Source organism: Balaenoptera acutorostrata, chromosome 5 (assembly GCF_949987535.1).
Source record: "Balaenoptera acutorostrata chromosome 5, mBalAcu1.1, whole genome shotgun sequence".
NCBI classification, from domain to species: domain Eukaryota; kingdom Metazoa; phylum Chordata; class Mammalia; order Artiodactyla; family Balaenopteridae; genus Balaenoptera; species Balaenoptera acutorostrata.
This window is the reverse complement of record NC_080068.1, coordinates 48,753,447-49,041,804: the sequence shown is the minus strand read 5'-3', so window position 1 is coordinate 49,041,804 and position 288,358 is coordinate 48,753,447. Positions and strand designations below refer to the sequence as shown.

The 288,358-nt window shown below is 37.9% G+C and overlaps 2 protein-coding genes across 10 annotated transcripts; one reads left to right on the top strand and one right to left on the bottom strand.

The window, feature by feature from the left end:
* The first annotated feature begins 20,197 nt into the window (after nucleotides 1-20,197).
* CXCL13 (C-X-C motif chemokine ligand 13) lies at nucleotides 20,198-25,464 on the top strand. The gene is made up of 4 exons (XM_007165630.1): nucleotides 20,198-20,261; nucleotides 21,851-21,983; nucleotides 25,042-25,119; nucleotides 25,410-25,464. Exons 1-4 carry the CDS (start codon nucleotides 20,198-20,200, stop codon nucleotides 25,462-25,464), a joined length of 330 nt encoding a protein of 109 aa, XP_007165692.1.
* A 97,114-nt stretch (nucleotides 25,465-122,578) lies between these two features.
* Nucleotides 122,579-264,137, bottom strand: CNOT6L (CCR4-NOT transcription complex subunit 6 like). Of its 9 annotated transcripts, XM_057546387.1 has the most exons (14): nucleotides 264,096-264,137; nucleotides 256,456-256,559; nucleotides 195,707-195,832; nucleotides 190,489-190,610; nucleotides 187,882-188,068; nucleotides 186,457-186,542; nucleotides 169,969-170,058; nucleotides 159,436-159,504; nucleotides 156,609-156,766; nucleotides 154,006-154,160; nucleotides 143,078-143,229; nucleotides 140,272-140,499; nucleotides 137,869-138,071; nucleotides 128,860-132,801 (listed from the first exon to the last, which is right to left on the bottom strand). In XM_057546387.1, exons 4-14 carry the CDS (start codon nucleotides 190,598-190,600, stop codon nucleotides 132,589-132,591), a joined length of 1,653 nt encoding a protein of 550 aa, XP_057402370.1. In that variant the 5' UTR covers nucleotides 190,601-190,610; nucleotides 195,707-195,832; nucleotides 256,456-256,559; nucleotides 264,096-264,137; the 3' UTR covers nucleotides 128,860-132,588. The 9 variants fall into 9 exon arrangements, with proteins under 9 accessions (XP_057402373.1, XP_057402370.1, XP_057402371.1 ...); XM_057546388.1 differs by lacking the exon at nucleotides 195,707-195,832 and having other exon boundaries at nucleotides 263,999-264,137; XM_007165583.2 differs by lacking the exons at nucleotides 256,456-256,559; nucleotides 264,096-264,137 and adding an exon at nucleotides 241,277-241,395.
* Nucleotides 264,138-288,358: the final 24,221 nt, after the last annotated feature.

The following is a 288,358-nucleotide window of genomic DNA, read 5'->3' as shown; positions in this document are numbered from 1 at the left end:
ACTATAAGACATTGATAAATGAAATTAAAGATGACACAAGCAAATGGAAGGATATACTATGCTCGTGGATTAGAATAATTTATATTGTTAAAATATCCATACCACCCAAGGCAATCTACATATTAAGTGCAATCTCTATCCAAATTCCAATGGCATTTTTCAAAGATTTAGAACAAATAATTCTCAAATTTGTATGGAAACGTAAAAGAGCTTTCTCAAATTTGTATGGAAACATAAAAGATACTGAATAACCAGAGAAATCTGAGAAAGAAGAACAAAGCTTGAGGTATAATGCTCCCTGATTTCAAACTATATTACAAAGCTACATCAAAAGAATATGGTAGTGGCACAAATGCAGACACATAGATCAATGGAACAGAATAGAGAGCCCAAAAATAAACCAACACTTACATAGTCAAGTAATCTACAACAAAGGAGGCAAGAATATACAATGGCAAAAAGACAGCTTCTGCAATAAATGGTGTTGGGAACATTGGACAGCTATATGCAACAGAATGAAATTGGACTACTTTCTCACGTCATGTACAAAAATACACTCAAAATGGATTAAAGACTTAACTATAATACCTGTAAACATAAAACTCCTAGAAGAAAACAGGCAGTACGTTCTTTGACATTGGTCTTAGCAATATTTTTTTGATCTGTCTCCTCAGGCAAGGGAAACAAAAGCAAAAGTAATCAAAAGGGACTATATCAAACTAAAAAGTTTTTGTACAGTAAAGGAAACTATATAAAATAAAGGCAGCCTACTGAATGGGAGAAGATAGTGTGCCAATTATGTATCTGATAAAGGATTAATATCCAAAATATACAATGAACTCATACAACTCAGCATCAAAAAACAAACAACCCAATCAAAAAATGGGCAGAGAACCTGAATAGACATTTTCCCAAAGAAGATATACCTATGACCAACAGACACTGAAAAGATGCTCAGCATCACTAATCATCAAAGAAATGCTAATCAAAACCACAATGAGATATCCCCTCACACCTCCCAGAATGGCTATTATCAAAAAGACAATAAACAACAAGTGTTGGTGAGGGTGTGGAGAAAAGTGAACCTTCGTGCACTGTTGGTGGAATGTAAATTGGTGCAGCCACTATGGGAAACAGTATGGAGATTCCTCAAAAATTAAAAATAGAACTGCCATATGATCCAGCAATTTTACTTCTGGGTACTTACCTGAAGAAAACAAACACTAATTCTAAAAGATATATGCACCCCTACATTCTTTGCAGCTCATATACAATAGTCAAGATATGGAAGCAACCAAAATGTCCATTGATGGATGAATGGATAAAGAAGATGTGGCGTATATATACAATGGAATGTTACCCAGCCATTAAAAAAGAAGAAATCTTGCCATTTTTGACAACATGGATGGACCTAGAGGCTATTATACTAAGTGATATAAGTCAGAGAAAGGCAAATACCATATGATTTCACTTATATGTGGAATCTGAAAAGCAAAACAAATGAACAAATATAACGAAACAGAAACAGACTCATAGATATAAATTGTCAGTTCCCAGAGGGGAGGAGGGTGGGAAGATGAGTGAAATAGGTGAAGGAGATTAAGAGATATAAACTCCGAGTTATAAAATAATTAAGTCACAGGGATGTAATGTACATCATAGAGAATATAGTCAATAACATTGTAATAACTTTGTATGGGCACAGATGGTAACCAGACTTATCATGGTGGTCATTTCATAATATATAAAAACATCTAATCATTATGTTGTACACCTGAAACTAATATAATACTGTAAGTCAATTATACTTCAATTAAAAAGTGATGAAATGAAATAAAGTAAAATAAAATAAAATTCCTCTGTGTCCACAAGGGAAAGCAAGAGAACATGCCCTCAGCAAAAGATGTGGGCAGTTACCTACATAAACTGGCTCACCAGACGTGCATATTCAGGACAGGGTCTCTGACCGTGAGGAAAGAATGGCTTTTTGGTGAATTGCTTAAGCAGCCATATTTTCCTGGCTTCAATGGAATAACTCATTTTTCCATCTGTAAATAGAGGATTGAGACATTGGCTTCATGTAAGTGGCTTCATGTAAGCTTGCTGCTGTTCTTAGACGCTTTGAGGGAATATTTTGTGGCTTAAAGGAAATTTGTGGCAGAGGTTAAAGTCCTAGGAAGAAAAGGATCTAGATAGCAATTGAAAATTGTGTGTAAATGAAGGATAGTTTGACACCACAGTTCCCCTATACGAGCTGCAGACCCAGTTGCAGTAGGTGGTGCTGAAATATGAGACGACTCCATCTTCTCTAGCTGATGACAGATAATGTGAAACCGCACCGTGTCTTGGCATCATGGGGCTTCTTTTTCTTAGTCACTCCTAATTCAACAGCCTAGTGTGGAAACTCTGACAGGGCTTCCCTGTGTGGCTCTTTAAAAGTTAATACAGTCTAGACTTCTTTTGCCCACAAACTAGTCAACAGTATTCAGAATAAGATCCAGTAAGTCTGGTGTCTTACTTGCTGAACCAGTCAAAACAAGAAAAGGATGCTATGTTGGAACATTCCTCTCAATTAATGAAGACTTCTAGTTTCATTTCTCCCCACCACCACTCCCCTTTTACTCATTCACTTATGCATTCAGTCAGCAAAGGAACCATGGGGATCCGAGAAACTTCCATTGAGCTTGTACTGGTTACAGTACTAGTTACAGTGTGAGGAATACAAAGCCATAATGTTTTGACCTCTTCCTGCAGGAACTCACAGTCTAGCTAAGGATAATGTATAGAAAGAAATGGTTGCATTCCCTAGGGTTAGATGCAACAATGGAGCTGGGTAATTGAATAGAATAGTGGCTCAAAGGAGGGAGACCAGGTATCTGTTTAATTGGAATCTTCACAAAGGCTGATATCTGTGTGCCAGGCACTGCATCAAATCTTCACTTTATCTCACTTAATTCTTCATTGACTGTCATTTTAAGAATTAGAAAACCAGGGTGACAAGAAAGCAAGTAACACACTAAAGGCCATGAAACTAATTAGAGGCAGAACCAGGATTCAAGTCTAGGTCTGTCTTTTCAGGTCTCTAATACTCCTCACCAAGTGACTGATTGCAAGGACAAGGAACATGAACTGCCCAGTCCAATGGCCTGGGGAACAGGGTCATATAAGGGGCTGACAGCAGTGTGTGGACCGGCTTGAGCCAAGGACAATTTCTGCTTCTGCTTTGAAATGATGTAGGGCACCAGGATTGATGGCCAAGGGGGGGGTTGTCTTGTTTCCTTTGCATGATCTCATTTTCCTCTTTTCACCCTTGATTCCTACGTTAATTTTCCAAGAAGCCTGCTCCCCCTTCTCTACCACTATATTCTTCATAGAAAAAATTCTAGTGAACAATCAAATGTTACTGTCAATTTGGGTACATAATTTATTCTACTGTTTCTTACTCCCACCCACACCCCTGAGGTATAAAACAAACCACAATTTGGAAGAAGGGGTCACTACCATTGCGGTGGGTGGGGAAGTAGACTGGTCCCAACCCCCAAGGATTCTGGTACCATACTTGCTGCCCACCTCGACCAGGATCACTGTTCTGGTAACTAAGTGTCATTAGTACCTGCATACCCCAGTCAGCTTAGTTCAGCCTTATGGATGTTCAGCTTTATACATTACTGACAATACTGGTGCCAACTGAGAGAATACAACAGGAAAATTATTTTTAAACCTATACTCTTTTCTTACATGTCCTTGGCACGTGCACATGTCATCAGTGGAGTTTCTTCCCAAAACCAACTACCTGGCTGTGCTGTCTTTTAAACTCTGAGTTCTCTCTAGCCTGGACCATGGATCTGGCTCCATCCTCATTCTCTTCACCTGCTCTCATGGATCCTCTCTCTCCAGTTCTTTGCCTGGGATAACTTCATAGGCTCTGCTCACCCCAACCCTCCCATCTCAAACACAGATAAACAAGAACAAAACTGAACACTCCATAGCAATCACTGCTTACTACCCTTAAGACCACTAAATGAAGTTATGTAGGTAAGTCAAACCCAGGACGATTAGGTTAGAAGGTTCCCTTTTACAACTACTAGAATTGAAAATTACCCCCTCATGGTCGAAGCAATTTCCTCTGAGCCACTTCTATTTTCAGTCTGTTTAAGTTTCTATTTCAGACTCATGTGGCTTGAAAGGCTGCTGATTATATAGACCATATACATTTTGAAATTTGCAGAAGTGCTTGCATGGGCCCGGCTTTGATCGTAGGCGGGGTGGAGGAAATTGTTGAAAATTATATCAAAGTTCTACTTCTTGACCCCAAGGCCGAATACCAACTGCTTGGTATGGAGCTGGCATTTGGCAAATGTTTGAGAGCAATTGCTTGTTTTTCTGGAACCATAAAAAGATTTTGATAAATATTCATGTTTTCAACTGGCTCAATCTGTTCCATCAATTAGACATAGGAACTTAGGGAGAGGTTCATTCAATTCAATAGAAAACATGCAGACATACTGCCCATGCCTCCACCAGAAGAGTAACACCACTCTTCTTCAGTTTTTCCTTTTCCTGAACACCTGCATATACATTCCCCATACTCAGATTTTTCATACACCAAAATTGATGGCTCATGTAAATACTCTATGAAATTTATTGATGTATGAAGTACATAGAAGACAGTTTTTATTAAAGTGTGATCACAGTCTCTCTGGGTTTGCGGGGAAGTTCCAAGTCACAGACCTTTATATTTAGTGGCTCCAGGAGATGGTAAGATATATTTTTTAAATCGGAAGAGACTAACCTCCAAAATTTATATATAAATTGCCAACCACTTACTGCACATGTCAGAAATGTCCTTTTAGAGAATGTCTCTACTTTGTCTTTAGAAACCAGTTTCTATAGGAGGGAGAAGCAGTCTAAGGTAAAACATAGACTTTTTCTTCCAGCAGAGCAACGTGTGGGTCAGGGTCAAAAGTGCTTAGTCAAGTTACCATCCCACTTCAAAGAAGCTGATGGCATGGGGGATTCACAGAGGCAATTTATGGGAAGTTTGAACTCTTTATTAATTTCAGCCAATACAAGCATTATTCCTTTTTTAAAATAAAATTTTCTAAATAGAATTGCACATGGTATAATAATTGAATAAAGTAAAACACAGTATCAAAATGTTGATCATAAACTTACCTCCGGAAGGCCTAAAGAATGCATTCTCGGGCTTCCCTGGTGGCGCAGTGGTTGAGAATCTGCCTGCTAATGCAGGGCACACGGGTTTGAGTCCTGGTCTGGGAAGATCCCACATGCCACGGAGCAACTGGGCCCATGAGCCACAACTACTGAGCCTGCGCGTCTGGAGACTGTGCTCTGCAACAAGAGAGGCCGCGATAGTGAGAGGCCCGCACACCGTGATGAAGAGTGGCCCCCGCTTGCCCCAACTAGAGAAAGCCCTCACACAGAAACGAAGATCCAACACAGCCATAAATAAATAAATAAATAAATAAATAAATAAATAAATAAACCCAAAGTTAAAAAAAAAAAAAAAAAAGACCGCTACCTGCCTCGTACTATTACTATGTATATACACTCATAATACGATTGATGGCTGGTGCCACCACATTAGGAAGGATTCTCAAATACCAGCAAAGCACCAGGATCACCTGGGCAGCTTATTAAACACGACACCTCCCTAGTCTGACGCCCAGATATTAAGTTGAACCCTGGAATCCACATGTGTGTAAGTGCCGCAGTGGCCCTAATGCCTGCAGGGTCTAGGCCACACTGCGCAGCTCTACACTGGCTTCCCTTCCGTGTCATCAGCACCAGGCCCCACGTGCCAGCAAGAGCCTGGCCCATAGTCAGAGTGCAACAGATATCCGCTGAATGATGGACTTTGGAACCGGGACACCTAGATCTGAGGGCTTGTTCTTCTTTAACTGATCAGTTAAACTCTGAGCTCCAAATGTTCTTATCTATAAAAAGGGAATAGTATCTGTCTACACAGGGGTCTAGGTTATCAGTGACAAATGTACACAGCAACAAAAACAATTTTAGCTGTCTTCAATAGAAAAGAAATAACTGAAAGGACTTTGTATAGGTCATGGAATCCAAAGAAAGCCTGCAGAACCAGGGGGAAGCCATGAGGAGCTGGGCAGCAGGAACCATGCCAGGATCCTGCCACAGGGGTGGTCCAGTTAAGTCAGAGACTTTGAATCAATCAAGAGTCCAAGTTTGTGGTGGGAACAGTATGATTGCCATCCTGGGTCTTGTGCCCTGAGTACCAGGGGCCTTTTCAGATTCCATGGTGGAAATGAGACCTTTACTGTATCCAGGACTCACACAATAGGAGATTTCTCTGAAACAAGAAGTTTTGGATGTTGAGAAGCTAAATGCACATTACGGTATTATCACCTCCACTTTAAAGATGGAGAAACCCAGAGAGGTTAATAAGTTACAAATGCATGGGCAGAGTTGGGATTTTCACTCAGATCTTTCTTTCCTCTCTCTAGGCTCTATTCTTTCATCATTCTCTTGGATTTGTGTGGTCTCAGGCAACTCTTTGCCTTCATCCATTCTTCCCAATTAACAAGGCAAGAAATGCTTGACCAGCGGAGATTGGGAGAAACGGAAAGCTTTCTCCATTTCCCTGAGTGTGGCTGTTATGAATCACTTGGTGATGAAACACAACTGTTTTGAAGCACAAATTAAAACATTGTTAGAGCCATCTAGGCTGGAAAGAACAGAGAGATTCACCTCCAATTTACAGTAAGAAGGGGCACTAACCATTGTTTCCCATCATCTCCCTCATATGCCCTCTGTTGGGCGTCACACCAAAGTTGGAGGTTTGTCACTGGTGCTGTTACAACAAATGAGTGGACAGTCCCTTGAGACCTAACTTTCCAAAGCAAGGCTGATAAATTCCTGTGGCTTTGAGGAAGCTGACCTCAGGACTTAAAGTTCATGGAAATGCCTAAGTGGAGCAACGAAGAGAGTAAAATACCTTACATTTAAAAATCATTTTATATTTTACGAAGCACTTTCATATACATGAATTTCTTATATCATCCCTGTGCAGACAGGTATTATTCCTTTTTTTGTAGATGGGAAAATGTGGAGATCAGAACTTAAGTAGTCAGTTCAAGAACAGGGAGCTTTCAAATCTAAGCTTCCTGATTCCAGTGAAAACCTTGCCATGTTTGAAGGCGAAGGGTGTTCTTGGACAAAGGAACACATGCCATAGTGGTTATTACTTAGCTGGGCAAAAACCTCTGTCTTCAACCAGCAGAGGATGAGGAGGACCAGTGCTACCCCAGAGGTGGGAGCAAATTGAGAGATGCTTCGAAGTAAGAGGACAGGGATCTTTCTAACAGTTATCAGGGACTGAACCCAGAGATTGGGTTGGGTGAATGGATAAAGAAGGGCAGTGCCACTCTCTTGAGCACCAGCAAAAGGTCAGCATTGCCACTGCGTGACATGGGATTCATACTGAAAGTTCTTTCTTTCCTTAAGAATAACATCAGCCTCCTGGCAAACTGGCTGCAGTGCAAGTACTTGTGGGCTCAGCCTAATGGTAAGAGCACTGGATTTTGAGTCAGAAAGGTTAGGTTTGAGTATCTTGGGAGACTACCAGAGTGAGTCATAAAGAGGAGGAGAGCGATGAGCTCTTAAACAACTGGCTTCAGGTCCACAGAGGCCCAGCTTCTCCCTCAGCCCTGGAACCTGGGTCCCCAGAGCTTCCTTGCATGTTTTGAGCTCAAGGCAAAGGCCCTGGGAAGCACCACTTTTCTGGAGAACAAGATCATGAGAATCGATTTGTCTCTGCCAAAACAGAGACAGCGATAAAAATGTTGAGACAGTGGGCTGATCAGGGATTCCACTGACACTTGAATCAAATGATCCAGCTTTGTCATTAGAGCTATAGTCAGCGGCATAGCTCAGAAACTTCCCTCTGGCCATCCACCTATAGAAAGCAGCACAGCCTACCCAGGCCTCTGCTAACATGAATATCAAGGCACAGAATAAACACTTCATGTCCTAAAGCCAGAAAAAGCCTCTGGCTCTGTGGACAGGCAGCTGGGCAGGTACTGGGAGGGTGCTCGACAGTCCCCACTCTACTTCCGCCACCTCACTTGGGTAGCTTGAAATTGACCATGGTGGGAGTATCCACATCATGGAAATAGGCAAACATCACAAATCAGAATTTTCCAGAATATTTGTTTTACAACATTTACCAGCACATTCCTTTTTTGTGTGTGTGCCAATAAAACAAAGCTTTTTTTGTATATCACTGAGGCAGATAGTAGGTCTACGGACATGACTCTCTAATTTCTGCTCACTTAATCTAGTAGGGGCAGTGGATGCTTTTGAGTTCTCTAAGACCGCTTATGCTTTATAATTAAGAAAACGTGCTGGGGGGCTTCCCTGGTGGCACAGTGGTTGAGAATCTGCCTGCTAATGCAGGGAACATGGGTTCGAGCCCTGGTCTGGGAAGATCCCACATGCCACGGAGCAACTAGGCCCGTGAGCCACAACTACTGAGCCTGCGCGTCTGGAGCCTGTGCTCCGCAACAAGAGAGGCAACGATAGTGAGAGGCCCGCGCACCGCGATGAAGAGTGGCCCACGTTTGCCGCAACTAGAGAAAGCCCTCGCACAGAAACGAAGACCCAACACAGCCAAAAATAAATAAATAAATAAATTAATTAATTAATTAAAAAAAAAAAGATAACGTGTTGGATTAGAACATTTCAACCCCGCTGAGACACCCTGAGTGATAGTAATCCAGGTTTGTGCTTTTAAACTCTGGGTCAAGATGTATTGAGCTTAGTACGTGCAGTAAAGGTGCTAAATTTGGGGCTGATTTTCACAGGGCATGGACCACATGTCTTTTGTGCACATTGCAAAGTGCCTGACATAGAGTAGACACTCAAATCAATGACAGTGATTGAGTCCACCATGAAAAGAGCTGAACCATGGGGGAAGAATGAATAAGCTTCTCTTGTTCACCACCCATGGAAGAGTGTGGTATAAAGGTGTGAAAGCCAGAGCCTTTGACTATAAACACAATGGTGCGTGGGTTGATACCCCTCCTACAGCTCTGCCGGATGCCTATAGGGCTGCGGCCCCCCACGCCCACAGAGTGCCCCACTGGCTTCAGGGAGACGTGTCACAAAACTTTTGTGATTTTTGTGCTAGCCTCTGTGTCAAGATACATCACTGCTGTCCTGCCAGGGCCTTCTGTGAGGATATTGCTCTGCCACCCTGAGCCTTCAGTCTTGGAGCTTTATGATTGTCTGCAGAGCATTTAGGGGGACTGGCCCTCTCCCCAGTTCTCTGTCCCACTTCTAAGACAGTGTCCCCTGGGCTCCAAACAAGCATGCTTGTGTCCAGAGTCATTATCACACAGAGCCTCCTCAACTTGGCATTCCAACCCTCTTAGTGGTCCCAGACTTTCAGCCTGGGTAGGGATGAGGAATTGACCACCCCATGCTACCCCTTTATTGACCTTCTCATACTCAAAAAATTATTGCCTGTTTTTTGCAAACAAAGCAAACCCTTCGCATATCACTGACACAGACAGTAGGTAGTGTAACAGGAAATATAGGGGCATTTTTCCTGATGTCCTGGACGAGTGCTAAGATCGAAAGCTGACAAGCAAAAGAACATGGGTCCATTAGGATACTTTTATAAGTAACCAAAAATGCATCTAAAAATGGCTTTAACAATAAAGAAATATTTTTGTCTCAAGTAGTAAGAATGTCTCCATTCTTTTGACAAGGAACTCCTCATGTGTTGCCTTTGTTAGATCTAGATATGACACCTGGAATTGCTGTAGTCATGAAAGGATCCAGCCTGAGGACAATGTCCAAAGGCAGGAAGAAGTCACCACTTACATTATCTTGATTTTAAGAGTTAAATTAAAATGTCTTTCTCAGGCCCCAGATTTAGAAAAGTGGAATCATCTTAATCATTGGCTTATGACAGTGAGGATTTCCCCCCAAGGGCCTTGGAATAGCTCATCTGGTGCATGTGGCTGTGTTGAAGAGGTTGAATATTCAAATCAAATAGGCTTCTGTTCAAAAAATGGAAGTACAGGAGTGGCTGTTAGGTGGGCAAACTGAAGGATCTGCTGCAGGCTGGGGCTACATTCTACATCCAGAGCACCACCAGTACCAGGGCCAACCACCCACTCACAGGGCTACCAGGAAGAACCCAATCAAAGAACCCTCTATCCTCCCCCCACCTCCAGTCAATATAAGGGGAAGACTAGGAGAGAGGAGAAGTATTGCAAGATTGCCAGGTATATACCAATAAAAGAAACTCTTCCCTCTCCTCTCTCTTCTGAACACTGGCAAGCCATTAAAGGGACAGAGTATTTGATGATGTTGGAGCTTGGAAAAAGGGGAAACAGGATGCTGAAAGAGGAGGTACACCAGCAAGGCCGTCTGCTTTTCCACTGGTTGGCATGGCAACAACCTTTAATCTTCTGTGGGTCGAGCGGACCCTGCAGGAGATAACCAAACTTGGCCATCTCACCAGTACTCCACCTCCAAAAGAGCTGGCGTGGGGTGAGGTGACCCCAGTGACAAGTGGCTGTGGAGTATGTCCCTGGGGTAGAGGCTGGAGAGTTGTGGAAGGAGTTAGTGCAGAGTCAGCTCTGCCACGTTAGGGATCTGTGCATTAGGGGGGCTCCTCGGGGTCTCCCTGAGAGAGCCAGCCCTGCCACCCAACAGGCGTCCACAACGATAGAAGCACCCATAACAGAGAAGCAGCGATGAGTAACGGGCTGAGTGGGGGCTGCCCCCTTGCCGTGGAAGACAACCATCCCAGCCCCCACCCCTCTTCCCTGACAAGTCGCACAAGCCTGGAAGAGGAAAGGGGAGGTAGAGGACATCCAGACTATGCCTCACTCACCCATGCCAAGCCCCTCTAGTCAAAGTTTTCATCTGCATTGGCTGGAAGAGAGGAGAAGAGCTTTGAATTGTGCAAATACTGAATTCTTTTCAACAAACAGAGCAAAGGTTATTCGAATAACAAAAAAAAACGGCAAAAGGATGTTATGGAATCTGGACAAGATGCCTTACACAGCAAGAAAGAGAGCATCGATACAGTAGAGTTGGGAGTTGGCAGGGGGGTGGATTTTTCTTCATTATACACCAAGGTGACACTCCTCAGTAAATATGTTCGCTCAGGAGTAAGGTGGGGTGTTGCCTAATGCTAAGCTTCAAAAATATCCACATGCCACGTCCTCACACCATATACAAAAATAAACTCAAAATGGCTTAAATACTTAAATACAAGACATGAGACCATAAAACTCCTAGAAAAGAACATAGGCAAAACATTCTCTGACATAAATTATACCAGTGTGTTCTTAGGTCAGTCTCCCAAGGCAATAGAAATAAAAGCAAAAAGAAACAAATGGGACCAATCAAACTTACAAGCTTTTGCACAGAAAAGGATACCATAAACAAAATGAAAACACAGCCTACGGACTGGGAGAAAATATTTGCAAACAACGCAACCGACAAGGGCTTAATTTCCAAAATATACAAACAGCTCATACAACTGAATAACAAAAAAACAAACAACCCAATCAAAAAATGGACAGAAGATCTAAACAGACGTTTCTCCAAAGAAGACATACAGATGGCCAACAGGCACATGAAAAGGTGCTCGGCATCATTAATTATTAGAGAAATGTGAATCAAAACTACCATGAGGTACCACCTCACTCTAGTCAGAATGACCATCATTAAAAAGTCTAGGGGCTTCCCTGGTGGCGCAGTGGTTGAGCGTCGGCTTGCCAGTGCAGGACATGCGGGTTCGAGCCCTGCTCTGGGAGGATCCCACATGCCGCGGAGCAACTGGATCCGTGAGCCACAACTACTGAGCTCTGCGCGTCTGGAGCCTGTGCTCCACAACAACAGAGGCCACGATAGAGAGAGGTCCGCGCACCACGATGAAGAGCGGCCCCCGCTTGCCGCAACTAGAGAAAGCCCTTGCATAGAAACGAAGACCCAACACAGCTAAAAATAAATAAATAATAAAAATAAAGGAATTCCTTTAAAAAAAAAAAGTCTACAAATATCAAATGCTGGAGAGGGTGTGGAGAAAAGGGAACCCTCTTGCACTGTTGGTGCAAATGTAAATTGGTGCAGCCACTATGGAGAACAGTATGGAGGTTCCTCAAAAAACTAAAAATAGAGTTGCCATATAATCCAGCAATCCCATTCCTGGGCATATATCTGGAGAAAACTCTAATTTTAAAAAATACATGTACCCCACAATGTTCATAGCAGCACTATTTACAATAGCCAAGGTATAGCAACCTAAGTGTCTATTGACAGATGAATGGATAAAGAAGATGTGGTGTATATATACAATAGAATATTACTCAGCTATAAAAAAGAATGAAATAGTGCCATTGGCAGCAATATGGATGGACACAGAGATTATCATACTAAGTGAAGTAAGTCAGAATGAGAAAGACAAATACCATACGATATCACTTATATGTGGAATCTAAAATATGACACAAATGAACTTATTTACAAAACAGAGGCAGACTCACAGACATAGAAAACAAACTTACAGTTATCAAAGGGAAAAGGGGGTAGGGGAGGGATAAATTGGGAATTTGGGATTAGCAGATACAAACCACTATGTATAAAATAGATAAAACAAGGTCCTACTGTATAGCACAGGGAACTATATTCAATATCCTGTAATAAACCATAATGGAAAAGAATATGAAAAAGAATATGTATGTATATGTACAACTGAATCACTTTGCTGTACACGAGAAACTAATACAACATTGTAAATCGTTTCTAGCCCTGATACAACACCCTGTTGTTGAGAATAAATATAAATGAAGCCATAGGAATAGGGCTAGAGGAAAAAACTTTGAATATCCAGGTACTGCCAACGAGGAAGGAAGTATTCATTTCTTCATTGCAGAAGGTGTTCAACCTGGGAACTTCAGACCCCTAGTGGAGGGCAGAGGGATTGCCAAGGGTCCTCAAACCCATTTTTTGAAAAGTGGGGTGGAGAGCGAGGGAGTGAGGCAAGGGATGAAATTGGAGTGAACGCCAGGATCCACAGAAGGGCTGATCCATATAAGGACAGTGAGAAGCTTTTGAAACAGAGCAATGACATGATCAACTTTGTGTTCTGAAAAGATGACTCTGACTGCAGTGTGGGAAATGGATCGGAAGGGGGATGGGAAGAGAGCAGTTAATGGGCCATTGCAGGATTTCTAAAAATGGTGTCTTGGAATAAGAGGTGGTGATAAAAGTGAGGAAAGTAGATAAAGGCAAGACGTTTTAACAGATACACGGGGCAGCTCTTGGAGACCAAATAAATATGGGGATTAAGGGAGATGAAGGAATTAAAGATGACTTACTGGTTTCTGAGCAACTGGGTGAATGATACCATTCACTAAGACTGGGAATACTGCAGGTAAAGCAGATTTTAGAGAAACTAAGTTCAATTTGGATGTGATTGGTTGGAGGGATCTAAGAGGCCTCTATGAAGCCATGACCACTAGGCTATTGGATAGATACCCATGTGAGTGGACTTCCATCTAAACTGGAAGTAGGGAAGAGACACGCTTGCCTTGGAAGAGAGCACGAAGTGAGGAGAGGATCTTAATGTCTGGTTAGACAAAGAGGAGACACTGTCAAAGGAATATGAAGCCAAGAGGATTACCTGGAAACACCTGAGGTTGTGGAACAGCAGACATTACAGAAACAGAGTGATAAGCCCAAAACTTTTCTAAGTTAAATAAAGGTGCTCCTGCTGGAAACCACTGACTTTTATTCTTAACATCCAGAACTCCATCCATACATGGTTAGAACATAAAGGTAGCTAAGATAAAAAAGCAGATGATGAGATAACATGTACATTATAGAATCTGAACAGGAGAAAGAAGATGACTATTTTGTTTCTGCTCACTGGGCTGAGCTGGAAAACTTGACCATCACTTTGACGTTGCTATGTAGTGTCCTCACTGTTCTCAGAAAACTTTCTAATCACAGAAGCTTTGCATTCAGCTGCTGCTGAGGCCTAACGTGATTGCACACCAGAGAACTGACGCACAATCTGATTTTGCAACCTCAGGGCCAAGAAGTTGGACATGGCCCAGAATTTGTTGGATTACTTCAGAGTTTTAGGGGTTTTTCTTCCCTCTTTGAGTAACATTTCAGCCTAATTTTAAAAACCTCAAAACTCACAGTATTTAATTTTTTAAAAAAGCAATAAACCAAATCAAATAATGATTTGAACATTGAAATAATATGCAACACATTCCTCTTGTCAGCACTGCAGGGTCTTTACCTGTGGACCCGCCTTTCCCTTTCAGCAGGCTGTTTTTGTAATTAACACTGCCACCTAGCAGTCTGGAAAATCAACACTGGAACACAGGGGAAAGATGTTTCATTTTTTAGTTTTTTAATTTTATTTTTTTTGGAAAGAAGTTTTAGATAGACACATTTTAGTTTTGTCTGGGATCCACTATATTTGAGATGAACTTGAGCACAACTTGAAATATGAACTTAATCACCTTTGAAAATACCTTTCCTCAGATATGGGTCTTGAAATGACTGTCTGGTAAACAACAGGCTGTTATAAGCAATTCAGTCCAGATGAAAATGATGGCAAAATGCAACATAGTCAATTCATAAAACTTCAGTACATTTGTAACTAATACAAACCTCCATGGGTGGCTTCTTAGGGAAAGGAGATCAATATTTTTGTTCAAAGTGGGTAAAAACAGAGTGTGAGGAACAGCTTCTTGGTCAGAGGACCTTTAAATAAGGAATCACATGTGTCCAATGGAAACCAAAGTAACATTTTAATTCTCGTCAGAAGCTTGACTCACAAACGAAGCCAAAGTTGCTTCTTAAAAAAGATGAATAAGCTCTAGAAAATCTGCTGTACCACGTTGTACCCAGTCAACAGTAATGTATTGTACACTTAAAAACTGTTAAGGGGGTAGATCTCACGTTAAGTGTTCTTACCACAATAAAATAAATTAAATTTAAAATAAATAATAAATTTTCGTGTTTTCACAAAGGTAAAAAATTTAACATTTATTGAGTGCTTACTATTTGCCCAAACACTGAGCAAAGCACTTTCCCATCACTGTTAGGTTCCCTATAGGACTCTCCAAGAAGGTACCATCACTTATCTTCAGTGCCAAAGGCATGGAGGAACTGAGCCTTGGGGACGGTGCAAGGCAAGTAAGTCTTGGAGTGAGTTTGCAAACCCAGATAAGTCTGATTTCAGAACCTGAGCTCTTACCTACTAGATTGTAATACTTTCCTGCTGTGCTGAAAGGCTAAAGCAAATGTCAGATGTTCAGCAAGTTAAAACACTTGTTAACAGAATAGAGCAAGTTTCTATTTTCTAGTTGAGTTGCTTTTAGATGGCATGAAAGAAAATGTTCTCAATTTGGTCACAATGGCATTTGTCTCCTATTATATTACAAACTACTTAAAAATTTTCAGAATTTTATCCCTTGAATCATTTAAAACTCTGCCATGAACCCTCTGTTCAATGCCTTTTGACCAGCTAGATTGGTAGGTACTTTGGTCAATTATACCATCTCTCTACTTTAGTGACATTTCACTTTTTGATATCTTGAGAGAGAATTCCCTTCTTATTGCTTTCACTGCTGTGCATTTAGCAGTCAGTGAGCATGTTTGTCCTGTCCACTTGCACTAAGGGATCTGTGCATCATACCCGGAGGAGATGATTTGTGCAAACCTTTCTCTGAAGGCAATTTGAATATGCGTATGGCTCAAGCTATACAGAGCAGTTCTTCTCAGACTTTAAGGTGCTTTTAAATCACCTAGGAATCTTGTTAAAATGTGGGACCTGAGATTCTGCACTTTTAACAAGCTCTCAGATAAAGCTGATGATGTTATTCCATGGACCGCAATTTGAGTACCAAGGTACTCAAAACTACCCAGTTTTTCTTGGGTCTAAGAGAAAATCTGTTTTGATTCCAAAGTCAGGGGAAAAAAAAAAAACCCTCCCCGTCATTTTCTCCTTTTCCCTAAGTTTTTCTATATCTGATCATAAAAAATCAGGTTTGATATAAACCAAGTTGTATGTTTTTATGTTTCCGAACAAAGGTAAAACTATTTATTTGTATATAAAAACTATTTTAAAAATAAAATGTTTCCACTTGGGCCCTAAATCTATTGTTTCAAAACATTTTTCTTCTTGGCTTCAAAGTTTTTGAAATGTATACCCCTATTGTAAATGAGATCATGGAGACTCTGACTTGAAACTTCTAGAATCATCTGGCCACCACACAGCTGCCCATTTTCCAATCCTATCTTGGGGCAGGCAGGTATAAAGTTTCTTTGGTCAGTATATGCTAAATCCTAAACGCTGAACATTAAAAGGAACAAAATCACTTTTAGAATTGCTCTGGAATTAGCTCCTTGACCCAGCAGTTCTTTTTTAACAAGAGCCAATTGTGGAATTTCCTAAATTTATTCAGAGTTCTCTTTCAGGAACCTTTGTTCCTACTCTCTTCCTGTTGCCAGCATCACTCATTTTTGTTCTGACAAGGAGATATACAGTACCTATAACAGAGGCAAATGTAAAACTCCTACACTTGGGTCCCAAAATCAAATTGCACATGTGGGCACAAGTGAAATGAATGAGACATAGTCAGAAATGACCATATCAAAAGAAAAAGAAATTGTTACCTGAAAACTCAATATAAGTGACCAAAATAATGTTATTCTAAGGGGCTTCCTCTGCTTTGTATTGGCAAAGCCATACTTGGAGTAGTGTGATGTTCCGATGTGTGTGCATGCAAGAGTGTATGTGTGTGTGTGTGTGTGTGTGTGTGTGTGTGTGGTGTGTGAGAGTCAGAAAAGGTAGGGGGAGACAGAAGCAGGGGCAGTCGTGATTTAGGAGAAACAATGAAAAAGATGAACAAGTTTCAAAAAGATAAACCAGATGGTGATTTATCTTTTTGAAGATAAGTGATGGAAAAAAGATGGTGAGAGCCTCAAACTGTGTTATAGGTTAGGATATTTACCTTTGAAATGTGTTCATTTGGGATTTAGAGTAAAAGTTAAATCTATTGATAATGGATGAATGGGTGGATGGATGGATGGACAGATAGACCATCTATTGAACACATTCTACGTGCCACGCACTCTGCCAAGAATTCTACATATACTAGATGATTTTATTCTCCAAAAAAATCCTTTAAAATTAGTATTATCTCCATATGAAAACTGGTAAGTCTGAGGCATAGAAAAATTAAGTGACCTGTCCAAAGTCATTGACCGGGTGACTCCACAGTTTGTGCTCTTAACCTCTAGTTCATAACCCTGCACGACAGTCATGGAGGTTCACTGCTCAGATCTCCCTCAAAGAAATAACTTGCTGGCCAGCTGGGAGAAGTGCAGTTAGCTGACAGCCTCCAGCTGTTAACATCCTCAGGCTCTGTTTCAGCTTTCTACCGGAGACCCTGCTGCTTCTGAGAAGCACCCCCGCCAGTGACTGGGCATGGCGGTGGGGGGAAGGGAGGGATGGTAGGGCCTGGATCTCTGCCCACTGTGGAGCTCCTCTAATAGACAGTCTTTTCTCAGGACCTCCCATTGAGTTGTCACAGACCCTCAGATCAGCATTGCAATCTGAAGCTCTCCTCAGTGGGCAGGCCCACTCCTGTCTCCTCCCTACTTTGATTCAGAAAAAAAGAAAATAAATTTTCTTTTATTCCAGCATCCATCTCAGCATCTGCTTCCTGGGGGGCCCAACTCACACACCCTATCTTCAAATATTTGGCGTACTATCAATGAAAGAGCAATTGTTTTCATATGGTGATAAGGGGTTGAATTAGTACAAAGTGACTGGAATATTAGGGAAGCGGCTTTCACATGCACAGAAGGAAGAACTTTCTAACAACCAGAACTGCCCAAACAATGGAATGGGCTGCCTCAAGACTGGTGAGTTCCCGGTCACTGCAGTCATTCAGGCCAATTGGAGGACTGCTTGGCTTATGAAGGTATTATGACATTACCATAACCCCCCACCCCATACACCCTGGAGCATCTAAGATGCTAACATCCACAATGCTAACTGAGTAGCAAAAATCAAATTAATTTAGGAAGCCACACCAGGAAGACCAAACCTCTGATTTTTCAGGGGCTCCATGGGTCTGGGTTCACACATCCACACCTGTACCCTCCTAGGGCAGCCCAGGGGTGCTCTAGGACAGATCAGCCATTGTCCACATGTTTTTCTTTCTTTCTTTTTTTTAATCAAAGATATACAGATTGCCAACAAACACATGAAAGGATGCTCAACATCACTAATCGTTAAAGAAATGCAAATCAAAACTACAGTGAGGTATCACCTCACACCAGTCAGAATGGCCACGATCAAAAAATCTACAAACAATAAATGCTGGAGAGGGTGTGGAGAAAAGGGAACCCTTTTGCACTGTTGGTGTGAATGTAAATTGATACAGCCACTATGGAGAACAGTATGGAGGTTCCTTAAAAAACTAAAAATAGAACTACCATACGACCCAGCAATCCCACTACTGGGCATATACCCTGAGAAAACCATAATTCAAAAAGAGTCATGCACCACAATGTTCATTGCAGCTCTATTTACAATAGCCAGGATATGGAAGCAACCTAAGTGCCCATTGACAGATGAATGGATAAAGAAGATGTGGCACATGTATACAATGGAATATTACTCAGCCATAAAAAGAAATGAAATTGAGTTATTTGTAGTGAGGTGGATGGACCTAGAGTCTGTCATACAGAGTGAAGTAAGTCAGAAAGAGAAAAACAAATACCGTATGCTAACACATATATATGGAATCTAAAAAAAATGGTCATGAAGAACCTAGGGACAGGACAGGAATAAAGACACAGATGTAGAGAATGGACTTGAGGACATGGGGAGGGAGAAGGGTAACCTGGGATGAAGTGAGAGAGTGGCATGGACTTATAAATACTACCAAATGAAAAATAGATAGCTAGTGGGAAGCAGCCGAGTAGCACAGGGAGATCAGCTTGGTGCTTTGTGACCACCTAGAGGGGTGGGATAGGGAGGGTGGGAGGCAGATGCAAGAGGGAGGAGATATGGGGATATATGTATATGTATAGCTGATTCACTTTGTTATAAAGCAGAAACTAACACACCATTGTAAAGCAATTATACTCCAATAAAGATGTTAAAAAAAACAAAAGTTAGGCCCATCATCTCAAGATAATTTAAAAATTAAATCAATTTAGATGTATTTAAAAAAGAAAAAAAAAGTGCTCCTAGCAAGTGAGTTAAGGCTGTGGGTTCATTGGGCCCATGGGCTATTTGGCCAGATCAAAACCAAATTGCACATGTGCTTTATTAAACAAACTGTAATATGAGGTTCAGCATCTGATGAAATTCTAATGACACCCTCCACTGACACCTGGTTCTCAACTTGCATACCAGAGCCAGAAAGATTCTCCTCCTCAAAGCTGTTACTTTCCTCCCTTCAAGACACAGCCACATTAATGAGGGGGCACATACTTGCCCTCTTCCAGGATTCCCATGATGGTGATTACATAAGTAATCATATATTTCAGATAGTGAAATACGATGTGGGAAAGTCTGGTAGAAAAACAGTCGGCATAAGGATCTGTATATAAGAAGACATTCATTAGGTCTGCAAATATTTACTGAGCACCTACCAAAGGCTAGACTCTCTTGCAGGTGCTAGGAACACAATGATATGCCCGACAGAGTCTCTGATTTCCTGGAGGATATATTCAAATGCCATTGAGAAACCCACTGACCCTTCACTGAGAGAAGCAGTCAAAGCCACAATCACTGACCGTGATCCTACAGAGAGTGCTGTGGAGTTTCCAAACCGATAACCCTTTCCCTCACTCCCACCACCAAATTCCTGCAGCATCCCTGCCATTTATAGGCTACATTTTCAAGAAATACTTTACCATACTACTATTGCTCTGAAGCAAATTCATAAAATTTGCAAGAGGAGTTAAAAAAAAAGCAAGCTCAGCAATATTTGGGGGCTTTTAAAACTGATGATGCAGCTGACCTCCTGGAGACAAAGGCAGTGGGAGGGCCTTACTGGTCTGAATAAATAGAATCTCTGTGCTGAGAACTCACAGTTTAGACCCAGAGCTAACTAAAGTCTGAACTCCACCTTGATGCAGAATGAGGTTCACCCAGGCATCTCTGCTTCTTGTGCTGCTGGCCTGCAGCCTCTCTCCAGTCCATGGTGAGAACTTTCACTTATGTTGTCATTTGTGCTTTGAGCTGAAATGGTCTTCAGCTGTTTCATTTTTTTTTTTTTTTCAATCAGAAAATGAGGGGAGATGTGAATGAAGGGGAAAAAAACTGCTCAACTGCTCCTAGATTTCTAAAAGTAAGGTGCTTAGGGATTTAACTCTTAGAGGCTGGAAACATCTGTATTATTAAGATTGTCATCCAGAGAAGGGGGAGATACTGGAGATCCAATGTCCATGGGACTTACACTCGGCTTGCCTATTCCTGGCCTTTTTCAGATGCAGCTCTGCCTGCAACTAATTCTCTCCAGGTATCTCTTCTTCGTTTTGCCTTTCACTACCCCTTCCGACCAAACACTTTATAGGATTTAAAGATTATTCACCTCAACCTGTTGGTCTCCTGCAGGGAACGTCTGATACAATTTTATAGGGTCAGCTCTGACACGAGCCATTGTATGTACAGCAGGGGTACTCAAATACACACTTTCTGCCAAGAAGCAGGCTTCCAAGTCTAAACGGGGATGTTTTCTTTGTGTAAATAGGTAAATATCTAATTGAAGTGGTAAATTTCTGTACAGCTGAAGGAATCTGATGCATGTGCAGGATGCTACGCTCTGCTCGGGGTAGAGGACCAATTTTTGTTCTTAAAATGTGGGGATTTTTTTTCCAATTTTTATTTTGTTTCATGTTATTTTCATTCTTCAAGACCCTCATCTCTCTTTCCCTGCACGAAGCCTTTCCATTGCTCCTGGCAAAGTCCCCCGTTCTCATTCATGCAGTTTGGGCCTTGGGGGAAATACAACATTCTATGGTATTTTAGTTTTTGTTCACTTGTTTCCCTCGCTAAAGTGCAGACACCTTGAGGGCCTGGTCCCTTTTATTTGCAATTCCGTGTCGAGCACAGTGGTAGGCACTGGGGTGAAAGAAGGTAGAATTCCTTAAAATGCGTGAGATGGGTTACCTATACAAGTATCTAGTACTGAGAACTATTGTCGTTGAAAACAAATCGTCGAATTTTTATGATTGGCTTTTTTTGGGTAATGATTTGTAACTGAGTTGGAGGACCAACATATTAAACAAAAACAAAAAATATCCTCGTGGTATTTCCTCGGAGAGACAGGGAGGGTTGGTGGACTGGGGAGTATGATAAGAGAGAAAACTTTGTTACAGCTTGTTAATGCTCCAGGGACTCGGAAACTAGTTCATTTCCTTGGTTTTTATGTGGTGGGGGTGAAGATCAGTCAATTTTATGTTGTCTTAATTATAACTGGGTTGTCAGTCCCCACCGTGGCCATTCTCAAATTTTATTATATGGACAACCACCTGAGTACCAATATAATGCTATCACAGATTTCAATAGGTATTGTGCTTTTAAAAAGCTAATTTTATTTTTAAGGTTTTGGTAGAAAGCGTTTGAAAATAAGCCAAGACGAACAGAAATGCACAAACTAAAGGCATATGGCTGGAAGCACCGACTTGAAATTTTTAAATCTTCAAATGTGCAGTATGAAAGATTACTGATTAAGTTCTAGTTGTGAATTATATGCCAAAGGGACTAAAATAACTGATTCTGTGTTTATAGGTGTCCTGGAGACCTATAACACAAACTTAAAGTGTAAATGCATCCGAGAGACCTTCAACTTTGTCTCCATTTTGCTCATTGGAAAGCTTCAAATCTTGCCCCCTGGGAATGGATGTCCAAACACAGAAATCATGTAAGTTGCAATAAAACAATAATGTATGATTCCTCAAAGTGATTTACTTTGAGTGTTGCTAGCAATTAATTCTCAAACTAATAATGAGAATCAGTAATACTTGTTAAGTACATGCTTTGCAGGGGTCCTGAGCTAATGCAATGCTTTATGCACAGTCACTGATTTTATTCCCTTCAAGAGCCCTTTAAGGTATGTCTATTGTTATCACTCCTTTACAGATGCAGAAACTGAGGCTTAGGGAGGTTAACTGACTGCCCTGAGTCACACCATTAGAAATGGACAGAGCCAAGACTCTTATCTGTCAAATTCCAATTGCCAGCAGAGGCAGACACTTTGTTCCCCAGAAGTTGAAGAGCAAGAAAATAAGTACCCACAACGGTCCTTGGTCAGAATGTCTCTCTTATGGAACTGTCCTTTAGCTTTAGGTTCTATCAACTTTGAACCCCTAACTCTGTTTAAAGACTTAGGCTAAGGGGATAGTAGTGGCTACAAGAAATTTAATAGATATTTTCTTTTATTTGAAATGGTATAACCCCTTTCTTCTGTGACCCTCCCTTTTCTGTACACCCAGAGAAATCTGTGGATTTCTTTATTAGGGCATTTTCCATGGCACATTAATAAGACTTTACACACTGCACGTAAAGCCCCTAGTATCGTGCCAGGCACAGTAATAAATGTTCAGCAACTGTTAGCTGCAATTGTACAGCATCATTGTGTTGAAACAATCAGGTTTGTTTGTTTTTCTCTTTCATTCGCACCAGAAAACAAGTTCTTTATTAGACAGGGATCAGATATTATTCATTTCTCTATTCCTGTTGCTTTATCCCTTACCTGGCATATAGTAGAGGCTCAACAAAGTTGGATTGATGCACTGAATATTTTAAAGGCAGCCTGTAGATCTTTTGCATATCGCTGCTTAGAACTGTGATTTCTTCTTCCTGCATCTACCTTGAATAAACCAAGGTGTCCCACAGCACCTTGAAGTACAGACAGAGCATTCTTCTCAGGGCACCACCAGCTTGGCTTTCATTAGCAGCCCTTCCCTTGGCTATTTTAGCCTTACGAAACATTCGTAAGCAGCCACTTTTTGTTTGTCCTATTTTGATGTTAGTGCTTTGGGTCTCGGACTAGTTGATTCACTTTGTTATACAGCAGAAGATAACACAACATTTTAAAGCAATTAACCTCCAATAAAGATGTTAAAAAAAAATAAGTACGGAAATTTTTCATTAAAAAGGCGTTACACTTCCACTACTATCTTTGACAGTGAAAATTCAGACTAAACCATGATTATTGCCCTCAAACTCGGAGACGCAAAGCATAGCCATAACCTGTTTAGGAGCAGTTCCTCTGGCTGTCTAGAGAATAGAGACTTCTTCCTTTATTTTTACCAGTTTCTCTGTCATGAGTCAAGTCTCTCACCTCCAACTAGGGGAAGTAATACACCCTACTTTTCTCTACTTTAGCTTTAATTGTTTTAACGTGACAAAAATTCTTAATTAATTTATTTTTGGCTGCGTTGGGTCTTCGTTTGCTGCACGCGGGCTCTCTCTAGTTGTGGTGAGCGGGGGCTACTCTTCGTTGCGGTGCGCGGGCTTCTCCTTGCGGTGGCTTCTCTTGTTGCGGAGCATGGGCTCTAGGTAAGCGGGCTCAGTAGTTGTGGCTCCCGGGCTCTAGAGCACAGTCTCAGCAGCTGTGGCGCACGGGCTTAGTTGCTCCGCGGCATGTGGGATCTTCCCGGACCAGGGCTCGAATCTGTGTCCTCTGCGTTGGCAGGCAGATTCCTAACCACTGCGCCACCGGGGAAGTCCCCCTAAAATTTGATTTCTTATCTTCTCACCAGAGTCTGCATTTCTGAATTTTAACCAGATATAGAAGCAAGAGCTGCAAATAATTATGAGCAACTCATAGCAGTCAGGAGTGAAAATACTGTGAGTCCACATAGTCAGAAATCTGTTTTTCTATCATGAACTCAGGAGCCAAATTGGAAGGCTCTGCCCAAGAACCCAACAGTTCTATGACCTCTGACTCTGTACTTTTCAATGACAAGGGTAGAGTTTCAACGCTAGATGGATGGATTCTTGCTGTTTGTCATTTTATAGCTAAAATAAGAGACACATCAAGAAACTGTGTTTTGTTTGAGGTCACCCCAACAGAGAGTAGAGTCTCCCAGTTTGCTGTCACCTGGGAGACCTCACCTCTTGCACTGCAGGTAAAACATTCAACACTGTGTCTGGCACTTGGTAACCATTCAGATCATGCCCATGTGGAACGGTGGCTAAAAGTGTGGGTTCAGGAGTCAGATAAGCTTCATTTGAATCCTGCTTTATCAGGCATTTGTTGTACAATCTTGGACAAATTATTTAAACTCTCTAAGCCTCAAATTCCTCTTCTGAAGGTGAGGAAATAGTATTTCCTTTAGCACAGGATTTTTGTGAGATTAATTGAGATAATTCACATTACTGCTGAGCATAGTGGTTGGCACATTTTAAGTGCTTGATCAATATCAGCTGATAATTATCCTTGCTGCTTTTGTTGTTGCCTAATTTTTAGAGCATTGACAGCCTTGCTCACGGATGGTTCCACCAAATGCAGATGTCACTCAGAGCAGTCAGCTCTGTAACCTCTCCCACAATAAATTTCATCGGATTTTTTTTTCAAATAAAAGGTCTTCAAGAGAGTGTTTTCTATAGTCTATTTTGTTCTCCCAAGCTCAATGAACAAACACATTTTAAAGATATTGTGATACAGCTTTAGGAGTGAGCAAATCTTGGAGTCAGCTATTTGGTCCATCTCCAGTTCATGTAAAGGTTTTCAACAAAATACTAACCTCTGACACATGAGAGTCTGTCAATTCATTTTCAGTTCCACCAGCTCACACATACCAGCCCGCAAATGGGGTTTTTATTATTCATCAGACCTCATGCTACAAATCACCTACTCCAGATCCAAAACTGCCTACCTCCAATTTCACTGCATGTGGGAATCTTTATTTTTATACTCAACTCTTTCCTTAAGTGAAGGACTGACTGCTTTATTTTTATTTATTTTCCCCCAGAGCCTGGATGAAGAATAAGTCAGTTATCTGCTTGAACCCTGGAGCCAAATGGACACAAAAACTAATGAGAGTGTCAAGGTGAGTCAGGCATATCAAGGGTTTGTAGATTTCACTTGCACTGAAGGGTTTCCCTTTCCTGGGTAGTCAAAATGGGGACCATTTTAAATTTATGAGACGTTCCTGAGACAAATGCCTATTCTTCACTATTATTTCTTATCAGATAGAGTTGGGGTGACTCATTCCAGCAGCTCAGTAAACTAAACTGGAAACCAGTGGGCACAGTATTCCTTGTTAGATATCTCCAGGGGAAAGCCACAGTTTCTGGGAAGTCTTTCTCTAAACATGACTCTCTTGTTTTTATTTCACAGAAAAAGTGCTTTTTCAACTTCACCAGCTCCAGTGTTTAAGAAAATGATTGCCTGATGCCAATATTACCACCAAGAACACCTGCATTCCCCCTTCATTCCTGCCCTCAGTTTTAGTTTTGCATTTGGTTGGATGTTTTCCAGGAAAAAGATCTTCCCCATCTGCTCAAGCATGAGAATATATGTACAAATAACCTTGCAGAAGCTGATGGGGCAAACTTGAGATTTTTTTTTGATTACAGTACCCTACAAACTTAGAGTTTGCATTCTTAGTCATCAAGGAGGAAACTTTCTTGAAGGATAGTTACTGAGTTATAAATGATATAGGTTTCTTTCAAAAATATACCTGTTGTTGAATGCTGAATTTTCCTACAAAATAAGGGAATGAGAATTTAAAACTCATATCTGAACATGTGGCTTGAATTAAGGAGGAAATGATGGAATGCATTTCAGTCATTTTACACCCTAGGAACAGCAAGCTTCCATAAGAGATTTAAAAAGCTGCCTGGGAAACCCATGGAATTTCAGCCTTCCAAGAGACAGAGGGTTCACTTAATAGATATCCTTCGTTTAAAAGCTCACTCTTGAGAGGAACGAGGTCCTTCTTCTACTTTTAAGGAGTTCCTTTATAAGATTTATTGTCACAGATAAAAGCTAATAACATTCAAAGATCCCCAGACTTAAATTCATAGAATATTCAGGAAAAGGATTTAAAGGGTGATAACTTAGATGTGTTCTTTTATACATTGGCTTTGACAAACTTTTTTTTTACTCACATCTTTTGCACAGACTTTTTTTTTTTTGTCTCTGGTATTCAATGCTTTAATGCTTCCTATTAATCAATATTCAATAAACTTGAGCAAATGTTTTACTTAATTATGAGCAATTCATTCTTAATGGAGCATTTATTCAAATTTAGCCATTCTCTGACTCTTCATAATGAAAAGTAGGATTTCATCATGTTAATTTTTCTTTGCATGCCTCTTGCCTTTTTACAGATGATCTAAGTTATACAGCAAAGGGTGAGTGAAGTTATTCCTGATATCAGCACAGCAGGAAAATGCTTGCCCACAAGAGCCTCTTCTCCTTGATATATTCATCACAATTTCTTCCAGAAATGCCCAAACTCTTAATAAAACCCATTTTCACTGTCCCATTATATTAATTCTTAAAGTCTCCAGTGTTTTCTTTGAAAAGGTTTTGCATTGAATTTGACAAACAGAAGGAGCAGATACTTAAACTCCCATCCCCTTCCTTCCCTGGTTCCAGCCCAGCTCTCCCACCACTGAACTAAGCACTGTGTTCCTGTCCCTCGCTCTCCCCGATGTTTTGGGAGGTCTGCTCCCAGGATGCTCAAGTTCCCAGCTATTTCTGGTTCTCTCTTTCATTTGTCTCTTTCTATTTTTAGATTTATTTTTACTAAAGATTTCTTGGGAGGGAGTAAAGAGTACCTATAAATACTATATTTTCTATTGTCTACAATTCAATGATTATTTCTCTATTACAACACACACACACACACACACACACACAAGGATTATAAAATGCCATCAAAATCCTGTATTCATTCCTTAGTTTGATTTTGATCTTCTTTGAGAATGCAGCAAGCTGAATATTCAGGAGATTCAAAAAAAAAATCTTACTATTGCAATATTAGGTGGGTTATCACCCTTGTTTTGCATATGTAGAAGCTGAGACACAGAGGGGTTAAGAGACGTGCTCAAGAGCTTACAGTTACTAAACAGCAAGTCGAAATTTGAACCCAGGCAGTTTGGACCCAGAATCCATGCTTCTGACCCCTCCACTATGCTGACTGTATATGGAGTAGAATATCATCAGCTCCATTTTACAAAAGGAGGAACTGAGACAAATAGACATTCACATGCCCCAAATCACATAACTAGTAAGAAACAAAACCAGAATCCAAACCCAGGGCCACCTGACTCCTAAGCAAATGCTTCTAGTCATGACACTACACTGCCTGAAGTTGTCTTACCCCTAAATGTATTTCTTACTTCAGCTCCTTGCCCCCTCCCCTGCTTTCCAGGGCCAATCAAAGCCAGAAGAAGGATGGGAGTTCCAGAATGTTCAGGCCTTCCCCTGGGTTGACACATCTATTGAGTATGATCCAGGGGGACTGGACAACTGAGAGGGCAAATGTGGAATGAAAAGCAAAATACAGGGCCCTTGAGGGCTTCTAAACTTGTTTTTCTTACCCCACAAGCACCCATTCTTCAAAAGTCACAGTAAATTTAGGGGTATTCAGCCTGATTTGGAACAGGAATCTTAACCCATAGTTAGATGCTGGGTCACTTGTTGAGCCAGTTAATGGAGTTTTTGAGGAAAAGTGATCCTTAGCTGATCTGAGTGGGTTTGGGTCTAGAAAGGAGGATGGTGAGAATTCTGTAAGGCAGAATTTAGGTAATTTATGGCTATAGACATAGGTACACATACAGATTCTTTAAAATCCATATAAAATAGAATTGAAGGGAAAATACAAGGTAATCCTGACCAAAATAGGATGTTCAACTCTGAAAAATGGAATGAAGGAGCTATAAGGTCAAGCTACATAGGATCTTAGATGGAGAAAGCAGAGAACCTCTCACTAAGTAAGTTGAGCCTCACTCGCTCTGCCCACACTCCTCTGAGCAGCAGAGGCCCAAGGAGGGAAAGATTCTGATTCTCCAAGGGAAGCAGAATTCTCCTTTCTCCCAACAGAAGGATTCAGCCCCACCTCACTGGGAAATGGCTTGCCCCACAGTATGAGTTCCGTCCTAGGGTTTTCCATTTTCCATCACCTTCTTTCTGCAATTCTCCCCTCTCACTGATATGTGCCACTTTACTGCTCCCAACTCTAGGTAAGGATTGATGTACAACCCAGGGTTTACTTGCTCTGAGGTGAAGTTTGGAGGTACTTTTGAACAGAATGAATGGTCTACAAAAAACTTGGTAGAACTGAGGAAGAGAGGAGGGCCATGAATCAGAAGGGTAATATTTGAGAGACACCGCACCATTTTGTGACCCTCAAGGATAGAAGTTCTCTGTGTGTAGTCTCTCTGAAGACAGCCATCAGCAGCATCTGGAAACTTGTTAAAATACATAACCTCAAGCCCCTCTCCAAACCTAATGCATAAGAAACTCAGGGGTTGGGCCCAGCGATTTGTGTTTAACAAACTGTGGTATAATAAAAATTATATTTGGTCTTTGTCCCCGGTTCCTGGCACAGAGCTCCAAAAACCCTTGGAATTTCCTGACAGAGAGGAGTGTCTTTTGTTATTTGCAATGAGCCCCTTTCAAACTTACCTGAGTTTACTCTAGTGAGGTGACCATTGGCAAACCCCTAGATGCTTCAGGATGGGGGCTGGTTGCCAGAGGAACCAACCACGTGATTATAGGGTTGGAACTTTCAGTCTGAGTTCAATCATCAATGGCCAATGATTTAATCAATCATGCCTACATAACTAAACCTCCATAAAAACTCCCTAAACAACAGGGTTTGGAGAGCTTCTGGGCTGGTGAACACATAGAGGTGCTGGGAGGGTGGCACACCTAGACAGGGCGTGGAAGTAATATGCCCTCCTCCTCCATACCTTGTCCTATGCATCTCTTCCATTTGGCTGTTCCTGAGTTGTATCCTTTGTAATAAGCCAGTAATAGAAAGCAAAGCACTTTCCCAAGTTCTGTGACTCGTTCTAGCAAATTATCAAATCTGGGGAGGGGAGTGGTCATGGGAATCTCCAAATTTGTAGTTGGCTAGGCAGAAATGTGGGTAGCCTGAGCACCCCATTTGCAATTGGTGTCTGAAGTGGGGGCAGTCTTGTGGGACTGAGCCCTTAGGCTGTAGGGTCTGTGCTAACTATAGATGATTAGTGTCGGAATTTAATTGAATTGTTGGACACCCAGTTGGTATCAGGGATTTGGAAAATTGGTTGCCGGAGGAAAAAATTTCACACAACCTCCAGGTGGTTATGATGCTACTAAAGTTAGAAAAGCATTGTTCTAGGAAAAGGGTTTTCAACCCTCATGGTACATTAGAGTCATCTAGGGAACTTTTATTTTTAATATCAGGTTAATTGTTATAACTTACATACAGTAAAATTCACCCTTTTTAAGTTTTCAGTTCAATGAATTAGTTTGAATAGTCCCTTAGCTTGGGCTGCTATAACAATGTACCATAGACTGGATAACTTATAAACAATAGAAATTTATTTTTCACAATCTGGAGCTAGAAGTCCAAGATCAGAGTGCCAGCATGATTGGATTCTGGTGAAAGCAGAGAAGGGAAGTGAGCTATCTGGTGACCTTTGTAAGGGCAATAATCCTATTCAGGAGGGCTCCACCTTTACAACCTCATCTTAATATTAATTACCTCTCAAAGGTCCCATATCCTAAAACTATCACAGTAGAAGGTAGAGTTTCAACATATGAATTTGGGGTGGGACACAAATATTCAGTCCATTACAGGCCCAGCCCCTGTTCTGTTCCTATAATTTTGTCTTTTCTAGAATGTCATATAAATGAAACTATACAATGTACAGCCTTTTGTCTGACTACTTTCACTTTGCATTATGGTTTTGAGATTCATCATGTTGTTGAATGTATCAGTAGTTTATTCTTTGTTGTTACTAGCTACTATTCCATTGTACGGATATACCACAATTTGTTTATTCATTCACCAGTTGATAGACATTTAAGTTGTTTCCAGTTTGGGTCCATTATGACTAAAACTGCTGTAAACATTCATGCACAAGTCTTTATAGAAACCTATGATTTTTGGGCTTCCCTGGTGGCGCAGTGGTTAAGAATCTGCCTGCCAATGCAAGGGACACAGGTTTAAGCCCTGGCCCGGGAAGATCCCACATGCCGCAGAGCAACTAAGCCCATACGCCACAGCTACTGAGCCTGAACTCTAGAGCCTGCAAGCCACAACTACTGAGCCCACGTGCCACAACTACTGAAGCCTGTACGACTAGAGCCCGTGCTCCACAACAAGAGAAGCCATGACAATGAGAAGCCCACACACCGCAATGAAGAGTAGCCCCTGCTCACCGCAACTAGGGAAAGCCCGTGCACAGCAACAAAGACCCAACACAGCCAAAAATAGATAAATAAATAAATTTATTTTTTTAAAAAGAAATATATGATTTTGTTTCTATCAAGTAAATACCTAGAAGTGAGATTGCTGGGTCGTGTGGTATATGTATATTTAACTTTACTAAGAAACTGCTAAACTGTATTTCAAAGTAGCTATACTATTTTGCATTCCCACCAGTGATATACAAGAATTCCCGTTGCTTCACATCTTCGCCAGCACTTGGTATTGTTAGTCTTTTAAACTTTAGACATTTCAGTAAATTTTTAATCTCTTGTAATCTTAATTTGTATTAATTAACTAAAATGGCTATTGATGTTGAGTTTTTAATGTGCTTGAGATCCATACATTAGAAATTTACCTTACATGAAAGCCTTTCTCCATTGAGTTACACTGTCAAAGTTATCAAAAAGAAATTGCCCATATATGGATGGGTCTACTTCTGGACTCCTATTCTGTTTCATTGATCTATATGTCTATCCTCATGCCAATACCATATGGTCTTAATTAGTTTAGCTGACTAGTAAGTCTTAAAACTCCATAGCAGAAGTCTTCTAACTTTGCCCTTTTTCAAAATTGTTTTGTACCTAAGTCCTTTACTTTTCCATATGAATTTTTGTATCATCTGTCAGTGTCTATGCCCCCCCAAAATGATTTTGATTGGAATTGTGTTTAATCTATAGATCAATTTGGGGAGAAATGGCATCTTAATAATCCTGAGTCTTTCAGTCATGAACATAGTATATCTCTCCATTTATATAAGACTTCTCTAATTTCTCTAGCAATGTTTTGTAGTTGTCCACATTCAGATCTTACAGTCCCCCAAAACCAAACCATGAGCTGTAGCCTTTGAAGGACATTCATCTGTAGGAGCAAGACAATCAGGTGTGTTTCTTATTTATCATCCATCTCATTTGGGAAATGGTCAGATGTGGCTTCTAGCTTAACTTTAATTGGACAATATTGCCCTCTTTCTCACAGAAAAGTAGTGAATCACTTAAAGTGATTAGATGGGACACCCTCAAATTCTCTCCACCAGATCTGCAAGTCTATTCAAATCTCCTCCCATCCTTGTCAATTTCTTTTTGCCACATTAGAGTAAGTACCTTTCCTCCTCATTCCTCCAAGGCTAATCCCTCTACCTGCATCTTAAACCTTATCCTCTCTCACTATCTCAAGAGCCACACACTATCAGCTATCCCCTTGTTCTTCACTATATTCAACCACTTCCTCCCAATTAGTTCTATCACCATACCATTTAAATATATTCTAGTCTCTCCCTTCTCAGAAACAAAATTAAAAAATCCTCTTCCTATTAATATTGTTAAAATAACTGTATTACCCAAAGCAATCTATAGATTGAATGCAATTCCTATCAAAATACCCATGACATTTTTCACAGAACTAGAACAAAAAATTCTAAAATTTATATGGAACCACAAAGGATCCAGAATTGCCAAAGTCATCCTGAGGAAAAAGACCAAAGCTGGAGGCATAACTCAGACAATACTACAAAGCTACAGTAATCAAAACAGTGTGTATTGGCACAAAAACAGACATATAGATCAATGGAACACGATAGAGAGCCCAGAAATAAACCCACACACTTATGGTCAATTAATCTTTGACAAAAGAGGCAAGAATATACAATGGAGAAAAGACAGTCTCTTCAGCAAGTGGTGTTTAGAAAGCTGGACAGCTGAATGTAAATCAATGAAATTAGAACACTCCCTCACACCATACACAAAAATAAATTCAAAAGACTTAAAGACTTAAATAGAAGACATGACATCATAAAACTCCTAGAAGAGAACATTGGAAAAACATTCTCTGACATAAATCACAGAATTATTTTCTTAGATCAGTCTCCCAAGGCAAAAGAAATAAAAGCAAAAATAAACAAATGGGACCTAGTCAAACTTATAAGGTTTCGCATAGCAAAGGAAACCATAAACAAAAAGACAACCTACAGACTGAGAGAAAATATTTGCAAACAATGTGACTGAAAAGGGCTTAATTTCCAAAATATATAAACAGCTCATACAACTCCATAACAAAAAAACAAACAACCCAATCAAAAAATAGGCAGAAGACCTAAATACACATTTCTCCAAAGACAACATACAAATGGCCAACAGGCCCATAAAAAGATGTTTAACATCACTAATTATTAGGGAAATACAAATCAAAACTACAATGAGGTATCACCTCACACCAGTCAGAATGGCCATCATCAGAAAGTCTACAAATAATAAATGCTGGAGAGGGTGTGGAGAAGAGGGAACCCTCCTACACTGTTGTTGGGAATGTAAATTAGTGAAACCACTATGGAAAGCAGTATGGAGTTTCCTTACACAACTAAAAATAGAGTTACCATATGATCCAGCAATCTCACCCCTGGGCATACCTCGGAAAAGATGAAAACTCTAATTCAAAAAGATACATGCACCCCAGTATTCTTTTCAGCACTATTTACAATAGCCAAGAACATGGAAGCAACCTAAATGTCCATCAACAGATGAATGGATAAAGAAGATGTGGTATATATGTGTGTGTGTGTATATATAATGGAAGATAATGGGATATTACTCAGCTGTAAAAAAGAATGAAATATTGCCATTTGCAGTATCGTGGATGGACCTAGGGGTCATCATATTAAATGAAGTCAGGCAGAGTAAGACAAATATTATATAACTTATATGTGGAATCTAAGATATAATACAAATGAACTTATTTACAAAATAGAAATAGACTCCCAAATATAGAAAACAAACTTATGGTTACCAAAGGGGAAAGGGGGAGGAGGGAAAGGGGGGGAAATGTGGAATTTGGGATTAACAAATACACACTACTATATATAAAATAGATAAACAACAAGCACCTACTGTATCACACAGGGGACTATATTCAATATTTTGTAATTACCTATAATAGAAAAGAATCTGAAAAATTATATATATATATATATATATATATATATATATATATACACATACACAATACATTAGGGCATTAGTATATATTACTGGAAAAAGCAAAATCAATAATGGATCCATTCTCACCGTAAGTATAAGATGACTAGCATTTATTAAATTCTTACCTGCGGTATTATTTAGGGTTCCACTAGGAAACAGCATACTCAGCTGGGACTTTGAAGGAAAGGCAATGAAGGCACTATTTCAGGAGTGTGGAAGGAAACAACAAGGAAAGTTGAGGCACCCGAGGACTAGCAGCCATACCTATACCTGAAGAAGGGGAAGGAAAAGGTAATGGAAGGTTGTTTGGAGAGCTGCAGCTTGGAGGCTAGACTGCCAGAAAGGAAACATAGCCATTGAGGGATCAACCACAACCAGAACTGAGTGTGAAGAAGGAGGGGAGGAAATAATTTTTCTACCTCTATTTCCTCCCACCCTCCAATCTTCTCCCCCACCCTCCCAGACAAGGAAGCTTTTTATTTCTTTCCAGCAAAAACATTTGCAACATAATTCTCTCTCTTCAAAACAGAGAACCCTATAAAATACAATTTCTATTTGTATTTACCCAGGGACATTAGCAGCTGGAAGGGGATTGGGATTGGGAGAAAAGCCAAGGACTAATTCTATTTTAAAAAGCAAGAAACTGCCTTTAAAAGGGAGCACTCCACCCCCTCATTGACCAAACCCATCCAGATGGGGTCAGATGAGGAAACTAAAGTCAGAGGGTTTAAGGAATTTGCCCAGAGTCACACAGATATGAATGTCAGTTCTGGTATTTGAATCCCAGCAGGCAGACTCCATATACCATAATCTTATTATTTTACATGTCCAGTGAAGGACTGTTCCAATTACAGCTCATTACCATAAAAGTAAGGAAGCCTACATGTGTATTTTTATATGTTCCACTACTGGGGAAAAAAAATTGTTCACTCCTACGGTAGACAATCAGTTTGATTTACAAGCATTTTTTTTTCTCATCTGGATGACAGCCTCTCCATTTGAGATCTAAAGAACAAATAAATAAACATCTTGTTATATTCCTAAATTTTGTGGGTCTAGAAGCTCCAGGAAACATCCCCGATCCTGCCTTCCCTCCCTATGAAATAGACAATGGGACTAATATCCTTGTCCTTCAAAGGTGGAAGATGGAGAGAGGTGAGGACCCAAACAGTGCCTCCTTGGCTGATTCTTTCTGGTGATCTCTGGGCAGGGTTCCCAGCAGGGGCTCCAGCTCTGACACGTCCTCTGGCCTGGAGGCCCTTCTGTTTCTCCTCCACTCCTGAACAACTACCCTCCCCATCCATCCAGAGGCCAACCTAGGACCCTCTGGTGACCTCACAGGGTTCTGCAGCTTTCAAGGAGGTTCTTCAGCACCCCCAGGTGACTGGCACAAAAAATACCATGTTCAAATTGAAGACTGGGGCAATGAGGGAGGTGATATAATGTTGGGCACAAATGTCCCGTTTCCTTTTCCATTCAGAGTGAGACCCCTACGAGTGTCTCCCAGGGATTGCAGGCAGGTGTCAATGCCCAAACTCAGGACCCTAGGGTCTTGCCTCTCAAAGTAAGGTCCCCCAACCAGCAACATTGGCATCATTCGAGAGCATGCTAGAAATGCGGAATCTGAATCGGAACCTGCATTTCAACAAGATTCCCAGATGATTTCAATGCAACTAACGCTGAGAAGCTGTCTTTCCTATTTCTCCCTGCCTCCTCACTGCAAAGAGTTAATATGCAATAAAAATCCAAGGGGTAAACCAGAATTCCCCCAAGCTAGGTCTGCAACCCGGCTAAGAATGATAAGAAGGAGAAATTAGATCTTGGATCAAAATTTGGTCCTGCTAGTTATTAACTGAAATATAATTAAATTCTCTGAGTCTCATTATTCTAAATTTTCAGATGAAAATAATATATATCCCTTAGGGACCTAAGAATAAAAACATTTTCAGATCAGCTACATATAAGTTGGGGTCATTTCTGTGCTCTATAAATTCCAGGAAGTTGGGATTTTTCTCCCATTTCTAATGTTATTTCACAGACCTTCTAGAAATGGTCGTGGTCAACCCTCTGAGTTGAAGCCACAGTCCTCTACTGGCATCCAGTGGTGAGTGGTATAATGTGGCAAGATCCACCTAGCCAAATATGAGAATTCAGTAAACCCTAGAACTGACCCAGGAACATGGAGCCAAAAACCAGCACGTGACTCATCATATGTCCTCCAAAAGAGGGACCAAAGAGAGAAATGTGGTTACAAACCCAACGTCACCTAAGACCTGTGGCAGGTTTGGACTTATTATTCTGAGCAAGAAAATATATTCTAATTCATTATCAGCTGCCAGGGTGCCAAGCTAAAGAAAGGTACACTCAATTTTCTTTTACGCATCATCTCAAATTAGATGTGAAATAATCACGGAGAGTTCAGTCAAGCTGAGACCCATTAGTCAGTTAACAGAACTGACATTTCTAAAGTACTTTATAACAAATGGCAAATTAGTTCACTCAGCTTCCTTACCTGAATCACGGGCCCCAGCTTTGCGACTTTCCATTTGCTTTTTTTAGTAGAAGTATAATTGACATACAATATTATATTAGTTTCAGGTGTACAACATAATGATTCGACATTTATATACATTGCGAAATGATCACAACAGGTCTAGTTACCATCTGTCACCATACAAAGTTAATATTATTGACTATAGTTCCCATGCTTTATTTGCATGTTCTGCCCTTTCTGCCTCCCACTTCCTTAAATTAAAAATGAGGATAAGCAAAGAAAGGCACACTGCTTCTCATTTTCAATAAAGGAGATATTCCATTTATTAGACATCCGTTATCTATGGATGAAATTCCATAGATATTCCCTTTCTACCACGGTTGATGTCCCTGGTGGACAATCGTGATGTCCACCAAGACAGAGGAGATTTTAAAATTTTGCCTGACATTTAGTTTTGGAGATTGTACTATGTATTATCATAACTTGCAACTTGTAGACTCTGCCCAAGAGCAACTTCAAAGAATTCCATTTTGGAAATATCCAGCACTTTTTTCTTTTTTTTTTTTACATCTTTATTGGAGTTTAATTGCTTTACAATGTTGTGTTACTTTCTGCTACATAGCAAAGTGAATGAGCTATACGTATGCATATATCCCCATATCCCCTCCCCCTTGAGCCTCCCTCCCACCCTCCCTATCCCACCCCTCTAGGTGGTCACAAAACACTGAGCTGATCTCCCTGTGCTATTCGGCTGCTTCCCACTAGCTATCTATTTTACATTTGGTAGTGTGTATATGTCCATGCCACTCTCTCACTTCTTCCCAGCTTACCCTTCGCCCTCCCCGTGTCCTCAAGTCCATTCTCTACGTCTGCATCTTTATTCCTGTCCTGCCCCTAGGTTCTTCAGAACATTTTTTTTTTTTTTAGATTTCATATATATGTGTTAGCATATGGTATTTGTTTTTCTCTTTTTGACTTACTTCACTCTGTATGACAGACTCTAGGTCCAGCCACCTTACTACAAATAGCTCAATTTTGTTTCTTTTTATGGCTGAGTAATATTCCATTGCATATATGCAGCACTTATTTTTTTAAGTTAAAGCATCTCCCCACATTCTCCCACCTAAGATAACCACATATGCGGATACACTTTTCACTAAAGTCAATGAGAATCTGAAAATCTCAATGAGGGTGTAAACTGAGGTTAATAGGATTCACTGTGCCACAAATATTCTAACCTGGGTTCAAGTCTTTCTCCTATTGTTAAAAGTAAAAATTTTAAAACCTTCCTTATTCATGCCTCCTGTTTATTATTCAACTATGCCTATAGGATTAATGAAAGAGAAATTTGTTTCTAAGTACTTTTTAGAGAGACTCTTGGATGTGTGATCTGTTGATTCCTCAAAGGAGCGCCCCTAGCGACTTGGTGAGGCAAGTAGAGGTGTGTCTACCTCCAGGTGTGGTGCTGGCACGTGAAAGGCAGGCAGGGGTTTCCACTTTCTACGAATGCCTGTGATTCCTGGAGACTCTGGCTAGTTTTAAACCCTACTGACTGGAAGGGACCTTGAAGGTCCCTCTAGGTCTCTTTTGTCACAATGAGAAGAACTAAGAAGGTAGTTGTTTTTTTTTTTTTCTTTTCTAGCAAAAGCTAAAATTCCAAGGAAGATTAAAATTGAGGAAGTCTCCTCACTCTTTTTTGGTCCCTCAATTGTCCATGTGCTTCAGCTTTGCACTCTTGAGTTCCTCAGAACGGAACTGGAACCTCAGTGTTGGCCCAAGACTAATAAGAACATCCAACAAATTTAAAGTGAAAAGTTTGTATAACTTTGGGAAAACCTTGGCCAAAATCTGAGTTTGGTTTTTGGCAGTGCTAAAGTCAACATGCATTAACCACGAAAATACTGTTTTGTGTCCTGCAACCTTGGGATTTCGACATGAGCATTCATCTTCATATCCAGCCTGCAAAGTTGGTGGTGGAGTGTGGCATCTTATCCAACGCAAAATGACAACTGGGTTGTTGTATACCTGTCTGACTTATAAACATAGCCTTTTTTCAAAAAAAAGTCCTTATCTTGCATCATATCACCTCAGGTTGTGACAGAAATCATGGAAGCAATTTTCCTACTATTTGCTTTGTCTGTCAGTGTCCCAGTACCGGCAAGACAAGAACAATTTCTTCAGGATCCCGCTTCATCCCGTCTATTTTTGAGACAGATATACTGAAAGGAAGTGAATCCAGGAGATGTTTGTCACTCTCTAGCTACATACAGTGGAGAAGTTTCTTTTTTTTAATTGAAAAAGAAATCAGTTGATTTCTGAGTCTCGGTTTCTTTATCTGTAAATGAGAAGGGTGACAACTGCGAAGGCATCTTCCAGTCCTAAAAGTCTGCTTTGTCCCATACTGCTACCCTACCCACAGCCTTTCCTCCTCCAATACTCCCTACCTGAGTAAATTTTGTCACTACTATCCATTAGAATTAAACTTGAGTGCCATCTTTGACCCCTTCTCTCTCCCTAACTTTCCTCTTTAAATCATTCACCAAGAGCTATCGACCCCACTTCCTTAACATCTCTGGGATCCAGCCACTCTATTTCCACCACTGCATTTGTCCATATGAATGAGCTCTCCTTATTTGGGGAAGTGATTGTACAAGCCAGGAAGGTTTAAAATTACATTTAGAGCTGATGGAATAAATGAAACTCATGTATTTATAAAGTATAAAAGAATTTGGCCTCTCAGAGAAACATGACTTCAATTTGAAGTGTAATGATTTTAAGTCTGTGATTTTCAAGCTGAAACATTTATCTAATATCAACTTTAAGCATATTAGAGTATTTAAGAAAACTTGGTATGCAAAAATTAATCATTTTACGTATTTGATTAACAAGATTTTCTTAAGTAGTCAGGAAGACCTATTAAGGTTGTGATTTTGTTTTGTCAAGTATTTGAAATACCTAGAAAAAATGGAATATATTACATTAAGATATTTGTTCTAAAATTTTAAAAGGAATCTAATCAACCAAGTCTGTAAATGAGCCTATTGTTTAAGGTAAGTTCTGTTTACTGGACTGGAGTTTCACATTAAACATCAAAGTGATTACTAATATTTATATAAATATTAGAATAAGATTTAGAGGTTAAACTTGATAAAATGTAAATTTGAAAACCTAAACTTTAAAACTGAACATTAATTGTAAACCCAAGCAACTATTAGTAGTCCCTTCTGTTTTCAGAATTCCCCTCCAGACATTGACTTCACTGACAGTAATAAAAGGAGTTCTTTTATCATGGACCTGTTAATGTATAGGATTTCATCCGAAACACCTTAATATGTATCTCATCTCTTAATTAAATACATGAGTGCAAATTCAAACCAAGTTGCAGAGCATACACCAAGTTAAATACTTAGGTTCTGGTATAACTTTTTGTGATTCATGAAGAGAAAAGCCACATGGCATTTCTTGGGGTCCTACTGAATTGCCACACTCCTATGTATTTCTTTTTGGGTGTTCTTTTTTTTTTTTTTTTGGATTATATGGTAAGACTATATTTAGCTCTGTAAGAAGCTACTAACTATTTTCCAAAGTGGTTGTATCATTTTGCATTCCCATCAGCAGTGTATGGGAGTTGCTGTTTTGCCACATCCTTGTCAGCACTTGGTCCAATGTATTTCAAAAACAGAGCAGATATCTTAGCAACTTGATGTGCTCTAAACTATGATCCAGGCTTTGCTAAAAACTTGTGATTTGCTCTACATAACTAGAGCGGCATCTAGGCCGCTTCTTTTATCTGTCTGGGACTTGTAACTGGTCAGGTGATAGTCCCTAAAACACAGCTGTTACAGATTGATAAAATCTGTAATACAAACTAGGTTAATCTGCAAGACGTTCACCAGGTCTCTGGGCAGCACAAGGAGGCTTCTCTGTATTCACTTTGCTGACATCCCCACTCTTGCCATCGATGTTTACTATGCTTCCCAGTGAGTGTGCTTTATTATTTTAAACTCAAAATAAATAAGCAGTGAGAACTGAACGAAGGGCTCTTCTACTTTACAGATTATCTCTTCCTTAGCTTTAAGAAATTTTGGAAGAAATACAGCTTGCTACACTCTGACTCATAGCCAAGCACAAACTTAGGAAGCAGGGAAAGTTTGTGGGGAGAATTCCAGAGCCAAGTCTTCACAGAGCCCTGAAACTATGCACTGAACCAAATGTGAACAAACCAAGCGTGAGTCTACGTACATAGAAATCCGCAATGTGGATCACCTCTACCTCCCTCCCCACTCATACAGCCCATTGGATGCACCTGTGGTGCTTTTCCTCTATAGGACGTAGAAAGTGAAAAGACTCAAGCATTATTCTCCTGTGGTTTCACAACAGGAGTACCATTGGCATTTTGAGTCCTGGGGTGAGTGCATCCCGCATATTGGGAGATGCTTCTCATCTCTAGCCCCTGGCCACTAAATACCACTAGTCATTGGAAATTGTGGGTGAAGACTTGTTTGCCACCAGCATCCCACCTACAAGGGCAACTTCTTCCCCCCTGCCCCCAAGAACCGCTGACCTCAGCAGAATGGAGAAGACTTTCCACCTTATTTTTAACCCCTTGAACTCTGTGTAGGGGCCCAGCTCTTCCGCATGTCTTTGCTTTAACAGAATGAGTGGTCTTGTAACAAAGGAAGCAGCAAGGCTCATCTGTGCAGACATTTCCTACCCCATCCTTCTGCTGCTGGGCACAGAGCCCAGGAGCAAGGAGAGGCAGGAGCTGATACTGTGACATGAGCTTGAGCAGGAAAGGAGATGGTAGAACATTCGAGTTGGAAGGTATCTTAGCAATCATCTAGTCAAACAACCCTCCCTTTAGAGATGAAGAAAGGTTGTGACTTGCTGCCTATAATATATGTTATTTTTCATTTAACATTTAACATTTTCCAAATGTTATTTTTTACTGTGACTTATTACTGCAATATCTATCTTAAAATTGCCAAGCCTCGTGCAAGGGTGTTTTAATTCAGAAGTTCTCCAGAAGCCAAACCTGATCCAAGGCTTTGGGTGAAAGTGCTTTATGCTAGAGATGATCCAGGCAGTGTAGTGAGGGGTGGGGAAGTGATACAGGGTGGTAGAGACTGCACTGGGCTACCAGATCCACCCTCAGGGCTGAAGCACTTATCTTCCCCCAGCTGCTGGGCATACGGCTGGCAGGAGCTGACGGTCTCTGGGAATTGCCTTCACCCAAGGTCAGGCTCCCTTCTCGGGACTGGGCAATGCAAGGGTGTATATGTCCCAGCCCCACCTCCCTAACTCCAGTCAAATCCGAATGGTCATCCCAGTCTCAGAACTTCCTTTGGGGTCACTAATGCCTTTGCTGTGACTGCCTCATGTTCAGTGCCTCCCGCTGCCTAATCCTGCTTGCTTCTCTCCCCCCCACCCCCGGCAAGGGTTAATCCTAAAACACTCCCAAATAAATGTTCTGCTTGCTAATGTCCTTATCCGTATGCTTGCTAGAGAGCCTCGCCTGCAAAGATGGGTACCAGAAGTTGTTCAAGAAAGCAGAGGCTAAAAAGGGATTCTGGAGCTGCATCTCACACCAGCCAGCTGGCAATAAGGACCACATTCCTGGGAGCCCACACAGTCCCTGCACAAGGTAGCAGTGCAATTGTGAATGCTTCTACCTGCTGTGAACTGGGATGGATGGCAAACTGGTAAAAGGAAATGTATTAGGAAGTGTATTTGAGAAATATTGGGGAATTAGTCATTCTACGAAAAATGGGATTGGATGGCTATTGCTGTGGGCATTAGATAATTTGGAAAAAGATCATAGAAGGCACAAAATGATTAATCAGCAAGTAGACTAGATATGAAAGCCAGATGGTCTCTTTGGAGCACATTTGATTCTCCTCTCCTTCTGGCAAAAAGCAGGGAAATCTAAGGACCAGGTCCAGGACTTAATCATAATAGCTGCAGAGCTCTAGAGAAGGTTGAACTCTCAGCCTAGCCAGGTCTGTAATAATGGGACCCTAAAAATTGAGATGGCGACCTCTGGATTGATGCACTGGAAAATATTAAACCCTCTGAATCCACTGGGACCCTGAACCTGCAGAAGTGGGCAGCACTGTTGGAGACAGCACATTCCCACTGGCCCTGCATGAGAACATGGGGCCTCTGCCCCACTGCTTCTCCTGACACCCAGAGCAGCAAGAAGAGTGAGCTCTCAACACAAGTGCTGGGCCTGTGAAGGGAGGAAAGAGATTATACCCCAAAGGACCTGTAGGACCTGAGAGAGGACATGTGAAAGTTAACTCTAAGATGCCAGATCAAGGGGCTGCTAGGACATAAGGTGGAATTAGGAAGAGTTTACTCTCTTGGGATAAAGGATTTTAACACCATGGCAAAGACCCCAAGGCAGACACATTCCTGGGATGGTTTGGTCTGGTCCATCGCTTTTGCAAGCTCCTAAATGAAGCAGAACTGCCAAATTCGCTGTGGCAGACAGTGAAAGCGGGGAATCAAAAGGTTCAGAAAAGTGGGTGTGCTAGAGTAGATGTGCTATAACACAGGAAACCCCATCACATAATCATGTTTGGTGGGAGGGCCTTCAGTTTACTAAAACAGTAAGAGATGTTACTGAGAAGGCCCCTAGCATCCCTGAGATGCTTCCTCTGTAGGGCAGGACACTGTAGGAGAGGCCATTATAGAACTGGTCTCCCTGATAAAAAATGGGGGTGAAGGGTTTCAGAAAGAATAGAAGTGAGGTGACAGCACTGAACCACCAGCAGCAAGGACGGCACAGTTACAATGAGTAGCAAAAACAGCATGGCACCCACAGGGCTGAATTACAGGAGCTGAGATGATGGTTAATAGAACATGTTATCCATATGGGCAAGATAGATGGGCTGCCAACAGAGGTATTGCTCAATCTATACAACCAAAAAAAGAAAAAGAAAAAGATGGACAGACAGGGGGCTAACGTCAGACACCGCAATAAAGAGTTATGATCTCTTGCCCAATTTTTGGACCTGAGCCCATTTGGGGCCCCATAAATCATGGGCTGAAGGAGGCCAGTCCCCCAGGAGACAAGACCCTGCAACGTCATGGAAATGCATATGGAAAAGCACATATGGAAATGATTCTCTCAAGAGTCCCGGCAGACCTGTGGCCATTTACTAAGGAAACAATATACTGGGGAAAGAACAATACTCACAAATTTGGGGAACTCTTGGACACAGGGAGTAAGCTGGCACTGATACCTAGGCATGTAAAACATCATCATGGCCCAGATCCAGTTCACAGTGAGTTCAATGGGTTCACGGACCTACCCAGTAATTCCTTTCGTAATCACCAATTGTATAACTGGAATGGACATACTTGGAATTTGGCAAAATCCCACACTGGTTCCTTGGCCTGTGGGATAAGAGCTATTATATCATGAAAAATCAAATGGAATGCCCCCTTTTCTATAATCAGGCAATATAGTAAATTAAAAAAGAGTATTGTATCATGGGGAAAATGGCAAAGATTAGGACGACTCTTAAAGACCTAAAGGATGCAGGAGTGATGGTCCCCAACATATCTCCATTTAATTCACCAGTGTGGCCTATATAAAAGCCAGATGGATCCTGAAAATAGCCTACTACAAGCTTAACCAAATATTTACACTAATTATACATTGGCCCAGGTGTGGTATCTTTTAATAGAGCAGATTAACAAGTCCTCAGCCACGTGGTACACAGTCATGAATCTGGTGAATATTTTCTTTTCCATTCTCATCAGAAAGGAAGATCAGAAATGCTCACATTCAGTTAGAACAGACTGCAATATACTATAAATATTACATTTATAGTTTTGCCCCAGGACTAGGCTTACTTTCTTGTCCTCTGTCATAACATAACCTGACATTCCCCTAGAATTTCACCCTGGCCCACTCTATTGATGACGTCATGCAATCCGACTAGATGAGCAACAAGTGGCAAGTATGTGAACGACCTTACTAAGACACAAGTTCTCCAGAGAAGGTAAGACAAAACCTAGGAAGATTCAGGGGTCTACCCTATCAATGTAATGTTTAGGGATCCAGTGGTCTGGGGTTTGCCAGGACTTCCCCTCCAAAGTAAAGGATAAATTATTTCATCACACACTTCCCACCATGAAGAAGAAGCACAATGCCCAGTGGGTTTCTAGGGTTTCTGGAGGAAGACTATTCCGTATCGGGGAACACTACTCCACCCAATATATCGAGTGAATGAATGGATGTCAGCTGAACATGAATATGTTCAAACAGCTCCTGCTACAATCAAGTGGCCCAGCTTCCTGCCCATGTGAGCCAGCAGATCTTATGGTATTAGTGGTATCTGTGTGGAGTTTATGGAAAGCCTTAATTAGAGATCGTAATGTAGAGGTCCAGGATCAAGATCATGCCATCTGCAGTGAAAAATTATACTCTTTTTGAAAAAAAAAAAGTTTCTGGAATGCTACTGAGTCTTGTTAGCAATGGAGCAACAAGTTATCATGTGGCCAGAGCTGCCGTCATTAGTTAGGTTCTGTCAGACCCATAGGTTGTAAGGTCAAGCAGGCCAAGCAACAATCCATTGTGAGATGAAAGTGATGACATATCTGAGATCGGGAAGGGGAGCTCGGGGGAATAAGAAAGCTGCATGATCAGGTGTCCCAGCCCCCTTGTCATCCACTGCTACTGCACCAGTACCTCTCCCTCAGCTCACACCTCTGACCACAGTCGAAGTGAGGAGAATCCCTTACAAATAGCTTATGGAGGATAAAAACTGAAGTAGGTTCATACATGTGTCAACTCAATATGCCCAAAATTGACAGGAGCTGCACTGAAGCTTGTTCTTGGGTGGCCTTGAAAGACAGGAGAAAGGGGATATCCTCCCAATGTCCCAACGAACAGAGCTTTGAATGGTGCACTTGATCATTCACTTTGTGTGGAAGGAAAAGTGGTCCAAAGTTAAAAAATAAATGGACTGCTATAGATTGAATGTGTTCCCCCCAAAAATAACATGTTGAAGTCCTAATCCCCAATGTGATGGTATTTGGAGATGGGCCTTTGGGATGGAACTAGAGGTAGATTTGGCCATTGTAATATAAGCCCTGAAAGTCATTTTTTGTTGTTGTTTTTGTAATGCAAGTGCCTGACTTAGGCAGCACCACTAACAAGGGCCTACAGAGTGTTTGTTCCACAAAACATCACACCAGGCCAAGGGGACCCCTTTATAAAAAAAAGGAGACGTGGCACTGAACACATGACCTCTGGATCTACTGGTACTATCCCGTACCATGCCAGCCAGACGCTGCTAGTCTAACATGGTGATGGAAGGCCTTTTGAAGGTACAACTGAGGTGCCAGATCAACAGACTGGGAGAAGGAGGCACACTCAAGGGTTCAGTACACACTCTAAATCAATGATCACTATACACTGCTGTGTCCCCAACATGTAGAATATGTGGTTCCAAAAACCAAGGGGTAGGAGTAGGTGGGGTGCTGCTTATCATTATTTCTAGTGACCCTCTTTGGGATGTTTTGCTTCCCATACCCTGGCATCTCTAGGTCCTATGTGTTTAGGTACACTGGTTCTGGAAAAGATAAATGTTTCTACTTGGGGATAAATCAGGAATCCCATTAAGCTTCAAGCTATGGCAGCCTCCAAGAACTTTGGACTACTCATTCTGAAGGACAAGCAATCGAGAAGAGTCAGTCAATCAACGAATCACTCAATGAGTCACTTTCTCGGCAGATCATCAGAGGGGAATCAGGCTTCCTTTACATGCAAAGAGGCATATAGGAATGTGTGTGGCACCCAAGCAATTCACTTAGGCATCTCTTGGTATCCCCTTGCCCAAGTTTGCCTGTAAAAGAACAAATGTAGCAGCCATAGCTTGGGAAGGGAATGGGACCAGACTAAGAGCCCTCAAGAATGAGATAAGCCACCAAGACCAGCAGAAGTGCCAACTGCATAGAAGGGAAATCCACAATGGATAGTAGAAGAGTGATATAATGTGTATGAGTCATGATCTTGAGACTAGCACTAGCTATGGGGCTGTAGCTCATCCCTCTAACTTTCCTCTTAGTTTACCCCAGAGAAAGAAGCCCACCAGAATTCTAGAAGAGCTGCTCCAGAACCTAGATGAAGTGAATCTGAGTGGAACAAGGGGTGGACTGTAGTGAATGCTGTGATTCAATGCCCAGATCCCCCTCCACGATGGAAGGGTTTACTCCCCAAGCCGATAGGAGTGCTGGAAAACACCCTTCCCCTTAGCTGCCAGCCCTCTCCAAATATTGCCCTCAGCTAAAGAGATCACCCTCACAAAGTTACTCCCCTTTCCTAGGGACAGACTGAATTTGGTAATAACTTGTCAATGCAGGGGTATTGTGGTCTGGCCCCTTTGCCCCAGCTCAGACGACTTTGAAGACCATCCCAGCTTCTGATCTCCCTAAGGAGTCAGTTGGTTCTTTTCTAAATTACGTTACTGTTCAACTTCTCCCTTGGCTCAAACTTCCCTCCTCCTTACGCTTCCCGTCACATGGATTCATCCTGAGAGCGCTTCCCAGTAAATCCCCCGAAGACTAATCTCCTTCTCAGAGTCAGCTTGCTGGGGATCCCAACCTGCAACAAGCAGAAGGGAGTTGCACTGATGAGCACGTAACTACTGTGGACAACTGGGCCTCATTCTCCTGAGGGTCCTTCTCAGAGACTGTGTTGAACATGTCTCAGAATTTTCCCATTGAGGAATGAGGGTGTCAGAGTATTTATCCACCAATTCCTACCCTTCACTGGCTGAGGGGTCTCTCTGGGGGTTTTAACACTCTGACACTTTCTTCCTGCTCTGTGCGTGGGCTGAGGAAGCCCCTGCAGCTAGAGGACACCATCGGGTAGAACATCTCAGGAAGCCATTAGTCTATAAGGGGACTGTCCCCAGGGTAGGTGCAGTGGTTACAAGAGGAACATTGACATCATGTGCAACAGGTCGTGTGGAGCCATGCGGTGTATTTCCACTGAGGCAGAAAAAGGCTAAATTATGTTTGTGAATGATGATAGAAATGGACCCAAGATGACTGTTGGAATAAAGCAGAACAGGATGAGGCCATGAGGAGGGAAAACATCTAATGACTCTTCGTTATCATGTATCTTCAGTATGGAGTGTATGAGAGGGTGGGTGGGTGGGATGGGGATACTGTGAGGGAAAGGCACATTATAACCATATTTTACAAATCTACAAGTATTTCACTGCTTCCTGGCTTGAAGCAGAGACAAAGCTCTTGAAGAAAGGAACTGTCTTGCTCATCTTTGATGTGGAGGAATGCCAAAGGTTTGGGGGCCATTCTGCCCCCACCTCCAGGCACCATGATTGATGTGAAAGAGAGAAAAACTAGGCTCAGATATCTGCCACTCAACAGCTCTATGACCTTAGCTATGTTACTGAAATGCTTGAAATCACTATTTCCTCACTTATAAACTGGAGACAATAATATCTATTTCATGGGGTTGTTGAGAGGGGTCAACAAGGAATGTGAAACACCTGACACAACTCTTGGCGGATAGGGGTGCTCAATAAATGTCCAATGCCCTTTCCTCAAAAAAAAATTTGGGGGTGAATGAGTGGACCTAAATTTACCTGAAGATTTTAGTAACATTACATAAATCCAAAAGTTGTCATATAGGAATTAACAAAGGGCTATACTGTCACGACAATCGTTGTCATGATGATCCTTCAGTTGTCATGAAGGATTATATTGTTAGGAGACAAATTAGTGTTATGAGTTCTGATTTCAGTGAAATCATCAGAGAGGGCTTCTAAAAGGCTCCAATATAGATAGTATTTAAGTTTCAAACAACAGTATGTCTAAATGAAAACAAAGTTAACAGCCACAGTGGTGACTGATTAGGTCATTTGGAATCTGTTTATTATTAGAGTCTTTAAAATGCCTTTTTGAACCAAGGCCACTCTACTCTACTTGATCTTTTTATGACAGTTTGAGATCTCAGAGCATGTTCCATGTCTCCAGAGCTGTTTTTAAACTATTTTTTGATGCATTATACCCTAAGTGGGAGAACAAAAAACACTTAATATTTAATCCCACTAGTTTCTCCTCTGAAGAAGATAATCTATCTTCCTAATCATTCCCCGTTCATTTTATCCACTCTCTGATATTCAGTGTTGGAAAGAATAAAATAATTTTTTTTTTTAACTAAATAACTCAAGGTCACTGGGCGAGAGAGTTTCAGGATCAGTTTTGGGGATTTTTATTCATCTTCCTGAAGCTTCAAATTCTTGCAGTTGTCGACTACACCCAAATCCCTGCATCTGTCATCACCAGATTTTTAAAAGAAAAAATGCAGAATGGTTTTATGTTTTGAGGACTGAAAAAAATAATGTTAACTTGAGGGAAGCCTTCAGAAAATCACATACACACCAAAAGAAACAGTCAATCCATGGAAGGATACCAGGGAAGCAGAGGAGGACAAGGCAAGTAAAGGTTACTTGTGGTGAGAACGGGGAGTGGGATTTGGGCTTTGTAATCTGCTAATCGCTATTTCAAATTAATTTGCAATCAAAAGTGGCTCAAAGCCACCATCTTAATTTACTTGCAAATGGCAAGCAGTAACAATGATAAAAATAATAATAATAATAGCTAATATTTACTTAGTTGATACTCAGTACTTTCTATTAATACTGTGTTAATACTTTGTATTGTTAATACTTTTGTATTAGTACTCAGTAAATTACTTAATATTAAGTGTATACTTACTGAGTATTAAGTACAGTGCCTATTGTGTATTAAGTACTTTACAAGCATTATCTCAATTAATCCCCACTGCTGCCCAATGAAGTAGGTTTTTTTTATTATACCCATATTATAACAGATGAGGAAAATGAGACTTACAAAGGTCGTATCATTCAGGGTTCTGGCAGGGAAAAAAATGACCTCCTTAATGGGTTTAAATAAACTGTTTAATGAAGACTCCCCTTGGCCTCTTTTACACAATTGTGGGCAGAGCTAAAAGGAATCAACAAGGGGACCAGAAAGAGCTAGAGCCGTGAAGGGGGCCCACTGCCAAAATCGTAGCCCCACCGCAAAGTAGTGGGGACCAACTCCCTGCCTCAGATCTCCTGCCAGTTCCTCCCATTGGCTAAATCATCCAGATACCAGAGGTAAAGGTAGCCTACTTGCTGCCTTTGGTGAAGTTAAGCCTCCCAGGACACAGAGCAGGGTGGAGAAAGATGGAGAGTGGATCTGGGAGGGCAAATGGGGAATATCCTGTTCCATGGCCACATGGTTTGCTCATGGTTACTCGGTGAGAATGACTTGAAAACTTATGCTATGTGACGTATGATAGGTCCGAGGGAACCGCTTCATTACTGATCCCAGCACAGGCCTTAGAAATGAAATAGAATACCTTACCCATCCATAGTCTACCTGCGACAAGTTCAATCTCCATCCTACTGAGCCTGAAGAGGAAGTGGAAACCAGAGGTGGGTAGAGCTAGCTGACTCCCAGAGACCTTAGCGGTAAGTGGGTAGGGCTGGCCTGTATGGGGCAATCTTAGGGGCTGAAGATCCCTTCTTCACAAAACGAGAGCAATTACCTCCCTACTTTCTCTTAAGGTAGTGATACCTCAGTTTCAACAGATAAGACAAAGTTTCACCACCATCCTAGTTTAAACTTTGTTCCTTCCTTACACCCTCAACAGAGATAAGGTAAGGGGTAAATACAACTGCTAGCAGATCCTTTATACTTAGAAAGTATATTTTGATTATGATAATAGTAATAACATTATATTTCATGGGGACTCATAAACGTGTGTATATATACAGATATCCCCGCTTTTCAAAAGTTTGCTTTATGCCACTTTGCTTTTATTACATTAGTACCTACTACATTAGTACCTGTTTAGTACCTGTTTTTGCTAACTGAAAGAAATCCAAAGAGGATTTTTCACTTTTAGGAAAAATGGCAAAAAGCAAAAATAGTTCTCAGCATTTGTTTTGCAACAGCCAGTATAGAGGCAGCTCCCACCCCAGCAGAAAGGGTGGAACATCCAAGCTCCTTCCCCTGGAACTACAATCAGCACCTCAGCATCAAGCTGCCAGACCTTCGAATTATGTCTGTGAGCATCTGTGCTTTATCTTGATTTATTTTGAGCATCCATTAGCAAGATGTGTCCTAAGGTAATTGCTTCTTCACTTTATGCCATTTCTGCTTACGAAGAGTTTCATAGGAATGCTCTACTTTCTCATAGCAGGGGAAAACTGTGTGTGTGTGTGTCTGTGTGTGTGTGTGTGTGTGTGTCTGTGTGTGTGTGTGTGTGTGTGTGTCTGTGTGTGTCTGTGTGTCTGTGTAACCTGAGGATTGGACTTTGTCCTCTCAAAGGCAGAAGATGCAGTTACCTCCCATAACCATCAATGCCAGATTATAACTATACAGGTCAGGTAAGAATTTCTATGCACCAATCCTGGATGGGGCAGAGAAAGCACTGTAAATAGAAGAAAAGTTTTAGAAGAGAAATACTGCAAATCCACCCATGTCCCCTTCCTCACTACAGATTTCCCTGACATGCCTGAGCTAGGCAGAAGCTTTAACTTGGATTAGAGATTTAAAAATCCCAGTCCCTTCTAATATAAGCATTTCAATCTCCAAAAAAATTAAATTCTTTATTAATCCTTGAGAGTAATCAGAAACACTATGATATCTGCCCAAGATTTGGTTCAAGTCCTGAGAAACACAAATGGTAACAAAAAAGAAAGTTGCTTTCTGCTCACGCCTACAAAGTTTTATTTATTCCATGAAGGAGACACTGAGGTCAATGGTGACACAAGGTTGGGGGGTGCATCTGGTGACAGAGCCAGATCGACTGAGTTGAGGAATGAGAGGGATTAAGGAAATAGAGATGGTGAGAGCAGTAATGCACTTTTTTTTTTTTTAATTCCCTTTTGAGAAATTTGGTTGTGAAGGTAAGAAAAGAGATTAGGGGTCAGCTGGAGGTAGATGGGAGATCAGTGAAGTTTCCTTTTTTAAGGAGAGGAAAATGGAAACCTGTTTAAATACTATGGGGATGACCTAATGGAGAGGCAAGGGTTGAAGACAGAGAAGGTAAAAGAACAAGGAATGGCATACAGTTCCAAATATGAGGAGGGGGGTTCCGAGGCACAGGGGAGAGGCTGGCCTTGGTTGGGGAGGGAGGGCAGTTACTCCATTCAGCAGAAAGGAAGGAGGAAAGAACGGGTAAAAATAGGAGAGGTGTGCAGATCTGGAAATGGGAAAGTAAGATAATTTTTCAAGAATAATTGCCATTTTCTTTATGAATTTAGAAATTAAAAATTGACCCATCTTCTCGTTGATTCTGTCGTGCATACCAGTTGCAACAGAAACTCTCAACAGACATTTGAGAGTCCAATAAATGGATAAACTTTAACATTCTTTGTGTTTGTATAACAGTTGATAATGTATTTAGTAACACTGCTTCAAAGAAGGTTTTTAAAATTCCAAATGATCACTTCCAGCTAGCTTTTTAGACCACCTATAAATGCATCATTTCACAGCTGCTAAAGTGGAGTTTGGAAGTCCCCTACTCAAATGTAAACAGAACATTCTCTCCAATTCACGTTTTCTTTTTCTTTCTGTCTTTTTTAGCCTCAGTCAGCAGGGCCCCAAACTTCCTTCACTCTGAGTGTGAAAATTAAAGGGAAGCAGTGGTTGCATGTAGCCCTTGTGGATGGATATTATTTTGCATTTACAGTCTCTAATCTTTACTGAGCCTATAACATTGCTCACGACCTTTTTGCTTTTTTGAAGGAAAAACATTGATACAAAAGGTATAGAGGTTCAAATAATAAATTGCCATATACCCATCATCAGAATCAACGAATCTGAATATTTAGTGATATTTAGTTCAAATCTTATTTTTTTCTTCTTACTAAAAGGCATAAAACATAACTGATGAAGCTGAAATTTCCTTGAGTGTGGAAAAGCCTCAGCAGAGCAAGGGGATAATCAGTTGACCAGGGTTCCTAGAAGGCAGGTTGGTAATTCATGGCAGTTTTGAGGAGAAAATTGTAACAGAGAACAGGTAAAGATATTAACCTAGGACAGTATGGGGCCTCCTCTTGGCTCTAGCAGGAGGGGAGGAGCAAAGGCTGGCTGTCCATTTAGAGCTGGTGGCAGAGAATGAGAGAGTTTTCGTCTTTCAGTTTCTATTTTTTCTGTGATAGAAGCCCATTTAAGCCCATTCATTTGTTGAGAGTGAAGGGAAGTTGTGCTCAGGAACTTGGGGAAAATGGAGATCTGAAACAGCTCTTGGTGCAGGAGACAAGATGGGACTTGTTATGGCTCTAAGTCGGCAAATTGCTTCCTCTGGATCTTTAGTCAAATCTCCAGAATTTCTTCTGCCTTGATTTCTTCTGTAAAATGATAGAATTAAAATAAATGGTTGCTAAGGTCTTTCCAGATTGCGAATCATAAGGCCTACTCTCACGTTGACCCCAACTGTTACCGACGTGGGTTCTTGGACTGTTTAATCGACAGAAATTGCTAAGAAGCCCGATGAGAAATTCAGTCAAGGATTTACTGGGACTCCTGCTGCAGCACGAGGGAGCAAAAACAAATAACAGGTGCCCTTGCTCACTCCCTAGGGTGGGGCAAGCTGGTCCCTTAAATGGGGTGAGGGTAGGGGCGGGTCCATAGGTCAGGCAGGAGGCGTGGCTTAGGTGGCCTGCCCACTCCCTTGGTGGTGCTGTGTGCAGGGCTCACATGCAGGGCCCTGCTTTTGTTCCCTATTACTCAGAAGTGGCAGTTGGGTTTTGGCCATTTTGTATCTTATTGTTCATAATATGCCCCAATTGCACATGTGTGCAGTTATTTTTAGTCCCTTATTATTTCTTTGTATTCTGTTACTAGAGAAGACGTTTGTCCAGGTGCAAGCACTGCAGTAAAGGGTCCCAAGCCCCAGGTCCCAGCCTGTCTCAAAACCACTGGAAAGGCTTCCAAAGACTACTCCCAGAATTCTCAGATTAGGAGTATTCCAGGGTTCAGTCAATCTGTATAGTGTGATTGATTCTATTTCATGGGCTAGGAGGCTTGGCTGGTTGAAAATTTTTAGTATGCATCTCCTCCTTTTGAGATAGGTCCGCTGTTTGAAAAATGGCACTTTGCCGGCATTAACTTCACTGTTCACAGAAACAATTTTTTGAGAGGGAAGTGGTAACAATCAATCAGTCCAAAGCCTTGAGTATTTTATGCCATGTCAAAAAGGCATAATATCATCAAAGGTCACCAGTGAAAAGGATTTTAGCAATCATTTCATTCACACATTCATCCAGATTAGCAAGTCATACAGAACATTGCATGAATTGCACTGACTAGTTTTGCATCTTCTATGATTTTTGTGCACAGTATTATTTTCTTGACCTATGCCAAAATAAACTTTACTATGACAAGTATAAGCTACCAGGAATATTGTGACAACATGGACACCGTCACTGTCATTGTCAGTATGACAGCAGGCAGATTTCTTATGCTTTTTAGAGGTAGCTCAGAACAGCACAAACTTTCTTACAAACTTCCTTTAGCAGTAGCAATAGTACAAAAAATTGCTTTGCCAGTCCTTTTTCCAGCTACCTTTTGGTTGGCTGAAGTTTGTCCTACAGTAGATTTCTTAAGATAAGGCCCCTGGGAACATTAGTTCATGATTTCTTACATGTCTAAAACTTCAGTTGCCTTTATCCTTAAATGGCAGTTTGGCCAGCATTACCCTTAAGCACACACGACTACAGGCAGACGTTTCCTATCCCTGCCTCACTGCATCCTTTCTCACTTTGAAGAAAGGTGGCATGACCAATTTTTCATGAAGGTAGTTAATATTATTGTTTGAAGGGCTAAGAGAATTTTAAATTAACATTCAGTGCAATTATACTCTACACTGTGTGTGTATATGCCTTTGGGGAAAAGTGGTACCTGTTCTCTGAGAACTGATTATTAAAACAAGAACAAAATGGTCTTGGATGAGACCTGGCTGGAAATTACATTTCTAATGTGTTTGCTTATTGTTTGAGAAACAAAACAAAATAAACTACTCTGTGACTCTGAAGATTTGACCACCACATATTTGGTTAGTGTTCAGCAGTAATTATTAATATTCCGCTCCTGTTTGCCAGTGAATACTGATTCTAGGTTCTCTATGGAGAACAGAAGAAACCCTAGAAGTCTTTTCACCATGAAAAAAATTCTGACAATATAGTATTGTCCTGTATTACTGAGATGATGGTAAAGCAGCTCTCTAATTGGGACTTTTTCCTTTACGCTTCAACATGAGTTAAATGAGCAGCTAGCATTGTTTTGTTCAGGATGAGGATCTTTTTCACAGGAACTCTTGTATAGGGGAGAAAAATGAAAGTCAATATACCACAGTGTGTTGAGATGTGTAACTTCAACCAAGCTATCTGTCATTTTTGGTCTTGGGCTCACCCTATCCTGAGCAATATTTCGTTCCCCTTATTAACCTTTCTCACTAGAAACTGAAATACTTAGAGGTTGATCTTAAGTGGGGTAAGGAAACATGAAGGAATCACAGACTCTCAAAGTTGAGACATACAGCAGAAGTCATCCAACCAAGTTATCTCATTTTCCAGATAAGGAAAGAGTAACCCAAGCTAATTAATAGCCTCGCCAAGGTCATGGAACTAGCAGATGTCAGAGTAGAATCAGAGCCAAAATGGGTCATGCTTCCACATTCAATGTTCTTTCTGTCACCTGAACCTAAACTTGGAATAGGCAACAAAGAGGAAGACACACAACTCTATTAATTAGTTAGTTAATTAATTGAGTTTGTGAATCAAATTTTTGAAATGTCTCCATCATTACTTTGCCCACTGGTTGCCTACTGATTATAAGAGTCAGCAAGAGAGAAGTTCCGAGAAAGCTTAGTTCAAAAAGTAAACATTAGAGAAAATACAGGATGAATTACAAATTTCAGACACCACAGTGTATGTACCATTACTACAAGGCAGAGAAATTTTAAAAATTTTGTTTGCATCTCATTTCACAAATTATAAATAAGGCCTGAAAAAAGCTAAGCCACACATAATACCCTTGGCCCAGCCCTCGGATGATTTGTCAGCTGCACCATCTTAAGCAATTCCTTAACCATTCTCTATACCTCAGTTTCCTATGAAATGGTGTAATAATAGCATTATCCTCATAAGCTTGTTATGAGGACCAAAAGCATGAATATGTATTGTATAATAATTATAATAATATAAATATCCAGATATAATATATATTATATCATATATACATTCACAAACTGTGAGGCATAGAGTGAAATTATATAGGTGTTTGCTATTCTACTTCTTTGTTAATGTATCTGAAAGGGTCATATTCAACAAAACTCATTTTGGGGAATGAAAGCATGAAAGGGAAGTCTGAATTAGTATTTATCAGATGGAATTAGAAAAAAAAATTCCCTGAGGGTACAGAATTGCACAACTAAGTAAGTCTGAGAGTAGAAGAAGCTTAAGAGGAAAAGACCAGAGTGTGGTTGCAGAAGGTCTGAGGGCACAAACTCTGTCTCCTAAAATTAATCACCTTAGGCACTAATATTTCCAAGGGACACCACCACTCTCTGCCACAATGCTGGCTAAGCTTCAGCTGAAACTCTTGGAGTACCAGTTTCCTAAGGGGTAAGCAAGCAGATTGAACAAAATGTAATCTGAGGTCTCTTTCTGAATTCTATGACTTTAGGGGACTTACCTGAGGCTACTTAGCGAATGAGGGGCAGAAACAGGGTTGAAACTCACATTTCCTGACTCATTCCACCTTCACTTCTTCTCCATTCTTGCTGCTACCACACAACTATTTTTTCTTTCTACTGGGTCACTCTTCACTCTTTTTAAGGTTGAATTTTATTAAACTGGAGAAATATTTTATCCTAATTAAAAAAACCCCACGCATTCAATTTGTCACTCATTTCATCAATATTTGAGAAGCAACAGGCTGTTTGGGGACAATAATGAGTTAAGAGTTAGACAGACCTGGTTCAAATTCTGGTTCTGTTATTTAAGAGCCATGTGACCCTGGCCCAACTACTTACCTTTGCAGAGTCTCAGTTTCTCCATCCAGATGATAGAATGGATAATATCCTCTTCTCAGATTTGGGTGAGGATTAAGATAGCGTATTTTTAATGGACCTGACACTCTACATCTTCTCCCTTGTGTCAGCCAGTACTCTCAGTACTGAGTAATAAAACTTTTTTAGCTTAGCTATGAAAGGCAATTTCTTTTGTGCTATGTAACTCAACGGTGCAAGGCAGGGGCGCATGGTGCTAGCAGGAAGCCAGGCAGAAGCCTGGAAGTCAGATTGCTCCCATGTGAAGTCAGTTGGAGCCCATGCAGACCCAGAACCAGAGACAGCTGAGGGCAAGAGGCTCTGATGTGGTGATTAAGAGGCATGTGATCAAGGTAGCTCCCCAGAGAGAGAGAGAAAGAGAGAGAGAGACATGCTGTGCAGACAACACGTGTCCCCTATTCCCCCACTGTGAGCACGGAGATCTGATTTGCATCACGGGCAGCTTGCTGTTAAGGCAAGTCTTAGGCCAGGTGCACAGCATCCAGATTAATCCCAGCTCACTTCAGTAATATTTCCAATATTGTACCTCACCACCTTGACGTTATGATCCTAGACTTCGACTTGACTAGCCACAGGCCGGTTCACTCTTCTCATTTCCAACCATTTTTCCTTTTTTCAATATTTCAATATTCATTGATGTGGAGTTCCATTTTGGTGACATAATCTGTTTGATCTTTCCTCCAAAGTTTCTTTGGCCTAGGAAAAGATTATTTCTCAGAGTTTTCACACATGGTTCAGCTACAGTCACACAGAAAACTTTGAGTAAGTAAATAAATGCTCAAAAACACACCCAATCATTTGATTATAGCACATGAAAATAGTTATAAAAATTGCATTGTTTCTGAGCATTTATTTACTTAAAGTTCAGAGTAGGAGACATGTTTAATCTTTCCTGTGCCAAAATTTCTGAGTGTAAATTTCTACAGATTCAATAAACAATTAGACCTGCATAGCAGTCGAACTTCAGACAACATATTTGAGCCTAGCTCCACTGTCTCTCAGCTTCTGATTCACCTTATTCTTCCCTTTAATTCTTAGCACAATTAGAAAAAATTCTCCTCATGTCCTGGAGTGGGAAACTCTGTCCACACTTGGACCTTCTTCAAATCTTTGTTTCTATCTCAACTGGCTTATCAGGAAATGTCTTCTGAACAAAATAATGTGCTCTTGATGAAAGATTCCAAGTAATTTGTTCCACCTCATTTCAAAGCACGTTCAAATTAACAGAACAACATAAAGTGTAAAGCTTTATCTTCCAGATATTGAATATTATAATTATTATTGTCATCATCAGAAAAAATCTAAAATTTTAGGCATTGATAGAAGATGTAGGAAGACTTTTGGGGGGCCTCTAAAAAAGTCATACCACTAAGTAAGTAGATTCTACTTTCATGTAATTAATATTGGTCCATAATTTCCCCTTCATTCTTACTTTCCTCAATGCAATGACTTAGCTCCAGAATCATTTTCCTGAGGTTCAGATGATGATATTGAAAATACTATAGAGGTATAATGATGAGTCATGTCTTTTCTAGGTGTTTCCTGGAACCACAGGGGCCAGGACTGAAAATTGGGCAATTTGTTATAATGGGGATGTGTGGTTTTTTTTGTTTTTTGTTTTTATTTATTTATTTATTTTTGTCTGTGTTGGGTCTTCGTTTCTGTGAGGGCTTTCTCTAGTTGTGGCAAGCGGGGGCCACTCTTCATCGCAGCGCGCGGGCCTCTCACTATCGCGGCCTCTCTTGTTGCGGGGCACAGGCTCCAGACGCGCAGGCTCAGTAATTGTGGCTCACGGGCCCATTTGCTCCGTGGCATGTGGGATCTTCCCAGACCAGGGCTCGAACCCGTGTCCCCTGCATTAGCAGGCAGATTCTCAACCACTGCGCCACCCGGGAAGCCCGGATGTGTGGTTTTTAAAAACAGTCAGTTGACAGTTTTTGGATAGGCCAGCCTAAGCAGCCTTAGTTACTCCTTCCCTATTTCTTCTGCCAAACTTCAGCATCTCCATTTTTCCAAGATTTTGAGGATTATGCCCAAGAGTTTGAAGGCACCCAGCACACCTTTTCTGCCATCTTTCCCCACTGAAGCATCAGCAGCAAATCTGACTCATATACTTGAGGTAGCTGAGGGCATGTCCATGAGCAATTGAGAAACTGAGCAAATCATACTCATAGTTATAACTCATAGTTTCCTCATCTGAACTCAATGGCCTTGGATATCCCAGCCAAGCATTACCGACCTCCTCCTTATGGGACTAGGGGAAATATAGACTAGGAAAACCCAGTCCCAACTTATGTGTTGTTCATCATTTCACTGGGAAGTAACTATAATGCCGGGCAACATTTAACAAGAGCTGTGACAGCAGGCTCGAGAGGACAGCTTGACTCTAATTATGTGGACAAGGAAAAATCTGCTGGGCTTTGAAGATTAAGTAGTGCTTATACTTGTGAATATAAGAGAAAATGACATTTCAGGTAGAGGAAAGAACTTATGCAAAGGCATGGAGACATAAGAGTGTGTTGTAAAGAGATGGAGCCCGGAGAGTAGAAATGCTTGTAATAGAAGAGCAAGTCTCCTAGGTAACCGTGCAGTGTAGAGCCAGCCAACAGGCCTCGTCCCTGTTCATTCCCTTCATAGCACCTATCACAATTAGTATGTATATATTTATTTGTTTATTTGCTTATATTTTCTAATGTTTTATAGCTTTATGGATTTCTAACATAATTTAAGCATTATATGCTTAATTAATTTGTGTATATATATATATATATATATATATATATATATATATATATACACACACACAAATTGGGCTGTCACACTACCAGTCATCTGCCACTCACACTGCTTTTCATTTCTAGTAAGAGTTCTTATGTTCAGAATTATAGGAGACAAATATTTTAACTGTCATTACTAAAATATCAGTTGCCATCACACTTGCCAATTGTCCCATTTTAAGATTCGGAGCGATTGTCCTGAGAGTACCATTGTTCCTGGCGAATTACTTCCCTCTGGTTCCCATTGAGAATCCTCCCTGTTTCAGGGCTTTGAAGCCAGTGAGCAGAATCTCTCTGCACTGATTTTACCTGTGCAGGGCTGACACTGAGTCCACTCTTACCTTTGTTCACAAGAGATAAAGGGAAGTGGTGTTTTTGCTGTGCCTTCCTTAGAAGTGGCAGGGCAAGCATGATTCAATCCAGGACCATACAAGAGATTTATAGATTCAGCTGAATAGAAGGCTCTTTTTCCAAGTTCTTCTTTTTAAAAATTCAAGAGAATTGTTTGGTTGTCCTCAGAGATTATGTGACTCTGATTTGGTGACTGTACATTGCATTGGGGCTATTCAACCTTGATTTAACCCTCAAACTTGGAGCCTTTTGTCCCTGCCTCTTTATCTGTAAATGGGGTCTACAATGTTGATTTCATGAAAGAATGGTTTAACGACGTGGCTGAGTGACACAGATAAAGCATTTGGTACTCTGTCACCTAGATCGAAGAAATACACTAACCATGGTAAAATAGGAAAGTATCTGTGAGACCACCTACCTAAAGTAAGGTAGAATAATCAACTCAGACACCCAGTATCTGTCTGTCCTCATACTATTCTGAACTTTTTGTATTTGGAAATCAAACCATATCTTCATTGAATAACATATGCACATTGGATAAATATGCAATGAATTATGTAACATTTTAAACAGTTATTTTCATATTGCTTCTAAATAGTCAGTTAGGAGTAAAGTCCTCTAAGTAAACTATTGATCATAACTATGTCTGTGTGGCCTTTTGAAATTGGGTGTAGGTATTCAAAACCTGAAAGTATCCACTTTTAAAAGACAGAGAGAATGAACAATTATGTTGTCCCATGGGGAAATTTTTCTACAATGTTAAATAAGAGGGATAGTCACATATTAACAAGAAAGTCTGATATTCCCAGTTTGAGCAGCATACAGCCTAGAGAGTCTGAAAGCAATGAGGATGGAGAATCCAGGCCAGTGAACACCTTTAGCCAAGAGGATGATAAGTTACATCCAGAGAGGTGAGCTGAGACAGAGAGTACACAGGCAAGGAGACAATTTAGGATGATCAGCTGAGGCCAGGCCCACTGACCCAGACCAAGAAACTCAGAGCAAAGAGACCTAAACCCAGACAAAGGGTCTGAGCTACCAGGAATTATGAGTTAGCCAAGGGTTTGGGTTAATTGGCATAGAGCCCCACCAACTGGATACTGGATACTGAAATACCTTGCTAACTATAGTTCCAGATCCCTAGCTTTACTTCAAAACCTGGACATTTGTCAGGTTTGTCTTGGTTGAACATCACCCAGCAACCCCCCCTGCCCCAAACACACACACACACACACACACTGTATAGTATTCCAGTGAGTGCCCTTCTTCCTTCAATTATGGAATCTGAAGTAGAAAATCCTCCCAGTTCCCATTGCCTGCACCCGTGGGTCAGGGACACGTGATCCAGGATTAAGAGATCAGACACTCTTGCCCAGGACTATGAGTCTGATGAGAGGCACAGAGATAAAGGGATGCTTGGGGTTTACTCTGGGCAGCTCAGATGTTATCTAGAGATGGTGGCAGTGAGTGCTGGCATGATCCTATGGTAGCAGTGGTGGCCTCCTGGCCACAGTCTTCCTGATACAAGGCTCTCGTGCTTCCTACTTTTTTGTACTTCTAGAGCTTTTTGGTTCCTGCCTGTCCTCCAACTCTCATTCCCTACCCTCCTCTGGATTCTGTTAGCCACCAAGGTCCTTGTAGTAAACTCCTTATTGGCTTAAGATAGCCAGACCCCGCTGCTACTGCTTGCAGCCAGGAACCCCATCAGTTATTTCAAAGTCTATATTCCAAGTCTCAGTGACTTTCAACACTGACTTCTGATCAATCATCAGGTCTTACAAAATCTGCCTCCTCAGATTCTCATGTCTACCTGTTCTTCCATTTCTACTGCAGCAGGCACATAACTTGTCACTGAGATGACTACAAGATGACAGGAGACGCTGCCTGTCTGATCGTCATATGTTCATCTTCCAAACCACAGCTAATGATGTCAGTAAGGTTGTCCTGGATCTCTGAGCAGAGGTTATACAAAACAAAACAAAATAAAACAAAACAAAACAAACAAAACCATGAACCCATTTCAGATGAGAACACCAGAACCTTTCCACCAAAGTGAGAACATAAACTTCCCACAGGAGAACTCGGTTTTAGCGTTGCTGCTTTCCACAGCACTAGCCCACTCAGCCAACCTCTCAACAATCACCTGAGGACACTGATATCCCCATTCTAAGCAATCACCTCTCTCAAATGCTGTACATTTTCTATTGAGAACATGGGGACAATAGTCATTTTCTTTCATTGACTCTTGATGACTGACCTTTCTGAAATCATCGTGACCGTGTCACTCCCATGTTTAAGATCTTTTGGCAGCGTCTTCATATCTTTCAAGATAAAGTCCAAAGTGCTTAGCTCAGCAGATGGCCCTATATGATGGGACTCCTGACTTTGTCACCTCCTCTAACTCCCTCATCTAACCTCTATTACAGCCATGAGACAGTTCCTTGGAGAAGTTAGAACATTTTATGCAAACCTGTTCCTTCTGATTGGGATTACCTTTGTTTTATTTTCAAAATTTAAAATGTATATGGTTTAGAAAAGTAAAATAGTTCTACAAGACATATAAGAAAGGAAGTTTCTAGCTCCATCCTTCTCACCCTTGAATCCCATTACCCAGAAATGACCAAAATGTACTCTTCTCATCATGTCTTCTCTTATTTGGCTCCATATTTCTAAATAACATGCTTGTACTGTTAGCTCTTGATATTTTTCAGGTTTTAATATTATTATTTGACTTCCAACTATATGATAAAGATGTAGCTTTTCACACACACACACACACACACACACACACACACACACATTTACAGTATCCTGATCCTCCTAACTAGTTATAACATTTGGCTAGCTTTATATTTAATATTTATATTATTTTGACTTTAAACATTAATCACAGAAGGTCCACATAGATTCTTTGATTATGGTTTTGGTCCTGTTTTGATTCCCGGTTTTGATTGCCCTTTTAAAATTCATTTTCTTGGGCTTCCCTGGTGGCGCAGTGGTTGAGAATCTGCCTGCTAATGCAGGGGACACGGGTTCGAGCCCTGGTCTGGGAAGATCCCACATGCCACGGAGCAGCTGGGCCCGTGAGCCACAATTGTTGAGCCTGCGCGTCTGGAGCCTGTGCCCCGCAATGGGAGGGGCCGCGATGGAGAAAGGCCCGCGCACCGCGATGAAGAGCGGTCCCCGCACCGCGATGAAGAGTGGCCCCCGCTTGCCGCAACTGGAGAAAGCCCTCGCACGAACCGAAGACCCAATACAGACAAAAATAAATAAATTAATTAATTAAAAAGAAAATCCTTAAAAAAAAAAAAAAAAAAAAAACTTTAAAATTCATTTTCTTGGTTTTCTATGTACTTATCATTTATTAATTCACAAACTCCCTAAGAAAATGTTGGTCTCCATTCAATAATTTCAAACACATCTGATAATCAATCATTTCACCTTTTTCTTGGTGACATCTTTCCTGTTCTAATCTAGACTGGTTGGTGCACAGCTGTCATTCTAGGCTCTTCCTTCACCCCTTCCCATGTTGGATCCACCAGCTACTCGCTTCTTTTGTTGGAGCACACTCTCCGATAGCTTTCTAAAAAGGAAGGAATTTTTTTTTTGAGACTTTGAAATCTAAAAATGGCATGAGTATCAAATTATAGGTTGGAATTATTATTTTCCTCATAAATTTAAAGACATTGCTCTTTTTTTGCAGCCTCCAGTGTTGGTATGAGTAAATTTGATATAATTCTAATTACTGATCATTTGTATATGACCCATTTTTTTTCTCTCTGAGAAGTTTAGAGATCTCCCATTCGACTCAGGGTTCAGAAATATGATGTTATGCCTTGATGTGAGTCTCGTCCCACAACTATTGTGTGAGGTTTTATGGAATGCATTGTCCCTCTTCAGGGTTCCCTTTTTTTTTCTTTTCTTTTTTTTAATAGATCTTTATTGGAGTATAATTGCTTCACAATACTGTGTTAGTTTCTGTTGCACAACAAAGTGAATCAGCTATGTGTATACACATGTCCCCATATCCCCTCCCTCTTGAGCCTCCCTCCCATCCTCCCTATCCCACTCCTCTAGGTCATCGCAAAGCACCAAGCCAATCTCCCTGTGCTATGCTGCTGCTTCCCACCAGCCAACTATTTTACATTCGGTAGTGTATATATGTTGATGCTACTCTTCAACCCAGCTTCCCCTTCCCACCCCATGTCCTCAAGTCCATTCTCTATGTCTACCTCTTTATTCCTGCCCTGCAGCTAGGTTTATCAGTACCATTTTTTTTTTTTTTTTTTTTAGATTCCATATATAGGCATTAGCTTTTAAAGAAGATTCTACTTTCTCTGGTCCACTAAGTCAGTTATCACTTGTCAATTTGTTATATAGCTTCCTTTTCCTCTCAGCATCTTTGCTCTTGGGTTTTTGACTTTTTAAAATGTTTTCAATAGCATTTTAGTGGAAGTTGAAGATTTCAGTCTCTGTTGAAGGATGGGCTGCAGCACAGCTGGAAGAGGGGTGGTGCTTGTCTGCTGGGGCCCAGGACAGGCTGGGAAGTTCCCCTCCCCTCTCGGAGCCAGGCTCCTCTTGCTCTATGACTTCTAGTGAGGCCTGAGGCCTGTGTCAGGCAGAACCAAGGCACTCCATTTCCAGGTTGCGAGACGGCCAAGGATGCTCAAGCCAAATCAAATGTTGACAGTTCTTCAGGCTTTTCTACCACAATATTGGAATTGAACACATTGGCCAAATAAAGTTGAAAAATTTTTTAAAAGGCAGAGTGGGAAAAAGAGGGACCTTGTTCAGCCTTAAAATCTATGGGCTCAGCCCCCAAAGCACTGGGAATCCATCCTCCCCAGTGAACAAAAGCAGCTACAGCTTTTTCTCCCCTTGGTCAGTAGTTCCAAATATTTTTGTTATCATAGTTCCCGTTCGTTGTATGTATGTCCTCTTGCTACCTGCATTTTTTCTCACTTTTTTTTTTAATGAACCCATCAATTTTCCTTTATTTATTTAACTACTCCCAAGCAAAAAATGAAAAACAAAAAAACCCCAGTATGCTCATTACATTTTTGTTTAGTCAAACCAAGCTGTTAACGAGGTGAAGAGTCAATACACAAAATATTCAATGAAAATTATACAAAGCCACTCTAAAAATATCATTAGTGCAAATCCACTTGTGATTCACATTCTAAATAACTGGTGAAACCCAACGATCAGCATTTCATCCACCTTCAGCTTTTCTGCAACCATACCACGGATGGAATTATTGGCAGCTGGCTGTTGACTGTGGCATGCAAAAACATGATGGATTTGGGGTAATGGCATATTCATCAGCTTCCCCCGACAGCTGCTTTTCCTTGGAATTGTTTCCCTCCCAGGACAAATGTGTTGCCTGGGTACAGAGAGCACCCAGCTGTCTCCTATCAACATCAAAGTGACGATAATACAGGTGGACAACAGTCACCCTGACTTACTCCCACATGGGTCTCTCAGCCATTTCACTCAATATCTGCTCTAAAGTCTGGGGAGGGAACATCCCAAGCCACCAAGGCAGCAACATACAGTGGACAAAAGCTGGAATGACTAACCTGTCCTGGGAGGAAAAGTCCAGTTGTTAAACCTATTTGTGCTCAATTTATCATTTTCAACTGGAAGATCCTCTGTTTAGAATACTCCTGACCTACCTATCGGGTTGGACCATATTAAATTACCAATTTCTGAACTATAAGAATGGTAATTTCATACAGTTCAACCCAAATCACTTCTACCTGTCCTTCAGGACTTGGCTCAGCTATCCCCTCATCAGGACTCCTTCTCTGGCTTCCCTGATTTAGATGCTACCATTCTGCTCCCATTGCATGCTGGGTATATCACTATGTAGTACTTATTTCTTCACAGTGGTATCTTGTGTTTACCTCTGTCTTTTCCACCAGAATTAAGGAACCATGTCTTATTTAACTTTGAATACCCTGCATGTAACTCAGTGACTGGTAAACAGTAGGCACTCAATAAATGCTTAAGTAAATGAGAATATAAAAGAGAACAGCTAGCTGGACAGATTATGGCAGAGATCTGTAATCTCATCTAAATAAGGTCCAGGTGTGGATGAGTCTCCTTGGGTGTATCTCCTTAAATACAGCTACTTTGAGTACTGTTCCTCTCAATCTACAGATCTGTGAAACTAAAGAGATAGTTATCTGTGTCACATACACCCAAAATACAATGATCACGCAGGCATAGGGCAATTGCTATAGAAACTCCTACTCAAAAAGTGGGAAATGGGATACACAAAGGAGTTACTGCCCATAGCAATTCTGAAATCCAACAGAGGGAATGCTGCAAGCTCCTCCCTTTGTTTTCAAGGCCTGGGAATAATTCTCCAGGGCTCTCAGCTCTATTCTGTAGGCTGTTCCACCCTCTGAGTCATCCTTACTTTTTCATGAAAGATAGCACTTGTTTGTGGTTGAATAATTTTCTCAGTCTGCTTCCTGCCAGTAGAATTTTGGAGGCCCAGTGGCCTCTTTCCATTCTGTCCTGTCTCTGTCTCTTTCAATCCAAGCTAGCAGTGTTTCTGTTTATATAGTTTTCTCAAAAACTTTGTGGGACTTCTGTGCAATTCGTTGGGTTCACACCATTAGACACGTGTCACATCCATAAATCTCTTCTAGATCAGCTCTTCTCTATGCTGGGCTCCTGCTGAGAAGAATGAGAGCCCACATTCTAAGCTTCCCTTGTTTCCTATTGTTTGAGAAGATTTGTGAGATGTGTCTTTAATCTCTTCAAAGGGCCCTCTGTGGACTAAATAACTTGATCCTTTGATCTTTCTGGGGTCTGAATAAAATGTGGTACAGTTACTCCTTTGGCTTTATCTCTAGACCACATTTTCCTGATAGTACTCAGAGGTCATTTCTTAATTTTAGCATTTTTTGTTCTCTAGAGAGGAGAAGATTTTTCAAAACTTTCAAGTTCAGGCTTCTTTCTATTTAACAGTCCTTTCCTCAAGTTCTCTCTCTCCTCTTGCATTTCATTATGAGCAGCAAGAAGAAACTAGGCAGCACCTTTCACACTCTTGGAAATCTCCTTAGCTAAATTACCAAGTTCATTCAGCACTTTTCCTGCTTTCCATCTAAGTGCAGATGACAGTTAACAGTGTTGCTAAGATTTCTGACAATACATAACAAGGATTCCCCTTCCTCCGGTTTCCAGTAACACGTTTCTCACTTCCTATTGAACCCTCACAGGCAGCATCCTCAAGGTCTGGATTTCCACTGCCAGGTTGTTCAAGGTGACTTCTTAAGCTTCCTATATCATGCTCCTCAAGATCTTTCCAGCTTCCTCCCACTGCCTGGTTCCAAAGCAACTCTGAAATTTTAAAGTATTTGTTACAAAGGCACCCCACTTCTAGTAGCAAGATATGTATTGGTTATGTAACACCACATAACAAATTATCCCAAACTTAGTGGATTAAAATAGCAAGTTACTGGATTCCTGGGTCATGAATCCAGGTGCAGCTTAGCTGGGTCCTCTGGCTCAGTGTCTCTCACAAGGCTCCAACGAAGGTGTCAGAGGGGCTTCAATCATCTCAAGACTTGGATAGGGAAGAGCCCTCTTCTCAGTTCACTTACATGTTTGTTAGCAGGATTCAGTTCCTGGCAGGCCGTTGGCCAGAGGACACCCAGTTTCTTGCCACATGGGACTCTCCATAGGGCAGCTCACAATGGCAGTTTGCTTTATCAGAATGAGCAAGAGAAAAGAGTCAGAGAGAGAGGGAGTGTGAGCAAACAGAAGCCACTCCCTTTTATGTCTTTATCTCGGAAGTGACAGCCCATCACTTTTTCCATATTCTATTAATCATAAGTGAAACCGTGGGTAATCATTAGTCAAACCCATTTCACCTGCCTTCACTAATCAAGGTAGTTTTAAGACTTGCATGTTCTCCAAGCGGCATGTAACCTAAACAATAAGATGTTTGCCTGTTGTTTTCCAGGAACTTGGAGTCAGCTGTGTCTAGTTCGAGCTGAGCTGGTTAAGATTGGATAGGACCACCTACCCTCCACCTGGGCACGTGCGAGTGTTCGCTTAGTGACCTTTCGACGTCAGAGGGCTGAAAACTCCACCCTCAGATCGTGCTAAGTGCCTCCATTTTTTAACGTGCAGAGGCCTGTAGCTTAGTTACACCTGCCAGAACAATGATGATCGCTTCTTTTTCCAATCACCTTTCCCCACTGCTCCCCACACTCACCACACCTCAGACCGCCCTGCTTCTTTATTCTTTATCCCATAAAATCCCCAAGCTCCTTGCTTTCAGAGAGGCAGATCTGAGATGTGTTCTGCCATCTCCTCGCTTGCCTGCCTTGTGAATAAACCCCCTCTTTGCTGTGAACCTTGGTGTCTCAGAATTTAGGCTTGTTGCGCGTTGGGCAAAACGAACCTGGGTAACTCAAGCAAGCCTCTCAGTCCAACCCACACTGAGGGAAGGGGATTACACATGAGCATGAATAAAAAGAGGCAGGGATCATGGGGACCCATTTTAGAGGCTGCTGAACTACAGCTTCATAAAGATGCATGAATGGGCAGTTATTATTATTTTAAATTTAATGTTTATTCAGAGTTTATTATGTGCCACACATTATTCTAAATGTTTTGCATACACTCATTTGATTCTTAAAACAACCCTCGGAGGAAAGTACTATTATCACCCCTATTTGACACATGAGTTATCTCAGGATTTAAGCTTAAATAATTTAAAGTTAAGAGCATAAATAATTTGCAGAGGATTTCCAGCAAGTAAATAGTTAAGCCAGTATTTATTTGTTTGTTTATTTATTTTTAAAATTTATTTTTGGCCACCTTGTGGCCAAACTCTTTGTTGCTGTGCACAGGCTTTCTCTAGTTGCAGGGAGCAGGGGCTACTCTTCATTGCGGTGTGCAGGCTTCTCATTGTGGTGGCTTCTCTTGTTGCGGAGCACGGGCTCTAGGTGAGTGGGCTTCAGTAGTTGCAGCAGGTGGGCCCTAGAGTGTGCAGACTCAGTAGTTGTGGCTCGCGGCCTCTAGAGCGCAGGCTCAGTAGTTGTGGAACATGGGCTTAGTTGCTCCGTGGCATGTGTGATCTTCCCGGACCAAGGATCGAACCTATGTCCCCTGCATTGGCAGGTAGATTCTTAACCACTGTGCCACCAGGGAAGTCCCTAAACCAGTATTTAAACCCAGGCAGTATGGCTCTAGAGGCTCTTAACCACCACAATCTACACCTTCTTATTCAAAAAGGTAGGATACTAGGGAGGAATAGATTTACAGTTGGATCCAGACATTGTGGAGTGCCCATTAAATAAACAATTCTAGAGCAATTTTCTTTCTTCTGAACTTTTCATGGTGCTGTTGTAGAAGAGACAGGATGATAAATATCTCTATATTAACTTTAAATTTTCATAAACATTCTTTTCATGGGAAAATTATGAATAGAGAGATTTGAGTGACTTGTCCTAAGACAATACACTGTGTGCTGCTTTTCTCATATTATATTCATAAATATTTTCCCATATTATTAATCATTCTTGAAAATGACAGTTAAGATCTGTGCTTCTTGAGCTTTAATTCAATATTCATATGACACTTCATTCTGAGAGTGCTTGAAACATCTGGATTAAATTCTTTAAAGTCACAGTGTGCTGCTATGCAGAATTAGAAATTCTGGAGGAAAAATAATGTTTAAAGCACGTTGGTAAAACACAATAGAGTGTCAGGCAATATGGAAGCTAGACTCTTCTCTCCCATGCCCTTTGAAATTCCCATTGAAATGGAGGACCCATTATAAAATTAGGGGAGCACAGCAACAACTCTGGAACCATGGTCCACATATAGGATCCTTTGAGGAATTTCTGTTAGATGCCATGGGATGAAAATGGATTTTTGTAGCACTGATTTCCTTTGTGAAATTATTACACAATAACATGAAAGGTTTAAGAAAAATACATGTACTCAGGAGATTTGTGGTATTGCTGGAGACTCGCAGCATGTCTGCAGTCAAAGACCCTCTGCAAACTTCGCCTATTGGGACAACCATAGTGAGGGGAAGCTGGGGCCACTGGAGGAATCCGCGAGTATCTCCATCCACGTGGGTCAAGCTGGGGTGCAGATGGGCAATGACTGCTGGGAGCTCTACTGCCTGAAGCCCCGCATCCAGCCCAAAGGCACCGTGCCCAGCGACACAGCTCTAGGGAGCAGCAATAACTCCAGCACCTTTACTGAGACAGGGGCCGTCTTTGTGACCCTGTCATAGGTAGGGTAAGAACTGGCACGTATAGGCAGGTCTTCCACCCTGAGCAGCTGAGGTCTGGCAAGGAAGATGCTGCTGACAACTGTGCCGGAGGCCGCTACACTGAGGGGTCCCAAGGAGATGCATCAACAGTCGGGTGCTGGAGCAAATCCAAAGACTGATGAGTGGACCAAGTGCCATTAGCACCTGCAGGAGATCAATGCATTCTTAAACCTCCCTCCCTGGCCCAGGAGGCTAGACACGTGTGGAAAAAAGGGAACCCACAGGCCTGTGGCTGTGACTAGTGTCTACAGTGTCCCCATGGTTCCTCCAGCCTGTCCCTCCACTTGGCTTGCCCTAGGGGTAGCTGTGTGTCCTGGTTTGGATCTAGGGTTAGAACCTGGCTCTGCCCTGAGTCTGTGGGCTCAGGCTTCTGCCCTGCCGATTCCTCGCTTTGCCAGGCATGATTGTCTGATCCAAGCCTTCTTTGAACTTTGATTCATCTCTAGCCTCAGCAGGTGGGAGGAAGCTTCCTGGCTGCTCAGCTTATTGTTCTTAGACTCCTAAGCAGAACTGCCCAGCTGGGAGAGGCTCCTGCTTAGCTTTTAGCCACTTCCCCAGTTCACCCCATCCCTTGCCCGAGAAACTAAGAACCAGAAGCGAGGCCAACTAGGAGCCAGCACTTTGGCACTGGTCCTCTAGAGGGATTGTCCAGACATACTCCCTGCTGCTCAATAGACTGAGGATGAGTGGGAGACCTGAGGAATGGGATTCTGTGTGAAAATAAAACAAAGCATCCCCTAGGCTTAGTCCTTTCTTAAATGGTGAATTTTTTTTAAGTTATCAATTTGCATTAAGCCCGCTTTTCTTTTTATTTAATTTATTTTTACTGAGATATAATTAATATATAACATATTAGTTTCAGGTGTACAAGATTTGATATATCTATAAATTATGAATAAATGGAAAATTTTGTATTGACAAAAAAACCCAAGTACTTGGAAATTTATTTTCTTTTTCTAGTTGCTACTTTCTTTGTACCATCTAAGAAATCTTTTCCTACTCTAAAGTCACAGAGAATTTTCCTGTGCTTTCTCCTAAAACTTGATAGTTAGCTTTTATGTTTAGGCCTTCGAGTAATCTCAAATTGAATTTTGTGCTAGATGTCAGGTAGAAGTCTAGATTCATTTTTTTTAAATATGAGCTTACTTTTTAGAAGCTGAAGATATCTTTCTGCCACACACTCTTTAATTAAAAAAAAAAAACGAAGGCAATTCTCACCTTTTTATTTTTTTATTTTCTATGTTAAACACAGAAACTAATCTCAATATTTGTATCAGTTATGATTAGGTTTGACTGTGAATAATAGAGATCATAAAAACCATAATTTAAGAGAGTTAAATGTTTCTTTCTCTCTCACATAAAAGCCATCCAGAAGCCAACAGTCTCAAGCTTATATAGCACCTTAATGGTCATCAGAAACTCAGGCTCCTTCAAGCTTCATCTATGCCATCCTAAGCTGTTGCCTTCATTCTCATAATCCAATGTAGGGATGAATATCCAGCCAATATGTCTACGTTCCCAACAACAGATTAGAGGATGGAAACAAAGCATTTGAGCAACCTTTCAGGTGACTTACCAGACATTCCATTTATATACCATAGGCCAGATTTTAGTCATTTCATCAAATCTAGCTACAAATCAGTATTTTAGCTAAGTAGCTAGCTAGGTTATCAACTAAAAGTTGGGGTTCTATTGCAGCATTATTCACAATAGCCAAGATATGGAAGCAACCTAAGTGCCCATCGATAGATGAATGGATAAAGAAGATGTGGTATATATATATATATATATATATATATATATATATATATATATACACACACAATGGACTATTTTTCAGCCATAAAAAAGAATAAAATCCTACCTTTTGTGATAACATGGATGGGCGTAGAGGATATTATGCTAAGTGAAATAAGTCAGACAGAGAAAGACAAGTACCATATGATCTTACCATATGTGGAATCTAAAAAAACAAAACAAATGAACAAACATAATGAAACAGAATCAAAATCATAGATACAGAGAACAGACAGGTTGTTGCCAGAGGGGAAGAGTGGGATGGGGTGATGAGTGAAATGGGTGAGGGAAATTAAGAGGTACAAACTTCCAGTTACAAAATAAATGAATCGTGGGGATGAACTGTACACCATGGGGAATATAGTCAATAATATTGTAGTATCTTTGTATGGTGAAGAAGGTGGTCAAAAGGTACAAACTTGCAGTTATAAGATAATTGAATACTAGGGATGTCGTGTACAACATGATAAATGTAATGAACACTGCTGTGTGTTATATTTGAAAACTGTTAAGAGAGTAAATCCTGAGTTCTCATCACAAGGAAAACATTTTTCTTTATCTTTTATTTTGTATTCATATAAGAGGATGGGTGTTCACTAAACTTACTGTGGTCATCATTTCATGATGCATGTAAGTCAAATCATTATGTTGTTACACCTTACACTTATACGGTGTTGTATGTCAATTTATCTCAATAAAACTAGAAGAAAATAAAGGTAGAGGTTCTATTGAGAAAAAGGAGAGAATGAATATGAGAAGGACTTAGTACTCTCCTCAATGGTATACAGCACTGGGACACTTTAGAAAAAGTGTCTAGCCATTCAACTTTAAACAAAACAAAACAGCCCATAAGCTTTTCTTCTTGGAAAAAAAAAATTAACATTTGGTTTTTTAATTTGCAATTAATTTCTCCACCATGTAAAGCCAATTCGAACAAAAGGTCATTTTCCTTACTTTGGCATCATTTCTATCCTTCCACAGCCTGTTAGAAGAAGCTTTAGAAAAAGTGTGACAACTAAGCAGCCCTGTGTGGAGAGAGGCTATTTATTTAATACCCACAAGGAAATGACCCCAGTAAAAACCGAATCTAAGGAAATAAAGCATCTGAGATCATTCTTAACCTCAATTTTCCCTAAAATAGCATTTCATAAAATCTTAGAGGGGTTAATACCCTGGAGTTAAGGACTCTATAGAGCTTCATGACAAATATATACTGTTATTCCACTTTGCTTTGTTTTATTATTGTTGTTTTCCTTTCTCCCTGGACCCTAAAGAACTGTTTTGAAATCTCAACTGCTGTCAAATGTTGTCCAAAATGGTTGTATACACCAAAAGCACAAGCAACAAAAGCAAAGATAAACAAGTGGAACTACATCAAACTAAAAAGCTTCTGCACAGCAGAAGAAACAGTCAACAAAATGAAAAGGCAGCCTACAGAATGGGAGAAAATATTTGCAAGTCATATATCTGATAAAGGGTAAATATTCAAAATATGTAAAAACCCCATACAACTCAATAGCCCCCCAAAAATCTGATTAAAAAATAGGCAGAGGAATTGAACAGACATTTTTCCAAAGAAGATACACCAATGGCCAATAGTACCTAAAAAGATGCTCAACATCACTAATTAGGGAAATTCAAATCAAAACCACAGTACGCCTCACACCTGTCAGAATGGCTATCATCAAAAAGACAAGAGATAACAAGTGTAAGCAAGGGCATAGAGGAAAGGGAACCCCTATACACTGCTGGTAGGAATGTAAATTGGTACGGCCACTGTGGAAAGCAGTATGGAGGTTCCTCAAGAAATTAAAAATAGAACTACCATATGATCCAGCAATCTTACTTCTGGGTATATAACTGAAGGAAGTGAAAACAGGATCTTGAAGAGATATCTGCACCGCCATATTTACTGCAGCATTATTCACAATAGCCAAGATATGGAAACTACCCAAATGTCCATCAACAGATAAATGGATAAAGATATGAGATACAGACATAGAGAAGAGAAGTGTGGTTGCTAAGGGGGTGGGGGAGGGAAGGATTGGGAGTTTGGGGTTAGCAGATGCAAACAATTACATATAGAATGGATAAATAACAAGGTCCTACTATATAGGGAACTATATTCAATATCCTGTGACAAACCATAATGGACAAGAATATATACTTTACTGTATAGCAGAAATTAACACAACATTGTAAATCAACCATACTTCAATAAAAATTTTAAAAAAGAAGATGTGAGATAGATACATATAAAATTATTATTATTATTATTATATGAAATATTATTCAGCCATGAAAAAAGGGAAATCCTGCCATTTGTGACAATATGGATGAACATAGAGGACATTGTGCTAAGTGAAATAAGTCAGACAGAGAAAGACAAATACTATATGATATCACTTATATGTGGAATCTGAAAAAAGCCAAACTCATAGAAACAGAGAATCGAGTGCTGGCTACCCAGGTCCTGGGGGATGGGGAAATGGGAAGATATTAGTTAAAAGGCACATATTTCCAGCTATACGATTAACAAGTTCTGGGAACAGCGTGGTGACTGTAGCTAATAATACTGTACTATATACCAGAAAGTTGCTGAGCGAGTACATCTTAAATGTTCTTACCACAAAAAAGAAATGGTAATTACATGATGGGATGGAGGTGTTAGCTAATGTTATGGTGGTAATCATTTTGCAACATAAGTCAATCAAATCAATACATTGTACACCTTAAACTTATACAATGTTATATGTCGATTATATCTCAATAAAGTTGGAAAAAAATAAATGCAAATATTAAAGTCTAAAAAAAAGGGTCTTATAAACAACTTGTGGCAAAGACAGTAATGCTTACCAGATAATACATTAGCTTCCTCCATACTCAGCCCCCTAGTCCTTCAGTTCACTCCATGTTCAACACCCTGGTCTGTTGGTTCCATGTGTGCTCAGACCCCTTGCAGTCAGGGAGGGGCAGGTGACTAGTTCTGACCAATGGGCTGTGAAGGAAGTTAATGTGCATTACTTCTGGGCTATGGCAGTGAAAGCCCACTTGAACTCTCCAGCGTTCTTCCCCATTCCTCTATGGATGCAGAGGAAGCTCGTTATTCAGAGAGAAAAACTAGAGGGTCAAAGTAGTTTAGATAGCTGAACCATTGCTGAAAGACAGGTGCCCTGAAGAGCCATCTAGATTTACAGATGACTTTGCATTAGCAAGAAATAAACCCTTGTCTCCTAAAAAACTTCTGTTTTGCAGTTGTTCATAGCTATAAACCTAGCTTATCCTAACATGCAACCCAGCAGAGCAATACAAATGTTCAATAATATTTGATGAAGTATTATGTAGCCATTGAAAAGAACTGTCACAAAACTATTAACAGCATTCAGAATTATTATATTATTAATTGGAAAAAAACGCAAAAAACAAAAATATGATTAGAAAGGTAGATGGGAATAAAAAGCAGGGCTTTCCCAGTAAAACTGACAGAATGGATGAAATTGTGATTCAGAATTTTCCATAAAATGTTTTCCAGAAAACTACTGACATATCAGAATATGTGTATTTACTGGGGAGGGGGAGTGAGGATGAAGAATGGGGTGGTCCCAGCTGAGACTAAACCCATATTCAGGCTTGTTCAGATATATGTTGACTTTCTGCTAAAGAAGGAGCTTCTAGGTAAAAACCCATTTTAAGGACGGACAGAATAAAGACACACATTTTGTTCAATAACAATTTATCAGTCTTTGGCGTGAAGGGGAACTCATGTCTGAGCCCTTGAATTTGTTCTCTGACCCAGATTCCTTGGACTCATGTCAACACTTGAGAGCTGTTTGTCACATGTCTTGGTGTGCAATATTAGAAGCCCAAGGCTGTGTTACTTTGGGAACAGGGTAGGGGTGGGAGTCAGAAATTCACTTGGACTCGGTGAAGGACAGCACTGATCCAGCATAACCTGGAGTCGGGGTGTAACAGAAGGTGGCCAATGTCAAGGACACTGCAATGACACCAGCAAGCCAACTTCTGGGGGCAGCAGGAGGGCTATACATGATAGGCTTAGCAAGGGCTATACATGATAGGCTTAGCAAGTGTACCTTAGCAAGGCTCCCAAGTGTACCTGTGGCTGAGAGGTGCCAGCTAACTCAGCAGCAGTTGGAGGCAGCTTTTGAGCAAGGGGCAGCACTCCTAGAGCAGACATCAGTGCTGTGGATGGCCGCCCTTAGCTCTGGGATGGTAGTGACCTCAGAGGTCAGTGGAAGCTGCAAGAATTTATTCATGAGCTTTTGTGAGTGGTATCCTGGAACTCTCAAAAGAAAGGGCTGGAAATTTGCAATAAGTCAGAGAGACACAGAAGAGGGCAGGAGATCCCACAGTAAGTGGGGAGAGCTAAGCCAAGCAACCTTGTTTATTATTGCAGTGACCCCCATTTTCTGCCCAGACTGAACAGCTTAGGACATGTATGTTTCCAAATGACAGATACTTCAACAGAAGAAAAGAGATTAACCTGGAAATGGACAAATGAGAGTCACGGAGGCAGCATTTCCTAGAGCTTATCCCTCCAGCACTGTCCACAGGAGAGAAACTCTGATCTGGGGAAAAGGCTTTAGATCACCAGAGAAGGGTTTGTCAGACCTATATGGAAGCCCCCTCTACTAACACCCATTTTGACATTCCAGGTACCCTGATACTTGAAAGATGCTGCTCAGGAGAGTAACATGAATATTTCAATCACTGCAAAGTAACCCACTGGTATGGACAGTGAATGATCAATGATAGTACAAAGTACATGGTCCCTTTCATAATCTTTAAAAAATAAAGAGGCATTCTGGTTATCAGATCAGTCTCTTGGTTAAAAAGAACCTGTTCTCAAAAGACTGAATGCCCTTGGGTTACACTGATCAGATCACTTTTGAACCTACAAAGCTGAGATTTGTGACTCCAAAGCAATGTCACTAGGAGAGATCTGATCACAGCTGCTGTCTAAATTGCTGATATCATTGGCATACTCTATAGCTGCCACAAAAATTGTAAAAAAAAAAAAAAGCAAAATCATCAGAATATCACCATTATTCAAATTTCTATAATAATAAATTAAATTGTCATTATAGGTACACATATATAAGAGAACAAGGAAAATGCAGAAAAGAGGTGTGCTGGATACTGTTCCTCCACATTTAACCTCCACCCTTCCTCACCCTGATCGATGCCCTTGGTGGATGGCTTCCACTCACTATATGAACCCAATCTTTTCTCTGTGAACTTTGTCTGTGATGTTCTTCCAGGAAGAGTTGATAAGGTCAGTTCCATCAACATTTTACCCTATAGTTTATGCTTTTAGGCCCTTGTTTTAAAAGGCCTTTCCTATTCCAAAAATATTCTCCTGTGCCTTCAACTATTAGCTCTATGGTTTTATTCCACATTTATGTTGCTTTCATTTGTTTGTTTGTTTGTTTTGGCAACACTGCATGGCTTGTGGGATCTTAGTTCCCCAACCAGGGATTGAACCTCGGCCACAGCAGTGAAAGTGCCAAGCCCTAACCACTGGACCACCAGGGAAATCCCATATTTATGTCTTTAATCCTTCTGGGGTTCACCTTTATGTGGTGTAAGGCAGATATCCAACTTTTTCTCTATATAGTGAGCTACTTTCCCCAAATTCATTTGGAAACATTCTGTAATTTCCCTCACTGATTGTGAAGTTACATTTATCACATAAATACTCATATACAATATTTCTGGACATTATTCTTTCATTATATTCTTTCCTCTCTATTTTGTTTCATTAGACTCTTTCACTGTTTTTATGAATACAGATTTAAGAATTCCTACTATCTGTCATATTTTCCAGAGCTGGCTTAGCAATTTTCATGGATCTTGATATTTCCAAATTTTAGGATAAATTTGTTAAGTTTCTCAAATAAACTTGCTAGACTTTTAATTGGAATTGCACTGGGTTTATCAATCACTTTAGAGAGAATTAAATCTTTATAATACATATAAATGAAGTCAGACAGAGAAAGACAAATATCATATGATATCACTGATATGTAGAAGCTAAAAATATGATACAAATGAACTTATTTACAAAACAGAAACAGACTCACAGACATAGAAAGCAAACTTATGGTTACCAAAGGGGAAATAGGGTTGGGGGGAGGAGGGATAAATTAGGAGTTTGGGATTAACAGATACACATTACTATATATAAAATAGATAAACAACAAGGACCTACTGTATAGCATAGGAAACTATATTCAATATCTTGTAGTAACCTATAATGGAATAGAATCTGAAAAAGAATATAATTCTGAATCACTTTGCTATACACCTGAAACTACCACAACATTGTATATCAACTATACTTCAATTTTTAAAAATCTTTATAATATTATCTTGCCCTATCCAAGAATATGGAATGCTTCTGCATTTATGCCAGTATTCTTGTATGTCACCTACATGATTTTTAATTGCTCTTTTTAAAGGTATTGTGCATTTTTGTCAGGTTAACTCAATAATCTGCATTTTTCTTGCTATAGGTAACAGTAAACCCTCTAAAACTGTTATAAAGAGGGTAAACTTTGGAAGTACATGTACTCTTGAGAATTCTTTATTTCACTCTCAACTTAAATGATAGATTAGCTGGTTATAAAATTGTGGCTTCAGCATTCTTTTCATTTACTACTTTGAAATATTTTTTTGTCTCCAATATGTGTTTGGTGTAATTCTTATTCGTGGTTCTTAGTAGGAGGCCTTTATCTCTTGAGGTTTTGAGAATTTTTTTTTATCTTTGATTTTTAAAATTTCATGGGAATTCCCTGGCAGTCCAATGGTTAGGACTCCATGCTTTCACTGCCGTGGCCTGGGTTCAGTCCCTGGTTGGGAAACTAAGGTCCCATAAGCCATGTGGTGTGGCCGAAAAATAAAAAAATTCACAATATAATGTACCTAAGGACTTCTAGGAACAAACACTTTCAATCTGAGGTCTTTCACTTTCTTTAAATCTGGGGAAATTTTGGTCATTATCTCCTCAGATATTTTCTCTTCTTTGTATATATATATTTTTTACTCTCTTTCTAGTTCTACAATAAAACAGATGTTTACATAACTACTATGATCTTCTTAATTTTTTCTTTCATATTTTCTAACTCTTTATCTCTGGCTGATGCTTTTTTTTTTTTTTTTTTTTTAATATTTATTTATTTATGGCTGTGTTGGGTCTTAGTTTCTGTGTGAGGGCTTTCTCTAGTTGTGGCAAGTGGGGGCCACTCTTCATCGCGGTGCGCAGGCCTCTCACTATCGCGGCCTCTCTTGCTGCGGAGCACAGGCTCCAGACGCGCAGGCTCAGCAATTGTGGCTCACGGGCCCAGCCGCTCCGCGGCATGTGGGATCCTCCCAGACCAGGGCTCGAACCCGTGTCCCCTGCACTGGCAGGCAGACTCCCAACCACTGCGCCACCAGGGAAGCCCCCTGGCTGATGCTTTATGGAAGAATTTCTTGATTTGATCACCCAGCTCATTCATTTATTTTTCAAATTGCATGCATTTTGGGATTCATCTCTATTACTGTTTTCTATTTCAATCATTTAATTTGTATATACATTATATGAAGTCAGGTTTAATAGGTTGTCTCTAATAAGCATCTTTCACCCCACATGGTCTCAGGATATAGAAGGTGAGGTCAGGGTGAGGAAGTGTCCAGAGGCTGAGGGTCTGTGGTATCTTTGCTATCCCGTTTTCATTCCAATCAAACTAGAATACTGTTCTGATATCACCCTATCATTGGGTTTGCTCTTCCTTTCAAGACCAAGTTGGTAGAAAAAAAAAAGGGCGTGGATTATAAAGCTTTTCCCTGGCCTTTCTGCATCAAAGGCACTAGATCCTCTTCCATTCTGGGGTACCATTACCTTCTACACCAGGACTCAACTACCTTTATAGTTTTACCTTAATTTTTCAGCTTTGTTGACTTTCTTCTACTTCTGTGGCTTCCACAGGGCTAAATTTGAGTGAGGGGGTAACTCTTCTGGTTAGTTTGCCATCTTTGTTGAAGTGGAATGGGGAAATCCTTTCTAAGTTTAAATGCAGAATAGAAGCTGTTTTATAGATATGAATCTGGCAACATTTTGTAGACATTCCTTGGGAATTCGCTGGTTAGCAGACCTAAGCCCATTCAGAAAGAGACTACTAGCACTACTTAAAAAAAATAAAGATATCTTCAGGGACATTCAATGCAATTAGGAGTGTTGACTTTGGTAGGGGAACTCATCACTAAAAATGTTCTATTATAAAACTTCCAAAGAAAAGCTTTGAGAGTAAACGGGAGAAGAGGAATGTCAAGGGGTTCTCCTTATATCTCGTGGAGAACAACAGAAACAAAGGACTGGAGCTTCTGTGTTCTACCTGTGCCCCACAGAGGAATAGTATAGCGAGCAGGTGGGGACTGAAGCCTTGGCAGTCACTACTAACTGGAAGGTGGGTCGAAAAAGAGTGGGAGTGAAGATGGAAGAAGACAGGCTTGAGCAGCAATATGGTGGAAAAAACATGTATATGAATAGAACAGGAGAGATATTTAATGGCTGGATGAATGTAGACATTTAGGGAATGGAAAGAATGATTAGAGGAAATCATTGGGAAGACCTCTATGTGGTATGCTGTATAAACCCCCATAGGAAAGTCTATATTATTCCTCAAGACACCTGGAGTCTTATTTGTGTTTTCATTTCCTGTGACTCTATGCAGAGGCTAGGCCACTAGATCCTTGGCTTTTATTAAAAATATTGATAAATAAAACCCTTGTCCAGGTGCAAATTTGTTTTACTTTGTTTTTCCAAGTCATCAGATCCTGAGTATCTCGTGTGTATCCTTTAACACAGCACTTGCCAAAGTGGGTTCAGCAATTATAAATAAAGAGGGTTCTAGAGTCAAATAAGTTTGGGATGTGTAGGGTTATACAGTATTAACATGAGTTCTTTGCTTGCAGGATTTCTCAGAGCCATTAATATGCAAATATTACTATCATTTTCCAAGAAGGAGACATGGTATGCCCTATTTCTCAAATTTGACCATAGAATCATTTTTCTCAAGGCATCTTAAGATACTACTGTTCCATGGACCAAACTGCTCTGATGGATTGCCTACCTTTGTTTGAGTTATAATGTGGACTTAGCAGATGTAGTCAAGGGCAATTTTTTTTGCAGCTGTTATGAAATAGCACCTTGCAAGATGCATTCTTCATGTTATTACAATCTAGCAATTGCTTTAACCATGAAAGTGTTATCTGTCATTTCCATCAATATGCATGATTATATTCAATTAAGTAATTTATTTCAAAGCCACTTGTATTGTTCTCTCTTTGTGCACCTCATGTGGTTAGTCTTATTTTCCTAAGAGTGTGTAAGCTCTGTAAAGGTAAGAATCATGCCTATTCCTTTACTGAATCATGCATAGCACTTGGTGCAGTGCTAGATGCAAGATCAAGATTCAGTAAGTACACTCTGATTGGAAAAAATAAAACTTAAAATGCAGCAGAAGCAAAGTATTATAAACTTCCTATGTATTTGATAACATATCATCTAAGTACTTTTGTGCTTTAATTATCACTCCCCACTCCTTTTTTCTCCCTGTTCCTTTTCAGCACTAAATACACCCTGGAAGGAAAATGGGGGCAATAAATCTAAGCAAAGCAGCCCTGAAAAGTTTTTTTCTATTTGTTCCAATATTAAGAATAAATCTTTGGCTAACAACTTCAAACTATTCTGACTCATCTTTTTGTTTGATTCCCTCCCAGTTTATTCGTTAATTGTTCAACATTTTTGCTCCTACTTTTCCATGGCTGTGTTCTCCTTTAAATATAAAATTCAGTATCTTTCAGAACATTTTCTTTGCTTTGCAAGTCAGGAAAAATTTCCCTACCACCTCATTCTGAAAGCACTTGGCAGGTAAACTTCTATTATCATATCACTGTATATGAAGGTCCTTAGCTTAGTCTAATTATGCTTTGCCAAGTAAACAATTTATAGTGTATTATTTCCATTGGAAAGTCCCCTTTTCAAATTGAAGGATTTCACAATAAAAAAAAAAAACACTGGTTAAAGAAACCCCAAGTTCTTCTTAGCATTGGGGTTTCAACTTAATGGGGTCATCATTCATAAGACCAGGTTGATAACACCAATACATCAAATTTACAATGGAAATTTAGGACCAAATTGTTCTGTCAACAGCTCCATTGTTCCCAGTTCCCTTGTCTGCCTGCTCCCTCCCACATCTCCTTCATCGATAGACTCATTGGCCCCTCCACGGGAACCTCTCCAGATCCTGCCCTTGCTATCCCCTCAGCCTTACCCCGCCTGGAACTTGTCTCTTACCCTTGCTTCTTCCCATTAATGACCCTTGCTGGCTCCTTTCATTGTTCCTTCCCAAACTCCATGAACTGTCCACATACTTCCTCTTTCTTCTCAAGTCTCTCAATTAGTGAGAGACTTTCTCCAACCCCAATCTAAACCCGAGCCAAGAGATGTGGCTGACATACTCCTCACTGGCATTTCCAGACCATAGCACCAAACATTTTATCAATAACCCCACTTACTCTGCTCATACAGGATTCTTCCAACATTCCCACCACTGTCATTTCAGCCTCCAGGGCCAACCCTCAGCTTCGTTGATGCCAAGCTCACAGTTTTCATTCCTACTGCATTTCCTACCAGAGATGGAGTAGAGTATCAAAGTTGACTGTCCAACCAACGTCCTGGCCTCCCAGCTTCAGCTTTATCCTTTTCTCTGACTTCCTAATCCACTCCAGCATGGTACCTCCCTACCACACATGCAAACACAGTCATGCCTTAGAGGTTTATATTGGGTGCTGACTAGGTCAAAGATCTTGTAATTGGCCTATCAAACAAGCTGGACTCAGTAAGGGTGACATTATAAACTAGCTTAATGTTTATTTTCACACAGCTGCCTTTGACTCCATTGAGCTTTTTCAGTCTTTGCCCTCCTGAATGAAATTTCAGGCAGATTCCATGTTTTCTCTGATTACTCTATTCCCAGCTATTAATAAATAACTCCGTCTTTGACTTAGTAAAAAAGTTCAATTAAATCTAAATCAAAACTTCAGTCTCTCAGTCTGTTCAAGTGTTTCCCTTCCCCTCTGTCAAGTTACTCTCCCTATTCCTCTCCATCACAGGTTAATTAGCCACTCATTCTGATCCCTTGGGAAAATGAAGGTGATAGAAGGGAAAGACTTAAGGAAAAGGAGAAATCAGACACTGATGCCACTGAAATCTCTGTGTTGCATGCCCCAATTCTGGCTCTTTTTCTTTTTAGTGTTATATGAGTTTTTAGGAGACTCATTTACATTCTTTGAGCAAGGCTGATGTCTCCTCCTGGATTGTCACACATGGCATAGCTCTGCTCCTAACTTCTGGTGATCTTTGCTAGTCTGACCTTCCCACTCTTCCTAGGAGACCTGTATGGCAGAGATTCATTAAGACAACTCAAAAACAGCTACCCATAGCTCAACAATAACAAGACAAATGATCTATTTTTTAAAATGGACAAAGGGATTTGAATAAATTTCTTTAAAGAAAATATATAAATGGCCAGTAAACACATGAAAAGATGCTCAACATCAATAATATTAGTGTAATGAAAATCAAAACCACAACCATATGTCACTTTATACTAAGGATAAAGCCACTAGGGTGGCTACAATTTTTAAAAGGTAGAAAATAACAAGTGTTGGAAAAGATGTAGAGAAGTTGGAGCTCTCATACACTACATTCTCATTGTTGGTAGAATGTATAATGGTACAGCAGAACAGTCTGGAAGCTCCCCAAAAAGATGAACATAGAATTACATATAACTCAGCAATTTCACCCCCAGGTATATACTCAAGAGAACTGAAAACAGGCATTTAAACAAAAACTGGTAACACAAATGTTCCTAGCAACATTACTGATAATGTCAAAAAAGTAGAAATAACCCAAATGTCCCTCAACTGATGAATGGATTAAAAATGGTATACCCATACAATGGAATATTATTTGGCCATAAAGGGTCATGAAGCACTGATTCATGCTATGACATAGATGAAACTTAAAAATATTATGCTAAGTAAAAGAAGCCATACCCCCCAAAAAAGGCAATATATTGCATAATCCAGGGGTCCCCCAGGCTGCAGACCACTACCGGTCCTCAACCTGTTAGGAACTGGGCCGCACAGCAGGAGGTGAGCAGCGGGTGAGCGAGTGAAGCTTCATCTGCCGCTCCCCATCGCTCGCATTACCACCTGAACCATCCCCCCCCCCATCACTCGCATTACTACCTGAACTACCCCCTCCCCTCACCTCCCCGTCCGTGGAAAAATTGTCTTCCATGAAACCAGTCCCTGGTGCCAAAAAGGTTGGGGACCGCTGGTGTAATCCCATTTATATGAAATGCCCCAAATAGGCATATCTATAGAGGCAGAAAGTAGATTAGAGATTGACTAGGGCAGTGGGGTAGGAGGAATGGGGAGTGACTGTTAATGGGTACAGGGTCTCTTTTAGTGGAAATGAAAGTATTCCACAATTAGAAAATGATGATGGTTCCACGACTCTGTAAATATATTAAAATACACTAAGTTACACACTTTAAAAGGGTCACTTTTACGCTAAAATAAAGCTGTGAAGAAGAAGGATAAGGAAGAGGAGGGGAGAGCAGTTGCTATATCAGGTCCATATCATCGCTGCTGTGGTCCTCTCTCCTTACTCTAATGCCATTCACCCTCTAACAAGGCTTTCTCTTCTAGACCTGTTTTTCAGGAATGACTCAGGAACCAGTCCCTGTGTCATCCCAATTTCAGGAAGCATATGTTAAGCTCTCAAGTGATTCTTCTGAAGTCTCCGTCTCTTGACTTCAGTTTGAGAATGAGGATGGGGAAAGCATCTCTCTGCTTTGCCCCATGGAGATGTAGCACACTAATTCTCCAAAGGAATCCTTACTGTGTCTGAGTGATTGTGAATTCTTAGCCTCCTCTTAAGAAGCTGTTAATGGGCTACTGGTGGGAGAGTCGGATTAGAACCACCCTCTTTGCAAGTCCTTCATAGATGGGGTAGCGCGTGGCTAAATCAGGGGTCAGCAAACTTTGTGTCAAGAAGCAGACAGTAAAGGTTTCAGGCTTTGCTGTCTCTATAGTCTCTGCTGCGACTCCTCAACTCAGCCACTGTAGTACGAAAGCAGTCATAGACAAAACGTAAATGAATGAGCATGGCTGTATTCCAACAAAACTTTCATTACAAAAACAAGTGGTGGCCAGACTTGGTCCATGGGCCTTAGTTTGCTGACCCCTGTTCTAGGGTCACTTGGAGGAGTTTAGATAGTGAAAGGGGATGCTTGACACCTTTTGTTTTCACTGAAACAGAAGAGCCCATTTTAACATCCTGTTGTAGTAACAGATGATGAAAATCCTCTCTCCAACCATATTCTCTGGTCCAGCACTCTAAATGTTTTCCCAACCCTGAGCCTACACTGTGCTTTCCTTACCCCTCTTGTCCCTTCACACTCTCCCATTTACCTGATTGATGAGGTAACTGCCTCATTTCAGTCAATCCCTCACATCCTGGTCCATGATCTCAACTTTGCTATACCTTCCTCCTAGATTCACTTAGCCCCTTGACCTCCTACCAAACCTTAAGAATTCCCAACTTTAGAAAATCCAGCTATGCGCTATTTTTCCTGCTCCTGGACTGCCCAGAGCTGCCAGGGTAATCTCACAACCACAGTAGTAAATTCTAGCACATGGTTAGCCCTCTAGCTACATCAAGGCCTTGCCATAAACCAACAGACTTTTTTCTCTCAATCAGCATGTTTTTAAATTGAAGTATAGTTGATCTACAATATCATATTATTTTCAGGTGTACAGCATAGTGATTGAGTATTTTTGCAGATTATATTCCATTAAAAGTTATGACAAGATAATGGCTATAATTCTCTGTGCTATACAATATATCCTTATTGCTTATCTATTTTTTATGAGGTAGTTTGCATCTGTTAATCCCATACTACTAATGTGTCCCTCCCTCCTTCCCTTTCCCCTTTGGTAACCACTAGTCTGTTTTCTCTATCTGTGAGTCTGTTTTACTTATACATTCATTTGTATTATTTTTTAGATTCCGTATATAAGTAATATCCATACAGCATTTCTCTTTCTCTGTCTGACTTATTTCACTAAGCATAATATTCTGTGGGTCCATCCATGTTGCTGCAAATGGTGAAATTTTATTCTTTTTTATGGCTAATATTCCATTGTATGTATGTGTGTGTGTGTGTGTGTGTGTGTGTATGTGTGTGTGTATTTATATGTTGGATATTAACCCCTTGTTGGTCACACCATTTGAAAATATTTTCTCCCATTCCATAGGTTGTCTTTTTGTTTTGTCGATGGTTTTCTTTGGCGTGCAAAAGTTTTTAAGTTTACATAGGCCCTCAACCAGGACTTTTGATCTCTGTTTTGCATTGATGGTAGAGACCACCTATATGAACTCCCATCCTCCAATTTAAAAGTACTCTGTATCTTAATCTATACCTGCATGTATACCAATATGGTGGCCACAAGCTACTTGTGGCTACTGAGTACTTGAAAAATGTCTAGCTTAACTGAGGAGCTAAATTTTTAATTTTTATTTACTTTTAATTCATTTAAATGTAAAAACTAAAGCAGTGTAAGATATTTTCTGCTAAACACATGTATTTGTTTTAGTTGGACAGTTTCACTTTAACCATTGAAAATGTAGCATCTGAATTAAGATGTGCTGTTAAGTGTAAAATACAGTTAATCCTTGAAGAACACGGGGCTTGGGGCGCCAATTCTCCACACAGTCAAAAATCTGGATATAACTTATAGTGGGCCCTCTGCATATTCAAGGTTCCTCCCTTTGCACAGTTTGGCATCTGCAGATTCACCCAACCATTATCATGCAGCACTGTGGTATTTACTACTAAAAAAAAATCCACGTATAAGTGGACCCACACAGTTCAAACCCATGTTGTTCAAGAGTCAACTTACACTGAATTTCAAAGACTTAGAAAGAAAAAAAGAATGTAAAATAATTCATTAATAGTTTTATATTGATTACCTTTTGAAATGATAATATTTTGGATATTATTTCTATTGGACATTGTTATGCTATACTCTTCTCAGTTCTTCCTGTATCAGAAGAATAAGTCACTTCATTTTTTTCCTTCAGGGCTGTCCCCCACAAAATTTATGAATCCTGAATCCATTTGTCCTATAGAATGTCACATAGAGTTCCTTTTCTCAATTATCATCAACGATTTGCTCTCTACTAGTTCATTTTTTTTAAATTTTATTTATTTATTTATTTATTTAATTTATGGCTGTGTTGGGTCTTCATTTCTGTGCGAGGGCTTTCTCTAGTTGTGGCAAGTGGGGGCCACTCCTCATCGCGGTGCGCGGGCCTCTCACTGTTGTGGCCTCTCGTTGTGGAGCACAGGCTCCAGACGCGCAGGCTCAGTAATTGTGGCTCTCTGGCCTAGCTGCTCTGCGGCATGTGGGATCTTCCCAGACCAGGGCTCGAACCTGTGTCCCCTGCATTGGCAGGCAGACTCTCAACCACTGCGTCACCAGGGAAGCCCTACTAGTTCATTTTTATCAATGAAATATCAAAAAAGAAGGAAGGATGTTTAGGAGCAAGTTCTGCTGAGACTTCCAGGAGGCATGAAGAAAATGACTTGGAATCAACTCAAATAGCCCAAAGCTAAGGGCTGAAAGTCCAAAGCAAATTTCTTTCCTTACCCAAGTGATTAGAGACCAAAAACTGAAGGGCCCATTCCCAAAGACAAAATTGAAGAGACCCTCAGTACATGTGCATTACTACTGCATCTAGTTATACTGAGCTACGTAATAAGGAGCTTGATCCAGAACTTAATCCAGAGTAGATACTTAAAAATGGACTAAGATAGTCTGCTAATTGGAATTTTCGAAATGTGGCTACAAAAGGACATAACTACCTCCATTTCAGTGAAGTCCAACAACTATTAGTGTTTTGGGGTGATTTTTCACTGCTATTTCTTTTTTTTTTCTTTTTTTCTTTTTATTTCATTTTATTTTTTAACATCTTTATTAGAGTATAATTGCTTTACAATGGTGTGTCAGTTTCTGCTTTACAACAAAGTGAATCACTTATACATATACATATGTCCCCATATTTCTTCCCTCTTGCATCTCCCTCCCTCCCACCCTCCCTATCCCCCTCTAGGTGGTCACAAAGCACCGAGCTGTTCTCCCTGTGCTATGCGGCTGCTTCCCACTAGCTAACTATTTTATGTTTGGTAGTGTATATATGTCCATGCCACTCTCCCACTTTGTCCCAGCTTACCCTTCCCCCTCCCCGTATCCTCAAGTCCATTCTCTAGTAGGTCTGAATCTTTATTCCCGTCTTACCCCTAGGTTCTTCTGACCTTTATTTTTTTCTTTAGATTCCATATATATGTGTCAGAAAACGGTATTTGTTTTTCTCTTTCTGACTTACTTCACTCTGTATGACAGTCTCTAGATCCATCCACCTCACTACAGATAACTCGGTTTCGTTCCCTTGTATGGCTGAGTAATATTCCATTGTATATATGTGCCACATCTTCTTTATCCATTCATCTGTTGATGGACACTTAGGTTGCTTCCATGTCCTGGCTATTGTAAATAGAGCTGCAATGAACATTTTGGTACATGACTCTTTTTGAATTATGGTTTTCTCAGGGAATATGCCAAGTAGTGGGATTGCTGGGTCTCATGGTACTTCTATTTTTAGTTTTTTAAGGAACCTCCATACTGTTCTCCATAGTGGCTGTATCAATTTACATTCCCACCAACAGTGCAAGAGGGTTCCCTTTTCTCCACACCCTCTCCAGCATTTGTTTGTAGATTTTTTGATGATGGCCATTCTGACTGGTGTGAGATGATATCTCATTGTAGTTTTGATTTGCATTTCTCTAATGATTAGTGATGTTGAGCATTCTTTCATGTGTTTGTTGGCAATCTGTATATCTTCTTTGGAGAAATGTCTATTTAGGTCTTCTGCCCATTTTTGGATTCGGTTGTTTGTTTGTTTTTTTTTTTTTTTGATATTGACCTGCGTGAGTTGCTTGTATGTTTTGGAGATTAATCCTTTGTCAGTTGCTTCATTTGCAAATATTTTCTCCCGTTCTGAGGGTTGTCTTTTGGTCTTGTTTATGGTTTCCTTTGCTGTGCAAAAGCTTTTAAGTTTCATTAGGTCCCATTTGTTTATTTTTGTTTTTATTTCCATTTCTCTAGAAGGTGGGTCAAAAAGGAACTTGCTGTGATTTATGTCATAGAGTGTTCTGCCTATGTTTTCCTCTAAGACTTTGATGGTGTCTGGCCTTACATTTAGGTCTGTAATCCATTTTGAGTTTCATTTTGTGTATGGTGTTAGGGAGTGTTCTAATTTCATTCTTTTACATGTAGCTGTCCACTTTTCCCAGCATCACTTATTGAAGAGGCTGTCTTTTCTCCACTGTATATTCTTGCTTCCTTTATCAAAGATAAGGTGACCATATGTGCATGGGTTTATCTCTGGGCTTTCTACCCTGTTCCATTAATCTATATTTCTGATTTTGTGCCAGTACTGTACTGTCTTGATTAATGTAGCTTTGTAGTATAGTCTGAAGTCAGGGAGCCTGATTCCTCCAGCTCCATTTTTCGTTCTCAAGATTGCTTTGGCTATTCAGGGTCTTTTGTGTCTCCATACAAATTGTGAAATTTTTTGTTCTAGTTCTGTGAAAAATGCCAGTGGTAGTTTGATAGGGATTGCATTGAATCTGTAGATTGCTTTGGGTAGTAGAGTCATTTTCACAATGTTGATTCTTCCAATCCAAGAACATGGTATATCTCTCCATCTATTTGTATCATCTTTAATTTCTTTTATCAGTGTCTTATAATTTTCTGCATACAGGTCTTTTGTCTCCTTAGGTAGGTTTATTCCTAGATATTTTATTCTTTTTGTTGCAATGGTAAATGGGAGTGTTTTCTTAATTTCACTTTCAGATTTTTCATCATTAGTGTATAGAAATGCAAGAGATTTCTGTGCATTAATTTTGTATCCTGCTACTTTACCAAATTCATTGATTAGCTCTAGGAGTTTTCTGGTAGCATCTTTAGGAATCTCTATGTATAGTATCATGTTATGTGCAAACAGTGACAGCTTTACTTCTTCTTTTCCCATTTGGATTCCTTTTATTTCTTTTTCTTCTCTGATTGCTGTGGCTAAAACTTCCAAAACTATGTTGAATAATAGTGGTGAGAGTGGGCAACCTTGTCTTGTTCCTGATCTTAGTGGAAATGGTTTCAGTTTTTCACCATTGAGGACAATGTTGGCTGTGGGTTTGTCATATATGGCCTTTATTATGTTGAGGTAAGTTCCCTCTATGCCTACTTTCTGGAGGGTTTCTATCATAAATGGGTGGTGAATTTTGTCAAAAGCTTTCTCTGCATCTATTGACATGATCATATGGTTTTTCTCCTTCAATTTGTTAATATGGTGTATCATGTTGATTGATTTGTGTATATTAGAAGAATCGTTGCATTCCTGGGATAAACCCCACTTGATCATAGTGTATGATCCTTTTAATGTGCTACTGGATTATGTTTGCTAGTATTCTGTTGAGGACTTTTGCATCTATGTTCATCAGTGATATTGGCCTGTAGTTTTCTTTTTTTGTGACATCTTTGTCTGGTTTTGGTATCAGGGTGATGCTGGCCTCGTAGAATGAGTTTGGGAGTGTTCCTCCCTCTGCTATATTTTGGAAGAGTTTGAGAAGGATAGGTGTTAGCTCTTCTCTAAATGTTTGATAGAATTCGCCTGTGAAGCCATCTGGTCCTGGGCTTTTTTTATTGGAAGACTTTTAATCACAGTTTCAATTTCAGTGCTTGGCATTGTTCTCTTCATATTTTCTATTTCTTCCTGGTTCAGTCTTGGAAGGTTGTGCATTTCTAAGAATTTGTCCATTTCTTCCAGGTTGTCCATTTTATTGGAATATAGTTGCTTGTAGTGATCTCTCACGATCCTTTGTACTTCTGCAGTGTCAGTTGTTACTTCTCCCTTTTCATTTCTGATTCTATTGATTTGAGTCTTCCCCATTTTTTTCTTGATGAGTCTGGCTAATGGTTTATCCATTTTGTTTACCTTCTCAAAGAACCACCTTTTAGTTTTATTGATCTTTGCTATCATTGCCTTCATTTCTTTTTCATTTATTTCTGATCTGATCTTTATGATTTCTTTCCTTCTACTAACTTTGGGGTTCTTTTGTTCTTCTTTCTCTAATTGCTTTAGGTGTAAGGTTAGGTTGTTTATTTGAGATGTTTGTTGTTTCTTAAGGTAGGCTTGTATGGCTATAAACTTCCCTCTTAGAACTGCTTTTGCTGCATCCCATAGGTTTTGGGTCGTTGTGTTTTGATTGCCATTTGTTTCTAGGTATTTTTTGATTTCCTCTTTGATCTCTTCAGTGATCTCTTGGTTATTAAGTAGTATGTAGTTTAGCCTCCACGTGTTTGTATTTCTTACAGATGTTTTTCCTGTAATTGATATCCAGCCTCATAGCGTTTTGGTCGGAAAAGATACTTGATACGATTTCAATTTTCTTAAATTTACCAAGGTTTGATTTGTGACCCAAGATATGATCTATCCTGGAGAATGTTCCATGAGCACTTGAGAAGAATGTGTATGCTGTTGTTTTGGGATGGAATGTCCTATAAATACCAAATAAGTCCATCTTTTTTAATGTATCATTTAAAGCTTGTGTTTCCTTATTTATTTTCATTTTGGGTGATCTGTCCATTGGTGAAAGTGGGGTGTTAAAGTCCCCTACTATGATTGTGTTACTGTCGATTTCCTCTTTTAGAGCTGTTAGCAGTTGCCTTATGTATTGAGGTGCTCCTATGTTGGGTGCATAAATATTTACAATTGTTATATCTTCTTCTTGGATTGATCCCTTGATTATTATGTAGTGTCCTTCTTTGTCTCCTGTAATAGTCTTTGTTTTAAAGTCTATTTTGTCTGATATGAGAATTGCTACTCCAGCTTTCTTTTGATTTCCATTAGTATGGAATATCTTTTTCCATCCCCTCACTTTCAGTCTGTATGTGTCCCTAGGTCTGAAGTGGGTCTCTTGTAGACAGCATATATACAGGTCTTGTTTTTGTATCCATTCCGCCAGTCTATGTCTTTTGGTGGGAGCATTTAATCCATTTACATTTAAGGTAATTATCGATATGTATGTTCCTATTACCATTTTCTTAATTGTTTTGGGTTTATTATTGTAGGTCTTTTCCTTCTCTTGTGTTTCCTGCCTAGAGAAGTTCCTGTAGCATTTGTTGTAAAGCTGGTTTGGTGGTGCTGAATTCTCTTAGCTTTTGCTTGTCTGTAAAGCTTTTGATTTCTCCATCAAATCTGAATGAGATCCTTGCTGGGTAGAGTAATCTTGGTTGTAGGTTTTTCTCTTTCATCACTTTAAGTATGTCCTGCCACTCCCTTCTAGCTTGCAGAGTTTCTGCTGAAAGATCAGCTGTTAACTTTATGGGGATTCCCTTGTGTGTTATTTGTTGTTTTTCCCTTGCTGCTTTTAACATTTGTTCTTTGTATTTAATTTTTGATAGTTTGATTAATGTGTCTTGGCCTGTTTCTCCTTGGATTTTTCCTGTATGGGACTCTCTGTGCTTCCTGGACTTGGTTAACTATTTCCTTTCCCATATTAGGGAAGTTTTCAACTATAATCTCTTCAAATACTTTCTCAGTCCCTTTCTTTTTGTCTTCTTCTTCTGGGACCCCTGGAATTTGAATGTTGGTGTGTTTAATGTTGTCCCAGAGGTCTCTGAGACTGTCCTCAATTCTTTTCATTCTTTTTTCTTTATTCTGGTCTGCAGAATTTCCACTATTTCCACTATTTTATCTTACAGGTCACTTGTCTGTTCTTCTGCCTCAGTTATTCTGCTATTGATCCCTTCCAGAGAATTTTAAATTTCTTTTATTGTGTTGTTCATCTCTGTTTGTTTGCTCTTTAGTTCTTCTAGATCCTTGTTAAACGTTTGTTGTATTTTCTCCATTCTATTTCCAAGATTTTGGATCATCTTTACTATCATTATTCTGAATTCTTTTTCAGGTAGACTGCCTTTTCCCTCTTCATTTGCTAGGTCTGGTGGGTTTTTGCCTTGCTCCTTCATCTGCTGTGTGTTTCTCTGTTTTCTCATTTTGCTTAACTTACTGTGTTTGGGGTCTCCTTTTCGCAGGCTGCAGGTTCGTAGTTTCAGTTGTTTTTGGTGTCTGTCCCCAGTGGCTAAGGTTGGTTCAGTGGGTTGTGTAGGCTTCCTGATGGAGGGGACTAGTGCCTGTGTTCTGGTGGATGAGGCTGGATCTTGTCTTTCTGGTGGGCAGGTCCACATCTGGTGGTGTGTTTTGGGGTGTCTGTGGCCTTATTATGGTTTTAGGTAGCTTCTGTGTTAATGGATGGGGTTGTGTTCCTATCTTGCTAGTTGTTTTGCATAGGGTGTCGTGCACTGTAGCTTGCTGGTCGTTGAGTGGAGCTGGATCTTGGCATTGAGATGGAGATCTCTGGGAGATTTTTGCCATTTGATATCACGTGGAGCTGGGAGGTCTCTTCTGGATCAGTTTCCTGAACTTGGCTCTCCCACCTCAATGGCGCAGCCCTGACGCCTGGCTGGAGCACCAAGAGCCTGTCCTCCACACGGCTCAGAATAAAAGGGAGAAAAACAAGAAAGAAAGAAAGAAGAAGTTAAAATAAAATAAAATAAAATAAAGTTATTAAAGTAAAAAATAATTATTAAGAAAAAAATTTTTTTAAGTAAAAACAAGCAAACAAACAAAAAAAATGGACAGACAGAACCCTAGGACAAATGGTAAAAACAAAGCTCTACAGACAAAATCACACACAGAAGCATACACATACACACAAAAAGAGAAAAAGAGAAGAAAAGATATATATCGTTGCTCCCAAAATCCACCTCCTCAATTTGGGACAATTCGGTGTCTATTCAGGTATTCCACAGATGCAGGGTACATCACGTTGATTGTGGAGATTTAATCCACTGCTCCTGAGGCTGCTGGGAGAGATTTCCCTTTCTCTTCTTTGTTCGAACAGCTCCCAGGGTTCAGCTTTGGATTTGGCCCCGCCTCTGCGTGTAGGTCGCCTGAGGGCCTGTCCTTTGCCCAGACAGGACGGGGTTAAAGGAGCAGCTGATTCCGGGGCTCTGGCTCACTCAGGCTGGGGGGAGGGAGGGGTACGGATGCGGGGCGAGCCTCCAGCGGCAGAGGCCGGTGTGACGTTGCACCAGCCTGAGGCGTGCCGTGCGTACTCCCGGGGAAGTTGTCCCTGGATCACGGGACCCTGGCAGTGGCGGGCTGCACAGGCTCCCAGGATGGGAGGTGTGGATAGTGACCTGTGCTCACACACAGGCTTCTTGGTGGCGGCAGCAGCAGCCTCAGCGTCTCATGCCCGTCTCTGGGGTCCGCGCTGATAGCCGCGGCTCATGCCCATCTCTGGAGCTCCTTTAAGTGGCGCTCTGAATCCCCTCTCCTCGCGCACCAGGAAACAAAGAGGGAAGAAAAAGTCTCTTGCCTCTTCGGCAGGTCCAGACTTTTTCCCGGACTCCCTCCTGGCTAGCCGTGGCGCACTAGCCCCCTTCAGGCTGTGTTCACGCAGCTGACCCCAGTCCTCTCCCTGGGATGCGAACTCCGAAGCCCGAGCCTCAGTTCCCAGCTCAGACCTGTCCCAGCGGGTGAGCAGAGAAGCCTCTCGGGCTGGTGAGTGCAGGTCAGCACTGATACTCTATGTGGGAATCTCTCCACTTTGCCCTCCGCACCCCTGTTGCTGCGCTCTCTTCTGTGGCTCCGAAGCTCCCGCCGTCCGCCACCCGCAGTCTCCGCCTGCGAAGGGGCTTCCTAGTGTGCGGAAACCTTTCCTCCTTCACGGCTCCCTCCCACTGGTGCAGGTCCCGTCCCTATTCTTTTGTCTCTGTTTTTTCTTTTTTCTTTTGCCCTACCCAGGTATGTGGGGAGTTTCTTGCCTTTTTGGAGGTCTGAGGTCTTCTGCCAGCATTCAGTAAGTGTTCTGTAGGAGTTGTTCCACATGTAGATGTATTTCTGATGTATTTGCGGGGAGGAAGGTGATCTCCACGTCTTATTCCTCCACCATCTTGAAGCTCCTCCCCCCATTGCTATTTCTTATTGTTAATACTATTTTTTATTTTTAATCCTCCTTTGAGGATGTACAATGGGAGGAAATTATTGATATATTTCTCTCCCCCTGAGACTGACTGGGAGCTTAACCCAGCTTCCAAATGGAAATAGAGGCCAACAGGTCAAATCCCTGGGGCTACCATAAAAAAGTAACTGCTAATCTTTACAGAGATCCAAGCTGAGCTCTTGTAGGTCCCTTATTCCTTAACAAAAAGGAGTACTGGATCCATATTTTGCTATCATCTTATCGAAAGTCTATCAAAAAAAGGGCTAGCAGATTGTTTCATCTCTGAGTTTCATCTTTGAATGTACCTGAATTTTAAATAATTCCATTTCAAATCTATGGTTTCAATCTATAGTCCCTGATAAACTTCTGGTATAGAGAAAAGGTCTTCTTGTTGGTAGCCTGGATTTTGAATTTTGAGACCTCTTTGTGTAGACCTTTTTGGATTTCTTTATGTAGAAATAAGAGAGAAAGAGGGAATTTGTGTATTTACACATGTGCCTTCATGCATACCTATGTATGACACAGGACAGAAACTAATGCCACAATAAAATTAAAATAGAACTGGCATTTTGGAGAAATTTGAGCTGCTCTCAAAAGTAGGTTCATCTGACTTCCTTCCAAAGAGAACAGTATGGAAAGGGGGAGAAGGAGTGTCTTTACAGTAAAGAAACCTGATAAACAGTATCACCAAGCAGGTAGTCCAGTCAACATCAACAGTGATAAGCCATGCTGATAGTATGTACCCTTGATATGATGTAATGAGAATGGCCCTTTATCTCTGGGACCTTCTTCCCCAAAACATGTAACTCCAGTCTAGCCATGATAAAAAAAAAAATCAGAAAAATCCCAAATGGGGAACATTCAGCAAAGTATCTGATGAATACTCCTCAGAAGTGTCAAGGTCATCAAAAACAAGGAGAGTCTGAGAAACTGTCACAGCCAAGAGAAGCCTAAGTAGAATGACAACTATATGTAATGTGGTGTCCTGAATGTCATCTTGGAACAGAAAAAGGATATTAGGTAAAAAACTAAGGAAATCTGAGTCAATTACAGATTTAAGCTAATAATAATGCATCAATATTGATTCATTCATTATAGCAAATGTACCATACTAATACAAGATATTAACAATAGGGAAACTGGGTGCAGGGTATATGGGAACTCTCTATACCCATATTGTTCTAAAATGAATAGTTTATTAAAAATTAAAAAAGAGGAATGCTGCTTGTTTGTTCCAGTGTAGGTCCCTAGTAGATTATTAAATAAAATGAATATAAATGACTTGTTATGAACCTTGTTGTAATAATGTCCTTGAGTTCATGCCATAGAACTACCTTATAAATATGATCATTGTAGGACAAGCTTCTGTTAGTGCCTTAGTAATTAAAAGTCCCAAATAGTATTCCTCACTCCCAAGGAAAAGTGAGTGGATCCCTGGGTTACACAGGACTTAAACAGATAATAACATTACCCTGGCCCATTGTATTGCCCATTCTGCTGCTGGCTGAAACCTACTGTTATTCATGACATTAATAATTGGATTTTCTTGGAAAAAATATTTCTCAGTGTAATAAAAATACCATGAAATTCAACTCTGTGTAGTAACTCTTAATAACCCAATCTGCTCTCCACTGCAAAGTGAACAAATTTGGAAAGAAGCTTGTAGACCTATAGAATAAAGTATTTGTTTAATTTGCTAACCACACTTTTCTGTTCAGTTTTTCTCAATTTAGCTAATAAATTAAAGTTGCAGATTGACTAATACTACTTTCCAACTAAAAAGCAGAATCTCTATAATTTTAACCACTTCTTTGATTTTAGAAAACAAAGCTAGATTTTTTCAAAAGATGTTGCAAATTGAATAATTTGGTATTATGCTTTCATGGAAGATTGCTTTCAGAAAGAGTTTAATTATCAATAGGAGTGTGTGCAGTTTTTTTATTTAGAGTGCAAAAATATGGTAATGAGAAAAACAGATCATTCATTCTGCTCATTCAGCAAATACTGAAACAGTATCTGCTATGTCCCAGGCCCTGTGCTGAGCACATGAATATAATGGGGGCCAAAACAGATGGAGGCCATGCCTCTTGATGCAGGATGACATTAACCAAGTAATTTATGTCAGACTATGTAACTAATTTGACTGAGCAGTCTCAACAACTTGGGTATAAACACAGGACTGTTTTATTTTTCCAGTAAATGTTTTCAATTCTGCTCTGTTAATCCTCCTTTTTACTGGGTAGCATGACCCCTAATATCATCTCAGTTCTGTCCCTTTCAGTTGTTAAAACAGGATGTCTTTGGTTATTAGGACTCAGTTCTCTTTCTTTTTAAATTTCAATCACGTTTGATAGAGGCTCCCCTTTCCTACCTTGCAAGCTGACTTACAGCTTAGGTGGGTAGAGGTGGAATGTGATTGGCTCTTTCACACCACACCCCTCCTTCCTTGAAATTTCCCTCCTTCCAAGCCCAGAGGGATAAGAGAAAAAGACATCTGCTTATGGGACAGACCAGGCGATGCTGATGTTCCCTTTCTCCCGGTCATCTCTACTGATCATGCTTGCTGCCCATAGACATGGTGTTGAGAACCAGTGCCCAACAAGTTCACCGATGAGGAATTTATCCCAAGTAACTTGCCTAGGTTTAGTGGTCCCTTGGGAGATTCAGCCATATCTTCCAGCTGGCGGCCTCATACTGTACTCCTCTGATGTGCATGCCCCTGGAACAGCAAGCCTGCCACTCCAACTCTGCTCCATGGTCCCAATTCTGGAGTGTATAGGAATGGGCAAAATTCATTTTCTGTACCTATCTGGAAACACAAATTTTCTACCTGGCTTGACATTACCAAACACTATGTCCTCTCAGACCTCTTTCCTGATCTCCACCCTTCTTGGGCAGGGACAGGTCAACAAGTCTAGTAGCGAGAGTACATCCAACTAGGAAAGGAAATGTCAGTCTCCAGATGCCCTCTTAATTACCAGCAATTCTCTTGCCCACCACTCCCCACTTCCAGAGTTTCAGTGGAAACTAATCAAGCTTACCCCTTCCCTACAGAGAAATGAAAGAAAGGAAATACTCCACGCTGAGGCTTTCAATGGTCACTTGGTGTATCAGCTAATTATGCAGTGGCCCATGCCCCAGCCTGTGAGAAGCCTGAAGCTTCTGGGCCTCCAGAGAGGAAATGTGGGAAATTACAGATGAAACATATGTGAAATGTGTGCAGGAAACAGAGCCTGAGCAATCCAGATGCAAAGCATCTGTTTTGCAGTATCTATTAGAGCTGAACACATGCCCACCATATGACATAGCGATTTTACTCCTAGGTGTATACTCAACAAAAACGAGTACATAAGCACCCTAAAGGCACAACAGTGTTCATAAAAGCATTTTTCGTAATAGCCAACGTTGAAAATAAATAGTAGAAATTTATTAGAAAGGCTAAACAAATTGTGGCATTCTTTGAAGCAAAGAAGAGAGACAAACTTCTGCTATATGCAACATGGATAAATTTCACAAATTATAATACGGAGAGAAAGAAACCAGAAGCAAAAAAAAAATACATAATGTATGATACCATTTATATGAAGTTCAAAAGTAGACAACACTAAATGATGGTGCTAGGTGTCAGGATAATGATTACCCCTGTGGAGGAAAAGTGTATTAAGGTAGAAGAATGGGTGCTTCAAATGCTCTATTTCTTGATCCAAAGTGTTCACTGAACTCTACACTTATAATCTGTGCAGCCTCTTGTGAAGTACATGAATTACACTTCAACAGAATGATTGTTAAAAAAAAGACAATTTAATTCCTTCTCAAAAAAGTTAGTAGTTGTTATATAAAAACTGTGCCCAAAAAAGCTGATTTAACACACGCAGCCTCAGAAGTTAGTATTGATACTTATATATCCTCAGGTGAAGCATGACTTTTCATTTCATTTCATTTATGAGCAAACATAAATTATCTTGCTCTTTTTCAGTTCTAAGTGTTCTTTGCATGTACCAAAGTGAAGCGAGAATGTGTTGGCTCCAACAGCAGAAAAAGTGTTCAGTTATGTCAGTTTTATATCAAAGACTCCAGATGCTTCAGACAGAAAGTCAGTTAGGATAAGTCCAATATTAGTTCATTGTTTTCCTCTACTGCAGGGGATCAAGGTTGGAAGTTCATTACAGTAAGAGTGAAATGGCTCTCACAATTGTGAATGCTATTGTAAATTCAGTTTAAAATTTAAACATTGAAGATAAATTTACTTGGTTTTTACAGTTACAATATTTTGGTTTAATGCACATATATTTTTATTGAAAGTATTTTAAAGTAGGACAATTTTATAGGCCTATCAATATAACAAAACCAATATGTTACATAGTTAATAAATTCAAAAAAATTATATAATTTTAATGATTTTAACCATCCCCTCTCAATAGTGTACCAGTTCTCTTATATGTTATATATAAAGTTCACTTTCAAAAGTGTCCCAAATAAGGAGTGACAAGAACAAGAAAACAGAATAAGAAGCCCCAAACCTCATTCCCCCACAGAGACACAATTAACAACAATGTATGGTACAAAGGCTTTTTGAGAACTCCAGAAAACAGTTAAGAAGTCACAATACCCCAGGCAAGTGCAAAGCAAGAACAGCTGTATTGAAATTAGTAAAAAAAGCCGTTGCTTTTCACCTAAGATAACCTTTCCTCCAAGCTAGCACACCTCAGTCTGATCAGGAGAAACTGCTCAGCTCATGGCTTCTCCCTCAGGCGGGAAAGAGTAGTACATTCATCCAACATTCCAGCTTTTCAGGGGCTACCAAGGACTAGTATCTGTCTAGCCTGACTTGGAACGCTGATGAGGAACTGACATACTTTGGGTGCCTGAGGGCCACTGAAAATGAAAGAGAGCTCAGTGGCGTGGTGCTGCACCACAGAGCCTGAGGTTCAGAGAAACATCAGAGGGAGCAAGAGATTATGAGCGCCAGAAAAAGAAACAGGCAAACCTCTCTACCTGGGAAATTACATGTACAAGGCCAGAGAAGACATATCCTCAGAAAGTTTGAGAGGCCTCCAGAATCTCTACCCAGGCTGATTGGTGAAAGGCTTCCCCTGTACAAAGGCAGTCTGTAAAGAATGGGAGAGGTGGCTGTTCTTTCAAATACCCAAATCCCAGCAAAATATAACAAGGCATATGAAGCAACAGGGAAACATGACACAATCAATGGAACCAAATAAATCTCCAGAAACTGACCCTAAGAAATGGAAATCAATTAATTACGTGGTAAAGAATTTAAGATAACCATCTTAAAGAAGCTCAGTGGGCTACAAGATAACACAGACAACTAAAAAAAAAAAATCAGGAAATGATACACGACCAAAAATCAGAATATCAACAAATAGACAGAAACTATTAAAAAGAACCAAAGAGAAAGTCTGGAGCTGAAGAATACAATAATTGAATTGAATGATTCACTAGAGGGTTTCAAAAGCAGACCTGATCAAGCAGAAGAAAGTATCAGTGAACTCAAAGACAAGTCATTTGAAATTGTTGAATCAGAGGAACAAAAAGTGAAAAAGAATGAATACAAGTGAAGCCGTCCTAAGGGATTAACCAGAGACCACAGAGCAGACCACTTATGGGAGTATTTGTGGAGTGTAATAGGAGTCCCAGAAGAAGAAGAGAGAGAAAAGGGAGCAGAGAGCTTAAATGAAGAAATAATTATCAAAAACTTCCCAAATTTAAGGAAGAAAATGGACATCCAACTTTAAGAAGCTCAACAATACCAACTAAGATAAGTCCAAAGAATTCCACACCAATACACATTATAATCAAATTGTCAAGTCAAAGATGAAGAAAAAATCTTGAAAACAACAAGAAAAAAGTGATATGTCATGTACAAGGAAGCTCCCATAATTATCAGTAGATTTCTCAATAGAAACCCTGCAGGCCAGAAAAGAGCGGGATAGTATATTCAAAATGCTAAAAGGAAAAAAAAAAAACAAAAACCCTGCCAAATAAGAAGCCTATATCCAGCAAAACTATCCTTCAGAAATGAAGAAGAAATAATGACTTTCCCAGATTAAAAAACAAACAAACAAAAAACCACTAGACCTGCCTTACAAGAAATGCTAATGGGAGTCCTTCAAGTTGAAATGAGAGGATGCTAGACAGTAACACAAAAGCATACAAAAAAGTATAGCTCTCTAGTAAAGCTAAATATTTAGACAAATACACAATCCTGTAATATTGTAATGGTGGTGCATAATCACTTTTATAGAATTTAAAATATAAAAGCATAAAAAATAATAGCCATAATGATAAAAGTATGTTAAGTGACACACATATAAAAAGATGTAATTTGTGACATGAATGATATAATATAAAGTAAGAGAGATGTAAAAGAGTAGAGTGTTTTTATGCAATTGAAGTTGTTATCAGTTTAAAATACATTGTTAGAGGGGAGCTCAAGGTGGCAGAGTAGGAGGATGAAGAGCTCACCTTCTGCCATGAACACATCAAAAATACATCTACATGTGGAGCAATTCTCACTGAAAACAAACTGAAAACTGGCAAAAAGACTTGTACAACAAAGGCTGTAAGAAAGATCCACATGGAATCATGGAAGATTCATTAGAGGGTTTCAAAAGCAGACTTGATCAAGCAGAAGAAAGTATCAGTGAACTCAAAGAATCTATAGGAAAGGAAAAATTCCACTAGTAAAGGGAAATACATAATAAAAACTGTGGATCAACCACTTAAATAAGCTAGTACAAAGGTTACAAGACAAAAAAATTGTAAATTCAACTATAACTACAATAAATAGTGAAGGGATAAACATGAAGATGTAAAATATGACCTCAGAAACACAACAGTGGGGACTTCCCTGGTGGTCCAGTGGTTAAAACTTCGCCTTCCACTGCAGGGGGTGTGGGTTCAATCCCAGGTCGGGGAGCTAAGATCCCACATGCCTCGTGGCCAATAAACCAAAATATAAAACAGAAGCAATATTGTAACAAATTCAATAAAAGACTTTAAAAATGGTCCACATCAAAAAAAAAAAAAAAAAACTTTAAAAAACCCCACAAAAGTGGGGGAGGAGAGTAAAAAAAAGTAAATCTTTTAGAATGTACTTGAACTTAAAGGACTACCAGTTTAAAACAAATAGATATAGTTATAGGTCAACACACATGAACCCCGTGGTAACCACCAACCAAAAACCTACAATAGATACACAAAAACAAGACACAAAGGAACACAAGCATATCACTAAGAGATCCATCAAACCACAAGGGAAGAAACTAAAAGAAGAAGAAATGAACAGAAAAGAACTACAAAAACACCCAGAAAATAAGTAACAAAATGGCAATAAGTACATACCTATCAATAATCACTTTAAATGTCAGTGGACTAAATGCTCCAATCAAAAGACATAGGGTGACTGACTGGATTAACAAACAAGACCCATCTATATGCTGCTTACAAGAGACTCCCTTCAGAGCTAAAGACACAGACTGAAAGTGAGGGAATGGAAAAAGATATTTCATGCATATGGAAATGACAAGAAAGTGGGGGCAGCAGTTCTCTCATATCAGACAAAATTGACTTTAAAACAAAGTCTATAACAAAAGACAAAGAAGGGCATTATATAATGACAAAAGGATTAATACAAGAAGAAGATATAACACTTGTTAACATATATGCACCTAATACAGGAGTACCTAAATATATAAAGCAAATATTAACAGACATAAAAGGAGGAATTGACAGTAATAAAATAATAGTAGGGGACTTTACCACTCCACTTACATCAATGGACAGATCATCCAGACAGAATCCAGACAGAAAATCAATAAGGAAACAGTGAACATAAATGGCACGTTAGACCAGTTGGACTTAACAGATATCTACAGGATAGTCCATCCCAAAACAGCAGAATACACATTCTTTCAAATGCACAGGGAATGATCTCTAGAATAGATCACAAAACAAGGCTCAACAAATTTAAGAGGATAGAAACTATATCAAGCATTTCTTCTGACCACAACAGCATAAAACTAGAAATCAATTACAGGAAGAAAAATGAGAAAAACACAAACACGTGGAAACTAAAAAACATACTACTAAAAAAGAACCAAAAAACCACAATGGGTCAATGAAGAAATCAAAGAGGAAATCAGAAAATACCCTGGGATAAATAAAAATGAAAACAAAACTTTTCAGATCTATGGGATGCAACAAAAATAGTTCTAAGAAGGAAGCATATAGCAATACAGGCCTACCTGAAGAAACAAGAAAAATCTCAAATGAACAACCTAACCTACCAACTAAAGGAATTAGAAAAAAAAAGAACAAAGCCCAAAGTCATCAGAAGGCAGGAAATAAAAAAGATCACAGAGGAAATAAATAAAATAGAGACCAATAAAACAATAGAAAAGTTCAATGAAACCAAGAGCTAGTTTCTTGAAAAGATAAAAAAAATGGTAAGTCTCTAGCCAGGCTCATCAAGAAAAAAAGAGAGAGGATCCAAATAAAGAAAATAAAAAATGAAAGAGGAGACATAAGAACCGATACCACAGAGATTCAAAAAATCATTAAAGAATACTACAAACAGTTATCTGACAACAAATTGGACAACCTAGAAGAAATGGACAAATTTCTACAAACATACAACCTTCCAAAACTGAATCATGAAGAAATAGACAAACTGAACAGACCGCTCACTAGCAGTAAAATTGAATTTTTAATTAAAAAAAAAAAACTCCCAGCACACAGAAGTCCAGGACCAACAGCTTCACAGAGGAATTCTACCAAAAATATAAAGAAGAGGTAATACCTACCCTTCTCAAACTATTCCAAAAAAAATTAAAGAGGACAGAACATTCCCAAATTCATTATACAAGACCTCCATTACCCTGATACCAAAAGCAGACAAAGATACTTTTAAAAAAAGAAAGAAAATAAAATTACAGGCCAATATCTCTGATGAGTAAAGATGCAAAATCCTCAACAAAATATTAGCAAACCAAATTCAACAATATATAAAAAGGGTCATACACCATAATCAAGTGGGATTTATTCCAGAGATGTGACATTGGTTCAATATTCTCAAATCAATCAATGTGATACACCACAATAACAAAGGAAGGGTAAAAATCACATGATCATCTCAATAGATGCAGAAAAAGCATTTGACAAAATTCAACATCCATTCATTATAAAAACTCTCATCAATGTTTGTATAGAGGGAACATATTTCAACAAAACGAAGGCCATTTATGACAAACCCACAGCTAACATCATACTCAAAAGTAAAAAAAGCTGAAAGCTTTTCCTCTAAAATCAGGAACAAGATAGGGATGCTCACTCTCACCACTTCTATTTAACATAGTATTGGCATTCCTAGCCACAGCAATCAGATAAGAAAAAGAAATAAAAGGCATCTAAATTGAAAGGGAAATTAACTGTCACTATTTGCAGGTGACATGATAATATATATAGAGAAAACCCTAAAGTCTCACACACAAAAAAACTATTGTAACTAATAAATAAATTCAGTAAAGTTGCAGGATACAAGATTAATATACAGAATCTGTTGCTTTTCTATACACTAATAATGAACCATCAGAAAGAGAATTCAAGAAAACAATCCCATGTATAATTGCATCAAAGAAAATAATATACCTAGGAATAAACTTAACCAAGGAGGTGAAAGACTTATACTCTGAAAACTATAAGAGATTGATGAAGGGAACTGAAATTGGCAGAAATAAATGAAAAGATATGCCATGTTCACAGATTGGAAGGATTAATATTGTTAAAATGTCCATAGTACCCAAAGCAATCTACAGATTTAATGCAATCCCTATAAAAATACCCATGATATTTTTCACAGAACTAGAACAAATAACCCTAAAATTTATATGGAACCACAAAAGACCCCAAATTGCCAAAGCAATCTTGAGAAAAAAGGACAAAGCTGAAGGTATCACACTCCCTGACTTCAGACTATACTCCAAAGCTCCAGTTATCAAAGCAGTATGGTACTGGCACAAAAAAATAGACATAGAGATCAATGGAACAGGATAGAAAGCCTGGCAATAAACCTACACACCTACGATCAACTAACCTACAACAAAGGAGGCAAGGATATACAATGGAGAAAAGACAGTCTCTTCAATAAGTAGTGCTGGGAAAACTGGACAGCTACATTTAAAAGAATGAAATTAGAACCTTTGCTCACACCATATACAAAAATAAAATCAAAATGGGTTAAAGACCAAGTGTAAAACCAGAAACTACAAAACTCCTAGAAGAAAATGTAGGCAGAACACTCTTTGATGTAAATCATAGCAATATTTTTTGCACCTGTTTCCTAAGGCAAAGGAAACAAAAGCAAAAACAAACAAATGGGACCTAACTAAATGTAAATGCTTTTGCACAGCAAAGGAAACCATCAACAAAACAAAAAGACAACCTAATCAATGGGAGGAAAAAGTTTGCAAATGATATGATTAATAAGGGTTTAATCCAAAATATATAAACAGCTCATATAACTCAACATCAAAAAAACAAACAACCTGATTTTTTAAATGGGCAGAAGACCTGAATAGACATTTTTTCCAAAGAAGACACACAGTTGGCCAACAGGCACATGAAAAGATGCTCAACATCACTAATCATCAGAGAAATGCAAATCAAAGTGAGATTATCACTTATTTTATTATCACAGTGAGATTAACACCTCACACTTGTCAGAATGGCTATCATCAAAAAGTCTACAAATAACAAATGTTGGTGAGGGTGTGGAGAAAAGGGAACCCTTGTACACTGCTGGTGGGAATGTGAATTGGTACAGTCACCAGGGAAAACAGCATGGGGTTTCCTCAAAATACTGAAAATAGAACTACCATATGACCCAGCAACTCCACTCCTGGTTATATATTCAAAGAAAACAAAAACACTAATTCGAAAAGATACATGCACTCCAATGTTCATAGCAGTGTTATTTACAATAGCCAAGGTATGGTAGCAACATAAGTGCCCATCAACAGATGAATGAATAAAGAAGACGTGGTATATATATATACAATGAAATATTACTCAGTCTTAAAAGATAATGAAATTCTGCCATTTGCAACAACGTGGATGGACCTAGAGGGTACTATGCTTTGTGAAATAAGTCAGACAGAGAAGGACAAATACTGGGTGTTATCTTATATGTGGAATCTAAAAAATAACACGAATGAATATAACAAAACAGAAACAGACTCACAGATACAGAGAACAAACTTGTGGTTACCAGTGGGGAGAGGAAAAGGGGAAGGGGCTAGATAGTGGTAAGGGATTTAGAGGTACAAACTACTATGTACAGAATAAATAGGTTACAAGAACATATTGTACATTACAGGGAATATAGTATTTTATTATAATTTTAAATATAATGTATAAAAATTTTGAATCACTATGTTGTACACCTAAAACTAATATAATATTATAAATCAACTATATTTCAATTTAAAAAATAGATTGTTATACCATAAAATGTTTCAGATAATCTCCATGGTAAGAAAATACGTAGAGAATGAGAACAGAATCACAGCCTGCACTGTAAAAAACCAACAAAACACAAAGGAAGACACTGAGAGAGAAATAAGACAAAGAAAAAATTAACAAAATGGCAATAGTAAGTCCTTCCCTATCAGTACTTTACATATAAATGGATTAAATGTCCCAAATCAAAAGACATCAAATGACTAAAATGGATTTTAAAAAAAGATCCAACTATATGCTGTCTACAAGAGATTCACTTTAGATGTAAGGACACACATAGGCTGAAAGTGAAAGGATAGAAAAAGATAGTCCATGCAAATGGTAACCAGAAGAGAGCTGGGGTGGTAATAATTATGTCAGCAGAGACTTTAAGTCAAAAACTGTCACAAGAGATAAAGCAGGACATTATGTAATTATAAAAGGTCAATTCATGAGGAAGATTTAATAATTATAAATATATATGCACTAACATCAGAGCACTCCAATATGTGAAGCAAACATTGACAGAAATGAAGGAAGAAATAGGCAGTAACACAATAATAATAGTAGATTCCTTACCCCACTTTCAGTAATGGATAGACCAACCAGACAGAAGATCAATAAGGGGAAACAGAGGACTTACACAATACTAGAGACCAACTGGACCTAACAGATATACACAAAATTCTGTTCAACAATAGCAGAACACAAATTCTTCTCAAGGATACATGGAACATTCTATAGGATAGAGCACATGTTAGGCCACAAAAAAGTCTTAACAAATTTAAGAAGATTGAAATCATACTAAATATCTTTTCCTTTCACAATGGAATAATATTAGAATTCAATAGCAAAATAAAAACTGGAAAATTCACAAATATTTGGTAATTAAACAACACACTCTTGAACAACAAATGGGTTAAAGAAGAAATCTCGAGAGAAATTAGAAAATATCATGTGATGAATGGAAATGATAATACAACATATCAAAACTTTCAGGATGCAGCAATAGCAGCACTAAGTTTACTGTTAGTAAATGCCTACATTAAAGAAGAAAGATCTCCACTCAATAACCTTACTTTACACTTCAAGGAAATAGAAAAAGTAGAACAAACTAAGCCCAATGTTAGCAAAAGGAAGGAAATAATAAAGATTAGAGCTAAAATAAATGAAATAGAGAATAGAAAAAAATTCAATAAAACTAAGAGCTGGTTTTTGAAAAGATAAACAAAATTGACAGATTCTTAGCTAGATTAAGAAAAAAGAGAGAAGACAACACAAATCAGAAATGAGAGAGGAGATGTTTCAACTGATGCCACAAAAATAAAAAGGATTATAAAAGACTACTACAAACAATTATATGTCAGCAAATTGAATAATCTAGAAAAAATGAATAAATTCCTAGAAACATACAACCTACTGAGACTGAATCAGGAAGAAATAAAAAATCTGAACAGACTTATAACTAGCAGGGAGACTGAATCATTAATCAAAAACCTCCCAACAAAGAAAAACCCTGGACTTGATAGCTTTACTGGAGAAGTCTACCAAACATTTAAAGAAGAATTAAACTAATCCTTCTCAAATTCTTCTAAATATTAAAAAGAAGGGAGCACTTCTAAACACATTTTATGAGGCCAACATACCAAGGCCAGACAAAGATACTATAAGAAAAGAAAAATTCAGACCAATACCCCTGATGAATACTGATGTGAAAATCCTCAACAAAATACTAGCAAACTGAACTCAACAGCACATTAAAAGGATTATACGCTACAACAGAGTGAGATTTATTACGATCCTGGAATGAGATGAGATTACTACGATCCTGGAATGCAAGGATGCTTCAATATACAAAAATCAATCAATGTAATACACCACATTAATAGAATGAAGAGGGAAAGGCCACATGATCATCTCAATTGATGCAGAAAAAGCACTTACCAAATGTAACACCCTTTCATGATAAAAACACTCAACAAACTAGAAGGAAACTACCTCAACAGAATAAAAGCCATATATGAAAAACCCACAGCAAACATATTATTTTGCTTATTTTGTGAAATAAGCCAGTCACATGAAGACAGATATTACATAATTCCCTATGATGTATGTAAAATAGTTGAACTTTTAGAAACAAAAAATAGAATGGTGGTTGCCAGGGACTAGGGGCAGGAAGAAAAGGGGAGTTTCTGTTCAGTGAGTACAGAGTTTTTGGTTTTGCATAGAGTTTATACTACTGTACCGTACACTTAAAAATGGTTAAGAGAGTAAATTTTATGTTATATGTTTTTTACCACAATTTTTTAAAAAAGTGTCCCAGTTAAGTTATATGTTATACATAGGTTAAGTTATGTTATATGGTCTCCCTACCAATGACACATAGCTGAGTCATTCAAGTAATCTGAAGCAAGCCATCTCCAACACCCCTCCCCAACCTACTCCAGAGAATGAATCACTCAAATCGGTGTTTTATGATAAATCTGCTTGAGGTGGGGGAAATATTCAAACTTCCATGACTTTGCACGTGCTCTTCTCCAGTTTGAAAAGGGCATGGCTTATCTGGGGAACTAGTCCATCTGCTGTGGCAGGGAAATAAGGGCTGAAGGGGTAGGAAGAAGGTGAGGTTGGAAAGGTTCAGTGCTGTGCAAGGCCTTTCAAAATCTGACCCCATCCAAAAAGTGGGAAGTTTATCCTCTAGTCAATGGAAAAATCTCTAAAAAGTTTCCACAGCAGTGAGTGACAAGATCCCATTTGTGTTTTTAGAAAAATAATTCTGACAACTGCAAAGAATGGATTGGCAAGGGCAGAGTTGGTATGACTCAGCTGGTGTCATCTATACTTTTGCAAAAACTTCTTAAAGAAATTGTGGAAGGGATGAATTTAGGAGATGTTTTTGAGGTAGAATTAAGAGGATTTGGTGACTGACAGTAATGGAATTAACTGAAAAGCATTTGAAGGAATAAATGTAATTCACCTGGCATAGGGCCTGACACATAGTAGGCAGCTAATACATATTCATTTCCCCATTACTTAGAAGTACATATGCTTTACAAGTAGCATAATTGTTCTGTTACTTCGTTGCTGGAATAACTAGGATTCTTCTTTTTAAAATAAATACATGCATACCACATTTTATTGCACTTTGCTTTATTGCACTTTGCAGATATTGCATTTTTAAGAAATTGAAGGTTTGTGGCAACCTTGCGTTGTCAGATGGTGGTTAGCATTTTTTATCAATAAAGTATTTTTAAATTAAGGTATGTACATTGTTTTTTGTTTGTTTGTTTGTTTATAAATTTATTTATTTATTTATTTATTTTTGGCTGTGTTGGGTCTTCGTTTCTGTGCAAGGACTTTCTCCAGTTGTGGCAAGCGGGGGCCACTCTTCATCGCGGTGCGCGGGCCTCTCACTGTCGCGGCCTCTCCCTTTGCGGAGCACAGGCTCCAGACGCGCAGGCTCAGTAGTTGTGGCTCACGGGCCTAGCCGCTCTGCGGCATGTGGGATCTTCCTGGACCGGGGCACGTACCCGTGTCCCCTGCATTGGCAGGCGGATTCTTAACCACTGCGCCACCAGGGAAGCCCCTACATTGTTTTTTTTAGACACAATGCTATTGCACACTTAATAGACTATAGTATAGTGTAAATATCGCTTTTTATATGCACTGGAAAACCAAAAAACTTGTGTGTCCTGCATTGTTGTGATATTTGTGGTTTGGAATCAAACCTGAATTACTGCCGAGGTATGCCTGTAATATATTTTCATCTGCGAAAAAATTTTAATACAATGGAAATAGAAACAACCAGTCAGGAAAACTTTTGGTAATCTTTGGCAAAATTTGGCAAGATTGAGTCAAATTGAATATACTCATATCCTAAGACCATGCAACTCCACTTCTGTCTATAATCCCTACAGAAAGTCTCATGTATGTGAAAACTGAGAACCAAGAACCAACCAAAATGTCCATAAAGAGGAAAATGGATAATGAATTGTAGACTATTCATATAATGGTATGCTATATAGTACTTATGAGCATGGATAAATCCCAAAAATATATTAGGCAAAACAAAATAGTTGCAACGAGATATGTATGATACCACTTAAAGTTTAAAACCTGTTAAATAATACTATGTAATAAATAAGAGAAGAGGCTTGTATAAAGGAGGAGTGCATAGAAGGTCTTAATTACATTTATGACATTTAACGTCTTTAAAAGAAGGGCTTGCACAGGTAGAGCATAATGTTAAGATTTGATAGAGGTACATACACTGGTGTTCATTACCAGATTCTCTATACTTTTTTTTTTAACATCTTTATTGGAGTATAATTGCTTCACAATGGTGTGTTACTTTCTGCTGTGTAACAAAGTGAATCAGCTTCACTGATGTATGCATGTATCCCCAAATGCCCTCCCTCTTGCATCTCCCTCCCATCCTCCCTACTTCACCCCTCTAGGTGATCACAAAGCACCGAGCTGATCTCCCCATGCAATGCATCTGCTTCCCACTAGCTATCTATTTTACATTTGGTAGTGTATATATGTCAATGCTACTCTCTCACGTTGTCCCAGCTTACCCTTCCTCCTCCCCGTGTCCTCAAGTCCATTCTCTACGTCTGCGTCTTTATTCCTGTCCTGCCCCTAGGTTCATCAGGACCATTTTTTTTTTTAGATTCTATATATATGTGTTAGCATACGGTATTTGTTTTTCTCTTTTTGACTTACTTCACTCTGTATTACAGACTCCAGGTCCATCCACCTCACTACAAATAAATCAATTTCATTTCTTTTTATGGTTGAGTAATATTCCATTGTATATATGTGTCACATCTCCTTTATCCATTCATCTGTTGATGGACATTTAGGTTGCTTCCATGTCCTGGCTATTATAAACAGAGCTGCAATGAACATTGTGGTACATGACTCTTTTTGAATTATGGTTTTCTCAGGGTATATGCCCAGTAGTGGGATTGCTGGGTCGTATGGTAGTTCTATTTTTAGTTTTGTAAGGAACCTCCATACTGTTCTCCATAGTGGCTGTATCAATTTACATTCCCACCAACAGTGCAAGAGGTTTCCCTTTTCTCCACACCGTCTCCAGCATTTACTGGTGGTAGATTTTTTGATGATGGCCATTCTGACCGGTGTGAGATGATATCGCATTGCAGTTCTGATTTGCATTTCTCTAATGATTAATGATATTGAGCATTCTTTCATGAGTTTTTTTGCAATCTGTATATCTTCTTTCGAGAAATATCTATTTAGGTGCTCTGCCCATTTTTGGATTGGGTTGTTTGGTTTTTTGATGTTGAGCTGCATGAGTTGCTTGTATATTTTGGAGATGAATCCTTTGTCAGTTGCTTCATTTGCAAATATTTTCTCCCATTCTGAGGGTTGTCTTTTCGTCTTATGTTTTCCTTTGCTGTGCAAAAGCTTTTAAGTTTCATTAGGTCCCATTTGTTTATTTTTATTTCCATTTCTCTAGGAGTTGGGTCAAAAAGGATCTTGCTGTGATTTATGTCATAGAGTGTTCTGCCTATGTTTTCCTCTAAGAGTTTGATAGTGTCTGGCCTTATATTTAGGTCTTTAATCCATTTTGAGTTTATTTTTGTGTATGGTGTTGGGAGGTGTTCTAATTTCATTCTTTTACATGTAGCTATCCAGTTTTCCCAGCACCACTTATTGAAGAGGCTGCCTTATTCTCCATTGTATATTCTTGCTTCCTTTATCAAATATAAGGTGACCACATGTGCGTGGATTTATTTCTGGGCTTTCTATCCTGTTCCATTGATCTATATTTCTGTTTTTGTGCCAGTACCATACTGTCTTGATTACTGTAGCTTTGTAGTATAGTCTGAAGTCAGGAAGCCTCATTCCTCCAGCTCTGTTTTTCTTTCTCAATATTGCTTTGGCTATTCGGGGTCTTTGGTGTTTCCATACGAATTGTGAAATTTTTTGTTCTAGTTCTGTGAAAAATACCATTGGCAGTTTGACAGGGATTGCACTGAATCTGTAGATTGCTTTGGGTAGTATAGTCATTTTCACAATGTTGATTCTTCCAATCCAATAACATGGTATATCTGTTTGTATCATCTTTAATTTCATTCATCAGTGTCTTATACTTTTCTGTATACAGGTCTTTTGTCTCTCTAGGTAGGTTTTTTCCTAGGTAGTTTATTCTTTTTGTTGCAATGGTAAATGGGAGTGTTTCCTTAATTTCTCTTTCAGATTTTTCATCATTAGTGTATAGGAATGCAAGAGACTTCTGTGCATTAATTTTGTATCCTGCTACTTTACCAAATTCATTGATTAGCTCTAGTAGTTTTCTGGTAGCATCTTTAGGATTCTCTATGTATAGTATCATGTCATCTGCAAACAGTGACAAGTTAATGTCTTTTCTGATTTCTATTCCTTTTATTTCTTTTTCTTCTCTGATTGCTGTGGCTGAAACTTCCAAAACTATGTTGAATAATAGTGGTGAGAGTGGGCATCCTTGTCTTGTTCCTGATTTTAGAGGAAATGGTTTCAGTTTTTCACCACTGAGAATGATGTTGGCTGTGGGTTTGTCATATATGGCCTTTATTATGTTGAGGTAATTTCCCTCAATGCCTACTTTCTGGAGAGTTTTTATAGATTCTCTATTCTTATTCATATGTTTGAGACATTTGCAGTAAAAATTTTAAAATGAAGTAGTCAAATGTCTACTGTCCTCTAAGCTCCAGAAAAATATTGTGTCCAGTATTTGCTAAAGCTGCAGGACAGAAACTAGGTCACATTTTAAACCTTGAATGGTCTCTGTAGAAACAGCAACCACTTTGGTGCAGTGGACATGGAGTTCTGAGAAACTAGTGCTCATCTGGCTCTGATCTTGGGCAACTCAATAATTCTCTTGTGACCTTGAGCAATTCATTTTACTCTGGTCGTCAATTTCCTCACCTCTTCTTCAACCAATACAGCTTAAGTCCCCTTGAATTCAGAGGAGAGCCTGAATGTTACAGTGAATCTTAAAAATAATAACAAGGATAGCTTACCATTATTGCTACATGCCAGAGATTCTGGTAAGCACTTTAATGAGGAGGATTAAAAGGTACAATGCATTTGTGTCCTGTTATTATCTCTAATCTATACATCAGAAAACTGAGGCTTAGAAAGGTTAAATAACTTGCCAGTGACACACAGACAAAGCAGGGACTTTAACCCAGATATATCTGTCACTTTCTGACTCCAATGCCCATGCATGGTCTTAACCAGACCCGAGGACCCTTGCTTGGTCAGATCCACACTATTAGTAAGTACCCCTCCTAATATTCGGAGTAGGGCCACGTAATTTATTCGCCAAACTGTGACACTGAGAGTAAAGGGGCACTATTAATAATTATGCCAGGCATAAACCAGGACTGTTCCAAGCAAACTAGAACACAAGGTCACCACATTTCTGACTCTCCAGCAAACAAGTTCCAGCAGGATTTTTAGAGACACCATACAAGCACAGTGGTTTTCTAGTAGCAATCAAGTGGGTCATTTAGATACCCAGTCTAAGGGTCTGCTGCTCTAGTAGCATCAGAAGTACTCCCAACCCAGCTGGCAGAAATAGCTGCTGGAACAGTGCCTTCTGATGATGTCTTCATACACAGGTGTTGCCCACAGAGGGACACAGCAGCTGTTCCGAAGTCCTTCCACAGTTTCTCTCTTACTGCCCTATTCATATTCTGGAACACAGAGTTTCTGCTTCCTCACTTGCTGAGGCATTTAGGAAAATCCTGTCTGCTGAGAACGCTCTCACTCCTGGAAGCCTTGGATGGGATAATGTCGCCCTCTAGTGTGATCAAGGAGGCAGGGAGCACAGACCTGGTCAGGAGGAGGGTGCCTTACAGAAGTGAAGGCGAGGAAAGCAGTTCTTACCAAACAAGCATATTAACAAGTTTTCCTATTTAATTCTTACAACAACTTTACAAAGTCCATTCTTATGTTATCCATTTTTAGAGATAATAGAAGTGCTCAGAGAGATTGAGTAACTTATTCAAGCTCATACTACTAGAAAATGGATAGAAGTTTAAACCCCAGTCTCTCTAGTATTAAAACCCATGGTCTTTCCTTGTATCATTCTGTAGGCCATATAAAAACTGGGTCTTCAAATATTCAAAATATATTTTGGAACACTATTTAATTCCAGAAATAGAAGTTGAGAATAGATTTATTTATTCTATAAAGAGACCTCAGAGTACTTTAAGATGAAGTATGTGCACCCATCCGTGTGTGTGTGTGGGAGGACAGGGGTGGGGGAGGAAGTGGAAACAGTCCCTAGGTGCCTTTCCTTATGTGATTCTTTCACTTATAATGGCCTTCTACATCTTTGTTAATATTTTCCTATATCATTCATAAAAATTCAGCGTTCCTTACCAATCCTTGTCTCTCACTTCTGAAGCACCTACCACTTTTCTTAGTGAACTCAGTATTACAGTCATCATCACATCGAATTCCTCCATCCACCATCCATGTATTACTTAGTAAACTACCTGAAAGCTGAGACTGTCTTACTTTTTTTCCACTTCAAACCCTTGAACTTCTATCACAGTGCTCCACAAAGAACAGACCCTCAAGGCATTTGCAGAATTTGGACTGCAATAGATGTTGGTCACTGTCCTTGATGAGATTTTAATTCCAAGACATTAATAGCTTCTTCCAACTTGATAACACCCCACTGTGTCCTCTTACAGAGCAAATTAGCCAAGTTAAATGTCTAACAGCCTGTCAAGATCAAAGCTCTGCTAACTCACATCCAGATACTGGTGAAAATATAGGTCAATGAAACTTGGAGTTGGGAAATGGGCTGGAGGTGTGGTCTCTCTCCTCATCTCAAGCGTGGAGGATGTGGGCCAGTGTTCCGCCATGCCTGTCTCGGTCTCCCTTCATTTCCTCATCCTCCTCCCTCGGTATTTGGTGATTCTGTTCTACCCTAGCACCATCTACCCTCTCATTCAATTGCTCCCTTAAATAGAACCCCTCTGCTTTTTCCTTTCCCTAAATGGCTTTCACTGATCCTGACTGGTGTGTCCTCTATGTTTAGGGAAATGTGACTAACCTCCTGACCTCTAATTCTGCCACAGACCAGCTGTCTTCCATGTATTAACCCTGTTTAAGCAAGTATTTAAATTCCTGGGATGCTCAGTCAGCAGCATCAACATCAGCAGCACCATCTGCTGGGAGTTTTAACCCCTGGCTCCCTGGGTTGTAATGGTGGAGGTGGATTAGAAACCCAAGTTTCACATGGGGCTAGGTCTGAGCCACATAATATCTTAATGTTCCTCTGCAATTCCAATCATTCTAAATGTTGGCAAAGTAAGTTTTGATATTGAAAATGTAAAATTTTAGTACATTTATGTTAGTCTCAGCGATATATAATAGCAAAATATTAGAAGCAATTTATATATTCATTAAATACAAAATTCAACCCTATGAAAGCACAACCAAAACATTTTGAATGGCTTTATAATATTCTGTGGTTTTGAAGTTATATTTATTAACCTGGAGAAATGCTTAAGTTATAATGTTAAGTGGAAAAGAAGTAGGATATAAAAATGAATTAAAACCTAGTAACCATTTTGATGTATTTTCATCCATTTTTTCCTGCACCAATATTCTTAAAAATATAAAAAGAGAACTTCTGTTAGTTTAAAAAGCACTTTTACATATTCATAGTAATACCAAATCAATGCAATACGATAGCTCTGCTATAGGTATAGCGTGTTAACCAGCATAAACCCACAGCTAACAGGTGAGCTAAACCATTTTTATTGTTTCCTCCAGTTCCTAGAACTCTTTTTTCTACTACCAATTTTTCAACACTACCACCATAAAAAAAACAAAAACAAAAAAACAACAACCCTTTCAATTCTCTTCTTTCTTCTTTTTCTTCCCAAAGTCATCCCAGGCCCTCTTCTTTGCACCTGAGTCTCAGATAAGGGGAATAGAAAAGCAGATCAGAGCAAACATTTCTCCCGTTTCATCTTTTCACTAAGACACTCCTCCTTACATCCCTGAAAATACACAAGGCACTGTCACTACAGAAAAACTGGTGGCCCATGAGTTCACAATTCCACTAGAGATGATAGTCCCACCACTGCAGTTACAGACAAGATCAGAATTTTGTATAGTAATTGCATAATTGCCTAATTCTGGCAAAAAGACAAATATTATACATGCTTTTAACAACTGTACTATAATAAGGCACTCTCAGACCTTTGGCATGTATGCTGAAAGGATTTCTTATTCCTTTCTCCTGCGTTTGTTTTCAGGATAGGAAGAGACACTGAGAGCTCATATGACATAACACTTGTCCCTCCAGACAGCTGAGTATTTTCCACAGATAGACAACGACATTTACTTGGAGAAGCTTCTTTAATATGCATTTAGACAGCAGATGTTTAAAACACAGTTCAGCCCTGTCAAACAAAGAGCCATTTCCAGTCGTTTCACTTGTATTCAGAACGTAATCAGGTCAGAGGAATACCCCTAGATAACATTAGAGTAAAAAAGACATTCCGTATAGGCCAGTAACAAAGCCCATCCAATGTGGCTTGGATTTAAGGAGGAAGTATGCAGAGGAGAGGGACAAGGAGATATAGATTTAATCAATTCTTTGATAAGTTTTCCATTTTTATGAAACCCCACAATTGATTATTTTTTCATTGCTCATAATCCATTATAGCACGCACACATATACACCACCTCCCAACTGTGGAGATTAAGTTCCCAAATATCTACAAAATGGGAGCAGTTGAATGTGAGAAACTTAAGAGCCTAAAGCACTAGGAGTTGGCAGACCAAGTTTAGTATTGAACTTTTAGAAGTCCTTTATAAATAAAACTATAAAACAGCACAGTAAAAAAAGACTATCAATGACTTTTTGTACAATTTAAATTAGTAATAATAGATTTGTACTTAATAAAATAGAGAAGAGATAGTACTTATCAAGTCCTACTGGTCTTACATCTGTAATGTTTCTGACTGACCTCTTGCTTTCCATGGCTCCCCAAACCTTGGCCTACTCCTGACTGGTATCTTTTACTCACCCTACCTAAGAAACCAAGAGGAGGAACAGGACAAGTGATGGAAAGATTCATTTAATTTGGAATATAGTGAAATTAGTGTGCCCAAGAATTTCACAGAGGCAGTCAGAAATAGAGGACTAAAAATAAAGAAAGAGATTGGGGTAGAGTTAGACGTTAGGGAGTCATCTATGGATGGAATAATGAAAAGGAAAGGAAGCACCTAGGGCTGATGCTTGGAATAATTCAAGGGTAGTGGAGAAAGAAAGAAAAGGAACAAACAGGGAAGAAATAATTTTTCCTGAGTCTTTTTCAACTCTTCTGAAGGTTCACAAAGGCCAAGAGAATGGAATTTTTAAGAAGAAATGGATGCTTATCATGAGTGAATGTGACAGAAAGGTTGAGGGAAATAAGGACCAAGGTCATTGATTTGATATCTGGGAGTTGGCCGACCACCTCTGGGTTTCTGGACCCACTACTCCACTAACCTGCTTCCCTCCAGGTCCAGAGGGTCTAAAGAGTGAGTGAGAGAGGAGGGAAACAACAAGAATTTTCCTTTCCTTCACTGTCAAATTTGTTATTTCCCTTTCTTTTGTCTTCTCTTTCAAGATGAGAAGGTAATGGAATCAAATGAACATTCTACAGAATGAAAGAGGCTTAATTATGTCCAGTTAAGAGTTGAACTACTTATTCAATTACTCATATACATAAATAAATTGGCCATTACATTTCCTTCAGTCCCAGTTATATTTTAATTCTTTGCATACTTCAAAGACATTTTTATTAATGACTATGAACATAACTATCTGAATGATAATGAAAATTGAAGATTCTATGAGTCTAAATGCCAGAGTTGGGAGGCCAATTAGTGGTCATCTAGACTTACTGTCTACAGAAACCATATTTTCTTCTATGGTGTTTCCAGAAGTAGTAGCAAGGAAATCTCTATGTGGTCTGTTTTTAAATACTTCTAATAATTTTAAAACTCTCCCATGTATTGTTCTGTGTGTCTTTAAAGGGAGGAAAACTAACAACAGAGGGTGCCTATTAAAGAGAGGCTCAATAATTCCTCTCCCATATGATAACAGTTTTCAAACATTTGAAGGGCTGTCTTATTTCTAAGTCTTCTTTAATGAATTCATTCAATAAACATTTTATTGAGGGCACTGTGCAAAGATGATAAAAGCTGCTCCACCCTCTAAAAATGGGAAGTTGCAAAAGGAACCTAATTTTTTGTATCCTCTCACATCCCTCACTTAGCCTACACATTTCCTAATGGCTCCATGCCTTTTTTTTTTTTTTAATTTTTTTCCCAGAAGTATGCCTATGAGCTGGCCTGCATCAGGACAGTAGAAGAAACATTTGTCTTTTGCCATCTTCACATTGAATCCAGTAGTCACTGTCACGTAGTCTGTACGTGGCGAGTTTGTCAAGTCAGATGTTTGTGGTGATTGCCAAAGATATCCCCTTGGTTCTAATGGAAGGCATTACTATATACAACTGAAACCCTGGTCATGTGGAGAGCATCCAAGACTGTTCAGAAACAACTGCTTGGCCAGTTGTGCTGAGGAGAAACCCAATCTGGAGGGTTAAAAGAAGTAGCACATTCTCATGCTGTCAGCCTCTCTAGCAAATCTTTCCTCCCTCCTATGGGGGAAAAAAATGGAAGCTGTTACATGGATCATTGGGTCAATGCCTGAATCTAACTTCCTGATCACAGGGTAGAGAATTCACATAGTCAAAACATAAAGTCTTTCTTTTTTAAACCTGGTATAGAATGTAAACTTTCCAAACTTATCTGATTTTTGGTAGATAAGAGTTGACAAACCATCAAGGGTATAAGCAAAAAGTTTGGCAAGAGTATTTTTGGCTTAGAATAAGACTCTTAAAACAAAAGAGTTCCCTTTTTTCCCCTCATAGAATATTTTATAGATGTGGAAATACTAAAAATAAGGATTAAAATTTCCACAGAAATAAATATCTCACAGCAGGATTCTCCATACTATTTCCTCTCCATATGTTTAGTACCTCATTTTGACACATCATTTGTGGTCTACTAAATTTAGACTAATCATCTTGGCTATGTAGTTGCAAATTACTAAAGAAAGCCAAGCTTATGGAAGGGAAGGTGTGTGTTGTTCTTTGGGTTTTCTTAATTTTCTCTATTAACAGGTAAAATATTGAATAAAGTAGTCAAAATAAGGAAAGTACTTAGAATCGTATAAAAGCTTGCTACTTCAAGTAATTTCATGCCTCTCATAAGATGATATTTATGGTGATTTCTTCTATATATAAAAAATATGTAGGTAGCCCTACCAGAAAATAATGCTAGGATGACATAAGATTCATCTGGCATTCATGCTGTTACTACTAATGACATACAAATATAGCCATATGTTTGCAAGCTTTTCTGAAGCAAAGTCTGTACTGTATCATCTCTATGAATCCGCCTACAGCACCAAGTGTGTACATAATTACAAAAGAGGGATATACTTCTTGTGCTGGTCATTTGCCTGCTTGCTCTCAGATTCATTCCCATTCTTCCCTAGTTCTGCCTGTATCTCAGGATCTACATTTCCCAGGGTCCCTTCACAAGTGGTTTCTCAGTAGGTTTGGCAAATGGGAAGCCTTGCTGGATTACTTGGGAGTGGGAGAGAGAAGTAGTCAGGGCATTTTACCCTCTCCTTCTCTGCTTTGGTGGCATCTCTGGCATTGGCTATGTTCCCTCCATAACACCAGTTCCCATGGGATAATCATTCCTATATATTTCAGATCTCACAAGATAGCCACTGAGAGGTTCCAGCTCCCAGTAGATGGCTCAGCTTCTGAGCCCTGGTAGCACTCTGTCCTCCCTACATTCCATCCACCCGAGTGGTGGTAGCAGTTTCCTGCTTTTCCACATTTTTTAGGATTGCCTCAACACCTTCTTATTTGGCTTCCCAGTTCTTCCATTTCCTGTAACCAATCCCCTGCATGAAATTTCTTCTGTTTGCAACGCCCGAAGTGGTTTCTATTTTTCTGAAAGGCTCCTTACTGATACAGCTCTTGGTATCAGGAATGGTTGCAGGAAACTGATATTCAACATGGAACCCTGAGATTGGGTTGTTACCTGTTTGACCAGGAATGCAGTGAAGACCTCTTTATAGGCAATAAATGAACACCAGTAAGTTGTGGCGTGCAGCAGCATCATGATTACTTAATAAGCTGTGGTTTCTTGAGACTAGTACAGGGTTAAGACAACGCTTTGGCCAAGTAACTGATGCACTTGACCATTATGATAATAATCATGATTAACAAGAATTATTAGATGGTATGGATGCTTCTGATTGATCTGAAGAGTATACACAAAGAAAAAGATAAACCTAACACCTTAAACTTTTAACATAAAACCTTAGGCTTCATAGCCACATTCCATTGCCCTGTAGTCACAGGGCAGACATGGCTGATAATACAGACTGAAAAGTTGCAACATTACTTAAATGTATAGTCCCATTAGTTATTTTATGCTAAGATAAGGGCTCTGGATGCAAAGGAGCATTTCACTGAGACTTTGGATGGTAACATTTGAGCAGACAGAGATGAGGCTGCAAACTCTGAAATTTCCAACTTCCTGAATCTTCCTAGCTAGCAGTAGCTCTCCCCTTGTCAATTTGCCAATTTAACATCTCACCCAAGGCAACCAACCCTCACTTGCATAAAACCTTTGCATGACTTCACTTGTGGCATTTGCCAGAGAAGAGGATGATTATTCCCCATAGAACCCATTCTAACCATCCATCATTGTCTCTAGTCTCATAACAAAAGTTCTATCCCAACATAGCCCAGATGCAAAAGCTGGTACAGGACCTGCTCCAGTGAAAGACAGCAAATACACCAAAGGAGTTGCAGAATTTTGTCAGTTCGTCTTGAAAGAAGTCTTGAAAACATGTATAGGAATATGTCTTAGTCCACTCCGGCTGCTATAACAAAATACCACAGACTGGTAGCTTATAAACTACAGAAATTTCTGACAGTTCTGGAGACTGGAAATCCAAGATCAAGGCACCAGGGACTTCCCTGGTGGTCCAGTGGTTGGGACTCCGTGCTTCCACTGCAGGGAACACGAGTTCCACCCCTGGTCAGGGAACTAACATCCTGCAAGCCACGTGGCGTGGCCTAAAAAGACAAACAAACAAAAACAAGATCGAGGTACCAGTGTGGTCACCCTCTGGTGAGGGCCCTCTTCCTAGTTCATAGATGGCACCTTCTTGCTGTGTTGTCACATGGTGAAGAGACAAAGGATCTCTCTGGAGCCTCTTTTACAACGCACTAATCCCATTCATGAGGCATCCAACTTCATGGCTTAAGCCCCTTCCAAAGGTGCCACCTCCTAATATCACAGACTTTGCGGGTTAAGATTTAAACGTATGAGTTCTAGGTGACGTGATCATTCAGACCACGGCACAATATATTCTAAGACTATTCAGAAGAATGGAGTTCAGAAGACTGAATCAGTGTGAACGTACTGACATGGGTACGCCTGCCTGGGATTCAGGATTAAGTGTGTTGACTGAAGCACCAGGGGGTGGGACTAACCCCGTTAGGTTAGTAAAATAATGCCAAAAACATGTGAGGCAGAGATGGCAGAATGTGCTTGGCACACTGAAGAACAGTGCTATCAGACAGAAATATGAGCCACATATGTAATTCCTAGCTTTCTAGGATCCATATTTTAATCAATTTTTTTTAAACTATCATTTCAAGTGCTCGACAACCACATGAGGCTAGTGGCTACCACGGTGGGTAGCACAGGCATAGGCAAAGGCATCTGGAGAATCCTAGAGATGAGACTCTGGAACGGGTTCATAATGTACAAACTGCTTAGCTGCTCCCAACCATACCCTCACCTTGAAGGGCCCAGGAGACATTCTTTTGCCACAGTATTAAGAAATACATCTGCGACAGGAGCATATTTGTGTAAAGGACACTGGCGTCCTGTTACATAGCAGCATTAGGTTGTGGTTGTATTGACACTAAAAATGGTTAGACACGAAGAAGGGTTCTAGGAAGATGGCAGAGTAGAACGCACCAGGAATCTGCCTGTCCACCTAGACAACAATTACACTGGCACAATCTATCTGAGAACTCTGGAGTCTACTGAAGACTTGAAACTTCCAGGGGAAGGCTTGGAAGGTAAATCGGGATTAATTTTGGTCAGTGTCAGCTCTTAGCATAGTAGCAGCTACCCCACCCCCAGCCACGTGGCGGGCAGCTGTGCACCTGTTCCTAGAGCAGCCAGCGCACAGCTTGCAAGAGGCAGGGTGAGCAAACAGAACCCAGTTCTCCAAATACTGGGGATCTGTGCTCTGACTGCCAACTGCTGCCTTTGATCACAAAGGTGCAAACACAGGGAGATCAGCTGGGTGCTTTGTGACCACCTAGAGGGGTGGGATAGGGAGGGTGGGAGGGAGACGCAAGAGGGAGGAGACGTGGGGATATATGTATATGTATAGCTGATTCACTTTGTTATACAGCAGAAACTAACACAACACTGTAAAGCAATTACACTCCAATAAAGATGTTAAAAAAAAACACAAAACACAAAGGTGCAAAGTAAGAGGCAGCCAGTGCTGTTGCACCTCCCCTCACTGTTGCAAGCCCCTCCCCCTCGGGCTGAAGTGACTTCCAGAAAATATAAAGGGTTGGTGCCCTTCCCCCTGGAAACATCACAGCACAGCCTGTGCAGAGGAATACAACAGAAGAAAACAACTTTCCCGAAGAATTATAAGACCTGGGCTAACATTATGACCAGGTACTGGAGAACCATGTGGAAGTGGATTTTGAAAGCGCTGGGCCAGAGAGACGTCAGTTAGAGTACATAAGAAACAATTTATTGACACAGTGGCACTCTCTAGTGATTCAAAATTTAAAGTCTTAGCAGGGAGTCCTGGGGGCAGTCCTAATATGCTTCTGGCATGACTCCTTAAAACTAGGTGTGGCAGGTCCTGTTCCTTGGGAAGCATACTCTGAGACGGAGATTAGTGTGCAGGAAACTTATTACTTTGGGAAGTGCTCTCAGAACCACACCCCGTGAAAGGCATTAGAACTGGACCAAGGGAGAAGTTGGGTTACAGTGAAGTCTCAACAGAGGCACCATGGGGAACTCTGAACATCTGGTGGGTTGGCCCTTCAGAGTTGCTGAGGTGTGGACTGAGACCAGGCCTTCATGTCCACGCTGCCCAGGCACTGGATGTAGGCTGCCCCCAGGAACGGGCCATGTGGGGCTCACCATGCTAGTGTAAAGGTTCACCATACTGCCATGAGAAAGTACGGGTGCTACTACTACAAAATGGGAGGCAGGAAGAAGCATGTCTGGAACCCACGGGATTCACTGGGCGGCTCTTGGTAATTTCATGCCCAGGGATGGGTTAGCAGACTGTTTACCAATGGCCCAACAAGCATAATACATCTTGTTGGGATGAAGGTCTGGGTCACCCAACGTTAGGGAAGCAACCTAGACCACTGATGTGGTGGTGCAAAGCTAGATGTGGAATGCATGATGGAAGAGGGAGGATGACATTAATCATAGATTAATTGTAGCCTCAGCTCCACCAAATGTTTCTCGCTTTCTGCACCATCTCCCACCCCATTTCTCCACTATTATTGTATGGGAAACCTGCAGGAACCTGCTTAGTGGATTTGATAGGTGTACAAACATGGATAGGAAGAGGAATTAACACCCATGGAGCAACCCTTGCCTCATGGGAGATGGGACTCCACAAACAAATCCTCTCCTCTCCTACCCCTCACGGAGACAATCTTGAGGTGCATTCCATTCAGCTCTTCAGAGGGTCAGTGGCAGGTTTACGCCCCAGTTGCCCACAGAGGATTAGCTCAACAGTGCATCCTTGACTTGGCTTTCCCTCCTTCCCTGTTTCATTCTTCCTAGTGCCCTACTCTGCTTTCTTGGGATCACTTCTTCAAATAAACCACCTGCCTGCAAGCCCTTGTCTTGGTGTCTGCTTTTTGAGAGAAACATTTCATGAGATTTAGTTTCTTAAATTCATTTTACCAATGAGGATGTGTTTTGCCCAAGATCACATGGTGGAATGCAAGGTCACCTGGTGAATGTCTTGATTGCCCTGTGTGTCTTCTTAGTAAGGCAGTATCCTGAAACCTGGTCCCTTCAAGATCCACTTCAAAGGTGAGTGATTCTACTTTTGGAGGACTTCCAAAATGCTGGCCAACATCAAGGCCTCTGTAAAGAGATGGTCCTCAGGGTCAGTGACAGGCTCACAATGGGTCCTTAGTAGAAAAGACAAATCAGTAGGCACTGAGCTTTCAGCCTAGAGATTTGATGTTCTTAGCAATCTGTTCCAAAATAATCTGTCAGTATCTTCCCTAAACACTTGTTAAACTGGGCAGTTCAGTTTTTTATTGTGTTTCACTCAAGAATAATATTGAATTATTCATTCAAAAATAATCTGGTCCCAATCACACCATGTGTTAATATCATTTTTCTACTGAATATCCCTAAACATAGCTTTCAGAATTCCTAATTATTTCACTGTGTGCGCCTTTCCCTCTCCTCTTCCAAGATTCTAAGATTTAAGATACCTTTAACTAAAACACTTCACTATTTTCTCCTTAATCATAAATAGAAGAGGATTTGGAAAGTGAATTCTTGGAGGATGGGGAACCTGTCCAACTTGTTCATAGCAGATACTTAAATGTCTGTTGAATGAATTTACTCTAAGTCTTGGCAGGTTCACCTGTTGAGATTGGTCAATACTGGTAACTCGGCACATCTGTCTGATGGTTGTCTATCAGTCAGGACGGGCTAGATTATGCTGTAATAACAAACGTTTACTGAATTAAGACACTGAGATTTGGCAATTGTTTTTCACTCACACTACATGTCCTATGTAGTTCAGCAGGGGAGCTCTGTTCATCATTACTCAAGGATCTAGGATGAGAGGTTTGATCTCAACATACGTTGCTATGATCATCAAGGCAAGAAAAGGGAATATGACAAATTGCACACTGGCTCTTAGAGCCCCGCTCAGAAGTGACACATGGCCCTCTGCTCAGATTTCTTCAGCCAAAGCAAGTCTCATAACTATGACTATTTTCCAAATCTATTCTAAACAAAGTGTTACTTAAGTAGTAATGTAGTTTTCACCAGGAAAAAAAAATGTAGTATGAATTTGTAATTTTTGCCTGACCTTGGTTCCCAACTTCACTTTAGTAAGAGATACGCTGACCTTAAAGCAGACCTTTAAACTGCACACATAAAGAGTAAAAAACCAAGACAAAGGTATGCAGTTGCAAAATGGCCATTTATTGCCTACAGGGGAAGGAACGGGAGGGAGAGAAGGGGAAGTACACAGGTGCGAGGAAACAAGCATATATTTAGCCCTATACATCATGTGTGAGCAGTACCCAATCTCCAAAATGGAAAAAAGTATTTTGTCATCTGACATAGTAGTTAAGGTTTCTTAAGCACCTCCCTCCTGAGCTGCCACAAGATTTAAAAGGCAGGACTGCTTTGATTAGTCAATGTTCACATTAATGAAAAAATACTACCACCCAACTGTGTCCTTTTGCACGCATATTTTGTACAGTGTCTATTGTGAAAAACATCTCAGCTGAGCAGTTTGGTCAAGATACAGACCTCATCAACTGTTTAACCGTAATAAATAGAAAAATAAAGCAGCTGGTGATTTTGTCAGAGAGAATGTGTTCCCTAAGAGTAGAACCACTTTCTCCGGGGATGACAGAGTGTGAAATGATTAGAACAGCACAGAACCAGTCTATCAAACATTAAACACTAGTAAACCTACAATTACATAGCACTTCATCAAATCTTCTGATTAAAAAAGAAGAAAGAAAATCTCAGATTTTAAACTGATTATTAGAACACAATAACAAATTGATTTCGGGCTTGGCTTTTTCTTAGGACAAAAGCAAAGTAAATACACAACCTAAAACAGTAGAACCTGTTTTGGAATAGCATCAATAGAAACTACCAAGTTTGCAAGGAAAAAAATTACCAAAACTTCTTGTTCAGTTTTAAACTCATGTGCTTTGCTTTCCAACCATTAAATTAGTTACAAAAACACTTTAGAGGCCACAGAATGACTCAAATGTAGGCAAAACAATGGATTATTAAGTTAATGCCAAGAAATTAAAATAAATGAGCCCTTCCCTATTCAAATGGTAAACTGAGTGGAAGAGTCAGTCATCTCACGGACAATTAGTTGGCACTTGTTTTATGGTTGAAAGAAATCACAATAGAAAAAAAAAACATAAATTAATCCACGGTGAATTTGACCAACACCCTGGCCCTTTCAGAGAGAAAAGGTACATACACACTCTCAAAAAAATCCCCAAACAAAAAACCACCTCCCTCCATGCCACCCCACTCCACTCAGACAACAAAACCAAAAGTTGAAACATTCATCCCTCTCAAAATATACTAAGTACTCCAACGAATCCTACTCCTCAGCTTCTCCTAGATGAAAGAATTGCTTGCATGTGGACAACTGTACGAATGCCCATAGTGCACTTCTCAGTGCTGCTGGTGTTTAAGAAATTTGCCACTCACAACACTGAACAATTCCACACCCAGTGTGCAGTAACACAGCCATCCAAACCACACCCCCAAAACCTGGCAGAGCACCGCCCAAGAATTTCAAAGGTAAGGAAATATATTTTAAGCAAATTAAGCACAGAGAAAGAACAGTACAGTTTCTGAATAAATACACACCCAGACTAGTGCATCACTTACTGCATCAAGATTCAAACAAGTAGCAGGAAACTAAGCCTGTTCAGTAAGAAGCAAAGTCATTGTTTGACACATCAACGCTGAGCCAATTGTGTGAGTTAACTAATTAAACAAATGTGGTACATATAACCATTGATAACTTGAAAGAAAACAGTCATATAGCAGTAATTAGAAATTAACACAAAACTGAAATGAGCAAGAAAGGACCACTTCTGAGAGGGCTACCATGATTCTTACGCTTTCGAGTTAAAAGTGACAGACATACAAAGAGGGAAATTATCTAAATTTGGGGAGACTGTTGTAACAAAAACAACAACTAGTAGGCGCCAAACTATATGCCTTCTGAAAGTTTCTGGAAGCTGAATATATCCAATGCTACTGTGCCAAAAGACTCATATCACTTGGCATTTGCAAACACTCTTCATAATGTGATTTATTTCTGATGACACAATTTCTCGTGTCAGTACAATGCTACTAAATTTTACACCACTGCCATAGAAAATTAATATTTAATATGCAGAAATGTCCTTATTTCCCATGCTTTGAAAGTGAAAATTATTTTACTTAAAATTCCATTACTTTGATGTCATAATGTTTGTTGAATAAAACCTCAACATGATTGTTGTCCTTTGGTTCCAAGAATAACCAAACAAACTTACGCCAAAAGAAATTACTAACTAGGCTAATAAAGCTTGCTTTTCCTGGTATTTCCCTATTTCTTACAGAACTTGTGATTTAACAGAGAAACTTACACAAGGCATTTGGTTATAAACAAGAAACATGCATGTTCTCCCTTACCATCTTCCTGAAAAGAACTACTTTTTTCTTTCTGTGGATCTTGTTCAGAACACCCTGCAGTACAGGTATAAGAACCTTCTTTTTTCTTTTAAGCTTTAAGGTGACACACAATGAAGATGTATCATGCTGTAAAACACAAGACGCTCTTGGCATCCTGTTCTTAAACAGATTACAACTTTGGTAAATAAACCAGGTTAAGATGTACTAATCTACTTAGGTTTGAATTCAAATTTAGTAATCATGAGGCTGTTAAAAAATTACAATCACTCAAAGCAACCATAAGTATAAAAGTTCTCATCTGTCTACAAATTCAAAACTTTAAAGCTCCTGGCTTAGAAAAATATTCTAATTTCCCTAGTTAATTCGCGTACCAATAATTCACAGAGTTCTACAAACATGATACAGTTCAGAAGGAAAAGGTTAAACATATCTTCTACACATTAGAAAGGTGTCTTTTTTTTTAAGGGGGAGGACAGGTAGAAGAGAAAGACTACCTTACAAATGTGAGAATTCACATTTCTGTCAAAATATAAGTATATATGAGTGCTATTTTGAAAATGTGCAGTGAAGTCTTTGCTTGCTATGAAACCATTATTCTCAGGGCCTGCCAAACGTATCAGAAACTGATGACGTTTTCTGTGACTGAAGCTACTGATCAGTCAGTGCCTTTTACAAAGCTATTAAAATCCCTCAGAAACTTAGAATATAAGACCTTAGAAACAAAGAAGTAAGTACTGGGGATACAGTCAATTTTTATTGCTAGAAAATCTAGCCTTGGATTGGGAATGACGAACCATATGCCTCCGGTTCCATTGAAGAACACATTTAACTTTTTTTTTTTCTTGTGCTTTCTCTATTCTTTGCTATTTGATTTGAAAGTATACATGGCACTAGCGATTTTTAGAAACTCTTGGAAATGCAAATACAAACTTAATCTTTCACCCATTTAATGGTATATACTTAGGAGATACAATTTTAAAATGGAACACCATATGATTGCCCATGTTCCAGTTTTAAGGTGTCACATCCTCAGTTCTAATACAACCCACCGTAGAATCAAGTGATATGAGCCTTCGGGATCTTTCAACTTTCTCCCTTGCTTCTCTGTGATTTAATAGGTAACTTGAAAACACCAAATAGGGACAAATAAGAAACGAAGCTTTATATTTCTGCCAACTACAACACTAAAACACAGTGGCTTCTTTACTACATTCACACAGGATGCCGATTAGTATAAAATTAAATATTTGCCTACGAATATCAGAAAAGTAATTTGAAAAGAAAGAGCTCGGAACGAGGCCAATGGGAGGGAGGAAAAGCTGGTCTCAGAACCCATTGCGCCATACCTGACTTTAACATGTGACATTGAAACGAACGTCCACACGCCTTACATCAAAGAAACGAAACAAAGATATTCAGCTCCGTTGTACAAAAATTGTTTTTTACATAAAACATCATAAATCTTGAACAGACTTACTATATTTGAATTCTAAAAAGTTGCCTATAGAATGGTGCTGGGATTCTGTTCTCTGCTTGCTTTTAGGCAGTGCTGTTGCTTAAAAGTTGACACCAGGCACAATATTTTAAAACAAAGTCAACAAGCAAGGAGCAGTAAGTGGATCTGAGCCTTTCCCAGATGTCAGTCCTGAGGATGCTGCAAGACTCCCCATCAACATGTGTAAAGCTATGAGGCGGATACTGATGCCTGAGAGAGTGGGTGACGACACGCACTGTGTGACTGTTGTAATGCCAGATAGTGCAGTTTTCCCCTCCTCAAACAGCACTGTTTCAATAAATTTAAAGAACACTCCAGTTCTTAGAAAAATATCAGAAATCATATTTAACAGTTAAAAGAAAACATTATCACAATCTAAAAATGCCCAAATTTTCTCTCATCTTCAGATAAAATATGCAGCAGCCCCATGGCATAAAGCTTATTAACTTATTCTGAGAACCAGAAAGTATATGAGCATAAATATTTTACTTTCACTGAATATATACCATATGTCATTCACCTCTTCCTTTTGGCTTTTCATGCCAAAGGTCCAAATGGCATGCGTTTTTAACAAGACGATACTGAGGAGAGCAGCATTTCTGATCATCTGAATTGGCAGCTCAAAACAGATACCACTCCTTTTACAAAGGGAACAAAGGGTGAAGGGTGTGTGAAATTTGGGCAGTGGGCTAAAGGGAAACCGTGCACATGAAATTTGGGTCACCATGCCCCAAGTGTGTTTGCCACCCAAAACATAACACAATTACCTACTTCAACAGAGCTACTACCAACATTTACTAAAACCACATTAAAAATACACAGGATAATGAATGGTTTGAAAGAGTGCATTTGGAAGCAGAGAGAACCCAATTACACACCTTCCTGCAACAGAGTGCCTCAATCATACACAAAATAAACTTAAGCTGTTTACAATGTTTCCCAATTTTTTTTATTTTTCCCTCTACATTTAACTATTAAAAAAGTTTTTTATTAATAAATGGGCTCCTCTGTGGTTCATATACAATCATAAGTGAACTTTAAATTCCATTTTATACAAACATCTCAAAAAATATTGGGAGTGAAGTATGGTAAGAAATATTGCTCACATTGCTAATTAACATGCGTAGATGAAAGGAGGAAAATGTTTTGTTAGTGCATATACCTCCAGAGCAGAAAACCCACCCAAAACAAAAGATTTAAAATAAAACATACAGTAGCTGATTACAAAAAAAGGTAATGTCCACAAAATTAAGTTTTTCATGCTATTCTACTTTCCAGTACTATGTAATCAATTTGCATGGCTAGATGTTGAATGCTTGAGGTATATAAGAAGGGATACCTGCACACTGAGGAAAATCTGTCATCTTAAGGGTTGTTTCTTCGTTTATTTTGTTTATTCTGATATCTTGACATTTTTAAAAGAATATTTTATTTACATCAAACTTCACTCAACTACAATGACATTCCAATTATAATAGATGACAAACAACGCCTCTATCACTAGGCACTTTTAAAAGGGAGTTTAGGCTTTACAGAACCCTTCTGATGCAATCCCATATATGACATTACATCAACCCACCTCCCTCGTTGCACTAAAATTACCCTTCAGGGGAAATATCATATTATGTAGCCTGATTAATTTACTATGGAAGAAATTAGTATAAAATGACCAAAGGAAATGCATCATTTAAGACTAATAAAACAGCCTAAGATGTCAGGTTTGATAGAGGAGACAAATTGTATATATTTAAAACTAATTAAATAATTTAAATTTGACCTGTACTTTATATATTAGTGAAACACAAATATAGGCTATTTTCTTTTAAAATTTCATTCACATAATGGAAAGTTTCTTGTTTATTAAAAATATCACATTTTGAGACTAGAAACAGTAAAGTGCATGAAAAGTTTAAAATATAAATTTCAGAAAACTCTTATAGCAGCAAAAAAGCAGAATAAAGAAAAACTTAAAAACACAGACACAACCTTTTCCTGTTACTGTGCCATTATTAACATCAAGTAGCCAACCAATTTTTCCCCCGTTAAACGGTATTTCAATCACTGCCTCTTGAGTCACAGACTTTCAACTGGCCCCTCCTGGGCGAAAAAAGGATTCCAACATATCTAAAGAGCATCAACAGTTGGGAATAAACCAGTAGCTTCTTAATTCAACCCTGACAGACAACGGAAACAAAGATTAAAAGCATATAATGGCCATTTGGCAACTAGAGTCAGGAAAAATGATCCAAGGTTTTCAACTACTCCCTGTTCTCGCTCTCTCCCAAATCCTTCCCACTGTCACCTCAAAAAGCCAAAACCAACAGCCACTTGACCTACTCTGGGAAACACATGAAATATTTGTAGCTTTCTTCTTCTCAAACTTTGATCAGGGCCTTTTCATTCAGTAGTTATTTTTTAAACATTTGACCATAACAGCAAAAATGATACAGATCATATAATATCTGTTTTTTCCAGCACAACCAGGCAGAAAAGGGTGGATGGAAACAATAAAAAATACTGGACACTAATTTTGTGGGCATCCTAAATAGACCAAATTCTATTTTCAAGATGTGTGGCAGCAGAAATTACCCGTTGTTTTCCCATAAAGAAACTGAAGAGACAGGCTTAGAATTAATACTTCTAGTAAGGTTATAACTAATAGGGGAACAAAATACAGAATGATTCCTCAAAAAACAAAACAAACAAATAAAAAAAATCAACCAGCACTTGCCCAACAAATTGTTGTGTGCTGTTAAATGCTTGATTTTGAAAGCATATTGTGCAATCACCTTTCATTCCTCAGTTTTTCTCATTATGGCTAGTTTATGTACAGATCTAGCAAATTTAAGTGCTTTGTTAATGTGCAAATGACTGGGGAGCCAAAAATCAGTTTGTTATCATGGAAAACAGAAATTCAAGGAAGTTTCCTGCAAGGCATGCCATCATTCAGTTTAAAATCTTATATTTATAGTTTTTAAAAACTGCCTTTCACAAAAATGAAAAATGGTTGGCTCACTTGAAACCATTCAAAAGAAAGTATTTGTTTTGGAAAAACAAATACCCTGTTGTTGGGCCCTGAATCGGTGATTTATCAATTATGAATGCTGACTCCTAATATAATATGAAGAAGGTCCAACTTAAAAACATGTTAAATTAAAAATTTGGAAAGAGAGTGATAATACTTTGGTTCCAGCCCTAGTGCCAAATGATACCAATATGCACAAAATTGTACAAAATCTTATAGCAAACACATAATGAAAGGAACCTGAAGAAGCAGCTTAAGGATGGCCATACTTCACTCCTACATACTTTGATTTACAACTGTACAGGTCCATAGTAACAGATCCCCGTCTTTGCGGGGCAGTACTCCACTACCTCCGATTAGGCAAGTGAACACCATTGACAAGAGGCAGGAGTGGAGGGTGGAGTTCAAGTTGTGTTAACAGTGAGAAGTGGTCTGAAGGGATGTGAGGGTGTGGACACCCAGTGATGTTGTTCTCAACCAGCCATTGAGGATCTAAAGGCCCCAGGACACCAAGCACGTTCATATGAGTCTTGGAATAGAAAATGTAGTCAATCACGCCCTGAAAAGAGATTGGGAGTTGGGAAAAAAAGAAAAATATACGCTTAGATAAAAGAAAAACTTACGATATATAAAAGAACAATGCATAATTTGTAAAAGCCAAATACCTGAGTAACCTGTATTTCTGGTACACCTGCTGTCTTCACAATGGGTCAAATAGAGCTCAAATCTTGAATGGGTACTACATGAAATAAAGGTGGCTGGACGGGGAAACACAGTACCCTAGTGGAATCATAAAGCCTTGCACATGTGCATAAGTGGTAAGCAAACTGAGAAGCTAAGCACACTAAATCATGTCTAGGTATCTTTAGAACTGGCTTGCTTGGGTCAGTGAAATCTAATTTATCAGTATAAACAATATGGAAACTGCACTGACTCTGTTACAATAAACAGAAAATCAGAATATTTATACAAACATATACAAAGTTAATGAAAAGTTATGACAAGAATAATTCTTTTAATGATAACTGGTATGATTTTCAGTTATTTGTACATCAATCAAACACATCTGAATGAAGCCACTGTAAAGCATGTTTTCAGATTTGCTAATCCTAGTTCAGCCTTCCCAGATTTTATACATATATACAAAATACTGCACATATTTAATCATTCTAATCTGTTCTTAAGTTTAGAATATTCATTTTCACAAATCCTGGTGTACTATAAATTCTGGATTCCTTGATGCATAACAGTACCTCAGCAAAAAACATTCAGTAAAGACCTATCTATGTATTCAGTTGTATCTCTCAGAGCTAAATGATTCGGTTTATCTGATCAGTAAGTTTCAAAACTAGTGTGCTTTTTTTGCCCCAGGCTATGTATGCAAGAGTGTGAAGTCAGATTTCTTCCTTCCCACATCAAGAGAGCCTGAGCCCAAGTACGAAGAAAGAGTTCCACACCTGGAAATACCTATTCATAAATACTATACACAGTGAGTTCTAGCTAATATTTTTAAATGGTATCACAGTGAAATGGGCTACTTTACTAAAAGAAAAAAAAGAAAAGAATTCAATGAAAAAAATTATACTGTGAAATTTCGGAAACAATTACCTTAGTTTGCTGATTTTGACATGACCAAGACCAAAACAACAGAACAGTTCTTTTGAGGGAGAGGGCCTTATTCAACATTAGATACTTTAACCTTACTTTACCACAAATTAAGGAACCTACGTGAATCCAGGGGAGTACTTTCTGCCATTAATGCTCCAAGTCCAAATAGTCAAGAAATATTAGCGCAATGTATTTTTATCCCTTCATTTTGGCTAATGCCTAGTTTTGCAGTGACATTTTAGGAAAAGGGTTGACAAGAGTTACAGTGGTTTTACTTTCTTTTATGAGACCACCCTTTGCTTCAGCAAACACATTTAAAACATTTGTGTTTTAAACAAAACACAAACAAAACATTTTCAATTATTTATGTTGAATAAAACCTCTTATATCTTATCACTTTATTATAAAGTATCATTATGCATATTAGCTACTAGAGTTAGAGAATCCTTTGCAAACATAGGCCCCAATAAAGATGTTAAACATTCCAGAAAGTAAGAACTGGAGATATCACTTGTAACTGTTTTCTTGGTTTGAAACATCCAGAGTAAAAGCTCTTATCAAAACCCTTAGCAAGTTCATGTCTGAACTCGCCCGAATATTTATACATATGTAGGTACACTTGTACACTGTATCATATTCACAAAGAAGGTTACAGACTAATGATTCTTAACCTTTTCTGATTCAAACTGTTTCTTTTTTAAAAGACCATAAAAAGGTGGGAAAAGTCTTTATATTAGTAAAGTCTATAGGTAAGTCTATAGAAGTGTATATGAGAAAAAAGTAAAAACAATGAAAATAGTTTATGAGGTGACATTATGCTAAGCTTTGTTTTGTAAAAGAATGTGAGAAAATTATACACTATACATTTCACAATGTGTTAACAGAAAGATTTACTACTTGACATAATAGGGAAACTGTCCTTCCTCTTTTCATTAAATGGTTCAGACACACCCTTAGATTGGCACGGGGCAGGAGGGGGAGCAGGTGATGGTGAAAGCAGCGGCAAGTTTGAATTAGGCTGTTTATTCAACTTATCTGATGTTATGAACTGAATGTCTGTGTTCCCCCCAAATTCCTATGTTGAAATCCTAACCCCTAACCTGATGGTATAAGGGGGTGGGGCTTTTGGCAGGTGATTAGGCCATAAAGATGGAACCCTCATGAATGGGATTAGTGCTCTATAAAAAGAGACCCCAGAGAGCTCTCGCTCCGCCATGTGAGGATGCAATGGGAAAACAGCTGTCTGCAACCCAGAAGAGGACCCTCATTAGAACCTGACCATGCTGGCACCTGATCTTACACTTCAAGCCTCCAGAACTGTGAGAAATAAATTTCTGTTGTTTTATAAGCCACACAGTTTATGGTATTCTGTTATGGCAACCTAAACTCACCAAGATACCTTGTCTACAAGTAATTCTCCTAACTGCTTACCCTTCAAGTCATTCCAAATCAGTTCTAGATTAAATGACTCTGAGTTCTAAATACCACTTTTCTACATTTCTAATTTATTCGAGAACCAAGAAAGTAAAAAAATGCTAAGCCAAGTAAACAAAATTGAACAGTACTCCATTGATGCAATGGCAGAACACCATACTTGGATCTGTATTTAATGCTAATCACATGACATTTTTACATTTGATGTTACCTATCCTTTTTTACCAACTGCCTTCAATATTGGCACAGCACTAATTACATAAAATGCTTTGTATGAAATTGAAAAGTTTATTGTCTGCTACTTGGACCAAAAGCTTAATTCTCTCTAGTCAGGTATGCCCTTAGTTTGTTCTCTGATCATCCTTCTTTTCCATCCTATTCCACCCTCCCATCCATCTACCCCGCCAGCCAGCGTATTTATCTTCCCATTCATGCCTCTCTCGCACGGATTTATAGTTCTGCCCTTTCTCACCCTATCCTACATATGCAAACATCAAACACTCTCTGAGCCATGCACTTTTGGTTCTTTAACTGTACTTCTTTAGGCAATATAAATGGTTCAATAAGATTCTTTTATTCACTTATTAATACATGTAAGTTCTTTTGAAGAAACATCAACAAAAGGTTTGAAAACAACTCAGATGACAGAGGAAGATGGCTTAGATTAATATTCTAAACCTTATTTCCCTAATTTTTACTTTGTGGATAAGGTAAAAGCAACCTTTATAAAAGCCTAGTTAAGGTAAAAATGATTTGGTTTTTTTACCTACACACAAACCAAAAGAACAATAAGAGTTGTAGAATTACTGAACACTTATTTTAAGGAACTTTATTTTAGGTTTTCTGGGTTGTGCTGTGCTGGCAGAGCTGTATTATACACCACTGTATAGGATTTAACCTACAGTAATCTGTGTATCATTAAGTCCCGAGGTTTTCCTTTAAGCTTACACAAGAAGCCGTGGTGTGATAGAGTCAGCTAGTACTTGCTTTCTTAGCACTTCATCCCAACTCTGTGTTCAACAGTATGATGTTGGGAGCTTGAAATCTACTACAATGGGAATACATGTACCACAGAAATCAGCAAACACTACAAATTTGGGCTTCTTTTTTTCTCAGAAAGCTGATTATTAAATATTTACCAGTACATTACTGCATATGAGTGATCTGAACAAAATCAATTATCTCTGAATAGTATTTTCTACTCTAACAGCAAAAATACTAAAATTAGATTCAACTTCTAAACAATCCTTTTCCACTTCTTGATTACAAAAACTGACCAATAACATAAGCACACAAATTTCCTTTCTTCTTCCTACTATCTGTTTCTTGGAAAGGGGCTAACAAGCAATGAAAATGGAAAAAGGTTATCGGAGATGTGTAAGAGCCCAATTCATAAATTTCCTTTGGTATTTTATTAAATTCCCCATCTAGGATTCTTACTCCTAACCACTTTCTAACAACTGCATTTTCTCAGGATTGTATAAGACTTTAAGGATAGATGCCTGAAATGCCAGAAAGTCAAACAAAGGTACAATAGAAGAGCTACAGGCAGACAGAGTGATTAGAAAACTGGCAAAGGGAAAGGGACTGACTACAGAAAATCACTACCAATCAATGTTTCAAAAGAACAACTGGGGGCTTCCCTGGTGGCGCAGTGGTTGAGAATCTGCCTGCCAATGCAGGGGACGTGGGTTCGAGCCCTGGTCTGGGAGGATCCCATATGCCGCGGAGCAACTGGGCCCGTGAGCCACAATTACTGAGCCTGCGCGTCTGGAGCCTGTGCTCCGCAACAAGAGAGGCTGCGATAGTGAGAGGCCCGCGCACCACGATGAAGAGTGGCCCCCGCTTGCCACAACTAGAGAAAGCCCTCGCAGAGAAACGAAGACCCAACACAGCCATAAATAAAATAAATAAATAAATTTAAAAAAAAGAACAACTGGTTTTGTACAACTGGCCCTCTAATTTTTTTTTTCTTATTGTGCAAAAAAAAAAATCTTTCTTCTCCTTTTACTAAGCTGGAATGGTCTACTGCCTGGGCATTGATTAGCATGACAACACGGATATAAAATAGACCCTAAGCATAACTTTCTCTAACCCATCTCACAAAGAAACCTGGAATATATAAAGATAAATAAGATATCAATGGAAAGTACTAAGGAAATTTTGAGGGAATATTCTACAGATTCATTCAAGATGAATGTAGCTATATCAGGTTGCTTATTATTTGGATCCTTACTGAAAGTTAGGGATGGTACGGACAAGTGAAGATTAACTATATTAATAAATATAAAGTGCTTTTGAACAGTGCCTGGCACACACATAGTAAAGTATTTTGGAATTTTTTGCTATTATCATGGTTATTTGAAATTTGAACGAATAAGGGTTCAAAGAGAATTCTCAAGTCAACAATAACCACCACAAAACCTAAGAAACCTCCTTACATTATGTGCACACTTAGCCAAGACATTTTGAGAATGTAAAAAATCCTGAAGATTATACTATTAAGCATAAATAACACATATCTTTCTTGTCACATGTTTGTATTTGACATAATTTCTATGCCAACCCAGAGGCTGTCACTCACTTTGAAATCAAAGGTGTAATTGGTGTAAGGCATCAAGTTATTTTCATAGGCGCTCTTCAGTTGGAAGCCATGTGTGATTCTCCCTTCTGAGCTTCCATTCTTTCCATTGCAGCTGAAGTTCATAAGACACTCATTGTACCTTAGTTCCTTGAAGTCTTTATGGTTGTCAGCTACTCCTCCATTGCTTAAATATTCCACGACACCTAGTAGAATAAAGAAGGAAGAAACACTACCATTTAGCATTTAGACCTTACAGAAGACTTCATGGCCAAAATCTGTTGCCAGGTGCATGCACCAAGTTCAGAGTGGTTTTACTACACTGAATATTTACTTTTACATATGAAACTGCCTTTTTGTTGTTGATGCTAAAGAAATCAAATATCAGCAATTTCATATGGTTCCATCAAACTGAGGTGTATTTGCCTACTCCAGAGCAAAACATCCTGATCACCCAGAAATATCTTCAGTTTTCTTAATGGTTCTTCAAGCTGAAGATGATTCCCAGGGTCTAGGATGGCATTCACCAGGAGGGTCTTGACCCTAAATATTTTTAGAATATTATTCCAAAGCACTATCTCTTTAGCATTTCACCATTCTATGCAGTCAATCAACGACTTCTGGAATATGTAAAATATAGCATACATTAATAAAAAAAATTTTAAATCATTGACAATAAAAATAGATTTTGCATCTTCAACACTGCAATGTCTAGCTACAGCTAGGCAACATCATTCTTTGTTTTGAGCTACAGTGACACTAAACAGTACATTATATGCTGGAGGTATACCACTTGGTCAAAAATATTAGATGTGTCTAAAAAGCTGAAGAGAGTAGAGGCATTCAAAAAAAGCTCACCACTTCCACTGAATAAGTAAACATGAAAAAAATACCACAACCCTTCTTATGACGATGATGATTACTAAAGTTTGTCAGTCATCTCTTTCTATTTGTGATCAGGAATGACAGCAACATATATAATGAATACATGATGAGTGCAACATCAGTAGTGTGAATAGCTGAAAAGGAGCTATCATTTATCCAGCAGTTACTACATGCCAGGCACTGCTGTAAGTGCCTTACACACTTAAACCTTACAAACAACTCTATGAAGTGGATAAAATGATTATCCCTTTATTTAAAAATGAGGAACCTAGCCATAGATTGCAGAGCTCCTAAGTGGCATAACCAGGATCCAGGCCTGACAGTCTGGCTTGAGTCAACTCAGCCTGCTGTGATGCCAAATGATAGCTCATTGGCTTAACCAAATCAAATGAGATGGGGGAAACCTGTGCTTGAGAGCAATTTACTCAAAAAAAAAGAAAAGGATTAAAAAAGGAGGACATGGTTAAGGTGTCAATGGGCCTAAGGGCTGAATACAAACATCTGTGAAAGGATGATTTCGGCATTTATTTGCTAAGGAGAAAAAGCAAAGGTGTTTTCTAGATTTGAGACTTTTATTAATATTACAATTGTAGGCATTTGGGTTATGTTATATTTATTCTTGAGTGGTTATTTTAAACAATTTAAAGTAGCTTACTGAAAATAAACAAAATTTAGAAAATGCCTCAGTAACAGCAAAACCGTGATACTTTAATGTTTTACATTTGAATTTTAATATCTAAGTGCAGAAGTGATTTTTTACAAAGATCTAGAATAATTTAAGTTAGGACATAAAGTAGTTAAGTGGAGCTCAAGAAGTAATGTGAAATCCTAAGATAATTTTGATTACTCTTCTGCACCTAATATCAGAATTCAAGCATCATTTAATGAATTCACTTAAAGGTTGCCAACATTATTAAACTAGATAGCTACCTGTGCTGCATATTTTCTGGTTGCTTCTTCAGGTCACCCTTCTCCACTGCATTCGGTGCGGCAGGAGGCTGACCTTTACTTGCATCAACTGCAAACCCCTCCCCGCTCTAGCTTCTAGTTGGATTTGGTCAATGGACAGCAGTGGCGAGAGATCAGAGGACAGTAGCAGAGTGAGGCAGGGATATATATTCCCCTGGCTCGTCAGTTTGCAAGGGATTGATTGCATCCCAATTCAAATCCATCGCTCCTATTACATGGCCCTCTCCTCGTAACTATTTTTTCCAAGTTCTGATAACAGCTCCCACCACTTTTCCCCCTTAGGTGTGCAGGTGGTGAAGGGTCCCTATCTCCCCTAGTGGCAGGGTACTGCATCCTTCACTGTTTTATGTCCCTAACCCTGCACACATCTTTGGAAATAGCTTAACTAAATAAACTCTCCTCAATTACTCCATGCTCCATCCCTGGGATTCTTACTGATACACTCTATAATTTAGAAAAGAAAGTCTCTACTCAAAAGTTAAGAGCTAACTGACCTTTCAACTAGAAGTAAAAACAAAACTGAAAGTGAAGAGGAAATGATGTTATAAATACCTGAATCTGGCAATGAGTTAAGATCTGCACATAGCACCAGCGGGATGGAATTAGGATCTGCAGTTGGGCTGCCAGGCCTACTTGAGGCTTTCTCCAGAATGTTTTTAACCTCTGAGACAAACATCATGGTCTGAATGAGTTTCACATCAGAATACTCTGGGTCCCAATGCATGTGGGCATTTGCCACTATAAGCAGCTGTTTGTCTGCAGCATGAATAGGCTTCATACCTAAATTTAAGCATTAGGGAAACAAAGGTTAAGATTATACTTTATGTATCAAAAAAGCAGTATCTTAAGGTTTTCTCCCCCAAACCCATAACCACTTCTTTATTCTTTTCCATTCATTTATATTTTCCCCTTTATCTCATAAAGTAGTTCTTAGAAGCTAAAGTGCTGAGATTCTGGTAATCCCAACATGGGGGTCGACAAACTGCAGCCCATGGGCTAAGTCTGGCCGACCACCTGTTTTTGTACAACCTGCATGAGCTGAGGCTGGTTTTACATTTTTAAAGATTCTACCAAACATTTTTTAGAAGATTGTGATAGAGGCTATATGTGGCCCACAGAGCCTAAACTATTAACAACCTGGCCCTTTACAGAAAAAGTTTGCCAACTCCCACTCTCTACCCAAGTTAGGAGCTATACTGTGATGTAACCAACATTTAGTTATAGTACCTTGATTTGCTGAGCTTAGTGTAAACAAGCAGTTTAAATATCTCTGTCATTTAAATATCACAGTAACCTAGTGAGGTAGGTTTTCAGTTATTTGAATCACCTAAACCTTAATTTAAGTTCTTCCTACTGCCCAGAACTTGTTCTCCTTGCATTTCCTGAGCACATCAGTGACAGGGTCAGCGGTAAAAGGCAGTAACATTATATTAACCTATACAAAATAAAGTAAGGCAGTGAATTTGCTATGAATCTGCTACCAAAACAAATTCATACCACACACCCAAAAGAAGTAATGTAAAAATTGAGAATTAGGGAGTAGTGTGCTCTCAAAGTCTGGACATGGGTTTCACACTTGGCTTTATTACTAATTACTAACCTTTATTTCTAATCACTTAGCCATTCATTTGGACAATGAGGTATTCTCAACTATAAAATCTCTAAGGTTATTTTTCCCCCTAAAATACTGTTTTATAATTCTGTCAAAATAAATATTAACATGGTGGATGAGGATAACACATTAAAAAACTTGCCCTTTCAAAGAGGCCATACGTACCTCTGAAGGGGCAAACTGTGACAATTCAACTCAGTTAACACGTACTGACAGAGAAAAAAAGTGTCCATAAAGTTCTTAAGGCTCAAAACTCAATATGCACGGTACGATGCCATTTAAATAAAACTATACACATATATGTTAGTAATGTGTAAAGAATGAGTAAGAGTTACTCCGAGAGGGTATGAATAAGATGAAGGGACTCTCACGTTTTACTCTATGTACTTTTGTACTGTTGGAATATTAGATACATACAAAATTAACTTTTCTATAGAATTTCTATAAGTATCTCTTAACATTTTCTATTAAAAATATCAACTCTGCAGAAAGATCTGATTTTCTTAGTCTACTATTTTGGTAAAGTTTCCGTCTTACCAAGCTATAATTATCTTTAATGTTGAGTAAAAAAATAACTGAAGTTATCTTTCATATGTGACAGAAATGTTCATTTTTAAAGCAATCTGATCATTCTCTAAGCTCTCTTCTTTTCCTAGGAGTTTCACAGTATCACTTTTGGCTGTAGATTATATGTTCACTATACTAAATATTAAAAACTTGCCCCTTCAAAAAGGCCATAAGCACCTTCTATAATATTAAATTACTCTTCCAGGAGTATAAGAGAGAGGTATTTCAGAATGTGAAAGTTTTAACTATATAATTTGTAATTACTCTTCTGCAAATTAAAAGGAGAGTAAAACTCTAAAAGAAATTCAATGTTCGCATTACCAGAAAAAATGGTACCAAACTTTTGAGAAGAATGAGACTGGAAAGGACATAAAAGTCAGTAAAAATGGAGAGGCTAAAAAAGAAGAAGGAATTTAAAATCTCACATCAAAGACTGATTGTCTTTGATGATGGATAAACTGAAGAACAGTGAGAAAAGGAGGTTTGACAGATATGCATGGTCTGAATAATTCAATCAGTACTTAAGGCAAAAATCTTTTCTTCTACAGGTAGTAAGTAAAGAAAAAAAATTTAAAATAAAAGCCCTGATGTTGTCTTGACACCTTCTCCTTGCTCTTACCTAAAATATAGTTAAGTAAACAATGAAATGCTGAAAGGCAGGCAGTAGAGAGGGGAAAAAAAAGGTCTGGATATGCAAAGTACATAATGAGTTTCTTACTTCAAAGGAAGCTATAAATATCTAAAGTGGAAAACAAAAGTACCAGGTAGATAAAAGATGCCTCTCTTACCCTGACAATGACTGAGATATAACAAAGAAATTAGAGAAAATGTGCGAAGTACTTAACCTTCAAGACAAAAGATTTCACAGTCAAGAAGCTAAAAATATGGCTAAAAGGAGAACCAAATCATCATAATTTCCAAATTCAGCTTAAAACTATTCTTATTTCAAATAACCTTCTGGAATTAATGGCATAGTGAAGATTTTCCTTTTTACAGATTACCTGGCAAGTAATATTCCAAGATATAGATGACGCTTTACACAATTAGTGCTGTTTTCCAGCCTGTCTCCCTTAAATTTTCTCAAAAGACAAGAAAATAACTATGCAATAAATATCAGCAAGACTCGCTGCACTTGAGATGGTGTTTATTTTTTCTAAGAATATTTTAAACTGCACTCACCTGCTCCAAATAGTTCTTTGTGGACCTCTAATACCACAGCGACACCAATATTATCTTTTGTCATCACTCTGTTCAGCATAGCTTCGGATCCATCTGAATTAGCCATTGCCACTTGGTTAAATTCCACTGTATGCTTCTGCACCAATGTAAATCTAAAAGGTACAATGCATTAGTATTATGATATTAGATACTTGGACTATCATGCTAAAAGCCATTAAATGAAGGGAGCACAAGGTATAGATGCTACTCATTGTCTCCCTAGTCACTTTCTAGTTGCAAGGGGCCTTGTGATATAGTTCTGGCCAATGAGAGGAAAAAGGTCTGATTACTGTAGAAACTTTCTTGGAAGTGCCACCTAGCAGAGATGGTGTGTGTGCATGTATGTGTATGTGTGTATTCCTTTACCCTTTTATATCTCTGCCCCTGTGGTGAGAAACAGGAGGGTAAAAGCCCACTCTGAATGGAGAAGCAGCTGAACCAGTTCTGGACTGCCATTTTTGGACTTCTTGTGTGAGAAAATTACTCTCCTCCTACTTCTTTAAGCTACTGCTGGGATTTTCTGGTATTCAAAGGTGAACACAACCTTAACTAAGTCAGCAGATTAATAAGAAAGAACAGCAAGAGGGAGGGGATATGGGGATATATATGTATACGTATAGCTGATTCACTTTGTTATACAGCAGAAACTAACACAACAATGTAAAGCAATTATACTCCAATAAAGATGTTAAAAAAAAAATAAGAAAGAACAGAATAAAATCTACCTACCCTGTTTGCAGTTTTATTCTCACCACATCAAGAAATCTGTCAAGAAAATGCAGGGACACACCCTTATCTCGGCTAAGTCGAAGCCGATTTTTCCATCTGGCTTTTACTAGAAAGCTGGAATTAGGTGAATGTAAGTGAACAGAAAGAAAGATTCTATAAGATGAGGAATGGCTCTCCCTGTGATAATAGCTTCTGCATCTGCACTAATATTTCCTTTCCTTAGCGCCAAAGCAGGTATTCTAGCATTGTAGGATTTAATAGAATTGAGTCTAGCACTGTCATTTAATAGCAGTATGACTTTGGTCAAGCCATTTAACCTCTGTCAGCCTAGTTTTATTAAGTTTGTGAAGTATTTATAAACAACCAAAAGCTACTAAATATACTGTCTACCTTTCAGTAGGTTTTAAGTGGAGAAAAGACATCTTTGCTCTTATAAAAGGTCCCCACCCCATGTTCTCCTAGCTTTGAAAGAGAAGCCTGCACACATTCCTTCAAAAATACTGACTAACATCTTACTGTGTTGCAGGGCACTGCTAGATGAAATAACACTCCTCTCCTTGCTCCAATTCTGAATGTCTCAGATGCGCTGAGAAGAATAAAAGGTCGGGTCATGTGCCTACTCCTAAGCCAGAGTGATTAAAGGGAGTGCAGTTTCCACCCTCTACCTTAAACGGGATATTTAAACTGAAACATGAAGGATGAGGAACTACCAAGGTGAAGAACGGAATCAAGAGCATTCCAGGGCTTCCCTGGTGGCTCAGTGGTTGAGAATCTGCCTGCCAATGCAGGGGACATGGGTTCGAGCCCTGGTCTGGGAGGATCCCACATGCCGCGGAGCGACTGGGCCCGGGAGCCACAATTACTGAGCCTGCGCGTCTGGAGCCTGTGCTCCGCAACAAGAGAGGCCGCGACAGTGAGAGGCCCGCGCACCGCGATGAAGAGTGGCCCCCGCTCGCCACAACTAGAGAGAGCCCTCGCACAGAAACGAAGACCCAACACAGCCATAAATAAATTAATTAATTAATTAAAAAAAAAAAGAGCATTCCAGATAGAGGAAGAAGAGAGAGGTCCTGGGTCAGCAAACAACTTCATACATTTATAGGTTAGAAAGGAATGGAAGGGTGGAAATGGTGTTGGAGATTAAGAGGAAGAAGACTGAATAGGTTCTAAGCAAGGATATGTTATTATTTGATTTATATTTTTTAAGATCATTGCAGCTGCATTGTAGAGAATAAATTACAGGAGCCAAAGTTCAGGAATTATGAGAACAATTAGAAAGTTTCTGAGGTTATTTGGATGACAGATGATGGTGGCTTAGACTAAGGCAAGAGAAATAAAGAGAAGTAGGCAGATTCAAAATAAGTTCTACAGATACAATTGATCATCCTCCATATCAGACTTTTAAAAATGTCTTTAAGCAGTGGAATACCTTTTTCAAACAATTTCTGGTAAGATTCTTATATATAAAACAGATAAAAGCAGTATTACATTTAAATAAATCAATCACTGAAAATGATGAATCTGTTTTGATTATAAAAATTTGAAATCAGAGGGTATAGATGATAATTATAGTCATATCAGTCTCAGTACCCAGTTTATTTCTCTATTCTGTTTTGGTTACACAGTATTAATAATAAAAATCCTGATTCACACAGACACACAGATACAAGTGGTAAATAACTGACTTTGAACTCAGAAAAAGCAAGCAGGCAAAAACTCAATTCAGAGGTCTGCAACAAGTCAACTAAGCAGCGTATCAGGAACATGTTATCAATTTCCAAAGTGTTAAAATTTGATATTTGAAACATCTGAGTGAACATGTTATTTTTAAATTACAGTTTAATTATTTGTATTTAATTTTTGAAATATCTTATAAATATTAACTCTTAAGGTTTATTTATAGGAACCTAAGGTTCTGTAGCAAAGTTTGAAAATCCTACTTAATAGTTATATTTTTAATATTGGAATATTTTTCTTCTACCAAAGTCAGGTTATTATTTGGTAGGGGTTCTAATAATTAGATATTCTCTCCCCCCCATATCTAATATCTAACTATTAGAACTAATATATCTAATTATTAGAATTGTCTAATTATTAGAGAATATCTAGTTATTAGAACTGTCTTCCCTAACTAAAATTTGTTTCCCTGTATCTTTCTTCCATCAAAACTAGACCTATATCATTTCTTTACAGGAATATAGAATTTCTTTTCCATTTGACACTACTTTAAACATCATCCTCAAGTCTTCCCCAGAAATGAAATCATCAATTCTTTATATGATATATGGTGTAAAACAGTTGTTCATTTGAAAAACTCAAGTTCACCCAAAGGTGCAGTACCTAGAACTGGGCAAAAATGAACTACTGCCTTCCTCATTTTTGACTGTATTTTTGTTAATAAAGACTGAAATTGCACTTGGGGACAGCCATATTATTTATAAGCCCAATAAGTACTAATATATATCTAAAACTTTTTGGTCCTTTTAGCTCTTAAACCAGGTCTCTTCAGTTCTGCATTTATAGATGCTTAAAAACAAACAAGTGAAAAAATGATTTTATTAAGTTACATATGTTTATTATAGAGATTTGGAAATGAGTTAAAAACATAAAGAAAACTTCAAGTCACTTGCAATCTAACACCCCCATCAACAAGTCAATATATTTCCCCAGACTTTTCTCCATGCACGTGCACACAAACATTTTTTATACAATTAGAATAATACTCTAGGTCTATATTAATGAACATTCTACCACGGACATTTCCCTATAAAATACTATATGTTTCAAAAATCAATTTTTATGATTGCATTATAGTCCACTATACAGATTCACCATAATTGAACTATTCTGTGTTGGACATTTACTTCTGATATGAGCTATTATAACTAATGCCGTTAGTTATAGTAATTAACATTTAGTTTAGTAATGAACTTTTTTCAGTGTAAATATTCTTCTGTGCTCTCAAATAATTTTACCTCTTCCTCTTTCTTTCCCTTTAACAATCTAAGAGTAGCAGACTTTATTTCTGTTGAGTATCATTTCATGAGCTTCTGCGCATTAGTTCACCCATTCAGATATTAAGGGTATTTGGAAACTACATTCTGTTTTTCCAAAAGATTAAATATCCCTGCCAGCTTTTCAGTTTTTATAAATCTTATATGTATATATATATATCTTCTCTTAAACAATCAAAATTCTCAATAGGACAGTACAAATAATAATAAAAATAAAAATAAGGGGTCCGTTATTGAGGATCTACCTTTTATCAAGACCTGTGATAGGTACTTCATACATATTAGTCCTAAAATTTGTTAAAACTTTGCAAAGGGGTGGACATGAAGAGATGCTGCCCAGATTCCTCATCAATCCTTCAGGAATTGCTCCAGTTGCAGAGAGCTGCCCCACCAAGGTCAAGTACTTCTGGGAGTGGCACATATCCAATTACAGATCAAAAGCAAAAGATAAAGGTCTGGGGATTTTGGTCCCTCCTGGATTAACTCTCACAGGCCATTTTAGCTCTAAAGCTACAGGGTGGGGTCAGCTGAGGCTGTCCGGGTCTGCAGCACAGCTCTACTCTCTATGCTCATTTCTGCTTTTTCCCCTTCCTTTCCACAGTTGTTGATCCCTAATAAACTCCTAAACACCAAAGTAACTTGGAGTCTTCTTTCTGGAGAACTCAAATTGCAACAGACAGTATTACTATTACCATTACAAAGATGAGGAAAACTGAGGCTCGCAAATTTTTTGGAAAATGAGGTGGTTTATTTGTCCCCAGTATATTAGGACTTTTCCTATACACCAATATTCATGCCATCTATTGGGCCGGCCACAAAGTCCGTTCGAGTTTTTCTGTAACATCTTATGGAAAAAACCCGAACGAACTTTGTGGCCAACCCAATACTCCTCTAATCATACTCTGGCAAGATATTTTAATACTATGGGGACATGGGATATAATTATATTGATATGGAAACCTAACTAGTTAAGGCACTTTAGTGACTCTCTTGGCTTACCAATCTCCTCTTCTTGGTTTGCCAATCTCCTCCTTACCTGGTCTTAGTCTTTCCACTTTGAAAATAATTCTCCTCAACAGAGACCATGAAAGCAAAATAGAAGTTGCATACCTCTGTTTTTTTCTTGATCGTCAATTAGTGATGGCACAATCCACAAACATATACCCCTTTACAGTGCATACGTTATTTAAAATATCCTCCTCGTTGCCTCAACACTTTCACCCAATTTTCCCTTTTTCTTAATTTTCATGGCAAAGAACATAGGTTCATAAACTCTTTTTTTTTTTTAACACATACTTGGTTATTGACTTTTTTAATCAAAAAGAAAAAAAAAAAAAACCCCAAAACAAAAAACACTCCTTTTAAAACTAATCCTGAACAATTACCCGGTTCATTAGATGCCTCCAACTACCCCTCCAACTTTCTTCCTCATTGTTAGTGTAATTTATAATTGTATTGCCTTAGTTTTGACTTTCGAAACTTCCCAATCTTCTTGAGGTATCTGCTTTTTAATGTCTTTGGTTTCAAAAAGTTCAGAAAAATAACACCAGTTTTCCTAAATAGAGTACATGTCATTATAACTTACACCTCCCTCCTTGGGGCTTAGAGATACTAAAAGGGTCAGGGTTATATGCTCAATTTTATTATTTCAGCTTCACCAGTAGTTGAAGAACCAAAGAGATAGTTGAGAACTAAGGAAAAGAAAATTCCTTCTTTCCAGTGAGAATTAAATAAGAGCATAGATACACTTCTTGAACCATAAGAACTTTTCAGGGACTCTGCTTTTACAAAATGAGATTTCCAGCACCAGTATAGGGAGTTATAATCTCCTATAACTTATCTTGTGTTTGTGTTTATTTTATACTATATTTATAATACATTTATAAAATAGTAAGAAATAGTTATCCATATTCTATCCATACTACTTTAGAACAATACTATTTCTTACTTTCTCCTCTCCTACCTACAACCAAATAACCTTCACTCTGCTTCTACTTTCTGTTAACTATGACCCTTTCTGATCACATTAAACTCACTCTTAAACCTAAACCAAATAGAAGTTTTTTTATTGTATATTCAGTATAAGATGCTATAAAATGTGTTCTTAGGTCCTTTCAAGTAATCATGGGAGTGCCAGAAAACAATCTGCTAGAAAAGGTAAGCTTAGAGAGTGAGATAAATAGGGAAGAAAAGTGGATATTCACCATCCTACCTATATTTGTACAACACTTTTAACCACTAAAAGCACTTTCACATTCTTGATCATTTTAGCCCCATACGAAACCTCTGAAGTTAGGCAAAACAGTTATTATTATCCATACTGGAAAGGTAAAGGAAACTGGCATAAAGCAATAATTTTATGTTTCAGATTAAATTAATGGGAAAGCTAACACTGGAAACCAGAAATCACAATCTCAGATTTTAAAATTCTAAACACAACCACCACCTATGACAGACAAAATTAGTAACTGAGAAACTATTAAGACAGGATTATCACAATAGGTCATTTTGGGACAACACTATAACCTCTGAATGACCTCTTCTCAACCACAAAACCATCTGTCGTAATACAGAAGGAAAAACAAGGACTTGGCCTTACCTGGTACCTCTGAGACAGACAGCAGAGGCAATACAGTAAGGACTAAGCACCATGACAACCTAGTTCCCAGTCCTATTGGAAGAGACTGCCTCTTCACAGTGTAATGGTCACACTGTTCTAAAACTGCTGTTTTCACCTTTCCCTTTCTCACTGATTTGAAACAAAGCATGATCAGATCAGAATTGCTAACCTCAGGAAAAGCAAGTAAGTCTAGTATCTAGATCTGGTTTCAGCTCCATTTTTCAACATTTTGGATTTCTTCAATTTGTGTATCGGGCTCCAAGACTCCATTTCTACTAACTGTTTAGTCTATAGGGCAAAACATGGGAAAGAGAAACTTTCTGACTCTAAAAAACTTATCTATAATAACAGTCTCTTCTTACACACACACACAAAATACAGGCCTATATGTATATGCCTGTTTTATAAAATATTTTGGACTAAAGAAAACACCTATTAAGATAAAGGACAAAGATAAAGGTGATTTCTGGCATCTTATCAACCAAAATTTCTATTTTCTGGTATCTAATTACCCAAAAAAAGATGTTCATAATAACCAAAAGGTGCTACCAAATCTTGAAGTGCCTTCTGAATCCCCAAAGATTAAACTAGAGTGAATACAATATAAAGTATAATGTACACAATATAAAATATAATGTATTCTAATTCTCTGAATAATGGTCTGTGTCCCAGCCATTACTAAGCAATATACTATCCTTCCATCATGATGGATAAGAGATTTTTATTATAATATTTTGCTAAAAATAGTGATTATTATAGTTTCCATTTATTGTTACACATTCTGTACCACTGTTTTCCATGAAGGGAAAAAAATGTCATCAATGAAGATGAGAAATTATCTGATACTCTGGTTTTAGAAGATTAAGACCCTGAGAATGAGTACAGAGAATTGAAGCACTCTTCTCCAGCTATCTTTTAACTGTTAGTTTTGTAAATCATATAAATTCTCTTACAAGGTAATACACAAATATGTACAAATGAGAAAATAAGGCCAGAAAGGGTAAGTGACTCATTCAAGATTATACAGCTACATAAGCAGGAGAATCACCCGGCTTCAAAACAGTCTCTTCTTTGCACTGCATCATTTCTCCAATCTGAAGAAGGAGTAGAAGAAATGCAGCATAGTATACTTTGTGTTAAATTCCAAATAGTTTGGCATTGGATAGATAACATGACCATCAGCAAGTTATTTGGCACTGTTCAAAACAGGTGGAATTTAACAACATATCACACTCAAGGTCTTCATCTGTTGCTGGATCCATGTTACTATTTAGGCAAAAAGTCGAAGAAGGAAAGAAATGCAAATGATACATCTAAGTATTTCCTATGTATTTATCTCTTAACTAATTTACAGCATTTTTAATAATTCAAGTATCAATTTTCAAATATTTGGTTGTTTAAAGTTTCCTAGACAATTATTAGTTCAAAAATCTTAATTACCGCTAGTAAATTATCAAGGCAGTTTAGACTTTCCTCTCAAAACTGTGAAGGGAATGAAAAAAATTTTATGTATTATCATCTTTCAGAAAGAAACAATGGCAAATCGAAAAACAGATTGATATTACACGTCTCAATGTTATCAGTAATTCTTTTTTTAATTATGGTGTTTCAAGGAAATTTGTGCGTGAATACTGGTAACAAATATCAAATTCAAGGCAGTATTTCCCAAATGAGGTAACCTTTTAAGAGGTACAAGTGATATTGGAAGCTGAAACAATAAGTCTAAAGATAAACAACAAGGACATACTATATAGCACAGGGAGCTATACTCAATATTTTGTAATAACCTATATAAGAATCTGGAAAAAAAAATATATATGTAAAACGGAATCACTTTGCTGCACACCTGAAACTAACACAACATTGTAAATCAACTATACTTCAATTAAAAAAAAGTAATAAATATTAAAAAAAAAAGAAATCTAAAGACACAGTTTAGTACAGTGGTTAAAAGCATTGACTGTGAAGTCAGATAATCTCTATGTCTTGGTTTCCTCATCTATAAAAATGAGGAAATAGCTCTATTCCTACCTCTGAGGATTGCTTTAAAAATTAAATAAGATAATCAGTATAAATAAAAGAAAACAGCCGACATGTAAACACTATGAAAGTAATAGCTATTGTTATTTTAAAATTTGTAAAAAAAAAAAAAATCACTAACCCACTAGAAGAATTTAGCATATCCTGACCTCAAATACTTCAGGGCTGTGTACTAATTATTAAACAAATGAAAAATCTCTATTAAAAAGTCACAGAAAAGATATGAAAGTAGGTACAAATAAGTGAAAAGAAGGGGCTCAAATAGCTTTCAAATTCACTTAATTCATTTACTTAAAATAACATGCCAGGTTGGTAATAAATAGGCCTGTATCAATAAAAACATTGAAATGATTTGTTATAATAGGCACCAAACAGGAAAATATAGGAAAATAGTCACAGGCATTTAGTAGATGATTCCCTATCTAATGTATCAAACCTAAGTTATTAACTACAGGATACAATCTCTATGAGAATCCATATATTTCAGTCTTCTATTGGAGGTTCCTTCAAATTTTCCACTGTAAAACTGGCAGCCTTTATGAGGCAAAAATACACTTCTCTCTTTTCCTCAGGATGATAACCAAAGGAATCTGCCTCTAACCATCTAGTCACTCAGCCAGCGTTCAAGAGATAGCCTTCTATGAAATAATGCCATTTGCAGCAACATGGATGGACTTAAAGATTATCATACTAAGTGAAGTAAGTCAAAAAGAGAAAGACAAATACCATATGATATCACTTATATGTGGAATCTAAAATATGACACAAATGAACCTATCTAAGAACAGAAATAGACTTACAGACATAGAGAACAGACTTGTGGTTGCCCAGGGGGAATGGAAAGGGGGAGGGGCAGTGGCGGAGAGATGGATTTGGAGTTTGGAGTTAGTAGATGCAAACTGTTATATATATAGAATGGATAAACAAGGTCCTACTGTACAGCACAGAGAACTATATTCAATATCCTATGATAAACCATAATGAAAAAGAATATAAAAAAGAATGTATGTATAGCTGACTCACTTTATTGTAAATCAACTATACTTCAATAAAAATAAATAAAAATAAATAGATACATAAAAGAATGAAAGAGTCACATAATAAAGTCTTCACAATTCCAAACCAAAAAAAAAAAAAAAAAAAGGGAGAGATAGCCTTCTAAGTGTGTTACAGCTCTGCACCCTCAAGTAGGAAATGCAGTTCCTAAATCCAATGCACACAACATCATAAACCCAGTAAGAGAGAAATACTAATATTGCAAAGGATTACAGAAACAGAGAAATATGACAATAATAAAAATATTTCCAGGACACTTAATGATTTACGAAGTTCCTATCCATTCGTTATCTCCTTTAATTCTTGTCGCTAACTCTGAACAGATAGTCTTTTCCATTTTAAACTCAAGAATACTAAAGCACAGAGGTCTCTACAAGATTGTTTATGTATTTTAATAAGCAGTCATCATCTTTTTATCTTTGACTGTATTTTCATCAACTATATTACAGCCCTGAAAAAACAAAGGTCATGATTTCTGTTTTCCATTTCAGGTCATGACCGCTTTCCACTGTCCTGTCTCAGTCAATCCTTTAACTCCCTACCTCCATAAGCTCTGTGCGTGTCCTCCCTTATCTATCCTTGCATATCTCCATCTCATATATACCATATTAGATTGTGATTTTCCTACTAGAGCTCTGAGTGGGATAGAAACTATATGTCTTTGAGTCTATTGTGACTAGCACAGCACTTGTCACAAAGCAAATGCTCAGTAAACATTTAGTGAATGAATGACTAAATAAACATATAGAATGTTAATTTAAAAAGATGAAAAGTTCATAAAATGAATGATTCTGAAAAAGGTCAACTAGCAAAAAAAATCTACTTTCTTTTTTACACAAATACTAATATTTTACTTCATGAAAATATATATAGAAATACAGTATCATTCAAGTATATACCCTTTAATATTTTTAATGTAATTTGCCAAAAAAAGCATAAAGAATAATACAGTAAACATTCTTATTTCCAATACGAATCAGTATAAATAAAACAGCTGACATGTAAACACTATGAAAGTAATAGCTATTGTTATCCTAAAATTTGTTAAAAAAAAAAAAAAAATCACCAACCCACTAGAAGAATTTAGCATATCCTGACCTCAAATACTTCAGGGCTGTGTACTAATTATTAAACAAATGAAAAATCTCTATTAAAAAGTCACAGAAAAGATATGAAAGTAGGTACAAATAAGTGAGAAGAAGGGGCTCAAATAGCTTTCAAATTCACTTAATTCATTTACTTAAAATAACATGCCATGCTGGTAATAAATAGGCCTGTATCAATAAAAACATTGCCTAAGAAATAAAACATTACCAGCAGTTTTAAACTTTTATATTACCTGTCTATTTCAGGGTCAAACCAAAGACAATTTCAAATGTGTGGTAATTAAAGAAATAAGTACACTATTATGCTTCATTTCCTTAACTCACTTTTCTGTTTTGAAGAATATTGCACAACCATCCACATGCTTTCTCTCCTGCTCAGACATGATTTTGGCACGTGACTTTGGAGAAAAAAATCCATCATATCCACGCTCCTTCAATGCTGGCAGAAAGAGAGTGAAGTATTGCTCTGTTTCCACTTCCTGAGACGAAAGAAACATTATCATTGACATGACAGAGGAAAACTAAGATATAAAAATGTGCAGCATTGTGAGTAAGGTGTGACCAAGTTAAAATACTTCACTTAAAAAATATTATCTAAGTACCTTACCTTATTGCTGGCAGCCACCATTTGACAATGGCAGCTTTTTAAAACCTAAGAGAACCAGTAAGTAACGTAATTTTCTCATGCTCACACAGGTAATTGGTCCCAAGTCTCTTGACTCCCAATTTAGAATTCATTCCACTATACTTCACTTCCTCAACTGGTAAATGAACAATGAAAGTTGGTCATATTATCGATTAGGTGGTATGGAATAGCAAATTTTATATTATAAAGAGGTAATTTTAAAAATTATTTCAAATTTCTCAACTGTGGTGGAAAGAAATGATACTCAAGAGTGAGAAGCTTAAGATCTACCAAAAAAAATTCTACTTAAGGAATTTTTAGGTACATGAATACCAATAATCCAATGGTCTGTGTTAAAGTAGTAATTATTAAGTTAGACCCATAACATATTTTTAACAAATCTTTCCAAATGAAATAATCAAGTGTGAAGATAATGATTTATGTATGCTAATGCTCATAACAACATGATTTTGTAACAGTGAAAATATAAACAGCCTGAATGTCCAACAGTAGGGAAAATGCTAAATCAATTAATATATATTCATTTAATTGGCTTTGAGGAATTTTAGTAACATGGAAAGTGTATTAAGTGCAATAAACAAGAAACAAAATACATCAATGGTGTGATCTCTATTTTGAAAACATATCTGTACATATCTGTAAATAAATAGGCAAGTGAATTTTTTTAAGAGTGTACAAGAAATACTTCAGAAGTTTTAACCCAGCAACTGTATTTGGGATATGGGATTAGGTGTTTTCCTCCATTATTCTTTATATTTTTTCAAAATTTCCAACTTCTCTAGAATGAACACTTTATAATATAATATTACTTTAAATATGTTCTTACTATAATAAGAACATATTTTTAAAATTATGATCCTCTTTTTTTATATTTTGGGCTTTGTGATCCATTTTCTATCTTTATTTATTTATTTATTTATTTATGGCTGAGTTGGGTCTTTGTTTCTGTGCGAGGGCTTTCTCTAGTTGTGGCAAGTGGAGGCCACTCTTCATCGCGGTGCGCAGGCCTCTCATTATCGCGGCCTCTCTTGTTGCGGAGCACAGGCTCCCTGGCATGTGGGATCTTCCCAGACTAGGGCTCGAACCCATGTCCCCTGCATTGGCAGGCAGATTCTCAACCACTGCGCCACTAGGGAAGCCCCATATGATGCTTTTATACTTCATACTATACTTCTGAATCAAAAGGAGGACAATTAAGTAACTACAACAAGCCTATGCTTATTTGCCTCCTCCTCCCCCCAATTTTGTGTCAGTTGTCAGTGTTTAAAACAAAATTTAATTTCTGAAGACTTCTTGTTATTTCCTAGGAAGTCAAATGAACCATGGGTAATAACACAAATATAAATAAGCTGTTCTAGTACAAAAAAATTATTATAAAAAGTAATAGCTTTCTTAAGCTATGCTGAAAAGGAGGTATGACATTATAACACTTAAAATTTTTAATACCTTTAAGCATTTAATATGCTTTGAAAGTTGCTAAGGAAAAAGTACTAAAAACTACACATAAACCTTCTTGGCCATTCATTAGCTGAGTGTTGAAAAGAAGCAATAAGACAAATATTTCAATGGAAAGGTACTTTGTCAGTTAAATTCATTATAAAGTATCTAGATTTCTGAGGTTGCTTTTAAAATAAGGCAAAAATGCATGATTTATAGCGCAATATTTTTAAATGTTTAAAATGCTTATCACTGGGACTTCCCTGGTGGTCCAGTGGTTAAAACTTCACCTTCCAATGCAGGGGGTGTGGGTGCAATCCCTGGGTGGGATCCCTATTCAGGGAACTAAGATCCCACATGCCTCGTGGCCAAAAAAACCAAAACAGAAGCAACATTGTAACAAATTCAATAAAGACTTTAAAAATGGCCCACATCAAAAAAACAAATGTTTATCATTAAAGAACAACGGTGGGCAAGTAATTCTGTTTTACAGAACCCATTATAAGTTAAATTTATAAACCTTAGAGATGCAATATTCTGCAGTTTTCTCTTTCGGCAATACCAACGATTTGTTCATAAAATGAATTAACATGAATAGTGTGGTGAGATTACTTTCATGTAAGAAAATAGTAAATGAGTATAAGTTGGTGGCTATACTTAGCAAAACAGTTTCACTGTAGAAATATCTGAAGTGCTTATTAAAATTGTCTTTTTTTTTTTAAGAGGAAAGAAAATAATTGCTTTGGGTTTTCCTTCGAACACAGGAACTCTCCCAAAAGTAAGATCTTCTATAATTTTTAGGTTCACCTTTAAGTTAAAGACAATTTAATTTCTATAGTGTTACCTGAAGACTAATGATATCTGCGTCACAGTTAACAATTTCTTCCATAATTCCCTTTTTCCTGTATTCCCAGTTTAATGCCCAGGATGGGCAATAGCCATATAGCTGCCGGGTGGCGTATTTATCACATAACACATTGTAACACATAACCGTGAATGATGCTAAGAAGTGGGAGAAAAAAACAACAGACAAAAGGGAGAAAATTAGGCAATGTTTTCTAAAGCAATATCACATATACACCTACACAAGCACACATGCCACACAAACATACCCCAAATATCTTCATCGTGAAATGCCTTGGGCAAGATTCCGTTAAACTATACCTACAGAACTTCACTGGAATCCATCACACCAAAGTTCTTTTACCAGAATTAGACTAATACTTCATATTTGTGATTTTTTAGAATATTTTAATAAATAAAAATTCAACTTTTAAATCAGAATACTATTTTTTGCACATAATTTACTGAGCAAAACTTTTCTCTATAAATGGAATAAAAGTAAATTTTAATTTCTTTCTCGTTAAAAGGCTCTAATTTCATTAACTTGTATTAACAAAATATCCATACTTAATACTTTTTTGGGCCTCTTACTGCTCTCACTGCTCTGAGCCAGAAGAATATGGACTAACAAAGTTCAGTCATAAGAGAATCCTTTTTTACCAAATCAAATGTTCATTTCTAAAACTAAATTCTCATTTTAAAATGCCTATAAAAGGACTACAAGCAAACTAATAGGAAAACGCAGCTTGTATCCCTGCTACTCAAAAATGTGCTCTAAGTACCAGCAGCATCAGTTATCACCTAGGAACTCAGTACTGAAGAATTTCTGGCTTCACAAAGACTTAATGAATTGGAACCTGCAATTTAACAAAATCCCCAGGTGATTCATATGCACATGTACACCAGTTTGAAAAGCCCTGATTTTTATCATTAATTCTCTATCCTGGCTGTCCATTAGAATCAATTTGTAGAACTTTTTTAAAAAAATGCTGATACTCAGCACCCTACTCCAGACTAATTAAGTTAGTATATTAGGATTTGGGTATTAATATTTTTAAAAAGCATCCCAGGTGATTATAATGGGCAGACACAGTTGAGAATCAAGTACTTAATAAAAGGTGAGGAATCCAAGAATGAAGTAACACTTGATTGAAGTTGATTCAAAGTCAGATGATGGGAAAGGTATTAAGAGAAACTTAGTTCAACGGTCCCCTGGAAATCTGACTGGTGGCCATTTTGTATACTGGTACCTCTTTTCACTATCTGGGATTAATTCTTACATAGTTTAATTACCATTATAGTTTTGTGGCTATAAATCACCCATAACCATTGTTAGTTATTATACACATCTCCCTATGCATCAGAAGTAAAAGGCATTTTTAATCTCTTTTTTTTTTTTTGTAGCACTGATTCTACTCACGGAAGTCAGACATCCCAAGAAAAATCCATAGTGGTTTTTCAATAAGGAAAACCCAAGAACACATTACTTGAGACTTCAACAACTAATAAAAACTTGTTTCTGTTGTTCCTCTTCTTAATGGAAATGAAGGTATGTGATATTAGGAAAGATCTTCTTCAAGATTATGTTAACTCGTGCTCAGAAAGGGAAATTACTTTGAAGAACTAGAAAATGGTGTTTTTAATATCATTTTAATACCAGAAAGGGAACAATTAATTACACATTAAGGAAGGCTAAACATAAAATAAATCTGCCTAACTTAAGGCTTTGTAGAAAAACTGAGGTATTCGTTTTACTCAGACCATCAAGGTGAATCCTGATAACAGAAGTGTTATTCTTGATAACACTGATACAGTACCTCTTAGAACAGGCTGATACTATGGCTCCAGAGTGTGGTGGTTTTAAAATTATTACCTCTAGAAGATACAGAAATATACTGATATGATAATATTTCTCAGTGTTGTTAAAATATAAATAGAACCATGAACACATTACACTTCCCACATCGCCCGATACCTAAGCAAATGATTTTTTCTGAATCCTTCCACTTCTTACCTTAAACTAAAAAAAAAAATAAGACGGGCTTTATATTGTTGTAAAAGTACATAATAAATTCTGTGGTTTACCCTTTAAAAATTAAGTATCGGTATTCAGTGATTGGTTTACCTTCATATTAAAACAGTAAAATTTTCATTTTTAAAACAAAATTAGGTATCATGAAAACTATCACTTGTGATTAAGAGGAATATTAATTCATAACAACTTATTTTAAGCAGAATTCCCAATCATAAAATGTCTAATAAGCAGTAAGAAGCCCTATAAATGTCAAATCATCATTGGTCTGCACCAAAAGATAAAGGTTTATATTTCCTACATTACTGCAGTTCTAGAAATGCTAAATCATATAATTAAACTGCTCAAATCTTCACTCTATATCATTTCTATACCCTTGGCCTGGTATCATATTTTGTTTCCAATATAGTAAATTTGACTCAGTCTAAATTATCCTTCTACAAGCGTTATCAGCCTACCCACTCAAGAAAGATAAAGTATCTAAGTAGTTCAAAATTCTTCAGAAGAAAATTCATTACTACTCATTTTTCTTAAATCACCAAACCCTATGTGAAGATGCCATTTGGAAAGCTCTATTACAAGAAATAATTTTAAAACCAAGAGCTGCATCATTGTGAAAGGTATGAGATTCCTGTACATAAGCCTTAGAGTAGACTTTTAAGTCTATTGATCAGTATTTTTAAACGCATCTACTTAGGGGAGGTAAAATGAAGGCCTGCCAATTTTATCACAAAGTCCAAATGGCATTTCAAGTATATCTGAAAAAAGTCAAGGAAGAATAAGAAAAACTATTTACCTGATGGCAGAATTTGGTCTCGTTCTTTTAATGTAATCCATGGCCTCGGAGGAAGCTGCTCTGGATGAACTGGAAAAAATGTATATTCTTTTAAACATATTTTCATATCTTTCTAAAATCAGTATCATTTGCTTTATAATGTCAAATCAGCTTCTGTTTTCTCTTCAGCTATAATGTCCCACAAACTGACTTAAAAATATAGTACTGAAATATAATGAAGATTTAGAAGCTGAAGGAAGTTAACGAAGGGTTCTGCATAAAACACGTAACTAATATCCAAAAAGAACATGAGGAAATTCATTAGTGGCATTTATACTTACACAGTATTTATAAAAAAGTACCTATTTAAAACCTTAAGTAAGGTTGCTTCCATGTCCTGGCTATTGCAAATAGTGCTGCAATGAACACTGTGGTACCTGACTCTTTTTGAATTATGGTTTTCTCAGGGTATATGCCCAGTAGTGGGATTGCTGGGTTACATGTTAGTTCTGTTTTTAGTTTTTTAAGGAACCTCCATACTGTTCTCCATAGTGCTGTATCAATTTACATCCACCAACAGTGCAAGAGGGTTCCCTTTTCTCCACACCCTCTCCAGCATTTATTGTTTGTAGATTTTTTGATGATGGCCACTCTGACCGGTGTGAGGTGATACCTCACTGTAGTTTTGATTTGCATTTCTCTAATGATTAGTGATGTTGAGCATCCTTTCATGTGTTCGTTGGCAATCTGTATATCTTCTTTGGAGAAATGTCTATTTAGGTCTTCTGCTCATTTTTGGATTGGGTTGTTTGTTTTTTTGATATTGAGCTGCATGAGCTGCTTCTATATTTTGGAGATTAATCCTTTGTCAGTTGCTTGTTTACAAATATTTTCTCCCATTCTGAGGGTTATCTTTTCGTCTTGTTTATGGTTTCCTTTGCTATGCAAAAGCTTTTAAGTTTCATTAGGTCCCATTTGTTTATTTTTATTTTTATTTCCATTTCTCTAAGAGGTGGGTCAAAAAGGATCTTGCTGTGATTTATGTCACAGAGTGTTCTGCCTATGTTTTCCTCTAAGAGTTTTATAGTGTCTAAAGGCAGGACAGGAATAAAGACGCAGACACAGAGAATGCACTTGAGGACACGGGGAGGGGGAAGGGTAAGCTGGGACGAAATGAGAGAGTAGCACTGACATATATACACTACCAAATGTAAAACAGATAGCTAGTGGGAAGCAGCTGCATCGCACAGGGAGATCAGCTGGGTGCTTTGTGACCACCTAGAGGGGTGGGATAGGGAGAGTGGGAGGGAGACGCAAAAGGGAGGGGACATGGGGATATATGTACACATATAGCTGATTCACTTTGTTATACAGCAGAAACTAACACAACATTGTACAGCAATTATATGCCAATAAAGATGTTAAAAGAAAAAAAAAAAAACTTAAGTAAGATGTTATGTCTTAATTACGCATGTAAATTGTGTTGACCCAGCCTTGTTTCCAGCTGGAAAATCAAAGCTATGTGAAGTTTCAACACACTGATGAACAAAATATTCAAATATTTTTAAAATAGAAAAAAACAAATATGCATGCATAATAAAAATTACTGAATTTTCTAACAGGGCTTTCATTTCCTAATTTTAACTCTTTCTCTCTTTCATAATGTCAATGCAAACCAAGAGGTTAGAGCTACATTATACAGAAAAAAAGAAGGCACTGGTTAAACATTAATTGCTCAGATATGATTGTCAATACTATGGAACTAAATGTTACCAAACTATAAGATGAAAGAAAATTACTAAGTTAAGATTTAACTTCCTCTTTTTCTTCTCCCTTTTAAACACATTTGCAGTTACAGAACAATTTGATTAGAGGTTGCAGATTTACCCTGGGAATTAGTGGATAAGAAATGTATTCCTTTAAAACAAAAACACTCCATCATCATCCAGCCACAGATATTCTGACCACAGTATCCAAGACCTTTAAAAAAGTTTCACTTTACTAATCATTTTGATGTTCTGAAGTCTACCTAAAGGATGCTTGTTTTAGCAGCCATGCTTTTCACAAAGTGAAATGAATGTTATTTTGCACAGTCCATATGAAGGTCATCATAAGATGGCAAACAAACCATCCAGCTGGTTCAACACATTGAATCCTGGAAAATAATCATGCCTGCTAGGAGAGCCACGCCAGAATCTTGGCAACTATCTCAAAAAATGGAAAGCTCATTATATAAATATAATGAAGAGTAAACAAGGAACTTTTTAGCTGCTGGGATCCTTATTAGCAAATAGTTAAAAATTCAGAAAGCACAAAAAATATCAAAATAAGACAAGTAAGGTGATGTCAACATTCTGACACTTCCCATATCTTAACTGATACAGCACAATATATCAGTGTAAGTAAAACGTATAATATTCCCCAACAACAACCAAAGAACAAAAACACAGGAAAAGATACTCTATCTCACCAGTAACCGGGAAACACTAAAAAATGAGATAGCATGTCTTTATCCAGATTGACAAAAAAAATTTTTAAGTTTACTAATATCCAGGGTTGGTGAAGGTGATAAGAAACAGATACTTGCACGTACAACTGGTGGGAATACAAACTGGTACAGCTATCTGGGAGGACAAACTGGCATCATCTTTTAAAATTTAAAACATTCATGTCCCTGTGACCCAGCAATTCTATTTCTTGGGATCAGCCCTATCTGCTTAAAGCAGCATTCAAATATATATTCATTATGCCACCGTTTATAATAGCAAAAGCAATGGTAAATGGTTATTATCCATTTCACAGAAGTCTATGCTACAGTTTAAAAGAGAAAAGATATATGTGTGCTAAAGTGGAAAGGTATATAAGAAATACTGTTGAGTGAGAAAAAAAGTAGAAAAATATATAAGATACATTTTAATTAAATAATAAGATACATTATAACAATAGGATAGATTTTATTAGAAAAAAGTTTAAAACACACATGCAAAGTAATACCATAAAATTTCTACTGGTATAATTTTTATATGTAATGTCTATAGACATGTCTACAAGGATACACACCCAACTTACAAGTGTGTTTACTTACACGGAGGGGAGTGGAATTAAAGGTAGTGGTCAAAGGAAAATCTAGTCTTAACCGGAATTTAAGTATTTCTTCCAAGGAGAATAATATATTCATGTGTGGCACATACTTAAAATTGACTTTTTTCAAAGATAAAATTGCATAGCCAATGATACGACAAAGGAGAGGAATACAGAGTTATATGGGCCAACTATCAAATCAGATAAAGACTGTTTAATAGATAAATCTATATGGTCCTAGACACAGCATCAGGATTTGGATCAAAATTGAAGATAAGTCTATTCTCATTATGAAGAGAATACGTCTTTCAGCATCATACCTATAATGTGATAAAACAATTCTCCAATTTTTATCTCCCACACATGCCACACTAAGTGCGAGACAGCCCTGAAGCCACCAGGAATAGACCCAGGGTGGCGAGGCATGCAAGGAAAGTTCTGATTTCCCACACCTCCCAGTGGCTGGCAGCACTGGGCCTGGTCTCCCCACAGAGAGGGTGCCAGCTGAGCCTGGGAGGAACAACAGAACCTACAGGCTAAACCTAAATTGGCTGCCTGCTACTGAGGTTTTTTTTTTTTTTTTTTAATATATTTATTAATTTTCTACAGTTGTCATAATCCATGATTTCTAGATGTTTTTTTTAATTTACCATCTTAATCTTATTTATTTATTTATTTATTTATTTATTTATTTATGGCTGTGTTGGGTCTTCGTTTCTGTGCGAGGGCTTTCTCTAGTTGCGGCAAGCGGGGGCCACTCTTCATCGCGGTGCGCGGGCCTCTCACTATCGCGGCCTCTCTTGTTGCGGAGCACAGGCTCCAGACGCGCAGGCTCAGTAGTTGTGGCTCATGGGCCCTGTTGCTCCGCGGCATGTGGGATCCTCCCAGACCAGGGCTCCAACCCGCGTCCCCTGCATTGGCAGGCAGATTCTCAACCACTGCACCACCAGGGAAGCCCTACTGAGGTTTTTAAAAGGTCATGAATCTCCTAACAGAATATTCAAAATATCTAGGGCACAACTGAAAATCACTGGTCATACCAAAGACCAGGAAAATCACAACTTAAGTGAGAAAAGACTACCAACAGACAACAACACAGAGATGATTCAGATGTTGAAATTATCTGACAGAAATTTTACAGCAGCCATCATAGAGCTGCTACAAAAAGTAATTACAAATTCTCTTGAAAACAGAAAAAAATAGAAAACCCAAGCAAAGAAGTGGAAGGGCACAATAATAACGATAACCAAAGATAAAATGATTGGATTTGAGAACAAATCAAGAGAATTTACTCAATAGGAACAATAAAAAGAAAACTGAAAAAAAAAATGAACAGAGCTTGAGGAACCTGTGGGACTATAACAGAAGATCTAAGATTCGTATCATCAGAGTTCAGAAAGAGAATGTAGACTTAAAAGTATTCTAAGAGATAATGAGTAAAAATTCTCAAATTTAATAAACAACATAAATCTACAAGTTTAAGAAGATGTGCAAACTTCAAACAGAATAAACCCAAAGTAACCCACACCAAACCACGTCATAATGAAACTGCTAAAAATTAAAGACAAAAATCCCAAAAACCTCAGAGAAATGACACATTACCTAAAGGGGAACAATAAGTCTCTTTTCTAAAACCATGGTGCCAGAGGAAGTGATAAAGTGCTAAAAGAATAGAACTGTCAACCTCAAATTCTGTGTCCAGCAGAACTTTCCTTCCTAAATCAAGGAAAAATAAAGATGTTATCAAAGGAAAACTACAAGACTTTGTTGCTAGCAGACCAGCCCTTAAAGAATGACTAGAGGAAGCTCTCTAAACAGAAAGAACATAACAGAAGAAACGGAACATCAAAATGGAAGGAACAGAGAATGACTAATATTAAGGATAAATATAACAGATTAACCTTCTCCGCATAAGCTTCTTAAATCGTATCTGACGGCTGAAGCAAAATTTGTAATGCCTGTGTGGTACTTAGTACAGGTAGAGGAAATACTAGGGACAATAATATTTTAAAAGTGGGGAGGGTGAAGGGACACAAATGGAAGTAGGGCAACAATAATTCACTTAAAGTGATAAGACACCATTATCAATAGACTGTGCTATGTATGTAATTGTGATATCTAAAGTAACGACTAAGAAAACTATATAAGACAATATACTCTAAAATAGCATAAATAAAACAAGATGGAATCTTAAAAAAATGTTTAAGTAACCCACAAGAAACCAAGAAAAGATAAATGAAGGAGAAACAAAGGAAACAAACAGAATACAAGTATCAAAATGGCTGATTCAAGTTCTACATATCAATAATTATTTTATATGTACATGGTCTAATAAATACACAAATTAAATGAGTGGAATCTTGGCAGAGTAGATAAAAATCATGACATAAAAGTCAACTGTACACTAATACAAGAAATTCACTTCACATACACATAGTGAAGCTGAATCTAAGAGTATGTAAACATTAAACAAACCAAAAAGAAGCAGAGTGGTTATGTTCACATCAGATAAAGTAGACTTAAGAGCAAAAAAGATACTAGGAACAAGGGAGGTTATTACACAATGATAAAAAGATGAATTCATCAAGAAGATGTAGCAATCCTAAATATGTATACATCAAACAACACCACTTCAAAATACATGAAGCAAAGACTGACAAAGCTGAAAGGAGAAACAGACAAATCCACAACTATGGTTGGCAATTTCAGCACTATAACATCTGGTAAGACTACTAGATAGAAAGTTACAAAAAATATAGAGGAATTAAATACCACCAGCAACCGGCATGATCTAATTTGCATGTGTAGAATACTCCACCCAACAAGCCACAAAATATATACTTTTTTCAAGCACTCATGGAACATTCACCAAGACAGACAATAAAACAAACCTCAAGAAATTTAAAAGAATTGAAATAATACAGAATGTTTCCCAACTGGTCCCAAACTGGAATCAAACAAAAAGTTAGTAACAGACAACAGGAAATTAAGTAACATATTTCTAAATAATCCATGAGTCAAAGATGAAGACTCAGAGGAAATTTTTTTTAGAATACACTGGACAGAATGAAAATGAAAATGAAAATACAACATATCAAAATGTATGGAATGCAGCTAAAGTAGTTCTGAGAGGGAAATTATAGTGTATAGTGCTACATCCTTACATTGAAAATGAGGAAAGATTTCAAATCGACAATCTAAATTGTTACTTCAAACAAGAAAAAGAACAAAATAAACCCGAAGTAAGAAGACCGAAGAAACTACTAAGATATAGGGATACAGAAAGGTTTAACATAGAAAAAACAGAAAAAGATATACAGTGCAAATTCTAACCAAAATAGAACTCATGCAGCTGTATTTTTTTCATGTAGCTATATTAATATGAAAGTAATAAGAACAGCATAATGATAAAAGTTTCAAAATACCAGAAAGATGGAACACATGAAAATATATCCTCAATATATGTAATGAAAAGTTGTAAGAACTACAAGAAGAAATAAACAAATCTATAATCAAAGTGGGAGATTTTAACACAGCTCTATTAGTAATGAATAAAAACAAAGTAATCATTAAGTATATATAACACATTCAAATTAGCAAACTTTAATATACATAGGATGCTGTACCAAACAACTATAGAATGCACATTCTTTTTAAGTACATATTTAACATTTATAAAAAGTAATTAAGCATGAGCTGGCTAATATATAACATATTTTTAGAATTTAAATCAGAGTATGTTCTTTGACCACAGTGGAATTAAGCTAGGAATCAGTGACAAAGAAAACTAGAAAAACTCCCCTAAAAATAAAAAAATAAACTTCTAAATGACTCATCAGTCAAAGAAGAAATGAGAGCTTGGAGAAAATATGCTGAACTGAATGATAATGAAAATCATACAAATTAAAACTTGCAGGATACAGCTAAAAGTCATGTTTAGAGGGAGATTTATTAATGAATACATCAGAGAAAAAAAAGTCTAAAAGTGAAAGATTTAGGTGTTACAAGAAGTTAGAAAGAAAACAGCAAATGAAACCCAAAGAAAGCAGAAGGAAAAAATAAAGATAAGAAATTATTGATAGTGAAAAAAAAGTATGATAGAGATGACCAAAAAAGCTAAAAATTGGTTCTTTTCTTCAAAGAAAATATTGATAAATCCCTGGACAAGACTATTCATGAAGTAAATAGAGGCAACACAAACAACTAGTATCTGGAATGGAAAAGAGACATCACAATACATTAAAATGGACATTAAAACCTCATAAAAAGATATTCTGAACAACTGTATGCCAATAAATTTGAAAAATGAGATAAAATATTCAAATTAACAAAAAAAACTTGCAGAAACTGATAAAAAGAGAAATGGAAAATCAGACAAGTCTTATAGTTATTAAAGAAATTAAATCAGTAATTGAAACTGCCTACAAAGGAACCCCAGGCTCAGATGTATTCTACCCAATATTTAAGAAAGAAAGAATACCAATCTTAAATAAACTCTTCTAAATAACAGAAAATGAGGAAATAATCCCCCAAAACTTTAATGAGGCCAACATAACCTTTATATCAAAACTTGACAAGAAAAATTACTGGCCAGTCTCACTCAAATACACATGCAAAAAATCCTAAGTAAAATATGAGCAAACAGAAACAGGGATATATAAAAAGAATAATAAAATATTACAAGTTACTTGGGCTTATTCCAGGAATACAAAGGTGGTAATACAAAAAACCATCAATGCAATTACCAAATTAACAGAATAAAGGACAAAAATTTTATACTCATCTTAATAGAAAAAAAGCATTTGATAAAACTCAACATTTATTCATATTAAAAAATAACAGACTCTCTTAGCAAACTAGGAATAGAAGAAAATCCTTAATCTGATTAAACTATCAATATAAAAACTACAGTGAACATCATACTTAATCATAAATTATTAAAAGCTAATAAATTATGAAATTAGACAATGATTCCCATTATCACCACTTTTAGTTAGCAGTTTACTGGTGGTCTTAGCAAGTGCAATAAAGAAAAAGAATAAAAGATATAAGAATTAGAAAAATAATATTAAAAGTAGAATTTACAGATGATATGATTGCATAAATTGACATTAAAATGCATTAGGATTAAAAAGAATTGAGCAAAGTGGTTGAATACATATTTAGCAAGTGTTCAGCAAGGTGGGAATACCAAGAAGTATACAAAACTCAACTGCACTCCACAAATCAGCAATATCCATTAAGATACTATTTATTTTCAAAAAGACTATAAAAGCATCAAAAAAGTCAACACCTAGAATAAATGTAATAAAAAATGCACAAGACCAATACACAGAAACCTAAAACTAAATAATGAGATAAATTAGAGAAGGCACAATAAATAAAAGAATATTCTATACTGTTAGATTAGAAAACCCAGTGTTGTAAACATGTCAATTCTTTCCAAAGCAATCTACAGTTGACCCTTGAACAATATGGGGGTTAGGGGCCCTGACTCCTGTACAGTCAAAAATTTGCATATAACCTTACAGTCAGCCCTTCATATCCACGGTTCCACACCACAGATTCAACCAAACGTGGATCCTATAGTACTGTTCATTGAAAAATAAAATGTGCATATAAGTGGACCCGTGCAGTTCAAACCTGTGTTGTTCAAGAGTCAACTGTATCCCCAATCAAAATCCCTACACTTGCGGGAGGGAAGAAATTTGAAAAGCTGTTTCTAGCAATTTTAATGAAAATACAAGGCAAAAGAAGCATGGGGCCAAAACTAGCCAAGACTTTATAATCAAATCAAGAGGGAAGACTTACTCTGCTGTATCTCAAAACATTTTATAAAACTGCCATAATTAACAACAACGTTATACTGCCATAAAGACTAGTGGAAGAGAACAAAAAATAGAGAATCTAGAAATACCATACAAACATTGATGATTCATGACAAAGATGGCACAAAAAAACAGTAATGAAAGGACAGTCTTTTCAATAAATGGCTAAGGGTTAATTTAATACACACATGGAAAAACTGACTCCTGTGTTACACAAACATCAATTCTGGGAAGACTATAGCTCTAAGTGTTGCAAGTAAAAAATGGAGTTTTTCGATACTAACATAGGAGAATACATTCATGAGCTTGAGGTAGAGAAAAATTCTTAAAGAGAACACAAAAGCAGTACCACACTAGAAAGATCAATAAAGCAGAGTATGTTAAATTTTTTCTATTCATCAAGAGACAAATTAAGAGAGTGAAAAAGCAACAAGAGCACCAGAAAAGGTATTTGCAACATATGTATCAACAAACAGCTTATATCTAAAACACGTGAAAAACTCCTTAAAAATTACACACACACACCACACATGCCATATGGCTGGGTCAACAGACTATATCCATAGAGACAAGAGATACTTAATTTTTAAACAACAAGGAAATAACATACACATGCTTTGTATACAACTTAACAGCCACATATTCTTAATTTCTTACTAAAAGGACTTCTCTAATAAGTTTGTTATCTCTCTCTCATCAATCAACCAAAAAACTTTTAAATAACATTAATTTGACTTCACCTTATTGTAAATCTTACGATTTTTTTAAAATTTTGTATGTAGGTGGGTGTCTTCTATGATACAATTAAAAAGAGAACAGCCAAAATATGGTGATGATGGCCTCTATGCTGGGATCTAGATTTCTCTAGCTCTGTTTCAAGATTCTGTGTTTTAGAAAGGCATTATTCCAAGAAAAATATCTGAATTTAGTAGCATCTCCATTCTTTTAAATGTATTTTGAGTGTTTAAACAAACAAAAAAGTTTTAAGTCAAATACTTAATAGCTTTCTTACATTAAAAATTTTTCATTTAGAATATCACTATTTTGATCAGATAAATCTGGTGTTCTTAATTAAAATCTTGCTTTCAAAATTTCCACAGATGTGTAGTGAATCAAACAAGTCATTTCATTCATGAAAAATGTGCACAATGTGTGGGTGCCAAACATTCTGCATCAAATTCAAACAATTGATAACTATGTATCTTTGTGATTAAGAGCAAGACAATCTTGAGTTCACAGCTCTGGCGTTAATCAGCTGTGTACTTAGGTAATACTTTATTCTCTGAATCTCAGAATTTGCATCTGTATAATGCCAGTAAAAATTCCTACCTCCTATGTTCCTAAAAAGATTCAACAAGATAATGTAACTAATGATCCTAACATAAAGCACTCAGTATGTGAAAAGAAGAATGTCCCACTACCATGGAATATACTAACGCCAGAAACTTCAATCCTATAAGCAGTTATAAAAAAATGGTCAGATGCCTACAATAAAAAATTTTAAAAATAATAATAACAACAACAAATAATAATAATAATAATAACAACAACTAAAAAATAAATGGTCAGAAGCTCTTAAGCAACATGTGATCTATTAGCTAACGGTAATATCTGTAGAGTTTACTGCTTTGTCATTAATATTTACCTGCAAGATTGTCAAGCATGAAGTTCAGTAGCTTTCGGGTTCCATCTGGGTCCTGGTATAAATTGAGAATATCCTGTGATAAAGGATTGCCTAAAGACAAAGAGAAAAATAAAATCTGTAAGAGTTACGATTGGAAGACAAAACAAATGTACACTATAAAACAAAATACTAATTTTCTAAAGTGAAGTTTACTGTACTTAATCTGTTACATAAATTTAAAGAAATCATAGAATTAAATACTCTTTGTTGATAAAGTCATAAAGAAAAACTTCAAAAGAATTCTTTCTTTCCAGATTTCAGTTTATACTGTATACCTATAATTTGGGTGTGTCAAAATCACATATATACATACATACATACATACACACACACACACATACACATATTAATCTTGGTCAGTTCTGAAGTAATATCAAAACTTGGCACCCTTAAGTAACCCATAGGTTCTACATTTATCTTTGAAGATAATACTCTAACTGAAAGAAAAACAGCCTTGTATGAGAAAGAACGAGTGATATCATAAAAAAGGAGGGTCTTCCTAGTTAGAATATTTATACTACACATGGAGAAAAGGAAGTTATTTCAAGTGAAAAGAAAACCTATCATTACCAAGATGAGTTAATGAAATGTAGAGGGAAATAAGAATTTTTTTTATGACAGTGATCAGGGGTTATCTGAATACTGAGAGTACAGATATATCAAATTTCAAAAAACTAACTACTGTTAACAGTCTATATATTCTTTTAAGAAATAAAGGCGGTATTTATTAAGACAAGCATGCAAAAATAGTCTAGCAAACAGATTTGAAAAAATAAAAATTGTAGAACTTTCAGAAATGAAGTTTCTAACTATTAAAACAAAATCTTCAATATAACACACACCAATCAGAATAGCTAAAATTAAAACGCAATGACCAACGAAGTGGTTAGAAAGAATGTGAAGTACCTGGAACTCTCAGAAGTTGCTGGTGAAAGTGTAAAATAGTACAACTATGGTGAAAATCTGGTTAGCAGCTTCCAACTGACTTGAAAGTGGGAAAAAGAAGCTTCCTGGGTTGATGGAAATGTTCTACATCTTGAGTTAGGCAGTTACGTTTGTCAAAATTAGTCAGGCAGCATACTTAAGTATTTGGGTATTTTACTGTATGTAATTATAACTCAGTAAAGTACTAGGGGAAAAAACCATGAGTGAGTTAGGCAGTAGATGACATACAACTGAAAATAAAATAAGTGAACAGGAAAACCATATTCAAAGAAATTACCCAGAATGCATCACTGAGCATCAAGAAAATGTAAAATATGAGACAATAAAAATATGGGAGTTAGAACAAGAAATCTTAATATACGTTGAACTGGAACTCTAGAAAGAGAGAACAGTAATTTGGTTTCTGGTCCGACATGTAAAGAGACTGGAAGTTGTCACTCTCACCTCCACAACTGAGGTCACAGGGCAAACTGCTGTCCTGAACACAAGCAGGGCCCTATACTTTGCTGCATTTTACTCCCCGGGGTCCTACTGGGTTCTCACTATAAAGACTGGAGAAAAACCCCCTTGTGCTTCTGTTAGGGGAGAGGGAAAGTAATGTTCTCCTTAACCAATTCTGCCCACAAGGGAAACCATTTTAACAGAGTATAACCAAGTGGGGTTTTACCAAAGCCTAACCAACCCAATATTTCTCTTATCCCACTCCAGCCCCCTCTAGCGTGTGGGGAGGGAGGATACCCAACTCAGACTCACCAAAAGACTGAGACCTAATCATAGGACTAGAGGACTCTTCTTCTCCTTCACACTTTATCACATCAACAGAGCTCCTATGTAACAGAGGGTTAGAGCTCAAGAACTGCAAGCCTCAGACCCTAGTTAAAGAGTCTCTGGGAAAACCCAAGGATAACAGAAGCGACAAAAACAAGGACATGAGAGGAAATTTTAGATTCTGACACACAGATGGAATAAATAGTAAACACATTCTAACTCCTAGCCAGAAGGAGATTAGAGAAAGAGGAGAAATGAGAGAGGCAATATTCAAAAAGAAAAAGGCTGCAAACTTTCAAAAGCTAAATTTTTAAAAATTGAATAAACTGATACAAGAAGCACAATATATACAAAGAAGTTTACGAAAACTTTCATTTTACGTTGTACTGCAAACTAGAGAATGCCAATGGCAAATACAAGACTTTAAAACCAGATAGGGAAAAAGGATCAATTACTTCTAAAGAAAAAAATATGAGAATGCCAACAAAATTCATTAACAACAACAGAATACAGTACAGTAACAGTAACAATACAGTAGAATAATATCTCTAAAGAGTTGCAAGATGGTATTTGAGACTTTAATACTCCTCTACCAGTCACCAATATAAAAAGTAGACAGAAAATCAATAAAGATGAAGAAGACCCTAACAACACTGTCAAACAACTAACTGATATCTATATAATACTCTATTCAAACACAAGAAGATATACATTCTTTTCGAGTACACATGAATATTCACCAAGAGAGACCATACTTTGGGCCAGGAAACAAACTATAACATATTTAAATGAAATGAAATCACACAAAGCATACTATCCGACCATAACAAAACTAGAAATCGACAACAGACAGACATCTGGAAAATCCCCAAGTACTTTGATACAACTAAATCAGTGTTTAGAGGAAAATTTATAGCATCACATGCTTATATTAGAAAAGAAAAATCTAAAATCAGTGACCTAACCTCCATATTAAGAATCTAAAAAAAGAAGAGCAAATACACCCCCAAAGAAACCAAAAGGAAGGAACTAATAAAGAGCCAAAATCTATAAAATCTAAGATAGGAAAACAACAGATTCCTACTGAACCCAAAATATGGTACTTTGAAAGAGGCAATAAAATTGACAAACCTCTCTTTGACCAGGACAAAAAGACACAAACTATAAACATCAAGAATGAAAGACGGGGGCTTCCCTGGTGGCGCAGTGGTTGAGAATCTGCCTGCTAATGCAGGAGACACGGGTTCGAGCCCTGGTCTGGGAAGATCCCACATGCCACGGAGCAGCTGGGCCCGTGAGCCACAGCTGCTGAGCCTGCGCGTCTGGAGCCTGTGCCCCGCAACGGGAGGGGCCGCGATAGTGAAAGGCCCGCGCACCGCGATGAAGAGCGGTCCCCGCACCGCGATGAAGAGTGGCCCCCACTTGCCGCAACTAGTGAAAGCCCTCGCACGAACCGAAGACCCAGCACAGCCAAAAATAAATAAATAAATAAATAAATAAAATTAAAAAAAAAAAAAAAAAAAAAAGAATGAAAGACGGAACAGCCCTTGAGACATTAAAAGGATAGAGAATATTAAAAACTATTCATGTGCATAAATTCAACAACTTAGAAGAAATGAATAAGTTCCTTCTAAGACAGAAACTACCACACCTCAAAAAGAAATGGATAGAGAACAGCAAAAACGGCAGAGAAGAACTCCAAAATTTTGCCCCTCCACAAAAGCAGTATCAAAAACCAAAAAAGCTAGCAAAAATTGCAGACTCAACTATTTCAGAACTCTGGAAATTAACTAAATGATTACGGCAACCCAGGGGGTCAAGAAAAAAGGACAGTGATTTGTGGAGTTTTAAACCTTCTCCTGGTCCCTCATTGCCAGGGCAGCTTGGCAGCCACTTTGGAGCAACTAAAACTGAGCTGGAGCACTCTCAAAGCCTCATTCCCAAACACTAGTCATTATCTGACCTGTGTGGTGGTTCCTCTACTCTTGCATAGTGTTATAAGACTTCTTCCTGGAGGAGAAGGAGGAAACTATTACTGGTAAATGTTTTAAATTTGTAGGTGTCCAAGGTCATGGAAACAGTTGGGGCAAACAACAGACTAACCAAAAAGCTTAAAAGGAAAAACTTGGGAATGAGATGTCAGTACGTGCTCCAAAAAGCTCTGACATACTCCTGGGACTCTAGAAGGTCATATGGACATGGAGGCCTACGCACATGCTCAGGAAAGACCTAAAAATAGCCTAAGCTCTCACCTCTGTCTGACCTTGAGGCTTTGCAATGAAGGAAGTGAAGGACAAGGCAGAGTTATAAACTTCTTGGCTGAGTAATGAAGGTGAGCCCCAAAACACACACCGAGCCACCTGGCCAGGAGTGGGAGACTTACTGGTTACAGGCAGTTAAGGAAATCTCTGTCCAATCATTAGCTGACCATAAACTGAATAAAAAGACTTCAATGGCCACACATGACAAAGCATACAAAATTTACAGAATTAGTTCTGAAAAGTCACTAAAGCAACAAACAACAAATAAAACAAGCAGCAGCAACAGACAACCCTGGGAAAGGGAGAGAGTCTAATTCCAAAGTTGCTGCATTATTTTAAATGTCCAGTTCTTAACAAAAAAAACCTATGAAACATACAAAGAAACAAGAGAGTATGTCCCATACTAAGGGAGAAGAGCCATCAATGAAAACTGTCCCTAAGAAAAATAAAAATTGTACCCAAGGACTTAACAGAAAACACTTTGAAAATCCACTATTTTAATATGCTTAAAGAGCTGAAGAAAACCATGTCTAAAGAATTAAAATGAAGTATGAGAATGATATCTCACCAAACAGAGAATATCAAAAAAGAAACAGAAATTATAAAAAGGAACCAAATAGAAATTATAAAACAAAACAAAACAAAATCACTAGAAGGGCTCAAGAGCAGTATTGAACAGGTAGAAGAAAAGATCTGTGACCTGAAGAGAGGTTAGTTGAAGTTACACAGTCTGAAGAAAAGAAAAAAGAATGAAGAAAAATTAACAGAGCTCAGAGATCTATCAGATAACAAGTGTACCAACATATGCAAAATGGGAGTCCCAGAAGAGGAGGAGAAAAAAGAACAGGAAAAAAATGTAAAGAAAAAATGGTCAAAAGATCCCAAATTTAAAGAAAAGCATTAATAGAAGAAGCTCAATAAACTCCAAGTAAAATAAAATGTAAGTGAGATCTACTCCTGGACAAATTATAATAAAACTGTGCAAAGTCAAAGACAGAAAGAGAATCTTGAAAGCTCTAAGACAGAAGTGACACATGGTATACAGATCCTCAAAATAAGATTAACAGCTGGTTTCTCATCAGAAACCATGGAGGCCAAAAGGCAGTAGAATAACATATTCAAAGTACTGAAAGGGGAAAAAAAAAACCCCCCAAAAAAACTATCAACCAGGAATTCTATATCCAGCAAAAATATCCTTCAAAAATAAAGGGGATAGTAAGACATTCCCAAATAAACAGAGTTTCTCACTAGCAGACCAACCCTACAGGAAATACTAAAGAGATTCCTCTAACTGAAATGAAAGGACACAGGACAGTAACTTGAATCCATATGAAAAATCAAGAGTACCAGTAAAGGTACTCTACATAGCACATATAAAAGACAGTATAAATGTAATTTTTGTTTTTAATTTTTTTTCCTGATATGAGATAACTGCATACAGCAATAATTTTATATCTATGTCAATGGGCACACAATGTAAAAAGATGATATTTGTAATGATAACAGCATAAAAGAGAAGTGAATGGAGTTACAGGTGCAAAGTTCTTTTATATTATTGAAACTAAATTGCCATTGATCCAAATTAGATTGCTGTAAACTAAGATGTTAATTGTAATCCTCAGGGTAACCACTAAGAAAATAACTCAAAGTAACACAGTAAAAGAAACAAGGGAATTAAACTGTACACTGGAAAATATCCATTTAGCACAAGAGAAGGCATTAATTGAGGAACAGTGGAACAAAAAGGACATAACACATACAGAAAACAAACAGCAAAATGACTGACATGAATCCTACTTTATCAGCAAATACATTAAATGTACGTGGATTAAACTCTGATTAAAAAGCAGAGATTAGCAGAATGAATAATTAAACATGATTCATTATATGTTATCCAGAAGAGAGACACTATAGATCAAAGACATAAATAGAAAGTAAAAGCACAGAAAAAGGTATGACATGCAAACAGTAACCAAAAGAGAGCTGAAGTAGCTACACTAAGACAGGGATAACCTCAAAGTCTTGTATCAATGAAAGAAACTGAATTAGTAGTTAAAAACTTTTCAACAAAGAAAATTTCAGGCCCATATAGTTTTACTGGAAAATACTACCAATAGTATAAGAAAGAAATAATACAAATGGAAATGCTTCAAGAAAATAGAAGCGTTAGTAACAGTTTCCAACTCATTTTACGAAGTCAGTAGTATCCTTATCAAGCTAGACAAAAACATTGTAAAAAAAAAAAAAACTACAGAATGCCTTACAATCATAAATGTATAAATCCTCAACAAAATACCAGCAAATCAAATCCAGTAATATATTAAAAACAAAATACATTATGGCTAAGTGGTATTTAAAATGGGAATAGAAGGTGAGTTCTACCTCTTGATAGAAGTCTGATTATTATTGAAAAACCACCAATGTAATTCAGCATATAAACAAAGTAAAGAAGAAAAGTTATGATCATTTCAACAGTTGCAGAGAAAGTATCTGACCAAATTCAACTTGCATCAATGACAAAAATCCTCAGCAAAAGTGAAGAAATAGAAGGAAAATTTATTTAACCTGAAAAAGCATCTACCAAAAAACTTGCAGTTGATATAATTCATGGTGAAAGACTGAACGCCTTCTCTCTAAAGTTAAGAACAGGGCAAGGACATGCACTGTCATCACTTCTATTTAATATTGTCCTTGCCAGTGTGATAAGGCAAAAAATAAGGAAAGGAAGAAATGAAAAGGTCTCTATTCACAGATTAAAAGGTTGTAAAAGTTCCTAGAAGTAATAAGTTTACTAATGTTGTAAGGGATAAGGTCAATATACTTTTAAATGAATTGTGTTTTAATTCTATAAAATATCAATGGGTAACTGGAACTTTTAAAAGTAGTATCATTTACAATAGAATCGAATATCAAATAAGTAGCAAATCCAATAACAATATATAAATCTAGCAAAATATTCGCAAGATCTGCATGCTGAAAACTACAAAACATCAAAAAAATAAAGAAGACCTGCGTAAATAGAGAGGTACACTGTATTCATAGATTGGAAGACTCAGTATTAAGTCTCAAGATTAACATACTGATTCTAACTCCAAACTGATCTACATATTCAATACAATTCAAATAAAAATTCTAGCAGGGTATTTTGCAAAAATCATAATCTGATTCTAAAACTTATACGGAAATGCAAAGCATTTAGAGGTGTCAACGCAATTTTGAAAATAACTACAGAGTTGGAGAACACATACTATATAATCTCAGGGCTTACCACAAAGCTGCAGCAATCAAACATTTTGGTATTGGCATAGATCAGTGGACAGATTATATATCTAGCGGTAGACCCACCCACATAAATTTGGGTCTAATGAATTTTGACAAAGTTACAAGAAAATCCACATGGAAAGCATAATCTTTTCAACAAATAGTGCTGTAATGACTGGATGTACATATGCAAAAGAACAAACTTTGCACCATACTTACAAAAATTAACTTAAAACAGACCCCAGACCTATATGAAAAACCTAATTATAAAATTTCTAGAAGAAAACCTTCATGTACTTGGGTGAGGTAAATACATCTTAGATGTACTTGGGTGAGGTAAATACATCTTTGGTGTATTTGGTAAATACACCAAAGACATAATCCATAGATGAAAACAAGTGATAAATGGGACCGCATCGAAATGGAAAATTGCTCTTTAAAAGGCCCTGTAAAGAAAATAAACATACAAGCCACAGATTGGGAGAAAATATCTGCAAAACATACTTTAAAAAGGACTTGAATCCAAAACATATAATAAACTCTCAAAATCTCAGTAATTAGAAAAAAAGCAACTCAATAATAAAACTAGGCAAAATATGTGAATAAACACTTCCTTCACCAATGAAGACATACAGATGGCAAATAAACACATGAAAAGTATAATTACTCATTAGAGAAATGACAAGCTAAACCACAATGAGATATTACATCCTACTAGAATGAAAAATTTACAAAAAAATTGATAATACCAAGAAGTACTGACAAGGATGCACAGCCAACTAAAACTCACTCATATTTTTGGCAGGAATACAAAATGATAAATCCACTATGTTGGATTATCACACAAACAGTCTGGCAGTTTCTTATGAAGTTCAACATACACTTACCATACCACCTGGCAGTTCCAGTCCTAGGTATTTACCCAAGTAAAATAAAACTTACTTCACACAGAAATCTATACAAATGTTTACAGTGCCTTTATTCCTAATCACTCATAACTGGAAACAACCCAAATGTCCTTCAACTTGTGAACAGATAAAAATCGGTGGTATATCCACACAATTGGATACTACTCAGCAACAGAAATGAGCTACTGAAATACACAACAAGATGGATGAACCTCAAATACATTATGTTAAATGAAAGAATCCAGACTCAAAAGGCTACATACTATGTTTCCATATATGACATTCTGGAAAAGTAGTTGCCAAGGGCTAAGAGTGGCATAAGGTATTGACTTCAATGAACACAAATGAATTTTGGAGGGTGATAGAACAGTTCTATTTCTCAATTGTAGTGGTGGTTATGCAACTGCATACATCTGTCAACATTCACCAAATGTGAATGTCTGTCAACAAAGAGGTCAATTTTACTACATACATATATTTCAGTAAACAAGTTGCTAAAAATTTAATTTTTCAAAAATATATTCAAGGTATAATTTCAAGAGTGACCACTGAGAGTCCAGAAATAGAATGTACAAATCCCACACCAACAGAAGTATATAGATCAAGAAACAAACAAGGGGGAAAAAAATCTGTTTTTAGAAAGGCAAAAAGAAAACAAAAAATCACACAAAGAATGGAATCAAAAAGTAGGATGGCAACCAGACAAAAATATCAATAATTGCAATAGAGGTAAGGCAATTGGTCTGAACCCACACATTAAAATAGTCAGACTGGATTAAAAACAAAGACCAGTTGTATACTTTTTGTAAGAGACACACCTAAGCATAAGTACACAGAAAGGTTGAAAGTAAACAAAGGAGAAAAGATGTATTATACAAACATTAACCAAAAGAAAACTTGCATAGCTATAATATGAGACAAAAAAGACTGTAAGATGAAAGCCCTAATAGGAGGCTCATGACCTAATATCAGGTTCAATTTACCAGAAGGTATAGCAATATATAGGCATAGTTGGTATACTTAATAAAATAAACTCAAAGGCTATAAGCAAAAGCTGACTGAAGTACATGGGGAAATGAACAAATTCAGCATTTAAATGGAAATTTTAGCATATATACCTTAATTATTAAAAGAGCAAACAGTCAAAAATTTATAAAGATACAGCAAATATGAGGAACACAGCTAACAAATTTGATCTAATGGAGAAACATATAGATCTGTACCTAACAATTAGAGAAACAATACTCTTTTCAGATGCAGTAAAACATTTATAAAAATTGATCACATACTAGCCCATAAAGCAGGAATCAACAAATGTAAAAGAACTGGTTCATACAGGTTACCCTAACTGCCTATAATGCAATTAAGTTTAAAGTTAACAATAAAGAAAGGTAAATTTAAAATCACATGTGCATGGAAATTTTAAATAACTGATGAGTCAAAGAAGATATGATAACCTATATTAATAATACTTAGGCAAAAATGATGAGAATATTTCATATCAAAATCATGGGATGCCAAATAAATTTATAGTCTTGCCAAAAAAATTTATCGTCTTAACTGCTTATATTTATTTGAAAATAAGGAAATCTAAATATGACTAAGCCATATATCCAACTTAAAAAGAGAAAAAAGGAAAAAAACTATAATAAATCCAAATAAAACAGAATAAAGAAAAACAGAAACAAACCAGTTTTTAAAAAATAAAAGCCAATATTGACTCACTGAAAAGAACGTAACCAACAAATCCCTGGGGAGACTAAATCAGAAAAAAAGATAGAAAGCACAAATAATCTTACTAATGAAGAAGGGGGTAATATAAACAAAAGAGTCTAAAAATATATCAAGAGAATATTATGAACATTTTTATGCAAATTTGAAAACTTTAAAAAGTTGAAAAATTCCAATATTACAGATACAGTCCAAAAAAACTGACTCGTCAGCAGTTAGAAGACTCAATGATTCTTATAACTACAAATACACTGAGGTGATAGTTCCACCAGGCAATGGTAGTTTTATAGTCTTGTTCCACCAAAATTTCAAGGAACAGATTAATTCAATATTATACAAACTCTTTGAGAAAATTGAGTAAGAACAGTAAGAACACATGTCTATCTTATTCATGAACATACATGAAAAATTCCTTTAAAAAGTTAATGTGAAAGGCAGTCCGTCAGGGTCCCTGTGCTTCCCCCCTTCGTTCTTTGTGAGTGCAACAGATTCTGAAACTTATCTGTCTCTTGATACTGAGCAGTTTCTATAGCTAGTTAAAATAGGGAACTTAACAGGTAAAGGCAACCAGAGCAATACTTCCATATAACTCTTTGTACCCTTGGAGAAGCAGGACTAGTTGTTTTGTTTTGGTTTTTTTGCAGCTAGCTACAATATTTGCTGCTTGCTTGAAAACTGCTGCACCTTTGGACTTAGATTACTCAATTGCAATGCAAACTCTTTGTGTATACAGCATGTGTCTGGGTCCACCTTGTTGCTTGAGTGATAATGTTCTTTGTCTCTGACCCAAGAGTCTCATGTCTTCTACCATTATCCATGAAACAATAATTGGCTAACTTATTAGCTTGTAATAGGGTAAAATCTCAGAGCCTTAACAGTTCTTGACAAACACTATCAAAATAAATCCAGCAGTGTATAAAAGCACCAAGTTGGGTTTACCTCAGGAATGCAAGTGTGGTTTAAAGGGGCAGGTTGGGGGGATGCTTACATATAATTTACCACTTCAATATATGAAATGAGAAAATAATGTAATCATCTCAATAGATGAAGAAAAGCATTTAATAAAATTCAGCACCCGAATAAGGATTAGCAAAGTAGAAATAGAAGGAAACTTCTAGAATCTAAAAACTTTTTACCAAAAATATAGAGCAAATATTCTTAATGGAAAAATATTAGAAACATTTCCTTTAAAATTGGGATTAGAAGCATGCCCAGTATTAATGCAATATTGTATTAAACACGCCAGTACATTACAATAAGGAAAAGAAATTATAAGAATTTGAAAGGAACAAAGTCTTTATCAGCAGATGAAATCATTATCTGCATACAATACCTAAAGAATTTGTAGACAAACTTTTAGGAAGAATGAGAATTTAGCCAAGAAGGCTTACTGTAAGATCTTTTTTCTTTTTAATGGTAATTCGTATACCCCAACAGCAAACAGGCAGAAAAAGCAACTTAAAAAAGACATGGTTTCTAAGAGGAACAAAAAAACTTATAAAGTATCTAGAAACAAATCTACAGAAGATATGCTTGAACAGTGTGCAGAAAGTTATAAAATTTTATTCAAAGACATTAAATAAGATCTAAATAAATGGAGAGAATGCACAAATTCATGGATAGGAAGACTCAATATAATTAACATGTCAATTTTTCTTAAATTGATCCAGACATTCAATGCAGTTCCAAAGTCCGAACAGCATTTTTTGTGAAACTTAACAAGCTGTTTCTTATGTATGAGGAAGATTCAAGGCACCCAAACTGCCAAGACATTGCAAAAGTAAAATGTAAAGGGACTTCCCAAAAGAGATATCAAATCTTAATATAAAGCCATAGTAACAATTATGACAAGGTAGTAATCAGTGCAAGGTTAGACAAACTGACTACTGGGTACAGAGAATGGAGATCCCAAAACAGGCCTACTACACATTGCTGATATATGAGAGAGGTGACTTTGCTCACCTTTTCAGTGGGAAAAGGGAAAAACTAGTCACTAAATGATGTTGAGACAACTGGTTATTCACAAGGAAAAGACAAAATGAGATCCCTCCCAAAATTAGACCTCTCATACCATGTTAAAATATCAACTCCAAATGAATGAAAGAATTAACTATGAAAAGCAAAACTTTACAACAACTTTTAAGAGATAATATAGAAAAAGTATTTTTGACTGGGGTAGGGCAGGATTTCTTTAATAAAACATAAGATGCACTAGTCACAAAAGAAAAGACTTTTAAATTCAACTACAATAAAAAAAAATCAAATCTATTCATTGAACAATACCAACAAAGAAAACAGAAAGAAAAGCCAGAGTGGAAGAAGACATTTACAATACAGAACAGACAAAAGTTAAAAATTCCAAGTGAAAATAAGCAAAAGATATCAACAGCAATTTCAGAGAAGAAACGTGGCCAATACATATATGAAAAGATTCTCAGTTTTATTATCAATTAGGAAAATGTAAATTAAGAGTAGACTAGAAACTGTTTCACACTTAATAATTGGCAAAACTTTAAAAATCTGACAATACTAAGTAAGTGTTGGGAAGAAGACAGAAAAATGGCAACTGTATTACTTTGGGGAGTATATTTTAGTACAGCTACTTTGTAAAATATTATGGCATTACCTAATAAAGCTCAGAATGTATAAAGTTTCTTTCTATAACCCAACAATTCCATTCCTAGGAACTCTATCAGGAGACATGTACAAGAATGTTCATGGCTACATTGCTTATAATAGTCAAAAAAAGGTGGAAACAATCTAAATATCTATAGTAGAATGAATGAATTACAGCATATTCATATAACAGAATACAACACAGCAATGAAACAGATGAACTACAATTACACGCATGCATGAATGTATGAATCGTAAATACATAAAGTCAAATAAAACCAAGTCACAGAAAATTACATTCAGTAGGATTCCATTTATATAAAGGTTAAAACACCCTTAACAGATACATATATAAGCTCCGTATCTGGCACATAGTATGTGCTCATCAATACCTGTTGGATGACAGAAAGAAAACTAACAGAATTTAGGACTGTAATAACCTCTGGGAGACATGATGAAGATGTAATCAAGAAAAGGCACAAAGGAAACTTAAAAGATACAGGGGATCTACACCAAAAAGGTTTGATTGTGCCTATTTCCCAATAATCTCACCAACAGTTATTTTATCAAATTTTTGGAATTCATCCAATCTGATAGGTAAAAATTGAGTATAGCTTCAATTTGCATTGTTATTACTATATAAGGTTGATCAACTTTCTAATTTTAGAGCCATCTGTAAATCCTCTTATATGAATTATTAATATGCTCTCTAATAGACTATCTTTTATTTACTGATTTCCAGAAGCTCATTATATAATACAGAAGAAAGTACTTTGCCTCCTATATGACTGGCAATCGGATTTTTTTTTTTTTTTTAAACATTTTTTTTTTTCTACTTTATTTATTTATTTATTTATTTTTGGCTGTGTTGGGTCTTCGGTTCGTGCGAGGGCTTTCTCTAGTTGCGGCAAGCGGGGGCCACTCTTCATCGCGGTGCGGGGACCGCTCTTCATCGCGGTGCGCGGGCCTTTCACTATCGCGGCCCCTCCCATTGCGGGGCACAGGCTCCAGACGCGCAGGCTCAGTAGTTGTGGCTCACGGGCCCAGCTGCTCCGTGGCATGTGGGATCTTCCCAGACCAGGGCTCGAACCCGTGTCCCCTGCATTAGCAGGCAGATTCTCAACCACTGCGCCACCAGGGAAGCCCCTGGCAATCGGATTTTTAAATGCATTTTTTAAAAAGGTACTGAGAACGTTAGATAATGGGTGTGTAGTTATTTATTTTATTATTTTCTTTAAAATGTTACTCTTTGTATATTATGATATATTTCATGAATTAAAAAGTTTACATAGTAAAAGAATCTTCAACTGCCATGGTCCATTTTATTTTAAGGGAGATAGGTAATTCTTAGAAGGAAGCTAGAAATCTTCACAATTATTGACGTTCTAAAGTTTTTATTATTTGGGGACATCAATGTTTAATGCCTGAGGGCAATTGTTTGGCCCATATGTCAGAGAAAGTATTGCTTTATACCTTAGGACATGAATTCTAAATTATTTAAAAATAACTATATGAGAATTGCTTTCACTTACACCTTTTCTTCCATAAAACTAATAGAGTTTGGATTTTTCTTTTAAGTGACTTAAAAGAACATTTCCAACTTCCTGGACTGGCCATGTTTGTAGTTTTTAAATTGGCCTTCCTATCCTAACTCTTCAAATACCCTACCCACCACACATACTCAAGTCTCAAAAGAGCATTTCTAAAAATTAACTTGTTGAGCCAGGAAGATCAAATTCATTATCAAAATTTCAGTATCTGTGTTTCAGAGGAAGACAGGAAATGTAAGAAAGGCACTCCTTTTTCTAGTTTCAAGACAAAATGGAATCTTAGAGGCAATCCATTTTCACTGTTTCTTTTAAATATATCAAAGTGCTATTTTAAGTGCTCCATTCTACTCCCTCCCCCTTTCTTTGGACCCAAAGTACCACTATGTGGTTATTAAAACGGATTAAGAAATTATTTCAAGTTTTACCTTCCTAAGAATATAAAGCTAGCATTCATTAGGAACATTTTATTCCTTCAATTCCTTCATAAAATCAATCCTGTTTTTACCACCTTTAAGTTTTGAAAGAAGGCAGGGACGGCTCTGGCTTTCTTTCACTTCTAAAAGGTCTTTGCTCTTCTGTACTGATCACCTGAACATAAAATAGCACTGCCAGAAAAACAGATTCTCACAGAAGAGGAAAGGCTGCAGATAGGTATTTATATTGAATTTAAATTGAAGTTTAATGAAAAGGAATTTATCCATAGGCACGGACAAAGCTAAGTTACAGCTGGTAAAGCAGAGCTGGCGCCTGATTTGAAAGTCTAAAGTGAGATTTTAACAAATGTGAATCATCAGTAGACAAGGGACACTAGAATCAAAGTCCAACCAAAGACAGTAGTTTGGAAGACTAACATTTTAACTAGTAAAACAGAATGAAGAACCCAGGAGATAAAGGATATTCAGAAAGATTCATTCAGTTGATACTAAGCATAAATTTTCTGAGAACATGTCTCTATATGAGATAACATGGAGTAGAGTTATGAAACAGTAAGATATATAATATTTGCTTTTCCAGGAAAGTTTTGTGGTATGAAGGGTAAGTCCAACTGGGTTCAATACCAAGGTATTCATTTGTCATTGACATGCTCTCCATCAAGATTAGGAGGAGGAAAGCAGCTGTTCTGATTGATGTTGAAAGTAAGAAACAATAGTTATCCTTGGAGACAAAAAATATACAATTTATTATAATCAGTATGAAAGTGTGAATTCTGAAATCTAAGATTTATAAAAAATGACAACCATTCCATACTTTTTAATAGAAACGAACAGACCTGCCCCCATTCCAACTCTAGCTGGATGGCTGTTTCAGCTACATTTACAAGAATAAGATTTAGCACATAGAGAATAAGGTGAAATGTCCCAACAGTTAAATTTCAAATGCCTTGGGTTAATTCTCAAGAAAATACTTTAGATAAAAAGTATTCCCCGTATGTCTACTTCATACACGATAAAAAGCATCAGCAAATTCCTACAAAGAACCTAAAATCACAAGTTAGACCATTCATATAATTATCCAACTTACGAAGGGTTAACTGTATAAGGAAGCCTAACACCACTTTTGTCATTTCAACAAATAATGTCAGCAATCTTACCACTCTTATTCAAGCTTCTTTCTTAATGCTCCATTATATGACTTAAGCAAACGCAAACAGAACACGTTCATGAGACTCAGTAGTCTTTGAAGAAGGAAAATAAAACATATGAAAGTGTATACTTTATAAGGCTTTGATTAATGTTCACTCCTCATTAGCACAGAAAATGTTTAACCAATACAGTAAATCTGTATTTAGTCCTCTGCATTCAAAATAAACCCTTCTTCCTATGCTATGATATAAGAGAAAAATATACAAATCTCAGTATTTATGTGATTTGAGTATGACTTTCATTCCAAACTGAGATGGTATCATGAGAGGAACATGCATTTTGGATTAATACACTATTTACAATAATTACACTTATTAGATATAGCTCATTTTTACTGTAATGTTTTCCCTCTTATAAACCTAATATGCCAATGCTATCTACTCTATCAAAACCAGACATTCTGGCTGAGGTTAAAATTTATTATGTTACATCATTGTTTTTTAATTTTTTTTTTAAATGGGAAAGAAACTACAGTGCTGTTAATTTAAACTATCTCCTCCAAGAAATTTCAGTAAAATATAAAAACAAAACAAAGCAAAAAACCCCGAAATTTCCCCTGTTCAAGTTTGTTAAAATGATGGCAGCTTGTTGAAATCGTGAAGCTCAATTTGATACAGAAGAACCACTTTTCTTTCAAGAGGAATGTACAGTTACATTCTCAAAATTATACTAAAACCTGACCTAATTGTAACCAAAATGGTCTTTAAAAGGCTAAGAAAACCTCAATCCTGAGCGCTAATGCTATCATTTTTAAAAAATCACTCACCTTTCAAACCTAGAGTTTGTAGCTGGAAGAGCCGACCAAGTTCATAAGGCAAAACCCGTAACAGATTGTTATTTAAAAGCAATTCCCTGTTTTTTTAAAAAAAAAACAAAACAAAAAACTGTTTTAGTTTAATATATCAAACTTTATTAATACCTACAGTCGTTGTTCTTAACCTGCCTTCTAACATAACATGAGTGATGTCTACATTCAGGGTATATTTCTCTACATTCATCCAAAAATGTTGTAACTGCCACAATTATTAACAGTGTTTCTATGATTTACTCATTCTCTAGCACAGATTAAAGTTAAAGGTATAGGAACTGTATGTCATTCTCAGGCTAAATATGCTCCCTTTTCTCTCTCACCCAAAATGCCTCTCAGATGCAAATCAGAGTGACACATATTTTATGGATCCAAAGACAGCAGATATCCTTGAACCTAGTCTCATTCATAGAAAAAAGTAACCTTTTTAAAATAAACTTCAGGATTTAACTATAGTAGCCAATTCCCTGTATCAATTTTTATAACAATACAACTATTATCACTTCAAGATACAACAATCATTGACACAGAATAGAAACATTAAAAATAAAGCATAGGTTAGCATAAATAGGATAGCACAGGTAAGATCTGATTTATGATTGTGAAATTTTGGGCAGACTACAGAAAAAATAAACAGCCCCTGTAATTAATTAATGACCAAAAGGTATAAAATAAATGACTAAAAAGTATAAAAAACAACAAAAACACACAGTAAGGGGATGGCAAAAAACAAGATTTTTAAATGATATTAAATATTTAATTTTAAACATGTGATAGCAATTTTTTAACATTACTATTCAGCAGATAAGGAAGAAAAGCAATCCTTGTTTTCATTGGGAACATTTATACAAGGTCTCAAGATTCCTATAAAATTTTCTCCTATGAAGAAATTCTTAAAGAATCCTGAAAGACTAGAAATAAATCCATTTATTATCAGGTTTTAAGATTTCCTTAAGGAGTTGTAATATACAAGTATACCTTGCCTTATAAAATAGATATGTTCCTAAAAGCTTTACTTATAAGCAAATCATTTTCCCAATTATTTCTCATTAGTCTAGACTAGTCTAGCCCCAATTAATTCTGATGAGATTTGTCACTTGACTGTAAAGCGAGACTTAGGTATTTTAGCCCTATCCCACCTCAAGTCTGTCAAAAGAAATTGGTAATACAAGCACATTTCTAGCCAGAAACCTCCAAATTTAAAGGAAGAAAGGAAAAGAAGCGTTCAATGGAGCCCAACTCAAGCACTCTGCTTAGACAATTTATATCATTTAACCTTCATATACATATGGAAATCCTACTGTAACATGAGTAACCTCCCATAATATTCTTATTTGGTAAATTTAGAATTTTATACAGTGAGTCACATTTATATTTCCTCACCTGAGAGACACCATGTTTCCTAGTTCTGCTGGTAAACTTCTGAGTTTATTGGATGACAGATCCAGGTAAACCAGATTATGAAGCTTGGCAATATCAGGTGGAATGCGACTAAGGTAATTGTCATTTAGGTGCAGTGCTGTCAAGTGTGTCAGTGACCAAAGTGATGTACTTAAGCTCCGCACTCTACCTAAAAGGCAAAATATTGATGCATTAAACTTCTAGGCCCAAGACAAAGACTGAACTACAAGGACTAAAAAGTGGGAGAAGAGCCCACAAATACATACAGATATTGTGACTCTGGCATTTTAATTTTGTATTTAATGCTACTTGATTGCTTCCAAACACACCTGGTCCTTCTTTAATTTCATGCCACTTTTCCCTGACAACCATTCTTTCTCATGAATCTTCCATGTATTAAATAAGATGTGGCATAATGAGGAGACCCTTGGAGTCAGGGTGATCACATGGTCTCAAGGAGAAAGCGTGGGGCTGAATTGAGCTTTTGCAGTAGAACAGTCCTGAATTTTTTTTCTTTAAGTTATGATCCTCACAAAAGCACTTCTCACATACTTCGTGAAAATTAATAGTGCAAGGTTTATCTATATCTAGGGCCTGAATTAGTCTACAAACTTTAAATAGAGTAACTGCTATGATTTAGAACCAACCTTAGATTAGCCACCAGGAAAACCATTTTACTCCCAAAGGAGACATCTTCCCCAGCCTTCTCATATTTCAATTATACATTAATAACTCTGGTTTAAGATTCTGCATTTAAATGCAACATACTCAAGGAAATAGTCACTCATTAAGCTTTACCTATCAGTCAGCATCTGACAGCTATGGTAGAACATGTACTGGAAAAAGAAGACTTGGTTCACAGTCCTGATTTTTACCATTTATTAGCCATATAAGCCTAAGCAAATCACATAGTTTCAGCTTCTGTAAAATGGGATGTTATCTTAACAATAAACTTATATGAAGAGACTCTGAAAACTTTACCAAAGTAAAATGCTAACAGATATTGATTAAAAGAGCAGTGGAAGGTAGAGAGGGCAAAAAGTCTCAATAGGGAAATGTTATTTTTCATATGGCTATCAAGCAGTAGACTCGAACTTAGATCTTCTGTTCAGGGTTCACAGGTTCCTTCATGCTGTCTATAATCAGGCTTAAAGTGCCAATTAGGATTTTGCATTTTAATGGGAAACAAAGTTTTCAATTGAAAAGAGGCTCTAGTAAAAAAGAAACTTAGTTTTACCCAGGGTTTAACCAAGTGGTTCTCAACCAGGGGCAATACTGCTCCCCAAGGGGCTTTAGCAATCTGGAGACATTTTTCATTGTCAAAACTAGAGGGGTGCTACTGGCATCTAGTGGGTAGAGGCCAGGAATGCTGCTAAACATCTGACATGCACACAACCACTCCCAACCACAAAGAACTGTCCAGCCCTAAGTGTCAATAGTGCCAAGTTGAGAAACCCTGGGTTAACCTAATAGGATTTGCTCATATTCATTTTTTTTTTAAATTATCAATCACCTAACCACCACCTTTTAGCTAAAGATACAGGTAATTCTTGCTATTGACACAATATGGGTTTAACTCTTCCAAATGAAAGCTTACTGGGGAAAAAATTACACTCTAAATATAATCTGTATTGTATCAATTCATAAAAGAAAAACTGTACTTATATTTTATTTTTAATAAACTTTTAAGTTTGTGATAATTTTAGATTTACAGAAAAGCTACCAAGATAATACAATTCCTATATCCCCCTCATCCAGTTGCCCCTAGTACCAGCATCTTATATTACCATGGTACATTTGTCAAAACTAGGAAACCAAGATTGGTACGTAGTGTCAATATTAACTAATTTATAGAGTTTATTTGACTTCACCAGTTTTTACACCTTTTTGTTCGAAGATAACTAATTTATAGACTTTATTTGAATTTCACCAGTTTTTACACCTTTTTGTTCAAGGATCTGGAGGATCATATTTTTTGCATTTAGTCATCATGTCTCCTTAGTCTTCTCTCATCTGTGACAGTTTCTCAGTCTTTCCTTGTTTTTCATGACCTTGACAATTTTGAGGATTACTAGCTAAGAATTTTGTGGAATGTCCTTTGGTTTGTCTGATGTTTTTCTCACTATTAGACTGGTTATGAGTGTTTAGGAATCAGATTCTATTTTGACAACTCCTAAACATGTAATTTATAGAATAAACAGATAGCTTCTAGGTTTCCCATTCTACCAACAATGGGATGATAGGAGGATGGCAAAGATATCAATTTGCAAAAATGATTACTCTGCAATAGCCAAAACAAAATCTATTATATCAAAGAACCTCGTTTTACATAGAAACTGAACTCCCAATGCCTTCAATTTTAGATGCCAACTGTGGCCCCCAGTATTAATCTCAAAAGAAAGAATGGGAACAAAGATATTTAGTCACAGATAAATCAGTAAGTTAAACACTAGTGCTTCAGCATCTTGTATTTTCTCAATTAATTCATCTAATTAAAAATGTACAGCAAAGAAATAAGTATAACACTCAACTCTTGTTCATCATTGCTATTATAAATAGCCCAGATTAAATGTTTCAGATTCCACTCACCCGAGATTTCTAATTCTGCCCAGTGAGATTTTTTCCCATTGGCTACCTCCTCTGCTGACATGATGGTATAAATTCTGCGAGGATCTGGAGGATCATATTTTTCCTTTGGCATCCCTATTAGTCTGTAAGGGAAAAAAAAAATCAACAATTATAATCTAATAGAAAAAAAGAGAGAAAGAAAAATGAGATGGTAAGTTTTCTTCTTCTCCCCCCTTGCCAGGCTACTACTAAATCCTCACTAGAAGGAAAACACATCTAAAGTATGCTAGGCTATTGCAGGTACTCAGTAATAGACGCCTCAGGAAAAATGCAAAGAAGCAGGGACACTGGACTTCACAGAAAACATGGTGGTTGCTTCCCAAACATCCATTGCACCCTTTCCCCTTCATTTAGCTGCCTTGCTTCCCAAGACAGACTGACCCTATGCAAGTTTCCTGAATGGACTCTGACTGGCCTAAGAGAATCAGAGTAATCTTATCCTCCTTGTCTCAGTGATATTCAGATATTCCATATCTAAGACAATTAGCACATGACATTCCCCTTGTCACAGAGATTAGTTCAGAAATATCTAATAATCACTAGGCTTAAGACTCATTTTATGTTTATGGGAGGAGCAGGCTTCTCTCTCCTGCTGGTCATAAATGAAAAAGAATATAGCACAGCTATTGTTGGCGATCATCCAACTGTAAGGGAAGCCAGCCGTAGCAGTCAGAGATGAGAAAATAGAGAAACAAAGCCAGAGTCCTCACCAAACCACACCTGTAGCACTCTCAAATACTGGGCTTTTTGGATACACAAGTCAATCTATTTTACTTATTGTTTAAACTACTAGTTTATGTTTAAACTACTGCTACTTGCAATCAAAAGCATCTAATTAAGATTATCATGTATCTTGGTTTGCATGGACCAGTCTTGGTTTATATCTGTTATTCTTAGGTAATTATTGATATCACTTCTTCACTCCCAAAAGTGTCCAATTTGGATAATGAGTTACATGGCCACCTTAATTGAAACTAATATTATACAGTTCTATTCAGTTAACTGCCAAAATAATCACTGAACAATCATCAGTGATGACCAGCTAGACATAAACTCCTCAAGAATGCAATGTATGAATCAGATGACAAACGGCCATAAAAGTAATCATTCAAGAGGTCTAATACAAGAGTTACTGCTCAGTAATTGGCAGAAAATGAAATCCCATTCAGATCTAACAAGAATAGCAAATTACAAAATCCTGAACCTAATTAAACTCCTGCATGCTATCAGTAAATATCCGCATAGTAGTCATAGTTGGTTCTTTGTTCATATTTTAACACACAGAGACATACATACACACACCAAAACCAACTGCCTAAAACTGGGAGTGTTTCTAAGCAGTTTAGAAGTTCTATCTCAATGGAAGAGTTACTTTCAGATGGTCTGAAATTTGTTACATAAAGAGAACAAAGAAAAATAGGAAGTATTCTATCATGTATCAAGGAATCAAAGCTAGAAAAGAATACAATCAAAATTTCCCATACCATAATTTGTCCTCATATTGTGGAAGGAAAAACAGTCATTCCTTCCTATTTACTAAAAGGGGCAAAGAGAAAGTTTTCCAGATTTTTTCATCTGTTAACAGTAATTAGCTTCCAAATTTCCAGGTTAAGCTCTTCTGCTCTAACCTTATCACACAACTGGGTGATACGGAAACATATTTTATTTTCCATAAATGTCCCGGATCTTCACACAGCACAAAGAGTATGATCATTTTCCTCAGGGGAAAAATTTGAGTTTTACCACTTTTGGCCTATGTAAAGTATTTCTGAATATAAAATTTTTAGGTAACAAGGTTTTCAGAATTTCTACTATGCACCATAAGGTACATGTGTCTCTGTGGGTACTCCTGCATACTAATATAAGATTCTACAAAAACACAAGTTAAGCAAAACCAAATCAAACAGATTCAGATCCAAAGACATGCTACAAATCCATCATCTACAATGAGGATGGATAAAAAAACTAAGACTCGGGCTTCCCTGGTGGCGCAGTGGTTGAGAGTCCGCCTGCCAATGCAGGGAACACGGGTTCGAGCCCTGGCCTGGGAAGATCCCACATGCCGCGGAGCAACTAGGCCCGTGAGCCACAGCTACTGAGCCTGCGCGTCTGGAGCCTGTGCTCCGCAACAAGAGAGGCCGCGACAGTGAGAGGCCCGCGCGCCGCGATGAAGAGTGGCCCCCGCTCGCCACAACTAGAGAAAGCCCTCGCACAGAAACGAAGACCCAACACAGCCATAAATAAATAAATAAATAAATAAATAAATAAATAAATAAATAAAATTAAAAAAAAAAAAAAAAAACTAAGACTGTGACATTTGCAAAAACATGTTTCATTAATTTTAAATCATTTTTATAAAATATAGTGCATAGGTCAACTTAATTTGGCAGTTTTAATCATGGCTCCCACTAGACGGTGTGTTATTTAAGGGGACAATGAGTTGTTTCTGTGTGGAGGCATATCCTTTTTATAACTCTATACAGTTCCTACCACATAGTAGGCACTGAATATGTATTTGTGGAATGATCATATATGCTTTATAATCCTAAAAACTACCATCTTCCTCTCACCTTTCCCAATTAACAGTCAATGCTCTTCTAAAAATTAATCTCATGAAATGGTCATTAATCCACATGCTCAATTGCCTTAAATATTTATAAAATCTAGATAGGAGATTAATAATCATCATCTCTTCTGGCCCACTAATGCTAATCTCTAAAACAGCTACTATATAAGAACTATATTTCTTTTTTTTTAATTTTTCATAAGTCTCCATCTTTGTAAGTCCAACAAAATTTATAAAATCTATTCCTGCAAAACATATCCATAAAATGTTTACCAGTGTCTATAATATGTAAAAACCAAAGTAATATTAATACTGTTATATTAGGGGTCAAAGGTCTCCTTTGGATTTGATTAGGAAGTCAATAAAAATACAAGTCACTTAATCCTTCAAAATGAAACTAAATTTGAAGCTAAAACATTTTTCATTTGCACTAACTAAGTAATTTAGTAGAGTCTATAGATCTGGTGATCACTACTGTCCCAAACATCAGGTTTTTAAAAACATGCTACTAAAAACTTAGCTCAAATTTAGGAAACTGGTATTATTGAATACTCCTATTCAGCTTTATCTTCCCTCTCAGTTCCTCAGCATCAACCTTCCATCCTGGAGACATACCACAAAAACCTATTTCAAAGTAACTTAATATATAAAATAATAATTCAAATGTAATTTAAATCTCTAAATGTGACACTGTTAATGTGCTTTCTCAACAGTCTTAAGATATAGGTCAGTCCAAGGCTTAAATACTGGATTGACACTTTTCATCCAAAAAAGAGAAATGTTTTATTTTGTAAAGCCTAGCAGCTAATTTCCTTTTCCTATCTTCTTTATCAAATTGATGAAGAGGCAGGTTTTTAAATCGTTTTTTCCAAGAGTTTCTAATTTCTGCAATATCTTACATCAGTTCCCAAAGGATCCTCCCATTATATCAACCTAATTTATATTGGGGATCCTGATCACGTAACAAAGTAAACTAAAAGCCCCTTCACAACACAGCCTTTTTAACTTCCAGTCCTCAAACCCCATTTTGACACTATGAAAAATACTCCACATAGCTCCCCAAATACTAACTACATAAGCTTCTTTGAACCTACCACCCTCTCTACTCCATTCCTTGAATCTCATTTTATCACCAACGCAGCCCCCTCAGATTCTAGGGCAAAATTTCTGAGAGCAACCGTCAGTCCTGGAAAAACAACCTGATTATCTCCTACTTCTTCATTTCTATGAACTATCCTGAAAGTAAACAAGTCTTAATCTCTGTCACTGAAGGATGATTAATTACTACATATAGTGAAGATTTTCATTAGTTTAGTTCTCAGTCTTATGTATAATTAAGCAAAAACTTCAAGTAAACCTGTAAAATACTGACTTCATGGAAAATGTATTCCAATCTTTTTTTAGCTGCAAAGCAACACTGTATGTAACACTAGGGCTACTTTGCCTTAAAAAATTTACCTTGGAGTTTCCAACTGTAAATAAAATACAAGATACCTACATAGCATTGTGTTCAGTGAATAGCATGTTACAAAATATATATATGAGTTACGCCCAAATACACTATTGCCAAGGAATCCCAAATCTCAGGTTTTATATCTGGGGCTAGGAAAATAATGCAAAATAACTCCTCCCTGCCCCATCCCTGAATAATAATAATCTGAGCCAAAGCAGAGCAAACTGTTAAAGGCCAGAACTAAACTTCTGCTAATTTTGGTCATCTGAAGCATCTTATTAAAAAAACAGCGGGCTCTATAGTACATATAGAGATGTTAAGTCCTTAATGGTGTTAAACCACAGCTTTCCTCCCACCACCTTCTCTAGATTTAAGATCATTTTATCTCAGTCTATAGTTCAGCACAATTAATACTATTTCATTTAGAACTTAGAATAAGAAAGAGAGAATGCTACAACCACCGAAGAGTGCTTCATAACGAACCACAGACTTCTAACTCAATGAATCCAAACCTAAAGTACAAGCCAGTAGACATGCACTTATATCCATAGAAATATTAAGTGATCGTCTCAACAGTAGTTTGCAAAGCAATCTTAGGCAGAGATGCAGACTTCCCAAAGTTGAAAGAAGACAAAATTAAGCCTACATTAGATATTTCTGCTTACATTTTGGAGTAAGATGTAGTGACTTATTACACTTTACATATTCTCAGATAAATCTGTCTTCTATCAGCATTTATTTCCAAAGGTTATGGAACACATTGTTTGTTATTTATTGAATACCCACCTTGACTAACATCCATCCTTCCCAACTGTTCTTAATCATTAAGACCATTTTCCTTTCTGAGAAAATATGTCTAAGTTTACCTTTTTTAATAAAGCAAAATAACCCTTGCACTACAGCATTTCTGAAGTTTCTATTTCCTCATCAATATCTATTTTTAGCTATACACAAGTATTAATCATTACAACTGTCATACAAAATCCATACCTTCCCTAAGTGAGCTCAAGAGCTGATACTAAAAAACAGCACCTAGCAAATCACACTGCATATAGTAGAATCATACTGATAAAAATAAAGATTGATGGCAATCACAAGAGCTGAGAAGACACCCTGAGATAAATAACAATTTCATCCACATTTCCACTCCTCTTCTATACCAAGGGCCTCTGGATGGCATTTGTCTTCAATGAGATAGTCAACTCAAGTCCGTAGATGATGATAATGCAAACGTTCAGAAAGAATCCATTCAAAGTTTTCATGATATCTCCCAATCTGTCACCATTCTAAACAAAAACAAAGCAAAACAAAATCCGTGTTTTACAATGGTAAAGCCACCCATCATTATGGAAAAAATAACCTTCAGACTTCTGGAATTTCATGTTTCTGATCAGTTTAACATTTATTCAAACATTTACTGCAGGAGTACTAATTATAATGTATTATACCAAGCACTAGGACTTCGACAGTGAACAAGATGAACAGCATAATTGCCCTCAGGTAGCTTACATCATTTTCATAGCACTACTTGAAAAATAAAGTTATAAAATATTCTACTTTCAAATACTTCTACGAAGAATTTGGCATTTCTTCTTGTTACTACTTTTTTCCCCTTTATCAGGTAATTGCCACTGCATAGGCATATATAACAATAAATCCCCTGAATGAAAATGAGATAATTGTAATGACTGTTATACTCCTTTATAAAGGTAATCCAAAGAAAACTTTAGGGTAATCCAGAAAGATAACTTCCGACTCCGTAAAAGGGGAAGTGTTAGGGTTAGTCTACTTGTCAGTTAAAGCACTATCACGAGGGAGAAAAAAGGCAGAAAGAATAAGAATGTAACTCCTTTTCTGCATATCTAGAAATTTTTTCCCATATGTGGGATACCAGAAAACAAGAGCAGCAGCAACATAAAACATAAATAAATACTAAAAGGAAAAATGAAGACCTGGAATTACAAATCTACCAAGCACTTCAAAGTTCCAAAATAATGCTATTATTGGACAAGTTTCATTTTATTTCACTAGCAATCAATTTAGACAACCAAAGCTTATGATTCTTGTCCTATCATTCCAAATTAGGTCTTAGTCTCTATCTAACAACCACTATGCTTTAATGTTTCTTGTATTTAATGCCTCCCACTTACCTAAAAACAGTGAATACAATCTATCTATCTTACAGAAAACAGGAGGTAATTAGACTAGATTAAAAATTTCAACATCAATTTTCTCAGGACTATGACTTCTTCCCCAAATCTCTATCTTTCCATTTTTTTGGTGTAGCCTGTGTTTTCTACTTCCTCTGGTATATACATTCTCATCTCTTTCAATGATGTCAAATTCCTATCCATCCTTCATGGTTTAAGTCATCTTCCATCTCTTCTTTAGAATATTTCCCCACCTAAAAATCAACAAGCTGATTCTCAAATTTATGTGGAAGGACCTAGAAGAGCCAAAACACTTTTGAGAAAGAAATATAAACTTGGATGTGCCCACTATCTGATGTCAAGCCTTACTAGAAAGCAATGATAATCCAGACAGTTTGGTACTAATGAAAAGACAGACACATATAGTTGAAAGAAATATAACTGAGAAACTAGAAATAGACCCACGTATATACAGTCAATAGATTTTCCATGAAGGCACAAAGGTAATTCAATAGAGAAAGGATAGATTTTTCAACAAATGGTGCTGGAACTACTGGACATCCATATGCAAAAATAAAGAAATAAGCATCAATCCACACCTTGCACCATACACAAAATTAACTTGCAAGGATCATAAGCTTACGTGCAAAAGCAAAACCTATAAAACTTATAAAAGAAAACATAAGAGAAAAATCTTTGTGACCCTGGATTAGGCAACTATTTCTTTGATAAAACACAAAAGCATGATCCATAAAAGAAAAATACTGATAAACTAGATTCCTTGAAAATTTAAAACATCTACTCTTGAAAGATGAATGAAAAGACATGCCCAGAGACTGAGAATAAATATATGCAAAACACTTACATGAAAAAGCACTCTGGAATATATAAAGAATTCTCAAAACAAAATTATAACAAAGTCTAATTTGTAAAAAGTGGCAAGAGATTTTAACAGATACTTCACCAAAGAAGATACATAGATAGAAAATAAGCACATGAAAAGATGCTCAACATTAGGCATTAGGGAAATGCAACTTAAAACCACAATGAGATATCACTACACAGCTATTAGAATGATTGCATTGAAAACTTACAATAGGACTGACAAGGAAAACACACACACGTGCACGCACACACACACACCCCATATCCTTGCATGTATGTTTACAAATATATACATATTTGTACATAAATACACACACACTCACAACCTCATATTTTACTGATGGGAAAGTACAATGGTACTGTCACTTCAGAAAACAGTTTCGTAATTTCTCATAAAGTTAAACATACACTTATAGAACCCAGCAATCCCATTCCTAGATATTTACCCAAGCAAAATTAAAACTACGTTCATACAAAAACCCATACATAAATGTTTTCAGCAAGTTCATTTATAGTCACCCCGAACTGGAAACAATACAAATATCCTTCAACTGATGAATAAACTGTGGAATAGCCCTACACTGAAATACTACTCAGCAATAAAAATGATTGAATTACTGACACACACAACATGGATGAATGTCAAATGCACTATGCTAAATTAAAGATGCCATACTTAAAATGCTATATACAGTAAACTTCAACATAATAAAGGCCACGTATGACAAGCTCACAACAGACACCCATACTCAATGGTGAAAACCTGAAAGCTTTTCTTCTGAGATCAGGAACAAGGCAAGGATGCCCACTCTTGCCACTTTCATTCAACATGGTACTGAAGTCCTAGCCAGAGCAATTAGGTAAGAAAATGAAATAAAAAGGGATCCAAATCAGAAAGGAAGTAAAACTGTTTGCAGATGACATGATATTATATGTAGAAAACCCAAAAAACATTAGAATAAATGAATTCAGTAAAGTTACAGGATACGAAATCAATACATAAAAATGTGTTGTGTTTCTATACACTAATAACAAGCTATCACAGAAATCAGGGAAACAATCCCATTAACATTTGCATCAAAAACAATAAAATACTTAGAAATAAATTTAACCATGATAAAAGACCTGTACCCTGCAAACTGTAAGACACTGATGAAAGAAAATAAAGACACAAAAAGACATCCCATCCTCATGGACTAGAAGAATTCAATGCAATCCCTATCAAAATTCCAATGCCGTTTTTCACAGAAATAGAACAAATAATCCTAAAATGTACATGGAACCACAAAAGATCAGAAGAGCCAAAGAAATCTGGAGAAAGAACAAAGCTGGAGGCATCACTGTGAAATCACTTCCTGATTTCACAGTATATTACAAAGCTACAGTAGTCAATATAGCATGTTTTTGGCATAAAAACAGACACACAGATCAATGGAACCAAATAGAAAGCCCCAAAATAAACCCACAAATGTATGATCGGTTCATTTATAACAAAGGAGCCAAGAATATACAATGAGAAAGGACAGTCTCTTCAATAAACAGTGTTGAGAAAACTGAACAGCCACATGCAAAAAAGCAACTGGACCCCTATCTTACACCATTAACAAAAACCAACTCAAAATTAGTTAAAGACTTGAATGTAGACCTGAAACCATAAAATTAGAAGAAAACATAGGGGGTCAGCTCCTTGACATTGATCTCAGTAATGATTTTTTGGATTTGACACAAAAGTAAAGACTATGAAAGCAAAAATAAACATATTGGACTACATCAAACTAAAACACTTCTGCTCGGTAAAGGAAACCATCAACAAAATGAAAAGGCAACCTATAGAATGGGAGAAAATATTTGCAAATCATGTATCTAATAAGGGGTTAATATCCAAAATATATAAAGAACTCACACAACTCAATAGCAAAAGAAAAAAAAATTCCAATTAAATAATGGGCAAAGCATCTGAACAGACATTTTTCCAAAGAGATATATAGATGGCCAACAGATACATTAAAAGGGGCTCAACATCACTAACCATCGGGGAAATGCAAATCAAACCCACAACGGGATATCAACTCACACCTGTTAAAACAGCCATTATCAAAAAGACAAGAGATAAATGGTGAGGATGTGGAGAAAAGGGAACCCTTGTGTACTGTCAGTAGGAGTGTAAATTGGTGCAGCCACTATGGAAAACAGTAAGGAGGTTCCTCAAAAAATTAAAAACGTAACTACCATATGATCTAGCAACTCCACTTCTGGGTATTTATCCCAAAAAAACAAAATCACTATCTAGAAAAGATATCTGCACCCATGTTCACTACAGCATTATTTACAATAGCCAAGACACAGCAACAACTTATGTGCCCATCAACAGATAAATGAATAAAGAATATGTGATACACACACACACAAAACACACAATGAAATATTATTCAGCCATAAAAAAATAAGGAAATCCTATCATTTGCAAATGGACCTTGAAGACATTATGCTAAGTAAGTCAGACAGAGAAAGACAAATACTGTATGCTCTCACCTGTATGTGGAATCCAAAATAAAAAAAAAAAATAGTCATAGATACGGAGAACAGATTGGTGGCTGCCAGAAGTGGGGGTGGGGGCGTAGGCAAAATGGGTGGAGTCAAAAGGTAGAAACTTCCAGTTACAAAACAAGTAAGTCCTGGGGATGTAATGTATAACATAGTAACTACAGTTAACAATACTCTACTGTATATTTGAAAGTTGCTAAGAGAAATCTTAAAAGTTCTCATCACACACACAAAAAAATGTAACTGCGTGGTGATGGATGTTAACTACACCTTTCTCAGTGCAATCATGTCACAATATACACATATAACAAATTGTTACGTTGTACACCTAAAACTAATACAATGCTATGTGTCAATTATATCTCAATTTTTTATAAAAAGCTATGTAGTATACAAATCCATTTATATGACATTCCACAATAATCAAAACTATGGGAACAGAAAACTGGTAAGTGGTTGCCAGGGGTTAGGGGTGGAGGGAGGGATAGACTATAATAAGGATAAGGGAATTTTTTTTTTGTGATGATGTGAACTACATATACTGGTTAATCTATAATTACTCATAATATCATCATCAGAAAGACACTTAGGAAACAAAATAATTTAATCCTTCATGTCTCTTGGTAAAGCAAAACAACTTGGGGAAAATTGCTTTCCCATCCAAAACACTACTTAAGTGAATAAAAAAGGAAAATAAACAGAATATGATTCCATATCTCTAGCTTTACCACAAGGCATTTATAAATGTTAGCCTAAAAAGAGCATAAATTGACTTTAGCAAATCAAATCATGAAAGTTAAATCCATAGCATTTTTCAAACTCTTAGTAACAATGCCAAAGAGTTGTAATAAGTCAACTTTATTATTGAGTAATAAATGCTAACAGAGTTTATGTGACCCAGGCCATTTGAAAAGAAGATCCCTCCCCTGCTACTCCCCCACCCAATCCTCACCACACACACACACACACACACACACACACACACACGTGCGTGCTTGCATGACAAGGGGATTACAAGCAGTTCAGGGTTGCTAAAAATATCACTGGAGGCATGGAGAGATGGTGTTGTATAGGTGGACAGAGGAAAGATCATGGAAAGTTCAAAAATCTGTTTATGCTTTCCTACAGAACATTTTCCTAACATGAAAAACTGCCAGCCAAAGAGACTCTAATAATAAACATGATACTATCAATCCTGGTTGCCTCCTTCATTCATTTCCTTTTACTTGCTTGCTCAACAGCATTTCTTCTAGTCACACTTCCAAGAGGTCCTATATCCTCTACTGATTCAGCTGTCACATTCTTAAATTACAAATCTATTAAAAAATAAAAATGAATAATAAAAATGCACAAATCATCTGAAAAAATTATAAATGCATTTAAAACCCTGTACTTATATGAAATATAAAATATTCTTATCACTTCCCATCATAAAAGCAAGACTATATAGCACGGTATTTGACTGTTATCACATTTAACCCAAGTTTTTCAGCACGCACAATTATAATGACTAGTGTAGTAAACAGATCCAGTTAGCCTAAGACCCAATTCTAAAATATATACTCATACTCTTCTTTGGAATTGAGAGAATAATACACTTAAAGCAGACTAGCTCTAAATTCAGGATTCTTTAGAGTCAGCAACTAGCCTCTATTCTAGTTCTAAAATACTGTAAATCCTTTCTTTCAGGTTTCGAAAACAAATGTGAGGTAGAAATCCAGATTTAGATTATTCCATCTAAAAGAAAGATTTTATGCCACAGAAGAAATGCAACAAAATCCCAAGCTTATGTCCCCAAGGTTTAATTTAAAATTCCTACTTAGTGGTAGTTGGCTATAATTTTAGAAAGTTTCATTTATTAGGCTATCCCAGCAAATTTCTCTTCAAAAATTTCCAAATTAACACATATTTAATGAAAAACACTATTATTTAATGGCTACATTAAAAATATCATAAAATTTCTAAACTAATATTTAATGAAAGACACCGTAATTTAATTTTTATACATAGATACATCAAATACAGGACGAAAAAGAGCTACAGCAATCCAAGTCCATAAAACTGAAGTAGACAAATAAATTGTTTCAGGGGGAATGTTTTTTCTACAGTTCAGTTTCCTCATGATTCTCTTTGAACAGGGAAAGTTATAATATACCAAATAATAAACCCCCATGTTCTCAGGAGTGAATTCCAAAGTGAATAAATGAAAAGGGACTCTCCATGATGGTTAGGAAGTGATGCTAGTCATTCCAAAATGGTGACCAAAAATATGTATAATAGTAACTAAAAGATCATATATTCTATACAGTCTTAGTAAAATTAACTTTAACCAACATACATTGTTATTTGTTATCCTTGCTTTTAAGAACTAGCCTCCAATAAAACTAGTAGCTCTTTTACACTGATAACAGCCTAATATAAGTTTCCTTTAATAACTACCTCAAAATCCCATGATTTACTTTAAAAAAAACACAGTATTCAAATAATGACAGTTTTTCAAAGATGAACAAAATATAATTACTACGGAAATTGGTTTAGCCAGAATTCTATTATTTGGTCCTCTCTAACACCTAACACTTGTGCCAATCTACAATTCTACAATAAATAATCCCAAAGAATAACATTTATAATCAGTATAGAGTGGATGTTTATTTTTTTGTAGCCCAACCTGCAAGTTGGTAATCTATATTTAGCAAAAAGCACCTTTAAAAATCAGAACAGTCCATTCTCCAATTGTGAAAGGGCACTAAATTCATATTTTTTTACTTTTTTGAAGATTTAAATCTGTGGGAAAGTATTCGAGATGTACTGCTAACTAAAAACAAAAACTGATTTAATATATAATAATCCCATCTTTGTAACAAAACGTATATATGAAATCTGTACCAATGTGCATGAAAGAGTCTAAAAGAATAACAGGATTATGAGTAATTTTTATTTTTCTTATTTAGTTATATTCTCTAACTTTTCAATATTGCCAATATATTGTTCTTGTAATATGACAATAAAACTTTTTTATTATTAATAAGCTTTAATTTTAGGGCAATTTTAGGTTCACAGTAAAATTGAGCAGAAAGCACTGAGCTCCCGTTTTCTTCCTTTTTCCACACAGCACAACCACCCCCAACAGTTATTATAATCAATGAACCTACACTGACACGTTATCAACCAAAGTTCATAGCTTACAACAGGGTTCACTCTTGCTGTTTTACATCGTTACATTCTGGCTATTTGACATGTGTATGATGACAATTAACTACCCATGTAGCACGGTACAGAATACTTTCACTGCCCTAAAAATCCTCTGTGCCCTGCTTATTCATCCCTCCCTCTCCTCTAACCCCTGGCAACCACTGATCCTTTTACTGTCTCCATGGTTTTGCCTTTTCCAGAATGTCTATAGTTGGAACCATATAGTATGCAGCCTTTTCAGACTTGCTTCTTTCACTCATTAATGTGCATCTAAGGTTCCTTCATGTCTTTTCATGGCTTGATAGCTCATCACTTTTTAGCACTGAATAATATTTCCATTGTCTGAATGTGCTACAGTTTATTTATCCACTCACCTACAGAAGGACATCTTGGTTGCTTTCGAGTTCTGGCAATCATGAATAAAGGCTGCTATAAACATCCATGTACGAGTTTTTACGTAGACATAAGTTTCCAATTCATTTGGGTAAATACCAAAGAGCATGACTGCTGACTGGATCATACGATAAGAATATATTTAGTTTTATAAGAAACTGCCAAATAGCCTTCCTTCCAAAATGGCTGTACCAATTTGCTTTCCCAACAGCAATGAAAAGAGTTCCTGTTGCTCCAAATCCTCGCCAACATTTGGTGTTGTCAATGTTTTGGATTTTTGGCCACGCTTACAGGTGTGTAGCATTCACCATTATTTTACAAAGAGTTTTTTTAATTAAAAATTTCAAAGGCACCTGACATATATTTGAAGATACATGCAAAACTTTCACATTTTAAAAAATAATTTCTTTCATAATTCTGATACTAACCTAGCACATTATCAATGCTGATAAAGTTATATCCTACAGACATCTGCAAAAATATCAAGATAAATAACAAGCTCATACTGTAAAATACAAAGACTAAGAAAACAAGAAATAAAATTCTGCCAAATAAGATAATTTAAGAATACTTAGATTCACAAAATTAATGAGTCTTGTAAAGAGATCACTGTCCATTTAAACATCCATATTTTCTTTGATGAACAGCAGTATATTCAAGCATTTTTGTGCTTAATTGTTTAGTTATTATAAGCCTACGACTACAGAAGTATACTATGGCATATAATTTATCTAAGGTTTATTCATCTGTTGCACCAATATTTTTCTAAATTTTTTTCCATATTCTGGTTAAGGAAATTAACCTGTTTTGCTTAGTATTATTTAAACTATAAATATAGGATATTTTTTAAATCATTTGGTATTATGAAAAATATTCTGATAAGGCAAACCACATCTAAAAGAAACACTAGCTGGGGACTTCCCTGGTGATGCAGTGGTTAAGACTCCACCTGCCAATGCAGGGGACATAGGTTCGAGCCCTGGTCCAGGAAGATTCCACATGCCGCGGAGCAACTAAGCCCATTGCCACAACTACTGAGCCTGCGCTCTAGAGCCCGTGAGCCACAACTACTGAGCCTGCATGCCACAATTACTGAAGCCTGCATGCCTAGAGCCCATGCTCTGCAACAAGAGAAGCCACCACAATGAGAAGCCCACGCCCCACAACGAAGAGTAGACCCCGCTCACCGCAACTAGAGGAAGCCCGCGCACAGCAACAAATATCCAATGCAGCCAAAAATAAAATTAAAATAAATTAAAAAAAAAACATTAGCCGTTTTTAATTTATAGATTCAAAACCATATTCTTCCCAGAAAATGTACATAAACACACATATCTGAAGCATAAAGATCATATTCAAGGGCTTCCCTGGTGGCGCAGTGGTTGAGAATCTGCCTGCTAATGCAGGGGACACGGGTTCGAGCCCTGGTCTGGGAAGATCCCACATGCCACGGAGCAGCTGGGCCCGTGAGCCACAATTGCTGAGCCTGCGCGTCTGGAGCCTGTGCCCCGTGACGGGAGGGGCCGCGATAGAGAAAGGCCCGCGCACCGCGATGAAGAGCGGTCCCCGCACCGCGATGAAGAGTGGCCCCCGCTTGCCGCAACTGGAGAAAGCCCTCGCACGAACCGAAGACCCAACACAGCCAAAAATAAATAAATAAATAAATAAATAAATAAGAAAATCCTTAAAAAAAAAAAAAAAGATCATATTCAAAAGCATGTTTAAAAACTTACTGCCAATAACACTTTACACTGTATTTACTCTTAAGTTGTTCAGTAATTTTAATTCAAATAGAATACCTTGCATTGTTATTTCTTTTTCTTTTTCTTTTTAAGATCCTGTTGAAAGGTCACTTATGAATGCCTAAAGACAACAGACTATCTCCAAGCAAAAATTTCCTTTTTGGGGGTAGGATATACTTGTTTTCCCAGCCACCTCTGAACATAGCATAAGAAGTGGAATCATAAGACAGGTGACTTCCTATCTCTTCTTTCTGAAAACAAAGTGCAATAACATACAAAAAAGTTTAGACCTGGGTGCTGTTATCCACTGAAAAATTCCCTAGATGCCTAAATCCATTGCATCTACATGGGCAAGAAAAGATTTTTTTAAGCCATCACTTTGAGCAGTCACTAAAAAAACAGAGATACCCTACCGACCAATCCCAGTAGCAGCAACTAATCAAGCAGCTATGCTAAAGTGAAAATATGAGAAAGATCTATTGAATAAAATTAGTGGCAATCTTGAAAAATAAGTACTGGTTAATAAAACCGTCATGGCTCTCTCAAAGAAATACTAAAACAACAAATCACAGTTTCATATCGCAGCACACACCTGAAGCCCCCTCTAAAAAAGTAGTTCTCAACCAGGTGTGATTTTGCCCCTCGGGAGACATTTGGCGAGGTATAGACACATCTTTGGTTGTCACGACCTGGGGGGTATGCTGCTAATGAGTAGAGGTCATGGATACTGCTAAACATCCTGCTCAGGACAGGCCCTCACACAAGAAATATCTGACTCAGAAGGTCAATAGTGCCAAGGTTGAGAATCCTGCACAAAAAATGAGTCCAGAGTATAGTGTATGTTAAACAAGTGCTTAGAGAAATCAAGTACTACTGCAAAAAAATCGCTTATGATAGAAAGGAAAAAGTCAAAGGTTATGAGTTAAATTATGAGTTACATTTATTCCTAAGTTCTTGGCTAAGGACATCCTAGCCAATTAAAGTTGTCTCCAGGTGCTAAGACACGCAGATAGTTATTCCACCAAAGGCTGAGCATCTCAGCAATTTCCACGTAGAGACAAATATCAGGCTATAGCTACTACTCAAAGAGCACCAACCATCTGAAAACATTATCCACAGTGTTTTACATATATTAATTCACTTAGTAATCACAACTACTCTAAGTTGTAGGTGCTTTAATTATTTCTATTTTGGAGAGGCAAGGCAAACTTGCCTTTGGTTACATGGCTAGTGGGCGGCAGAGCTGGGATTTAACCCAAGCAGTCTGGTCCTACAGTCTCAGTCTTATCCAACACACCATTACTGCTTCATATGCTGGACCTGGGAAAGTCTGAGAACAGAGCAACAGGGCAGAGAGAAACTTCACAATAACTAGAGCCTTCTCTTGAGTATTAAAGAGTAGCCATCAATTGCTGAGTGTTGGGCAGGGAAGCTGTGAAAGACACAGCCAATATAACTAACTACAGGAATTGCTCAATTTCAGATGACAGATAAGCTCTCTGGTGGGGAAGAGTGTGTGGTGTGAGGATGTGTATGTGGGGTGTGTGTGTGCAATTTGTTATGAATTTCACTAAATTAAAATGTGCCACAAAATTAATCATAAAATATACAGTACTCACTACTGTAAATTTCATGTAACCAATTGACTCTCACACAATGTTTTAGTTCATTTGTTACTGAATTCTTGTTTCTGTAGCTAACGTATGGTAGCAAATGACAAATGAATGCAGTTTCAACATGAATTATGGTTAACAATTTCATTTACGTTAAAAAGATAAACAATAAATATCAGAACTTTACTTGTTTGTCAATAACATGAGAAATTTCTTTGCTGATAATGGTTGTCTAATACTGGAAAAATATTTCCTTAATTTTTTTGTGCTACTCACAACAGACTCAGAACATTAAAGTTTAATCTGGATTAATAATATTTGCTCCATCATTTTCCTAACAGTACACAATTAACAAATTAAGCTCTATTTGTAGCATTTGCTTATCTGTAAATCTCCCATATGAATAGCAAATTTCAAGTTATCAATAGGATGCCCAGTAATAACAGCATTAGGTTGTATTTCAGAAGTAAATAATCTCAAGAGTATAGACACAATAGCAAAATAATTACTAAGTGATGAGTTTTGAGTATTATCTTTGTTTCTAATATGATTTAATTTTGTTATATAATTTAACTTTCAATAGGTTGTATTTAATAACTGGCTTGCAAAATACCTTAAAAATGAACAACTGGCCATCTCAAACCAGCACAAGCCAACTCCAGCACACCACTGTAGCACACCACTGCCTTCCCCTCTCTTACAGATCCTCTGTTCCTTGGAGTCAATTCTGCTTCACTGAAAAATCCAAATCAAACATCAACTTACTCTGTGCTGTACCTAGCAAAACTAATTTACTTCTCCCACTCCACTTCCAAGGAACTTCATTCATTAAATAATAAGACACAGGAACTGCTCTTTATTTATAAGAACATATGCATCCTATTATATGAAAAGAACAAAAATAAATTTTAGAAATAGAAGGAAACAGAGATCATATGTAGTCCAGTACTTCTCAACCACAGTTAGTCTTTAAGGAAGAAACAATACAAATTCTACCCAAACTCTTCCATAAAGTTGAGATGAACATTACCCTAATACCAAAACCAGACAGTACATGAAATGGTTTTTAAATCTTTAGCAAATTGAATCCAGTAATATATCAAAAGGATGATATATCATACCAAGTGGTGATTATCCCAGAAATGCAAGGTTGTTTAACACTAAAAAAAAAAATCTGTATAATCCACCTATATCCAGACTAGTATATACAATAAACACACACACACACACACAAAATCCTCAACAAAGGCACAAAATGCATTTTAAAAAATCTAACAACCATTCCTATTTGAAAAGAAAAGACCTCTCATTTCAAAAATAAAAAGAAACATACTCAGCCTGATAAATGGCATCTATGCAAAACATACTTAATAGTTAAACTCTGAATGCTTTCCTGCTAAGATCAGGAACAAGGCAATGATATCTGCTTTCACTTCTTTTCAACTTTGTACAGATGGTCCTAGCCCATGCAATCAGGCAAGAAAAAGACATAAAAGGCATTGCGATTGGAAGGAGGAGTAAAAACCCATCTTTAGTCTCAGATAACACAACTGTTTATATGTAGAAAATCCCACAGAATCTACCAAAAAAGCTACTAGAACTAATAAGTTTAGCAAGGTGGTAGGATATGATACAAATATATTCCCCTCCAAAACTGCATTGTTAAAACTGAAATTTTTAAAATACCATTTATAGTAGCATCAAAAATTATACAATACTTAGAGATTAATATGAAAAAAGATGTGCAAAACCTGCACACTGAAAACAACAACACTGCTGAGAAAACTCAGAGCTAAAGTAAATGAAGACATACAGCATGTTCATAGAACAGAAGACTCAACATTGTTACGATGTTAATTCTCCCCATATTCACCTACAGATTCACTATAATCCCAATCAAATCCCAGCAGGTAGTTTTTATAAAAATTGACAAGCTTGTGCTAAAATTTATATAGAAATCCTAAGGACCTAGAACAGCCAAAATAACTTTGCAAAGGAAAAATAAAATAGAAGACTTATACTATCTGATTTCAAGAGTTATTATAAAGGTACAGTAATCATGGCGATGTGGTATTAGCATAAAGATAAACAAATAGATGAAAAGAACTGAATAGAGAGTCTAGAAGTAAATTCACATATATATGGTCAATTAAAACACAGATGCCAAGGCAATTCAATAGGGAAAGGATAATCTTTAACAAGTAGTGCTGGAGCAATTAGATTGCCATATTCAAACTAATGAATCTCAAACTTTACTTCACACCATATACAAGAATTAACTCAAATTCGGTAACAAGTATTAATTTACATGTATTATTAATTCACTTAGTAATCACAACTACTCTAAGTTGTAGGTGTTTTCATTATCTCTATTTTAGAGAGGCACAGAGAACTATAAACATAAAAGCTAAAATTACAAAATATCTAGAAGAAAACACAGGAGAAAATTCATAATCATGAGTTTAGCAAAGATTTCTTAAGCAAAAGAATAAGAACATGATCCATCAAGCAAAAAACTGGTAAGTTGAACTTCATAAAAATCAAGAACTTTCATTCTTTGAAAAACATTAGTAGGAAACTGAGAAATCAATCCACAGACTGGGGGAAAATATTTGCAAATCATATGTGTAATAAAAAAATGTATTATCCAGCAGAAACAAAGCATTCTCAAAAATCAATAAGAAAATTTTCTTAATGGACAAAACATCTTAACATATACTTCACCAAAGAAGATATGTGGATAGCAAATAAGCACATGATAAATACTCAATGTCATTAGAGAAATTAAAATTAAACCACAATGAGATACCATCTACTAGAATGGCTAAAATTTAAAGACTGACCAGGTGAGAATGTGGAGCAATGAGAACTGTCAAACAATACAGGTAAAATGAAAAATAGTACCACATTGGAAAACAGTTTCACAGTTTCTTAAAAAGTTACATGTTAAATACATACCTATCAAGTGACACAGACATTTCACTGCTAGATATTTATTCAAGAAAAATTAAAACATATGTACACTCAAAGACTCAACTGAAACCAAATGTTCTTGACAGTTTTATCTGTAAGAGCCAAAAACTGGAAACAACCTAAATGTCTATCAGCAGCCTAATAGATAAATAGAATGTGGTAAATACAAAAAATGAAGTACTACTCAGCAATAAAAAAGGAATGGCCTATACTATTAATACATAATGATCAAAGGATCAATCCAAGAAGAACACATAACAAGTGTAAATATATATGCACCCAACAGAGGAGCACCTCAATATATAATGCAAATGTAAACAGACATAAAAGGAGAAATTGACAATAACACAATAATAGTGGATGACTTTAACACCCCACCCACATCAATGGACAGATTATCCAGACAGAAAATCAATAAGGAAACACAGGCCTTAAATGACACATTAGACCAGATTGACTTAATTGATACTTACAGAGCATTGCATCCAAAACCAACAGAATACATTTAGTGCACATGGAACATTCTCAGGATAGATCACATGCTCGGCAACAAAGCAAGCCTTGGTAAATTTAAGAAAACTGAAATCATATCAAGCATCTTTTCCAACCACAATGCTATGAGGCTAGAAATCAACTACACACACACACAAACACAACCTGCAAAAAACACAAACACATGGAGGCTAAACAATATGCTACTAAACAACCATGGATCACTGAAAAAATCAAAGACAAAATAAGAAAATACCTAAAGACAAATGAAAACAAAAACATGACGATTCAAAACCTATGGGACACAGTAAAAGAAGTTTTAACAGGGTTTATAGTTATACAAGCTTACCGCAGGAAACAAGAAAAACCTCAAAAAAACAACCTAACCTTACACCTAAAGCAACTAGAGAAAGAAGAAAGGAAACCCAAAGTTAGTAGAAGCAAAGATATCATAAAAATTAGTGCAGAAATAAATGAAATTGAGACTAAAACAACAATAGGAAAACACCAATGAAACTAAAAGTTGGTTCTTTGAAAAGATAAACAAAACTTATAAACCTTCAGCCAGACTCATCTAGAAAAATGGGAGAGGGCCCAAATCAGTAAAATCAGAAATGAAAAAGGAGAAGTTACAACCAACACCACAGAAATACAAAGAATCATAAGAGACTACTATGAGCAACTACTATGCTAATAAAATGGACAACCTAGAAGAAATGGACAAATTCTTAGAAAGGTACAAGTTCCCAAGAATGAACCAAGAAGAAACAGAAAATACAAACAGAGCAATTGTCAGTACTGAGATTGAATCAGTAATTTTAAAACTCTCAACAAACAGAAGTTCAGGACCAGATGGCCTCAGGAGAATTCTATCAAACATTTACAGAAGATTTAACACCTATCCTTCTGAAACTATCTCCAAAAAAATTCCAGAAGAAGGTTCTATGAGGCCACTATCACCCTGATACCAAAACCAGAAAGCTATCTCTCACACACACACACACACACACACAAACACACACACACACACACACACACACACAAATCACAGGCCAATATCACTGATGAACATAAATGCAAAAATCCTCACCTAGCAAGCTAAATCCAACAATACACTAAAAGGATCATACACCATGATCAAGTGGGATTTATTCCAGGGATGCAAGGATTTTCAATATATGCAAATCAATCAGCGTGATACACCACATTAACAAACTGAAGAACAAAAAACATATGATCAACAATAGATGCAGAAAAAGGTTTTGATAAAATTCAACATCAATTTATGATAAACACTTCCAGGAAGTGGGCATAGAGGGACCATATCTCAACATAATAAAGGCCATATATGACAAACCCACAGCTAACATCATACTCAAGAGTGAAAAGCTTAAAGCACTTCCTCTAAGATTAGGAAGAAAACAACGATGCCCACTCTCACCACTTTTATTCAACATAGGTTTGGAAGTCCTAGCCACAGCAATCAGACAAGAAAAAGAAATAAAAGGAACCCAAGCTGGAAAAGAAAAAGTAAAACTGTCACTGTTTGCAGATGACATGATGCTATACATAGAAAATCCTAAAGATGCTACCAGAAAACTACTAGAGCTCATCAATGAGTTTGGCAACGTTGCTGGATACAAAAATAATATACAGAAATCTGCTGCACTTCTATACACAAATAACAAAACACCAGAGAGAAACTAAAGAAGCAATCCCATTTACCACTGCATCAAAAAGAATAAAATACCCAGGAATAAACCTACCTAAGGAGGCAAAAGACCTGTACTCCAAAACCTATAAGACACTGATGAAAGAAATTAGAGGACACAATAGATGGAAAGACACACCACGTTCTTGGATTGGAAGAATCAATATTGTTAAAATGACCATACTATCCAAGGCAATATACAGGTTCAATGCAATCCCTATCAAATTACCAAGTGCATTTTTTATGGAACTAGAAAAAAATTAAATTTGTATGGAAACACAAAAGGCCCCAAATAGCCAAAACAATCGTGAGAAAGAAAAACAGAGCTGGAGGAATCACACTTTCTGACTTCAAACTATATTACAAAGCTACAGTAATGGCATAGTCCTGGCACAAAAACAGAAATATAGATCAATGGAACAGGACAGAAAGCACAGAAATAAAGCAAAGCATCTATGGTCAACTGATCTACAACAAAGAAGTCAAGAACATACAATGGAGAAAAGACAATCTCTTCAATAAGTGGTGCTGGGAAAACCGGACAGCTACATGTGAAAGAATGAAATTAGAACACTCTCTAACACCATACACAAAAATAAACTCAAAATGGATTAAAGACCTAAATGTAAGACCAGATACTACAAAACTCCTAGAGGAAAACAGAGGTAGAACACTCTGACATAAATCACAGCAATATTTTTTTGGATCCACCTCCTAGAATAATGAAAATAAAAACAAAAATAAAGAAATGAAACCTAATTAAACTTAAAGAGATTTTGCAAAGCAATGGAAACCATAAACAAAATAAAAAGACAACTTATGGACTGCGAGAAAATATGTGCAAACGCTGCGACCGACAAGGGCTTAATTTCCAAAATATACAAACAGTTCATACAGCTTAATATTAAAAAAAAAACAACCCAAGCAAAAAATGGGCAGAAGACCTAGACATTTCAGCAAAGAAGACATATAGATGGCAATCAGGCACATGAAAAGATGCTCAACATTGCTAATTATTAGAGAAATACAAATCAAAACTAGAATTAGGTTATCACCTCACAGCAGTCAGAATGGCCATCACCAAAAAGTCTATGAATAATAAATGTTGGAGAGGGTGTGGAGAAAAAGGAACCCACCTATGCTGTTGGTGGGAATGTAAATTGGTACAACCACTATGTAGAACAGTATGCAGGTTCCTTAAAAAACTAAACATAGACTACCATATGACACAGCAACCCCACTCCTGGACATATATCCAGAGACAACTCTAATTTGAAACTCTAGTGTGCACATCGGGACCCAGGGGAAGGAGCAGTGACCCCATAGGAAACTGAACCAGACCTACCTGATAGTGTTAGAGGGTCTCCTGCAGAGGCGGGCAGTGGCTGTAGTGAGGCTCACTGTGAGGACAAGGACACTGGAAGCAGAAGTTCTGGGAAGTACTCCTTGGCATGAGCCCTCCCAGAGTCCACCATTTGCCCCACCAAAGAGCAGGGTAGGCTCCAGTGTTGGGTCGCCTCAGGCCAAACAACCAACAGGGAGGGAACCCAGCCCCACCCATCAGCAGACAAGCAGATTAAAGTATTATTGAGCTCTGCCCACCAGAGCAACACCAAGCTCTACCCACCACCACCAGTCCCTCCCATCAGGAAGCTTGCACAATCCTCTTAGATAGCCTCATCCACCAGAGGGAAGACAGCAGAAGCAAGAAGAACTACAATCCTGCAGCCTGTGGAACAAAAATCACTTTCACAGAAAGACAGACAAAATGAAAAGGCAGAAGGTTATGTACCAAATGAAGGAACAAGATAAAACCGCAGAAAAACAACTAAATGAAGTGGAAATAGGCAACCTTCCAGAAAAAGAATTCAGAATAATGAAAGTGAAGATGATACAGGACCTTGGAAAAAAAAATGGAGGCAGGGCTTCCCTGGTGGCGCAGTGGTTGAGAATCTACCTGCTAATGCAGGGGACACGGGTTCAAGCCCTGGTCTGGAAGATCCCACATGCCACAGAGCAACTAGGCCCGTGAGCCACAACTGCTGAGCCTGCGCGTCTGGAGCCTGTGTTCCACAACAACAGAGGCCACGATAGTGAGAGGCCCCCACACCGCGATGAAGAGTGGCCCCCACTTGCCGCAACTAGAGAAAGCCCTAGCACAGAAATGAAGACCCAACATAGCAATCAATCAATCAATCAATCAATAAATATTTTTTTTAAAAAATGGAGGCAAACATCAAGAAGATGCAAGAAATGTTTAACGAAAACCTAGAAAAATTTAAAAAACAGAGATGAACAATACAACAACTGAAATGAAAACTACACTAGAAGGAATCAATAGCAGAATAACTAAGGCAGAAGAACGGATAAGTGACCTGGAAGACAGAATGGTGGAATTCACTGCCATGGAACAGAATAAAAAAAAGAGAATGAAAAGAAATGAAGACAGCCTACAAGACCTCTGGGACAACATTAAACACAACGTGCGCATTATAGGGGTCCCAGAAAGAGAAGACAGAGAGAAAGGACCTGAGAAAATATCTGAAGAAATTATAGTTGAAAACTTCCCTAACATGGGAAAGGAAAGAGCCACCCAAGTCCAGGAAGTGCAGAGAGTCCCAGGCAGGACAAATCCAAGGAGAAACAGGTCGAGACACATTAATCAAACTGACAAAAATTAAAGAGAAAGAAAAATTATTGAAAGCAACAAGGGAAAAACGACAAATAACATACAAGGGAACTCCCACAAGATTAACAGCTGACTTCTCAGCAGAAACTCTACAAGCCAGAAAGGAGTGGCATGATATATTTAAAGTGATGAAAGGGAAGAACCTACAACCAAGATTACTCTACCCAGCAAGGATCTCATTCAGATTCAATGGAGAAATCAAAAGCTTTATAGACAAGCAAAATGAAGAGAATTCAGCACCACCAGACCAGCTCTACAGCAAATGCTAAAGGAACTTCTCTAAGTGGGAAACACAAGAGAAGAAAAGGACCTGCAAAAACAAACCCAATAACAATTAAGAAAATGGTAACAGTAACATACATATCAATAATTACCTTAAACATGAATGGATTAAATGCTCCAACTAAAAGACACAGGCTTGCTGAATGGATACAAAAACAAGACCCATATATATGCTGTCTACAAGAGACCCACTTCAGACCTAGGGACACATACACACTGAAAGTGAGGGGATGGAAAAAGATATTCCATGCAAATGGAAATCAAAAGAAAGCTGGAGTAGCAATACTCATATCAGATAAAACAGTCTTTAAAATAAAGAACGTTACAACAGACAAGGAAGGACACTACATAATGATCAAGGGATCAATCCAAGAAGAAGATATAACAAATATAGATATATATGCACCCAACATAGGAGCATCTCAATATATAAGGCAACTGCTAACAGCTATAAAAGAGGAAATCGACAGTAACACAATAATACTGGGGAACTTTAACACCTCACTTACACCAATGGACAGATCATCCAAACAGAAAATTAATAAGGAAACACAAGCTTTAAATGACACAATAGACCAGATAGATTTAATTGATATTTATAGGACATTCCATCCAAAAACAGCAGATTACACTTTCTTCTCAAGTGCGCACAGAACATTCTCCAGGATAGATCACATCTTGGGTCACAAATCAAGCCTCAGTAAATTTAAGACAACTGAAATTATATCAAGCATCTTTTCTGACCACAACGCTATTAGATTAGAAGACAATTACAGGGAAAAAAACATAAAAAACACAAACACATGGAGGCTAAACAATACATTACTAAATAACCAAGAGATCACTGAAGAAATCAAAGAGGAAATCAAAAAATACCTAGAGACAAATGACAATGAAAACACGACAATCCAAAGCCTATGGGATGCAGCAAATGCAGTGCTAAGAGGGAAGTTTATAGCAATACAAGCCTACCTCAAGAAACAAGAAAAATCTCAAATAACAATCTAACCTGACACCAAAAGGAACTAGAGAAAGAAGAACAAACAAAACCCTAAGTTAGCAGAAGGAAAGAAATCATCAAGATCAGAGCAGAAATAAATGAAATAAAAACAAAGAAAACAATAGCAAAGATCAATAAAACTAAAAGCTCGTTCTTTGAGAAGAGAAACAAAATTGATAAACCAGTAGCCAGACTCATCAAGAAAAAGAGGAAGAGGACTCAAATCAATAAAATAAGAAATGAAAAAGGAGAAGTTACAACAGACACCGCAGAAATACAAAGCATCCTAAGAGACTACTAAAAGCAACTCTATGCCAATAAAATGGACAACCTAGAAGAAATGGACAAATTCTTAAAAAGGTATAACCTTCCAAGACTGAACCAGGAAGAAATAGAAAATATGAACAAACCAATCGCAAGTAATGAAATTGAAACTGTGATTCAAAATCTTCCAACAAACAAAAGTCCAGGACCAGATGGCTTGACAGGTCAATTCTACCAAACATTTAGAGAAGAGCTAACACCTATCCTTCTCAAACCCTTCCAAAAAATTGCAGAGGAAGGAACACTCCCAAACTCATTCTATGAGGCCACCATCACCCTGATACCAAAACCAAAGATACTACACAAAAAGAAAATTACAGACCAATATCACTGATGAATATTGATGCAAAAATCCTCAACAAAATACTAGCAAACAGACTCCAACAACACATTAAAAGGATCATACACCATGATCAAGTGGGATTTATCCCAGGGATGTAAGGATTCTTCAATATAGGGAAATCAATGCGATACACCACTTTAACAAACTGAATAAAAACCATATGAGCATCCCAATAGATGCAGAAAAAGTTTTTGACAAAATTCAACACCCATTTATGATAAAAACTCCAGAAAGTGGGCACAGAGGGAACCTACCTCAACATAATAAAAGCCATATACGACAAACCCACAGCAAACATTGTTCTGAACAGTGAAAAACTGAAAGCATTTCCTCTAAGATCAGGAACAAGATAAGGATGTCCAGTCTCGCCACTATTATTCAACATAGTTTTCGAAGTCCTAGCCACAGCAATCAGAGAAGAAAAGAAATAAAAGGAATACAAACCGGAAAAGAAGAAGTAAAACTGTCACTGCTTGCAGATGACGTGATACTATAAAAAGAGAATCCTAAACATGCCACCAGAGAACTACTAGAGCTAATCAATGAATTTGTAAAGTAGCAGGATACAAAATTAATGCACAGAAATCTCTTGCATTCCTATACACTAATGATGAAAAATCTGAAAAAGAAATTAAGGAAACACTCCCATTTACCATTGCAACAAAAAGAATAAAATACCTCAGAATAAACCTACCTAGAGAGACAAGACCTGTATGCAGAAAACTGTAAGACACTGATGAAAGAAATTCAAGATGATACAATCAGATGGAGAGATATACCATATTCTTGGGTTGGAAGAATCAATATTGTGAAAATGACTATACTACCCAAAACAATCTACAGATTCAATGCAATCCCTATCAAATTACCAATGGCATTTTTTACAGAACTAGAACAAAAAAAATCTTAAAATTTGTATGGAGACACAAAGACCCCGAAGAGCCAACACAGTCTTGAGGAAAAAAAACGGAGCTGGAGGAATCAGGCTTCCAGATTTCAGACTATATTACAAAGCTACAGTAATCAAGACAGTATGGTACTGGCACAAAAACAGAAATATAGATCAATGGAACAGGATAGAAAGCCCAGAGATAAACCCACACACATATGGTCACCTTATCTTTTATAAAGAGGGCAAGAATACACAATGGAGAAAAGACAATCTCTTCAATAAGTGGCGCTGGGAAAACTGGACAGCTACATGTAAAAGAATGAAATTAGAACACTCCCTAACACCATACACAAAAATAAGCTCAAAATGGATTACAGACCTAAATGTAAGGCCAGACACTATAAAACTCTTAGAGGAAAACACAGGAAGAACATTCCATGACATAAATCACAGCAAGATCCTTTTTGACCCACCTCCTAGAGAAATGGAAATAAAAACAAAAATAAACAAATGGGACCTAATGAAACTTAAAAGCTTTTACAAAGCAAAGGAAACCATAAACAAGACGAGAAGACAACCCTCAGAATGGGAGAAAATATTTGCAACTGAAGCAACTGACAAAGGATTAATCTCTAAAATTTACAAGCAGCTCATGCAGCTCAATATCAAAAAAACAAACAACCCAATCCAAAAATGGACAGAAGACCTAAACAGACATTTCTCCAAAGAAGATATACAGATCGCCAACAAACACATGAAAGGATGCTCAACATCACTAATTATTAGAGAAATGTAAATCAAAACTACAATGACGTATCACCTCACACCAGTCAGAATGGGTACCATCAGAAAATCTACAAACAACAAATGCTGGAGAGGGTGTGGAGAAAAGGGAACCCTCTTGCACTGTTGGTGAGTAAATTGATACGGCCACTATGGAGAACAGCATGGAGGTTCCTTAAAAAACTAAAAATAGAATTACCATATGACCCAGCAAACCCACTACTGGGCATATACCCAGAGAAAACCATAATTCAAAAAGACACATGCACCCCAATGTTCATTGCAGCACTATATACAATAGTCAGGTCATGGAAGCAACATAAATGCTCATCGACAGACGAATGGATAAAGAAAATGTGGCACAGATATACAATGGAATATTACTCAGCCATAAAAAGGAACGAAATTGGGTCATTTGTAGAGACGTGGATGGATCTAGAGACTGACATCCAGAGTGAAGTAAGTCCGAAAGAGAAAAACAAATATTGTATATTAACGCATATATGTGGAACCTAGAAAAATGGTACAGATGAACCGGTTTGCAGGGCAGAAATAGAGACACAGACGTAGAGAACAAACGTATGGACACCAAGGGGGGAAGTGGCGGGGGTGGTGGTTTGATGAATTGGGAGATTGGGATTGACATGTATACACTAATATGTATAAAATGGATAACTAATAAGAACCTGCTGTATAAAAAAATAAAATTCAAAAATTAAAAAAAAAGAAGATATGGTACATATATACAATGGAATATTACTCAGCCATAAGAAAAAATGAAATAAATGGGAAGGAAATCTGAAGAAGAGTGGATATATGTTTACGTATAACTGATTCACTTTGCTGTAGAGCAGAAACTAACACAACACTGTAAAGCAACTATAGTCCAACAAAAAAAATAAAGAATGAAATAATGCCATTTGCAGCAACATGGATGGACCTAGAAATTATCATATTAAGTGAAGTTAAGTCAGACAGAGAAAGACAAGTATCATATGATATCACTTATATGTGGAATCTAAAAGAATGATACAAATGAACTTATTTACGAAACAGAAATAGACTCACAAACAGAAAACAAAGGGGATAGAAAGGGGAGCAGGGAAATAAATTAGGAGTTTGGGATCAACATATACACACCACTATATATAAAACAAATAACAACAAAGACCCCCTATATATGTAGCACAGGGAACTATATTCAGTATCATGTAATAACCTATAATGGAAAAGAATTTATATATATAAATCACTTTGCTGTATATAAATCACTTTGCTGTACACCTGAAGCATATACAACACTGGAAATTAACTATACTTCAATTTTTTTTGAAAAAAAGGTTAAAAGAATAAAAATTAAAATAAAAGAACATTACAAAATATGAAAAAAAAGACCGACCTATTGATACACATGGCAACATAGATAAATTTCAAAATAATTTTGCTGAGTGAAAGAAATTAATTTTTCTAGTCTCAGAAAACTGATTCTTAGGCAAATTGATTTTCAAAAAGTTGATCTAGAAACAGAAGAGATGAGGAGTAGGAGGTCCATACAGGTCTTAATTTTAAACCAGCCCAGCACAAGGCCTATATATTAATGAATTGCTAATTCAATTCTCATTTTTCTTCATATATACAGTCCCCTCAGAAACCCCAAGGACAGAGGAATGGATAAAGAAGATGTCCCCAAGGACAGAGCAATGGATAACGATTTATGGTTGGACTATTACTCAGCCATAAAAAAGAATGATATAATGCCATTTGCAGCAACATGGATGGACCTAGAGATTAACATACTAACTGAAGTAAGTCATATCTGAAATCTAATTTAAAAATAAAGATACAGGGTTTCCCTGGTGGCACACTGGTTGAGAATCTGCCTGCCGATGCAGAGGACACGGGTTCGAGCCCTGGTCTGGGAAGATCCCACATGCCGCGGAGCAACTAGGCCCGTGAGCCACAACTACTGAGCCTGCGCATCTGGAGCTTGTGCTCTGCAACAAGAGAGGCTGCGACAGTGAGAGGCCCGCGCACCGCGATGAAGAGTGGCCCCCGCTCACTGCAACTAGAGAAAGCCCTCGCACAGAAACGAAGACCCAACACAGCCAAAAATAAATAAATTAATTTTTTAAAAAAATAAATAAAGATACAAATGAACTTATTTACAAAACAGAAACAGACTTACAAATATAGAGAACAAACTTATGGTTACCAAAGGGGAAACGTGGGGGGGTGGGTAGAAATCAGGAGCTTGGGTTAAATACACACACATAACTATGTATAAGATAACCAAGAAGGACCCACTGTATAGCACAGGGAGCTCTACTCAATATTCTGTGATAACCTATGTGAGAAAAGAATCTAAAAAAGAATGAATATATGTATACGTATACCTAAATCACTTTGCAGTACACCTGAAACTAACACAACATTGTAAATCAACTATACTCCAATAAAAAGGAAGGGAGGGAGGGATCCCAAGGAGACAAGTAGAACTCCAACTAGCTGGATAGATGGGTAAATGAGAGTATAGCTAGAGACCCAGGAATACCCCAATCCTATTACAATCATAACGCTAACATGCTGAATCCAAGTAACCTGAATGGAGTACATACTGACTCAGAAACAGTTCAATTTTCTGACACAGGCACAACAAATTTAACATCCATTACAGTGCAGCTTACTATTCAATAAACTTTGAGATAACACAGGGAAACAATGTTCCTATTTGTCTAATGAATTCTCACACTAGCAGTTCCTCTCTTTCATTTCCTACTTCAATCACAGACACTGACAAAATAAACAAGAAAAATGGTTTGTGATTTTTAAAATTTGTACGCTTGTCCTCTAAATTCTCCATCAGCCTAACTCCAATATACCTCACATCCCTCTTTGAAGGGCAGTTGTAAGATATCCAGGGTAAGCAAGAAAAATGTCACAGGATGACAACGAGGTTTCCACCCTGTTGTGTACTCAAGATGCTATTATGAAGTCAAGAGGGAACTAACCAATACATCTGGCACGTGTTCAAGGATAAACACGCAAAGTCTATTCTCCAGCATTCTCCTTAACATACTAATCATCAAAGGTCACTATATCTGACTGCTGGAAATTCTCCTTCGAATTCCTCTTCTCCACCATAGTTAACCTACTAAAGTTAAGTGGGAAGGGAAAAAACAGAAGCAAGAGTACTCTATTCACAAAGATGTCTACAATTTAAGATCAGAAAGTTTACTGCAAGCATTCTCCTAAATCTCCTAATCAATAATAAGTAGTACCCAAAGAAAAGTATTCTCCTACATCAGTTGTCTGTGCAATCTAAAAGAAGAGTAAACAAGAATCCACAGCAAAGTCTGTTGCTTCAAACCTACCGGAAATGAAAAGATCTTTGCTGCTGTAAAGGAAGTCAAGAGTAAATATGTTCAGACCCAAACTAAGACAGGCTGCAAGGGCAGTTTTAAGAGGATCACAGATCATCTAGATAAGCCACACTTTTAAAAGTAAGCATATCAAGGGAATTCCCGTGGTCCAGTGGTTAGGACTCCCCGCTTCCACTGCAGGGGGCATGGGTTCAATCCCTGGTCAGGGAACTAAGATCCTGCAAGCCGTGTGGTACAGCCAAAAAAAAAAAGTAAGCATGTCAAGAGTATGAGAGTTCCTATGACTCAAAATAACAAATCCACTAGAAAAACTGGACTCAGTCCAACGTGTTAAATGTGAAAAAAACTTAAGTAACATGCTAACACTTCATAACAAAATAAAATACTTCATCTTTTCTTTCTCCTACCTTCTAATTTCAGGCTCTGCCTCTCTAGCAGTCTGTAAAATCAAATAATTCACTAATATTTCACAAATATAATGCCTTAAGTCTGTTTACATAAGCAAAAAAAAATCACCTGTGTATAAATTATGAATGTTGTATTGCACCAAGAAAATGTAAACGCTAATTCAAAAACTCATTTGGGGGGCTTCCCTGGTGGCACAGTGGTTAAGAATCCGCCTGCCAATGCAGTGGACATGGATTCGATCCCTGGTCCGGGAAGATCTCACATGCCACGGAGCAAACTAAGCCCGTGCACCACAACTACTGAGCCCGCGTGCCACAACTAGTGAAGCCCATGCACGTAGAGCCCATGCTCCCCATCAAGAGAAGCCACCGCAATGAGAAGCCCGCACACCGCAACAAAGAGTAGCCCCCGGTCGCCGTAACTAGAGAAAGCCCCTGCGCAGCAATGAAGACCCAACGCAGCCACAAATAAATAAATAATTTATTTTTTTAAAAAAATCATTTGGTTTCCATTACTAGAAAACTGAACATGATAGCAGTATCAAAAACTAAGGATTTAACTAAAGAACACTTTTCATAATGAACAGCTCTTCTAATTATTTTAGCTTTTCTATTTCTTTGGGAAAACAATTTAATTAAATCTTGAATACAACGTTTTATTGACTAACATTAAAGTCTGACAGTAATCATAATAGTTGTCCCATACTTTTTGACCCGAACCAAACTGCACAATGCTCCAATGTTAGATATACATAGCAAAATATACATAAAGAGGTGTTAAACCTAGTTTTACTTATCTGAGAACCAGGGTTTAGAATTTGGAAAAACCATATCTAAATCTACAAGTCTCCATTAAAAAGAGAGAAATAAAACAGAAAAGCCTTAGTAACTAAACTCTGTCTGGGATAAAACTCGATAAGGCACAAAGAAAAGCTCCATCCAGGAAAGGGTTCCTAGGTGCCAGCACCTTAATCATGAAATAATTTAAAAGGAAAGGCCAATGCAGACTCACGCTGATCCAAAACAGATAGCATTAAACAACAGAGCTAATCCTTAACTTTTTGACATGAATAAATGCCTAAGGAGAGTACCCACTCTACTCATATAAATGACTGCCAATAAGGTGGTGCTTTGTGCTGAGTGGAAAAGGTTTGAAGGGAAGGGGTGTCAGCTTTAAAACAGTTCCTAAAATAGTTGCTTAAAAAGATAAAGAAAAAGAGAACTTACAAAGGCTTTGAGTAACGCTTGGTTCCAGGAAAAGGATACTTTGGCTCTATGTGAAAGCAAAAACCAGTCATTGTAAAATACAGATACCCAGATTTTGTCAGCAAAAGGAAGAGTATTGTCCATTATTTCCCACAAAGGCAGCAGAGCCTTTAACTTGGATTCCTATTTTTTCTTGGCAGGTAGATATTCTGCAAAAGCAACAAAGCAAACTAAATATAAAACTCTTCTGAAATTCAACCCTGCAGTCAAAATGCCAAATTCACAAACTCATCAAAGGTCACAGAGGAACAAATTTCCTGTTTTTTTACTTAAACTCATTACCTTCCTCCTGAGCTAACCAATACAGAATTTCCTTCTTCTTGTTTTGAGGCTGATAAAATGAGGACAGCATACTTACAACACACTAGGAACAATAGGCAGTTACCCAGAATCACAGAATCAAAGAGTAAAATTTGATATCATTTTCTAAAACCGAGTTGCACATAATCCATGTCTATTATTTCTCCATTTGAGAAGAGTGAATTGTTTTATTAACAATTTTTAAAAACTTTATTTTGAGGTTGTTTTACAAAAAGACTAAAAGAAAATGTAATGCTTTATAAACATTTATCAAAAATCCATTACTTTTAATTATTAGAACTATGTTCCTTGCCCTAAACACCTTATAGTCTAGGAAAGCTGAGGAAAAGGTAAACAATGATCACTATATTGTAAACATTTATGTATTTCCCATCTCTTTCTAAAATGTATTTAAAGTTGCTTTCCACAAAGAATATTTAAGTGTTTACAAATAACTAGTTTAATGAAGAAATGTGTGTAAATTCAATAAAAGAGCTACTAAGAATAAAATTTGAATGGAGCAATAGTTCTTGACCAAGCTGATGATTAATCGTGAAATGTGTTACAAGTACTGTAATTTGTAAACTAATAATAGTAAAAATGACCTAAGTTTGTGTACAATTTATACACACAACATATACTATATGTGTATTAGTACTGCTAATCCTATCCTTTTACCAACATTCTACCAATGAGAGAAAAAGGAAGAGTTTCAACTATTTCTCAAAGATATTATTAATATTGATGGATACACATTGCATATGTGAATATCATCCTTCAGGTATGTTGCATGGTTTTACATAGTCCTCATCCTATTAAAATATGGCTGTCTCTCTTACCACTCTAATAAAAAATGTTCCTATTAAACATACATGGCTTCAAATTACTAAACTGATTTTCAATCCCCTTTTAAGTCAGTACTCATTCTGCATGGCTTCTCTGGTTTTAAAAAATGAGGGCCACCCTCTTTTCTTGAAACTTTCCCTCTTTATCTTCTGAATCAGATTTTAAGTAGGCTGAAGGAAGATAGAGTTTATAAATGGGGGAGAGAAGAAAACATGTATTGAATGCCCAGTCTGTGTCCAGATACTGTGCTAGACTATTTGCATGCATTATATATGTAATTTCGCTAAAAATATAAACTATTATTAATTGCTATTTTACCAATGAGGAAGCTGAAGTACAGAGAAGTTGTGAAACATCCAACACCTCACAGCTAATAAGTGACTGGACCAGAATTTAAACATAGGTAAATCCAACTACAAAATCCAAGCTGCTTCTACTAAACCATAACAAGTTTAATTTCAGACATTTCTAGAAGAAAATGAAGAATAATCATCTTGTAATTCTGGAGTGGAAAAAGCTTAAAGCAAGGTAAAGACCATACAAAAAAAAGAATGACAGAATAAACAATATAAAAAAATTTTAATGTCTGTAAGGCAAAGAGCAAAGTCATAAAGTCAAAAGATAAAGAGGAAAGTGGAACAAAAAGTCTCTGTAATATTTATAATAGACAATGAGGTAATGTTTCTAAAATACAAACAGCTTTTACAAATTGATAAGAATAAATGTAAACATCTCAAGGGGAAAATTGGGATTAAAGGTCATGATAAGGCAAATCACAAAAGAATGAATACAATGACCAAAAAAACTGAAAAAAAATAATGCCTAATCATCAAATAACTGAAAAAATTTAAAAATATATGACTTTATTATCAAAAGGCAAAGATTAATAATGTGAAAGTGTGTGGGGAAATAGACATCCACTGCACAACTGATAGGAGTATAATTTTGTACATTTCTAAAGGGCAACCCGACAAGATATCAAAATTTTGAATGTGTAATCATTTTAATCCAGCAAGTCCACTTCTAGAAACTTACCCTTTAAAACAGTGTGCAAAGGTGTATATATGAGTCTTTTCATTGCATTAGTGTTGATAATTGCAGAAAATAAGGAAATCAATTATTTGCCAATCAATAGCAGACTGAATTATATAGCACGTCAATAAAATAGACTACAATGCAGTCATTAAAAAGCATGATAAACAGAAATGTAAAATGATGCAGCTGCTGTGGAAAAGTCTGTCAGTTGCTCAAAAAGTTAAACAGAGAACTATCAGATGATCCAGTAATTCTACTCCTAGGTATATACTCAGGAGAAGTGAAAACTTATGTCCATACAAAAACCTTTTCATGAATATTCATAGCAGAATTATTTATAACAGCCATAAAGTGGAAACAACCCAAATGTTCATCAGCTATGAACAGATAAAATATGGTATATCCATACAGTGGCATATTATTCAGCCATAAAAAGAAATAAAGTAGTGTTTCTTGCTTCAACATGGCATAATCTCGAAAACATGCTAAGTGAAAGAAGCCAGACACAAAAGGTCACACACTGTATGTTTCCATTTATATTAAATGCCTAGAATAGGCAAATTCATAGAAACAGAAAGTAGATTGGTAGTTGCCAGCAGATGAAGGAATGGGCAAACTGGAACTGCTAATAGGTATGAGATTTCTTTGAGGTTGATGGAAATGTTCTGGAATTAGATAGTAGTGGTGGTTCACAACACAGTGAAAACACTAAAACCACTGAAGGGTACACTTTCAAATGGCGAATTTTGTGTTATGTGATATACATCTCAATTTTTTTTAAGCCATAAATTTTTTAAAGCATGAAGCATACCCAGTGATAGAAAAGACGCCAATAATATGTTGTTAAATCAAAAAGCAAGTTTAAAAAACAGTGCATATACTATGATTCTATTTATGTATATTTATGTGGTTATATAAGTTCATCTTGCCCAGAAACAGATAATGGTACTATATATATAGTACACACTACTAACAGTCTTGATCTCCATGAGATAGGATAACCAGAAAATTATGCTCTTTAGCATCATTTTTTTTGTACACAAAGAGCACATAATTATTTCCAAAAGCAGACATGAAAAAATATTACCATCTGCAAAGAAAAGGAGAATAATATGAGAAAAATACACATAGTAGACTGAAACCAGGAGACAATACAGCAAAGATTATTAACCTGAGGTCCATAAACCTCAAAGAATCTGTAAATTTGTAAAGGAAAAAAATTATATCCCTAGTTTCACTAACCTCTGTTTAAAATTTAGTACCTCTTTCAATTAGACCTAGACAACCTACCATAATAATATTAGCAGCACCTGTGGTTTTTGTCACTAACAAGTTGTATTTCACATCACATTACGGTTGTTACAGATACCTCAAAATATTATCTACATATATATTACTTTAAAATTATGGTAGTTATTATAAACTCACTGCTAGATCTTGTTCTTTAAGTGCGTTAATAAAAGGGTATATATATTAATCTTCACAAATTGTTTTTATATATTTCAACATAACACGTTCCTTTTTAATCTTATTTATTTCATTCACTAAAAATCATTATTCCAAAAAGGCTCCACAGTCTTCTCCAGACTGCCAAAGAGTCCATACAACCAAACATCCACCCATATTCAAACATAACACCCATGCATTAGAGGAAGGGAAAACCAATCCTGAGGGTATGCAGGCATAAAGTAAGTAGGGCCTAAATACAGGCAAAAATAGAAATAATTCCAATTTTAATCAATTTGTCTAATACAAAATTCATAATTTTCTTCCCCAAATTGTATCCTCCTTCTGATTTTTCAGTTATCTTTGACTTCCTCCTTCCTATTCAACCACTGATGTCACTTAAAAGCTTTCTTTTCTATCCCAATTGACACATCTCTCTCCTGACTTACCACTTCATATTTTAATTTTAATTCTTTAAAAAAGATCCTCCCTCCTCCCACACTGATCTCCGCAACTGATTCTGCATACCTCAACCAGATTAATCTTCTTAAATAATTATTTCCAAACTGCCACCAGGCTCTCAAAATCACTCAATGCTCCCAGAGTCTTTAATAGTAGTATTGATAATTACTTGATTCTAGAGCCATATCTGCAATAACTATTAATCAAAACAATTATACAGCCATGTCCTATAAAATATCATCTAAACGATATTATGACATAAAATTCAGGTATTACTAAGAGAACCCCAATTTATAGATGTAAAAAAAACACGTGGGGGCTTCCCTGGTGGCGCAGCGGGTGAGAGTCTGCCTGCCAATGCAGGGGACACGGGTTCGAGCCCCGGTCTGGGGGGATCCCAGATGCCGCGGGGCAACTAGGCCCGTGAGCCACAACTACTGAGCCTGCGCGTCTGGAGCCTGTGCTCCGCAACAAGAGAGGCAGCGATAGTGAGAGGCCCGCGCACCGCAATGAGGAGTGGCCCCCGCTCGCCGCAACTAGAGAAAGCCCTCGCACAGAAACGAAGACCCAACACAGCCAAAAATAAATAAATAAATTTATAAAAAAAAAAAACAAAACACGTGGTCCTCTAGAATTAAACCTAGGATAAGACTTAAATTCCTCATTCAAACCCCTCCATTATAATCATGCTCCAATTTGCCCTATCACCTCCTTGGTCCCACTGAAGCTCTGGAAGTTAACCAGATATTAACTCAACGTCCCTCTTCTCCTTGAATCTGGACTCATACCTTTTATTTTTCTTTTTAAAACATCTTTATTGGGGTATAATTGCTTTACAATGGTGTGTTAGTTTCTGCTTTATAACAAAGTGAATCAGCTATACATATACATATATCCCCATATCTCCTCCCTCTTACGTCTCCCTCCCATCCTCCCGATCCCACCCCTCTAGGTGGTCACAAAGCACTGAGCTGATCTCCCTGTGCTATGCAGCTGCTTCCCACTAGCTATCTATTTTACATTTGCTAGTGAATACATGTCCATGCCACTCTCTCACTTCGTCCCAGCTTTCCCTTCCCCCTCCCCATGTCCTCAAGTCCATTCTCTACATCGGTGTCTTTATTCCCATCCTGCCCCTACGTTCATCAGAAGCTTTTTTTTTTTTTTCAGATTCCACATATATGTGTTAGCATACGGTGTTTCTCTCTTTCTGACTTACTTCACTCAGTATGGCAGACTCTAGGTCCATCCACCTCACTACAAATAACTCAATTTCATTTCTTTTCATGGCTGAGTAATATTCCATTGTATATATGTGCCACATCTTCTTTATCCATTCATCTGTCAATGGACACTTAGGTTGCTTCCATGTCCTGGCTACTGTAAATAGAGCTGCAATGAACATTGTGGTACATGACTCTTTTTGAATTATGGTTTTCTCAGGGTATATGCCCAGTAGTAGGATTGCTGGGTTGTATGGTAGTTCCATTTTTAGTGTTTTAAGGAACCTCCATACTGTTCCCTATAGTGGCTGTATCAATTTACATTCCCACCAAAGGTGCCAGAGGGTTCCCTTTTCTCCACACCCTCTCCAGCATTTATTGTTTGTAGATTTTTGATGATGGCCATTCTCACTGGTGTCAGGTGATACCTCATTGTAGTTTTGATTTGCATTTCTCTAATGATTAGTGATGTTGAGCATCCTTTCATGTGTTTGGCGGCAATCGGTATATCTTCTTTGGGGAAATGTCTATTTAGGCCTTCTGCCCATTTTTTTTTTTTTAAGCATCCTTACTGGAGTACAACTGCTTCACAATGGTGTGTTACTTTCTGCTTTATAACAAAGTGAATCAGCTATACATATACATGTATCCCCGTATCTCCTCCCTCTTGCATCTCCCTCCCACCCTCCCTATCCCACCCCTCTAGGTGGTCACAAAGCACCCAGCTGATCTCCCTGTGCTATGCGGCTGCTTCCCACTAGCTATCTATCTTATATTTGGTAGTATATATAAGTCCATGCCACTCTCTCACTTCGTCCCAGCTTACCCTTCCCTCTCCCCACGTCCTCAAGTCCATTCTCTACATCTGTGTATTTATTCCTGTCCTTTCTGCCCATTTTGGATTGGGTTGTTTGTTTCTTTGATATTGAGATACATGAGCCGCTTGTACATTTTAGAGATTAATCCTTTGTCAGTTGCTTCAGTTGCAAATATTTTCTCCCATTCTGAGGGTTGTCTTTTCGTCTTGTTTGCGGTTTCCTTTGTTGTGCAAAAGTTTTTAAGTTTCATTAGGTCCCATTTGTTTATTTTTGTTTGTATTTCCATTTCTCTAGGAGCTGGGTCAAAAAGGATCTTGCTGTGACTTATGTCATAGAGTGTTCTGCCTATGTTTTCCTCTAAGAGTTCTATAGTATCTGGCCTTACATTTAGGTCTTTAATCCATTTTGAGTTTATTCTTGTATATGGTATTAGGAAGTGTTCTAATTTCATTCTTTTACATGTAGCTGTCCAGTTTTCCCAGCACCACTTATTGAAGAGGCTGTCTTTTCTCCATTGTATATTCTTGCCTCCTTTATCAAAAATAAGGTGACCATATGTGCATGGGTTTATCTCTGGGCTTTCTATCCTGTTCCATTGATCTATATTTCTGTTTTTGTGCCAGTACCATACTGTCTTGATTACTGTAGCTTTGTAGTACAGTCTGAAGCCCAGGAGCCTGATTCCTCCAACTCCATTTTTCTTTCTCAAGATTGCTTTGGCTATTCAAGATCTTTTGTGTTTCCATACAAATTGTGAAATTTTTTGTTCTAGTTCTGTGAAAAATGCCATTGGTAGTTTGACAGGGATTGCACTGAATCTGTAGATTGCTTTGGGTAGTAGAGTCATTTTCACAATGTTGATTCTTCCAATCCAAGAACATGGTATATCTCTCCATCTGTTCATATCACCTTTAATTTCTTTCATCAGTGTCTTATAGTTTTCTGCATACACACACATCTTTTGTCTCTCTAGGTAGGTTTATTCGTAGGTATTTTATTCTTTTTGTTGCAACAGTAAATGGGAGTGTTTCCTTAATTTCTCTTTCAGATTTTTCATCGTTAGTGTATAGGAATGCAAGAGATTTCTGTGCCTTAATTTTGTATCCTGCAACTTTACAAATTCATTGATTAGCTCTAGTAGTTTTCTGATAGCATCTTTAGGATTCTCTATGTATAGTACCAAGTCATCTGCAAACAGTGACAGCTTCATTTCTTCTTTTCTGATTTGGATTCCTTTTATTTCTTTTTCCTCTGATTGCTGTGGCTGAAACTTCCAAAACTGTGTTGAATAATAGTGGTGAGAGTGGACAACCTTATCTTGTTCCTGATCTTAGAGAAAATGGTTTCAGTTTTTCACCACTGAGAACCATGTGGGCTTTGGGTTTGTCATATATGGCCTTTATTATGTTGAGGTAAGTTCCCTCTCTGCCTACTTTCTGGAGGGTTTTTATCATAAATGGGTGTTGAATTTTGTCAAAAGCTTTTTCTGTGTCTATTGAGATCATCATAAGGTTTTTCTCCGTCAATTTGTTAATATGGTGTATCACGATTGATTTGCATATATTGAAGAATCCTTGCATTCCTGGGATAAACCCCACTTGATCATGGTGTATGATCCTTTTAATGTGCTATTGGATTCTGTTTGCTAGTATTTTGTTGAGGATTTTTGCATCTATGTTCATCAGTGATATTGGCCTGTAGTTTTCTTTGTGACATCTTTGTCTGGTTTTGGTATCAGGGTGATGGTGGCCTCGTAGAATGAGTTGGGGAGTGTTCCTCCCTCTACTATATTTTGGAAGAGTTTGAGAAGGATAGGTGTTAGCTCTTCTCTAAAAGTTTGATAGAATTTGCCTGTGAAGCCATCTGGTCCTGGCCTTTTGTTTGTTGACAGATTTTTAATCACAGTCTCAATTTCAGTGCTTGTGATTGGTCTGTTTATATTTTCTATTTCTTCCTGGTTCAGTCTCGGAAGGTTGTGCTTTTCTAAGAATTTGTCCATTTCTTCCAGGTTGTCCATTTTATTGGCATATAGTTGTTTGTAGTAATCTCTCATGATCCTTTGTATTTCTGCAGCGTCAGTTGTTACTTCTCCTTTTTCATTTCTAATTCTATTGATTTGGACTCATACCTTTCTGCTACTACATTTTTGCTGATGTAATTTCTACCACCTGCAATGCCATTTGATTCATTCATTCATTTAATAAACAGTTACTAAGCCCCTAAAATATACTAAACATTTAGTATATCTCTGCCCTTAAAAATCTCAGTCTAACGAGAAAATAGAGACATAAACCAGGTAAACACAATCCAGTCTGGTAAATGTCATAAAAGGGGAACGCACAGGATGCTAGGAGAGCACAGAGAAAAAGCATAAAGCAAAGACTGGAAGTGTGAGGCAAGGTTTCCTCGAGTAGGGAGCATCTAAGGTGAGTTATTAAGAAAGTCAGTGAGGTTGTAAAGTATAAGGTATTGTAGGCATGTATAAAGTGCAGACTAGGCTATATATAAGTCACTCAGTTGGCTAGGCTAGAGAATATGTTTGAAGGAGGAGGAGTAATAAATGATAAAACTGGAAAGGTACAAGAAGCCAATAACATGATGGACCTTACATATAATGCTATGAAAGCTCCATTTTATTCTAAAAGCAATAAGCAGCAGCAGGATACACTGGAAAGTATACAAGTTGAGGAATTCCCATGACCTAAATCTGAATTCAATCTCTTGTGTCATTTACTTGCTATGTGACTTTCATCAAATTTGCCTCTCTAAGCTTCAGTTTCCTCAACTATAAAATAGGAATTAAAAATATCAATTTTGCCAGGATTCTAACAAGAAGTTAATTCATGTAAATCTCCTAGCACAGGGGTCAGCAAACTATAGCTTGGTTTGCCAGCAATGAATGGTTTTACATTTTTAAAGGATTGTTTATTTAACAAACAACAACGACAACGATATAGAACAGAGATCTTATATGACCCACAAAGCCAAAACATTTACTATACAGCCCTTTACATAAAAATCTTAACCAACTCCTACCTTTAAGCACATAATAGGCAACCAAACAACAGTAACATTATTAAGGATTTTAAGTAGGGAATTTAAGCAATATGGAAAGAATTTTAAAAGGATTTCTCTGGTGACAATGCCTACAAAGAAACAGAAGTTAAAGCAGCAATAATGGATGTTGGGAAACAAGCAAGGAGAATGCTGCAGTAATCCATTAACTTTTCCTTTCCTCCTCCTAACTATAAAGGTGAGATCAACTTCCACCTCCTCTCTTTATCCCTGTAGGCTACAACCCCATACGTTCTCTGCTATATGGTACAGCACTTAATGTTCTTTGTCACTTAGCATATTCTGCCTTTACTTGCTTGCTGTTTATCCAGGCTTAAATCCCCTATAAGTGTAAGTAGTGTAAGGGTAAATATTCTGGAGTCAAACAAATCTTGTTTTAAATATTAGTTTTATCAATATTTAAGATTTGCTATTTAACTCGTATGGCTCCCAACAATAAGAAACAGTAACAGCTAACATATATTGAGTTTTTTAGTTTTGTTTTGCTTTTTTACTTCAGATGTGCCACATACTGTTCTAAGCACTTTACAAGCATTACTTCATTTAACCCTCCCAACAACCCTGTAGGATAAGGATTATTAATTACTATCTCCCTATTACAGATGAGGAAACTGAAGCATGGAGAAGTTAAATGAGTTTCCCAAGAGCTAGAAAGTGAAGGATCAAAGACTCACATTCTTAACCAGCTAGAGAAGGAGAATCATACTGCCTAATTCACAGGACTTTTCTGAACACTAATTTAGATTACGTATTTAAAAGGGAAGGTGATGGCTTTCACAGTCCTTAGTACTCAGTAGTCTGATAAATATTAGTTCCACTTCCCGGTATAAAAGACTATATTCTGAACTTCTTTTTATTCCCCAGAACCCTGAATTTAACAGTTTATAGCCAGTAGAAGCTTAATAAATATTTATTAATAGGTTAGATATACTTTCGGTGATTCAAATTCTTATTATTTCAAGGTTATCATTCTGTACATAACTCACAATATATTATTTCATGAATTTATATGTAGATTTTGCAGCAGATTGCACTACATATGAACCTATAGCAGAACATACCTTGTCAGTTTTTTGGTTTTGTTTAAATATAAACATTATGATCAAAGAGCTATAGATATATATGTAAAGATCCCAGCAAAGTCTGTGTATAGAAAGACATTAAGGTTGGTATATCCTAAATTTAGTTCTATTCTCTTATCAGTATTTGTAACTGGTATTATATAACTGAACTATTTTACTCATTTAGGGAATCTAAGTAATTTGGGGAGAGAAAAATAAAAAGTTTCTAAACTATAAGATTACAGAGAGAGGTTCTCTCTGCAAAAGATGACTATTAAGAAAGATAAAGTATTGTAACTTCTATTTTGTGTCACCAATTTCTATTGTTAATAAAGGAAAACAATATGAAAGACCACAATTACCAGACGTCTGTCTATTCAGCATGAATGAGTCTCTCACACAGCAAAGTGAACTACTTATTTCTTCAAAAAATTAGAAATAAATTTTTACCTATAATGAGATTTTAAAGTAGACTGAAAAAAAAATTAATGAAAAGTAATAATCCTGCTACAAAATAGGATACAAAACAAAAATTCTGTTACTACTTATCAATTTTTGCCTTGTGAAGAGAAAGATTCTTGGCTAAACCCAAAGTTATTTGATTTCTGAGACATAACATGAAACACAGAAATACATTTTTAACATTACCTAATCACGGGGCTTCCCTGGTGGCGCAGTGGTTAAGAATCCGCCTGCCAATGCAGGGGACACGGGTTCGAGCCCTGGTCCGGGAAGATCCCACATGCCGCGGAGCAACTAAGCCCGCGTGCCACAACTACTGAGCCTGCACTCTAGAGCCCGTGAGCCACAACTACCGAAGTCCGCACACCTAGAGCCCGTGCTCCCCAACAAGACAAGCCACCGCAATGAGAAGCCCGCGCACCGCCACAAAGAGTAGCCCCTATTCGCTGCAGCTAGAGAAAGCCCACGCACAGCAACAAAGACCCAACTCTGCCAAAAATAAATGATTAATTTTTAAAAAATTACCTAATCAAAATGCAGCTGCATGCAATTGTGTAATTAAAATTTCAAAAAGTAAACGAAGGATAATCACCACATCAAGTGCATCATAACCTTACCTTGCAGAGCAAAATTTCCTAAGAAATCTATTAAACTTTTTAGAAAACTATGCAGAAAACTTACAAAAGTAAAACCATTGATGCTGAAATGTTTTGGGAAAAAGGTCAGGTGACAGCCAGGTTCAAAGTAAACATGGAATTCTTCATTAACCATACACTTTTTATCACAAAGGTTTGTTCCCTTCTTTTTAACTCTATGTTTAGTACTTCATTTATGATTTAGATTCTCTCTGCTTCCTGTGTCCCCCTCCAACCTAGCTATCAAACTAAAAGAAAAAAAAATTCTCCACACTGATTTTAATTAATGCTTTTCAAAAGAAACAATATTCTCCACTGATCAAAAAACCCGAATTATTCAGAAAATCTTCAGTAAAGGATTAAGGGCCCTCCAAATGTGTATAGGGATTAATGGGAAGACAATTAGAGATCATGAAAGGGGTAGGGAAGAGAGAAAAGAAGGGAGAGGGAAAAAGGGGGGGGGAAGCTAGCCCCTCTTTCCCAAACAAGCATCATTAACTGCCACGTATCATTGGACTTAGCATCTTCACTTTTCTAATTCATATTTCATACTTCCCTCAAAACTCAACCTTAACACCCCTTCATGATAAAAACACTCAACAAACTAGGAACAGAAGGGAACTTCCTCAACCTGATAAACAGCATCTGTGCAAACCCCATTAGCTAATATCATAGTTAATAGTGGAAGACTGAATGCCTTCCCCCCCCAAGATCAGGAATAAGACAAGAATATCTGCTCTTGACACTGCTTTTCAACAATGTTTAGCCAGGGCAATTAGGCAAGAAAATGAAATAAAATGCATCCAGATTGGAAAAGAAGAAAAACTATACTTACTTACAGGTGACATGATCCTTGTTATACAGAAAACCAGACGGAATTCATTTAAAAAACTATTAGAACTAATAAACAAGTTCAGCAAGGTTGCAGAATACAAGATCAATACACGAAAGTCAGTTGTATTTTTTCATACTTGCAATGAGCAGCCCAAAAATGAAATTAAGAAAACAGTTCTATTTACAACAGCATCTAAAAGAATAAAATATTTAAGAGTAAATGCAACAAAAAAAGTGTAAAACTTTGAAGACTATAAAACACTGTCAAAAGAAATTAAAAATCTAAATATATGGGAAGATCCCACGTTCATAAATAGGAAGACTCATTTAATATTGTCAAGATGGCAACACTCCCCAAATTATCTACAGACTTAACCCAATTCCTATCAAAATTCTAGCTGGCTTCTTTGCAGAAATTGATAAGCTAATCCTAAAATTCATATGGAAATACAAGTAGATCAGTGACTGCCTAGAATTAGGGGTATGGGAGAATGAGGGATAACTCAAAAGAATACAGGATTTATATTTCAGGTGACTAAAATGTTCTATAAATTTTGGTGAAGGCTGCACAAATGTGAATATACTAAACACTACTGAGATATTTTTTAAATGGGCTACTTCTATGATAAGTGAATTATATCTCAAAAAAGCTGTTACCAAAACAAATCTCTCAACTTTGAGTAGTCCCTGGCCCACCCACCATTCCACTTTACGTTACTCCGTCTCCGAATGTCTGTAAACAGTTTATATTGTAGTGACTCGCACTTGTTCATTTATTGTTTTGAAATAACTAAATTATATGCTTTATTTTCCTTATTCATAAGCTATAAGCTTCACAAGGGTCTCTTCTACTTCTTTCCTTTTAGAACGAAGTATAATAATGGGTACAGAATAGGCGCTCAAATAGGGTTTTTAATTTTCAAAATGCAAAACATTAGAAATACTTAACATGGAGAAGTTAGCCAGACTACTCAAAAATCTCCTTTTGGGGAATACAGACATATATAAAACTCCCCAGATTCCTAACCAAACTGTTCAGAATAAAGACAAATAAAAGTATACCCAGAGCTGAGGTTTCACATTACAATAATCCTAGGCAGTAAAAGAGTAAGTTGCAATTCAATTAAAATTAAAGTCCAGAAATAAAATTAATGTATTATGGTACAGTATTAGTGCAGGTGGTCAAAGAAAGTTGTAGTATTTTCATCATGAAACACGAACACAAGTTAATAATTGAGCCTTTGTTGTTTACTTGATGATTTTATTGTTCTTTCTGGGTTAAGCCTCACAAATATTAATTACAATGACTTTAGAATTACAAAAAACAGCAACAGAAAACACTAAAACACAGTCAGGTCCATCTAAATGATATTTTAAAATAATAATAAGAATAATGCTCTATCCCAACAGAAAAAAGAAGATTTAAAAATACGTTTCCCATGAAACTATACCTCAGAAACTGAAATTCAAAGTCAACTGATTTCAAAGTACAAAGAGAAATAACTCAAACAGCCAGAACCCAGTAGACCACAACAACAATCAATAACTGGATAGCAAAGGAGAGACACACTAAAGGTTATAAAATCCAATTGTATTGGTCTTTGTAAAATCTGTATCTTTAAATAGCTGCTGACGTTTACCTGTCATTCAAACCCACCTTGGAAGAAAAGTCCTTCTCCTCCTCCTCCTGTGGCTCTTACTCCTTCCCTTCTCTTCCCACTACTCCCCACCGCTTCACACAATTTTACGCTTTGAAGATGGAAAGCAATTTTTAGTATTATAATTTACCTTTCGGACATAATTTCACAAATATATGCTACCACCTAAAATAACATCATGAAATGCCCCAAGCTGTCCACCACCCAGGGACTACATTCCCATCCCCCTTGCATTCAAATAAGGCTCTGTGAAAAATTATCACCAATGAAATGTGGGCAGATGTTTGTCTTTGGGGGTTCTTAAGAAATGTCCTGTGGGTAACAGGCAGGGCTCCAAGGCTCCAGGGAATGGTGGAGACATAAAATGTAAGGCGTCTGGGTTACTCAATTACCACATGGAGGTAAGCCACAAGCCTGCTAACAAGGAGCACCTGCACTGGACTGTTATGTGAGCAAAATACAAACTTACATGTGCTAAGCCACTGAAATTTTGGAGTATATTTATTACCCTAATTAGCATTACCCAAAGTAAAACATGCATAAATCTTAAGTATTTCAATTCCCCCTAATTAAAGACATTTATAAAGGATATTTTGGAAAGATTGTTTAAAAGGCCACTTAAGTAACATTAAATTTTAAAACCTAAACAATTTTCCACTTTGATTTTACTGTAATTACTTTAAAATGATAGCAAGAGGAGTCCACTGTTAGTAATAAATTTCACTGTTCACATATCTTAACATATTATTTCAGTATCTCCTGTTTTCATGATTATTACAGAAAAATGTCTTCCTCAATTCTCCCAATTTAAAAAAAATTACAAAGTGTTTTAAAATACCATAATTCATAATGTCTAAGGAAAATTACCAAATACCTAGTTAAGGGCAAAATTCATTTCCATTTTATTGTTTTTAAAGTATTAAAAATTATCACATAGTTTTTAAGTTAAGAATTCTTCCTTTCAATATAACCATATGGCAGATAATTCTGTTCACTGTAAATGCACATACACCCATAACACATACACTTTAACAAAACCATGACATTTTGCATTCTAATAAAGTTCTCCCTCCTATCCTTCACAAAAATACTTCAAAAATGTGTTGAAATTTTAGTGCTTTACTAGGTTGTTTTTTTTTTAAGCTTAACATTGCTGATATAAATAATAATGATATAAGGCCTAAGGAAACCTGGTTTAGTAAACACAGACATTACAAACTTAAACCAATGAAACTCCTCCCACATCATCTTCACCCTGCCGTCACCAAAAAAAAAAAAAAAAGAGAAAAAGCAAAAGAAAAAACGCTTTATTTAACCCTTCTGTTGTCTTTAAACTCCATACCATTATTTTTTCCAGCACAATACAATTAAAATTAAGTGAACAGCCCACTTACCACTCCACACAGAATAATAAAAATGGAAAATTACTGAAAGTTGATAGAAGATTTTTGCTTCCACTCAGGAAAATATTCCAAAAGTTTTTGTTTTGTTTTCTCCAGAATCAGTCAACATGAACTAAAACAATTACATAGCAATTCTGTGGCACTTATAGTTTGTGGATCTATATAAATAAACTCTAGGTCCTTGATCCTTTTTGATGTTTGATTGTATTGGAACATATGTGCTATATATAGCTTAAACAATTTTTTCCAGGGCTACATAGCAAGAACTCACAAAAACAGTAATGAAACTGAAAGATGGCCTATTCAAAAATACGAAAACAAATCAAGTATGACTAGATAGTCTCTATAAACTGGTACACTAGGCTATTTTAATGACAGTCAGTTCAAGGAAAAAAGACTTCTAAAATACATTTAACATTGTTTATATATACTTTATGCATATCAAAGGACTCAAATGTTCTGTTGTCTTGATTTTTAACTTAAGGTGACACAATATTTCTCTCAGTAATCCAGTAAGTATTTGTACTTATACATGTTTTTCAATGCCTACAGTCAGGGCTGCAAGAGGAAGAACTAGTATTTAACTAAGCAGCTACTATGTGCCAAACATATGTTTTTTCAATTTATCCTCAGGACAACCTTACTGTAAACGTCTTATCTCCTTGTTACCTATGAGAAAACAGACTTACAGACATTAGGTACCTTGCCTAAGGTAAAACAGCTAAGAAAAGTGGCACAGCCAGAGTTTTGAGGTCCCTAAAACAAGTCCTTTTTCCACTAAACAACATGTGTTGTTTTTCCAGTAGTGTTCATAGAAAACAGCTCTCCACCCCTCCTGCTCTTCTGGTCACTTCCCAGTGAACAGCAGGAAACATTTCTTTGTGAGACCAGGTTCAGAAAGGAGCAATCTCTGACCATTACACAGAGCATGGCCTGCAAGGATGGAATCTGTATGACGACTTCATCCATAGGGTTTTAGCTAGATGAGCTAACTAGATGCAAATAGAGGATGGAGTAGATAAAGTAAAGAGCAAATAATCATCCAAATACCATTCATATTTGGTTCTGAAATGCACTGTATGCCTACTGACAGCAGATTTACCTCTACAGTTGCGTTCTGCTTAACTACTCTCAAAATAGCCTTCGAAGAGCACACACTTGGAGTAGACCATACAGGCTGCTTGATCTAGGTTTTGGATACTGTTAGGGAAAACTTGTTTGTACATGACTATCTTGACTGATAACTAAGATAACTAGAGGCAATAACGTAGTACCTCCTAAAATGTAGTACTGTGTTTCCCATGTGTACAAACGACTCAGCTAAACTCCCTGAACACAATGCATCTAAACAGCCTAAGCTGAAGAGTCGGCTGTGCTAAGGAGGATGACAGCTCCAGTAACTTCCTCTTCCTCACAGACCTCCTCAGCTAGGCGTGTACACCCCTTTCCCCCTAGGAGGCAGGATAAAACAATTTCAAATGCACGAAATCCATCCAATCCTACCAACACCATAGGGCAGGGAAGCCAGCTTCCATTTCTTCCCCCGCCCTTCCGAGAAAAATTTTATCTTAAAAAAAAAAAAATGCGTAAGTATCATCAACGAAAAAGTATTTGCAACGAAAAAAGAGCTGAAAATATGTACTCAGTCCCTCCACACAGCCTTAAGGGAAGGATGAAAAGAAGGGATCTCGACACCGCGTCTTCTCGAGATTTACTGCTTTGATTCACTTTCCCTCGGGTCCCACCGCCGGCCAGGGGGGAGAGCTTGCGGTCGGAACGCCAAAATATGCCTTCGCCTCTCCTCAGGAGACGCGGGGGCGGCCAAGGCGACGGCGATCGCTGCATCCCGCCTCCGACCCTCACCTGCCCAGGCCCTCGGCAGCGCCCGGGGCCCGTGCGGGCCCGGCGCCCCGGGAGGCGTCCGGGGAGGCTGGCGGGAGGCAGGCCGGCGGGCGGGCGTACGCCGAGGCGCTTAGGCCGCGCTGCAGGCCGGCGCGCTTCCTGCCGCGGCCCCGGGAACGGCGGCGCGGCCCCGACCCACAGCTCCCGGACCCCGCTGCTGTGTGTGTGCCGAACACACACTCACCCTCCCCGGCCCCCGCGGAGCAGCTCTCACCTGCGAGGCTCCGGAGCCTCGGCCACAAAGGGGGAGGGACACGCCACTCGGGGGTCCCGAACACACGGAACCCGCCCCCAGAGTCCCGGGCCCTGGGCGCGGACCACCCCCCTCCCAAACACACACACACACACACACACACGCACGCACACCCCGGAACCTTCGCCGCTTCCGACAGAGACGTGGGTCATCCCCGCACCCGACACACACCCACTCGCTGTGGGTCCTCAGGCCGCCTCCCCGCCCGCCGAAGTCACAACTCGCACACCCCCAGGCACATCTGTCCCTCTCCCACCTCATTTCCCCGGGGACGCGTTCCTCTTCCCAACACTCTCGATCCTACTCGGAGGCACAAAAACACTCTACCTCATTCTCTTCCTCTGGCCCAGAAGGAGCAACAGCAGCCATTTCCCCGCGGCAGGGGAAACACACACACAAACACGCGCGCGCGCACCAGGCCCCCACAGATGCTTCCCCTCCGGAGCCGCGGCCGCAGACGCAAACACAAACACCCACTGGCGGGCCTCGCTACCGCCCGCCCCGAAGGGAATCCGCGGCCGCGGCCGCGGCGGCGGCGGGCAGGGCCCGGATCCCGGCTCGCGGGTGGGCGCGCAGGGCGCCCGGGCTTGGGGTCGCCGAGGGCCTGCGCCCCCTCCTCACCTGCATTCAGCGCGCCGGGGTCCGGGCGGCGACGGCGGCGGCGGCGGCGGGGCGGCTGCTGCTGGTGCTGGTGCTGCGGCGGCGGGGGAGGCGGCGGCGGCGGTGGCGGCGGGGCTGAGGGCAGCAAAGACATGCAGGCAGCCCGCCGGGGGAAGAGGCACCGGCCGGAGGGGACGCGGGGCGGGCGGGCCGGGCCGGGCCGCCTGAGGAACGGCAGACGCGGCGGCGAGGAGGGCGGCTGAGGGGAGCGAGGAGACGGATGGGGGGCTGGGAGGGGGCCGCGCCGCCGGGCTTCGGGGACGGTGACCCTGGGCGCGCAGGAGAGGCCCCGCGGCCGCGGCCGCCGACGCGAAGGGCTCTGCTGGAGGAAGCTGCGCCCCCGCAGCCGCCGGAGCCGCGGCTATTACTCGGAGAGCCGCACAGAGCCTGGCCTTGGCCTTGGCCTCCTGGCGCCGGGGCTGCCGCCGCTGCGGGGGTTGCTGCTGCGCCTGCTGCTGTTGGAGCCGAAGCTGCTGCACAGAGACTCCAGCTTTCGGTGCCTCCGCTCTCGCTCACACACGTTCACACCCCCGAGGGCCGGGGGAGAGGCGTCCGCGCGCTATCGGTATTGAGATTAATAACAAGGTGCAGAGAGTGCGAGAAGGAGGAGGGTTGATTGACGTGGAGGGGCTGGCGAGAGTCAGTCACTCCCAGGCGCGGAGGGGTGGGGTGAGGGGAAGGAGGCGGAGCTCCAGCGCCGCGCCTTGGCCCCACCCCCGGGGCGCCGCGTTGGGTCGTGGTGCGCGTGCGCGCGCGGCTGCCAGCTCTCTTACCCATTTTCTCCTTTACCCTTGCTGTTTCCTTACTCGCTTTTCTTGGCTTGAGTGACGAGCAGAGCCGGAGAGGCTGGTAGGTTATCAAAAAGCCACAACCGCAAAGCCATGGGGGGTGGCGGGAAGTCACTGGTGATCCCGCCTCCCCCGGTGTTCGTGCCTGGGCTTGGCGCTGTTTACTGCCCGCTCGCCGGAGGCGGCCTGACCGCGAAGCCCAGCGCTGGTCTGAGTGGCGAATGGGACGCCAGGTGAGGTGAAGGAAGTGACCTGAAGGAAGAAAATGTTTCCTGACACCTTCAGTGGTTTAATTTTTTTTTTTTTTTTAACGTGTAACGCCTGTGAGTTGCATAGCGAGGGGTAAATAAAAGAGCCCGTGACGCTCTACGATAATCTCGTCCTGTTTATTTTCTGAGTCTCCCCTCTCACGGTAGAAATACATTTGTTTGGCCGTGCCAGTTACAGAATGAAAACGGCAAAATGTAAACTAGGAATAGTAATGTTTACTTGGCGAATGTGGCCTTGACATCTGAAGTTTATGGGGTTTTTGTTTTCGTGGGTCAGCTTCAGCTTTTACCACGAGCAGTCCAAAAACATTATACCAGCTCTAGAGGCAGAATACTGCTGTTGCAGTTTTGCATAATCTCTTTCCCAGCGCATGCCCCGGGCTTGCGTACTTACCAGTGTTGGTCGAGGGTATATTCGCAGTGTTCAGGATTTCCCCCACCTCCCCACAGGGGTGTTGTTTAGCACACCAAGCACGTGGTGTTGGTTGCAGTTAATCTTAGGCCCTATTATTGAACGTAAAAGGCCTTCATCTCTTGGGGGGGAAAGTTGCGGTAAAAATGCAAATCATCATTTAGCCAGAACTGATCAGTTATTGAAAGAGTCCACCAGAAGAACAATTGCATCATTTTTATCTTTGTCACGCGGAAGTGTGAGTGAGTAATTGGAGAAGCCCCTCAAGACATAGAAGACTGCAGGCTACTTTGTTTTCTCCCCCCACCCCCCACCGGTTAAGTTTCCATTTCCCTCCCTCGCAACATCACCCCCTTACCAGCTTCTGCAATGGGTCTGAAAATGGCCTTAATCCTAGAAGTCCCACTTATTCCTAACTATCTTGATTCTAGGCTCACATATAATGAATAATCACCTTTGGCTTTGTAAGCAACAAAGCCAAACAAGTAACTGCAGGAGCCCAGAATAGGAAACCTGCCTCAGTGGCATCTTGCCACGGCATTTCTCCTTGGTGCAGAAACACTTGCCCCATGGAGAAATACTACCAAATGTTGAAGAAAAGAGGAAAATAAACACCTGAAAAATATAAATCAGATGATGGGATATCCTCACAGATTTAAGCTTCTTCAAATACCTGTAGATATATAGATTCCTAGCTATTCATTCATATACCATAAACAAACATCTCTGGAGGGTGTATTATATTCCAGACATTGTATTCAACATCAGAGACACAAAAATAAGCACATGTAGTCCCTATTCTTAAGTAGCTCACAGTTGTTGTAGGGGAAACAGACCCATAAACAGGAAATTCTCAGAGAACAAACCAGAAATGAAAGTATGAAAGGTAACACAAAATTAATAGTCACGATGCCCAGGAGGATAAAGCTGATGGCACTAGCAATTTCACTTGAGCCACGTGATACCTGCCAATCTCACAGGCCGAATAGCCTTAGTGACTGGGGTGAGGAAGGAGGAGAGAGCCTCTGTGGATGTTAAAGAAGCACAAATAAACGGTGCGGTTTGCTGGTCCTGGAGCTCACGTTTATATAGGCCATGTTCATTGTTGGCCTTTAAATTTTAAATACTAAATGCGTCACAATCCATTGAATAATTATAATTGTGACATTCAGAGTTAAGAATAGTGGATTTTATTATAAAAAGGTCAGTTGAATGCAGGTTAAGTTTAAATAATCTCTACTCTCTGGGTTGTTCTCTTTACACCATGGAAAATAGATTGACTCACTAAAAACAGGGAAGGAATATTTTCATATATTAATGAGTATAACCGTATCATCAAAAAATACCTTGTTATTTTTCTCGTTTGCAAGGAGATTGACGTTAAAGAAATAATAATTTTCAAATAGTTGGCCCTGTACAAATGCTGAGAAATTAAGTCTTTGCTGATATTTTTAAAACTCCCTCATAAGACTCCAATTCAAAGACATTCCAACAACAGAAGAGTAGCACTTAAGCCATTTTTAAAAAGTAGTTTTATAGTAGATCAAAGTTTGCAACAGAATAGTAACTTGATTTTGATAGCTTATTTCATGGGTCTTTTTCATGTTTGACAGATATTGCAATTTTTAAATTAAGAGCAAAACAGAAAACAATTCTATGAAAGAGAAAGTATAGAAGAAAAGTAGAGAGCTGATTTTGAACATTGCATTTTTAGGGAACTGAAAGAGAGAGGCATATACTGAAAAAATAAAATAAAATAACTCAATAAGAAAATATCTCTTTAAAGAAGTGATTTATCCAAGTAAAAACTTCTGGCTTATGTAAGGTCTTTTTGACCAAAATGGTTTAATAGCAGCACTGTGTAGGGACAATTTGTTCTGAAAACACTTACGTTTATTCGCATTATTACAGAATTGGTTCATTACTTCTCAAAAAAAAAAAAGTACTTGATGTTCTAGTGACCACCTGTGTCTTTTCCAAATTAGCAATTAATATTTTATCTGAGTAAATCTGATCTCTCCATGTTTTTTCTGTTGGTAGCACAGGTAGCTAGACTTATAAGATCCCTTGTAACTATGTTCCTTTGTTTTCTGAAATTCTGTTGAGCAGCTTGCTCAAAAGGCAAAGATTTAAATTTTGTGATTTAAGAACTTTATTACTATTTCATAGAGAAACAAATTTGATTTTACTGATTTTAGTACACGCTTTTATACTAATAGCTACAAAGCTTTGCAAAAAAAGTGTTACATTTATATTATATAGTAATGTATAATTAATCAAATAATCAAGTGTAATTTACCTGATATTCATTAGTACAACTTTTAAATAGGTATTAATCAAGATGATCTTGAATTTTTACTTCCCAGACCTCCTGACAGGGCCTCCAAACTATATTCCAATGACATATTCTACCTTTTACTGAACTACATTCCTCTCCAACTTCCCATCTTTACTCATCTTATTCTTCTTCCTCTCTCCCCTTCTATCCCCATTTCTAATATTTTTTGAGGTACCAATATACCATGGGTATATTCATCCTAGAAAGGTGCCTTTACTCATTGCCTCCACCCCTCTTCCGGTCCATCAACGCTCTGTTTCCATCAACCTCCCATTTGTTCCTTTCTCTAGAATGACTGTGGATGATACCAAGGACAATTCCATTCTCTTGGCCAAAGATGAACATTTTCCACCATTTTTAATAGTGTGCCGTATGATATGCTAGTCCTAGATAAAATGACAAAGTAGGTAAAGTTCATTTTGGTGTCCTCCTACCTCTTCTTTCTACACTCCCAGTCTCAGGTCCCTTGAGAACGTTCAGAATCTCCACTCCAACCCCATCTACATCAGCACCATTCTTTCCAGTACTTCCCTACATTCCAGAAATGTTCTAGAAGGTAAGTACCACCACCACAAATAAATATCTAGTGCTACAATTTTTCAAGGATTTGGAGGCACCTGGCATGCTAGCCAATCAATAAAATCAATTATTTTAATGTTGCACTCCAGTGATCTTCATGGGGCCTTCAGAGTTATGCTTCAGAAGCCACCTAGGGTACACAGAGAGGACCAGATAGGTGGGCTCTCAACTAGAAAGCCTCTGTTTTACATATTGACCATCTAATTGACTGCATTCGAATTTTCCTTTTTCCATGAAACATGCTCCTTTCCTTTGGGGAAACTATTCCTTTCTGTACTATAAACAGGTGATTCTAGTGGCACTTGCAGCTCAAGAGAGTCCCCCAACTTCTTGACTACAGGGTGGGTATATGACTCAAGCCAAAGCAAGCAGACTTCTCCCCCAGAATGTTTTCAGATAGAACTAAGGGAAGAAGGGCTAGTTCACCATAGTGGTAGTCTGAGGCAAGAAGGAAGGAAAGAAAAAGGAAGCCTTGAGAGTGGCCAGCAGCTACATTCTGCCTTGTGTAGAATGAATCCATCACACAGAGATGAGAAGTGTAGAGAGTGAGTCCTGGTGGTGCACCAGTGTCAGGTTCCAGTCATCCTTGGGGTCCAGCTGCACATAGTGTAGTCAAATTAACTAGTAAATTCTCTTCAGATAAGTAACTTGACTTAGACCTCTGCAACCAAACATCCTGACTAATACGTTGTGTTTCTGCATGAAAGGTCTTTCAAAGAAGGCTAACTGCTGCTAAATAAGTCTGAAAATTATTGAACTAAACTACAACAGGACAGTATTATTGTTTGAATTGTAGTCTTCCAAACGTTGAAGGTCACCTTGTCTTACTTCCTCATTTTCCACATGAGGAACCTAAAGCAAAGTGACTTGCTGAATATCACCCAGGCAGTCAATGGCAAGTCATTGGGTGATATTTCTAGATATCTAGTTCAGTTGTTCTCTTCATTATATTACCCTGTCATCTTAGTCTAATTCTCCCCAGTGGTATTTTTAAGAGGCAGTTACTCAGAGATACAACTGTAACTTAAAAGTATAAATCACAACAATGGCAATTTCAGACACTGCTTAGTGAGAAGATAGTTGGTGGCATAAGGTGAGGCCATAATAGACCCATTTTCCTCTTTGAGACTTACATATATTTTTCATATTGGAGCCAAGCACACTTTTGGAGTCTTAGATAGTCATATCTCCAGGTTTTAACTACCATCTTTATGCTTATAACTCCCAGATCTACATCTCCAACTTAGGGTTCTTGCCACACATTCATATCTATATTGTCAATTTCCTCCTAGGTATTTCCATTTGGACAGTCTTCATATGTCAAGATTAGTATGTCTAAAACTGAGTTCGTTGTCTTTCCTCCAAAATCTATTCCTGGCCTTGTGTGACCCTCTCTTACTAAAAATGGTACCACCATGCTAATGGCCCTGTAATCATATACATAGTCACCCAATGCAGAATCCTAGAAAGCATCCTCAACTTTTCTTCCCATCCTCCCCATGATCTACCAATGGACCTACTAAATATTTTCATTACTCTAGTCCCTCCATCCCAATGCACTGCTAATGTCTTAAGTTAGCCTGTCATCTCTTACCTGAGCTTTTGCATTTTGTCTATTAATGTACCCCTACTAAGTATAATCCCAGCATCCTCCAAGAACATATGCTATTCATGTGACTCTGCTCTTTAAAATCTTTCAGTGACTTCCCATAATTTATAAACTAAAACCTAATTTCACAAGCATATCGGCCCCTTAATGATCTGCCTCTTACTTACCATCACCACCTGCAGCCACTTGGCCATCTCTCTCACCCCTGGCCTTTAGTGAACTATTGCCATTTCTGAAACAGGACATGCTCTCTTACGTATCTTTTTTTTTTTTAATTAATTAATTAAATTTATTTATGTTTGGCTTCATTGGGTCTTTGTTGCTGCGCGCAGACTTTCTCTAGTTGTGGTGAGCAGGGGCTACTCTTCGTTGTGGTGCGTGGTCTTGTCATTGCAGTGGCTTCTCTTGCTGCAGAGCACGGGCTGTAAGTGCGCGGGCTTCAGTAGTTGTGGCACGTGGGCTCAGTAGTTGTGGCTCGCGGGGCCTTAGAGTGCAGGCTCAGTAGTTGTGGTGCACAGGCCTAGCTGCTCCGGGCATGTGGGATCTTCCCGGACCAGGGCTCAAACCCATGTCCCCTGCATTGGCAGGCGGACTCCCAACCACTGCGCCACCAGGGAAGCCCTCTCTTAGGTATCTTTGCACGTGATATTTCCTCAGCGTGGTGTGCTCTTTCCTATTTTGTCCTCCTCTTGAAATCACCCTTCATGATTTAGCTCAAGCATCCCTTCCTTTGTAAAGCCTTCTCTAAAAGCCCTAGTGTGTACTTCCTTAGCACACTATGCTCACCTCTATTACAATAAGTGTGATTAAATTTAGTAGTAAATTCTCTTCTACATCTAAACTAATTTGAGTTAGACCTCTACAACCAAAACATCTGAACGAATACATTGTGTTTCTGCATGAAAGTTCTTTCAAAGAAGGCTAACTACTGTTAAAATAAAATTGGAAATCACTGAACTAAACGACAATAAGGCATTATTATTGGTTGAATTATAATCTTTTTAAAAAAGCATCCTATTTGTGGAGGTGAACTAGAAAACCTCCCCCCTCTGGGTGAATGCAGTCTGTCAGAGCACAGCCCCCACTCGACTCTTGGCCAGATGTTTTATGCAATATGCAAACTGAACAGCACTATCACAGTGTACTGCAGTTATCTATGTAAGTACACATCTGTCGTTTACGTCCTAGACTGCAAGCTGCGTCTTCATCCCTAGTACAGCACAGCATCACAGAGTGTCTGGCACATAATGCTCAAGGAACATTTGTTTAATTCATTAATTTAATAGTAGCACTTCTCAAATCATACCATGTGTCTTAATTTACTAGCAATTAGCTGCTAGTAAAAGGAATCAGAAATAATAGTCACAAACAATTAATTAATTAATTAATTTTAAATTTTTTTAAATTAATAATTAATTAATTAATTATTTTTCTCTCACATAAAAGAAGTCTGGAAATAGTCAATTCAGGGCTGATGTGGCACATCCATTGTCAGCAGGAACCCGTCTCCTTCTCTCTTTGGCTTTGCTATCTTTAGAACATGCCTTTCTTTCCTGCCTAATCGTCCAATATGGCTGCCAGGGCCACCTGATATGGTTGTGCAGTTTGTTTACTGCAAAGGCACCCAACCAAGAAGTGAGTGGTGCATCTATGCAGAGGAGGAACTTTTTCTAATTCATGTACAAGGATGGGTGCTTCTTTCTATCAGAGATATTATGGTCATTGGGATCCCAACTATCCTATCCATTTTCCTGGCAGGGCAAAAATTATCCCCACTCCTAAGCACTGTCCTGGAAGGCCCACCCAAAAAATATTTGGTTCGACTTCATTGGCCAAAACTTAATGACAGGACACAAATAGCTAAAAGGGAAGCTGGGAAATAGTGTTTTAGTTAAACACACTGACACCAGAAATAAACTACTGGGCAGCCTCAGTATAGGTACAGCATATATACAATCCATCACCTCAACATTGACTGGATTGTTGATGAGTGCAAAGAAATAGAGTTAAAGCATTGTATTGAGTTTCATTACTAAAAGTTTTAATTCTAGCAAACTTCTAATTATGTTTATCTAAAGCAAGATACTTTCACCAAAACTTTCATGCTCTGTTTTATTTTTATTTTTTATTTTTTTGTGCAGGTTTTTTTTTTTTATTTTATTTATTTATTTATTTATGGCTGTGTTGGGTCTTCGTTTCTGTGTGAGGGCTTTCTCCAGTTGTGGCAAGTGGGGGCCATTCTTCATCGCAGTGCGTGGGCCTCTCACTATCGTGGCCTCTCTTGTTGCGGAGCACAGGCTCCAGACACGCAGGCTCAGTAATTGTGGCTCGCGGGCCCAGCTGCTCCGCGGCATGTGGGATCTTCCGGGACCAGGGCTCGAACCCGTGTCCCCTGCATTGGCAGGCGGATTCTCAACCACTGCGCCACCAGGGAAGCCCTCATGCTCTGTTTTTAGAAACCAATAATTAATCTCTCTCTCTCTCTCTCAAAGGTCAGTAAACACCATCTATATTTAAATTCTCAGTCGTCAAGTAGAAGGATTCCATTACTCTTTGCAAACCAAGCAAACAAACAAAAACTCCTCTTAAGAGGGTCATTCTCCTAACCCAGATACCATTGAAATTTTAGGACTCTGTGTTTTATATTCATACCCATATTTGTAAGCCACTGGTAGTGAAGACTCTCTACTGCCTTTTTTTCAAGGATCTTTATAACCTCAAACACCTTTCCACATTTACACTTCACTCACTTTAGGTTCCATCCAAACTTGTTCTCTACATATGCTCTGACTTTCCCACTCTGTACCTTTGTTCACATTGTTCTTGGCTTACACTTCTCAACCTTTCATTTGCACACGATCAAAAGAATCACATCTTTCGAGCACTAGCTCCAATGCTCCTTCATTCACAAAGCCTTCTGGATCCCTCTCCACCTCCACCCTTGCCCAACCAGATATACCTTCCTCCCCATCTGAACACCCACAGCACTTTGAGAGAGGAGACTCTGGCATGTTAATTTGGTGTCGTAGAAGTCCTACGGCTTTTGGAGTAATACCATTCTGGGTACAAATTCTGGCTCTGCCATTTACTATATGATCCCAGGCAAATTGCTCAACTTCATCTGAAACATAAGTATAATATGTACTTGCAGGGTTGGCATGAAAACAAGCAAAATAGTAAGTGTTAATCTTGACGAGAGTAGACAATATTTCTTGACTAAATTAATAAATATAGTGTACAGGTTTGTGCTGACTTGTGTTAACACTGAATTTTTCAAAGGTATTTTCAAGGAGCAACTACTGTGCTTTCTCTCACAAGATTTTATCTAAAGTAAAAAAAAAAATCATATAAACAAAACACACTGACATAATTAAAAGACATAACCACAAGTTGAAAATACTTAAAGCATGTGTTTAATTCATAAATCTCTTCACAAATAATCTCTAGGTAACCATAGCCTGAAAACTTGTAGAAATACACGTATCTGTTTGCACTGGGTTGGGAGGCAGGCATGATGTGTTCTGCTTCCAATTCTGTCATTAAATAGTTTTACTACCTTTGGCAATTTGCCAGGATTTTCATTTCACAGCTTCTTTGTCTATCAAAAACAGGGGAACAAAAACAGGATATTACATACCCTAAACAACTTGAAGATGAAGATAGCCAAGTGAAAATATTATGAGAAATAAAAATAACAAAAAATGCTATATATTAAGTCTTATAATTATGTTATTATAATAAGACAAATACATGGTTTTTAAAAGTATGTCTCTTTTGGCTCTCTTCCTGCAATGAATTTCTTTATTATCAGCTAAAATGACTTGCTTGCTGACAGCACACCCTAAGCAGTTCCCCAGAACCAACCTACCCACCTACCTTACTTTTTTCTTCCTCCTTCCTTCCTTCCTTTAATAGCACAGGGTTTACAATTGCCTGATAAATTAAATTAATGTTTTTACCTGACCAACCCTTTTGGTGGATGGAAGATTACATGCTAATGCCTGGGTTGACCCACATAACTGCTTTACCAAAAATACCAAATGTCACCGTGTTCTCTGGCTAAAAGCACTGAGGAAGGACATGCTTTTCTGTTTTCCTTGTTCTTGTTTTTCAGGGCAACCTGCAGTTCTGTGTGGCAAGCATGAGTTAGGGATTGAAATCCGAGAAAGATTATATGACATCAACCCAGGCTTCACACTGATATGTGAATCTGTTGATAAAGTTATAGTCAGTTGCTATAGGGATGATTTTTCAGATGAGAAATTTCCATGAAATTCCAAATTTCCAAAAGAATAAAGATGTTCAACCTTTGGATTTATTTTCGTTTGTATTTTTATTGCATACTTTTAAATTAAAATATCAGCACATTCAATAGAGAAGTAGAAGTGCCTAAAGAAACCAAGAAGTGGGAAGACAGTGTACATTTATCAAGATTTCACTGTCTGCCACATTACTCTGAAAGCATGCATGGTACCATAATTTCCCTGAAGGATTGTGAAGAATTGATATTTCGTGTTCTCTAAACATTCTATTTGAAGCTTTTTTTTTTTGGCTGCACTCCGAGGCTTGTGGGATCTTAGTTCCCCAACCAGGGATCGAACAGGGTGCCCTCCGCAATGAAAGCAGGGAGTCTCAACCACTGGGCAGCCGGGGAATTCCATGAAGCATTTTTATATTTCTTTCAGAAACCAAGGGCATTTTTTGGGGATTTTTCCCTGTCAACGAAGGACATTTATCATATAGCCTCTAAATATATGTCCCATACTGTGCTACAGAGACTCTTGAACTAGCTACACTATTTGGGCTGAGGCCCAAGTCAGGGATTCTTTCCCACAGAAATGAAAATGGCTAGTTGGCTGACTTACCCTGCGTCACGTGAGAAGCTGGATCAGCAAGAAGGAGAATGGTGGACGGGCAGGGACAGGTGGGACAGAGAGAGGATGGCAGTCCACGTCCTCACGATGAGAGGCACTGAGGAGGCTCTGCCCAGATGTCCAGCTAACATCTTGGAGCTAGAAATACAGTCTACTCCATCTGATGTGAGAAAGAAAGTGTGGAGCTGCACTTCAGATCCCAGCAGCCCTTCGCATCTTGTTAATATGGCTAAGTTCTCTCCTTATTTAACACTGTCAATTTTTTATGACCCTGACTTGTTGAAGGAACCAGGACAATTGTTCTGGAGAATGTCAAACTTTCTGGTTTGTCTACTGCTTCCTTGTGTTCTCATTTAATTTGTTCCACTATCCCCTGTGTTTTCTGTAAACCGAATGTTACATCCCAAAGTTTATTGGATTGAAATTAAACATTTTTGGCTCGACTACAACACAGATACATTTGGTGTGTCTTGTTACCTCCCATCAGAAGACACATACTATCTGGTTGACTCACAAGAAATGACAATGAATCTGGACCCTGGACTAGAGTGATTACAGTTTTCTCCCCCAGAAATCTAGCTCAATGACATTTTGCCTGTAGAGACCTAATAGCTATTTGGTAAAACATAGACTTCAGTATTGTTTTTGCCCTTAAGGACTTTCTATGTTAGTTAAGCCTTAAGTTGGTTTTAGAACCCATTATCTGAGTGTTTTGTTTTGTTTTTATTTTGATGGTAGACTTACCTTCACGATTAAGTTTTACTTGGTATGTTATTAAGATTGGTTTTCATAAACCATCTTGTGCAGTAAACTGTGACCCAGAAGCACACTGTATGGCAAGGCCAATAAACTAGATGTTAAAATTTTTCAACAGATATTCCACTCATTAAATAATTTGCACTTTGAAATTTGAAACATGTAATCTAAAATAACTCTTGAAATGTCAAACACTGGGGTTTTTTTAACTAATACCAACTGCTGATGTACCTACACAAAACAAATTCAGTGAACTTCCACCAGCTGACCTTTAAAATAATCATCAGTTAAAGGAATAATGCTCTTTTCTGCAGCAGGGATAATCTTGTTATTTGTGTTCTTTCTAGAATTATACTCCACTTTTGAATTTAGGTTGTCTATATTGGTGGCCTAATCCCCAAAAATAACCAAGAAAGCACAATATTTCTAATATTTCAAATAATTCAATTTCTTCCTATCTACTTTCCATATATAATATTACATTTCTTCTATATCTACACTGTGCAGTTTTTCTATAAACAACTTTCAGACTTAACTATTTTGACTGAATGGACACACCAAATCTGGTTTGTTTCGGTTTTTTCTTAGACAGATTTTTTTTTGAAATAGATCAATCTTTTGATGTGTAGAGAGCCTCTATGTCACCTTTTAGCTCTAAAATGACTCATGTTCATCTCACATTACAATTTGTGTTCTTTTGTTAACCTTTTCGGTTCCTTCTTTCTATTAACCTGAACTTAAAAGTTCTAATTTCGACATATTTAAGACAATCACTACACAAAACTGTTTCCCTATTGCTTGTTATAATTTCTGAAAATTAACCATGGGGTGTCAGTCTTTTGAAAATAAAAAGTTCTGTAAAGTATATTAAAATATATATCATCCTAAATTAGTGTGTCCCAACACCTGCTATGCAGAACACTATTTCCATGAGATTCTCAGGGTATAGGGACCAAGGAGATTCTGTGGTCAAATATATATAGGAAATGCTACACACTGTACTTCTCTTGAAAACTCACAATATTCTTAAGCTTAACAAAAAAATTGAAAAGTCCTACCTACAGAAACATGTTTTACTTCATTTACCCCAGTGTTTTCTCTGATATACTGACCACAGAACTCTATTTACTTAACATCCATAAATGTCTCCAAGTAGAGCATAGCTGGGGAAACACTACCTAAACCTATAATCAGCAAACATTTGCTTTAGAATCACTGAGCCAGAAAGCTGGAAATCTTGTGTTATTGATCATGTATCTTAAAGTTTTTCAGATTAAAAAATAAACCTTTAAGAGTTAAATGACTTGGCTTGAAAAATAAAGCCAAGATCAGAATCCATATTTCATTCCCATCTGATTCCCGGAACTCAAAACAATACAATTCTGTAATTCCCTAATTGAAATTAAAAAATTATTTGGTCAAAACGCTATAGAACTATAGAGCACATAAGAAGAGACCTCTTCAGTTGGGTTGCTGTGATCCCATAAGATATTACGGGAAAGGGAGTGTGAGTTTTTGTAAATTTTGTTTGTTTTTTGTTTATAAAAATGGGGTCAATCCATAGGTAATGCTTTGAATCTACTTTTTTCACTTGATCCTATATTGTTAATATATTTTCATGACATTAAATATAATTCTAGAGCACAGTTCTCAACCCCATCAAACCCCACACTCCCCTTTCATAGCAAATATTTTGTAATACCTTCCTTATTATCCTTAGATGAAATGCATAGGTAATATATTGTATATACATAAACAATTTATAAGAAAGATAATGCCTTAGCTGTGATGTATAGGATAATTCAAAGCAATTTATAATGAAATAATATATGAGGTGCTCAGGCATGACTTCATTGGAAGGCAGAGTGAAAAAGTTAGATGTTTGTACCTGTAAGTAGCTTTCTTTTTTTTAATTTATTTTTTATTTCGGTAACACTAGTTTATAATACTATATAAGTTTCATGTATACAAAGTTATATTTATGCTTGTGAATACACTACAGTGTACTCACCACCAAAAATTTAGTTTCTGTCTGTCACCATACAGTTGATCCCTTTTACCCATTTTGCCTTCCCTTTCCCCCCACACCCCAGGCTTCCCCTCTGGTATCCATTACTCTGTTCTCTGTACCTACATGTTTGTTTTTGTTTGGTTTGACTTGTTTCATTTTTGGTTTTGTTTATTTGTTTGTTTGTTTTCTATATTCCACATAAGAGTGAAATCATATGGTATTTGTCTTTCTCAAGTAGTTTGAATGCAAATGTCGTGACTACAAAAGCAGACTGTTAGACATGGTGATTTGTCATAGGAGTGACACTGGCAGGAGTCACATGATTTTACCAAGATGGTGAACTGCTCTTGGTAAAATTCCAAGTAAAACAAAATACGTTCTTTCTGTTATTTACATAATAACTGCAGTCCTAGAAAAGTTATATTAAAAACCATGAAAAAAACCATTTATGCTTTAGGTAAAATGGAGTTGAGGTCTCAGTTCAGATCATATACACGGATTTTTTACCGACATGAATGTCTAGAGGGACATATGAAAATCACGTAGGATGCAAGGGCATGCATCCTTTTATGTGCAGAACTTTCCCGAGGATTCCAGAACATGTAGCATCCCCAGCCCCTGTCCACTAATCCAAAGTATCACTTCCCACTGCTACTCATGTGATTATGATGTCTAAAATCCTTCCCTACAAATTCTGAAAATGCCCTCACCCATGAGGGGGTACATACTAAGTAAGGATTGCTATTGTAGAATGTATTTTAAAGATTGCTTAGCATTCCATTGAGTGGATTACCAACTCTTCACTAAATTCAAGGACACAGTCTGCTTAAATTACCAAATAATCATAATTATTATTCTACCAACTGAGAGCACACGATGTCCCAGACATTTTATTTGCATTTGGTTATTTAACCTTTACAATTGCCATATTAAGGTAAGAGGTATTATTTTCCCCATTTTACAGATGAGAAACCTGAGGCTCAAAGATATCAAGTAACTTTCTTCAAGAGAGCCAGGATCCAAATCCAGGTCTTTTTGATGTATAAGTGCACGTACTTAGCCACAACAATATACTGTCAGATGTAGTTTGTATTACTTCTTAGAGCAGCCATTCTCTTTCTGTTCAATTCTTTTCTTACCTTCTGATTCAGCTTCTCTTCATAATTACCTTTCCTTTCTGATCTTTCTGGAACAATTCTTTTCTGGAAACAAGAGGCTGTTCCGCAGTCCTTCCTTCCCCCGCCTTTTAAAGTGGAGATCTGTGTTAGATTTGGATCTGCTGCAATTGGTTCTAATTAATGTCCCTACCTTCAGGCTGTCTCTGAATAAATGACTCAATATAACTGAGCAAATTCAATTTTTAAAGGAGCTTGAGAATTTTTAACCTGAACTAACACATCCAGGGAGTATTCTATTACATGTTCATTGCTTATTTTTCCTCACCAGCCATTCATTTTTTAAATGACTAGATGGTTGCTTTCACTCCCCAACTATTGTCATATGAAATACTATTTCAGTGGTTATGAATGACCTCCTCATTAGTGGAGTGATTTTTTCCTCCATTACTAGAGTGGAAGTAATTTGAGGACAGAGACCATATGTAACTATGTTTCTACTATGTTATATTGTAATGCTTTTCCCTAATAAATTCACAGTAAATGTCTATTGAGTGATGACATGAAGCTCAGTTCAGTCTAATTTAGCACAATAATTATAAGCCAAGCATGAATAGACTTCCTCACTTAGATCCTTGGTATTTTGTTTTCCACACCTATAAAACAAGCTGAATTTCTAGAACTGTTACGAAGACACATGAGGTATTTGTGTGTTGCTGGAACTATACTAGCACTAGGGGGAATTTGAGAAGAGTAGCTTCCTTTCCCCCTCTATCTTTTCCCTACAGTCCCCTTCCCTTTACAGAGTACTTTGAGCCAAAGTGTTCAGGATTCAAATTTTGGACTTGTGTACATACAGGGTATTTTTTTCTTTGTGTGTGACATGCGTATGGAATTTGGTGGGATATATGGACACAATTAACAAACTTTTAGCTTTATATTGTTATAATTTTAAAAGATATAGAGCACATTTCCCTAATTAGGAATGAAAGAAGACTCTAGAGCATATAGTACCCTCACTGTATGGACTGACTTTCTCATTATACTGTACTGTATGTATCTCTTGAGAGAATATTCAGCTTATTATGTTGTGGTACAGTCTGAAGGACTAGGTTTTTCTTGTTGATAATTGTCAAGGCAAGAAGCTAGTCCTCAGACAGGAAAGTTTGATTGAGTGGGGGTGCCCAAAACAGATATGAAATGAAATTTGATCTCCAAAGATCAAGGAGTCAGAATGTTTGGAAATGTACTCTTCATAATTACTATTAAAGATGGCTCCCTGATCCCCCATATGGGAGCCAAGAAGGACGGACACAGATAAGACCTGTTTGTTTTTTGTCTTTTTTCCCCCTCCAGGTTAACACATGAACTTTGGAGGCAAGGTATAACTTCAACCCAGATTTTCCAAATTCATACCATTATTTAGCTTTGTTTACCTTTTGTTATCCTCCAATCTTTAATAAACTATTTTAGCTGGATTACAGAAAATGAAGAAGGGGTCATTTGTCCATGCTCGGACCAGACTGCCAAAAGGAGGCTCTTCAACCCATCCTCCACCCTCAGCATGGCTGTCTCAATGGCAATCAATTTAAAGACTCCAATGGCCATGGTAAGGCAGGGGAAACAGGCAGGGCCATGTGGTCCAACCGTCTCCTGATCATCCGGAAATTCTTCTAATGCTGAACTTGGAAGATCAGGGTTATATTTTTGTAAAGAAAAACAGAATCCAAGTACATATGACTCATTGCTGTATCCTCAGAGCCTTCCTAGTACATGGTGCTCACTAAGAATTTGTATAATAAATAATGAGCCAGCATATACTTACTGAGCTTTGTCTTTCTATGTGCCTATCACTGTGTTTCATAGCCAGCATCTAAACGGCAGTGCAGGCAACTTTTACTCATGTTCAACTCAGTACCCTTTGAGTACCTTCTATGATCAAGGAACTGAGTTAGTTGCTCTGGGAGACACAAGTATGGATAAGGTATGTCATCTTGCTTTAAGGAGCTAAGAATCTAGTGGTGGAGATAGACACAGACATAAATAACTCTTTCTTTAACGTGTAACCTCAGGGAGGTCTCAAGTTCCCTAACTCATTACCTTTCTCTCTTTTTGTAAGCATTTTTCAACTTCTCTTTCCCTTAAGAACACTCGTGCTTTTGTGCTTCATCTTCCTTGCCTTTTTCACTCCCTTGGCACCATTCTTATGTTCTTTCCTATCAACAATTCTTATTGTTCTAATAGCTCCCTCCTCCCTTTACTTAAGCAAGCTTTGAGCACATCCTTCTTGACTGGAGAAAAGACTTCCCTGGAGGCTTTCTTTGATTATCATTCAAGTTTGGTTTCTTTTCATTTTTTCTTTTTTTAAGTTTTTCTGTACTGCAAGTTGGCAATTCTTAACTTCTGGTAGAATAGCCTTCTGTATATTTTCTCCAGAAGATACTTAGGAAATGTTTTATTAGTAAAGTGAAAAATCTGTACCTAGTATGTTTCTCTCCCCCATCCTCCCTTAACACATAATATATTACAGAAGCTGGTTAAAATTCTTCATGGTGAACATACGCATGCTGTCTATTATAAACAATATTGCCTCATTAAAATCGGATGAGACAATAAAAGTCATTATCTGACTTGTGTAGCAAAGATCCAACAAAATGAATTAAGGCAAAAAAATATAATGCCATTCTAAACCTCTCCAGTTTTTTCTAATTTTAGTGAAGGAAGAAAAATGAAATACTACTTCGCATTTTTAAACAAATATTTTCTTACTATAGTTCTGATTTTGTATAGCAGTTTACAAGTTACAAAACTTTTTGATGTACTATCAGCTCATTTGATCTTTAAAACCACATTGTTTTGAAAAAATCAGAGTTATGTCACAACTGTCATTTTTAGTAGATAAGAAAACTCAGAGATGCTAAATGACATCTTTAAATTCACAAGATCTGCTTATATGCAGCAGATCTAGATCTCAAATACAAGCATTCTAACGTTTAGAACATGATTCTTCCACATCTTCATGCTATACATTATTTCATAAGGCTATTTATATATACGTTTAAATGAGATTTTAATTATGTCAAAATTTCTGAATCACCACCTCTATTGTAGAAATATTTTTCACTAAACACTTGTGTAGCAAATTAATATAGATTGTGTGGTTATCTAGTAGGACAAAACATTTCATCATTTAGAATCCAGACTTTAGCAACTACTAACGCAGAGAGTGCTTCCTGAAGCGCAGGAGCTGGAGGAACCCAGGAGACAGACTCTATAGGTCTAAATAGTTGCACTGAATCCAAAGAGAGCTCTCTAATGAGCTATATTTTGAAGACTGCATGAGAGTGAGAACACTTACCCAATTGTCTATGTCAATGAATTAGCACCATTTATCAAACTTTTGGAGAGTTAGGGGACTATTATAGTATTAAATGAATAGAACAATGATCTGACTTTTCATTCAAATGAAGTTTGGTGGAATATGATTTATATCAGTGAAACAACATGGGGCAGCTACAATTGCGTGAAATCAAGGTAAATGAATAGAAATCATCAGAGAGTTTTTAATTGAGATATAATTGACATAAAACAGAATAGTTTCAGGTGTATAACATAATGATTTTATACACACACACGTATATATAGCTAGATAATCACCACAATAAGTCTAGTTAGCATCCATCATCACACAGTTACAAATTTTTCTTTATCTTGTGATGAGAACTTTTAAGATCTCCTCTTTCAGCACTTTCAAATATACAATACAGTATTATTAACTATAGTTGCCATATTATACATTACAAACCCAGGACTTGTTTATTTTATAACTGGAAGTTGGTACATTTTGACCACCTTCACCCATTTTGCCTCACCCCTTACTGGCAACCAATCTGTTCTTTGTGTCTATGAATTTGGGGGTTTTTCTTTTTTCTTTTTAGATTCCACATATAAGTGAGATCATATAGTGTTTGTCTTTCTCTGTCTAACTTATTTCACTTAACATAATGTTGTCCTAAATGGCTGGATTTCCTTTTTCTTTATGGCTAATAATATTCCATTTTTTGTATATGTATATTCTCATATCTTCCTTAACCATTCATCCATCTATGGACACTCACATTCTTTCCATGTCCTGACTACTCTAAATAATGCTTCAATGAACATAGGTGCAGATATCTTTTTGAGTTTGTATTTTTATTTCCTTCAAATAAATACCCAGAGGTGGAATTGCTGGATCATATGGTAGTCCTATTTTCAATTTTTTGGAGGAACTTCCATACTGTTTACATTCCCATCAATCGTGCACAAGGGTTCCTTTTTCTTCACATCCTCGCCAACACTTGTCATTTCTTGTCTTTTTGATAGTAGCCATTCTAACAAGTATGAGAGTGGTTTTGATTTGCACTTCCTTGATGATTAGTGATGTTGAACACCTTTTCATATACCTGTTGTTCATCTATATGTCTTCTTTGGAAAAATGTCTATTCAGATCCCCTGCCCATTTTTCAGTCGGAGGTTGTTTTTCTATTGAGTTGTACGAGTTCTTTAGATATTTTGGACATTAACCCCTTATATGAGAGAGTTTTCTAATAGAAGGATTAGAAGGGAATGACAAACTAAAAATGAAGTAAATATGAAAGATCTTAAAATGTATTACCTTCAAAGGTCTTCAGTAGTCTTGTATATGTCTAAGTCACATAAGACTAAGTCTTATAAGTCTCATAAGTACATAAGTCTCATGCACTTAGCTGCTTGCCATACTGAAAGGCAAACTGCAAATCAGCCAATGATAAACACATTTTAAAAAACTCTTTTCTGTACTTCTCACATAAGACCAGCTCCCAACTAACAAAAAACTTTCTTTCCAAAAATTTATTTTTAAGATAGTTGTCTGGGACTTCCCTGGTGGCGCAGTGGTTAAGCATCCACCTGCCAATGTAGGGGGCACAGGTTCAAGCCCTCGCCTGGGAAGATCCCACATGCCATGGAGCAACTAAGCCCATGCGCCACAACTACTGAGCCTGCAAGCCAAAAGTACTGAAACCTGCACACCTAGAGCCTGTGCTGCGCAAGAAAGGGAAGCCACTGCAATGAGAAGCCCACTGGGCGCAACTAGAGAAAGCCCGCGTGCAGCAATGAAGACCCAATGCAGCCAATAAATAAATAAATAAATAAATAAACTAAAAGGAAAAGAAAAGGAGTGGCAACAGGCACCATATTAAAAAAAAAAAAAAAAAAAGATGGTTGTCTAACAGCCTATGTTTACATCCTGAGTGTTTGTGAATTGGATGTTTGTCACTCAGGGAGTACAACAATATCAAAATCAGGTACGTAAATTCAATAAGGTCATTCAAGATGTGGATTAAAATCTCTATCAGCTCTTATTTCTATTATACTTTTATTTCTATGATTATACATTTGCAGACTAAGATGTGGCATAAAGCAAAGAAAGCATTAGAACAGAAATATGTCGGCATCAATTTTTCATATAATTGAGAAAAGAGCCTGATCCATGATGCTTAAAAAATGCAACAGGCTCTGCATGTACTCCTAGAATTTAGTACTGGGTTTTGTTCTGGCTGCTGGAAAGTCTTTTGATTGAAAACATCTTATGAGCAGTTCACATGGGGCATATAGAATGTTTTACTCAGAAAGAAGACTAATTTGTTAATCTTGCCTTTGATGTCTCTTGTACATTGCTTTGCTTTTTTGCTCTCAGTAGTAATTTCTTGGAAGTCATAAAGGATTGTTAAGCAACTAATCATGTTGTATTTTGTATATTTATCTTAAAATTTTATCTGTTTTTTCAAATTTCGTTTTGCTTTCTTTGGGAGTTAATGTCTCCTGGAAGCTTCTTTCCCTGCTATAGTGCCCTAACCTGGGTACAGCCCAGGTCCTGAGTTGACTGCTTAACCAGCCAGATGTGTAATTTTGGAAGAATCTTTTCACCTCTTGGACCTCAATATTTTACCTATAAAATGAGAAGTTTGGCCTTGATATCGTCTCAGGGTATTCCTTCTTAAATATTCACTGACCTAAAGCAGGTGTTCAAAAAAACTCATTGAAGGAATAAACATTAGTCTGTTTTTCACATGCATGTTTGGCCAGAATTATGAGGGTCTCTCAGATCCAAATGAGAGTATAAGCTGGGAAAGGGGATATACTAAAGGCCTCCTTGCTGGAAATATCCAATATGTGGTATCATGAAGTTCAAGTCTAGCAATCATTAACAGGACAAGCTAAAGCCCTGTGAAGAGTGAAGACAAAATTTTGATACTGTGATTGTTTTGAAGTTTTCAACTCTTACTTTTATGGACATCAATAGGACTGTGGAGGAGTTGGAGAGATATGTTCCTGTACCCTGCTACTTAAACACTAGAGTGGGAAGGAAAGTCAACAGACCACTGATCAACTGGGAGAGGCACACAGTGTTGGCAGTCTTTGGGTAAAAAGATTCTCTTGGGCTTTCACCAATTATAGAGGAGGTTTAACTCTCAAATTTCCCAGTACTTTGGAAATTTCTACTTTCTTGGGTCACCTACTATAATTTAGTGCATAGGAAAAAAGTGCTGGATGAATAAACATGCTAACAGTGGTTATTCCTAGGGAGTGGGATTACTGGAGAGAGCCTTCCATTTTTACTTTACACACCTTAGAATTATTATATTACTTTTGTTATAAAAGTAATCCAGACATCCAGACATTTCAGGCAATGGGTATGATTCTCAGGCTGAAAAAAACCATTCTTTACTTACTTTTTTTAAAATAAATTTATTGATTTTTGGCTGCATTGGGTCTTCATTGTCGCGCACGGGCTTTCTCTAGTTGTGGCGAGCCGGGGCTACTCTTCATTACGGTACGCAGGCTTCTCATTGTGGTGGCTTCTCTTGTTGCGGAGCACAGGCTCTAGGCGCCCAGGCTTCAGTAGTTGTGGCTCGTGGGCTCTAGAGCACAGGCTCAGTAGTTGTGCGCACGGGCTTAGTTACTCCACGGCATGTGGAATCTTCCGGGACCAGGGCTCGAACCTGTGTCCTCTGCATTGGCAGGTGGATTCTTAACCACTGCGCCACCAGGGAAGTCCCTCCATTATGGTTTATCACAGGATATTGGATATATTTCCCTGTGCTATACAGTAGGACCTTGTTGTTTATCCATTCTATATATAATGGTTTGCATCTCATATTTCAATTTCTAAAGGAATTATTAAATAAGCATTTTATGTTGACAAAACTCTTTGATATTATTTAAATAGGTTTTCTTCACAACTACTCTTCTGGTGCTATTATCTGAGTTTTTAAAAAGTTATTAAATGAATGAATGGATGGATGAATAAATGCTTTGCTTAAGATCCCGAAGGTAAGAAATGGCAAAGACAGGTTAAAAAGTTCATTGACTCTGTCTCCCCAGACTACTGTTTGGTCCCCTGAGCCCTGTTGTCTCCCCAGAACAAAGAGGTAGTACTACAATGCTTCTTTTCCCATGGAAGTAAATAAGTGGGTCATTTGCTGTAGTAAATGCTTGACAGGAAAAGATGAAAGAGTAAGCCAAATAAGAAATATCTACTTACTGCAGGTACAGCTTAGCATCTTGGTTATAACTTATCTATAAGAAATGTTATGGTCATCATTAGCAAGTCTTTGCAGTCTTTAAATATACAAACTCACGTCTTCTCCAGTGCCAAAAAATAATTTCTCTCTGTTCTATGCCTGGGAAGAGAGAGAGAGAGGGATAGAATGAACAAAGTTAAAATGGATCTGAAATACTGAGATTTCTTTGCTATATTTTATTGAATTTCACATTTTAAAATTGAGTTGGAATGGTTCTTACTAAAAAAATGGTATTGATGGATACACTTTGAAAAAAGAAAGGGAAAATTAAGGTTTTGGCAGTAGGTCAGTTTTTACTAAATCTATTTTCCTTTCTTTTTTTTCCCTTATGACATTTTTATTGAGTCTTTTCCTGTAGTTTTTTGGGACTAAGCTAGTAGCTATAGAGGGAAACTTGTTTGTATGCACAAATGAGTTTTTTCCCCTACTTCCTTTGATGTTCATACAAATTTTTATTAAATATCTTTGGCTTTGGATATTTACCTCTCTAGATCTTTCGTGTTCTGAACAGCATTTTCCTTTCCATCTATTGCTCATGTGAATTAGGCATTCACAGTTGCATTTACAAACTTGTGGAAATAAAAATTTTCCTCTGTGGCATGCAACTCTTACAGCACAGTCCACTCTCGGTGGGTGCCAGTTATGCCTGGTACCTATCCCAGTCTAAGCACCAACACAGGTGGCTTGCTGACACCAATGTTGAATTACAGCTTTCGACTAATAAATACAAAATCCCTATTGTTTCATAGTTCTATTTGAAAACACAAATGTTTTTAAATGATTTGTTTTTGTTTTTTTTTTTTCTATTCCAAACTCTTTTTCTTAGCTTTATCTGCCTCTGAAATATTTGTCAGTGTTATGTCTCAGTATAATCACTGATAAATGTATATCATTATTGTGCTGGCTTTAATTCCTTACTAAAATTTAAATATATTTGAGATATTATTAATACCCACTTACAATATTCTTTTGATTCTTAATATGGAACAAATCCTGCTGGATAACATTATACAAAACAGTGATTTGATTTCCTAAAAGTAAACCTTAGTAATGAAAATTCCTACCCTTTGGGCTCACGCATTATTTTAAATGTCAAAATCTGAGGAGAAAAATCAACTGTATTCCCCTCCTAGGCAATAAGTTACAACCAGAAACGAAAAAAAAATTGAAGTGCTTTTTAAAAAATAGTTACAGCATTAAAAATTTATCTTGAGTTTCTAATACAGAATGTCTAATAGAAATCCCCCTGTACCAAAGATGCAGCCCACTTGTAGACTTTTGTTTGGGAAAAGATCATTTAGAAATAATTGCTTTTTAGTACTGCTACATTATTAAGTTCTATTCTCATTTTTAATGGAATGTGGCAGATATCACTCACTTTCATGAGTGTCAAAGGAGTTTTGTGATGAAATTATTACAGTTTCTCCCCTGTCTTTATTAAAATCCTCAATCCCCAAGGATTACAGTGATAAACCAACTCAGTTTAGCAGGCCAGAGCTGCTCTTTCTGGTGGGTCTCCCACAAGTCTTCCCTGGTTTCCAGACTTCCTAAGCCACTTCCTTTCCCAGAATTCTCTCTGACAGTCTCTGCTCCTGGCAGTGCCAAACCCCACCCAGAATCCCCTTCCCTGTTGACCTTCCATTGCAAACTCAGCGGTGAAATCCTCCCAAATACCAACCTTCTTTCCAGTTAGTTTGAGATTCCTCTAGGGCAATGGCTTTCTAGTGTGGTCCCCTACAGGCAGCAGCAGTATCTCATCACCTAGGAACTTGTGAACAATGGAAATTCTCCTGTCATGTGCTAGACCTCTTGAATTTGAAAGGGGGTGGGGCCTATTGTGTATTTTAACCAGCACTTCTGGAGATGCTGACCCACAGCCCTAGGGCAGAGATCCACTAATATCCATCTCACCCTCAGACTCTCACTTGTTTTCACGGTAAGTGCTCAGCGAGGCTTTCATATGAAACCAATCCATCTAAACAAACAAATAAAAACAAAAACAGTTGCCTAAAATTGTTTAACTGAAATACATTAATCTGAAGCTAATTTCCCCAAAGCTTATTACTTAATGATGACAGCTGTTAATGACCAATTTACCTAAAATTCAGCCTCCTTTGAGTATTTTTTACCACCTTATCAGTTTCCACACCTACACATTCTTCAAGCTACTAATGAAAGTTCTACTTTCATTCCAAACCTGGGATTCTCCCCACCTGGGCTTAGTCTTTTTCTCTTATTTGTTCCCATAGTGAGTTAGCAGTAGGTTTCTCCCTTGTATAACGTTACATATTTCTTGTGAGCAACACGGTCCTAGTTTTCTGGTTATGTCTCATACAATGCATTATGCATATTAGACATTTGACACGTGCTTGTTGATTTCAATGACAGTACAGTATAATAGCTGAGAGTATAGCCTGGAGCCAAACCTTGTGTTCAGTTGCCACCCCCTTTACATACTAGCTTTGTGACTTTGGGTATGTTTTTAAATACCACTCTATGCCTCAATCTCCTTACCTACAAAATGGGCATAATATACTAGTACTCAACTCATAGGCTGTCATAGAATAAAATGCTTATATATGTAAAGCACCTAGAACAGGGCCAGCCATGAAGTATTATATAAGGGTTAGTTATTATTTCCTTAGTTTCCAAATCCTATTTCTGCTTTTATTCAACTATCTGTTTATGTCTTCTTTTCCTTTTCAATGCCCCTTCTTATTTTACACCCTCTGCCTCATTTGGATTTAATAGAATAACTTTGTCACAAAAAATAAAATATTACCACTTTTAAAACGTTAAGATGTATGCTTTAAATAGTTCCTATTCTCTGGTATAGTAATTGTTTTTCTAGAACTCTAATTTTTTTTAATAATAAAAATACTTAGCAAAATCTATGGGTGAAAATATTCATTTTAACATATTAATAATAATAGAGTTCTTCACATATTTTGGGTATGTATTGTATCAGATACATGGCTTGCAAATATTTTCTCCCAGTCTGTGGCATACTTCTCATTCTATTAATATATCTTTCACAAAACAAATTTTTTAATTTTAATAAAGTCCAATTTATCAATCTTTTCTTTCATGGATTGTGCCTTTGGTGTTTTATCTAACATCTCATTTCCAAACCCAAGGTCACCTAGATTTTCTCCTATGTTTTCTTCTAGAAGTTTTATAGTTTTGTTTTGTACATTTAGGGCTATGTTCCACTTTGAGTTAACTTGTGTAAAGTATAAGTTACGTATCGAGGTTCATTTTTTCTACATATAGTTGTTCAATTATACTAGCACTATTTATTGAAATGACTATTTATTCTATGAGTTCAGTTTTTTGGGTTTTGTTTTTTTCTTTTAATTGAAGTATAGTTGATATACAATATTATATAAGTTACAGGTGTACAATCTAGTGATCCACAATTTTTAAAGGTTATACTCCACTATTTTGTTGTTTTTAACGTCCAATTAATTTGGTTAGTTGATCACATGAAAGTTGGTTAAAAGGATGTGTACTACAAATGCAACAAGACCATATTTTCTTGATCATTATTTTAAAGCCAGCAGTGACTAGACAATGTCAGGGTTTAAGTGAACACTGTTAGATGCCCCAATGACAAACTAGTCTTAAAAGTTTTGCACTTTCAAAATAAGTGTAAAGTTTTTGTCAGCAATGGAGATTCCATTTAGAGCATTCACCCTTAGTACAATACTGATTTAATAAATTCAGTTGCATTATATTATAATGCGGGAGGTCAAGTTTAAAAAATGGGTTGGAATGGAGTGGACAGGCTTCAAACAAGAATTCTGGGCTGGGAATAAAAAACGTCTCTGCTAGCACTATGTTACATTTCACAGCATATACAACTAACTCAAACTGGACAAAACATACTACAAGAATCAAATGAAAAAAACTTTTAAGAATTCATTCATTTAAAAAACATAGCTTGATGAGTTCAGACTAATTTACTGACAGCTAGTTTACCTAAACCAGTTTGACTGAGAGAGTCCAATGTGTTCAAAAATATGTAAAATAGAGAAAGACACCGTTAGGATAGGAAACATCTACCTACTTACAAAAAAGTAGCAAATTGTATAAATAATTACTAAATATACATGGTTAAGATAGCAGGGCCCTTAGGTGAATTGCTTAAAATATGAAAGGCAAATGGACCTTATCTAAGTATTTACTCAGATTTTTATGAGTGGTAATTTCAAAGCTTCACCCTGGTATTTTTGCTAATAGAACAACCATTAAGAGGTTTATTCTTCAGCAGTAGCCCTATTTCTCATTCTGACAGACTCCAGAGGACATAATTTGAAAAGAAGTGGGATTAGAGGTTGACAACTCAAGTGTCTGCAGAGTCTAGGCTGACGCATTGAATGAATGACATGTCCAGAGAGGCAATACAGAGTGGTGGCGATTGTGGTGCATGGGTAGCTGATTCCCCAACTAAAAAGTCCAATGCATTCTCAGGTCCAGTGGGTCATGACCATGTAGAAATATGGGCCCAGTATGCCTTGGTCTGTTGGCTATTTTCAAAAGCAGACAGAAATCTAGATTTTTTTAGCTTAATTAGTTATCAGTTCAATTAAAAAACATTTCTGGGCCAATACTGGTTTAACAACGTATATTATCTCTGAGAATTCGTACTTCCCCTTAGGAGGTGTGTGTGTGTGTGTGTGTGTGATCTAACAGTTATCTGCTAGGCAACTGAAACAACAAAAAGGCATTTTTGCCATTTGCACTAGAGAGAAAAGTTAAAGAGAATCAGATTATAATGTCAAATGTCGTAGGGAACTGTTCCGTGGTCCCTGGAGAGTGCTAATGGACACTTGTTGGAGTCTCCAGGACATTATTCTTGACTGAACGACTCCAAATATTAGATATGTATTATTATATATTGGAAGGGTTGTAGATCATGGGGTAAGGCCATCTCTTTTAAGTACAGAAGGAGTTTCAGCAAAGACTGGTGCAGCATTGTACCTTGGAAGTAAGATGAAAGTGGTGTTCTTACAGTAAGACACAGACCTTAGGACAGAGTTAAGAACTGAAGTAACCATAAGAGGACCTGCTGTGAATGGTTTGACTTCTTGCCTGCATTTCCTTTGAACTATGGAAATTGTTATTATTAGCATAGTGTTAAAAATTTTCACCAACAAATATAATTCTCTGTGTATTCCACACAGAGAAAGTTAAAGTCTGATCTAGCAAAACAGTTGGCCCTCTGTATCCGAGGGTTCTGCATGCAGTGTTCAACAAACCGCAGATCAGGGCTTCCCTGGTGGCGCAGTGGTTGAGAATCTGCCTGCCAATGCAGGGGACACGGGTTCGAGCCCTGGTCTGGGAGGATCCCACATGCCGCGGAGCAGCTGGGCCCGTGAGCCACAGTTGCTGAACCTGCGCGTCTGGAGCCTGTGCTCTGCAACAAGAGAGGCCGCGATAGTGAGAGGCCCGCGCACCGCGATGAAGAGTGGCCCCCACTTGCCGCAACTGGAGAAAGCCCCAGCACAGAAACGAAGGCCCAGCACAGCCATAAATAAATTAATAAATAAAATTAAAAAAAAAAAAACCCGCAGATCAAAAATATTTGAAAAAAATTTTCAGAAAATTCCAAAAAGCAAAACTTGAAATTGCCATGCTGGCACTGATTTACATATCATTTACATTGTATTTACAACTATTTACATAGCATTTACATTGTATTAAGTATTACAAATAATCTAGAGATGATTTAAAATATACCAGAGGATGTGTATAGGTTATATACAAATACTATGCCATTTTATATAAGAGACTTGAGCATCATCTGATTTTGGTGTCCACGGGGGGTCCTGGAACAAATTCCCCACAGATACTGAGGAACAGCTGTTTATTGACTAGGTATCTGTATTAGTCAGGGGTGGTACAGTTTAATTAATTTATTTTTGGCTGCATTGGGTCTTTGTTGCTGCACACAGGCTTTCTCTAGTTGCTGCGAGTGGCGGCTACTCTTCCTTCGGTGCACGGGCTTCTCATTGCGGTGGCTTCTCTTGTTGCAGAGCTCAGGCTCTACGCTCAAGGGCTTCAGTAGTTGTGGCACGCGGGCTCAGTTGCTCCGTGGCATGTGGGATCTTCCCGACCCCGGCTCAGACCCGTGTCCCCTGAATTGGCAGGAGGATTCTTAAGCTCTGCGTCACCAGGGAAGTCCCAGGGGTGGTACAGTTTAAAAGAGTCAGTCACCAAGGATACACTTAGCAGGGTGGACAGGATAAATAAAGGATATAGTTGGTAGCAAATGGAGTACAACCAGTACAGTATTCTTTTAAAATAAGAAATTATCACTAATTAGCAGATTATAGCAAGGAGAAACAATGGCAGGAAAAAATGAGTATAAGATAATGAAGCATTTTTGTAGCAGGTGGATTTTTGGCAACATGATAAGGGCAGAACAGTTTTGTAAAAATAAAGCTTTGTTCTAATCTACTAAATTATTTGAAAGAGGCAATATAAATGACAAAGGAGGATTAGCCAGTGAGCATAATTTATTCAGATTTTGCCATGAATTGTGATAATGCTTTCTTACTGTAGACTATGAAGGATACTTAATTCTCATAGAATAAGAGATATGATAAATAGTCATAGGTAACTTGATAAGATTTAGGAAATTAGACCAGGATTTCATATTAATTCAGTTAATAGTAAGTTAAGATATATGGTCCAGTGTGTCATATTTTATTATGTAAACTGGAATTACATACTTTATAGAAAGGTACAAGGGAAAAAACCCTGCTAATCTTTGGCCAAAGAAAATTTAGGAGAATTAAACATTAAATGAAACCTAGTAAATAACTGGGCAACATTATTGTAAAAAAAATATAATCATACTTGCTTGTCTTACTCTCAGAGCGTTTTCTGCATGCAGCTGCTGTTTTCCAGACTGAGGGTGAACTAGAATTTGATTATTTCTCTGCCTTTAGGACACGACCAATAATTATTGGTTCTATATTTCACCCTAAGATGCTCGCAAGCTCTCCCAAGTTCTGGATGGATGTAAGGATTGTAACAAGGGAGTGTCTCATCGGGGCTCCCAAACACATTTGCTACTGCCTGGCATCAGCACTTTTCGTTCTCTTCTGCTGCTTTTTGTTACTGTCTGTAAGAAAGGTGCCAAAGCCACCAAAGCTGTCCTGAGTGTGTCAATGCACATGGCATTGAAGAGTTTCTCTGATGTCCTCCCTGTTACCTGGTTCCCATAGGCAAGAAGTTCTGGGCTCACAGGTCCCCCAGAGGTCTCAGTGCAATGTCTTTTATATATTTTTCTTATGCCTCCCTGCCCAGGTTCTAACGCTCATCCTTGGAAGGCAGCATGTAGAAGCGGGGCCCTGAAGAACACACCCAGAATTGCTTTCCCTTCACACTGCTCCTGTGCCCTTCAAATGCTCTCACCTCCCTTAGGATGAACTGCTCCTCAGAGCCATGCAAAACACACTGCAGGTCCTTTGTCCTTCCAACACGTGTCTGGATCTTAGGGTGCACAGCACTTGGGTTAAGTGGAGCCCTCCCATAACACAGCCACTACTTCCTGAATCCGTTCTGTGTGCTGTGTAAATGGTGGATTGTGGTAACCCTGCAAACATCCCCACCCTCGCTGTCGGCCATGGAAGGGGTTGGGCCTTCTCCTAGAGTGGAGCCTTGAGCACCAGGGTGTCTTACTCTCCCTAATCTTCTGTAGCCCTCCCCGGAGAGGGTTCAGGAGAGTGATGCATTCTTGTATCTTCTTGAAGAATCACATGTTTTCTGCCAGTTATAATGGTTCAAACTAATGAAAGATAAGCAATTACCAGTACATATTTTAGAACCTAAATTATTACAGTTGAAAAGAAATTTTATTTAGTAAAAAATTTCCATTCTTATCTCTATGCCCAGCCATTATTATTTTCCTTTGATTTTTGGAGAAATCTATTTATTTTTCTAAATACAATCTATTTTCCCTGATGGGTCAGAAATGCTAATTACTCCCTCCCCGTGGGTCCCCGCATATCCCTTTGACCTGTTATGTTTTTGTTTCTGTTTTTTGCTTGGGTTAGACCTCTGTCATCTGTCCCAGAGGAGCCAGAAAAGCATCTATTATTTACCCATTAAAAATTAACCCTTAGGGCTTCCCTGGTGGCGCAGTGGTTGAGAGTCTGCCTGCTAATGCAGGGGACACGGGTTCGAGCCCTGGTCTGGGAAGATCCCACATGCCAAGGAGCGGCTGGGCCCGTGAGCCACAACTACTGAGCCTGCGCATCTGGAGCTTGTGCTCCGCAACAAGAGAGGCCGCGATGGTGAGAGGCCCGCGCACCGCGATGAAGAGTGGCCCCCGCTTGCCGCAACTGGAGAAAGCCCTTGCACAGAAACGAAGACCCAACACAGCCAAAAATAAATAAATAAATAAATAAATAATAAAAATAAAGGAATTCCTTAAAAAAAAAAAAAAATTAACCCTTAACAATTATCCATAGTTATTTAGCATACATTCACAAGGTGTCACTGAAGCTGCAGAACTGCAATGGAAAATCAAGTGCCACAAAAATGTTGTCATTCCTATTTTCACATGGAAAAACTGAGGCACTGGGTGGGGACACAGCTTGCTGGGGTTGGCCATGCCACGAAAACCTGAACTGAACCTCTGGCTTCTTGATTACTAAAGCCCGCTCCACTCTGAGCCTCTTTTCTTCCCATCCCATCCCCTATTCCCTCCAACACCACCACTGTTCTACCTCTTCCACCTAATAACCATGGGAAGAAGAAAAAGGCTAACCCAGTAGCAACAACAGAAAAACTGTTAGACGGAATACAATAATTTAGACCAAATGAGATGCTGCTATACATGGGTGAATACTGGAGTATTTGATTCAATATTTTTCAGATAAAAATAACTAAGAAATAATTACTTAATCTTAATAATAAGATTATTAACCCCTTATTAGTCCCTAAGGTCAGACCTTGGAAAGGAACTCAGCCTCTGTCTGACCTAATTTAAAAGAAAGGACCTGAAAGGAGTGCAACAACAAAATGTCAAGTTCACTTCTAAGTCAACAAAACAATAAAGCCACACAGCACAGAAGGGAGGACGAGAGTCACATCCTTTTAATCCTTACTGCTTCCTCTCATGAGTTTGCACACTCTTCTATAAAAATAAAACCTCTTCCTGAGAATTCCTTTGTTGCTATTGTTACTTTTCTGAGATTTATAACATTTAAAAAAAATGCATTGCCATGTTTTAGATAAATATTTCAAACAAGTTTTACCTCTGCGTGCATTACAGATAAAAAAAAAACTAACTCCAGTTAGTGTTTTGTTGGTGCTTGTGATTTCCACCCTTGGCCTTGAAGAAAAAATATATATATATAGGTGTTTACATGTTATTCACTTTTTCCACACACTCTGATATTACCTGGCCATTTTCTAATGTAAAAAATTGGCATGAGAAATATTGAGTCATAGGTGTATGTATGTATAAACACCAGAGTTTCAGGGTGGCAGTGAAGCAGGAGGCGGGGGTGATGGTCAAATGCACTGACTGTGTTGTTAGGCTTGAACACCACTTGTGTGGCCTTGGGCAACTCACTAACTTTTTGGAGCCTCAGTTTCTTTATCTTTAATTAAGCAAGCTACTACATGCTTAGCACAATGTCCAGCAAGAAATATGTGTGTGATAAATGTATACTGGTGGTTACAAACATAAACTCTCAAGTCAGGCATCCTGGATTCAAATCCCAACTCAACTATGTACAAATTGGGCAAGTTACTGAACTTCTCAGTGCCTCTGTTCCTTCATCTGTAACCAGAAATTTAAGAGTATCATAGAGAGGGTTTATACATCTAACTTTTCAAACTCTGAGATTCCATGATTAAGCCTTTGCTACTAATTCTGGCAGAGAGCTGCCAATTCATGCATCTTGACTAGAATAACTAGAGTCCCATGATTTTAATTAGGTCTTTGTTTGTTGGTTTAGAAAATAAAGACATTCACTGGTGATAGCTCAAGAAAACAGGAGTTGTTGTAGGGATATATATGGTAGATATGGATCTCACAAGAAGGCAGGGAGAGGAACAGTGATACTGCAGGCTTGACGGAAATAGGAACTGAGGCAGCATTTGCTATCTTCCTCTCAGAGGCAGGTAGCTCTCTTTCTTCTTCATGATATTTCTGCTTTTCAAGGCATCCTCACTCCATTCCATTCTTGAAACTGACTGGCTTCATGTGACTCTACTCAGGCATTATTTCTGCTTGCTAATAACCCCAGCTTGCCTTTCAAGGCTTCTCTAGCCTTGAATCTACGCCATGACCTTACAGCTTGAGTTCCCCCACCTAAATGTTGCAGCCCTTCATTTTCCCAATTCCAGTTCTGTGAGAAGGATGACTGGCCCAGCTTCTCCTTTCAAGCCAGATCACTGGCTACAGTTTGAACAGATTTTCCTTGAGTCAGATGGTTTCCACTGATCCAAATAGCTGGGGCTTGTGGAATTTTATTTATGTGGGAGAGGAAAGTTTCCAACAGCAGCAGATGTAGGCGGGGCAGGAAGTTAGTGATATTTCTAGTATCTCCACTGAGTGATGGAGGTCATGGAGTTTATACCTAGAAATTTGGGAATCCACTTAAGTTTATACTCTGTATTAGGAAGAGACCTATTCAGAAGGTTCTGGTTTGGGACTAACGATGGAAATATGAATTTTGCTCCAGGATGTGTTCTAGGACCTTGCTACTCAAATTGTGGTCCATGGACCAGCAGCCTCAATATCACTTAGGAGCCAACAGATTTCTAACAAGAAATCAGAATCTCAGGCTCTACCTCAGACCTACTAAATTAGAATCTACATATTAATAAGATTCTCAGATGATTTGTATTTACATTAAAGTTTGAGAAGTGTGGCTCTAGGATGAATTGGTTTAGTGTAGGCCTTCTAAAAGTAACCAAAGGCTTTTACTAAGAAACTTCCGGTAGTGCTATAGTCATGTGAGAACCAGGTGCTAGGTTGTCAGAATTTTGTGAGTTGGTTGATTTGATGTATGATAGCTTGAAATCACCTATTTTGGGAATGTTTACACCATGGAGATTGGCAAATACTATAAATTTGTGTCTTTTGTACTGGAAAGCTGGTTGTCAAACATTTACCAGCACTCCACTGGACAGTTCTAAACCTCCTAATTCAATCTGGAATTAAAACAATCTCCTAGGGGTTGTTGGACAGAGAAACTCCCATATATGGAAAGGACAAGACAAAATGAGTTTCAATTCTTCACCAAACTTTCAATCTTCTAAGAAATTATTATTCTAGATAGTGATTTCCTTATTAAAAAAATAATCTGAGTATAAAGTAAGCACAAGGAGGGAAGGGAACCTAGGAGTTGGTAATACTTAAAATCCAGATAGGTAGACAGGCAGACATTTAAAATTCTCCCAGCTGACAGCTGGACAGTTTTGGAGCTGAAGTCCAGATGTGGAATAGCAGTTTCTGTATAAAGGCGAAGATAGAGTGGGTAGAGTCTGATCCTGGAGACATATCACATGGGGAAATTCATGCTTTTATTGCTTATATTATATCGAGTATAAAATTGTTAAATAAAACGACTCCTCCCCAAGTTAATGATACGTATGGATGTAAATGTTTCATGATATTACATAGGAAGTGGATTTTAAAGTGTGGTCTCTAGACTAGTATATAAGCATCACCCAGGAACCTATTATAAATGCAAATTAATGAGCCCTGCCCCAGGCCTACTGGATCAGAAACTCTGGGGGGTAGAGCACAGCAATCTGAGTTTTAACAAGCCTTCTGGGTGATTCTGTTACACACTAATGAAGTAGGAAATGTCATAGAGTTCCTTTTTTTGTCCAATCAGAGTACTCATTTTCAACTTGAACTACAAATGGGAAGAGACTCTTCTTGCAAAGGAGTTTCCAGCTCAATTGGAAGATAGTTGAGGAAGGCAGAGAACACAGATCAAGAGAACTACAAGGTTGGGCAAATATTGAGAAACTTTTCCCAAGGAAATTAGCCAGGCAGGTAGCTGGCATGATGCCAAGACTCCTGGAGAGTAAAAACCTTCCTAGAAATCAATTGGGAAAAGTTGCTTTAAAGTGAACTTTGAGGAAGTACATAAGCACAGCCTAAAGACTTTCTGAAAATACTAATGAATTCTCATATAAAGAAGGTGACATCCTAGCACATATAGGAACAAGAATAGCATGTATCATATTAAGAATTAAGCAGATATTAGAAGAAAGAGTACTAGAACAGCTTATTCATTTTACCTCTCTGGTTAAGAGCTCTCCCTGGTTCCTTAGTAATGACAACATTTAACATTTAATGAGTGTTTACTCTGTGCCAGGTATGGTAGTAAGTACCTCAGTAAATTATCTCACAGGTGAGGAAACTGAGGCCCAGAAAGGTATAGTAATTGCCCCAAGTCACACAACTAGTAAGTGATGATACTGGAATTCAAACCTGGGAAGTTTTTCTCCAGAGCACCACTGTTTAACTAAGACGCTCTATTGCTTCTCTTTAATGAGAACCTCATTGTGTGTTAAATATTTAGAGGCTTGGAGTTCCTATCTCAGAGTGTGCATTTTTGTGGTCTTCACAAGTCTCAAGCTAAATAACCTCTTTATATATTATTATATATAGATAACTGGACTCTGGACCCCACCTGACTAATGCTATCAATTTCTGGTGCCCAAAGTGGACAATCAGGTAAGCTGCACCTCTACAGGACACTGCTTCAATAAGGCTACTACTACAAGCACATTACATGTTACTCTAAATCCTAATATCGGATGTTTAAATTCTCTTATTATAACAGGAGACATAAAGAAGCACACACATGGGGGCCAACTGATCCCAACTACGAAAAGTAAGGGATGTAGAGTCTAAGGACCAGAATCTCTAATCTGGATGTTTGGTTTTTGTCTGAGATAAATTAAGTGAACTTGCTCTAATTCTGGCATTTACCCTTACATGAAATTCATTTTTAAGTATCATGAGAGCAACGGCTCTTTTATTCACCATATCTGTGCATAGCCAAGCACACTGCTTGACACATGGCAGGCACTCACGTATTTGTGAAAGGAAGGGAGGAAGGGTAAGGAGGGAGATAGGAAAGAAAGTTATAAAGGTAGATTCAGTTTTTTCTAATTTTTTTGTATAACAGCCATAAATGGGTGTGGAACTTTTGAAGTAACTGCTTAGGTGTTGGCAAGGCAGGCAAATAAATTAGAAATCTTATACTTCATGTAGATGAGTACAGTATACAAATACAAAATAAAGCATTTGTGAAAATCTTACTTTGATCCAGTCCTATGGGCAGCTTCAGGGAAGCAAATTTGCAAGCTTGCCATTCTAATCGAGTCAATAATTCATGTGTGCATATAACATTCACTTATTCAACAAATATTTGTTGAGACCCTCCTATGTGCCAGGCAGGTAGTATGTGCTGAGTTTACAAAAATGAGTAAGACATGATTTCTGTCCCCAAGAGCTCAGATGATTAGTTGAGAAAAACAGATAACATTGTGGTGATAGTCACACAACTCTATAAATATACTAAAACCCATTGAATTGTACAGTTTAGACTGGTGAACTGTATGGTATGTGAATCATAACTCAATAAAATTGTATAAAACAAACAGATAAACAAAAACAGGTGTAAGCCTTGTACAAAACCGGTAAGAGGTGGCCATAAATCAGCCTGGGAAGGGAAGAGGGAGGCTTCATCAGTGAATAAACCCGGAGTTGAAGTCTTAAATAAAAAAAATTAAAAAAAAACAGTTACCGAGGTGATAAGGTACAGGACGTTCCAGAGGGGACAGAGTGAACAAAGACCTGGAGGTGAGAAACGGTGTGTGTGAATGGGGTTGAATGGGAGTGGGCTGCGGGCAGAGGGTTGAGGCCAGGGAGGTAGGCGGAGGCCAGAAGCGAGCTCGAGGTAGTCAAGGGAGGGTTTTATATTAAACTGGGAAGTGATATAATTCGTGATCAGTTTTGTTTTAGATAAACTACACTGACAGTTGTGACGTAATGGAAAGGATACTGATCCCCCCCCCCCGTCAGAATAACCTGTGCGTAGGTCTTAGATCTGCCATTTTAAAACTAGAAGTGTTATATAAATTTGTCAAGTTTTATTATTCAGTTGATCCTAATAGCACAGTTTGTCAGCAGCGGGGAAATGTAGAACTGCTTAATGTTCAGATTAACTGAAAACCACGCTGATCTTGCGATGAGTTCAAACGAGTTTGTTAGTGAGTGGGACACCCCCCTTGGGTGGTAGTGGACAGCATGGTTAATTTTAAAAAGTCTTTACGAGGCTGGAAATGTGGCGGTGGAAGCTGGTGAGATTATTCAGATTTTCTGTTTTTCATGCTCTCCTGGGTACTCTCACAATTTATTAATAAAATGATCGTTCTGAGTGCACTTGCAGAATCAAAAAGGAAAAAATAAAAAGGAATAAAATAGTTGGAGCATCGCCAACAGGACCATACTTTCCAGGAAGGGCAGATTTCCCTGAAGATGGTTGAACTGTCGAACTGGAACCAGGAAACACTGAGCCCTACACAGCACGCAGGACTAAGGGGAACACAGCCACGGGGCACCCGCGCGGTGCGCCCTCCCGCGCCGGCTCGAAGGCTTACTTTGGTCCCACCTCCTTTCCTCTTGCTCCTTCGAATCCCTTCCCCCTCCGCCATTTCCGGATAGGAACCCTTTGTAAATTCTTTCCAAGTTGAAGCATGGGACCAATTTCGTCAACACAATCCGGAATGGTCAACATGGCGGCAGCTGTAAGATGCTCTGAAGAAACCATCCTAAATTACGAGCTATGATTGTCACTTGATTTTCTCACAAAGAACAATCAGAACTCCTGGTCTTAAGTGGCTTGGAATGTGAAACTAATGAGTCTCTTAGATATTATTAGAGGACCCTACAGAGCCCATTGGTGTAAGTTTGGAAAACATTGGGCTTCTTAAAATTAATTCTTATAGTGTGTTACGAAAGATGACTGAACCAAAAGGATAACGGTGTTTCTGGTTCTGTTGTTAGCGTTCTCCATGGAAACATCGCGGAAGCTTCTGGACTCAATTTCCTTCCCCATGTATGAATGTCACTGAAAATATCCAACTCCATTCTATCCCCATAGAACTTCAGAAACTAAGCAAAATGAAGACTCAAAATTCATTTCAAATAATGAAATGAAAATATAATGTAGAATGGAACTGGGAAAATACCTGGTTTAAATTCTGGAAAGTACTAACTATACAACTCTGGATAAGTTGCTTAATCTTGTTTAGTCTAATTTCAAGCTGATCTCACAGGATGTTATGATGATTAATTTAATACCTTTGTATAACGTACAGTGTTATGTAATTTCTTCTTGTTCTTCTTGAGTCAATTCATATCTTTAAGCAACTCACTTTAAAAAATAGTTACTTACTTGCTTAAATTACTCTTACCTTCTATTATCAGCTGAACTGTGTCCTGCTCAAGTTAATATGTGGAAGTCTTAACCCCCAATACCTCGTAATATGACTGTATTTGGACATAAGGCCCTTAAATAGGTAACTGAGGTCAAATGAGGTCACATGGGTGGGCTCTAGTCCAATATGACTGGGGTCCTTATAAAAAGAAAATATTAGGACACAGACATGCACAGAGAGAACAAAGTGATTATTAGTAACCACAATCATGTCCTGAATGCATGGAACACGTCAGCATTTGCCAGCCACCGTATCAAGTCAGCAGAAACTACAGAAATTGAGAGCTCTCCGCAGAAATTCACACACCCGTGCACCAGGTAACAGACCACAGGCAGACGTTCACTCAGCCTTTCACGTGTCCCTCACGGAGGGCACGCTCTCTCCTGGGCGGGGTGAGCACAGACACTTATCGGGAGTTTTACTACTTTTAAAATGCGTTGAGTCTGGAGCCTGTGCTCCGCAACAAGAGAGGCCGCGACGGTGAGAGGCCCGCGCACCGCGATGAAGAGTGGCCCCCCACTTGCCACAACAAGAGAAAGCCCTCACACAGAAACGAAGACCCAACACAGCCAAAAATTAATTAATTAATTAAATTAATTAAAATTAAATTATATAAATTAATTAAATATAAATATATAAATATATATAAATATAAATAAATTTATATATAAATATATAACATTAAATTAAATAAAAAACAATAAATTAATTAATAATAAAAAAACAACCACTGCAATTAAATATTTTTTAAAAAATGCGTTGATACAACCATGTCTCACTTTTGCTTGGATCAGTCAGCAAACGGTTTTTGGAAACCCCAAATTCTCCACGCCTCCTACCTTTCCGGCCGCCCGGCTTCTCAAGCCAGGTCCCCCTGGGAGGCGGGGCTGCGTGCGGACGCACGGCGAGTGCACTGACGTCCTCGAGCCCCGCCCCCACGGCGCCGCCTGCTGGTTGGAACGGCAGCCCCCTGGCGCGGAGGGCGATGAGGCCGGCGCCAAAGTGAGCGCGGCATGGAGGGGCCTGCCTAACTGGGGCCCGTGGCCCTGCGTCTTCTGGCTGCGACGCGGGTCCTGCGCACGCTGCGGGGCCGCAGCCGCCGGGCGGTGGGCGCCCGAGGGGCCGGGAGGCGAGTCGGGGCCCCCAGGCGGGAGTGGGCATCGTGTCCACAGCCAGCGTCCCCGAGGCCGCGCTTGGGCCATGATGACCGGTGAAGCTGCGGTGCGACAGCGCAGCCGACTTCTTACCGCGCTGTGAGGACCTGTGCGCGTTGCAGGACTCGGTGCCTCTGCCCGCCTTGCGCGCTTTCCTGCGGGAGGGCGTGCTGGACTTAACGCCGACCGCCTCCGCAGGGTGGAATGGGCGCCGCTCCTGAGCACCCTCTGCCCCTGATCTGTATCCAGAGCTTCTTCCAGCCACGGCTTAACGAGACAGGTATGTACTTCCCGCTTCCAGGGGCTCTCGTGTGGGTGCTGCGAAGCGGGGTTTTAGATGGTGCAAGGTGGAGAGTGGGCACTAGAACCGGTGCCCGGTGGCCGGGTGTGCGTGCACTAGACGGGGCGTGCGGCCTAGGACTCCTGGCAGCTCGTTGACCCCGGCCGAGTGCCTTAAGGCTTCTAGGTCTCAGTGTTCTCATCTGGAGCATGGGCTTAACAGGACCCACTCTCTGGCGGTTACAAGGACTCACTCTGTTAATGCCTGTAGACTCTACAGTGTAGAACACTTAGCACAGTTTGGAGCATCTTTAATTGTTCCACAGATGTTACCTGGTCTGTTGAATGACTTTGCCTGGTACAGACCAAAGCGATTAGGAAATTGATATATCCCAGCTTCATTTCCTTTCCATTAAAACAGGGCTCAGGAAAAAAAAAAATCTTTTTTTCAATAGTCATATCATGTAGTGGAAAGAGCACTGGTGTGAAGGCAGCTTAGGGTTTGAATTCCAGGGCTTATGCTCTCTGTGGCCTGTGCAGGTTACTTTTGAACTGCAATCCCCACACTTGTAAAATGACATTAAAAACCACTCTTTCTGTGGGTTCTTACAATTAATCAAGCACGTTATGTGTGTAAAGTATCCTGGCACTCGAATGAGTTGTCAGAACCAAGGGCTGCTGGAGACAATGCTTCTGCCCTGAGTACTCTCCCCTTCTACTGGGCGGCAAGTAAACACAAGCACAGTAGTCAGTGCTCTGGAAGAAGTGAGTTCTGGTGCTGCAGAGCACAGAATCTTTTTTTTTTTTTAATTTAATTTTTATTTTATATTGGAGTATGGTTGATTTACAATATTGTGTTAGTTTTAGGTGTACAGCAAAGTTATTCAGTTATACATATATCCATTCTTTTTCAGATTCTTTTCCCGTGCAGGTTATTACAGGATATGGAGTAGAGTTCCCTGTGCTATGCAGTAGGTCCTTGTTGATTACCTGTTTTATATATAGCCATGTGTATATGTTAATCCCAAACTCCTAATTTATCCCTCCCCCCCCCACCTTTCCCCTTTGCAGAGCACAGAATCTTAAAAGGGAAAGTTCAGGGTAGGCTTCTTGGAGGAGATGCCATCCTTTCTAAGGATAGTAGAACCTCCTGGGGTGGCAGGAGGGAGCAGTGTGTCGAAGTTTGAGAAATATAAGAAAATATGGCAAAATTAATGTACAGGACTGGACCTCAGGGTTTGGGAAAGAAATGAGAGTCGATACTGGAAACCTAGTGGGGCCCAACAGAAAGGGGCCTTGTTTGTCCTGTCAGAAGTTTGGATGTTTATCCTGAAGGCTGTGGGAAACCCTAAAGAACAGTGAGATGGACTTCTGGTTTAGAGGCTCACTCGGACCTCCATGTGGAAGGCGGTTGATTGGGTGCAGGGTGAATTGTAATCTAAAGGCCCCACTTAAGTTATAAAAGGTTGGACTGGATTTTGGAGATCCGAGAGAGAATGGGTGGGGCCTGGTGACCAGTTAGAAAAGGGAGGGCAGCAAGCGTGGGTGACAGTTTACAGCTGCATCTTTTTGTGAAATACAGAGCACAGTAGGAAGGGATTGGGGGTGGGGAGAGGATCTTACTTCATCTTCAGTGCTTTCGAGGGGCCTGGTAGACGGGTCTGGGCCCAAGGTTCAGATCTGGGCTTTTTGGGAGGACAGGTGTTTGAAGGCATGGGAGAGACTTAGGTTACCCACAAGATGATACAAAGAATCATAGGTCTGAGAGTTTTTTAGGTGAGTATATTTGAGGATGTTTATAAGCTGAGAGAAAGTAGCCAGCAGAGGAAGGGTGCGAAGATTTAGGAGAGGAAATGATTGTTCATTTGTTTTCAAAAAGCTGAATACTTATTGTGTGCCTGGCCCTTTTCTAGGATCTGGGGTTCACACCATGTGTTATGGTCTGCAAGGACAGTTCAACTCATCCCCTGGTGAAGAGAAGTCAGATTATTCTTTGCATCCCATTCAGGTGTAAGAACTGTTCTGTACCTCTGAAGGGACATTACTTAACCAGAGTAATAAGTTAGAAATCAAAAGAAATTATAGCTGGAAGGGACCTGAAAGGCCACAGTACTTAATTTTGCCTAATATTTGACATTGAATGTAAGAAAAGTTTATTGCAGAGCCCATTTTCTTCAGAGTTCCTTCACTGAACTTTCTTTATGTTTTTCATCCACTGGGTCTAGCTTGTAGATTTTGGCCTCCTCCTAAATTTGCTTCTTCATCCATATTATATTACATTTTGCCCGGACTATGGCAGAAGCTCCTGGGTGGTTTCGCGGTCCCTGGGCTCATCAGTTCCTCTAAGTTCATCTGCCTACTCGGGTTGAGTGATCTTCTAACATAAAAAGATACGCTTAAAATAATGCTGCTAATGGCTTGCCCACACAGAGTTAGTGCATACTAGCCGCCCAGCGTGTGCTCTGCACAGAGGCGTATAGTCCAAACTGTGCTCGGCCAAGCCTCGTGGGGCTCTTTGACCCTGAGGAAGGGGATCTTTTTGTGATCACTCCCTTTATCTAATCAGTCCTTCAGCAGCGGGGCACCTTTTTCTAATCAGCGGAGGCACCCTTACTCAGCCAGTGGTAGCCCCAGGCCTCATCACCTGTGGGATACAAGCCATGCTCTCTCCCAGGCTTGCTTCGGCCAGCATCTCTATTTTCATTTCTGTCTCTTCTCACACTTGGACCCCTGGCCTTTAGTCATCCCCACGTGCAGTATTTAAAGTGCCCAGCAGGTGTCGGGCTTGAGTTTCTTTGCACAGGTGCTCCCTGTGCAGTTAATGCACCTCCTACTCCAACTCTGCATACTCTCATCTTTTCTAGATTCTACTTCAGGGTTATCATGAAGCCGTCACTTAGATATAACTTTTTGCCTCCATAGGAACCTCTGTGCACAAAGGTTATGGTTCTTTATCTCATGTGATTGAAATTTTGAGTTTATACATCTCCCTCCTTAATGAAGGCTTTAAGGGCAGGAGTCGTTTCTAATCCTTAGCACAGAGCAGATGCCTTTTTTTTATTTAGATGCTTTTTAGTGATGATAAAATATATGGTTTAAATCACTCATTTTACAATAATTTTGGTTTAGGTTGTGACAGAAATAAAGTTTACATAAGTCGTGTTCCTGAGATAAGAAATAAAGATGTGACCTTGCAGTTGTGTAAAGCTCTTAAATGCTGTGTAAGTGTGTCGGGCGCGCTAAGGAACCTGGAGCTAAATGGGCTAGTTCTTAGAGAGAGCGACTTAACTATGTTAACAAAGGTAAGCCTTCATTGTGTGCTGCCAACAGTTGATAGTTGCTTTTGGAGCAAACTAAAGCAATAAAATTTTAAACTTGTTCTCCCCATTAAAGGGATTGAATAAATCGGCCACTTTGGTGCACCTGTGTCTTGCGAATTGTCCACTTGGAGATGGAGGTTTAGAAAGTGAGTTTCAGTCTTGTTTAAGTCTCTTCTCATCAGACTGGTCTCGTGATTTCCTACACACCATGTTACTTCCTGTCTACCTTTTCTTGGTGTTGTTCATGCCTGGGTTGTCTCCTGTGCCTGCTCAAACCTTGGTCCATTCTCATTTGTACCGTGGCAATTTGTCATGCTGGATACTGTCAGAACTAATTTTACTTAAGTTTGTGTTAAGCCACAAACCACACATTTTGTGTATTTTCTGTTTTTTTGTGTTTGTCTATATTTTAATGTTTCTCTTCAAGAAATATTATGGGAAGGGAAATAGCAAGATGTAAAGAGCAAAAAAGTCATCATTATCTTTAAATTGTTAGAACATGTATCTGCAATCATAATTATAATGCACTGTGGTATGTGTTAAAATAAGAAATATATGTCACGTCCCGTAAGAGCAGCAAACTCAGTGGTGTTAGTGGGGGTGTGTCATGGAAGTAATCACAAAGCAGGTGACTGTTAGTTGGGGTCCTGAAACATTAGTGTGTGTTCCCTGTGTCCAGTAGTGGTCTGGAGGGGTAAGGAAGCCTGCCTTTCAATTTGAGGGAGCAGAGGGTTTGAGGTCCTCTCTCTTCTATTGCTCTAGTATACTGCATAGCACCTAATAAAATACTGGGTTTATAGTTGACATTTAAATCGCTGATTGATCATCAAGATTGGGAAGTATCATTGGAAATGAAAATAGGAAGAGTCTTAAGATTTTTAGGTTTTTCTTTTTTTTCCTGTGTCTCAAAAGGTATGTAGTATTTTACTGAGTGGTTGGGAATAAAGTTTGCAGTATTCAGTGTATTCAGTTTTAGTATCTAAATAGAATTAAACTGCTGCTGTAAACTGGAATAACACTTTGTTACTGACAAGTTTTCGAATGCATCTGTTCATCAATTACCTGTTTGGGAAGATTGTAGTTAATGATTTTAAGAATGTGGCTATAAACCTCCAATTGACTCAAGAAAAGCAAATAAGTCAAGATTGACAAATGTATAGGCTCTTCATCTTATTGTGTGTGTGGTTTTTTTTCTTTCTTTTAGTTATTTGTCAAGGTGTAAAGAACTCTACCACTCTTAAGACAGTAAGCTTCACGGGGTGTAATCTGACATGGCAGGGAGCAGATCACATGGCCAAGATCTTAAAGGTGATTTTTTTATGTTTGAACTTTCATGAAAACATATGTGATTGAAGCACATTAATATATTGATACAGATGGCAGTTAATTTTTGTCTTTTGATACGTGTGAGTGCAGCTTTCGTTTTGTTGAAAGAATATGACCAGTTTTCAGTTTGGGATTCTGCCATTTAGTAAAGATAGTCCACTTAATTTTAGAAATAAGAGATTTAATATATAATAATATTTTAATGTATTTTTAGTTACTGAAAACATTGATTGTGATACTGTGAAAAAACTATGCCATTATAGTCTTCAAGACTTAAATGAATCAAGTGTTTACTAGCTGCTGTAGTTTATAAACTAATAAAAATCACTACATCAGCAATTTGTAAATACAGTTTTAAAAATAATGCCTTAACAACTTTACAGTGGTTATAATTACTGTATTTAGGCCTAAAGTTATTTAATAATTTGACATGAAGCCTTCTGAATAGTTTGATGGTGCAGATCAAGGGTAGGTAAACTATGGCTGGTGGGCCAGATCCAGCCCGTCGCCTGGTAAAGAAAGTTTTTTTGGAACATAGTCACACCCATTGTTTACATGATAGCTATGGCTACTTTCACCCTACGCCAGCGGGGTTGAGTAGTTGCAACAGAAACTGTATAGCCCACAAAGCTGGAAATGTTTAAATTTAGATTTTAAAAATTGAAAAATTCTTTGAGCCTATACAGGGCAAGTCCATTGACCCCTGGGGTTGAAAACAGTCAAGAACTTGGGTGCCTAAGCCAAATGGCCTAGGTTCAAATTCCCTTTCTTCCTTTTCATAGCATTTGACCATGGGCAAATCACTTAATGTCTATGCCTCATTATGAGGTTTAAATGAACTCATTTGTATAAATAGTGCCTGGCACATACTAAGCACTGTGTAAGTGATTGGTGTTATTTCTGCTTGGAGCTTTTATAAGTTATTGTTAATAGAAAAATGACACTAATGATTTTCCTTTTAGAGTATCAAAGGCACTTTGAGTCTTATTTTTTCAAGAATGTAACAAGACTTTTTCCATTTAAAGTCAGTGTTCCCTGTTACCAAACTTTATTTTATGAATATAAAGAATTGAATGTCTTTAAGGCAATACTTGTGGTTAAATGTCAAACCATTATTTTCCCAAGGCACATCCAACTGGCTGTGCATAGTCCAGGCCTCTAAAGTTTGTGTGCATACCCTAGGGAGCATGTGAGATCCATTTTGTAAATATAGTTTTTAAAATAATGCCTGGGACTTCCCTGGCGGTCCAGCAGTTAAGGCTCTGCGCTCCCAATGCAGGGGCCCTGGGTTCGATCCCTGCTCAAGGAACTAGATCCCACGTGCCTGTCGTAACTTAGATCCCACGTGCCTGTCGTAACTAAGAGCCCACATGCCACAACTAAAATATCCGTCATGCTGCAACTAAAGACCCGGCACAGCCAAACAAACAAACAAACAAATAAATAAATATTTTTTTAAAATAAATAAAATAATGCCTTAGGAGTTAGGAAAAGAACATATTAGAACCTATTTAGCTTTGTATCATTTAAACAATATCTGTGTAGTTTATAATGTACATACATTATATGTATAGAACTTCGTGTATATAATTTGTTAAAAAATAAGATGCATATTAAAAAGTTTTCTTATGGGTTGCCCAGTCAGGTGTTTGGAGACCATTGGAGGACAGAATGATGACATTTAGAGCCTCAGCAATGATAGAATTTAGAACCAATTCCCTGACTTAGAAGATAAGGAAAAGAATTCATAGACTATAATTGAGTTGTCCAACTTTACATAACTGTTCAAGAGCAGGTCATCCAGTGGCTGGAATCTAATCACTGACCAACTAGAATCTGGGTCACTGGACTCGTAAAGCAGCAGTGACTGTTTAATTTCTCAGGTTGATTGTCCTGGCATATATGCTTGATATGTATGTGTGTAAATGTCTGACATAATAAGCCATACTCAGTAGGCACACCCTGTTTCCTTCTTCAAGCATCTTAATTTCATCCCATTAAATCTTTGAAGTATCAGACTACCAGAAGGCATGAAGAAACCTGGGCTGAGAGTCTTCATTCCAGGAGACCTGATCTTGACTGTATGGCTAGTTTGAGGTGCATCACTCTGAACTGCAACACGCTCATTGGTGACCTGGGTGCAAGTGCTTTGGCAGAATCTCTTAGTGAGGATTTATGGCTTAGAGGTAAATTCTAAAATTGAAAATATTGAATTTTTAATATGATATATGCTTAGCTTTTGGCATAATACTGTTGTGATAGGATATTTTTTAAAGCCTCATTTTACTGATAACTTTTATTTTGCTTTTAATCTGTCTCTAAGAGTTGCATATATTCTTTATAGAAAATACACAGTAACAAGAGAACAATTACCTATAATCTTAATACCCAGACATAATCACTGTTCATTTTGGTGCATACACTTTCAGTCTTTTGTTTTTCTATAAATATATTTGTACACTTAGTGATTACAAACATAGAATTGTAGTATACTTGCTATTTCATATTCCTGCTTTTTTCACTTAATGATGTATCATGTAGTATTCCATCATATTGATGTCCCATAGTTTAATCAATTCTTTGCAATTAGATTTACACAGTTTGCTTTTCCCTGTCAGAAACAATGTGAATACATTGTATATACGTCTCTGTGTCCACTGGGATTACTTCTGTAGAATAAGGTCCTAGAAGTGGAATGACTAAGTGTGACATATTTTTAAGACTTTTTTTTTTTATACTGCAGGTT

Excerpts from the sequence above, each read along its gene's own strand:
- CXCL13 (XM_007165630.1), top strand. The coding sequence starts at position 20,198 with ATGAGGTTCACCCAGGCATCTCTGCTTCTTGTGCTGCTGGCCTGCAGC. Across the intron at positions 21,984-25,041 it reads TGTCCAAACACAGAAATCAT|AGCCTGGATGAAGAATAAGT; the intron begins GTAAGTTGCAAT and ends ATTTTCCCCCAG. Across the intron at positions 25,120-25,409 it reads AAACTAATGAGAGTGTCAAG|AAAAAGTGCTTTTTCAACTT; the intron begins GTGAGTCAGGCA and ends TTTATTTCACAG.
- CNOT6L (XM_007165581.2), bottom strand. Across the intron at positions 159,505-169,968 it reads CATGCTTGACAATCTTGCAG|TTCATCCAGAGCAGCTTCCT; the intron begins GTAAATATTAAT and ends CATTTTTTCCAG. Across the intron at positions 154,161-156,608 it reads CAGATATCATTAGTCTTCAG|GAAGTGGAAACAGAGCAATA; the intron begins GTAACACTATAG and ends CTTTCGTCTCAG.